The sequence below is a fragment of the Beta vulgaris genome, chromosome 6, assembly GCF_026745355.1.
Source record: "Beta vulgaris subsp. vulgaris cultivar EL10 chromosome 6, EL10.2, whole genome shotgun sequence".
In the NCBI taxonomy this organism is placed as follows: domain Eukaryota; kingdom Viridiplantae; phylum Streptophyta; class Magnoliopsida; order Caryophyllales; family Amaranthaceae; genus Beta; species Beta vulgaris.
Window position 1 is genome coordinate 25436554 of NC_079207.1, and position 255575 is coordinate 25692128.

Genomic DNA, 255575 nt, shown 5'->3' on the forward strand with positions numbered 1-255575 from the left:
TTACCAATACAGTAAGTTCTCCACATAAAAACACATTCGTAGCTCAAAAATTTCCATAAACAAGTATTATGACAAAAATTGAGAAACTAAGCTTTAACGGTGGTTCTTGTGTACCTTAATTTGGTGTTTAGGAATTTAAGCCTTGCTTAGCAACTCGTACTACTCCTCCAGCAACCTCTTCAGACCTTAATAAACACATTCATCACCTTAAAGTTAATAATGAACCCAAAGAAATCAAATTTAAACACATATACCTCATGCATGCTGATTAAGCCATTCTCACCTTCTTAGTTTTTCTTAAGTTTACAGTGCTGAAACCTCAAAACTAACGTCTACCCAGTATGAAGAACATCTTGAAGAATCTAGGGAAGTGCTTGCATGTGAAAAATCAGAGCAAAGAACCCAAGAAAACAAGCTGCCAAAACCCACTGCACAGACGCCGGATATGGCGAGAGAGAGAGTGAAGAAAGATGTTTTCTTGTGGTTGTTTGTGAGATGATTTTGATCATACTGAATGATTACCTTCCCCTCTCATATATATACAGAATGTGTAAGGGTAAAGTTGTAGTTTTCGGTTTAGTAATAGGGGTAAAATCGTCCTTTCACTTACTTATGCACTAATCAGATTTTTCTAAGGCTTCAACTTGGATTTCCTTCCTTAATTCCTACCTAATCCTTAATTATTCTAAGCTAAATTTCTCCAAAGTATACTACATATCCTAATGGAGGTATCTTAACCTAATCAACTCCTTAATCTTACTTCCTCGAATAACAAATCGACATCACATACTAACACAAATCCTAAAGTTCTGAGGCAATATTCAATGTTCCTAGCATAATTCCTAAATTACTTAGTTATCACATAGCTCATATTATTAGTAAACTAATAACACAAAATATCCATGTTAGCAACACATTCATATAACATTTACATTTTTTTCAAAATTCGAAGCGTATCGATTACAATTTAACTCAATCGTCATTAACTTAGTTAATTGTGGATTATTGATTCTAATATTAGATTAATAATTCAGGCTATTACAGAAGCGGCGGAGTCCTTGAGATATTCAACGGAGATGGAAGGGAAGCGGTTGAGTTGAGAGAGAGAGAGAGAGAGAGAGAGAGAGAGAGAGAGAGAGAGAGAGAGAGAGAGAGAGAGAGAGAGAGAGGGGCGTTGAGAATTGAGAGGGAGAGGCACTGAGAATTGAGAGGGAGAGGCGCTGAGAATTGAGAGGGAGAGGGCGTGTGAGGCGCTAGGTTTATGAAATAAAAAGGGTAGGTAGTGGGCCTCGTGGCCTATCTGCATCGCACATTCAATAGGTGCGATGCAAATTAGGTATTTTGCAACTCACCTAAAAGACGTGCGACGCAGATAGTTTGAATAATTTTTTTCAATGTTGAGACGATTTGCGTCGCATGAGTCAGGGAATCCGACGCACATTTGGCTTTTGCAACGCACGTAAGGCATGTGCGACGCAAATAGGGCATATCTGGTGCTTATGTAACCATGTTATGTATCGCACTCCTCTTTATGTGCGATGCAAATTACGTTATTGCGTCGTTTTGCCTTTCATGCGACGCAAATGGGGTGACGCAGCGCAAATCGTCCTTTTTTATAGTAGTGAATCCTTGCTCTATAGCTGAAAGAGCTGGCGTCTAACAGAATATAATTTGTTTCCAACACTCCTCTTCATTACCATGTCTATTGATGAGAGATTTTAACGAGATTCTGGATCTAAACGAGAGAGGAAGTCAGCAGTTCTCCACTAACGACCTTCTTGATTTTAAAGTGTTTGTGCAGGAATTGCAGGTCTTAGAAATCCCATCCTCGAACGGAAAATTTTCTTAGCACCGAGGTCTCTCCAAAAGCAAGCTAGACAGATTACTTGTCAACCCTGAATGGCTCCTACAATTTCCGTCTCTAAAGGTTTCTCTGCTTAAGAGGATAATTTCCGATCATTGCTCATTGTTGGCGGTTTCTCGGGCCAAAAATTGGGGACCTAAGCCTTTTAGGTTTCTCAATTGTTGGTTATCTAGCCCCAAATGCGCCAAAATTATCGAAGATTCGTGGTTAGACTCCAACAATATTTTGGTGATGGAAAAAATGGAAAATGTAAAAAAAAACCTCAAAGCATGGAACAAGGCTGAATTTGGCAAAAATCATGAAAAAATTATAGAACTCGAGGACAGAATCCAAGAATTTGATCGCATGTCTGATGAAAGATGTTTAGAGGATAGTGAACTCTCCATGAGGAAACAAGCACTGATTGACTTATGGCATTGGCTAAAGAATAGAGAGTCATACTGGGCCCGAAAGTCCAGAGCTAAGTGGATCAAGGAATGAGATAAGAACACTAGATACTTTCATACAATAGCAGCTATGAGAAGAAGACAAAACTGCATTGACCGTATCAATATGGGAGAAGGTGTCTTTGAGGATCCAGAGGCCATAAAAAGTGAAGCTGTTAACTTCTTCAGCAAAATATTCAAACAGGAATGCAATAATAGGCCCACCTTCAGTAATCTTGATTTCAAACACCTAAGCCCTGATGAAGCCCAATCTCTTGTTGAAAAATTCTTTCACACATAAATTGATGAAGCGGTTGCGTCATGTGATGGATCCAAGGCCCATGGGCCTGATGGATTCAACTTCAAATTCATAAAAAGTGTGTGGGATGTGATAAAATCTGACTTTTATGATATTGTGCAGGAATTCTGGGACTCGGCTAGATTGCCTCGTGGTTGTAACTCGGCTTTCATCTCCCTTATTCCTAAGGTGGATAACCCATGTGATTTTAAGGACTACCGCCCGATAAGTATGGTCGGTTGTGCTTATAAAATCATTGCAAAATTGTTGGCAATACGTCTTCAAAAAGTTATGAATTTTCTAATTGGCCTGCAACAAACATCTTTCATCAAGGGGAGGCAAATCCTTGACGGAGCATTGATAGCAAGTGAAATCATTGATTCATGAAAGAAGAATAAAATCGAAGCAACGATGATGAAACTAGACTTCCACAAAGCATTCGATAGCGTTTCTTGGAGATACCTTGAGTGGGTTTTGGAACAAATGAAATTTTCGTTGAAATGGAGGGAATGGATCCGATCATGTACGATGTCCACATCCACATCCATACTGATTAATGGTTCCCCTTCGGCTTCTTTTGAGTTGCAACGAGGCCTTCGATAGGGGGATCCATTATTGTCCCCTTTTTTATTCAACCTAGCTGTGGAGCCTCTGAATATTTTATTCCAAAAATCAATATCTCGGAATCTTTAGGAAGGTATTGAGGTATGTCGCAATGCATCGAGAGTATCACATTTACAGTATGCCGATGATACACTTGTATTTTGCCCACCGGATATGAAGTTCTTGATGAACATCAAATCGGTCCTCATTCTATTCCAACTCTCTTCGGGCCTTCAAGTCAACTTCCATAAAAGCTCAATCATCGGACTCAATGTGAATGATACATGGCTAAAACAAGCTGCAAAGTCCCTTCTTTGCAAAATTGGCTCTCTAACTTTCACCTACTTGGGCCTCCCAATTGGAGGAAACACTTCACGTCTTGCTCTATGGGATCCTATCATAGATAGAATGAGGAAAAAACTCTCAACTTGGAAAGGTAGCCTTCTATCCCAAGGAGGGCGAACAACGCTCATTAAGGCTTCTCTATCAAGCCTTCCACTGTATTTCATGTCGATTTTTCCAATGCCCATAGGAGTCATTGAAAAAATTAAACAAATACAATGCCAGTTTTTTTTGGAGTGGCTCGCTAGAAAAAAAGGCGCCTAGCTCCAGCAGCCTGGCCCTTACTTGAAGCCCCAAAAAATCTTGGTGGGCTGGGCTTCGGTAATATGAAGACTAAAAACTTGGGCTTGCTGGCCAAATGGCTCTGGAGATACTTGACAGATCCGCATTCCCTGTGGAGGATTTTAATCTCAGAAAAATACAAATATGGGCCTCACCTCAATATCTGTGATTTGCAATCCCCTCTAGTGGTGGGCCGTGGAAGGGACTGTGCTCAGCCATTTTGTCAAATCCACATTCTAAAGCTCTTATCACTTCATGTGTACGGAAATGTTTCGGAAATGGGCTAGATTCCGCCTTTTTGCACGATACTTGGATCGGAAGCGTACCTCTCAAATCCATGTGCCCCAGATTGTTCTTGATTGCATCCACGAAAAATGCTAGGATGGCGGATAATTGCTCTTGGAATGGACTTGGATGGAATTGGGCCCTCATTTGGAGCCGTCCCCTCCGGCCTCAGGATCTGGTGGAACACCAGGCCTTGCTCAAATACTCTCCCAAGTCAATCTCTCCCCTCTTGATACAGATTCATATTTCTGGTCTCCACACAAAAAAGTATGGTTCTCAATCAAATCCTTCTGCTTTGAATTAGCCATGTTAGACTTGTATCTTCCCCAAGTGGTGCTGCGTGGGTTATGGTGTGGACTGGTTCCATATAGAATTGAGATTTTTGCTTGGCTTGCTATTCTAAGGAAGCTTAACACAAAAGACAGATTAGTACGATTGGGTATTATTGATGCTCCAAATGCTAATTGTGTTTTTTGCAATTCCTCTCAAGAATCGTGTGATCACATTTTTCTTCACTACCCATTGGCTTGGTCTCTCTGGAATTGGTGGCTCTTGATATGGAACGTTCACTGGATCTTTCCTTCCTCTACTCGCGAAGCTTTTGAGCAGTGGCTTCCCCTGAAAAATGGATCGTTCTTTAAAAAAATATGGGCTGCAAGTTTTTTTATCATCATGTGGAATCTATGGAAAGAGAGGAACAACAGATGTTTCGAGAATGTTTGTAACTCTCTTGCCCAGCTCCAAGATCTAGTCATCCTCCGTTTGTGCTGGTGGGTCAAACAATGTACTAAGATTTCCTCAATGCCTCGATTGGGCCCCGGTTTCAGCCCATCCCCAATATGCTCGTCTAATAATTAAGGGTCCATCGCCTTGGATTCCTCTGGAGTTTTCATGCTTCAAATGGAACGTGAATGCATCCCTTAAAATAAGCGAGTCCAAATCGGCTATTGGCGGGGTACTAAGAGATCATCATGGCAAATTCCTCTATATTTTCTCAAGCCCTATTCCTTTCATGGAGATTAATCATGTAGAGGTATTTGCAATCCGTACATCAATCAAACTCTCATCTTCAATTGACTATCTCTCTCATGCAAAAGTGGTAGTAGAATCGGATTCTCCAAATGCAGTTCAATTGTGCAATGGTAGAAATGATGGGCCCTGGAACTTAAATTTTGTCATTAACTTCATTCGAAATGCTATGGCTCGTGGTCTGGGCTTCGAAATCACCTACAAAAGCCGAGAGTCAAATGTGGTGGCAGATCTCCTTGCAAAGCAGGGCCTTTCAAGATCGGATGAGTTTGTTGCGTGGTTGTAGATGTGCTTGTTTTCTGTACTACTGAGGAAGTTTGTATCCTAGTATAATCTGGCAGTAGGTCCCTAATGTACTTTGCAGAATCCTCCTTTCAATAAATAAACAAGCTCAACTTATCAAAAAAAAAAAAAAATACACATTACTTTATAGAAAACTCTCATAACAGACAAAAATGAGGATTATTAAAAAACAAAAATAGTAAAAAGTTACTAGTATGTAATAGTAGAACTTAATTTGGGGCTCACTAATAAGATTCGTTTTAGGAACCCAAATGACTTGGGGCTTCCGTGCCTTCGGCGAAGCATGTGGTAGGTTGACGCTGGGAGCCTGGCTGTGCTGGAGTTCTATAATGCTCGTGTACAAACTACAGTACTGCGGTACACTTCTGAATCCAGATTAAAATATTAATTCTCGACGTGCCACGTAAAATGTTGGTGCTGGACCTATATTTTTTCAACACTTGATCTTCTAGAAACGTTTGACCAATCATTGCATCCTACACGTTACGTAATTCCATATGTCATTTCTTTTAAACTAATCTTCTGTGTACCCTTTTTTAAAGATTCATTCATTGATGTCACATTATCGTGATTCATGGGAGGACTCATGCGAATCTTGCCAAAAGTGTTTCTTCATGTTTAGCAAGATGATTTTTTTGTGACCTAATTATTTTTATGTTGATAAAGAATTTATTCTTATGAAAGTCATTTCTAATTTGAAAGTTTGGCATATAATATTTTTCTCCAGTAATTGTAGAATTGATTTATTTATAAATATTTTAAAACTTTGCTTATATGAAATATGGATTTCTATTTGTCTCCTTTTACTCTATCATTTCTGTTTAGGCTCACAATATGGCGAACCCAATAACATATTACAAGGCAAAAATACTCTCATCGGGAACTGAGCGTCACATATTATTCCATACCCCTTGCTAGACCCATAATTCACTGAAGGAACGAGAATACCCCTACTGGCAGTACAAATTACAGTTCTCATCCAGAACAAATCCCTATAAATAGGGAACGCATCCCCATAACTCGGGTATCTAATCCCGGCCGGCCACTTGAGAACTTCTCTCACTACTTTCTCCCTCCACAAAGTTATTTACTGACTTGAACATCGGAGGGGCTTTCTCGAGATACCCGGGGTAGGTTTCCTTATTTTGCAGGATTAAAGTCGACCAAACGACGCTTGCTTGAAATGGACGGGGTCACAACTCGAGACGACTCCCAAAAATATCATATCCTAGTTTTTTACCTGAAACAATTTCCAACCATTAGGTTGTAATGGCCGATTAATTTAAACATAATTGTGTGAACTTTTTTTTGCTTGTTAAATAAAATTGAAGCTCGAAAGACAATTTCAAATTGAGTATCGTGTGAGTTGGATTTTATGATTGCAAATGGACTAGATGATACGTTGTATACATGAAGCTAAGTTTGGAAAGCCATTATTTTTACTTAATATAGTCAAGCTAACTCTCGCTAGAAAAATGGAAGTTATTCATCCATTTTCTTACTTTTTGCAACATTTGGTTTTTAACGTGTCATCATAAATGATTTAAAAAAAACATTTTGAGAATAATCTCTCTTAAGTTAAGCATATATTTTGAAAAAAAATAAATCTTATGTCCCAATTATTTGAACCATTACCAGTGCTACTCAATCTTATAGTTGATGTCAATTATTCTTTGCTTTATTTTTTAAAAGTAAGAAGTTTGTTTAAATCTAACGATTTCTACCAATAATATTAAGTGGCGTATTTAATAGTATGGGATTAAATATTCTCTTATATCTCAAGATAATGTAATATTTGTTCAATTCATTTCAACCTTTTTCTAAAAAACATCAACTTCTCACAATATATGTATATATTTAATTAAAGAATGAATACTAATTATTTAATTAAATATTACAGGGAATGTCATAAAAGTAAAGGTTACACCAAGTCACTAACTGATAAAAAGGCATGTATGCCTAGGTTTTAGTTTGAAGGTTGATAAATTGGACCAAAAATAAGATATTGAAGGTTGCAGAATTAAAGTGGTGCTAGTTGACTAGTTCTATTTGCAATAAGGGTCAAGGCAGTCTACATTTGACGAAGTAACCCCTTGAAGGACTCCATTTTCTTTTCCTTCGTAATTTTTAGAGGGCTGCATGCAAACTTTTCAAATGTCAACCGCTCTGATCTCAGTGCTGAGATAATATAGTACTATCATATTGCCTTGAAGTTTTTGTAGGAGTCAGAGCCTCTAGAAGAAAGAAAATGATTTTTTTCTTTATGATATTTTTAAAAAAGTCCCGGTTTCCATATCCATGCTATTAGTTTCTTAAAGTTAATTGGTGGCTTATTCTCTTTTTCTCCTATCATGTTAATATTAGGCAACTTTGCAGATTAAGTATTCAAATTACAGTAGGATATTGATTAGACTAGAGGTTGGTACAATATGGATCTGATCACACATCTGAGTGCAAATTTTTTATTCTGTCACATTTTGTTCCCACCCATGTCATGATGTAGGAGAAATTTTGTTTTTCTGGTGAAAATTATGTAGGAGAACATAAGTTTTAAGTTGATTTATCTACCCCCAGGTGTGTTTTATGTGAGCTCACAGGTCATTAGGTTAGCAAAGATTATTGTCATTTGTCACTATTAAATTGTAAGATACATATTTACTTTAAACTTAGTAAGATTTCAGATAACTTATTAATAATTGCTAATAAATCAACCTTTTTACTTTGAAAATCTTAACAGCAGATTAAACAATATATATAATTAATATTGAACCAAATAGTTCGAATAAAGTGCACGTCTTTCCGAGGCTACAAAAGAAGCAGGAAAACAGAATTGTTGTATCTTGGCAAGATGACGCACCAACTTGAAGATAATATGCGATGCAATTGAGGTGCCAAATCGTATCCACTTATTTGTTCCCTAAGGTTAACACGACATTTTACATTAATTGCATTCTTAGGTTAGAGTTTAGATTTGGATTTTTTTTGGTTGTTACTACCTTTCTTATATCCCATTATTGAAAAAACTACCTTTTAAATTTTTCTCTAATTTAACTACTTTTTAGGTTCCTGAATTGTTGGTTTACTATCCTTTAACGAACTTCGTCCATAAATCTCTTATGTGGTATCGACTTATGACTTTTTTTTCCATTTCCTACTTATTCTTCCTTCTTCAAACATCACGTCCCTCAAAATTTCTTTGAATACTCTTCAAACGATATTCAAGTGCCTTAAATAAGAGTTTGTTGCGTCTTTCTGTTTCATTCTATGGATAGCTAATATTCCAATTTGTACCCAGTAAGATAATTGTGTTGTTTTGATTTTGTGGATCAGGGTTCATAAAATATTCTATCCCTTTACAAACATGTTAATATTTTCCTCCACTTTCTCATTTCCAACATCTCCAGTTCTCCTTTCTTAGCTCAATAATTTTCTACATATCCGGGTCGGACAGACGAGTTTCAAATTTGGTTTATAAGGGTCGAGGGTTATTTCGAAACAACTTGAATACAGATCACAATATACGGCTTGTGGGTTGGGTTAAGGTCAAAATACAGGTCAATGTCGCCTTTATATCAAAATTTTATTTTTTTTATTTTTATATAAAATGAATATTTTTCATTAATAAAACTAATATGTTATCTTTAATACTTTCTCCTTGAATCTCTCACATAAAAGAGGGGAGTGATTTACTTATCTACACAAGTATGATATAAAACGATTATATATATATATATATATATATATATATATATATATATATATATATATATATATATATATATATATATATATAATATATATATATATATATATATATATATATATATATATATATATATATAAAGTGAGTTCATATGAAAATGCATACTTACATGAGAAATGAGAATAAATTTTACGCGCTATAACTCTAACGAACAAGTAATGTAACTCTAATGAAAAAGTGATGTAAATATTAGAAAAGAAAATCGAAAAAAATAATTTTTGGGGGTGGTCGAAGTTTTTTTGGGGTTATAACTCTAATGAACAAGTGCTGTAACTCTAATCCAATCATGTGGTTGAGATTAATTTTCATTTCTCATGTAAAGAGACATTCTCATGTGATCATGCCCCTATATCTTTTGCACTTTCCACCAGAAAATATTTTTTCATGAAAACTGTTGTCCATCAAATCAAATGGATCCGAACTTATGCTCAATCGATGTGAGAATGACAAAAAAGCTAATAAGAGGAGTACGATAAGATATTCTCTCCGTGAATAACGCATTGATGGAATAGAATATTCCGTCAATCGTATTATCATAACTTTGTAACCTTTAAATACTGATCAAATCAAATGACATTTACTCAAATCAGGGGGGTTTTTCAATAATGTAGCATGGTATCACAACTTTAGATTTTTTGATTAGCTTGGACAAATTATTTTTATTTTTTCCTTACCATGAACGCATATTGTTCATCTCAAGCATCTGCCTCCTTGTATCTTTCCGTGCACCACCAAATAGCCACCCCATGTGGTCATGCTTAATCATGACAAATGACGGTGGTCATCCTATCAAACCTTCCTCATTCAATGAATATATCACCCTCCTTCCTTTCCGTTAACAATGTCAAGAACTCTAGTCTATTCCCTTGATAATTATCGTGAAAAAGTGCAATATTTAGATTGGGTAGAATTGTTTGAGTGCCATGCTCATGTTTTTAATGGGTGGAATTGTTTGAGTGTCATGCTCATGCTTTTAATGTATTTGATCATATAGATCGAAAGATACCTCGTCCAGTTGATGTTTCCAACAATATGTGGAAGCGACTTGATTCTATTTTCAAATAGAGAGTTAATGGCACTATTTCCTCAAATCTTCTTTAGACAATTCTTTGTCGTGGGGAGATCATCACAACAAATTTGGGACAAACTTCAAAGAATTTTTCAAGATAAGAAGTAACTCGCGTCGTCTACCCTGAAAATCAGTTTGAAGCTCTTCACTTCTCCAATTTTTCAAATGTCTCCTCATGTTGTCAACATTTAAAGAATATCAAGGATCAATTAGTTAACTGTTTGGGCTTATTTCCCAGGTTAAGCCAGCCAGGGACAATTCAAGCCCAGCAAGGCCTTAAGCCCCAGAGGGCCCATCTGTGATAGTACCTTCCAGCTGTCAGTGCAGTCCAGCTGGCCTACAGCTGGGATATCTCAAGCACTATAAATACTCCACCCCCTCATCAATGAGAAGGTATTGAATTCTTACCTAACAAACCAGAGCATCTCTCTCTAGACTTTATCTCTCTAGCTTGATCACTGACTTGAGCGTCGGAGAGGCGATCCCGGAACCACCCCCGGGGCAGTCTAACCATTACTTTTGCAGGATTCCGGCGTACGGACTTTGGACTCAGGACATTCAGATCTGACCCGGTATTCCCTAAGCAAAGGAATTAGCATCCTTAATTTCTAGGCAGAAACAGTTTGGCGCCGTCTGTGGGGAGAGTACAAAAAGTTAATTCGCCACCACTCATTAAGATTTATTCACTCAGCTACTCAGCTTCGAACGCCAATTGACAATGGCACAACCAAAAACACTCGCGGCAAGCAAGCCTCTGACCAAGTCGCTCGGCCGGAAAGAGGCCACTCGCCCGCACATAATAGGGAACCCCCAATCCCTCGGCCAGAGAGAGGCCACTCACCCGCGCATAATAGGGAGGCCGAACAGCCCCTCTCGGGTCGGAGGTCACCCACCGTCCAAACTCTGGATCCCCGGTCGGTCTCCCAACAGATTCAGAATGTGGAGCCTCAGCCGCTCTTTGCGACTGACCTGGCCCTTATCACTGCCCAGCTCCAGGAAACTTTCCAAAAGGGCATGATGGACATGATGGCCATGCTCCAGCAGAGGCAGCAGCAACTCGTCCCGCTCAATCAGCATGAGCCCAGAGAGCGCACAATCACTCGCTTCCAAAGGGACCACTCTCGTTCTAATTGGGATCAGCAGCCTAGCCGGCCACGGTCCGATGCGAGAGAACCCAGCCATCGAGAAAAAGAAAAGTCGGCACGACAGGGGTCGGCCCGTCAGCATGCGAAACCCATGTATCAAATCCCCAGGGGGGGGCGGGTCGGAAACCCCAAGACGCCCGGGAATTCCTTAACAACAAGAAGCGCCTCAGCCAAGGCTATGACGCCCGGGAGTTCCTCAAGAAGAAAGCGAATGACCGAGAGGGCCAAGGGGACTCGGCTCATTCTCAGCCTCCTAGGCTAACTGGAGGAGGGCTCAAGTTCTTGATCCCCTTCAGTCAAGAAATCCTAGGGACCCGAACCCCGGGGAAAATTAAAACCCCCTTGATCGAGCCATTCGCGGGCCTAACCGACCCGGATGATCATATGGCTAGTTACAAGGCTCAAATGAGCGTTCAGACAAGTTGCGAGGTCACATGGTGTCGTTTCTTCCCACCACCCTCAAAGGTCTGGCCCTCAACTAGTTCCAAGAACTCCCGGCGGGGGTCATCACTGACTTCGCTATACTGGAACACCTCTTCATCCACCAGTTTGTAGCTGGAAAGAGGAAAAGAAAAACCAGCCTTCATCTCATGGGGGTGAAGCAAGACAAGAATGAATCCTTGTCGGACTACATCAAGAGGTTCAATGAGGAGTCCCTCAAAATCACCGACTTGCAAGACGTTGTAGCCTTCGCTGCCCTCATGTCCGGGCTCCAACCGGGTCGGCTCAGATGGTCATTGGCCGAGAATGAAGTAAAGACTTACTCGGAAGCCATGGCTAGGGCCCAAAGATTTATCCAGGCAACGGATATCTGTCGTTACTCGGACGAGGGTGGCAAAAGAGAAAGGACGAAGGGAACCATAGGGATCAGCCTAAATACCAGAGAACGGGAGGCCGAGGGGATCGGATTACCGACAATGGCAATGATCTCCGGTTCAACAAGAACCGGAAGGAAATATACTTTGACATCAGGAATAAAAATTGGCTTCCTAAGCCAGCACTCTTTCGGACATCATCGTCTCGGAGGGATAAAAGCTTGTGGTGTGATTACCACAAGGAATGTGGGCACACCACCAAGGACTGCCGAGAGCTCACGAAATCCTTGGACGGTTTGGCCGACCAGGGTAAGTTCAATCACTACCTCAAGCACTCGAGCGAGGAAAAGGGGAAGCAAAAGGTGGGTCAGTCAAACAGCGGGGACACCGAAGGATTCATTAGTGTCATTGCTGGAGGATTCGGGTCAGGAGGCCTAACCGGCCGAGCACGCAAGGCTCACCTCCAAAATCTCAAACATCAAGTACTTGATGCCCAGCTCCCCCGAGCAAGCTGCCCCGTCATGACCTTTGGGGAACCTAGTCGGACGTTGCGTGTTCCGCACGACGACCCCCTTGTCATTGAGCTCAAGGTAGCAAATACAAAGGTGAAGAGGTTTGGTGGATAGTGGGTCATCCGCTGATATATCACCCTTGATGCCTCAAAAGTTGAAGTACACCGAACGGGATGTTACCCCCATGGCTCAGCCGCTCATAGGCTTCGGGGGCAACTCTGTCCACCCGGTCGGATCAATAAAATTACCCACTCGGATGGGTGAAAAGGGTAAGGGGAGAAGCCTACCGATCGACTTCTGTGGTAGACATCCCTTTGCCTTACAACATAATAATGGGAGGCCCATGCTAAACAAGCCAAGGCCGCCATCTCCACCTACCAACTCCTCTTGCAGTTTGAGACTGATGACGGGAAGGTAGGAAAAATTCAAGGCGACCAACAGGCAGCAAGAGAGTGCTATGTGAATAGCCTCAAAATAACGACGTCCAAAAGGACTCGGACAACGACGTCCAAAAGGACTCGAAAAAAAAAAATATGAAGGGGGTCAGCCCTCAACCAGCCTCGGGGTTACATAACTGAAACCCCAAGCAATATGAACGCCCTCAGCCAGCCGAGGATGACGAAGAAGTCGCATCGGCCAGGACCCGGTCGGACTGTCAGGGTAGGCAAGGCCATGGACCCCAAACAAGGCAAGATATCATCCAGTGCTCACGGAGTACCAAGATGTCTTCGCCTAGAGGCCACAGAAATGCCTGGGCTCGACCCGAAAATCATGTGCATGAGCTTAACATCAAAGAGGGGTTCAGCCATCAAGCAAAAGCTCAGGCACCAAGGTCCTGAAAGAAATGCCGCAGCAGCGCGAGGTCAAGAAGCTGCTCGAAGCGGGTTTCATTGAAGAATGTCAATACTCGGAATGGCTGGCCAACGTGGTATTGGTCAAAAACCGAGGGGCATGGCGAATGTGTGTCGATTTACCGACTTAAACAAAGCCTGCCCAAAAGACAATCACCCCTGCCAAAAGATCGATAGGCTGGTCGATTCGACGGCAGGGCACGCCTTCTCAGCTTCATGGACGCAAATGCGGCTATCATCAAATTCCCATGGCCGAGAAGGATAGGGTTCATACGGCATTCATCACTCATCAGGGTGTCTACTGCTATAAAGATGATCCGTTCGGCCTCAAAAATGCAGGGGCACATATCAGCGAACCGTCAACAAAATCTTCAGCGACCAATTGGGTCGGAACATTGAAGTATATGTTGACGATATGATAGTCAAAGAGCAAGGCCCAGTCGGATCACCCTGCAGATCTGAAGAAACGTTGAGCACCCTAAGAAATACCGAATGATGCTAACCCAAAAAATGTGTCTTCGGAGTTAAGCGGGGAAAGTGCCTCGGATTTCTAGTGGATGAAAGAGGAATCGAAGCCAACCCGGACAAAATCAAAGCGGTCCTAGAGATGAAATCTCCTCGGAACGTTCGGGAAGTACAGCGCCTAACCGGCTGCTTAGCGGCCTCGGTCGTTTCCTCTCCGGTCGGCGATAAAAGCTTGTTGTTCTTCAAGGCCCTGAAGCGAAAAGAGTTCGCATGGGACGATGAAGCCGAGCAAGCCTTCACTGCCCTCAAGAATCACTTGGCAACTTTGCCTAAACTGATCTCCCCCTTGCCGGGGGAACCCCTGTTCATTTACTTGGCTGTCTCGGACTACGCTCTTAGCGCAGTCCTAATAGCCGAGCGAGAAGGAAAACAACATCCTGTCTACTTCATCAGCCATGCCTATAGAGGGGCTGAGGCGAAGTACAGTGATGTCGAGAAAATGGTCTTTGCCTTAGTAATGGCGAGCCGGAAGCTCAAGCCTTACTTTCAAGCACATCCCATCAAAGTCCTAACCGGACAGCCGCTCCGGAAGCTCATTGAAAATAGAAATCACTCGAGTCGGATGAGCGATTGGGCAGACCAGTTAGCAGACTTTGGGCTCGAATTTGAGCCACGAAGGGCAATCAAGGCCCAAGCACTCGCTGACTTCATCACCGAATGCGCAACTCGACCCCCGGTCGGTTCACAAGAGGAGTGGGAGTTGCTTGTTGATGGGTCATCCACAAAGATGGTTGTGGAGCAGGGCTGGTCATCAAACCCCGGTCGGGAGAAAATTGAATATGCTGTTAAGTTCGAGTTTCTCGGATCTAACAATGAAGCCGAGTATGAGGCCCTCATCCTCGGATTCAACTATGCATCCTAGCGGAGCAACATCAGTCATAGCCAAGTCCGACTCACAACTCATTGTGGGTCAGATTTCTGGAGACTATGAGGCCAAGGAGACAACATGAGAATGTACTTGGCCAAAGCCGAGCTGTCATTGGAAGGTTGTCCGGATTCCGGATTACCCATATTCCTCGCTCGGAAAACCAACAAGCTGATGCACTGGCTCGGATGGCTAGTTCTGCTGAAGGGTCGGCCCCGAGAACTATAACTTGGGAAGTTGAAGGAACCTAGCATAAATGCCAAAGAGCAGCTTGTACTCAATCGTTCCTCGAACTGGATGGGCGAAATTGTGGAGTACTTGCGAGACGGGACCTTACCCAATGATCCTAAGGAAGCCGACCGGATCAAACATAAATCAGGTTGGTTCCTTTGGCATGAAAGGCAGCTCTATAAGAAGTCGTTCACCATCCCCTCCTCAAGTGTATAACCCCGAGGAAGGAAACTATGTCCTTGGGAAATACACCAAGGAGCTTGCGGGAGCCATCAAGGGGGCAGAACGATAGCCGGAAAGGCATTAAGGGCGGGATACTATTGGCCCACTTTGAAGGCTGAGCCATCGGACTTAGTCCGGCGTGTCCCTCTGCCAGATTCACTCGGACATACCAAGAGCACCTGCCACTCCCCTACCACCATTCAAGCGGTTTCCCTTCGACAAGTGGGGCATGGACTTGCTCGGACCTTTTCCCCCAGCTTCGGGCAAAGGAAGTTCCTATTGTGGCTATGATACTTCACCAAATGGACAGAAGCCGAAGCCACTGGCATCAATAACTGACAAGCAGGTTCAATGTTCATTTGGAGGAACTCATCACTCGTTCGGAATCCCAAGAGCCCTAGTGTCGACAACTGGTCGCAATTAACAGCGGGCCGACCGTGATTATTGCTCCCGGTTCGGCATTCAACAAGGTTTTCAGCCCTCCCGACCCCAAACCAATGGGCAAGCCGAGATCGGCCAAAAAATTGTCCTAAAGGGCATAAGAAGTCCCTAGATGCAGCAAGGGGCATGGGTAGATGACCTACCCGGCGTTCTCTGGTCGGCCAGAACAACAGTAAAAGAAGCACGGGCATTCTCCTTTCGGTTGGTATATGGTAGCGAGCTTCTTCCGGTCGAAGTGGGAATCCCCTCTCCTCGGATGACATTCTATGAGTTTGACCAAAACGAGAGGAAAAACCCGTCAACTTAGACTGTTGCCTGAAACACGAGGCAATGCTTTACTGCAAGCCATCCGTACAAGCAAAAAATCACAAGGCATTTAACAGCGGGTAAAGCCTCGGCCAATCAGCCTTGGCGACTGGGTCGTCCGAAAGGTGGAAGCCACCGGACTCTCCCATCTCAAAGGGAAGTTGGGGGCAAATTGGGATGGCCCTTATAAGGTTACAGAGGTCCTCAAGCCAGGGACATTCCGACTCGAATCTCCCGAAGGGTCCCCTGGCTCGACCTTGGAACCTAGACAATCCAAAAGATTCTATGTTTAATTTCTTTTTTGTTACTTGCAATAGGGGCATATTGTAAAGGCCAGCGCTACCTGGTCAGTTTTAGCTAGCAAATTCGATGTAACTCGGACTTACCAGTCCAGTACTCGGACTTAGCCAGTCCATGTATCAAGTCGGGTTTTTACCCCAGAAATGAAAAGACTTAGCCAGTTTTAATTTTGATCAAAATGCAAGCAAGACTTAACCAGTCCATTGTCTATTATATGTTGTGATATTGCAAATAACAAAAAATAGATTGTAATAACACAAAGTTGCAAAATAGTAGTTGTATTCCATTGATCAAAGTTGCAAAATAACAACCAAAAGTTTACAAAAAATACAGTGAAAGCAAAATCCAAAAAAGCCAACAGGCAAAAGCTAAGAGAGTAAATCCTAAGGCAGCTGGTGGAGGGGTCGGCCGCAGGTTGCTCGGCATGCCTCTGGAGGCGGCTCGGTGTCCTCTTCTCGGCAGCTTCTTCATCGTCATCATCATCCTCGTCATCCGAGCTCGCCTCCTCGGCCTTTTCGCTCGGATCACGGCTGCCTCGGCCTCAGCAGCTCCTGGTAGCGAGACCAGACCGAGTTCCATCAGCAGAAGGCAGGCGTCGCCAGCACCGAGTTGGTAAGCCTCGTCCTCGCCCATCTGTGGAGGATTGGCCCATCGGCGCAGAAGTCGGTACAGGCTCAGAGGCCTGCCAGGTGAACCACTCCTCCTAGGAGCGGGATCGCCGCCTGGGCCTCTCTTAATTGGGCCTCGGCCGTGGAGAGCTTGAACTTGACCCTTTCCAAGTCACCCTCGACACGGTTTGGACTCGGCCGCAACCTTGGCAGACTCGGCATTTTCTTTAGCCAGTGTTAGGTTGGCTTTCTCTACTTTCCAGTCGTCCTTCTCCTGCTGCCAAGCCGCCTCGCCCTTCTCGATTTTGGTATTGGCCTCCTCCAGTCGTAGCTCGGCCAGCCGCTTGCCCTCTTTGGCTTGGTAAAGCTCGTCAAAGTGCGTCCGAGCCGCATCCTTTAGATCCTGGACCTCTTGGACCAAAGCAAGCCGGTCCTCGGCTACCTTGTTCATTCGGATAGAAAACTGCCAAAACGAAAGCTAGTTAAGAAGAGAAAGTTGAGAAATAAAAGGCGAAGTAAAAGAAATTTACTTACGTGCATCCAGGAGCGGAAAAGCTCGCTCGACTCGTTCCTCCCATTGACCTCGTTGATATGATCTCGGTCGGTCTGGGTACACAGGATCTCCAAGGCCTCGGAAATCCTCTTCTTCTTGTCCGTCTTGGACATTTGAGTGAAGGGAATGGGCGCCTCGGACAGAGTACGCTCAGCCAAGGAGGGGTGGGAGGACGCCGGTACATACCCCGGACTCCTGACAGGTTCAAAGTCCGAGGGGTGAACCGAGACGTGAGTGTCCCCATCTCCAGAAGCGGGTCGAGGACTGCTTATCTCGACAGAAGGCTCCTTCCTAGCCTTCTTCGCAGAAGCTTCCTTCTCGGCCCGGGCCTTGGCCAAAGCCTTCTCTGTCAGCTCGACCCTCTCGTCGGCCCTCTCCTTGCGCTTCCTCGGCTTAGGGTTAGACGGGTCCTATAAAAACCCAAAAAGTTGGTAAGAATATGTAAGGTAAGCCCGAACCAGGCCGGATGGAAAAAGTGCTTACCTTTGGCTTGGAGGGCTTGTTGATTTTATTGGCCTTCATCTCGGCCCTGATCCGAGCAGCTTTAAGTGCAGCAGAAGTCAATCGCTCGGCCATCTCTTGGTCAGTTTCTTTTATGAATGCTAGAGAAGCTTCTGCAAAAGGAAAGACAGTTAGCAAAATACAACAAATAAAGCAACAAAAACTAGTCAACCGGACCCCCTCAAGCCGAATTACCCTTAGGGAAGGCCGGACTCAGGCCGAACGCCGCCAGGAAATGCTCATTCTTAAACAATTTGCAGCTCGGGAGCCAGTTCCCCGCTACAAAAACTTCACCACCATCTACTATTTTGGCCTCCAACTGCATGTAGATGGCGGCCACTGCCTCATCCTCCGATAGCTCGAGCACTTTGAAGTTCAGACAGTGGTTGGGGTCGGCAGATGGGGGAACAGTTGGAATACCCCATTCTCCCCCGTAGTATACGAAGGCAAACCCTCGGCGAAACCCCTTTTGGGAGGTGGGAAGGTCAAGTACGGTTCGGTAGCCTCGCCGAGCCTGGAAGCACCACCAACCAGGGCCATGATCCCCGGCAGGCATTTCAAAAAGTTTGTACAAATGTCGCCAGAGAGTGAGGGTCGGCCTAACGCCGATAAGGTCGCAGATTATCTGGACAGCCAAAATACCACCCCAAGAATTCGGAGAAAGCTGACCCAGACACAAGTTGTAGGCGTTCAGTAAGTCCTTCTCGAACTGGGTCAGCGGGAACCTCAAGCCCATTTCCATGGCTTTGTAGTAAAGGCAGTGCATCCGGGTGTGGGCTCAGAATGGTGTGGCTAGCATCGGGTCGGACCAGCAAGTATGGGTCCTTTATTTGGAATTTGGCCGCTTGGCCTCGGGCATCCTCCAGCAGGGCTTTTATTAAAGATGGGAGAGGAAATTTTGCTCCCGGACCGCCTTTGGGGTCGATTTCAGGATACGCGAGCCGCCCTGACGTCGAAGCCTCGCCTTCTTCTCCCGGCATAGTTATCCTAACTACACCATCAGACAATATTTGTCTAAGTAACTCCTCGAAGAGGATAGGCCAGGGACACCTCCCAGGGTAGGGGATGGCACCCTCGGCCTCCTCCTCCTCGGCTTGCGAAGGAGTACTCGGGAGGGAAAGCGCCTCAGGCACAGCCGAGGGATCCGGGCAACTTATTAAAGTTGACACCAATACCATGCCCATACCCCTCACCTCCTCGGCTAAATTATAAAGAGGTGAAGGAGGAGGTGTCACTGACTCGGACGAGCTCCCCATTATTTATCAACAGAAGGGGGTCGGCCGATTTTATTAAAAGAAAGAGAAGAAAAACTTAGTGAAAAAACAAAACAAAAGCGTACCTGGTCGGACGAAGAAGATGGAACCCGGACTTAGAGAGAGAAAAAGCTCTAAAAGTAGAGAGAGAGAGATAGCAGAAAATCTCAAATTTTTAGAGAGAGAGAGAAATGAGGAAATGACAAAATCTCTCTCTCCTCTCCCTGTTTATAAGCAAAATTCCTCGGGTTCCGTGTCCCGCGTCAAAACTTGGACCGGGACCTGCTATTGCGCCCCCTTAATGGGCTTCTCAGATGGCCCAAAACTGGTAAAAGGCGCAACCCTAAAGAAGGCGAAGAGTCACCAAAGGTCATAAATGACCAGAAGTTGAATCGCCACCATGTTTTCAAGCACCCCAATAATCCACTGTTGCCACGTGGCATTTTGGGTTTAAAGAAACTGTTGAGTTCGCCAGCTCAAGATTACTAGTTCGTCAGCTCAAGGTTACCAGCTCGGTCATTTCAGCCAGTGGTCCAAGATCTTAGGCACCGGCTCGGACAAGCATGGGGGTCATTGGCCCCTCATCCGAGCCGCGTCCAACCAACTCGGCCCAAGGAGGCTCTCCTCTTTGGTTGAGTAAATCTCCTAAGTCCCAGATTGACTTAGCGAGAGCAGGCACCGGCTCGGACAAGAATGGGGGCTCATTAGCCCCTCAGCCGAGCCGCGTCCAACCAACTCGACCCAAGGAGGCTCTCCTCTTTGGTTGAGTAAATCTCCTAAGTCCCAGATTGACTTAGCGAGAGCAGGCACCGGCTCAGACAAGCATGGGGGCTCATTAGCCCCTCATCCGAGTCGCGTCCAACCAACTCGACCCAAGGAGGCTCTCCTCTCTGGTTGAGTAAATATCCTAAGTCCCAGATTGACTTAGCGAGAGAAGACACCGGCTCGGACAAGCATGGGGCTCATTAGCCCCTCATCCGAGCCATGTATGAGCAATACCCTTCCTTTCCTCTAAGAGACCAGGTCGGCGCATGCCTCCCCTCTCCTCTAAGAGACCGGGTCGGCACATCTGCCTCCCCTCTCCTCCAAGAGACCGGGTCGGCACATATGCCTCCCCTCTCCTCTATGAGACCGGGCCGGCACGTATGCCTCCCCTCTCCTCGAAGAGACCGGGTCGGCACATGCCTCCCCTCTCCTCAAGAAGACCGGGTCGGCACATGCCTCCCCTCTCATCAAGGATACTGGGTCGGCACACGCCACCCCTCTCCTTGAAGAGACTGGGTCGGCACTTGCCTCCCCTCTCCTCAGGAAGACCGGGTCGGCACATGCCACCCCTCTCCTTGAAGAGACCGGGTCGGCACATGCCTCCCCTCTCCTCAAGGAGACTGGGTCGGCACATGCCTCCCCTCTCCTCGAGGAGACCGGGTCGGTCTGAACTCAAGGCTACCTAGGTTCCGCCACGAACGGGAGACGCTTCAGCAAGGCCTCGAGGTTTCCCATTCCCGGCGTGGGGCTAATTGTTTGGGCTTATTTCCCAGGTTAAGCTAGCCAGGGACAATTCAAGCCCAACAAGGCCTTAAGCCCCTAGAGGGCCCACCTATGATAGTGCCTTCTAGCTGTCAGTGCAGTCCAGCTGACCTACAGCTGGGATATCTCAAGCACTATAAATACTCAACCCCCTCATCAATGAGAAGGTATTGAATTCTTACCTAACAAACCAGAGCATCTCTCTCTAGACTTTATCTCTCTAGCTTGATCACTGACTTGAGCGTCGGAGAGGCGATCCCAGAACCACCCCTGGGGCAGTCTAACCATTACTTTTGCAGGATTCCGGCGTACGGACTTTGGACTCAGGACATTCAGATCTGACCCGGTATTCCCTAAGCAAAGGAATTAGCATCCTTAATTTCTAGGCAGAAACACTAACAATAGATCATCCTTTGTCCAAACAAACATTGGTGGTTTCCCTGGTTTTGGGTTTACATAGCACATATTCGATGTCATCGTTGCTACTATGCTACAACAAATGGAACCACTACCATCCTCTGAATTTGCACATTCTCATCTTTTTATTGAGGAAGCACGTCATGCGCAAGATCAAGACACTTAAGGTTCCGCCTTTGTCATGACCCACGTGCCACCCCCAACCACCGCATCATCTTTCACCTCCTCACCGCCACAACTGCGACAACCTCAATAGGAGCGTGGTGGTTAAGGTGGTGGCAACCATGGTCGTGAGAAAGGCCAAGGCCACGACACCTCATAGCAGTAGCAAACCGGGCCCAGCGCACCTACCTAGCCTAGGTTGGCCCACTCACTGCCTCCTGGTCCTATTTACCACGGTGGGATCAGTAGTGGGCCAACCACCTTTTCTTATTCAATGCACAACAAGCCTCCCATCCGAGTTAAGTACACAACTTGGTACTAAACTTTACCTTTTGTTCCAGTTTGGGTACTCAACTTTCAAAAGTTCCAGATTGGGTACTCAAAATGGTCCGTTACTCTTTGGGGGAAATTCTGTTAAATGCGTCGTTTGATGTGTTTTTCTAGGCGCATGTGGCAAACGAAACACCACCTAATGATTACCATCATTTGGGCAGTTTTTTTGGCCGTTTTTATCAATTCCTTGTCTTCTTTCATTATACTTATACTCAATAACTCCTTACTTCCTTCTCACTTACTCTTTATTTAAATCACTGCTACCTTTGTCCTCTTCATTTACTCCATATTTTAACAGAGTATATGGCCAACATCACCACCAAGAAAATTTCCAAGATTAACTGAGACTTCTAAACAAGGTATATTCTTCATTTACTCCATTTTTTAATAGTTCTTCATTTTTGTCTTTTGGTGGTACTTTTTGTTTTCCTTTTTGGTTGTAGTGTTTGGTGAACTAAAAATTAATGTTTGTTTTTGGCTTTGCACGCATGGTTTCTGGTTAAAAAGTTAATTTTTAGAACTAGTTTACTTAATTTTGTTGGATTTGTTTGTTTAATTTGTTAATTACGCTTACGGTTTGATAATTAGGGTAAAACTAGTAAAAATAAATTTTTTTCCTAATTTGGGTTAGGGTTTGCACAAACAACAAATTTTGGCTGTTATTTGTGCTTGGAGTTGGTTTGTAGAACTTATTTATGAATAATTAGGGTTTGTAACTAACAATGGTGAAAATTAAATTAAAAAAAGTTTTTGTTTTGGACTAGGTATGGAAGCGCTGCAGCATGCACACCCATTATGTTCCAAGAGGACATTCTTGTGCCCACATTTTCAGTAGGCTAATGTGGGTGGATCGAATGATGGTTGAGCAAACATGTAAGAAGTGGAGGTTGTGGTGGAGACTCGCACATGGTGGTGCTGTGTGGCCTAATGAGCGCAGGAAAACAGAGACTTGGATTTTGAATAACATACTATACAACAATGTAAGGGACCTCCATGCATGGCTGAACAAAGACATGACTGTCTACTTTGATGGGTGACCCCAATGTTCAAGGAGGCCGATTAAAGCTGAAGATTGTTGGATTTTTGTGCTTATCTTTTGGTGGGTAGGTTAATGGTGGTAGTTTTTGGCTCTGTCATAGCTGTATTTAGGGAAGAATGTGACAACCACTGGCTTTGTTTAGGGTGGTTGTCACTGCTATGACAGTATTGTTGTTGTTGCTGATATGAATATAATGCAGATTCCAAAAAATTTAAGTATGTTGGTTATGTAATTAGCTGGAGCCTGCCACTTTTGTATGAATGAATTATTTTGGGTATTTATGAAAGTATTTGAAGCCTTGTTTCAACAGTATAATATAATATCATTGTCTCACCATTCCTTGCACTTAATTTAATATATAAATGTTTGTATGAAATATTCTATGTAACTAAAACATTGCATGATTATGCACCATGGTGGAGAATGATTTGTTAATGGTGACATTAGATATGATGGTGGTCAAGTAAGTTTGTATGAGAACTTACACGATAATCTGATGCTTCATATGTAAAACAAATCATAGAGAACTTGGGTTACAATGACATTATTAAGCTTCATTTTCTTGATCCTAGGAAAGATCTTAGTACTGGAATTAGGTACTTGGGCTGTGCTAAGCAAATATTTGATCCATTTTTAGCACTGCTATTACAGTACAAGCTTGTACATGTGTACACAGAACATGCAAGTGTTAGGCCATTTGGGAGTTGTAATGGAAGGAATGGAGTTGGGCCAAGTCAGTATGGTCAAGGGTCATTTGTGCAATTGTTGTGTGTTGGAGATGAAACATTGGTCCCTGAAAATACTGGCCACATACTAGAAATGATATCCATGTAGATATAGACTATGATGCAGAAGGCACGGACGAGGATGATGATGAATTTGTTACTGCTAGAGCCAAAGTGAGTGAAGACAAAAAAAAGCAACAGTCTTATGAGGAATAAATAGAGATGTTAAAGAGAGTACTTGCAACTAAGGGCTTGACTGAGAGTTTGTTTGGATGTGACTTTGAAAGGGATAGTGATCTTGATAATCCTAGGGAAGATGAAGATGATGACTATGGGTACTTAGAAGCTTCACCTTCAAGAAAAAAGAAATATAGTTCCAGCAAAAGGGTAGATGCTGGGGATGTTGGAGTTGACTCTAAGTTTTATGTAGGTTAACATTTTGAAAATGCAAAGGCTTTAAGAAAAGCAATAATTAACTACTCAATTGAGATTGGGAGAGACATACCATTCAGTAGGAATGACTGCAGCAAGGTAGAGGCTAGATACATCAACAAGGATAAAGGCTATCTTGGAGGATTTGGGTTTCATGGGAGAAGGGGAAGATAAACTTTATGGTGAAAACCTTGGTGCCCAATCACACTTGTGGAAGAGCCCCCCCCCCCCCTTCAAAACAGAAAGATGACAGCTACTTGAATTGCTAAAAATTATCAGAGTAAGTTCAAAATAAACCCTTACATGAGGCTACAAGATATAATAAAGACAGTTTGGCTAGAGTGGGGGATTAAGGTGAGCAGAGTTGTAGCATATAGAGCTAGGAGGAGGGGGCAAAGTTTGATTGTAGGGGAGTATATGCAGCAATATACCTCGCTGTCAAGGTATACTACAGAGATACAAAGGGGTAACCGGGCAAATACAGTCATAATTAAGATGGATGGTTATGTTTTTGAAAGAATCTATATTTGTTTTGAGGCACTGGAAAAGGGGTTCTTAACTGGATGTAGGCCTTTTATATCTTTTGATGGTTGTTTCTTAAAAGTACCCTATGGTGGACAACTTTTAGTTGCTGTTGGGAGAGATGGAAATAACCAAATGTTCCCAATTGCATGGGCAGTAGTGGAGGTTGAATTTACTTCTAGTTGAACATGATTTTTGACACTTTTAGGGGAGGATTTTAGAACAAATGAAGGTGTTGGTTACACTTTCAAGTTGAGACTAGGGTATGTGCTAGGCATGTCTACTGTAACTTCAATGGGGTGTTTGGTGGTGGTCTAGAGTACAGGAAGCAGGTCAGGATAATAGCAGAGAGCTCCACAGAAAATGAATTTTTATGTAACATAGAAGAGATGAGGAAAATATCTACTGCAGCTGCTGATGATCTTCTAAATAAGAACTACGAGAAATGGTGTAGAGCTTTCTACACTCCTATGTCTTGTTTTGATAGTGTGGATAACAACATGAGTGAAGTTTTCAATGCCTACATATTAAACTCAAGGCATAAACCTATCATAACTATGTTGGAGGACATCATGGAGGGGTTAACGGAGAGGTTGCACAAGAAGATGGATGAAATAGGTAAGAAAGAGATGCTATTGTGTCCAAGAATACAACAGCAAGTTGAAAAGCACAAGATTTTTGCTAGGGGTTGGAATGCATTCTGGGATGGGGGTTCTGTTATGGGCTGAGGGAAGGGGCAAAACACAAACAAAATATGTGGTGAATTTGGATGCCAGAACTTGCATCTGTAATGGATGGCAAGTAAGTGGGATTCCTTGCAAACATGGAGTAGTTGCAATATGGAACAAAGTTGACCAACCAGAATAATATGTTAACCAATTCTTCACAAAATAAGTGTATTGGAAGCCATATGACTACTTGTTGGAGCCTCTAAATGGACCAGAAGAGTGGCCTAGTACAGAAATTTGTTCATTGCCGCAAAACTGAAGAAAGTGAATAACAAGTGCCAAGTGAAGAGAATGAACACTAGTAGAAAAAGGACGATTTGCGTCGCCCCATTTGCGTCGCATGAAAGGCAAAACGACGCAAAAACATAAGTTGCGACGCATGCTATTAAGAGTGCGACGCAAAACATCCTTGCATAAGCACCAGATAGGAGCTATATATGTCGTACCCTATGGATGTGCGATGCATATAGCACATGTGCGTCGGACATCGAAGCCCATCCGACGCACATGGTTGCATCTAGGTGACAAAATTTAAAGCCATATCTGCATCGCACTTTACTAAAGTGAATTGTAAAAGGCTAATCTGCGTCGGACCCTTTGGCCCATCCGACGCAGATCAGCCCAAAAACCCAAAAACCCCTTGCGCCTCTTAAATTATTCTCGTCTCTCTTTGGGGGGTCACTCTCAACCTCAAACCCTAAAAAACTCGAGCCTCAAACTCTCTCCCTCTCGCGTCTCTCTCTCTTACCCTCAAACTCTCTCCCCCTCTCTCTCTCTCTCTAGCGAACAACGAACAAACAACAATCACGAACTGATTTTATCGGTGACTTCGTCTCCGAGGTACAATCGACGAACACTCTCTCTCCGGCGACTTCGTCTCGTATATGGATGAAACTCTTTCTCTCTCCGGCGACTTTGAGTTTGATATGAACGAACACTCTTTCTCTCTCACTTTGACAGGTTCGTGTTTTTTTCAATCTGATTTTATAATTTCGTAGTCTACAATTTTCTGTATTTAGATCTACAATTTCGTTTTTTCATTTTTTCATTGTTTAGATCTAATTTAATGTTTTAACTTTGGCGTTTTAATTTTCTGTCTTCGAGTTTTATGCATCTGAAAATTATGTTCTTCTGTTTTTTTTACTTTTTATATCAGATTTTTTATTGACTTTTTTTTTCTTATTTTCATTTGCAGATCTGTTTTTGGTTTTTCTGGAAGTCTTCTTCGTCGAAAATTGAAGTTAGGTGCTTTTTGTTTCGACTTCGCCCATGTCTCTCTCCTCTAGATCTTCCTGGTTTCGCTTCTTCCATAATCAGTTTTGTTGTTGTTTTAATTTTAGGAATTTTGCTGGATATTGTTTTGTGTTCGAGTTGTAAATTATGGAATTATGGAATTTTGTTTGTTTATTGTTTTGTGTTCGAGTTGTAAATTATGAAATTATGGAATTTTATTCGTTTATTCTTTTATGTTCAATTCGCTTCTTCTACTGTTCGAGAATCGTTTTTGTTTTTCCTTGAATGCAGTATAGCCTAGTTCATAAAATTATTTTTTTTTTATTAAAATAGCAATTTGCGTCACACGTGGCCCATGGTGCGACGCAAATAACTCATCTGCATCGCACCCTAGGCAATATGCGACGCACATTACCCTCTGAACCTTTGTGTTGGGCTGGGATAGCCATCTGCGTCGCATCGTATACAAGTGCGATGCAAATAGATGAAGATCTGCGTCGTTTCTGCATTCGACGCTTATCATTGATAGGTCATCTGCGTCGAGACCCGTGCCGTCGGTCCCAAGTCCAACGCTAATAGGGGTCCCGGGTCCGACGCAAATCAACCTTTTTCGACTAGTGGAAGGAAGTTGGAGAAGTTACAAAGTCGGGAAAATTGAAAATAACAGGCTCAATAATGACATGCAACCTATATGGTCTTCAAGGGCATAATAAGAGAGGTTGCAAGAATGTACCTACAGAGTCTGTGCACATAGGTGCAAGTGAATCAAGTACTAGCCACCAAAGTAGGAGCACTAATGCACCCATGTGCCATAGAGGTGTAGGTGTATACACCTACCCAAGTGGCTACCAAAGAGTTACTACTCTCCAAGTCCAACCACCACAGCAGCCACCAAGTCAACCAACACCTAATCCAACACCTCAACCAACACCCCAACCAATCCATCACCCAATCCCACATACAACACAACAACCACACAAGCCACCCATCTAAAGAAGAGTAGCATATTATTCAGGTTATGAGGGTGAGTAGACTATATATTCATTCAGCCAAGACTACTCATTCAGTCAGTCACAACTAGAGAAGGGTTCACAAGCTTCACAAACAATAACAAGCCAAGCCTTACAAGTATATCATTTAAATGAATTAGCTAACATTTTTATTACCTTATAATCTGTCCATGTATTCTGAATTAGTTTCTTTATATTCAGGACCTAGCAATGGCTTAAAGGATGCAAAGGCGACTTTAGTTCAAAGGTAACTTACATTTAGTTAATAATATGCTAGTACATAGCTTGATATGTCAATTAGAGTCCTAAATATACCCCTTACATAGTTATATGGTACCATAAACAAACAAGGACCAAAATGAGTACACAAATCCAAGCCTTAACACTCATAAATCCACCCTTTTTCATTTTAAGCATCATATATTTTGATTCATTCTTCCTTGCCTTTTCATTTGCTGTCTTCAGATTGTGCCTCAGCAACATCACTTCTCTTTCGAGCTCCTGTTTTTCCTCCATTAACTCTAAAATCACATTATTCTGCCACTTTATAGGCTCTTCAACATCACAACATTTGAATAATTTGCACCCCCTTGTATCAGTCTCAGCATCATAGTCAGGGCATGCTGCAAACCTTCTACCAGGGTTGTCCCTTGTCGAGGCTCTGATTTTTATATAACAAACCCACAATGACAACTTTTGGAAACTGGTGGCATGGAACCATAGCTATTTCCTGACATTATGCTGTCTAAGAGCACAAAATACTAAAAATTATAATTTACATTCATAAAAGAAAAAAACAGTAAATGTCACTTTGAATTTTCCTTAATGCAGTTGCTTTGTACCTGATTAATTGAAGGTGATGAAGTTGATTTTTTTTGCTGCTGATGAACAATATCGGATTTTTTGGTGTTGTGGAAGTTGATATTTATGTTGCTGCTGATTTCTTGAAAGATTGGATTTTTTGGGTGTTCAATTATATCTGTTGATATGGTTCGGTTTGGTCTATTTTTTTAATGTGTATCTGATTTTTTTAACGTTGAAGAATTTGACTGCATTTTTTGAATTTTAGTGTACTGAATTACCTGTCAATTTGTAGTTATTGCGACGTCATAATTTTTTTTTTGGGGCTGATAACAGTACTTTACAAGCATCAGTACCAAAACTAACAGACATCCATTTTGAGTACCCAAACTGGAACTTTGAAAGTTGAGTATCCAAACTGGAACAAAGGCAAAGTTTAGTACCCAGTTGTGTACGTAACTCCCTCCTATCCTCCCGTCCAATACCCATAGTGGTCTCCATAAGCCTTCCCGTCCTGATGATTGAAAGGAATTAAGGCAAGTCTTGATATAGGATAATGTTTAATTTGGGTGAAATGGATCCTTATTGTGTATGTTAGGAATGGTGACTGGTTAGAGTACACTCCAAGGGCAGGAGTTAGCTATTACTGAAAAAAAAAATATGTGAAACAAAGCACACAATGAAATAGTATTATTCTAAGGCTGAGTTTTAGACACTGCCTATTTAAATGTGGAGGCTGCTTATTCGCTTGTAGACTAGACAAGACTTGTAATCACAGGTGTATGAGCCGATTAGCAGTGCAAGCTCGATTATAGACTACGTAGAGGTTGGCTAATATTGGCATATGTCTCTGCTCTTTGTCTAATCTATGGTAGTGGAGTAAAAAATCATGTTTATGTGCTCTTTCATTCCCATGTTAGCATAAGTTATCTAAGCGAAGGTGGTTGTGGATTCAACTTATAACAAGAATTCTGCAAGGTTACATGTAACAACCCTCCTAAATAGGAGCTTAATTAGGACTAACTATAATTAAATAAGTAACTAAGCTGCTAATTAGGGATGTTGTTAGTGCAGATTTCCACGCCACCCTATCCTTGAAAAGTTAGGAAATCTAAAAGTATTTAAAAGCATAGTTTTGAAAACAAAATAAATTATTTAATTATTACAACATATTCTAAGTATTTAGATATCCGATCTCAATATGTAAGTTACAAAACATAGCTAATATTATAAAACAAGCACATCATAGCGGAAATTCACATAACACAATCATTTCCAGACTAGGTTAATCCCGACCTTTAGTTTCTCCTGCAAAACAGCTGAATCTACCCCCCAACAAGATAAGTCTAAGAGAACAAAACGACCAGCTTACACTAGTACACAAGTTCCACCAGTTTCCAAGTAATAAGGTGGCTGAAAATAGGTTTTACTTTAATGTAACAACATAATCGATGTCTCAAACACTTTCATTTTGTTATATCACAAAGATACTTTCTCCCTTTGAATAATGTAAAAATAACATTAGCATCATGATTGTATTGATTAATCTTCAATAAAACCATCCATGAATAATGTTTATACCTTATTAACAATTACTTAAACAATACCTATACACATCTCAAAATATTTTTAAGTTTAGAAAGGAACACAAATGGATGGCAAAGTTGTATCTCCAAACTTTTGACGGACGTCTCCCCAACTTTCTTATTTCCTGCATGCAAGACTTCTAGGTCATGACCCTACATAACGGAGCAATACCCGCTCTATGAGTGTTGTTCATCACTGCTTACACAGCTACTTCCCTTCTAAAACTTTTTAATACTTATAAGAAACTTATATATAAGAACCTTATACTTAAATACTTAATAATATCTGCTTTTAAAACCAACTTAACTTATCAAAATAAGTTTCGTAAAACAAGCTTGCTATGCAAGTTCCACTGTTTTTAGAAGAGTGACTTAACAATCAGGTTTCGAAATTAGTTGAGGTGATTAAAGGTAGCTTTTATCATGATATGGAAGCATATAAAGTTTTTATACAAAGGCTCTTTAATATACGGAAAGATTATACCACACAAGTAAACATATTTCAATTTTATGGTTTTCCATTTGTGTTAAAGGATAGCGGTTTTTATGTGAAAATCACTTGTAACTCTTGTGTTTAGCCAACATTTTGGTGTACAACTTAGTATATGAATAGGTGCAGTAGGGTTTCATCACTCAAAATCATTTTAGGAGCCAAAGGAACAAGGTTTTATTAACTCGGAAAGCAACTAAGCTAAAATCGGGTTTTAAGTGCTCTTTACTTCTCAAACAGAGGTTGTACATGGCATATGATGGGGGAAACGGAAAAAAAGTTTTATCTAATAATAAAGATATGATCTTTTAAGGATTATATCAGGAAAGACCAACAACAATTGAGGCATTTAATCAAGGTACAACCTAGGTAGCATCAAGCTTCCATCGGTTTTAGAGGAACTTGACATGCAACGATTATATCTCAGAAATCATGATCAAAATTCACATGCAATACTTGAAATTAATTACTTTAAACTTATCTACAAATCAGTTTTCATCACAAAATATGGTCGAGCATCACACAATTTTCATAAAGCAATTTAAAGGATGGTCCTTATGTACCTTAATCCGGTATTTTGGAATCAAATCTTCTTTAACCACTTTTAGCACTTCTATAGCAAGTCCCTAGGACCTTATATAAACATTCATAACTTAAAATTCAGCAATTAACACAAGGAAATCAAGTTTTAATCTAGGAAACCACATAAGTGCTGGAATTCAGCCATAACTCACCTTTCTTGGTTTTCCTTGATGCTACTGAGGTGAATGTTCAAAACTAAAGATTCCCCAAAATGGATAATAAATTAACAAGCATAGTACAATAATTACATGTCAGATTCAGAGCTAGAATGACGTGAAATAAGCTGCCAACAACAGCTCCTGTAACTCGCCAGAATGACGTGAAGAAGGAGGAGAGAGTGTGGTGTGTTTTCGTGAAAAGAATATGATGAAATAAATGAGGGGCCTTAGTCACATATATATGGAGAATTATTAATTGAAATATAGTGATTTTTGGTTTAGTATCAGGGCAGAATCGTCATTTCCCTTGATTATGAACAAACCACAATTTTCAAGGCTTTTAGGTTGGATTATCTACTCAATCACTTCCTAATTCTTAATTATTCTTAACTAAATTTCCCTAAGCTATATTGTATACCTTATTGGAAGTATCTTGACTTAATTAGTCCTTAATCTTACTTCCTAAGAAGTAAAAAATGATATCAATAACTACTACAAATCCTATAATTCCAAAATAATACTCAATGCTCCTAACATAACTCATGAATCACAGAATTATCACATAGCTCATGTTCTTAGTTAGCTAGTAACACATAATATCCACATTGGAAACAAAATTCACGTATCGGTCACCTTAATTCATCAATTTCAAATCGTAACTGTACGCGTGAATTCTAATTTCTTTAATACCTACACGCGGTGTGAGCGCGTATATTTGACTACCTCATTATATTTGAAATTCGTTTGAAGTCGCCAACAATTATTTAAAGGAAGAACCATAAACCTAATTTGATATTGAAATGGTAAGGACATCTTAGGGACTTATCCAATATAGGTTTCGCCATCACGACTCCATAGATGGTCGAGAACCAAAAAATTTGAGTTCGGGGGGAGACAGTACAATACAGTCAGGAACTATATTGCCCATTGCTGGCCTCTACTAAATATAGATTCATTACAAATTTATGCGAAAGAATAATCATATAATGTTTCAAGTAGCCTAAAAATAATTAATCTAAGTTGGTTCATGAAACATATAAAAAGAGTAAACATTTAGTGATAAGTTATTAAGCAATCAAATTACAAGGTTCCTAACAGGTTGTCCAATTTATTTGAATTAATTAGAACAGTTCCTTAGATCTTGTTTTAGCAATAATATAACATGTGGGTGATAAAAAAAAGCATGCAGGACAAATAAAATAATTAATAATATTATATACAAGAATAATAAGAGGGTTAGAATTTACAAGGAATCACGATTATCAATTAAAGATTTACAGCATGACAAAAAAAATGTTAGTAACTTGAATATAAAATATAATTATTCAAGGATCCTCAGAATTATACATATGTGGTTTAGATCAAAGAACGTAACGACTTTCAGGTGGAGTACACATGGAACTAGGAATATAGTACGATCAGTAATAGGAATTGATTTCAAAGATTGAAGTATTTTAAGATTTGTAATAGTATTCGAAGTATGCGAGATAATTTTTGTATTCGTAAAATAATAATTTGAAGCCCCTCTTTGATTTGGGAAATCATCCCGTATTTATAGGTAAACGAAAACGTGCGCTTCACGCAAGTCCTACGCCAGGTGCAGGCCAACGTGTCAGGCGCATTGACACGCGTCAGGCGCACATTGGCGCGCCTGACGTGGTTTATCTAGGTAAACCTTCACACATGGAAACACGTCTTTTAAAAGACAAAAAAGTATCATGTGTATCACACAGGGCTTGCGCTAGGCGCACGACTCTGTGTGAGTCACAAGTACACATATTAGGCGCTCATCGACGCGCCTAACGAAATCTGGCCAATGTTCTAGATGCACATGGCACGCAGAGCGCAATCTCTGTGTTCGGCGCATATTCCAGTTTATTCGTTTTCAATTCTACGTGTGTTTTTAAGATGCTATTTTTAACCCTAAAAATCCGGAGATTGAAATTTACGAGATGAAAATCTAATTTATGCTCTAAGGATAATAATAAAAACATTTATGAAATTATTTATTAAAATAATAAACATTCAATTGGGCTTTCAAAATGGACTCAAAACATCTTACGGTGTTTAATTTACAATTAATCATCTTGGATAATTAATTGGGCTTTTCTAATACTATTTCAAAACACATATGGCCTGGTTATTCGGATTTCTCTTCCATTAGGCGGTGCCAACTAATATCGCGGTATATTTCATCATTGGACCCTTAGATGGGGAGACACAATTATGTGTCTACAGAATCCCCACTTAGACTGGTGTTTGCAAAATTAAAAGTCAAAGTACACGAGTTGGGACGAAAAATGATTCTGGATGCTCTGCAATCTAAAATCACTCTTTTACGTCGGTACCTGCAAAATAATTGTAAATTTGCAAAAATGAAATGATATAGGTGAAAAGGAATCATGAGCTATTTTACTCGACTCATGCCAGCGTAGAGCTACTTTAGTCCCGCTCCAGTGTTGTGTTATGATGTGTAGAGCTATTATGGTCCGGCTCACGTCGGGGCAGAACTATTATGGTCTTGCTCCGGGGTATTGATGATGTGTAGAGCTATTGTGGTTCGGCTCACTTTGGGGAAGAGCTATGATGGTTCCGCTCCAGGGTATTGATGATGTGTAGAGCTATTATGGTTTGACTCACGTTAGGGTAAACCTATTCTGGTCCCGCTCAGGGTATTGATGATATGTAGAGCAATTATGGTCCAACTCATGTCGGGGTACAACTATTATGGTCCCGCTCCAGGGTATTGATTGGTCCGCAGACCTAGCCTTGGGTTGCCCCACTGTTTAGGAAGTTAGTATAGAGTGTTGCATGTTGAAAGAATAACAAAATTGCATTTCTGTTGCGAATTTGAATATCCGCTAGTTTGTCGTGCGCGATGTTGTATTGAACATTTGAATTCATTTGGAATTAAGTGTGCGGGTTCCACTTGGCTAAGAAGCCCGCAAGCGCGTTGTACAAGACTATGCGCCAGAAGCACAGGACTGCGCTTGGCGCTCAGGTATGCTTCAAACTCAGGTGTTGTCGGCGCGTTTGGCGCACGTGGCACACGGAGCATAGGTCTTTAAATGACCTAAAAAACACGGACACTCCTCTTTCTTCCCCATTTCTTTCTTTCTCTGTCGTTTTCTCTTCTATGTCTCCTCTCAAACTTCGAAACTCCATTTTTACATTTCAAAGCTTCAAACTTGTTAGATTCTTCTGATCTAAGTTAGAGGAATAATTATTTTCACTTGATTGTTACATTTGTGAAGTTTTTGGGTAAGTTTCGAGCGGTTTTCAAGGGATTTGGGGTTCGAAAATTGCAACCCATTTCTGGCAAATTGGCGGCAGCCGTGGTAGATTTTTCGACGGTTTTCTTCGATTTTTTTTTCTTGGTTTTCTTTTTTTCGCTTCTTTTTAATTTCGCCAATTCTTTTTTTGCGATGTTCGTGTTTGGTGCGAAAATATTAATATTGGTAGGTGATATTTGGGTCAGGTGATGCGTGCCAATTTCGGAGAGTTTTCCGGCGAAATTTTGGTGTTTTTTACGGGTTGGATACTCGTTCCATGTGACTTTGCATCGAATTTGTTGTTCAATAATTCTTTAAATCATGAATCTAGAATTATATTGTGCTCAATGTAGTTTCTAAATCTGGAACCTAGAAACGTGTTTAGGGAGCTTGACATGCGGTAATAATTCATAGATCATGAGTCTTTAGAATTAGAATTAACGTAGTTTCTAAGTCTGGAGCCTGGAAACATGCTTAGGGAACTTTGAATGTGTGAATTTGCTGGTGGTAGAAATCGTGTCTTATGTAACGCTGTATATTCTTTTGTTATAATCTGTATGCTATAATGGATTCCGGGAATCTCATGTAATATTGACGCTTCTGAGAAATATTCGAAATTAACGATTCATGAAATCTGATTATTCATGTTAGAGTCGGGAACTCTTTGATTATAGCCTTATTTGTGATTTTCAATCCGATTAGCATGTATTCGGAAGATTCGGGTAGAGAGGACGATGATAGGGGTACTTCCCGAACTAGGAAAGTTGAGGGGTGGACTCCTGATCGGTTGCATTTTGATTTGGAGCACCATATTTTGCATCGACCGCTCTCGGGCGTTTTAAATATTCGTTTTATGTCGTCCTCATTTCAAGTTGAATTTTTGGCATTTGCATCCTTTATACCTACATTTGCAGGACGAGGGTAGGACTCATCATTTTAGCACTTTTGATTTTGATTCGCTCAATAAGGTTCGAAAGCGCCATGATCAAGCTGTTCTAATTGACCAGAGCGGTTTATCTTCTTTCTTAGATGTTTATGAGAGCATGGGAGACATTCAGTCCTCCTAGATAGTAGTCTGCGGCCTATTGGATTTCTCTTTCATTTCTGGCTTATCCTTCACCGGAGTCCAAGTTGGCCCTATTGGGTGAGTCGTTGTCGTTTAACACGAAAGCAGTTAGAAATTTAATTGGCCTAGTTGCAGACATTCTCCCTCCGAGCTCGTCCTATACTTATACGAAAATGGCCAACTTGTTAAATATTAATACAATTTTATTCAAGAAAAAATCAAGATTGGTTTAGAAATTTGAGCTTCACAAGCACTGTAATTATGGTTGTAGAATTAAGGGTAAGTATGCCTCCTTTTTTTTTCTATACATAGTACTATACACTTGCTTTATATTGTTTCCATACTTATTAGACAATAACTATACAAATAATTATATTGAAAATTAGACTTTAATTTATCATTGCCCAAATAATATTATGTACATCAATTTTTAAAAATGAGCATCATAGCCCAATATTACATAGTGTCTGACTAGTTAGGTCTGTTTTTTTTAGCTTAACGTTCAGTTATTTTTACTATAATACAAGAGGGCCTTAATTACGTATATTGTGTTACTAATTACTTCTACTGCTACTAAAAAACCTAAAATTACCATCCATGTTATGATGAGATTGCAAAGATATGATTATTAGTGGTGTCAATTAAGTTAACCAGTTCAGTTCTGGTTCAAACCAAACAGTTCAATTGACTTCTGTTTAGTTAATTCAGTTCGTTTTTCTGAGCTTAATTGATTAACTTTTTCGGTTTCAGTTTCAGTCCATACAGTTAATTCAATTTTCGGTTAAGTTCAGTTCAGTTTACAGTTGTCTTTTGGTTTGACCTATACAATTTTGGTTTAATTAGTTGACTTTTTACCAATTACTATCAGTTAAATAGTTATTTCCAGTTCAGATTCAGTTAATTTCAATTTTTTAAGGAAACCCGCATCGACTCGGGTGAAACTTGATATCGGTTATGCCGTGTACATCTTTTCACTTCGTGTCTTGCTTCAGGTCAAGACATTATTCATTGCAGGAAACCAACTCGATTGGACTTCTATCACATCGGTTAAACTTGTCGAACACAACGATAATACCAAGAGACGTATTTATATTTGTCTACAAAAGCACATCTTGAAGTTTCCATATTTTCTGTAAAATTATTTTATTAAAGGTTCAACATATGGCTTATATTGAATAATTCCATTTCAAATTCTTCATTATTCTATAATTTTCCAATGTGTAACTATCAATGGTGAATTGGTGATTGATTGTTGTCAAAGATTAAGATGATGATTGATAATGATGAATTAGTTTATAAATCAATTAACTGTCAATGATGAATTGGTGATTGGTTAATCATTAGGCTAATTGTCTTCCAATGTATAATGGAATTTGGAACATAAAACATCTACTTAAATAATTCAAGTATTTATTATTGTACATAATGAATGTGCCAATGGTAGCCGTTAAGCTAATTCAATATAACAATACGATATTTGAGTTAATTGTCTTTATGTGAAATGCATTTTGAAACATAAAACATATGATTGAACTAGATGGACGATGTATTAATGTAAGTCATTAAGTTGATTTAACATAGCTATATTCTATTTAACTTAGTCATATATAATATTTAATTTCAACTAATTTTGAAACTAAAAATATCTAATTAAAGTAGAAGAAGTTGTTGTTAGATGAGATTAAGGAACAGACCAATGTAAGTCGATAAACTAATTCAAGATAATAATCATTTATTTAAGTTTAATACTCTGTAAGTTAAATTCATTTCATAGCTAAAACATCTAATTCAATTGATGCAAGTTGTCATGAGATGAGATATATGAATGTAACATCAATTAATGACTTATAATAAGTTGATAGAATCATACAAAGTATCAATCCTGCAATAAAGTTAATAGTATTTAAGTCAAATCAATTTTAAAACTCTAAACATGTTATTGAATTGGATTAATATATGTCAATGTTAGTCGATAAGTTTGTTAAGGATAACAATACTCCATTCCAATTAATCGTCATTAAGCTATATTCTCTTAACTTTCTACACATGAGAGTATAAACTAATTTTCTGATTCATTGTGATATATGTACAAATTTACAATTGTACATCAACACTGCAACACACGCATAGTTTCTTAAAATCAACACCAAATCATAAAAACCAAGAAATTCAATGTTTAAAAGTATATAATTGACACTTAAGATAATAATAATAACAAAAATAATATTTTCGTCTTCTAATAATAATAATAATAATAATAATAATAAATTGTTTCCTAATAATAATAATAATAATAATAATAATAATAATAATAATAATAATAATAATAATAATAATAATAATAATAATAATAATAATAATAATAATAATAATAATAATAATAATAATAATAATAATAATAATGATAATAATAATAATTCATCAATCTGATTTTGGTATCAATTATGTGTATGGACCTAGACGTATGGTTTGTTGGGTATTTGGGAGATTGGGCTGGCCCAAAATAGAATTATGAAAACCTAATCTTGCCTCCTTATATATACTCCAACTGAACCTAACCACACAATCACAATTCAGAACACAAAACTCAAAACCCTAGAATCTAGATCATAGGGACGACTTCTTTCTCTCTCATACACTCACATGTACACTCGCACCATTTCTGATTTCTTCTCTCAAAATCTAATTCTCCGCTCTAAGTCACTTCGCCTCTTAAAGTTCGATTCTTCTACTCTCTAATTCTCCTCATTTCATGCGAAGAGAAGAATGAAAATTAGTGAAGATTGAAGACACGAATAGAAGAATGAAAATTGGTAAAGATTGAAGACACGAAGAGGAGATTTCTTGAAGTTTGAAGAGTCGAAACACGAAATTTCAATTTCGAAGAAAACCCTATCCAGATTAAGCACTCAAAATTCCTTTTTTTGTTTTTTCTTTTGAATCATGGAATTTTCATGTTCTGATGTTGTTAGGAATTCGGATCTATATAATTGCTGATTTTTTTTGTTTGGATTGGAAGTTGGATTTCGTATATTATTTTGATTTTGTTAAAAAAATTGATATGATTTTTGGGGATTATAATGATGTTAGTCTATTGTAAAAAAATTGGATGTTGTTAACTTGTTGTAGTTCTTTTTCGTAAATCGTAACACTAAAATATAATTATGAATTTCTCATTCATTCATTTATTTAATTTTTCTTTTTTATGAATTTTTAACGGCTAAATATTATTAAAATATAATTCTGATTATATATTTGTAGATCGTTTAAAATTTTCACCTTAGTAATTAATAAAATTTCAATTTAGTATGTTTCTTTATTGAAATTGAATGGCTAATTATTTTTTTTGGCAATTCAAAGTTGTTATTGACAACTGAAAAAATGGTAAAGGTTACAACCAGTCACAAGAAGACAACCTCAGTAGAACAGGCTCTACAAGAGGGAAGCCAACAACAAAACAAAACAAAATGACCACAGGAAGCCCTTAACAGGAGGCTTAATAGACTAACAATTTTCTATCATCTTCTTTACATAAACAAGCAACCCTAAAGATGATATCTTTCACAACTTGACTGCTATCTACACAACTCCCATTGAAAATCTTGTTATTTCTCTAAGTCGACACAGCATAAACTGTTTCAATTGAGATCTCGTTTGAGTTCCCTTGTTTATGTCACCGATTATGAGTTCCACAGGATGGGAACGGTGAGTTTTCCAAGGCTTTGGTTGGAAATCCTGGATGGAAACTTGATTTCCTTGATTATCTTCTTTTGCCTGTTCTTGGGAGCCAGGTTCAACAATAGTGGATTCATTTACTTGTGTATCATCACCAAGTTCTTCTTCTTCCTCATTGGGAACAGGAACAGGATGTTGTTCCCTTGGCTTTGTTCCCATGACTTCGTCTTCCAAAGACTCATCAATAAGACTTAGATCTTTTGCCAATCCTATTTCGAAGTCATCATCAACCTGTGTGCTTGCATCAAATTTATTTGTTTCATCAAAAATAACATGCACACTTTCTTCTACACACATAGACCTTTTATTATAAACTCTATAAGCTTTGCTACTAGAAGAATATCCTAAGAATACATCTTCTTCACTTCTAGCATCAAACTTTCCAAGATTCTGTTTCCCATTATTATGAACAAAACATTTACATCCAAATGTTCTGAAATATGTAATATTGGGCTTTTTACCAAAATACAGCTCATAAGGAGTTTTATTTAATAAAGGTCTCACCATGGCACGATTTATAATATGACAAGCAGTATTCACAGCTTCGGCCCAAAAGTTCATAGGAAGACCACTAGCTATCAACATAGTCCTAGCCATTTCTTCTAATGTTCTATTCTTCCTTTCAACAACCACTAGTGGAAAAATGAAGAAGGGCTGCGCTGAAAAAGGCCTGTAGGGCTGCGCTTTTTGACAGCAGCCCTTTCAGTAGCAGCCCTTCACTTTTTAAGTAGGGTTGCGCTAGAAAAGTGCAGCCCTTAAGCTAGAAGGGCTGCGCTAGTTAGGAAAAAGCGCAGCCCTTCTAGCTTAGAAGGGCTGCACTAGTTAGGAAAAAGCGCAGCCCTTCTGAGCTAGAAGGGCTGTGCTTTTTCCTAACTAGCGCAGCCCTTCCTACCAAAAAAAAAAATAAAAAAAAAAATTTTTTTTGACATTTTTTTTACTCATAATCTCACATTTTCTGAAATTAATAAACAGAAGAGAAGAGAAACGAAACGAAAATACTAAACCCAAAACAAAAAAAAAGAATGAAACGAAAATGAAAAAAAGGAACAAAAACTAATATACAAAGAGAAGTATACAAGAACATTAATCAAAACAAAGATGAAAATACAAGAAATTATATACAAAGAGAAGTATACAAGAACATTATCAAAATTAAAACAAAGAGAAGTATACAAGAACATTAATCAAAACAAAGAGAAGTATACAAGACATTAATCAAAATAAACAAAGAGAAGTATACAAGAACATTATAGATCTGAAAATACAATAACTACCTCCAAACATGAACCTAATAATGTTTAAATACATAAAACAAAACCCTAATACATAATTTAAGGGAAAAAAAAAATTCGTAAAAACTTAAAATGCCTATTTGGAGGCTTAAACGAACTCGGAAGGCTTAAAAAGCCTAAACATCACAGCCGAGCGGTGAGTTTTACTCGTTGGCCCGTTCCGCTTCCGAAAAGGTATCACAATAGGCAATCGGACTCCGTCAGCATGTTTAGTGCAAATCATTTCAAGATTTTTGTCGCAAATGTTTATGGGAGTTTTTAAGAGAGAAGAGAGGATGAGAGAGAAGGAGCAAAGGAATAATGAGGGACGCGAGAGAGGAGAGAGAATGAGGGATATTATATTTGACGAATCCCGCTTAATATTTGAAGCCCGCGAACTTGAATTTTCAAAATTTTTTAAGAAGGGCTGCGCTTTTCTTCAAAAGCGCAGCCCTACTTAGTCAGAACGGCTGCGCCTTTCATAAAAGCGCAGCCCTTCACTTAGTAGGGCTGCGCTTTTCTAAAAAGCGCTGCCCTTCTTATAGTGAAGGGCTGCGCTTTTTAAAAAGCGCAGCCCTTCTAATGTGAGAAGGGCTGCACTTTTTCAAAAAGCGCAGCCGTACTAACTGAAGGGCTGCGCTTTTGATAAAAGCGCAGCCCTATTAATGAAGGGCTGCGCTTTTGTAAAAAAGCGCAGCCCTACATAACAGAAGGGCTGCACTTTTTTGAAAAAGCGCAGCCCTTCTTGCGCAGCCCTTCTGTTTTTTTCCCCTAGTGAACACCATTTTGTTGAGGTCTTCTAGGGGCGGAGAAATTGTGATCTAAGCCATTGTCTCTACTAAAGTCATCAAACTTAAAGTTCTCAAATTCTTTGCCATGGTCGGATCTAAGGTGTAGTAGTTTTTGACCACTCAAATTTTGAACTTTCTTTGCAAAGATAAGGAACTCATCATAAGTCTCGTCCTTGCTAGAAAGAAAAATAACCCAAGTAAATCTAGAGAAGTCATCTACAATAACCAACACATATTTCTTTCCACTCCTACTTTGTATCCTCATAGGTCCACATAAATCCATATGAATTAACTCTAATGGTCTTGTGGTACTTACCACATTCTTGGACTTGAAAGAGGACCTACCATGCTTACCTTTAGCGCATGCAACACAAACATGATCTAAATGAAACTTAGTAGAAGGTAAGCCTAAGACTAGTTCTTTAGAACGAAGTTTGTCAAGCAAAGAAAAGCTAGCATGACCTAGACGTTTGTGCCATAAAAATGAATCATCATCAATAACACTAAGGCATGTGAACTTGTTTTTGGGAACAAGGTTGAGATCCACAACATATGTGTTCCCTTTTCTTGTTGTTTCCAAAATATCCTTTGTCTATTGTTGACAATAAACATTTTTCACTATTAAACTTCACACAGTTCCTTTATCACAGAATTGGGAAATACTTAACAAGTTATGCTTTAATCCATCAACTAAAAAACATTATCTATGGAATGTGACGATGACTTACCAACTTTGCCCATGGCAACTATGTTACCTTTCTTGTTGTCACCAAAAGTCACACTTCCACCATTATAGGCTGAGAGTGAGAGAAATCTTGATTTATCTCCAGTCATATGCTTAGAACAACCACTGTCTAGGTACCATGTGTTGTTCCCCCTCACTCCAACCTGCAAGAAAACTAATTGTTAGAGTTAGGAACCCAATCTTTCTTGGGTTCCTTTCCTTCAGGAACAATAGATTTCTTTTTCCAAATCTACTTGTTTCCAAGTTCTCATTGATTCGTCCAAGTTTTTAGGACAAGAGTTCCTAAAATGACCAGTGTTCCCACAAAACATACAAACTTTATCACTTGGTAAATCAACTCTCTTTTTAGGTTTTTCAAATTTCTTTTTGTGATTAAAACCAAGACCTTCGTTCGTTTTGTTTGAGGGTTCTTAATCCAGTTTGGAATAGGTAGCATTTTCTTTTCATTTCTCATTTGGTGCAGTTCCCCTACAAGTTCTTATTTTCAATTTCCAAAAATGAAACATGATTTTTCAATTCGTTTATTTCAGATTTGAAACTTTGCAAGGGAACTGACTTAATGTCAAATGAACTTACTTCAGGAACAAACTCTTTTATTGTGATAACTCAAGACTTAACAAGTAGTTCTCATTTTTAAGATTTTCGAAATCCTCTTTTAATTTAAGATTTTTGTCAAACAACTCGAAAAATCTTTTCTCAATATCAATTCGAACACTTTTAAGCCAAGAGGTATGTTCCTTTGCAACATTAAAGCATGTTGACATTGTTTTAGTTTAATGTCTCATCTTTGCAATCATTTACAGCGTCAACAATAAACTCAAATAATTTTCTTTACTTAAAGAATTAAGACGAGTTTTGATGGTGTCTAGACTTGCCTCAAGAGATTCAATCTCTTCATCAGATTCGGAATTGTAAGAGCCATAAGACAGAAGTTTGCAGTCTCCTCATTTGGTTGAGGATCATCTTCTTCTTCGAGTCAGAGTCTCCCCATGCAGCAACCATAGCTTTCTTCATGTCAGATCGAGTATAGGATTTTTGTATTCCTTGTTCCTATCTCTGCTTCGTTCCCTTCCTTTGCCTTTTTCTTGTTCCCATTGGGGACAATCCTTGATGAAGTGCTCAGAACTGCCACACTTATGACAAACAAGTTTGTTAGAATATTTCTTATTCTTACCTTTGTAATCCCCATTCTTCATGTTCCTAAACATTCTTTTGAATTTTCGGACCATGAGAGCGGATTCTTCTTCATCAGTTTCTGAGTCTTCATTTTCATCAGCTTTTAAGGCAATCGATTTTTGCTTGGACATGTCTCCATTCTCATTGTCCAATTGCAACTCATGAGTCATGAGGGAACCAACAAGTTTTTCCAAATTGAATTAGTAAAGTCCTTAGTTTCCTGTAAGGCAGTTACCTTAGCCATCCACGATCCCTAGGAAGGCTCCTTAGGACCTTTCGTACCTGTTCCTCAGATGTAATCACTTTACCAAGAGATGTTAGCTCATTAATAATATTAGTAAAGCGTGTAAACATGTCTTGGATAGACTCTTTTGATTTCATTTGAAAAAGTTCATATTGGTTCATCAAAAGATCTATTTTTGATCTCTTAACTTCACTCGTACCTTCATGAGTGACTTCAAGAAGATCCCAAATTTGTTTTGCGGTTTTACATCCCATGACACGATTGTGTTCATGAGGTCCAAGACCACAATGAAGCAGTTTTATAGCAAGAGCATTAATTTCCATCTTTTCGAAATCAGCTTTATCAAAATCAGATATAGATTTAGGAATTACCTCATTCTTGTCATTAGTGGTAGTGACTTCAAAATCACCTACCTCTATGACTCTCCATACCTGGTAATTGTCGGCTTTGATAAAGATCTCCATTCTGTTCTTCCAGTAAGTGTAAAACTTACCATTGAACATTGGTGGCCTCTGCGTAGAGTACCCTTCTTCCAGTTTCTCTCTAGTATTCATATTTTTCAAGATCTTGAACTCAACAGGGTTTCCTGAATATTAGAGTTCCCGCTCTGATACCAATTGTTGTATAATATGAGCACTATAAGAGGGGGGTGAATTATAGTGAGAGAATAAGCTATACTTTTTGCGGAATTAAAAGTAAACTTGGGAACAAACAATGGGAACACGAGAGATTTACGAGGAAAAACTTCCTAGGCCTAGTAGGAAGAAACAACCTCGACCACAAGGGATTTTAAACAACTTTCCACTATAATAGGCCAAAACAACTCTGATTACAACCTATTACTTTTCTCTCGATTCTCAACTTAAGTCACTCAACTCAAGTTCCCAACGACAGTTCCCACAACTGACGTTTCTCTCAAACTTCACTCGAAGTTCTTCTCTTTCTCTTTCTCTTTCTCTTGCTTCACTCAAAGCTTTCTCACACTTACAAGAGTTCACTCAAACCCTTTTTTCAAAAATACACTTTGTAAAATAATGGAAGATAAAAACTCGATTAATGTAAGTATGAATTCTCTTAAGGAAAAGGCACTGACACTTTAGATAACTTAAGACAAATTAACTAAGTCAGACACATTTTGCTCAAATGAATTAGGCGCCTATTTATAGACAATTAAGACAAGACATGTTCTCCACTAATTAGACCATTATCACATTCTCCATGATGTTAATTAATTAATTAAATTAAATTAATTATTCCATGTCATGTAAAGCATCCACTAATCCACTACTTCACTTCATAAGAAGCAGTAACAATTACGTGGTTTTCAAACTTGGAGAATAATTAAACTCATTTAATTTAATTAAATACTTGGAGGATAATTAATTAAGCCACTAAATCCACTAACTATATAAACGTGTAGCAGTAACTTTAGGCGTAATCAATTTTAGGAAATAAATAAATAAATACTTTAGCTAGTTTTTAGGAAAAATATCTTTTTCAAAATCTTTTATAAAACCGGAAAACAGTTTTATATTTAAAAATCCGAAACATTTTAAAAACCGGAAATAATTAATTTTCGAAAACTAAATCTTTTAAATAAAAATAAAAGAAAAAATAATAAAAAGATAAATTTGAAAATCAGTTAATTTAAAATCAGAAAATCTTTTAAAATCTTTTCCTAACAAACTTAAACAAATTCCTAAAAATGGATCTTAGTAAAACAACCTAAAAACTCTAACAACTATATTGGGCACAAGCTAACTTAGCGCACAACATTAGAGTCTATTAGGTTCCTAAATCAGTTTTAAGTCTTGTTCCCTAACCTTGTCCTATAGTGCCAGGTCTGTTCCTTTCATGGGAACAGAACCAAGTTCCTTTGAGAATTCACCACAAACTTAATTTAGCTTTTACTCAACCTTAACATGAAGATTAATAAATACCCTAATGTATTCTAATCTTCATTCCATGCTTGATTCTTCATCTCTCGAACATCTTTACTTCGATCTTGATTAATTCTCCTTTTAATCTTCAATCAAGTATTCTCTTAGCTCGACCATGAATTACCTTGCAACAACATAAATAAAATATACTATGTCTTTTGTGGTTAGGTCATCTTCAAAACTCAAGGGTCAACAGAATTTTGTGCTTCTTTTATGAATTTTCTGCTTTTTAAAAATGAATTATATATTTTTTTTATTAAGAAACAAGGACGACTACACATTCAAATCCCTAACCTTAGAAACCCTAGGAAACTGACCTAGATCCACCACCCACCCTAAACTCGAATTCAGTTCGCCCACCCCCTAGCCCAGGCCCAAGCCCACCCCTGGCTTAGGCCCAGGCCCACACCCTGACACCTGCCCAGGCCCACCACCACTACCCATGCCCAGGCCCACCACCACCGACCACCACCCTTGATCACCACCATTGACCGCCACCCCTAAACGTCACCACTGACCGTCACCACTGACCACAACCCCTGACCACCACCATTGACCACAACCCCTGACCACCACCACTGACCACCACCCTTGACCACCACCACTGACCACCACCATTGACCATCACCCTTGACCACAACCACTGACCACCTTTGCCAACACCCTTGACCACCACCACTAACCACCATCACTGACCACCATCACTGACCACCATCACTGACCACCACCACTAACCATCACCCTTGACCACCACCACTGACGACCATTACTGACCACCTTTGCCACCACCCTTGATCACCATGTTTGACCACCACCCTTGACTTATTTTGTCAATTATTCTTAGATCTTTTTTTTTTGTATTTTTATATATGATGAATATCAGTTTGAAGGCGTTACAACTCCTTACTCCCATATATGTAATTCTCTATCTCTTTTTCTACTTCTTAATTCTTTTATTTAACTCCGTTATACTTAATAATTTTTTTTTCTCAAACTTCTTATCCGGACACTACTGGTTCGAATGCACTATATGTGCCTTTAAAGAAGACAAAGCGAGTCGGACCTCCTTAAGGCAGAAGAAGGGCCCCAATATGAATCATTATGTGTTCTCACATGTGAATGGTAAGGATGACATGGAAGGTAATATGGAGACATTTGCCACATGTAGGTATTGTGAAAAAGTTAACTATAAGGCAAACCCTAGTTTTGGTACCTCTAATGCTACTAGTCACATTAAGTCTTGTGCTGCATACAAGTCTTTCCTTTTTGAAAATCCAGAATGTGGTTCTGTTTTTGATCAGAAGGTCTATTATCAATTGTTTGCTGAAGCTGTGTTATGTCATGCATATCCTCTATGTATTGTTGAACATGAAAAATTGCGAAAACTGCATTCATATCTTAATACTAAAGTAAGACACATATCTAGGAATATAATACGTAGGTATTGTACATTGAAAGATCGGAAACTTAAGTTGAAATTGCGTGATAAACTTGCTGGAGTTAGTAGTCGTATTTTACTTGTGATTGTTAGTCTACCATTACTAATCGTGGATGCTTGACTTTTACTACACATTATATTGGTAATAATTGGGTGTCGAAGTCTCACATTTTGAACTTTAGGTATTTCCCCCCCACCCCATAGAGGTCCTGATATATAAGCATTCGTTTTGGGTTTGATTAAAGAATGGGGTTTGGAGGGTAAAGTGTTATCTATGACTGTTGATAATGCTGCTGCTATGGCTATTATGATTTCTCGATTAAAATCTGATTTGAATTCATCTTGTCTTTTGCCATGTATGGGTAAATTCTTTCATAATTATTGTTGTGCACATATTTTGAATCTTATTGTTCAATGTGGCATGAAAATTGTTGATGCGAGTGTGATTAACTTGCATGAAGCAGTAAATTACATTGAAGGTTCTGATCTTAGGAAATGTAAATTTGAACAATGTGTGAAAGATGCAAGGTCTAAGTTTGTTAGTAGGCTGAAATATGACATATGTACAAGGTGAAATTCAACCTATAATATGATGAAACGTGCATTGACAGCTATACATGCTTTAAATCTGTTTTCAACTGTCTGAGTAGGAAATAATTGAGTTTGTTTGCAAATTTCTTGAACCTTTTCATGAGGTTACCAATCTGTTTTCCGATTTTGGTTATCCCACTGTAAATTTGTACTTTGCTAAAATTGTTGCAATCGAGAAGTTGCTGGTTGTTGCTCATAAACATTGTGTTTATAGTAAGTGTACTATGTGTGAGGAAGTGATGGATAAGTATGAGTAGTATTGGATGGATCATTCTATATCATTATCTCTGTGGCTGTTGTTCTTGATCCTCGTTACAAACTTCGGTTTGTGAGGAACTTGTACAACTTACTCTATATTCCTAGTGATGGAGAAAAGGTGCAAAGCATATATGATGCTTTTGTTGAGCTTTATGCATTTTATAGCACGTCTTCCACTTCTGATTCCGCTTCTTCTCTTGCTTTTACCCATCGTGGTTCATCTTCTTCTTCATCAACCCCATTTTACGTTGTTGTACATGTTTGAGATTGTTATTTCTACTTGTCTTATTCTAGCTGACTTATAGTTAAATACTCTAGTGTTATTAAGTAGTATTTTATTTTGATTCATGTCATAGCAATTTGAGGCCAGTAGTTCATCTGTTGGGGGGCACAATATGATGTTAATGCTTATCTTAATTCTCCCCTTATTCAGCATAGTTCTGATTTTGATGTGCTCAAGTATTGGTAGTCTCAATGTTTTGAATATCCTATTATTTCTAGAATGACCAAGGATATTTTGGCTATTCCAATTGCTTATGTTGCTTCTGAATCTTCATTCAGCATGGGTGGGCGTGTTTTGACCAAATATAGATCATCTTTACTTCCTAAGAATGTAGAGGCTTTTGTCACTACGCAAAAAACTGGTTGTTTGAGTATCTTGAAGAAGAAGAACTAGAGAGTTGTTTAAATGCCATGGATGAGATAGATTGTGTGGATGATGATATTGATGTTCTCTCACTTCCTACGGTAGGTTGTGTGTTTGGTGTGTTGGTTTAACAATTTTTCTTATTGGTTCTAAAAGAAATTGCTAATTTAAGTAATTTTTAGGTGGAATAACCACTTTGTCTTGTTGTTGTCTGTTGTACCCCGTCGTCGGTGAACATCGGGTTTTTGTTGTTGTTCAGTGAGATTTTCAATTTTGAGCTGGTTTTGCAACCATTGGTTGCTGTATTTATTTTCTAGTTGGTGGCAAGCTTAATACATTGAGTTTTGAATTTTTTTGTTGGGATGAAAACTGTTGATTTTGGTATTCATGTGTTGGATAATATGGTCTTTTCTAGCGAGATTAGTTGAGCTTGGTATGGCTATTTTGTTGGTTGTCTAATCTTTGGGATAGGTTAGTGCCTTTTTAAGATGTGGTTGGATTTTGTTGAGCTTGATACAGTTGCTGGTTGGATTCTGTTGAGCTTGATAATGTTGCTGGTTGGATGCTGTTAAGCTTGATATTTACCCTTTTTGGAATGAGGTCAAGTGTTGGATGACGAAAGTTTTCCGAGAGATAAATCTTAAAGATCTACTTTTTTGAGCATGTTAAATTGTTGGTTGTTGTTCAGCTTGATAAATGTCCCTTTCAGAAATAAGGTCTCAAAACTTGTCCCATTTTGTTGATTATAATGATTGAAACCCAAGTTGCTATATTGGGAACTCTCACTAGAGTATACATTGTCTCATTTTGGATTACTTTAGTGTAGTGATTCCCATAGTTTCTTGATGGATTCAAGTAATTTTAATTTACAATTTGGGTAAATGTTTTGGGGCCATATGCTCGATGATGATAATACTTTGAGAGCCCAAATTTAAACTTCTTATCTTTTTCAAAACATAACATTTGGTATGGTTGATATTTTGGTAAATTATTTCATCCTTTTTTTCATATGTTATCCATGTTAACTTTGTTTTTTGTCTTGTAGGATGCAAAGTGGGGGAAGATATGAGTTTTACGATTTTAGAATTTCAATATATTGTAAATTCAAGTGAAATATTTATTAGGTTTTTTGTTCTTATTTTTGTTGGTTAGTTGTAATTTGTTAATTACATTGTGATTAAATAAAAGTTTGTATTTGGTTTTTTTACATTTGATCCATGAGATTTGAGTATAATTTTTTTTAATCTTTGGTTCTATATTTTTTTATAATAGTACTTTAAATACTCCTAAATTATTAAATGGATTTGACATAATTTGCTTTTGAAAGTAATCAAAATAGTAAAAGCAACACTGAGTGGAAGTGATAAAAAACAAAATAACCAACAATCAAAGTGGGGTGAGTTATGGCAGAAAGAAAACTTTTAATAACAATGATGAATTTCATGAGTTATATTTGAAGAATCAAAACAAATGATGTTTTTGATTTATTGAAATTAGTTATATCAATTTATAAATAATCATAATTCCATAGCCCATACAAGTGATACAACCATGCAAGTATTTTTCTTTATTTAAATTACACAAATGTCTTGTATATTAAATTTTGACTATTGAGAATTCAACTTTTTAATGCAAATAGTAATTGAAAATTGAAATCACTTGTTTTTTAATCTTTTGTCTAGTTATTAAGGTGTCATGTCATTGTACGCTAATAATTTAGGTAAATTAAAAAATTACGAAATTAGGTGTTATATTTTGAGATAGTTCAGTTTGAGTATTTGAGACAATTATATTCTATATAGTTCAAAACTATTTTATTCAGTTTGATTCGGTTTAGTTTAAAATAGTTTTATTCAGTTTTATTTAGTTTTATGCAGTTCAGTTAATAACGGTTTGATTCAGTTCAGTTAATAACAGTTTTATTCGGTTTGATTCAGTTCAGTAAGAAATATTTTTATTCAGTTTGATTCAGTTCAGTTAAAAACAGTTTGGAACAATTTTCAGTTAATTCAGTTCAGTTCAGTTTAAATCGGTTTTTCGTGCAGTTAGTTTCAGTTTGGTATGTTTTCGGTTGAATTTCAGTTCAGTCAATTGCGGTTTACTTTAATCTGATTGATTTATCAATTTTTAGCTTTTCAATTATGAGTCAATTCAATTCAGTTTATTCAGTTCAGTTAATCAACTATTTGCAATTTAACCATCGGTTTTCAACCAAACTGACAGCACTAGATATGATGCTCTTGGTAATGGTACCCCAGCCCCAAGGGCGGCAATGCTTTTACGAGGAATTGTTAGGTGTCATCATTTATTAAATGAATAACGTGACGAGTTTGGTTAAGCAGCAGAAGCCAATATAGCTTTCAGTCACATTTTTTGTGTATGTGCATATTTCAGCATACTAACTACCTCCACATATTAAAAGCTTATTATTTTACACGCCTAACGCCATGCATCACAATTTACAATTTACTTTACCTTTGTTACGTCCCAAAGCATGATTTTGATATGTCTATGCAAGTGCAGCAAAAAGATATCACAATACCGCACAAAAAAGGGAACACTAAACTAATACTTCAACAAAGTTTAAATAAAGTTATCCAATCTCAACTTGTTTCACCTCCTCTGTCCTCAAAGTATCACCGTGATTGTAAAGTTAAATTCCAATATGTCTCTATACATTGTCCAAAGTATGATAAAATTTTAAATTAAGAATTACTCTCTCCGTCCTAAAAAGATGTAGTTTAAGGTGATATGTTGTAATGCGTTAATCAAATTTCAATTGTTTTAAAAGTTCATGTGATAGAAGTTGATGGAGTATCTATGCTAATATATTAAAAGTTGTTCATAAGAAAGTTTGTTTACCACGTGTCACTCTCCTCTAAAGCTCTAATCCAAATACTTTATTTTCAAGTAAAACTCTCAATTAAAAAATTATGTTGTACAAGGTATCGAACACGTGACCTTTGAAATAAAAAGTGACAGCTTAACCATTAATCAACCATGAAACCATTGTTTAGTATTTCAAAATAAAATATCATAAGGTCTTATAATTATATCTCATTAAAAGATTTGCCCAAGTAGTTAGATATCTAATTTTTATTTATGATAATAACAATATATAGGCTATTATAGACATAAAGTCTTACTCCAATTTCGTGTAGAAAGAATTAAGCTATTGCTTTCATCCCCGGACTTTTGCAGGTTTATTTTTCAAAAATCATGCAATTACTTATCATGTCATTACGTCAATTTTTCCTCAATCAACAAAAAGTTAAGAAAAGTAACAACTTGTGATATTGTTTGGGATATTCACTAGTTATTTTTATTGAAAGGAGAGATCAAGTTCAATATATTTATTGTTAGAAATAAAATGTGGGCCAAAATGAGTTAGAAAACTAATATAATAATAGCAAAAATATGCCAAAAATGAAAATATTCAAAATAATTTGAGACAAATAAAAAAGAATGTATATGTTTAGACTATTTTGGAATGTATGGAGTAAATCGTAAATATTAGTTTACCCACCCCCAAACAATAAAGAGGAAGCTGAGCTATAAGAATGTCATGTGAGTCTACATACATGAATGTATGTATACAAAAATTATCTTAAAACACATCCACAAACGTGATCCAATTTTACAGTCTAAAATATTGGATGTGTAGGGCATCTAATTAAGTAGTCAGAGTCATTATATGCAGAGAATGAGTGTAGGTTTCTTATTTTGATGGGCTATATAAGAAACGACTATAAAAGATATTAGAAAAATATATAATATATCTTTCTTATATGTTTAGGACTATAAAATTATGTTGAAACATTATGTGTGTGATTTCTACTATGTTGAGAAATCAAGTTTGCTAAATATTAACTATGTTTGAGATAAAATAAGATGTAAGATGCATAATTGAACTCTATGAAATTTTATTAGCTCTCATATATGATAATCAATCATATTCAAGAGAAATATTGTGAATTCTTAGAATTTGTGATCAATGAGAGAACCGGATATCCACTCCAAGGCACGGAAACTACGCTTTCCTATTAGTTTAATTTCGCCCCTCTAGGATCACCGGGTTAACACGAAATAACTAATGAGATACAATGGAGAGAAACAATCCACTTAGATGATCTTCTAAGTGAATCAACAAGAACTTGTGTTTTGTGTTTGTGAGAACACTCAAGAGAAGATTGCAAGTTTTCTCTAAAGCTAAGCAAGAAGTATTTGAGAGGTATAGAATAGAAAATTCTGATTTTCTTCTAACCCTCACTCATAGGAATCCCAAGGTTTATATAGGAAGAATAAACCTTTCATTGACTAGAGTAGTTAATCCATAACCCCCATTTAATCACCCATCAAAGGCCTTTAATCAGCTGATTTAAGGACCTTAAAGGTCATTAAAATGAGGCCATAACATCACAACGGACATAAAACCGTCAAGGCATCTTTTCGCATTCCAAGGCAGAAGACACGTCGCGACTCTGCGAAAAGCTCGCGAGTCGCGAGGCGCTGGTCGCGACCCGCGACACCTGTCGCGACTCGCGACGGGCCACTGGTCGCGACTCGCGACGGTTGTCGCGACTCGCGGCCAGTCTTCTGTCTCCCTTGGTTTATCAATGCGTTTTGCCACTTGATGCACTCTAGCCTTTTGCATACTAGACCTCCTCCTCTTCTAGTACATACCCTTATGAGTTTCAAACCCATTACCCTATAAATGTTCCAACAATCCTCCTCCCATTTATAGGGTAATGTTGAAAAGTTTTTCAACTTGCTATAAATCGCAAACACACATGTTCATGCATCATGGAAATATCTAACGATTGAATTTCCATTTAGTAAAAGTAATCTTTACAATAATTTAGATCATAATGATAGACAAAGCTTTGAATCATATAACCATTACAAATTATTGAAGTTACTAATACACACAAACATAAACTAGGTTCTTAAAACCTCCGACACCTATGAAGCCTTGGTGTCCATATCCATTCATAAGCATTCCAAGTCAAGCCTAAGACTTGATGAAGCGGCCAAACTTCTAGCTTACATAGGTAAATCTTTCCGGACATGCTCCTACAATTGAGCACCTTATCAAAGATTTATTAAGAATAAAATTCAACCTCTTTATCATTGTAGCAACAAGCACTAACCTTGGGATGTATTAAACAAGTGCTCCCAACCTCTTAGAGAAGTACTATCCTCCTTGAATTTGAGATCTAACGTTGTATTAGACATCAAATAGAGTTTTCCTTCACCATAGGTTGATCAATAGGCTTAAGACCCATCCCTTTGTTCATTTTGTTCACTAGTTCCCTTGACAACGGTTTTGTAAACGTATCCGCCAAGTTCAAACTAGACCGAACAAAATTAATAGTTATACAACTATTCCTTATCATTTCCCGCACATAGCTATGTCTAACTCCAATGTGCCTTGACTTGCCATTGTAGACTTCACTATATGCTTTAGCTATGGTTGATGCACTATCACAATGGATAGCAAGAGGTGACATTGGTTTCACCCATAAGTCCACCTCACTCAACACATTCCTTAGCCATTCCGCTTCTTGGCAACAAGAAGCCAAAGCAATGAATTCCGATGCCATAGTGGAATCCGTTATACATGTTTGCTTCTTGGAAGCCCATGAAATGGCACCTCCTCCAAGAAGAAACACCCAACCACTAGTGGATGAATAATCTTCCTTATTCGAAATCCAACTAGCATCCGAGTAACCTTCTAAGATAGAAGGTTCTCTATTGTATGTTATGACATAATCCAAGGTCTTATTCAAGTACCTTAACACTCTTCTCAATGCTTGCCAATGCAACATACTAGGATTACTAGTATACCTACTGAGCTTGCCAATAGCAAAGGCTATATCCGGCCGAGTGCTAGTCATAGCATACATCAAGCTTCCAATTAAGCTTGCATACTCCAATTGTGAAATTGGAGTACCACTACTCGGAACCAAGTGAATACTAGGATCCATAGGAGTAGCAAAATGAGTCGAATTTGACTCATTATACCTCTTGACCACTTTCTCAATATAATGAGATTGTGATAAAGAAAACGACCCTTTCCCTCTTATTATTCTAATACCTAGAATAACATCCGCTTCACCCAAATCTTTCATGGAGAAGCTAGAGGAAAGGAAGACTTTGGTCTTTTCCACTTGTTCCAAATCAGTCCCAAAAATAAGCATATCATCAACATATAAGCAAATTATAACTCCTTTACCGTTATTATCAAATTTGCTATATACACACTTATCGGACTGATTTATTTTGAACCCACTAGACAACACAACTTCATCAAATTTTTGATGCCATTGCTTAGGTGCTTGTTTAAGACCATACAAAGATCTAACTAATTTGCAAACTTTAGTTTCTTGACCTTTAACCACAAACCCTTCAGGTTGATTCATGTACACTTCCTCCTCCAATTCACCATTAAGAAAAGCAGTTTTTACATCCATTTGGTGAATTACTAGACCATGAATCGCAGCTAATGCTATCAATAGTCTAATAGTAGCTATTCTAGCTACTGGAGCATAAGTATCAAAGTAATCGATACCATATCTTTGCCTAAAACCTTGGACCACTAACCGGGCCTTATGTTTTAGTATGGTTCCATCGATTTTCTTTTTCCTTACAAAAATCCATTTACAACCTAGGGGTTTGCAACCGGGAGGTAAATTAGCTAAAATCCAAGTGTGATTACCCATTATAGAATCCATTTCATCATTCACTGCCTCTTTCCAGAAAGCAGAATCATGAGACTTCATAGCCTCATCAAAGGACCTAGGATCCTCCTCCATATTGTAACAATATGAAATTTGAGTCGAAATTGACTCCCTTGACCCTTCAACTAAATATAGTTGAAAATCCGGTCCAAAAGATTTCTCTTTTCTAATTCGTTTACTTTTCCTAATTTCCGGTGTTGTAGTATCATGATCATTTGAATGTCATCTACAACATTGGAACTAGTACTAGGTATCATGTCCTTTGGTCTTGGAATCGATGAGAATCTAGTCTCATCAAATATTGCATCCCTTGACTCTATCACGGAGTGAATAGAGACAAAGTCATTGGGCTCAATGACATAAAACCTATAGGCTTTGCTATGTACCGCATAGCCTATAAAAATGCAATCAATTCCTTTTTCACCTAAAGTTTTCCTTTTAGGTTCCGTCAATTTGACAATTGCCCTACAACCCCATACCTTAAGGTAATTGAGATTAGGCTTTTTATTACACCAAAGTTCATAAGGGGTAGTCTTATTCCTTTTATTAGGAACTCGATTTAAAATGTAACATGCAGTTAAAATTGCATCACCCCAAAAACCGTCATTAAGACCCGAATTAGAAAGCATAGTGTTAACCATTTCTTTTAGGACCCTATTTTTCCTTTCCGCTATACCATTACTTTGAGGTGAGTATGGGGCGGTTGTTTCATGAATTACACCAATGGAACTAAAATAACTTGGATTATAATATTCACCACCCCTATCCGTTCGAAGTCTTTTAATCTTTTGATTAAGTTGGAGTTCCACTTCGATTTTAAAGGTCTTAAACTTTTCTAGTGCTTCATCTTTAGTAAATAATAAATATATGTAACAAAACCTTGAAAAATCATCAATAAAAGTTACAAATATTTTTATTTCCTAAAGAAGGTGAACTATGAAAGTCACACAAGTCACTATGCACCAATTCAAGCAATACCGTTTGTCTAGTCACACTAGGATAAGGATTTTTTGTAATTTTATTTAGCACGCAAGTGTACACTTCTCTAACTTTAAATCGAAAGGAGGTATCAACCCCATTTTAGACATGTCATATAATCTACGATAATTCACATGACATAAACGATTGTGCCATAGAGAAGAAACATCAAGCATGTAAATAGAACTAGTACCAATTTTATTATCAATACTAAATTTAAACATTCCATTACAAAAGAAACCTTGTCCAACAAAAATACCACCCTTGGAAAGTACAAATTTATCCGACTCAAAAACAACTTTAAAACCATACTTATTCAAGAGACCTCCCGACACAAGATTCTTCCTAACTTCCGGTACATACACAACATCCCGGAGAGTTAAAGTCTTTCCCGAGGTTAACAACAATTCTACTTGGCCTATGCCTCTAGCCTTTACCGTAGAATCATTCCCCATATACAAGATTGGACCATCATCCAAATCTTTCAAAGACTTGAAGAAATCCTTGTTATTGCACACATGTCTAGAGGCTCCCGAATCTATCCACCAAGAATCATCAACCTGCACACACATAATTTCAGAAATCATAGCAACAAAATGCATTTCTTCAATTACATTAACATGTGCATTGTTACCTTGGTTTTGAACAACACTAGGTTGTGTGTTCTTTGTCTTCTTCTTGTTGTTAGAAGGACAATCCCTCTTAAGATGAGGACCATTGCATATCCAACAAGAGAGGGTCTTCCTCTTCTTGTTTGCAACATTGGTTTTGTTATTGTTGTTTTGTTGTTTGTTGGATTTCTTGGTCTTACTAGACCCACCAACCTCTACCAAATTAACGGTAGATTTAGGAATACTAGGAGTAGTATCCTTAACCCCATCTTGAGCCCGGATCCCCTCTTCAATACGAAGATGAGTTCCTAATTGCTCCATGGACATGTCTTCCTTTTTATGTTTTAAAAGATGTTTTGTATCTTTCCAAGAATTTGGTAATTTGTCAATGATTGAGGCAACCGCAATTGCCTCATCCATCACCATACCATGTGATCTTATTTGGTTCAAAATATGATGAACCTCATGGAATTGCTCCATAATAGGCCGATCATTAGTCATTTTAAAAGAATTAAAATTACTAACAAGGAATTTCTTACTTGAAGCATCTTCCGAAATGTACTTGGCCTCAAGAGCGTCCCAAAGTTCCTTTGCACTCTCCACATTTTGGTAGAGATCAAACAACGGGTCGGTGAGAGAGTTGAGAATATGACCACGACAAATGTAGTCATCATTCTCCCACTTTATCCTCTTCCTAGTAGTCTCAAGAGGCTCTTCCTCTCCATCTTCCGGGAGTGGTGGCATAGGAGTTGATAAAACATACACCACATTCAAGGCGGTCAACAAGAAGTGCATCTTCTTTTGCCACCTCGATAGCCCACCCCCTCAAACTTATCCAACTTTTGGAAGTTCATAGTCATGTCCTTGAGTGATTGAGCCATATCCGAAAAGAAAGAGAGAAATTAAACTAATAGATTGTTAGATTGTGATCAATGAGAGAACCGGATATCCACTCCAAGGCACGGAAACTACGCTTTCCTATTAGTTTAATTTCGCCCCTCTAGGATCACCGGGTTAACACGAAATAACTAATGAGATACAATGGAGAGAAACAATCCACTTAGATGATCTTCTAAGTGAATCAACAAGAACTTGTGTTTTTGTGTTTGTGAAGAACACTCAAGAGAAGATTGCAAGTTTTCTCTTAAGCTAAGCAAGAAGTATTTGAGAGGTATAGAATAGAAAATTCTGATTTTCTTCTAACCCTTCACTCATAGGAATCCCAAGGTTTATATAGGAAAATAAACCTTTCATTGACTAGAGTAGTTAATCCATAACCCCCATTTAATCACCCATCAAAGGCCTTTAATCAGCTGATTTAAGGACCTTAAAGGTCATTAAAATGAGGCCATAACATCACAACGGACATAAAACCGTCAAGGCATCTTTTCGCATTCCAAGGCAGAAGACACGTCGCGACTCGCGAAAAGCTCGCGAGTCGCGAGGCGCTGGTCGCGACCCGCGACACCTGTCGCGACTCGCGACGGGCCACTGGTCGCGACTCGCGACGGTTGTCGCGACTCGCGGCCAGTCTTCTGTCTCCCTTGGTTTATCAATGCGTTTTGCCACTTGATGCACTCTAGCCTTTTGCATACTAGACCTCCTCCTCTTCTAGTACATACCCTTATGAGTTTCAAACCCATTACCCTATAAATGTTCCAACATGAATCGGGTAATAAGTCGAGCATGTTTAATTTTTTAATTTATTGATGAAAAAATATATTCAAAATATGGTTACTAATTAGGAAAATTGGCTTTAATAATGCCAATTATTGTCGTTATGTGCTAAATAATACGTACTCAACTAGTGCTCTCCTTAGAACCAAGTATCAAGATATGTGTGATATATAGTACGCTGGTGATCAAAAAAGATATATTAGTTATTTTGCAATTGTAGGTGCTTTACCCATTTCTTTCTTTTTTATATTATATATATATAGCTTAGCTTGAGATCATATCTTAATTGTGATAATATTATATTACCCATTATGCTTGTCTCATCTACTTTCTAATCAGCTACTTCTAATCATAAAAAATTCTAATTATAATTAGATATATTTGCCTTTTATTTTTTACAAATAATAATGTAGTATTGAAATACGAAAAATATAATTTATAGATGGAATACTCTTGTTTTAAGAAGAACAATTTGAATAAAAAACTAAACTAAATGAATGAAAATATCAAAACTAGTACACTACTACCAAACAAGAACCTAGATATAAAAAATTTGCATTAGGTTTTAATGATATGTGCTGACGACATACATTCCAAAAAGTTGGTAATGAGTGGTATTTCAGCTGATAAAGGAAAAGGATACGATTACACCAGAAAAAGAAAAAAAATAGAAAAGGATACGATGATGTGACGTTCTTGCTGATGAACTTATTGAACTACCATTCCTTATAGTTATGATAAACATTTAATTGCTACTAGATGTTTACTAGCAAGGAATAAAATATTACATGTACTTCCTGTTAAATTAAAGATTCAATTTTGATGTATTCTGATGGGTACTTTCAACCGCTATTGATTAATGAAAATTATTTGGAGAAACTTTTCAACTTGAAAATATTTAAGCAAACTTAATCGGTTTAAACCTACTGATTTGGTGTTGCCATATTGGCAGTCTTCTTTTGGATATAGCTGATACATCAGTCGACTTTGGATTGGAGGCATGAACTTTGTAAAGGAAACAATTATGGGATTTGTTGCGATTGCGGACGTCGAACTAACATCAGTCGTCAAAGAAATTGTAACCACACCATTAAACTGGCCCCGCACTAAAGATTTGATGCATGGCATTAATTAGGTAACAATCTCATCACAAATTCTCATATTAAATTTTCTTATCATAAATTATTATCTTAAATAGGTCACATATAATAGAAATTTCTTTAAGGTACACTGTGATCTATTATCTAAAAACGATTGTTTTAATTTATAAAATAATCATAATTTTATTGCAAAACAGTGTTACATAAAACTTACTATTGTTTCATAGTACTCCCTCGTTTCTATTTGGTCTTCCTACTTTGACTTTTTTCCCTCTCAGAAAGATTATAAATAGAAAGAACAAGTAGCAACAAAGAGATTATATAACTTCACGGTAATATACCTATAACTTCCCACTAATATACCTGTGTTTAGACTATTGTCTAGCGAATAGGGCGGACATGTTTTAGGTTTGGTAAATATTGGTTGAGTCAAATACGGGTCATGTGTACTATTGAGTCTGGCCAGATACATGGGAAGGTTATGCAGGTTGCGGTTTGGGTTAAGATCAAAATACACACGGTCAATGACGCCTTTCTGTCAATTTTTTTATTTTCCTATTTGTCATATAAAATAAGTATGGTTTGTTTATAAAAATATTTTAGTATATAATATAACGATCATATTAATAACAAATAAGTGATTTAAACCAATAAAGTTGGTAAAATTTAGATTAGTAATGGTACTTTGATACCATAAACGATATTCTATCATAACAAATCAACGATATACATGTGATACGAAAGTATACATTTATTACATGTAAATTTATAATTATTTTTGATCATTTGTAAGTCATAATTTTTAAAATATCATATCTTACATTAAAAATAAAGTTGCTTTTAAATATTTATGAAAATTTCGGTCCAGTTAGTTCAGATCGATTTTCAACCCTAACCCCAAATTTATTTTCAAGTTCATCGTGTTTGAATCATTTCGGGTTTTGGGTCTAAAATCTTGTTTGAAACGCAAGAAAACTAGGTCGGATCATTTTTGGACAAGTATACTTGTGTCTTATACGAGTTAATATTTGTAGGAGTAATAAAAATTATTGCAATTGATATGAAAGTATACATTAATGCTATAACTAGGAGTAATAATTTGCAGGGGTGACTAAGAAGGGGCCATTAATTGATGTATCATATATTTATATAGTTTTTTAGGTGCATTTAGGTTGCATTTTAGGAGCATTTAGGTATATTGTATCTCATAATTGCATATAATTACATAAGTTTCGAAATATTACTCCTTTTGTGCGTTTTCCATGCTCTTTGATGGATTTTAGGTATTGAGAACATAATTGAAGTATGACTGGACAAGGTTGAGTATTAGGAGCAATTGGAAAGAAGATACATTGATAAGGATCGTTATGAATGTCAATTGAAGTTGGAATTTAATGAAAGAATTATGGATATTGAGTCATGTCTACTACTTTCCACATAGATTTTGTCTCGATAAGGATAATTGATTAATTCAAGCAACATTGAAAAGTAGGCTTGAAGACCTTCCCAATGATAGGTTACACGGCCCAAGGCAACTTATATTCTGGGAGATATGAGCTTCCTGAGTTGGCCTTGTTTTGCTGATCTTCCTATGCATGCACTTGCAGACTAGCTATTTCGGCTCATTTTGTGACTTAATTGACCTTCCTTATCTTGTAACCTAGTTTCCTACTAGTATTAGGAGATATAATTCTATATTAGAGGTTTTCTAATTAGGTTAATTAGGATTTTCTACTCATTATTCAAGTAAGACTTTAATTTTCTCTCTTGGAAAGTGAGACAAGAGGGGAAGCGTTTGTTTCTTCTGGCTTTGAAGAATTATTCAAAACTTCATCTTTCCATCATCAATTCAAGTATTTTTTTTTTTACTTATTTTACATTTTGATTATTAGTTATGCTTTCTCTTCTATTTTATATAGTTTATTTGATTATTATATGTTAGTTGTTTTAATTTGTAATCTAGGATTGAGCAAACCCTATTGATGATTAATATGTGATGTATTCCGTTAGATTTTCAAATTAGTTGTTTACTTTCTTAGTTGATTGTGCAATTTATAATACTAGATTAGGGATATTAGCATTGCTATCATTCTATTGTCTTGATCCCAACGAGAGCTGGGTTTGACGGATTTGATTATTTCAATTAAGGACATAAAGTTCTCCACTTGAATAGATAAAATGGGTTGTTAGGAAGTTAGAGTGTCGTGTTTAATGTCTTTAATTTGCATGATTCCACGGGAGTAGGCTTGAATGCATATTAGGGAAGGCATAGATTCTCGGGAGAGGTTTATGATATTTTATAGTATGGTGTACTTTTCCTTGTGAACATTTATTTGATTAGTTTGGGATAGGAATTATTTTGTATTACTTCATGCTAGTGGGGATACTTAACTCTATAGTATTTTATTTATATATTGAGTAGTATAGTTAATTCGACCATCATTGATATTAATCTCATTTAATTTAGTCTTACCACTATTTAAGAGCTAATCATAAAACAACTTTCTCTTTGTGGGATAGACCTGGATTATATTACTACATAGTTAGAAGGTTAGTTAGGTTATTTATTATTTTTGTTCCGTGCACGATACACCTATCAAATTTTGGCGTCGTTGTCGTTGACTAACGGTATTATATTAGTATATTTTTTTATTTATTTGACTAAACTCTTTGTTCAACCACTGTTACTTTTTGCTATTTGATGTTTCTCTGTTCAGTCTCTTTTATTGGATGCACACTAGTGGCAAGGGTTCAGATAATTTGTTCCTATTGATAGCAAGATCGAAGCCACAACTAGGAGATTAAGAGGTCGAAGGAGAAGAAAACAAAAAGAACAAATGGGTGACGAAGCACCAAGTATGATATGCCTGATGAGACTACCACCACCATCACCAGGGCTGCAATTGTTGCTACATACTTTGAGCTCAAACCACATTTTATCCCAATCATCTCACAAGACTCTTATGCGGGAACACCTTAGGAGAGACCTACTGATCATCTAGCTAACTTTTTAGAGAAGTGTAACACATTGAAGTTAACAAATGTTATTGATGATCAGATACGATAATTGTGCTTTCGCTTTTTCTCTAAGGAATGAAGCAAAAGAACTGTTGAAAGAAGAAGAGGTACGAAAAATCACCACATGGGAAAAGTTGAAAAAGGCTTTTCTTTATAAGTTATTTACTCCTATGATAACTGTAAAATTCAGAAATGAGATATCTGATTGCTGACAAAATGAATTGGAATCCCTTTATGAGGCCTGGCAGAGATATAAATATTTGCAAAAATAATGTCCACACCGTGGCATTCTACTGTGGCTATTGATTCAAAAATTCTACAATGGTTTGAAACCATGATGTTTGAAGCTATATTAATGCCGCGTCTGGCAGTACTTTTATGGTAAAAACTCCTAACGTTGCTAAGGCATTGCTGGATCATATGGCTGCCAACAATTACTTGAATGATTGGAATGTGTCTCGCAGAATCCCTAAAAGGGGAAGTAAGTATGAGGTTGATGCTATTGCTACTTTAACTAACATTGCATAGGTTTTGGGCAAACAAAGTTGACCAATTGAGAAGGGGGCCAATAGCACCTGTTTGTGAGGTTTGTGAAGTACAAGGTCACACATTGAATGAGTGTTAATACAACACCATGGGGGTGATATCCAAACTAGCTACACCCTTATAAACACAAACAAAATACCACAAAACAACCAATACCCGAACTTCTCCCACGGAAACAACCAACCTGAACACCCCCTTGACAATTACACCAACTACCTCGATTTCAGTCGAGACCACCTTTCAATCCCTCACCATCATGCCCAATATCCAACATTGAAACCATCAAAGAGAATTTAGTCTCTTATCAAGCAAAGCAAAATTAATATCAAGCGAAGCAAAATGAGTTCTTCAACAACTCCATTCAACAAATTCATGCTCATAATAAAAAGATGGAGAATAAGAAGATCCAACTTGCACAACAAATTAGTCATCTCTCTCAGGCCAACTTCCAAGGGACACTAAACCAAATCCAAAGGGCCATATCAATGCCATCTGATTGAGGAGTGGTAAAGACTTGCAAGAGCCTTCGAAAGACGACGACTGAATGAAAGAAAAGTGTAGAAGACGCTATAAGGTTTGAGTGAAGAAAACCAAGGTGAGAAGAACGTGGAAGATGAAGCTAAGGAGACTGAGAAAAAGGCACATGTTGTCATCCTTGTCAAACCATACAAGCCACATGTTCCATTCTATCAAAGATTGGCACAAGCAAAACTTGAAAAAAAGTATGGAAAGTTCATTGATATTTTGAAGAAGCTGCACATCAACATCTCTTTCGTGGATGTTATCTCAGTGATTCTTATGCTAAGTTTTTAAAAGATATGCTCTCTAACAAGAGGAAATTAAAGAGATTGTCATTGTCTCACTAACAGCTGAGCGTAGTGCTATGTTGCAGAACAAGTTTTCAAAGAAGCAAGGAGATCCAAGCAGTTATTCTATTTCTATCAAGCTTGGTGACATTGCTATCAAGAATGCTCTATGTGATCTAGGGGCTAGTGTTAGTCTCATGCCCCTGTCAATCTACAACAACCTCAATATGGGTGAACTAAAACTGACACGCATCTCTTATAACTAGCAGATAGAACAATCAAGTTTCCGCTTGGTTTCTTGAAGATGTTCCCCTTAAAGTTGGAAAATTCTTCATTCCATGTGACTTTGTTGTTATGGAGATGGAAGAAGATGCATACGTTTCCATCATCCTTAGGAGACAATTTTTTGCCACTACTAGAGTCATAATTGACATGCAGAAGGGTAATATCACCTTCAAAGTAGGTGATCAAAAGATGGAGTACACACTTGCAAACTCAATGAGCTCTTCTTCTATGAGAGAATCTATTTATCGATTGGATGCTCTTGATGAAGTGATAAAAAACTAAGTTCTTGATGAAGTGATAAAAAACTATGACCTTCAGTCTACAACTTGATGATTCATCACACTTTCCAACCCTTCATTGGACTGAATTGCAAGGGAGCGAGGTCGAGCTTATGACCTTATAATCAATCGCTTTTGGGAGGCAACCGAACTTTTTTTTCTCTCTCTCTTTTCCTTTTTCTGTTCTCTTAGTGCTCCTTTTATTTTTCTTTCTATTTTTAATTTTTTTTTTTTAGTTATTTATATTTACATGCAATTGTAGTTTGAGTTTTTGTCTTTGTGTAGGTACAAACAACACAAACAAAAAATAGAAAATAAAACCCCAAAAAGATATTATATTGTTTGAAGATTAATTCTCATTACTCAGTGGTTTACTCATTTGTAGGAAATAACCGTTCAATACACTTCAAAGCCCATCTGGGGCCCGTCTGCGAAGTACCTGCTCATGCTACATTTTTGAGAAAAAACAAAAAAGGCGCCTAAGACCGTACGCTCAAGTATTGCCCACACGGATGTTGTGGGTCGTTTTCCCCAATCACAGTCGACCCGTGATGTAACGGCCCACCTAATTTGCTGCTTATATTAGTACTACTCATAACGTAAATCAGCTATAGCTAATTAGGTGACGTTACCCAAGCTTGCAGTTTTCCTCTTATTTAAGGGAACCCCCAAGACTTGAAAGTACCTTACCACTTTTTAAAAAAAATTAAATATATTATTAATAACTATTATAAACCATATTTTTTTTATAAAAATATTTACATAGAAACATACTCAAAATAGGTAACCATAATTACATTATATTTCCAAATACTATGGTAATAGCAAAATAACAACATCTAAGTGTAGCCACACGATGACATATACTTCACATATTCCAAACAACAACCTTCTCACATATATAGCCCTGCAATTTTCGTCACTGCCTGGGAGGGCAGTTTAGGAATAACAATAACAACCAAATCAGCGTAACTGGTACATAACTTTTCAAGTCTTCAAGTTTGCCTTACACATGAGAGGTTCTTGATTTCCATACTTGTTTAAGAAGAAGAAGACTAGTTATTTAGCTATATCTATCTAGTAATACCTTAACGTACCATTTTGACCTGGACTCTTTATATTTTCAACCATGATCTTAGGAACTTCGTCTCAGTGTAATTCTCTCCTAACGCTTTACTTCTATAATTAACCGGGGAAGAAGCACGAATAGAGTGGCTAATCTACCTCCTTTATACTCATGGAAACGTCTTCCCATAACACATATGTACTGCTTGCAAGACTTAATCCAGGACATGTCCTATCATTCTCTTACATACACACACAAACAATGTGTTCATCACTGCTATCGCAGTATCTTCCCCTATCATTAATAAATTTCTCGATTCCCTTTCAACTAAATCTCATAGTCTGTGTGGGTTACTCCCTTCAGAACTTCTGAGCAACTTGTTCTTATTTATCTTCCCTTTTTCCTCCTTCCTTTGGCACGTAATTTTCTTGTTGGTTTTTCATTATAATCTACCTAGCTTGGTTGCTTATTCCCCTTGAGTGATATGATAATATGTTACTCCTCCCAAATACATAAAACTATCCTTACTAAAGTAGGAATATTTGTAACATTTTTTATCCCTAACGTATCTAAGAAATTTCTTGACTTAACCATCCCTGATTACCATTGCTATTTTCACTACTTTACTTGTTATTATATTTGCGTTATTATTAAAATCATTGTTTTTACTATTTTTTTCTTTTACGAGCTATTACATGTGATCTTGTATTCGATGGTGTAATACAAGGCCTAAAGAAAAAGAAGAAAGAACAGAAAGTTGCGTTTAATAGTAAACCCCACAAGCAAGCAATGTTGTGATGTTTTGAATCACAACCCATCTGTGATCCTTGCTGCTACCATATAAATAAAAAAAGAACAAAAAAGGAAGGAGATTTCAAAATAGAAGAAACGTAAGCAAAAAATTCCCAGCAACACTTGCATACTCCTTATTCACTTATGAATTTCCATCAGCACTCGCAAGTTCCAACACTAGCAGCACATCACTCATCTTCAGCATCTAGACTCGACATGATTCACATATTTTCCCTTGATTATCGAACCCTAGGTTTCGAATTGCAGAATTGGTTGGCTAGTCCATTTGAGATTTCTCATAACAAGTATAGATGAAAAGGGCGTTGCTTTCATTCACTGCTTAATTCTTCCACACAAACGTGAGCCTTGACCCTCTTGAATTTGTGCTTGATGTGTGCGACTTGATCTCGTTCAATTTTGCATTTCTGGAGGTTATTTGAATGCAAACTCTTGATTGGGGTATTGTTACAAAATTTGGGGTACTTACTAGTGTTAAAATCTTGTTGTGATAGTGTGATAAATTGTTGAATTTTACATCTGTGGCTCACACTACACAAACAAGGTCAAAGAAAACCCCTACCTCTTCTCGATGTTCAAGAAAGCTCTCTCCTAAATGAAATGGCTCAGTTTCTAAGACCAAAGTCTCTGTTTATAAGACTAAAACATCTAATCCATCCTCTTCTTAGGCAATAAATAAAGCACCAGTGGTTATTTACTACTATGATATTATTTTTGAGGATGATGCACAAAAAGAGAGATATGAAAGGTTGTTTTTAAGAGGAATAAATAATACTCGATATTGTGTTCGTGATGCTATAAAGTCCTTACATATTGAAAATGTCATCCATTAGCTTTTGTCTAATGTTGCTTGGGGTGACCTTCTCATGACCAAATTCCCAACATATGAAAGAGCTACACTAGAATTTTTGAGCTATTTGAAGGCTTTTCTTGACTTTGGTCCCGGTTCTCGCGAGGGTCGGATCACCTCTCGGTTTTACAAAGAGGCACATACATAGACTTTAGAAAAGCTCAATGAGGTGCTTAGATTTCCCACTAGTTGACCATGATTGACATCTAAGTATCTGTCAGCTGCGCCTTTTGGGCAAACTTTGACTGGTGAGCACGACTATGATTATAAGACAACAACTTCAATTTGTCATCCTGCACTTTGCTACATCCTTCGATTATTTGCATGTACCATTTTTGGTCGACATGAAGGAGGAAAAGTTTGATATGATCTGTTATATAGGCTCTATCATATGATCCATGCTCAACCCATTGACGCAGGTGCATTTCTTCTTCAATAAATGCTCACCTTAGCAAAATCCCCCATTGGTGGAGGAGCCTTTGTACAAGGGGGACGCATAACCCCAATTGCCCTTTATTTAGGTCATAATAAGGCTTCAGGTTGGCTTAAAAAGAAAAATAGGTTGTATCAAGGATGAGGAAGATGAACTACCACATATGAGTAGATGTCCTTGCTAAACAAGACTAATTGGTCCTTCAATAGCAATCAACCAAGTGTTCAAATACCTCCTCTCCCTGAGCAACTAGTGGTGCCTAGCCCTCTTGATGGTGCAAGCTCTTCTTTTGCGTTGATCGAGAGATCGCTTGAAAAAATTAAACATTCAGTTGTTGAGATCAAGGCAAAACATATCACCATAAAAGAGTACTTGTCTTCCATACTTACAAATGTGGAGAATTTCAATTCTTGGATGCAATCACAAGGATTTCCGAACCCTTTGCTCTCCCCTCCTTAGTGAGGTTTTGTGAAGTACCTTCTCGTTTCCTTGTGTTTATTTTTCTCTTTGCACTGTGGACATTGCAAGATTCTAGATTGGGGGAGTATATACTATCTTTTAGTGCTTTCTAGTGTAGATTTTATTGCTTTCATATGACGTTGTACGGTTTGTAACGCTTACTAGGAGCGAAGTTTATGTGTAAGGAGAAAAAGTTGTACTTCTTTCTTAGTTGCATTGCCATATTAGATTTCATCTCATGTTAGTTGCATATATCGGACTATTGCTAGCACTAGTTGAGAACCTTGTTGATATCTTCACTACGGTCTTAAGCGTAATTCATCTCGTTCTTGATTCTTCATGGCATGATTGTATTGCGATACTAGTTAATCTCTCTCTGGCTTACTTTAACCTTGATGTTTAGACATCTTAACCCAAGTTAACTTTTGGGCCTATAAACTGACATATTTGTGTCAGTTCTATTCTTTCATGTGTGATTAACTCCTCATTTGTTGCATGGATCTTGACTTTGACTTGATACTCTTTCGACACTTGATGATTTTATAAGCAATTTGATATGAGTAAGGCGTTCAATTTCATGTTTCGAGCTCCAGAATCTATTCTTATCAAAGTTTTCGGTTCTAGATCTGCTAAGCCTTTTATGTCTCTTTTGGTTACTAACCCTTACATTACATGCTATTGCCTCACATGATTTCTTATCCCGAGACTAGCTTGGGGGAACAAATTATAGTTGTGGTTGTGAGTTTGTCTTATGTGATCATGTGCTCATGATGATGTTCACAATTGCGGGAAGTTATATGTATAATAAGCTTGAAGTGAAAAGATTGAAATAAAAGGTAATTGAAATGATTGAAAAAGAAGAAAACTTGAAAAAAAAGTGAAAAATGAAATGGGAAATAATAAAGTGAAATTAAAAAGTTGTGAATGAGATGGAAGAAAAAGGGTTTGATTTTGAATTGAATAAGCAAAAGTGTTGTTGGTCAATTTTGGAGATTGTTTGTTGTTGCGTGGAAATGTTGTGACCTTTCTTGGTCATGTTTTCAACAGTATGATCCTCCCCCTTATTGTCTTTTAACGCCACATTTTCAAATATATTTCCAGACCCTTAACCTTATCCTCATTACATCCTTGAAAGTCCTCATGATCTCTTTGCGTAATAATTTTGAATGGAAAGTGAGTCGATAATCAACGTTAAAGAGTATTTGCTTCATCTTAGTTGACTTGATTTAAGTTCAGAGTCATTGATTTTTCCATAAACACATGAGAGTATGAGTGCACATGACTATAATGACATCTATCAGGTTTGGTTAAATCCAGCTTGGGGGAGACGGTTTGTGGTCTGCTTGAAGAGTTGATCGTGTTACATGGCGCATTATGCGGCATTGTTCGATATTGTTTCTATGTTTGCTTCGTGTAGTAATTATATCTCTTGTGTTCTCAGTTGTGTGTGTGTTCTTATCGTAGTCCCATATTATAGGTCGTATTTCTTTTTCAATGTCTATGTCTAATTTCTTGAGGACAAGCAATGGTTTAGCTTGGGGGAGTTTGATGTATCATATTTTTATATGGTATTTAGGTGTATTTAGATTGCATTTTAAGAGAATTTAGGGGAATTTTAGTTCATAATTGCATATAATTACTTAAATTTTAAAATAAATGTTACTCCTTTTGTGTATTATCGATGTTCTTTGAGGAATTTTGGTTATTGAAAGCATAATTGGAGTATAATTGAATAAGCTTGAGTATTAGGAGCAATTGGTAAAACGGTAAATTGATAAGGATCGTTATGGATGTCTTTGAGTGCAATTTAGAGCCAAATTGGAGTTGGAATTTAATGAAAGAATTATGGATATCAAGGCATGTCTACTACTTTTGCATACGTTTTGACTCGATATTGATAATTGATTAATTTGAGCGGCATTGGAAAATATATTTGAAGAGCTTTCGAACAACAGGTTGCACGACCCAAGACGAGTTATATTATGGGAGATATGGGCTTCCCGAGTTGGCCTTGTTTTGTTGATCTTCCTATGCATGCGCGCACGGACTAGCTCATTCGGCTCATTTAATGACTCAATTGACCTTCCTTATCTTGTAACCTAGTTTCCTTACTAGTATTAGGAGATAGATTCATATATTGGAGGTTTTCTAATTAGGTTAGGATTTGATATTCATAATTCAAGTAAGACTTCTTATTTTCTCTGTTGGAATGTGACCCAATAGGGGAAGCGTTTGTTTCATTTTGGCTTTAAAAAAGTGTTCAAGACTTCAATTTTCCATCATCAATTCAAGTATTTTTTTTTCTTATTTTGTATTTTGATTATTATTTATGATTTCTCTTCTATTTTATTTAGTTTATTTAATTATTATATGTGAGTAGATTTCTTATCCAGGGTTAAGCAAATCCTAGCCATGATTAGTATGTGATGTATTCCTTTAAATTTCCAAACTAGTTGTTTATTTGTTCTTGCTTAATCGATTGAGCATTTTTCAGTACTAGATTAGGAATAATTAGTATTACTATCATTCCATTGTCTTGATTGCAACAGGAGTTGGATTTTGACGGATTTGAGTATTTCAATTATGAACATGAAGTTCTCCATGGTATTAGGTAGAATAATTATTAGGAAGTTACCATGGGAGTAGGCTTGAGTGCATATTAGGCAAATCATAGATACTAAATAAAGGTTTATAATATTTTATAGTAGGGTGTATTTTCCTTGTGAACATTTATTGATTAATTTGAGGTAGGAATTGTTTTGTATCACTTCATACTAATGGGGATAATTAACTCTAGAGTCTTTTAGTTATATATTGATTAGGTATAGTTGATTTGACCATCATTGATATTAATCTCCTTTAGTTTTACCATTATTTAAGAGATAATCATATAATAGCTTTCACTCTGCGTGATCGACCCTCACTTACACTACTACATAATTAGGAGGTAAGCTAGGTTAGTTTTTTTCAATTGCGACACGCCTATCAGGCAGCGCTTTGGTAGGATTAGAGGCAAGTTAGGTTGGAGGAATCGGCCCTCAACCGACATACATAAGGATTGATTCATTCATAGCATGATAAGGTCAAGGGGTACTAACCTTGGGGCGGGTTTGTGACAGGACGAACCAGGCTAGAGTAGGTAGTAGGGTAGGTTCAAGGTCATATATTCTTATGATAGTAAATTTTGGGTACTAACTTAGTAAAGGTCCATCAAGGGAGGTTAAGGTCAAGCCAAGTTGTTGAGGCGAAATCAAACGGGGATCACATTGTAGATATGTTGCATCGTACTAACACTCCATGGTTGCACTAAGTTAAGGGTAGGATGGCCCAACCCCGATGGTCTGGGAAGCTGAGTAAGCTAGGGTTAAAACGGCCCATAAGCAAACTCTACTTAACAATGACTCATGCATTGTCCACAACATACGTCACACATTCAACTAATGATATGATGAGTCAAATATTGAATTTTGGTATTATTTTCACCTTTTAAAAATTATTGGGTGTAATTGTTATACCATAACTTTAGTGTTACAACCTATACACTAGAGCTCCTTCTTCCTTGCACCCTCATTCTCTTTCTCTCTCTCTCTCTCTCTCTCTCTCTCTCTCACACACACACACACACTCACTCGCTACCATTCACTCGCTACCATTCACTCACTCTTTCTTTCTCTCTCTCCCTCCCGTGATGCACCTCCCACCACCGTGTTACAACGCTGAAGGAAGCCCACATATGGGTAGTAAAGCCAGTGCTTCGAGGCTTACAATATTAGAGAATTAATGATTTGCGTCGGACCTGGGACCACCAAAGCCGCCGCCAAGAAAGCCGAACTGCGCCGACTAGCCAAAGTGATTGAGAGTGATTCACCGGAATGTGAGAAGGGGCTCGACGGAGTGAGAGTGAGAGATGTGAGAAGCGACGGTATTGAGAGAGATTTTGAGAGTGGTGTGAGAAGGGGCGTTGGAGATATAAGTTTATTTAGGTTACATGCGTTTGGTAGGGCTTTAGAATTCGTGGGCCGAGGATCTGCGTCGGATGGGCCATGAGGTCCGATGCAAATCCTTTTGTCATCTCCGACGCACGACTCACTCGTCCTACACACATCGTTTGATACTGTAATCCCCCACATTTTTTTAAAGGATTTTCATAAATATATTAAGTTATTTATGTAATTATATTAAATCCAAATGAGTTTGGAAAATGATTTGACTTTTAAAAAGGGTTGACTATTTTAAAAGTCAACTAAAAATATTTTTCTAAGCTTAATAAAGTTTGTAATATTTTAATTAAGCGTGTTTTAAATAAGAGTTTAATTATTAAAAGTATATTTGAAAAGAAACTTAATGGAATCGAAAGCCCAAAAGAAATAAAAAGGGAAAGGATAATTTGATGACTAAAGTCCTAACAAGCCCATCTTGTTAGTCATCAAAGTTTTAATTATTGAATTCCTTTTCCTAAGCCCAATAGGATTAGCCTATTGTTTTAATTATTGAATTCCTTTTCCTAAGCCCAATAGGATTAGCCTATTTAAATATTCTAAAACCCAAATATTTTGCCCTACACTTATTTTCTCTCTCCTCACTTGCACGTGATCCTTGAGCCTCTCTTCCACTCGACATTTTCTCTCTCTTCTTCCTCTTGAGCGTGACTTTCATTCTTTCTCTCAAAAATCGTTTCTTCTTCGCTAAGTAACGTTTCTTGTTGAACAAGAAACGTCACAAACATATTTTTGAAGCCGAAAAAGCTGACCGCCGGTCCTTGCTGCTGTTTCAGTCCGGCGCCCTTCTTCCTCCTCTTATTTTGGTTGTTTTCTTTACTTCTCCTTTAAGATTCCATTAAAGTTCTAATTTTTATTGTTATTTTATTATTATTTGCATGATTTCGATTTGAGTTATTATTTTATTATGAAATATGTATTTTTCGGATCATATGTATAAAAGAAAATTTCAGATTTATTATTTTTAGTTTTAATCATGAAAGATGTGATTTTTAGGGTTTTAAATCACTAGAAATCGATATTTAGAGTATGAATATGATTTTGATTGGAATACGATTTTTATATTCATTTAAAATATTTTCAGAAGGTTTAGAAAATTTTATAGTTGCTGGAAATTCAGAAAGTTAATATTTTAAGGTTTTTAATCACTAGAATAGTTTATCTATACTAGGGATTAAAAATAATGAGAGTTTAAATTATAAAAACGATTTTTAAAGAAGTTTAGAAGGGTTTGGGAGTTTTAAAGTTGCTGTATTTTTTTTAGTACAAGTATTTACTCGATTTCTTGGTTGTTTTAGGCGGAGAATTCACTGTAGGGGACTTTTAGTGCTTAAAAGTGGCCTACCGTTACGTTTATACGAGGTACGTACATAGTCTACGTGCTAAATGGTTAGAAACATGCTCTAGGGATGTTTTTAATTTGTAGTATCATGTATAGGACCTTGTAGTTCATATATATGATTTACTGAGATGGCTTTACATGTTATTTGCTTGTATGCTACATGTAAACTAAGAATATGTTTAAGTATGACTTGTTTGTATGGAAGTTTGATGCAAGCAACTAAGTTTAGTTTTGGTATTAATTCGTGAGTGAATTAATGTAAGTAAATTGGAATCATGGATTCTTTGAGTTTATTAATTTATCTTATAAGAACCGAGGATCTTATTTGGTAATTTTGAGTTATACCTATATAAAGGTACAGTTTACTGTTGGCTAGGTTCAACAGGCAAGTTAGTAAAGAATAAAAGAAGTTAAAAGAGTCTTGGATGCTAAGTTGTGAACACTTATTAATTCTAAGATTAAAAAGGAGTTTTGTGATGTTATGTGATTAGTAGTTGTGAGTATTATGTGCTTGGTTGGTGTCAACACAAGTATAAAATGAATGCAACGTAAAGTGAAACGAGAATAGGTTATAGACTTTAGACTGGTGCACGTCTAGAGTTGGACACTAAGGGTTGGAGTACATAGTCCGCCGTGATATGTATTCTCGAGGTTGGATTGATCACCATTCCTCTTTAGTCTAAAGGTTCCTCGATATCGTAGGTCATTCTGGTTTACGGAGTCATGACCGTATTCCTATTTCAGTATAGTCAACTCGTCCCAATAACTATTCCATTTAAAGAAGAAATAAAAGTTAGAGTTAGTTCAGTAAGAGTCTCTGCAGTTGTTATGTTATTATTATTTTATTCTATAAGTTGTGTTGTAGTATCATGTTTAGGATTATTTGTCTGATATGTAGTACTCAGCTTTGCTGATTACGTGCTTGTCTGTGTTTGTGATCATGGCTTTGCCTATTGATCCTGTGGTGATCCTTCGGGGGAGCAGAGTCAAGAAAGCATTGACATTACAGGTTCGAAGATGCATACCATTGGGGAATCTGGAATGGAGAGGCTTTTGTGATAGTAGTATTTAAGTTGTTTCTAGGAGTTTATATTTTCAGACTTTAGCTTTGAGTTGGTGTGTTTCAGTTCAAACATTGTTTGACTCTTATTTCATAAGTTTAATAAAGTTGGTTTTGTTTTAGTAAGTTTTCCGCTGCAAAATTCTGAGTAAGCCGAAACGTTATCACACGGGCGATAATGCCTGGGTAATTCTCTAAGTTTTATATTATAAAGTATTTTCTAGAAAGAGAGAATTATCGGGGTGTTACAAAGTGGTATCTGGAGCTTTAGGTTAGTTTAAGACTTATAGGCGCCTAACTAACTAGCTTATTAAGTGACTTTAGCTTCTTAAGTTACCTAGCTTATTGATTATTTGAAGGAAACCTTAGTATTGCTCCTACGTTTCATTTCGAAAGATGAACACAAATATTTTGAGGATCAAAATTTTTTTTAAAACCGAAATTTTTCGGAAATTGGTTCGAAATTTATTTCGAAATCGAGGAGTTCGAAATTTTCTTTTTGTCGTTTTCGTTTTTCGGAAATTTTTTAGGAGCCGAATAAAAAAAAAAAAAAAAAAATTGTAGTCGAGTAAAATTTTTTTTCGAATGTCTTGAGTTCGAAAATTTTTTTTTTAGAAAATTTATTTAGGCACAAAAGTAATGTTATTATAAAAAGTGCCTGCATTATTTTCATACCTTTAAGGGTTTACAAATGACATTGTGAGAATGGGTAGTATAGGAAGGGCATATAGGATAAAAATATTATATGCCTGCATTGAAAATTTAGTTCAGCATCATTATAAATTTTCTTCCCTGCAAATAAGTGCATTATTATTTTTCTTCCCTACTAACGATGCATGAATGTTTTCTTTCCTGCTAATTGTTATATCCTTTTTGCCTATTAAAGTGTTATATTTTACATGCTTTGTTTTCTTACTCTTTGATTCTTGGTGGGAATACGTTAAGGAAGAGTGCTAAACCTTTTGGGTTATTGTGATGTAGCTCTACTATTATGGCTGCAAATTTAGGAAACTACTTTAACCCTATCGTCCTGACTGACGATGAAGACGACGACCATCATCCACCCATTGACCATAGAGAATATGAAGAACTGCATTGGATAATGCGTCGCATCTTGAGGAGACACTATGCTAGGGATGATGAAGTCATCATAGAAATGGATCATGCTAGAGGAACTACCAGGGAAGACATATATGATGCATGTATGAGGGTGGAATCTGAACCTGAGGAAGATTTGGACACCATACCTACTAGGCAGTCTAAGATCAAGAGGAAATTCGTTGACTACTATGAGACTGACGAAGAGGACGAAGTTAGTGATGAAGACTTTGTACCTCAACAATATAAGGAAGATAAGGACAAGGATGGCAGTGTAGTGCCATAGGTTATAAACTTATAGATATTTAGTATATATATATATATATATATATATATATATATATATATATAGGTACATAAGGTTTTAGTTAAAAGAATAAGGTTGGGTATATGCCAACAGACAAAGGTGTTTTATAGGATTAGCATTTTAGGAAATATATATATATACTAGTGTGTTATTTTATTTCACATTTTTCTTTTCCCTTCTATGGAAGAATAAAATTAGTTTGTTTATTCAAGGAGTAAAAATTTATTTTGGACACGTAATGGGGAATATTTTTTTTATTTTCATTATGTGATTTCAATTTTTCTTGCCTAAATTCATGTGACTATGAATTTACTTACGTGAACAACTGTATGAATATTAGTGAACATTCCATGTTGAAACTTAGTGAAATTGTATGTGATGCGATCCTTAGTGATCAAATCAAGTATTGTCTTGCTTAGATGTCTATACTAGTTTTCTGGAGCCTGAGTAGAGTTATATTACTTTCAGGTCCCGAAGTAGAATGGCTAACAACACTGAACTAGCTGACGCTATTCGCCTCTTGGCGGAGAAACTGAACCAGGACAAGGTTGAACGTCCAGAGACTGCTGGAGAAATGTTTGAAAGACTGTCCAAAGTGAAACCACCTTACTTTAAGGGACAAGCTGACCCTACTTTCCTAGAAAACTGGATTAGGGAATTTGAAAAGTTGTTTGAGGTAGTGAATTGCCCTGCTGACATGAGAGTAGGACAAGCTGTTTTATACCTAAAAGATGAGGCTGACTTGTGGTGGAGAGAAAATGGGGCTAGATTGAGTGCTGCTGAGGGATTCAATTGGGAAGCCTTTGTGATTGTGCTGAGAGGAAAGTTTTACCCTGCCTTCATGAGGAAGCAGAAAGCCCAAGAGTTCATCAACCTTAGAATGGGTAGTATGACCATTTCTGAATACTATAGTAAGTTCATAGCCTTGTCTAGGTTTGCACCTGAGGTTGTAGCTACTGAGGCTTAAGGCTCAGAGGTTCGAACAGGGTTGACTGATGAGATCCAGCTGGGATTAGGGGGTAGACCTTTACATCCTTAGATGTAGTGTATGGGAGAGCTTCTCATATTTATGGGTTGCAATCGAGAAAGATAAGAAGGCTGGAATAGTTGGTGAGAAGAGAAAGGAGGTTAGTACTGGAGGAAACCAAGTAACTTTAAGAAAAACCGGAATGGGAATGGGAACTTTCAAGGAAGGAACAACCAGGATAATCGTAGTCAGGGTAGACCTGAGAGGGTTCAATTTGAAGTTCTGTGACAAAAACCATCCTGGGAAAGACTGTAAAGGAGAGCAGTGACCTGTCATTACTGCCAGAAGAAGGGTCACAGAGAGTATGAGTGCTACACTAAGCACGGAAAAGGTTTGAGAATTCAGGGAAACGGTAATCAGGCTAGACCAGGGTCTAATCAAATAGGGAACCAGGGTCCTAAGCCTGGAGGTCAAAATAACCAAGGGAACCATAGTAGGCCTGCTGCTAATGATAATCTGCCCAGAACAAACCTGCAGGAAAAGTGTTCGTGATGAGTCATAACGAGGCAGAGAGATCTGCGGATGTGGTAACTGGTAATTTCTCTATCAACTCAGTTTTCGTTAAAACGTTATTCGATTCGGGGGCTACTTATTCTTTTATTTCGCCTTCTGTTTTAAAGAGTCTGGGATTGGTGGAGTATGAGTCAATTGACTTGTCTGTTAGTATTCCTACTGGGGAAGTCGTTAAGTGTACTAAGTTATTTAAGAACTTACCTTTGAAGATAGGAGGGAGTGTTTTTCCATCCGATTTGATCGAGTTTAACTTAGGAGATTTAGATGTGATTCTTGGGATGAACTGGTTGAGTCATTACAAGGCCAGGATCGATTGTGAAGTCCAGAAAGTAGTGTTGAGAAACCCTTCGGGAAAATTTACCTCATATAGACGATTTGGGAAACCTAAAAACTTTGGAGTGATCTCTGCTCTACAAGTGCAGAAGTTGATGAGAAAGGGGTGTGAGCTGTTTTTCTGTAGTGTGCAAGATGTGAGTAAAGAAGCTGAGTTAAAACTTGAGGATGTTCCAATAGTGAATGAGTTTATGGACGTATTTCCGAGTGAAATTTCAGGTATGCCGCCTGCAAGAGCTGTCGAGTTTACCATAGACTTAGTTCCTGGAACTGCACCTATATCTAAGGCACCTTATAGAATGGCACCTCCTGAGATGAGTGAGTTAAAGACACAATTGCAAGAACTTTTGGATAAGGGTTATATCAGACCTAGTGCATCGCCTTGGGGAGCTCCTGTTTTGTTCGTGAAGAAAAAGGATGGGAGTATGAGATTATGTATAGACTATAGGGAGTTGAATAATGTTACCATCAAGAACAAGTACCCTTTGCCTAGAATAGATGACCTATTCGATCAACTAACGGAGCTAGTGTGTTCTCGAAGATTGACTTACGTTCAGGATATCACCAGTTGAGGGTAGCTGATAAGGATGTACCTAAGACTGCTTTTAGAACGCGTTATGGTCACTACGAGTTCACTGTAATGCCATTTGGGTTAACCAATGCTCCTGCTATATTTATGGATTTGATGAATAGAATCTTTCATGAGTTTTTAGATAAGTTCGTAGTGGTTTTCATCGATGACATTTTGATTTATTCGAGGAATGAAACCGAACACGATGAACATTTGAGGATTATCTTAGAAACCTTGAGGAAGAACCAATTATATGCCAAGTTCTCTAAGTGTGAGTTTCGTTTGGAGAAAGTAGCATTCTTGGGTCATTTTGTGTCTAAGGAAGGAGTATCTGTAGATCCTGCTAAGATTCAAGCTGTGAGTGAGTGGCCAACTCCAAAGAGTGTGACTGACATTAGAAGTTTCTTGGGTTTAGCTGGCTATTATAGGAGATTTGTGAGGGATTTCTCAAAGATAGCGAGACCTATGACGAATTTAATGAAAAAGGAGACCAAGTTTGAGTGGAATGAGAAGTGTGAGGAAGCCTTCCAGATCTTGAAAGATCGTTTAACCACTGCACCTGTCTTAACCCTACCTGATGGGAATGAGGGATTTGAGGTCTATAGTGATGCTTCGAAGAATGGTTTGGGTTGTGTTTGCAACAGAATGGGAAGGTAATAGCTTATGCATCGCGTCAACTGAAACCCTATGAGGCTAATTACCCTACCCATGATCTAGAGTTAGCTGCCATAGTATTTGCATTGAAGATTTGGAGACATTATCTTTATGGGGCAACCTGCAAGATATTCACAGACCATAAGAGCTTGAAATACATATTTACCCAAAAAGACTTGAATATGAGACAAAGGAGATGGCTAGAGTTGATTAAGGATTACGATCTAGACATCCAGTATCATGAAGGGAAAGCCAATGTGGTGGCTGACGCCTTGAGTAGGAAATCGAGTCATAGCCTGAGTCTTTGATAGTTCCTGAGGAGTTGTGTAGAGATATGCAAAGGTTGAACCTAGAAATTTTAAATCCTGGGGAAAGTGAGGCTAGACTCAGTAATCTTTCTTTGGGAGTGTCAATTTTCGATGAGATCATTGAGGGTCAAGTTGGGGATGAGCATCTAGATAAGATAAAAGAGAAAATGAAGCAAGGTAAGGAGATAGACTTCAAGATTCATGAGGATGGGAGTCTAAGGTTTAAGGGACGGTGGTGTGTACCACAGAAGTGTAACGACTAAAAAGACGTCTTATGGATGAGGGACATAATACTCCGTATTCTGTGCACCCTGGGGGTGACAAGTTGTATAAGGATCTTAAGGTGATATATTGGTGGCCGAACATGAAACGAGAGGTAGCCGAGTATGTGTCTAAGTGTCTAACCTGTCAGAAAGTGAAGATAGACCATAAGAGGCCCATGGGGACAGTCCAACCACTAGAGGTTCCTGGATGGAAGTGGGATTCGATTTCTATGGACTTTGTGACTGCCTTACCCAAGTCGAGGAGTGGAAATGATACCATTTGGGTTATAGTGGATAGACTGACCAAGTCCGCTGTTTTCATACCTATTAAGGAGACATGGAAGAAGAAGCAACTCGCTACAACCTATATCAAGCATGTAGTGAGATTGCACGGAGTCCCAAAGGACATTATTTCAGACCGTGACTCTAGATTTCTATCTAAGTTTTGGAAGAAGGTACAAGCAAACCTTGGGACAACATTAAAGATGAGTACCGCCTTTCACCCTGCGACCGATGGTCAGACTGAGCGGACTAACCAAACTATGGAAGATATGTTGCGAGCTTGTGCTATAGATTTTCAAGGAAGTTGGGAGGACCAATTAGATTTATTGAGTTCTCTTACAATAATAGTTACCATGCGAGTATCAAGATGGCACCTTTTGAGGCGTTATATGGTCGGAAGTGTAGAAGTCCCATTTGCTGGAACGACTATAGTGAGAATGTAGTTTTGGGGACAGAATTCATTGAGGAGACCGTCAAGAACGTTAGATTGATTCAGGCTAGAATTCAAGCTGCGCAAGATAGGCAGAAGAGTTACGCAGACTTAAAGCGGCGCGAAGATGAGTTCGCTGTAGGTGATAAAGTATTCCTGAAAGTATCACCCACCAAAGGCGTTATGCGATTTGGGAAAAAGGGCAAGCTGAGTGCTAAATATGTAGGCCCATATGAAATTTTGGAGCGCATTGGGAAAGTAGCTTATAGATTGGCATTGCCAATGGAGTTTGAAAAGATGCACGATGTGTTTCACATATCCCAATTGAAGCGCTATATCCCTGATGAGCGCCATGTGTTAGAGCCTGAACGAGTGCAGATAGATAGTAGCCTCACTTATGAGGAAAGACCTGTCAAGATTCTCGACAGGAAAGTGCGTAGTACGCGTAACAAGGATGTGCATATTGTCAAAGTTCTTTGGTCTAACCACGAGTCAGAAGAGGCAACGTGGGAAGCCGAAGAGGATATGAAGAAAAAGTATCCAGACCTATTCCTTGAGGTGAGTTACGAGGGCGTAACTCGTTTTCTTTAAGGGGGGTAGAATGCGATAAATTTCGCGCTTTTTGTCTATTTTTATGACATTTTCATGTATATGTATGCCTATGTTGGGCAATTTGCACATGTTAGTGCAAAAGAAGTAGAGTCTCCGCATAAGAAAAGTGTTCATAAGTGACACAAGTGTTTAAAAATGGGAAAGTGCACCAGAGGCACTATCTTTCTTCAAAGATTTTCGAAATGATGAGTTCAGACTTTCGAAAACAAGAGGGTTTTGTGTTAAGTTTCGGGACGAAACTTCTTTTAAGGGGGGTAGACTGTAATCCCCCACATTTTTAAAGGATTTTCATAAATATATTAAGTTATTTATGTAATTATATTAAATCCAAATGAGTTTGGAAAATGATTTGACTTTTAAAAAGGGTTGACTATTTTAAAAGTCAACTAAAAATATTTTTCTAAGCTTAATAAAGTTTGTAATATTTTAATTAAGCGTGTTTTAAATAAGAGTTTAATTATTAAAAGTATATTTGAAAAGAAACTTAATGGAATCGAAAGCCCAAAAGAAATAAAAAGGGAAAGGATAATTTGATGACTAAAGTCCTAACAAGCCCATCTTGTTAGTCATCAAAGTTTTAATTATTGAATTCCTTTTCCTAAGCCCAATAGGATTAGCCTATTGTTTTAATTATTGAATTCCTTTTCCTAAGCCCAATAGGATTAGCCTATTTAAATATCCTAAAACCCAATTTTTGCCCTACACTTATTTTCTCTCTCCACTTGCACGTGATCTTGAGCCTCTCCTCACTCGACATTTTCTCTCTCTTCTCCTCTTGAGCGTGACTTTCATTCTTTCTCTCAAAAATCGTTTCTTCTTCGCTAAGTAACGTTTCTTGTTGAACAAGAAACGTCACAAACATATTTTTGAAGCCGAAAAAGCTGATGCCGCCGGTCCTTGCTGCTGTTTCAGTCCGGCGCCCCTTCTTCCTCCTCTTATTTTGGTTGTTTTCTTTACTTCTCCTTTAAGATTCCATTAAAGTTCTAATTTTTATTGTTATTTTATTATTATTTGCATGATTTCGATTTGAGTTATTATTTTTATTATGAAATATGTATTTTTCGGATCATATGTATAAAAGAAAATTTCAGATTTATTATTTTTAGTTTTAATCATGAAAGATGTGATTTTTAGGGTTTTAAATCACTAGAAATCGAATATTTAGAGTATGAATATGAATTTTGATTGGAATACGATTTTTATATTCATTTAAAATATTTTCAGAAGGTTTAGAAAATTTTATAGTTGCTGGAAATTCAGAAAGTTAATATTTTAAGGTTTTTAATGGTTTTTAATCACTAGAATAGTTTATCTATACTAGGGATTAAAAATAATGAGAGTTTAAATTATAAAAACGATTTTTAAAGAAGTTTAGAAGGGTTTGGGAGTTTTAAAGTTGCTGTATTTTTTTAGTACAAGTATTTACTCGATTTCTTGGTTGTTTTAGGCGGAGAATTCACTGTAGGGGACTTTTAGTGCTTAAAAGTGGCCTACCGTTACGTTTATACGAGGTACGTACATAGTCTACGTGCTAAATGGTTAGAAACATGCTCTAGGGATGTTTTTAATTTGTAGTATCATGTATAGGACCTTGTAGTTCATATATATGATTTACTGAGATGGCTTTACATGTTATTTGCTTGTAGCTACATGTAAACTAAGAATATGTTTAAGTATGACTTGTTTGTATGGAAGTTTGATGCAAGCAACTAAGTTTAGTTTGGTATTAATTCGTGAGTGAATTAATGTAATAAATTGGAATCATGGATTCTTTGAGTTATCTATTTATCTTATAAGAACCGAGGATCTTATTTGGTAATTTTGAGTTATACCTATATAAAGGTACAGTTTACTGTTGGCTAGGTTCAACAGGCAAGTTATAAAGAATAAAAGAAGTTAAAAGAGTCTTGGATGCTAAGTTGTGAACACTTATTAATTCTAAGATTAAAAAGGAGTTTTGTGATGTTATGTGATTAGTAGTTGTGAGTATTATGTGCTTGGTTGGTGTCAACACAAGTATAAAATGAATGCAACGTAAAGTGAAACGAGAATAGGTTATAGACTTTAGACTGGTGCACGTCTAGAGTTGGACACTAAGGGTTGGTACATAGTCCGCGTGATATGTATTTCTGAGGTTGGATTGATCACCATTCCTCTTTAGTTCAAAGGTTCCTCGATATCGTAGGTCATTCTGGTTTACGGAGTCATGACCGTATTCCTATTTCAGATAGTCAACTCGTCCCAATAACTATTCCATTTAAAGAAGAAATAAAAGTTAGAGTTTAGTTCAGTAAGAGTCGTCTGCAGTTGTTATGTTATTATTATTTTATTCTATAAGTTGTGTTGTAGTATCATGTTTAGGATTATTTGTCTGATATGTAGTACTCAGCTTTGCTGATTACGTGCTTGTCTGTGTTTGTGATCATGGCTTTGCCTATTGATCCTGTGGTGATCCTTCGGGGAGCAGAGTCAAGAAAGCATTGACATTACAGGTTCGAAGATGCATACCATTGGGGAATCTGGAATGGAGAGGCTTTGTGATAGTAGTATTTAAGTTGTTTCTAGGAGTTTATATTTTCAGACTTTAGCTTTGAGTTGGTGTGTTTCAGTTCAAACATTGTTTGACTCTTATTTCATAAGTTTAATAAAGTTGGTTTTGTTTTAGTAAGTTTTCCGCTGCAAAATTCTGAGTAAGCCGAAACGTTATCACACGGGCGATAATGCCTGGGTAATTCTCTAAGTTTATATTATAAAGTATTTTCTAGAAAGAGAGAATTATCGGGGTGTTACAAAGTGGTATCTGGGCTTTAGGTTAGTTTAAGACTTATAGGCGCCTAACTAACTAGCTTATTAAGTGACTTTAGCTTCTTAAGTTACCTAGCTTATTGATTATTTGAAGGAAACCTTAGTATTGCTCCTACGTTTCATTTCGAAAGATGAACACAAATATTTTGAGGATCAAAATTTTTTTTAAAACCAAATTTTTTCGGAAATTGGTTCGAAATTTTTCGAAATGAGGAGTTCGAAATTTTCTTTTGTCGTTTTCGTTTTTCGGAAATTTTTTTAGGAGCCGAATAAAAAAAAAAAAAAAAAAATTGGTCGAGTAAAATTTTTTTTCCGAATGTCTTGAGTTCGAAAATTTTTTTTTTAGAAAATTTATTTAGGCACAAAAGTAATGTTATTATAAAAAGTGCCTGCATTATTTTCATACCTTTAAGGGTTTACAAATGACATTGTGAGAATGGGTAGTATAGGAAGGGCATATAGGAAAAAATATTATATGCCTGCATTGAAAATTTAGTTCAGCATCATTATAAATTTTCTTCCCTGCAAATAAGTGCATTATTATTTTCTTCCCTACTAACGATGCATGAATGTTTTCTTTCCTGCTAATTGTTATATCCTTTTTGCCTATTAAAGTGTTATATTTTACATGCTTTGTTTTCTTATCCTTTGATTCTTGGTGGGAATACGTTAAGGAAGAGTGCTAAACCTTTTGGGTTATTGTGATGTAGCTCTACTATTATGGCTGCAAATTTAGGAAACTACTTTAACCCTATCGTCCTGACTGACGATGAAGACGACGACCATCATCCACCCATTGACCATAGAGAATATGAAGAACTGCATTGGATAATGCGTCGCATCTTGAGGAGACACTATGCTAGGGATGATGAAGTCATCATAGAAATGGATCATGCTAGAGGAACTACCAGGAAGACATATATGATGCATGTATGAGGGTGGAATCTGAACCTGAGGAAGATTTGGACACCATACCTACTAGGCAGTCTAAGATCAAGAGGAAATTCGTTGACTACTATGAGACTGACGAAGAGGACGAAGTTAGTGATGAAGACTTTGTACCTCAACAATATAAGGAAGATAAGGACAAGGATGGCAGTGTAGTGCCATAGGTTATAAACTTATAGATATTTTATATATATATATATATATATATATATATATATATATATATATATATATATAAAAGGTACATAAGGTTTTAGTTAAAAGAATAAGGTTGGGATATGCCAACAGACAAAGGTGTTTTTAGGATTAGCATTTTAGGAAATATATATATATACTAGTGTGTTATTTTATTTCACATTTTTCTTTTCCCTTCTATGGAAGAATAAATTAGTTTGTTTAGTCAAGGAGTAAAAATTTATTTTGGACACGTAATGGGGAATATTTTTTTTATTTTCATTATGTGATTTCAATTTTTCTTGCCTAAATTCATGTGACTATGAATTTACTTACGTGAACAACTGTATGAATATTAGTGAACATTCCATGTTGAAACTTAGTGAAATTGTATGTGATGCGATCCTTAGTGATCAAATCAAGTATTGTCTTGCTTAGATGTCTATACTAGTTTTCTGGAGCCTGAGTAGAGTTATTTATATTCAGGTCCCGAAGTAGAATGGCTAACAACACTGAACTAGCTGACGCTATTCGCCTCTTGGCGGAGAAACTGAACCAGGACAAGGTTGAACGTCCAGAGACTGCTGGAGAAATGTTTGAAAGACTGTCCAAAGTGAAACCACCTTACTTTAAGGGACAAGCTGACCCTACTTTCCTAGAAAACTGGATTAGGGAATTTGAAAAGTTGTTTGAGGTAGTGAATTGCCCTGCTGACATGAGAGTAGGACAAGCTGTTTTATACCTAAAAGATGAGGCTGACTTGTGGTGGAGAGAAAATGGGGCTAGATTGAGTGCTGCTGAGGGATTCAATTGGGAAGCCTTTGTGATTGTGCTGAGAGGAAAGTTTTACCCTGCCTTCATGAGGAAGCAGAAAGCCCAAGAGTTCATCAACCTTAGAATGGGTAGTATGACCATTTCTGAATACTATAGTAAGTTCATAGCCTTGTCTAGGTTTGCACCTGAGGTTAGCTACTGAGGATTAAGGCTCAGAGGTTCGAACAGGGTTGACTGATGAGATCCAGCTGGGATTAGGGGTGAGACCTTTACATCCTTAGATGTAGTGTATGGGAGAGCTTCTCATATTTATGGGTTGCAATCGAGAAGAGATAAGAAGGCTGGAATAGTTGGTGAGAAGAGAAAGGAGGTTAGTACTGGAGGAAACCAAGGTAACTTTAAGAAAAACCGGAATGGGAATGGGAACTTTCAAGGAAGGAACAACCAGGATAATCGTAGTCAGGGTAGACCTGAGAGGGTTCACATTTGTAAGTTCTGTGACAAAAACCATCCTGGGAAAGACTGTAAAGGAGAGCCAGTGACCTGTCATTACTGCCAGAAGAAGGGTCACAGAGAGTATGAGTGCTACTCAGCACGGAAAAGGTTTGAGAATTCAGGGAAACGGTAATCAGGCTAGACCAGGGTCTAATCAAATAGGGAACCAGGGTCCTAAGCCTGGAGGTCAAATAACCAAGGGAACCATAGTAGGCCTGCTGCTAATGATAATTCTCCCAGAACAAACCTGCAGGAAAAGTGTTCGTGATGAGTCATAACGAGGCAGAGAGATCTGCGGATGTGGTAACTGGTAATTTCTCTATCAACTCAGTTTTCGTTAAAACGTTATTCGATTCGGGGGCTACTTATTCTTTTATTTCGCCTTCTGTTTTAAAGAGTCTGGGATTGGTGGAGTATGAGTCAATTGACTTGTCTGTTAGTATTCCTACTGGGGAAGTCGTTAAGTGTACTAAGTTATTTAAGAACTTACCTTTGAAGATAGGAGGGAGTGTTTTTCCATCCGATTTGATCGAGTTTAACTTAGGAGATTTAGATGTGATTCTTGGGATGAACTGGTTGAGTCATTACAAGGCCAGGATCGATTGTGAAGTCCAGAAAGTAGTGTTGAGAAACCCTTCGGGAAAATTTACCTCATATAGACGATTTGGGAAACCTAAAAACTTTGAGTGATCTCTGCTCTACAAGTGCAGAAGTTGATGAGAAAGGGTGTGAGCTGTTTTTCTGTAGTGTGCAAGATGTGAGTAAAGAAGCTGAGTTAAAACTTGAGGATGTTCCAATAGTGAATGAGTTTATGGACGTATTTCCGAGTGAAATTTCAGGTATGCCGCCTGCAAGAGCTGTCGAGTTTACCATAGACTTAGTTCCTGGAACTGCACCTATATCTAAGGCACCTTATAGAATGGCACCTCCTGAGATGAGTGAGTTAAAGACACAATTGCAAGAACTTTTGGATAAGGGTTATATCAGACCTAGTGCATCGCCTTGGGGAGCTCCTGTTTTGTTCGTGAAGAAAAAGGATGGGAGTATGAGATTATGTATAGACTATAGGGAGTTGAATAATGTTACCATCAAGAACAAGTACCCTTTGCCTAGAATAGATGACCTATTCGATCAACTAACGGAGCTAGTGTGTTCTCGAAGATTGACTTACGTTCAGGATATCACCAGTTGAGGGTAGCTGATAAGGATGTACCTAAGACTGCTTTTAGAACGCGTTATGGTCACTACGAGTTCACTGTAATGCCATTTGGGTTAACCAATGCTCCTGCTATATTTATGGATTTGATGAATAGAATCTTTCATGAGTTTTTAGATAAGTTCGTAGTGGTTTTCATCGATGACATTTTGATTTATTCGAGGAATGAAACCGAACACGATGAACATTTGAGGATTATCTTAGAAACCTTGAGGAAGAACCAATTATATGCCAAGTTCTCTAAGTGTGAGTTTCGTTTGGAGAAAGTAGCATTCTTGGGTCATTTTGTGTCTAAGGAAGGAGTATCTGTAGATCCTGCTAAGATTCAAGCTGTGAGTGAGTGGCCAACTCCAAAGAGTGTGACTGACATTAGAAGTTTCTTGGGTTTAGCTGGCTATTATAGGAGATTTGTGAGGATTTCTCAAAGATAGCGAGACCTATGACGAATTTAATGAAAAAGGAGACCAAGTTTGAGTGGAATGAGAAGTGTGAGGAAGCCTTCCAGATCTTGAAAGATCGTTTAACCACTGCACCTGTCTTAACCCTACCTGATGGGAATGAGGGATTTGAGGTCTATAGTGATGCTTCGAAGAATGGTTTGGGTTGTGTGTTGCAACAGAATGGGAAGGTAATAGCTTATGCATCGCGTCAACTGAAACCCTATGAGGCTAATTACCCTACCCATGATCTAGAGTTAGCTGCCATAGTATTTGCATTGAAGATTTGGAGACATTATCTTTATGGGGCAACTGCAAGATATTCACAGACCATAAGAGCTTGAAATACATATTTACCCAAAAAGACTTGAATATGAGACAAAGGAGATGGCTAGAGTTGATTAAGGATTACGATCTAGACATCCAGTATCATGAAGGGAAAGCCAATGTGGTGGCTGACGCCTTGAGTAGGAAATCGAGTCATAGCCTGAGTCTTTGATAGTCCTGAGGAGTGTGTAGAGATATGCAAAGGTTGAACCTAGAAATTTTAAATCCTGGGGAAAGTGAGGCTAGACTCAGTAATCTTTCTTTGGGAGTGTCAATTTTCGATGAGATCATTGAGGGTCAAGTTGGGGATGAGCATCTAGATAAGATAAAAGAGAAAATGAAGCAAGGTAAGGAAATAGACTTCAAGATTCATGAGGATGGGAGTCTAAGGTTTAAGGGACGGTGGTGTGTACCACAGAAGTGTGACGACTAAAAAGACGTCTTATGGATGAGGGACATAATACTCCGATTCTGTGCACCCTGGGGGTGACAAGTTGTATAAGGATCTTAAGGTGATATATTGGTGGCCGAACATGAAACGAGAGGTAGCCGAGTATGTGTCTAAGTGTCTAACCTGTCAGAAAGTGAAGATAGACCATAAGAGGCCCATGGGGACAGTCCAACCACTAGAGGTTCCTGGATGGAAGTGGGATTCGATTTCTATGGACTTTGTGACTGCCTTACCCAAGTCGAGGAGTGGAAATGATACCATTTGGGTTATAGTGGATAGACTGACCAAGTCCGCTGTTTTCATACCTATTAAGGAGACATGGAAGAAGAAGCAACTCGCTACAACCTATATCAAGCATGTAGTGAGATTGCACGGAGTCCCAAAGGACATTATTTCAGACCGTGACTCTAGATTTCTATCTAAGTTTTGGAAGAAGGTACAAGCAAACCTTGGGACAACATTAAAGATGAGTACCGCCTTTCACCCTGCGACCGATGGTCAGACTGAGCGGACTAACCAAACTATGGAAGATATGTTGCGAGCTTGTGCTATAGATTTTCAAGGAAGTTGGGAGGACCAATTAGATTTATTGAGTTCTCTTACAATAATAGTTACCATGCGAGTATCAAGATGGCACCTTTTGAGGCGTTATATGGTCGAAGTGTAGAAGTCCCATTTGCTGGAACGACTATAGTGAGAATGTAGTTTTGGGGACAGAATTCATTGAGGAGACCGTCAAGAACGTTAGATTGATTCAGGCTAGAATTCAAGCTGCGCAAGATAGGCAGAAGAGTTACGCAGACTTAAAGCGGCGCGAAGATGAGTTCGCTGTAGGTGATAAAGTATTCCTGAAATATCACCCACCAAAGGCGTTATGCGATTTGGGAAAAAGGGCAAGCTGAGTGCTAAATATGTAGGGCCATATGAAATTTTGGAGCGCATTGGGAAAGTAGCTTATAGATTGGCATTGCCAATGGAGTTTGAAAAGATGCACGATGTGTTTCACATATCCCAATTGAAGCGCTATATCCCTGATGAGCGCCATGTGTTAGAGCCTGAACGAGTGCAGATAGATAGTAGCCTCACTTATGAGGAAAGACCTGTCAAGATTCTCGACAGGAAAGTGCGTAGTACGCGTAACAAGGATGTTCATATTGTCAAAGTTCTTTGGTCTAACCACGAGTCAGAAGAGGCAACGTGGGAAGCCGAAGAGGATATGAAGAAAAAGTATCCAGACCTATTCCTTGAGGTGAGTTACGAGGGCGTAACTCGTTTTCTTTAAGGGGGGTAGAATGCGATAAATTTCGCGCTTTTTGTCTATTTTTATGACATTTTCATGTATATGTATGCCTATGTTGGGCAATTTGCACATGTTAGTGCAAAAGAAGTAGAGTCTCCGCATAAGAAAAGTGTTCATAAGTGACACAAGTGTTTAAAAATGGGAAAGTGCACAGAGGCACTATCTTTTCCTTCAAAGATTTTCGAAATGATGAGTTCAGACTTTCGAAAACAGAGGGTTTTGTGTTAAGTTTCGGGACGAAACTTCTTTTAAGGGGGGTAGACTGTAATCCCCACATTTTTAAAGGATTTTCATAAATATATTAAGTTATTTATGTAATTATATTAAATCCAAATGAGTTTGGAAAATGATTTGACTTTTAAAAAGGGTTGACTATTTTAAAAGTCAACTAAAAATATTTTTCTAAGCTTAATAAAGTTTGTAATATTTTAATTAAGCGTGTTTTAAATAAGAGTTTAATTATTAAAAGTATATTTGAAAAGAAACTTAATGGAATCGAAAGCCCAAAAGAAATAAAAAGGGAAAGGATAATTTGATGACTAAAGTCCTAACAAGCCCATCTTGTTAGTCATCAAAGTTTTAATTATTGAATTCCTTTTCCTAAGCCCAATAGGATTAGCCTATTGTTTTAATTATTGAATTCCTTTTCCTAAGCCCAATAGGATTAGCCTATTTAAATATCCTAAAACCCAAATATTTTGCCCTACACTTTATTTTCTCTCTCCTCCCTTGCACGTGATCTTGAGCCTCTCTCCACTCGACATTTTCTCTCTCTTCTTCCTCTTGAGCGTGACTTTCATTCTTTCTCTCAAAAATCGTTTCTTCTTCGCTAAGTAACGTTTCTTGTTGAACAAGAAACGTCACAAACATATTTTTGAAGCCGAAAAAGCTGATGCCGCCGGTCCTTGCTGCTGTTTCAGTCCGGCGCCCTTCTTCCTCCTCTTATTTTGGTTGTTTTCTTTACTTCTCCTTTAAGATTCCATTAAAGTTCTAATTTTTATTGTTATTTTATTATTATTTGCATGATTTCGATTTGAGTTATTATTTTATTATGAAATATGTATTTTTCGGATCATATGTATAAAAGAAAAATTTCAGATTTATTATTTTTAGTTTTAATCATGAAAGATGTGATTTTTAGGGTTTTAAATCACTAGAAATCGATATTTAAGAGTATGAATATGAATTTTGATTGGAATACGATTTTTATATTCATTTAAAATATTTTCAGAAGGTTTAGAAAATTTTATAGTTGCTGGAAATTCAGAAAGTTAATATTTTAAGGTTTTTATTGGTTTTTAATCACTAGAATAGTTGATCTATACTAGGGATTAAAATAATGAGAGTTTAAATTATAAAAACGATTTTTAAAGAAGTTTAGAAGGGTTTGGGACGTTTTAAAGTTGCTGTATTTTTTTAGTACAAGTATTTACTCGATTTCTTGGTTGTTTTAGGCGGAGAATTCACTGTAGGGGACTTTTAGTGCTTAAAAGTGGCCTACCGTTACGTTTATACGAGGTACGTACATAGTCTACGTGCTAAATGGTTAGAAACATGCTCTAGGGATGTTTTTAATTTGTAGTATCATGTATAGGACCTTGTAGTTCATATATATGATTTACTGAGATGGCTTTACATGTTATTTGCTTGATGCTACATGTAAACTAAGAATATGTTTAAGTATGATTGTTTGTATGGAAGTTTGATGCAAGCAACTAAGTTTAGTTTGGTATTAATTCGTGAGTGAATTAATGAAGTAAATTGGAATCATGGATTCTTTGAGTTATCTATTTATCTTATAAGAACCGAGGATCTTATTTGGTAATTTTGAGTTATACCTATATAAAGGTACAGTTTACTGTTGGCTAGGTTCAACAGGCAAGTTAGTAAAGAATAAAGAAGTAAAAGAGTCTTGGATGCTAAGTTGTGAACACTTATTAATTCTAAGATTAAAAAGGAGTTTTGTGATGTTATGTGATTAGTAGTTGTGAGTATTATGTGCTTGGTTGGTGTCAACACAAGTATAAAATGAATGCAACGTAAAGTGAAACGAGAATAGGTTATAGACTTTAGACTGGTGCACGTCTAGAGTTGGACACTAAGGGTTGGTACATAGTCCGCCGTGATATGTATTCGAGGTTGGATTGATCACCATTCCCTTTTAGTCAAAGGTTCCTCGATATCGTAGGTCATTCTGGTTTACGGAGTCATGACCGTATTCCTATTTCAGTATAGTCAACTCGTCCCAATAACTATTCCATTTAAAGAGAAATAAAAGTTAGATTTAGTTCAGTAAGAGTCTCTGCAGTTGTTATGTTATTATTATTTTATTCTATAAGTTGTGTTGTAGTATCATGTTTAGGATTATTATTGTCTGATATGTAGTACTCAGCTTTGCTGATTACGTGCTTGTCTGTGTTTGTGATCATGGCTTTGCCTATTGATCCTGTGGTGATCCTTCGGGGAGCAGAGTCAAGAAAGCATTGACATTACAGGTTCGAAGATGCATACCATTGGGGAATCTGGAATGGAGAGGCTTTGTGATAGTAGTATTTAAGTTGTTTCTAGGAGTTTATATTTTCAGACTTTAGCTTTGAGTTGGTGTGTTTCAGTTCAAACATTGTTTGACTCTTATTTCTTAAGTTCAATAAAGTTGGTTTTGTTTTAGTAAGTTTTCCGCTGCAAAATTCTGAGTAAGCCGAAACGTTATCACACGGGCGATAATGCCTGGGTAATTCTCTAAGTTTTATATTATAAAGTATTTTCTAGAAAGAGAGAATTATCGGGGTGTTACAGATACAATCATGGGATCCAACCATGTACACCGCACTGTAGCTGCATCCGACTCATATGACTTAATAGGGATCCAAGCATAAGTTATTAGACGAAAACAATTCGCGTTGCATCCCTCAAGCATGCGACGCAAATCATGGGATTCAGCCATTTGCAACGCACAATAGTTGTGTTTGACGCAAATCATGTTCATCATCTGCGTCGTGCTCTTAACCCTGTTCGACACAAATGACCCTACCACCCATATGTTGTCATTTTATGTGTCACACACTTTCTAATGTGCAGTTCTTCTAGAGTGCGACGCACATAAACTAACCCAAATTTGCATTTTTCTACTAGTGTGACAAGGCTAGCGATTTGTAGTGAAGCCCAATAGAGGAAGTGTGGTGGCCTAAGAAGACCCATTGTTGGATGACAAGGCAGCCATATATGGTGGCGCGGCTGGGTTGTGAACCCCAATGGAGGAAGCGCGGTGGTCTGAGTAAGAGATAACCGAGTTCCCCATTGGCCTTTAATACAAGCATCAAGAGAGATATTCATATCATGAATGTACATCAAATCCTTCCACCCATCAACCTCGTTTTAAAATACAAGAAACGAATAGAATGAAAGGTGATGGAAGAGGGTTGTAAGGTGGGAAGCAGAGTGGAGCTCGGAGCAAGGAGGAAGACCCACTGTTGGAGGACAGGGAAGCCATAGATGGCGCCGCAAATAATGAAAGATCAGTCATGGTCTCATGGAGTCCGAGAAAAAAGAAAAGGAATATCTTCAATTAGTTCAATTGTTTTTGATAAAAAAACCCTAAACTCTTGATAACATTAATGAAATTGAATATTTTTACAGTGACATGAAACAATTTCAAAATAACATGGAACAAAACTCTAGAAGATATAAAACATACCAACAATTACATAAAATAGATTTAAGAATGGCATAAAATATGTTCTTAAATAACTTGAAACATACCAATAATGACATGAAACAGTTCTAAACATATTCGGTTTTTTCACCAAATATCCCCGACAAATCAAGAAATTTACCATATACCCTCAATGTATCAGATATTCATCATATACCCTTGAGTTTTCAAAACTGTGCATCATCTACCCTTTTTCTAACACACGTTGAGCCACCATTAACTTCATTTACGATATTGCCATTATTAACCCCTAACCTGAAAGTCCTTGTTAACCCTTAACCTTAAACTCCTAACCCCCTTAACCCTAATCCTAAACCCTAACCCCCTGCCAGCCCCCACCCCTCCCTCTCCCCTCCCCTCCCCTCCACTCCACCGCCGCAGTCCCCCACCCCTCCCACTGCCAGCCCTTCCTCGTCGATTTCCCCAGCCCCTCCCCCACCCCTCCCCGTCGATTTCCCCAACCACCCCTCCCCTTCGAATCCCCCTAACCCCACCCCTCCCATCAACCCTCCTCCCTTATCGCCCCGTCTCCCCCAAACCCCCGCAGTCGTCCTCCTCGAATTTCCACAACCCCCACTTGTAATTAATGGATGAATTTTCGTGGCTCCCTTTGAACAACCCCCTCCTCGAGTTTTCACAGCTCGAGCGAGATCTGAAACCAGAGAGGCGCAAGGACGAGAAAGAGAGACGCGAAGCATGGGAAGGGGGGTTACTTCATCTTGCCGGAGAGAGAAATCGTGGTACTGGCGGGGAGTCACTAGTACAAAATAGACGATTTGCGTCGGATACGAGGCGCCTATTTGCGTCGGACATGGGTCCGACGCCACAAGCCTTGACGCAAATCAGAATACAGGTTTTGCGTCGGACAATGGCGCGACGCATTTAATTAGCTATCTGCGTCGGACTCCGCCTACCATACGACGCAAATGACAAGACTCATATGCGTCGCATGAAGACTAAAATGCGACGCAGATGACTCATGTGCTTCGCACATAGCCTTACATGCGACGCACATGAGGCTTTTCAATCCCAGCAGCCAAGCTCATGCGACAAGGCTTTTCAATCCCAGCAGCCAAGCTCACGTGCGTCGCATGTAGTACTATGTGCGACTCACAAGAGGCTAATCCACGCACAATTCACCAGCAGCATAGTTCACGCCCAATTCATCAACAACTTAATAATGAATTCAAATCAGCAATACTGAAAATAAACTGGAAAAAAGTTGAATTTTTAGATTGGATATAAAATTGTATTTTTAGATTGTATAAAATCGTATTTTTACAAAACCTAATTACATGATACTAAATTACAGAATAATAAAAAAATTACAGAAAATGAAAATAAAAAAATTACAGAATAATAAAAAATTACAGAAAATGAAAATAAAAAAATTACAGAATAATACAAAAATTACAGAAAAATAAGCAAATCAACAAAAAGAAAAAAAAAATCAATTACACAGTTACAGAAATTATACAAAAACCGAAATTTTTACATCTGATGAGATGCAAACTAAAAAAAAGTTAAACCTGACCTTTTCCTTGAATTTCTAGAAATAAAACTAATTACAAAATCATGCCTCTTCATCTTCATCCTATTCAAACTCAAAATCAGTGGATTGAGTTTCTCAAACAACGAATTCAAGGCTAATGTTCGACGCTTTGTGTTCGTTTCTCTCCCTCCCTGTGTCCGTGCTCGTCGGAATGGGTCGATCGAAGCAAATAAGGAAAGCAATCGCCGGCGAGATCTTGTATGTTGGAGATTCCCTTTTACCTTCGCCACAGAACTAGAGAATTGACTCTCTCATCAGCAATAACGAATTCAAGGCGAGTTGTTGAGATTCGAAAGAGAATTGAAGGTGAGTGAGAGAAAGATGAGATGCGAAAGAGATGAGTGTTTGAGTGAGAGAGATGAAGGGTTTGAGTGAGAGAAAACGGCTATATGAAGTAAGAGAGAAAAAAGTCTAATGAAGATTGAAGGGTTTGAGAGAGAAAACGGCTGAAAGCTAGGGTTTGAAGAGAAACTCTAAACTTGCAGTTAAATATGGGAAGCCCATCATGTGCGTCGTATGTCGTGGCCCACTCGACGCAAAGCTTGGCCCAAACTTATTTTGTGTCATCTGCGTCGCACACTTGGGTATGTGCGACGCACATTGTTGGATCGTTTGCGTCGCGTGCTTCAAACTGTCTGACGCAAATTTTCTTTTTATGATCTGGACCCATATTGTGCATTGCACTCTTCATTGCGTGCGACACAAATAGTATTTCTGCGTCGTTTTTGTGTTTGTGCGACGCAAATGGGGCGATGCAAATTGACCCTTTTCTACTAGTGAGTGGGGGATGCACAACTTTTGCATCAGCAACGGAGAAATTAAAGGGGAGGGTAAGGGGGTGGGGGTGGGGTTGGGCTGGCAGAGGGGAGAGATTAGGGGTTGCGGCGGAGGGGAGGGGGTTGGGCTGGCAGGAGGGAGTGGGAGGGGGTTGAGGCGGTGGAGGGGAGGGGTGGGGGCTTGTGGAGGGGCGGGAGAGGGGGAGGGGTGGGTTAGGGTTAGATTTTTGGGTTAGGGTTTAGATTAGATTTAGGGATTAGGGTTTAAATTTTAGGATTAGGGGTTAATAAAGGCAATATCGTAAATAAAGATAATGACGACGTAATGCCCGTTAGGAAACGGGTAGATGGTGCACAGTTTTGAAAACTCATGGTATATAGTGAATATCTTAAACATTAAGGGTATATGGTGAATTTCTTATTTTGCTCGGGGTTTTTGGTGAAAAAATATGACATAAAACATATCAGAAATGATATAAAACATATGAAAAAATTGCATCAAAACAAAACTCAAATGATATAAAATTAATGACAAAATAATATCAGATTCATGTCTTTATTTAGGTAGTGTGCTGTTTGTGCCATTATGTATCATTTTGTAGTCTGAGATTTTGTTGAACAATAAGTTATAGTGTAATATGTTATACCAAAAACGCATTCTTATTCTATAATACTGCATCATAGAATTATTTATAGCAACTGAGTATATAGTGCCTAGATGCTAGTTGAGGAACATTTCACATATATACTCCTTATGTTTTTATTTAATTGTTACGCTTTTCTTTTTTGTTCTTTTTTTAATTGTTACACTTTCACTTTTTCCTTGTATAGTGACCTACAACTTTTCACATTTTTTCACCTCATACACCCCACCACTTATTTCAATGATCCACCCAAAACCTTCCCACCTATCTTATTTTTCTCTCTCGTAGATTATTTAAATGCTTCTTTTATCTTTACCAAAATCAAACATTCTTTTTGTGTACTTGTGCACATCTTCATTGAATCTCTCTTAAGGTGAAGTGTAACAATTTAAAAAACAGAGGGAGTATTATTTATTGATGATGTTTCTGCATGGAAAAAAAAAAATATTTACCCAGTGGGTCAATAACCTATTACAAATAGAAATATATAGATAGTGAAATCCAACTCATCAATTTTTATAGTTTCTTAATTATTTATTTCTAATTAATTAACTACCCATAAGTAGATGTAACATTGACCGTTCTACATACATTAAATCCATTTATAGTTCTGCTAGTATTTAGTGACGTATCTGTCTGGATTTCTTTTCTAGCATGGAAGCTTTATCTTGTTTTCAATGTAAACCTTTTAAGTTCCCAATAACATAAATCGCATTAGTTGGTTAACGTCATCTCTTTACCAATCAAGCATTATCTTGTCCACCCATTTAGAGAACTTATTGCCATTTCGGGGTTCTTCTTTGTCTAATTTTAAGGTGGAATAGAAAGACCATATTACGGGAGATAAGAGAAAGGAACAACCTGACACTATCTCAATCTGCTATATACAATTATAGTGTTAACTAACGAAATTTATAGTGAATAATTGGGGAATAACGAGAAAGTGTTGACGTCTCATTATAATAGGTCAAAATTACCTTTCATTTTGGCATCTAGAGCCTAGAGGTATCAAAGTAAGAATTACTATAATACTTCTAGTACCAAAGTTCGAGAGGCCAATTTTTTTAAAAATTGATACCAAAGTAAGTATAACTGGTACCAAGTTCAAAGTTGATACCAAAGTTCACTTACACTTGGGTACTCAAGTAAAAGTTACTTTGATATTGGTACCAATTTTACTGAATTTTGGATAAGTTGGTATCAAAGTTTAGGTTCATTTAATTGTCTTTTTATGCTTAATGAGAAGAACGCCCCTGAGGCTATTTTGGCCTCTCATGATGAGACGTGTATCTAAACTCGAAAATAACCAGCCGCAAAAAGGGGAAATTGATATATAAAAAGTTAATACTTTCATAATCCGAAAGACCAAAACAAACAATCACAAGAAGATACTAAACTCACACTTTGTAAATAGAGAATTCATATACACCACTGATAATATTATGTCACCTTATTGTATTAAAAAAGATTTTAGAGGAAAATTAATTTCTTTGGGAGGGAAATATTGGAGGGAAATTTTAGTTTATTGAAGGGAGGAAATGTAAGAATGAGAAAAAAAAATGGCAGGATAATGAGCATTCGAAAAAAGTTATTATTCAATAAATACACTTAATTTACTAAAAAATTGATAGTTACTTTTGCTACAAAACCAATATCTTTAATACTAAAAAAGTAAATAACTTTTTTATCTTTTGTAATATACTCGAAAGGTTTTAGCATCTTATGAAGTAGATGACGATTGACAAAATTTGCATTAATGATGAGTAAGTGTTCATTTAATTATATAGAAATTATTTCCAGTCATCATAACTCGAAAAAAATATTTTATTTTAAAAAAATGAAAACCCACCAAAGCACATAAATTTTCATTATTTACAAATAGACATCCATGTTGTTATAATTTTCAAACTTTACATATATTACAAATTTAGTATACTTCATTATATATTTAGAACGTTGAAAAATAAAAAAGGATTCAAATCAACCTTCTTTGATGCACACTATGAAAATAAGAACATTGTAGAAACAAATAGCATTATAGTTTAAAATTGTTAAATTGATGATATTTTTCAAACATTAAACATAAATTGTATGAAAATATAATATCATCTCATTTTAATTTATCACAACTACTTGTAGTATTATGTATAACATTATGCTCTAGTCTCTGTGTGTGTGTGGGGGGGGGGGGGGGTGAGGGGGAGGTTATGACCTGTTGATAGGTGTGTCACACAACTAACAAAAATAAGTCATAGTTATGTAGTAGGGTAAGCCAAAATTGATCCAACAGATACAAACAGTATCAAACACTAGTTATTCTTGACTCAGTTCAACTATGCAAGTGACAAACGAATATTATCAATGAACTACTAAACTACTAGTAATATAATGCAACTAATAATATGAGAACAAAATCACGAACTAAAAACACCTAGAGTAAAGCATCACCACAAGCATAATTAATGTAAGAATAAATTTCTAAACTACTCATTTAAATGTTAATAAGGAAAATACACCATGTAAAATAACATAAATCTCTCCCGAGTATATATATGGCTTCCTTAATATACAATCAAGCTTACTCTCTTGGAATCATGTGAATTAAAGACTGTAAACACAATACTCTAACATCTTAACAATCCACTATACCTTCTCCCATAGAGTATTTATCTCCTTTAATTGAAATACTCAAAGCAGCCAAAATCCAACTCTCATTATGATCAAGACAAAGGAATGATAGCCAAAATCCAGTAACCAAGAACAACTGAACAACTAATTTGGAAAATACTCCATCCGGTCTTTATTAGTTTACCCATATTCCTTTTTGGGATGTCCATTATTAGTTTATCCATTTTTTTTTGGAATTGGGTCACTAATTTTTCATTACACACACATTCAACTTTAATATAAATTAATATTTTCTCTTTCTTTCTATGTCTCCCACCATCATTTCTCCTAAAACTTTGTGCAAAAGACATGGGTAAACTAATAAATACTGAAGGGAGTAAATGTAGGTTGTCGTACACATGTCAAAAATAATTCTTGCAAAAGTTTCTAATAACAATGTAGTAGGATAAGTAGGTTCGAATCTACAGAGAGATGGTCGTTTTAATCTAGCTTCTAAAATATGGAGAAACTAAACAAGATCAGGAATATGAGAATTAAAGTTCTACAAAAATCAAAGTAATAAGGATCTAGGGTAATGGTTCATCATGTTTATACTTATAATCTATCAAAATATCATCAATAGTTCAATTAATAAGATATCTAGAACACAAGTTAATCCTATAGTCGGGTCTTAACGCTGTCAAATCAACATATGCAGTACGGTCGCTAACATAACCAGATTTACTAATTGTAGGTAAACCTCTAAAAGCAAGATCTTGGTCAATACAAACAATTATTAGCAATATTTTTACATTGAACCAAATAAAAGAAAAATTAGCTCTGCAATTGAATTTTCTATTCTAAAATGTTCTACATGAAAAAACATTTTACATTGAACATCTTTTACATGCAATCAAATGGGGCGTTATTGAGACGATAGGTTTTATTACCAAAAATGGTTCCATTTTTTTTTAACCTTTTTCTTATTTTCATACTAAAGAAAGTTTTACAAAAATTTATTATCTACCCCTCTCAATCTCCTTTTTTTTTCTTTGGAATATTTAGATGGTTGAGAAAAAAATAATCTAACATTAAATTCTCTCTCAAATATAAGAAAAACCCAATCTGTCTATATAAATATATTAAAAGACGTTCCAATTAAAGGAACAGTGACGACACGTGTTCTCCTACTCAAACTTCTAACACACATGTTTACGACCTTATTAAAATATATTAACTATGTAGTTACCAAGAATAGAACACATGACATTTGAAATGAAAAGTGAGAGTTTAACCATTAATCTACTACAATTTCAATATGGAATGTTTCAAATAAAACATAATATAAAGTCTTATAATTATATGTAAGTATTAATACATAGGCCAAGTCTTTTGATCTTTAACACTTTTATTAAGGTAATTAACATTCTCTTACCCCAACTCCGTTGACATTGTTATTTTTATCCCCTATTCCTGAAAAGTTTTCTTTTAAAAAAAATAATTTATCATGTCATACCTTTCATTTTCCAACTTCACACTAAAAAGAAATTATGAAAAACTAATAAAATTAATTATAAAACTTATAAATAATAATATATTTGATAATTGTAATTGTTCGAGACATCACTCAGGGTAAAAAAATACTAGTTACTTGAACAATGATTGGACCCAATATCAACCTGACATGATCTTCATCTGATCTTAATTCGCAGCATGAATTCTCAACTTGATACTTGACCAACTCAATCCAGCAAGAGCAATTTAAAAAAACCCAAGTGAACCTAATCAACCCAAAAAGTGATCCAAAATTTCAAATTAGACCGAAAATAACCCAATTCAAAATGATCCGACTTGAACATGATCCAAAGACGAGCTCTAGAGTCTAGGAATTTGATGGGCCGAACTCCCTCCATTTCACAGCCTACGTTATTCAATATGACTGTGTTAAGTTGTACACTACTCTTTGCAATTCCTAACAATCAATTAGAAAAGTGTCACGTGCAATTGCAAATCAAGACAAAGAGTCCAATCTGCGACAGTGGTAGTGGTAGCTAAACTTGGTAAAAGGAAACAACATAAAATAACTAAAAATAATGCTCGTCTCTAATCTTCGGCAACTTGATCTCTGCAACTGCAACACCCACATAAATCCCATCTGACTCATCCTCAGACCTCAGTTGCTTCATCTTCACAGTCTCTAGTTAAACATCATCTCCTCTCAAAGGTACAATTTTTGATGTTATTTTATCTCTCTTCTTTCTCTCTTTTTTTTTTTGTCTGTGTATGAAATTCAGCTACAAAAATGATGCACACAACATACAGTAGCTCAATTATATCATTAAGAACATATTCTACTTTCAATAATTACTGTTATTACTCAAATGAAAGATACCCATCTACCTGTTGTTCTTGTTGCTGTTCAATTCCCATCAATTCTTGTAAATTATTAGTACCCACAAACCCTAGCTTTTTGTATGGGTTAAGGCAGTCCACTTTGATTCAATGCCCTCCTTCTAGGAGATTCATCTTAGGCCCAAGTGATCTGTATAGATGCCGGCCATCGGTTTACGATGTGGGTGGGTGTTGCTGTTCACAATCTCAGGGGAGAAGTGTTGATAGGATTTGTAAAGAGAAGTGTTGTGTTAAGGAGAAGAGTCTGAGTGATTATGTTAATAAATCTAAGGGTAGGGTAGCTAGGCCAAGGCGGGATTTGAGAAGTAATGCACTTGGAGATGCTGAAGCTATGCTTAGTTTGTTAACTGAGGATGCTGTGAAGGAATGTATGGTTGTCAGGGAGAAGAAAAGGAGGTCTCCTTTGGAAGGGAAAATTGTGAGCACGCAAGGTGTTGTAATTGAGAAAATAAGGGGTAGGAAGCCGAATATGGTGGATGCTGGGTGTAGGGAGAGTGAATTGAAGAACCATCCACTAAAGACTGGTCGGGTTCAGTCTTGTGAAGAGGGTAATAGGGGAAAAGAAGAAAGACTGAATCTTTCTAAAGATGAGGATGGAGGGTTGAGGAGAAGAGAATCTACTTCATCATATTACTCTCTTTCAGATTCTGGGGACTTTGGGAGTGATATTGAAGTTGAAGTAACGCGGGAGCCGTTTGTTAAAGAGTCTTCAACTAGTCAGAAGAAGGACTGGGAGAAAAGTGGGGGTTTTGTTAGTAATGAAGCAATGAAACAAGACTGGGAGGGGTATAGAGATGTTAAAGGTAAAGGATTGCAAACTAGTGCACATGATGTTTCCAGAGTTGCTAGCTCTATTCAGCAGGATTGGAGAAAGAAGTCAGAGAAGAAGCTTGCTGAAGAGTCTGAAGAAAGTAAATATAGGAATGATTCTGTTGTCAGGCAGGCTCGGCCATCTCAGGCTAAAGAAAGCAGTTCGATTAATGCTTCTAGTTCGAATAAGCAATTTAGTTACCATGACGAGAAGGCGACTTCAGATATAAAATCCCTTGGACAGTCAAGTGTTCACATGCAAAAGGACAACAGAGCTAGTAGATACTTGAATTCCAGCAGTCAGCATGAACATTCAACACAAATAGGTAGAGGAAATTTTGAAGCAGCTTCTGGTACATGGAGAAGATCTAGCCAGGTAGAGGATTTGAAGATAGTTGGTAAGTCAGTTCAGGAGTCAGGATGTGACCACTGCAAAACATGTGGTAGAAGCATGGAAGAAAGCAAGACACAATCAGACTTCCGACAGCAAACTGAGAAGTCAGAGATGAATGCTGATGCTATATTGACTATAGGTGCAGAAAGTTTGTCTGAAAGTCGACATTGGAAGCACAAGAACAGTATAAGCTCCCTTCAGAGTTCGGTTGGAAAGGAGAGCGAGCAGCTTGACCAAATTCACCAGGTGATTGGACAGACCAGTGCAAAAAGTGAATCCCAACATTACCAGGAAACAGTATCTACTGATGAAAATCGTATTCAAAGCACTTTAAGGGCAAGACAGCAATCAAATGCACGGATGCACAATTTGGCGGAGAACTCAAGAACTTCTGCAGAGCATCGGTCTGAAAATATACGTAAAAAGGAGGAAAAGAGTTCGAGTTCAGTTCAAATTTCAGCCACGGAGGAGAAAAAGCAGCATGATCAAATTTACCAGGAAACTGGTCAAGTCGATGCAAGGAGAACATCCCAACATAACAGTGAATTTATGGATACTGATGCTAGTTATCTTCAAAGCACTTTGAGGGCAACACAAGGATCAAATGCACGGATGCACAATTTGGTGGAAATGTCAAGAACTTCGGCAGAGAGTCAGTCTGAAAGTAGTCGTAAAACGCAGCAGAAGAGTTCGAGATTATTTCAAACTTCAGCCAAGGAGGATAAAAAGCGGCATGATCAAATATACCTGGGAACTGGTCAAGTCGATGCAAGAAGAAAAACCCAACATTACAATGAAGTTATGGATACTGATGCCAGTTATCTTCGAAGTACTTCAAGTTCACAGCAGCAATCAGAAACTCGAATGAAGCATTTGGAGGAGAAGACAAAGTCAACTATTGCAGCTGAGAAAGTAAAAAGATTGCATGAGAAATCTAGTGGCAAAGTGACTAAAGATATTGAAACCAGTAAAGTGTCTCACACTGAGATAGGTGATTCACGAGTTCAATCTTCCAATTTGGAGATCAATAGTCAGTCTGCTTCTGATAAGAGGGTGTATAATGAGCAAAATTATTCAAAAGAAAAACTGAAATCAGTAGAGGAAGTAGTAGAGAAACGCAAGTGGATTGATGAAACAGTTGTTCAATCTACGCTTCGAGCTGAGGTACAGGGGCCTTCCACTAGACATTTTTCTGAAGAAGCCATCATAAGCCAACCATCGGCACGATTAAATCCTCATACTGGAGTTCAACAAGTTAGTGGGGAAGAAATTGAAAGTGGACAGCTTTTAATGTCATCTCCACCATACCATCATGAAAACAGAAGGTCTCAGTTTCTTGAGGCATCGAACAGTCCGATGAGAAATGCCATGGGAGGGACAATGGAAGCTGGCTCTGGTAAGAAAGACGAACACCCCCAAGCAATAACACTGTCATCCTATGGGAGCAAGTCCAGTAAAGAGAATTCTCCTGAGGATACTTTAGTTTCAGCTGCACGCATGCAGGAAACATCAAGTCTGATCGTTGGGGAGTTTGTTGAGAAGATGAGCCATGAAGCATCAACTTCTGAAACTAGCTCTAAGACATTATCAAAACTAGATTCAAAGCATCAAGCTAAAAAATCTACACTGAAAGAATCAACTCAACTGGATACCGACAAGCTAGGTTTACAGAATCAAGGTTCAGAGACTTCGTCTGGGGTTCCTAGTCTTGATTCTGACAAGGAAAAATCACAGTATATAGATTCGAAGCTTTCATCGGCGGATTATGGAACCAAGGAATCCTCAGATCAGATGTGGGATGTGAAAGATCACTTTGTTCAGGAAGCACCAGAGACGACATCATTGGAGGGTGCAACTTCCGAAAGTGTCGTTGCTGCAAGGACAGGAAAATTTTTATGGAACATTGTTGCTGGTATACGTCGACTTCGATGGGGTTCACATTCTGAAAAAAACCACAAGTCCCCTGTTAAAAGAGACAGCTCACCAACTCGATCTCCTAGTGGTGAAACATGGTTTTCTGGAGATGAGGCAGACGAATCAAATATTGATGGTTTGAAAGCACAGCAGACCAGTTTGCTGCAAGAGACTACTTCTGATCAGTCTCTGCTGGGGACCACTGGAAGTCGAAAGGAGGATGTTGTATTAATGACCTTGGATGACAAATTGAGCGGTGTTGACATGGGTGCTTCATCCTCTTCTAGTGTCTTGAAGAGCAGTTCGCTACCAGGACGTGTATCTGTTGGTGAAAATACCAACTTGAAGCTTCCCCAACATATGTCACTACCCAGCCCTTCATTAGATTTATCGATACCTCCTGCTAGACAGTTGAGAAGACCACTTGCTTCTATAAAAATTGATGGAGCAGAAAGAAATGAGGAACCCATCAGCTCTTCAGAAGAAAAGAGGGATGATTCTGTTGATGAGAGGCAGAGTGATGTTTCTTCTCCTGAGGGAACTGATGTTGAGCTGAAGAAAAGGAAGCTTCAACGAAGCAAGGTAGTTTTGCAAAGGTATGATGACTGGGAAGATGCTTATAGACACGAACGCGAACAGCGAAAAGTTGATGAAATCTTCATGAGGGAAGCACTTGCAGAAGCGATGAGGGCTGCTGATTCCTGGGAAGTGCCTGTTGGTGCAGTACTGGTGCAAAATGGGAAAATCATTGCTCGTGGGTACAATCTGTGAGTATTAGTCCTTTGTATTGTAATTAGGATTTGTGACTATTACTTTTGCTTTTGTTTCAAACTTTAATATCTAATAAGTTGATTGTCTCAGAGTGGAAGAATTGAGGGATTCTACTGCCCATGCTGAAATGCTTTGTATAAGGCAAGCTTCAAACATCCTTCGTACATGGAGGCTATCGGTAATTTCCTTTCTACTGGAGAAATTTTAATGATGAAATGAGCCTAATAGTGGACCCTTTAGCCTTTCGTGTCCGTTTCTTTGTCTATATTAGTATTTCATAATTATTCATTTTTCTCAAAATGCTAATTCTGTATCATCAATGGGGAAGTGAGATAAGACAATGTGATGCAATGCTAACTTAGGATAGGATTTCACAAATTTCCTCAGCTTGCTAGAAGGTTGGTGTGGGCATCTTGTGATGGTCCAGAAGACCAGAACAAAGTTTCTGCTCTGGGTTTACTGTAGTCTAGTCGTCTATATGAGAGTTCAATACAGGAAACAGTTTGATTATCCCCCTCAAATATATGGACAGACTTGTAACATATACTTAAATTTGTAGTATGATGATGTAATGTATGTTGTTGAAAAAAGATTTTAACAAGGTGATACAAGGAGTCATAACAATTTTGTAGTTCATGCATGTGTTTGTCACAGGATTCACAGTGATCCTTGTACTTGTGTTGTTTACTCAATTATCTGAAGTGCTCCACATATGTTAATGTACATAACTATCTTATACTGTTCTTCTGATTGACTGTGGTACCACTTTGTTAGTCTTCTGCATTTGTTTCTTCTCTACTCCCAACTGCTAGAGTTATACCTAATCGTGAACATTGCTAGTTCATGTTTGTTTTGAAAGTAATGCAATGACTGTACAATTGGTAACCTAATGCAACAAGTCAACCACTATTACTATATTTAGTTTTATAATGGGTTGACAATGTAACTACTTGATGGTTATAATGACTGCATGTAGTTGTTCTGTTTGTTTCACAAATCACTTATTGAAATTGGTCAAACTCGTGATCACCATTCTGGTTGTCATCTGTTCTTGTCCTCTCTCCCTCCATTTCTTTCTCCTACATAGCCATCCTCTCTTAATGATACATGTCATCATGTCATACATGTTAAACTCGTGATCACCATTATGGTTGTCATCTGCTCTTGTCCTCTCTCCCTCCATTTCTTTCTCCTACATATCCTTCCTCTATTAATGATACATGTCATCATGCTCATAGAACTTAGTAAGTACCAACTTTGTTACATTCTTAAAGTATAAAGCAACACAGGCTGAGATATATGGGGAGTTGTCTTTCATGAGTCATGAATAAGATGAAACATGTTGAGCTTCCATGCTGACCAGCGTGGTACTCCACAAATTACCAACTGATCATACAATGGAGCCTCACTTCGGCTATGGAATATCTATTATTTGAGTAGATTGTTAAATTATACATAGTTTCAAAGTTGTGACCCCTTCTATTGCCAGTCAATTGCATTATGTAGCTGTCACATAACACGCAAAATTACAACCTTTATATGGTCCCTTAGATGACTTTGAACCTTAAGTTTGTTAGAAATCCAGGTTTGTGATCATCCTTTGTATGTCTTCTCTAATTGATGTTAACATTGTTGGCACTTATAATTTATTGGTTTACCTTTTGTATGTCTTCAAATGAACTCTCCCCCTTTTTGTTTTATAGGAAACCACTCTTTATGTAACACTAGAACCATGTCCCATGTGCGCTGGAGCCATTCTTCAAGCCAGAATCAGTAACCTTGTTTGGGGTGCTCCTAATAAGCTTCTTGGAGCCGATGGCAGCTGGATAAGGTATGGATGACTTTCTGCTATATCTCGTCGTTGTTCTTTGTTTATATGAACAAGACATCTACCTAGTGTAATTTCTTTTGACCCTAATTTGTTTATCTAAGATAAAAGAAATAATATAACAATTCACATCAGATCTCAATTTATTTTGACCCTAAGCTTTCAAAATATAGCTTTTTTTAGCTAGACATTGGCTCCCATCCATCAATATATCTCAATCCTAATGGCTAGTGCTAATAGATACACTCCGATGTATAAGGGCCTCATGGGTAGATGAAGGATCTTTTGATTCCAATTCCTCATATGATAGTGCATATATCAAAAGGGGACTGAGGGAGCTCCCTCCTTTTTTTATGCTTTCTTCCTTTTTGCACGACTACCTAGGAAAAGGGAGGGAGAATTAAGGGGGCGTTTAGTTTATGAAGGGAAAGGGTTTAAGAAAGAGAAACAAGGAGAAAGTAATAGCAAACGCTTTGTTTAAAATTGTTGTTTGGGTAGAAAATCCCATCTCCTCTTCTTACCATTGCACCACCATATATCCTCTTCCTCCTTCTCTTTCTCAAGTTCGGCCGGCCACCACCCTTCCCCTCACCGCATGCTGTCACCTTCTTAAGGCCGTCCATGACCACCGCGGCACCACCTCGTACCACCACCCCCTCCTTTCTTTTCCTTCTCCATCACAATTAGATATGAAATTTGAGGTTTTAAAGGTCAAATTCGACCATAGAGTTTTTATGGTCGAATTTGACATCTAAAGCCATAAAAAAGGTATTCGTGCATTCTTACTCCTAATTTTCCTTTTTTTTTTTTGAATTTTTAGGGTTATGAAATTTGAAGTGGTGTTGGTAGATTTTTGAGTAGGTAGTGGTGGTTTATGTGATGTTTTATTGGCTAAGGTGGAGCCATTGTATTTTCGTTCTCAAGGTGGTGGTTCCGGCGGGTGGGTGGGTGGTTTTGGCAGATATGGTGGTGGTTGGGGTGGCGGTTAGGGTGGTGTCGGTGGCTAGGGAGTAGTGGCAGCCTTCGATGGGGTGTGTTTTCTAGTCGTGGAGGTGGTTTTGGGGGGATGCAGTGGTTGTGGTGGTGCGATTGGTGGTTAGGGTGGTGAGGTGGGTGGTTGTGTATGGGGTAGGTTAAACTTAAGTGGTCAAGGGTTTCCCTTACCCATATTTGAAAGTGGAGGAGGGTGTGGGTAATTGAAGTTAGAGGGATTTGAGGGTAAGGAGGGGAAAGGGAGGGAAAACAAACCCCCAAAACAAACAACATAAAAAGGAATCAAGAGGTTCTATTCCCTTTTACCTTTCCAGTTTCCCCCAAACCAAACGCCCCTTAAGAGTGTGGATAGTGAAATTTGAAGGAAAAGGGAAGGAAGGGAAATGAGGTATTCGTTTTCATCCTAAGGGATGAGAATGATTCACTTTCCTAGTTTCCTTTCCCTCTTTGTATACTAAATCCGTTCATTGTTGGAAAGGCATGATAGCCAATGCAAACTTACTCTTCTTGTCCTTCCCCTACCTTTCTCGCCATGATTGCTATTCAAACAAAGTGTTAGCCACTCACCCATCTAATGTAATCAACCCCTGCCATGACCATTTTATGCCCTTGTTACCACCATCCGCCCACTTCAACTAACGAGTGGGAGTTCCTCTTGAAGGTGAGATGCTCTCTCCTTGTATTTAAATCAACCCTTTTTTTTTAACATTGATTCACGAGAGTTATAAAATGTAATCATAAAAAGTGGGTGGGTGGATCGTGGATGTGGTCGTAATGAAGGTTAAAGGAACTCGTGAGATTATATGTTAACGTGGCACATCTTAAAATTAAAGGATGTTAAGTTAGATAGAGGATGGGGGAGCAGTATAGTTTAGTATTCACCTCTCTTAGAGCATCCTTGACGATACGATGGACCCGGATAAATGTTTCATCCTTCTATCTCGTCATTTCCAATTTTACTCTTAACCATGAACCAATATATAATGGTACATCACTCTCTCTCATCTTTTTTCCTACCCCACCACATTTTATTTTTCTTCAATTAACTCTAGTGAGTTGTATTGATTATTGTAAAACCACTTTACGCTAATTAATTGTAATTAACTCTTATAATTATTAATTCGTAATTACTAATTTTTATTATAGAATAATTATCGTAAACTAATTTTTGGAACTTATTTAATATTAGTTGAATAATGGTAAAAAAAGATGCATCCATTTAAAGCATATTACATATATCAATTGAAAACAAGACATGAAATTAAATACAACACTAAAATTGACAATATTCCAGTAATTTAGTTTCAATTCCTCCCGAACTTTGCCGATATATGTTCGATCAAATCTTCTTTCAAGGATAAATGAGTTTGTTGATCTTGATTTGTGCTTTGTGCTCCAAATACGTGTTGATGTCAACAATTTGTTAGTTATGATATTCAAAGCGACCTTCTTGCTCTTCGTTGTTTCTTTGAGCGGATTGCATCAAACTCCCATTTATCCATGTAATTTTGGTAGGTTTCTCATTCATCTTCAACTATCATTTGTGCATAATTATGCACGCCAACATAATCTTATGAAGTATGTTGACGTCCTAAGCAAGGATGACATCCGAATAATAGAAGATCGAGCTTGTAGCACTCCAAATGCTCGTTCCACATCTTTTCTTGGTACTTCTTGATGTCTTACAAAAGTATGTCTTTATGAGATTGTGGACTCGTTATGAATTTCACAAAACTAGCCCTATTTAGATAGATACCATAATAAGGTAATATCCTTTGTTATATTGATGGCCATTTACATTGAAATTAACAGATGGAGCTCAATCATCTAAAACATTTTCAAACAAAGGAGATCTATGAAGCATGTTTAGAATGTTGCAACTTCCTGGCATTTCGAAAAAATAATGCCAAATCTACAAGTCCTTATCAGCTACAACTTCAAGCACAAGTGTAGCTACGCCTACCCTTCCTTGATATTGTCCTCTCCATGAGACAATTCTTCAACTCCCATTGCATACAGTCAATGCTACTAATCATGCCACGAGATCCACGTTCTCCTCCAATTCATAACAGCGTACATTGGTCGTCTTAGGTACACACTATTGAATTGGTTGATGACGCCATCAATGAATCTCTGAAGTGTTAATCTTGCCAACTGTCACTAATACGTATGTACTCATCACAAGCGTCAGAAGCACACCCATAAACTAATTGTCGTATTGCTGCTGTACACTTTTGCAGCGGCGACAAGCCAAAACGATCGGTGGCATCCCTCTTTTATTGGAACCACTCGTCATTCCTCACAACTTCATTCATGATACGCTAAAAAACATGCTTTTGGATACGAGATCTACGTTGAAACAATCTACGTGAGTAAACTAGATTTTCTGCAAAATAGTCATTGTATAATCTTAAATGACCTTTTTCTCGACATCTCTCAGCCGAGGTCGAGTACACCCGGTCTCATTATATTAGTGATCGCCGCTGATACAAGGAATGAAAGGTAAGTATGAGTGACATTGTCGATCATGTCATCTACTTCTTTAAAGGGGTGTTCATAACCGGGTATCCGCAAATTGGGTACTCGAAAAAGTGGCCCATGACCCGAACCGGTTCATGATCGACAATGTCACTCGTACTTACCTCCCATTCAGTGTGTCGATGGTCACCCCTAGAATGAGATTGGGTGGGCGTACTTGAACTTGGGCTGATAGAGGTCGAGAAGAAAGTCATTTAAGATTATACAATGACTATTTTGCAGAAAATCTAGTTTACTCACGTAGGTTGTTTCGACATAGATTTCGTATGCAAAAACATGTTTTTGAGCGTATCATGAATGAAGTTGTGAGGAATGACGAGTGGTTCCATCAAAAGAGGGATGCCACTAGTCGTTTTGGCTTATCGCCGCTGCAAAAGTGTACTGCAGCAATACGACAATTAGCTTATGGGTGTGCTTTTGACGCTTGCGATAATTACATATGTATTAGTAACCGTACGGCAAGATTGACACTTTAGAGATTCATTGATGGCGTCATCAACCAATTGAGTAATGTGTACTTAAGACAATCGAATGAAGCCGAGCCCTTATCCACAGTTGTCTCTTACATCAGGTTATGGATGCCAGTCTGGTCTGTAATTACATTCCCTACATTGTTTCTTAGGCTATTAATCCTAAAGGCATTACGTTTGATAAGAACAATTCTGTGAAAAAACCTCGTATTACGATCACCCTCCCCAATATGATCCATTCGACTTTTTGTTCTCCAAAGTAATTCATCCTGGTCTATGGTGTCAATAAGGTCCTTTTGGAGGCTAATTTCCTGGTGGAAGCTAGACATGGGATGAGACTGAAGATAAAAGATGATGCTTCCTACGATACACATTACCAAACGTGATCTGATTCCACTCAATGAGAGACTCCCTAAAGGTGTTCAAACTTTCATGGATCGATCTATAAGGCCTAGGCCACTATTTCAAAACTTCATCTCTAAACCTATTGTCAAGAAGCCACATGGGCTTGAAACAAAACAGTTTCACCTTAAACAAAGGAGTCATTTTTAAGCTTGAGAAGGATAGGACAGTGGTCAGATGTGACTCTCGGGAGGTGCCACAAGTTAACATTAGGGTATAACAGGATCACTCCCATCCTCTATCAAGTATGTCAAAGATCCAATTGTTTTTTCTTATGTTGGTCCAGGTAAACTTTTGGACATTGAAACCTAAATCTACAAGATTACAATTATCCATCGTGGTAGCAAATAAATCAGCTCTCTTTCTAGAAATAGGCCGACCCCCCAACTTTTCACTTTGATTGACGACTTCATTAATATCACCTGAAACACCATGGTTTATCTATTATGCGCAAAGTTCTCTAAATCATGCCAGAATTTTTGACAAATATGAAATTTGGTACTTGCATAGATTAAGGTAAGCACAAATATTAGAAGAACGTACATCAACCACGCCATAAACTCCCTTAGCGCCTTTTCCTACGACATGAAAATTCAGGATGTGCGATTTCCACCCACAAACCCATCCGGTTCAAGCAAATGCCAAGAGTGATAACCCAAATCTGCCACAATAGCATCAGTCTTCTCTCGGCCAACCCATGTTTCCACAAGCACGACAAAAGATGGAAAATATTGCATAAGTAGCTGAAAGATCGACTTGAAGGATGGTCTAGCCAACCCTCGCAAATTCCAAAAAAGTACCGTTATTCCCTTATGCAATCGGGTCTTCTCGAGGAGTATATTTAACATCCCCTCGTTTCTTACCACTTAGGTGTAGGCGTGCAAGTACTTTAAGTAGCAATGCATTGGTGTTGCTCCTTGCAATCATGCGCACATCCGGTAGGAGTGAGTTTGGGTCTATCCACGGTCCCAAATTTGCCAACATTGCTCTTTTTTCGCTCTCTACTATTTTTTTTTCTCTAGGAACCACTTCAAAAAGAGCCTCATGGCTAGGAGAAGATGACCTGCATTTAGCACTTGAGTGACATGTGGTGGCCAAACCTCGAAAGTCGAATACATCATCATATGATTTGTTGTTTTGAGGTTTAGGGACGAGTTTGCAATGAGTGCTTTCACCTCCTTGAAGGTTAGTTTCGTGTGGAACTCGTTCGGGTCCTCTAGACAGTCGAAAGATAATACTCCACCGTTTTCAAGTTGAGCTCCCCCTTGAGGGGGGTGAACTGGCCGAGAGAAGAGGACCGGGGTGAGGGGAGACACGGTCGTCACACGAGGTTTTGGCGGAGAGCTCGGCAGTGACAAAGGAGAAGGTGGGGAGAAGGATCCGTATAGGTCGACAAAATTCGGGTCGCGGGGCATCATCATCTTGGTCGACAAGTTCTTTTTTGGACTGAAGGGGGGGGGGGGATTTAAGTTTTTGTGGCAGGGAGGGATTGGAAGTTTGGGGTTTAAATAGGGGTTTGGGTTGAACATATAACCTCGCTGGGAAAGGAGAGTAAACATGTAATCATCATCTTAGCCAGATGGGCATTAGTGTTTTGAATCGGGAGCAGTGAGCCTAAGGATGGGGTTACAGTGGAAGGGATTTGACATGACTGAGTTAACTCCCTCTCCACGTTTCGAAATTTGAGGGGAGAGAGATGAGAGTTCTGGAAGGTTGGGGTGTAAATAGGGGTTTGGGTTGAACATGTAACCTCGCTGGGAAAAGGGGAGTAAACATGTAATCATCATCTTGGCTAGTTGGGCATTGGTGTTTTGAATCGGGAGCAGTGAGCCCAAGGATGGGGTTACAATGGAAGGGATTTGACATAACTGAGGGAACCCCCTCCTCTCCGCGTTTCAAAATTTGAGAGGAGAGAGATGGGAGTTCTGGAAGTCTAGGGTTTAAATAGGGGTTTGGGTTGACCTGTCACCTCGATGGGGAAAGGGGAGTAAACATGTAATCATCATCTTGGCCAGCTGGGCATTGGTGTTTTGAATTGAGAGCAGTGAGTCCAAGGATGGGGTTACGGTGGAAGGGATTTGACATGACCGAGGTAACCCCCTCCTCTCCAAGTTTCGAAATTTGAGAGCAGAGAGATAGGAATAGGGGTTTGGGTTGAACATGTAACTTCGATGGGGAAAGGGGAGTAAACATGTAATCATCATCTTGAATCAGGAGCAGTGAGCCCAAGGATGCAGTGGAAAGGATTTGACATGAATGAGGTAACCCGCTCTTCTCCACGTTTTGAAATTTGAGAGGAGAGAGATGGGAGTTCCGCGCTACAATGACTGGAGCGCCGAAAAAGCATTTTTCCAAGATTTGGAAAATCTGGACTGCCTTGGGACCACGCGTGAGGAGAGGGATTGGTATTCCAATCCAAGATTGCCGCCCTTTTCTGCCTCTTTGTCAGAGAGTTTAGCCGCCATTTTCTTTGGAGTCCACCTGGGCTTGGAAGTGGGCCTAATGGCTTGCCCCTTTTTTAAATCAGTCCTATTTGACTTTTTCTTACCTCCCACGTGGATCCATGGAGCTTGTCTTTGTTGTGCTGGGATTGAAATTTCCCCAGGAACTATCATTCTTGTTCCGGGTTCTCACCAACTTCAGGCTTGTTTTTCAGACACCATTTTGTATTATGGCCCACTCTTCTACATGAATGGCATATTGAGGGTGATCCGAGTAAACTAAATCTGGGCATGTAGCCCCTACCTACGCTCGTCCCGGAGTATTTTAATTCACATTCATCAAGACACAAACAGACGCGAACCTTGTCCGGTCACCCTCCAAGGAATGAGTGTCGATCTTTATCAAGCTACCAATGGAGTTTCCTATTGAATGGTGGACATCTTTGCGAAAAAAACTCGAGAGGTAGTTCAGGGAGTGTGACCCATATTAGGTAATGTGTAATAGCTGCTTTTGATGGTTTGAAACCGGCCTGCCATGCTTGAACCCAGACCAAGGACAAACCATGGGCCTTTGGCCAATATGCGGGATCTTTCCTCTGCGGATTTGCACTTAAGACTGTAGAACCCCTTTCCCAATGATACAAGATCCATGGTTTCTTTCCACTTTCATAATTTATGGAGTTCTTTCTTTAGGAAGTCCTGGGAGAAGGATCTCCATACCATTTTACAAATAAGGGCTTCGTTCCACAGTTTAACGAGATCTAGTTACTGCTCTTTGGTGATGGGGATAAAAACTTTGTCTCTCTCACATGCTGTGGTTGAGATACCGCATATGGGACCCTCGGCACTTCCAATGGGATTATCTCTAATATTTTTTGAGGCTGACCCAAAGAGATTCTCAGTTACCTCCTTAAAGGACCAACTTTTGGAACTTGGAGGAGGGGGATCAGGTGCAGGGGCTTCCACGGTGTTTCGATGGCCTTGGAATTTGCTTGAACAACGGGGGTTTGACTGTGGCTAGGTGTCTCACTTTGGGCCTTGAGGGCGGTTGGGGTGTTCTGTGTTAGTGGTGCTAGGGTAAGACCATGGGGAGGGTTTTCTCCCTCCTCTTTCTCTCTCATCATTCTTCTTTCTTTTATGAGCACATATGATTCTTTACTATTACAAGTTTATCCCCATCTAATGTTGCCGTATCAAGCAGGCTGTTAACTCGTTAAAGAGTATTTTTGGTATATTTTGTTGCTAGTGACCATTGGATTATGTTTGCACAAATAGTGTGTAGTTTTCTGCCGAATTTTCTTTTCCAGTTGGGATTGGAATGTTTTTGGTAATCCTGTCCTGAATCTTTGTCAGAACAATAATGCCGTAGTTTTGTTCTATACATGAATGCCATTAAGCAGATTATGTTTTATGATTACGTTTAGAACTAACAAAGACAATTGTTGAAAGACTGACTTTTGCTGGTGCATATTAGGCTTTTCCCGGAAGGTGTTGCAGAAGAGGAGCGCGCTGAAGCATCAGATAAGCCAGCTGCTCCTGTACACCCCTTCCACCCCAAGATGAATATACGAAGAGGGATACTACAAGAAGAATGCGCAGACATTATGCAGCAATTTTTCCAACTAAAGAGGAGGAAGGCCAAGGAGAAGGAAAAGGACAAGGAAACGTCATCAGATGAAGCAGCTCAACCTTCTTGCTTTCCCAAACCACACCATCGATCAAAGCTATTGCATAAGATGCATAACGTCTTCAATCCTTCAAAACAGTCAGCTGATTGATTTTCAGTGGACATGTAAGGTTATTTTCTTAAAATGTGCATGTAGATCAATTGTTTGATACGCTTGCCTTGAAATTTTGGGGTTGAGCAATATGTGAATATTCGATTGTTTAAGATCCATTTGTGCAGTCAAATTCTGGGCAATTATGCTTGTACATTTGGTGTTGATGCTGCTCAGAGGGTGAATTTGGGATAAACTAGAAAACACACACGAAACTCAACCATATCAACTACCATCCAACACAAAACAAATCAATAAATAAAAAGATGTACAGTAGCATTTATCTTCACAAATAATAACGTTTTAGAGAGTAACAGCTTTGTCAAAATTGAAAAAAAATTAAATAGACAATAACATATATATACTCCATTTTATATTAATTGCAACATTTTTTTTATGTCCACTTCTGTCATCTTCACATGACTTTTTCACAACTTGTAGAGGCACATAATTATCTGTTTCAAAATATGTGACATACTTCTCTCTGACACACTAATGACTAGCCAATGTATATATTTAACCCTTAGTAACTACTCCCTCCGTCCCATAATATAGTGCTTGCATTCCTCTTTGGGTGTCCCAAAATGTTGTGCCTATTTCTTTTTTTATCAATTTTTTTTTGACTAAATTATCCTTCATTTGTACATAAAACTTTCCAAAATACCCCTACTTTCTTTTAAAATATGTGCCCCAATTTATTGTTTTACACCATTCCAAGGTATATTTATTGCTCTTTAATTTTATTTTAAAGGAAAAACAAGAAAAAAACTAGTTCCAAGACAAAAATACCCAATAAATATTTACTTAAATATATATTTTTGTGAAATTCTAAAACTCTTTCCATTTTCCTTAATTCTCGTGAAAAATGAGAAGTGAGCACTATATTATGGGACGTAGGGAGTATAATTTGCGATGACTGAAAATTATAAAAAGTTGATATTATGAAAATATATGTTGAGATGAGTCTAACAAGATCTTACATGATTATATTTTACCTTACCTAAAATTTATAAAAATACAATCAAATAAAAGTATGTGAATAGCATATTTTAAAACGGATGAATTATATTGCAATTATAGTACAAGTAGAAGGCAAGAAATATCTAAGAAAGAACTTCCCACCCAATTAAAACAAAAAAAGCTAGATCATAAACCTTTCTTGTCTTGATTTTCTTCTCATTCCCATAGTTAACAACGTAAAATATGGAGGGAGGGTGCAATGGCTGCAAAATTCATGTCGTAGTTGCGACTTGCGAGTATTTTCAAATTAAGTGTTCCTTAAAAAGTCCAAATTTATGTATCATCATTATAAATATTTCAAAAACATATAATATTCGAATCTCCTCACATTTGAAATAATGGCATGAAAATAAACAGTATTCTAATAACTTGTGCCGTGTTATTCACCACAAAAAAAAAAAAAAAAAAAAAAAAAGTGCCGTGTTTTGACTAATCAACCAAATGATCTCAATAATTTGGTGGCTAATAATATGATTAATATAACTCCCTCCAAACACGAAAAAGAATTCTAATCTAAAAAGAATAAAAAGAAAAAGAAAAAGAGTGGAGTCGGGTTGAGTGAGACTGAGCAAGTGGGGCACAAGATGAATAGCCCAAATCACACGACCAACACACACCAGCGTATGTAATGCTATATCCTACCTCCTCCTTTCACGTTCCATTTTTTTAATTATTTCATCTCACTCCTATATAATCACCAAAATTAAAAATGGCAACTTTTCAAATCAAAAAAACCAAAAAAAGATAGTTAGCTACATTTCTCTTTCATCCAAGTCACCTCTCATTCATTGTCCTCTGTTTTTCCAGATCAAATTCTGTCGTTTTCTCTTTCCTCATTTCAAGACTAATATAATTATCTTCATCTTCTCCATTAAAACGTAGCAAGATTTGCCAACTTTTTCTCTTCAATATACTCCACAAATAAAAAAGAATTTAAGAGTAATCTATACGAAAAATATTTGATGGCGAAGACGGAGATTCAAAAAGGAATGAAGGAATTAAGACCATTGATGAGTTTATTATTTCCGTTATGTGTACACTGGATTGCTGAGGAGATGACAGTTTCTGTTTTGGTGGATGTTACTACTCGTGCTCTTTGTCCAGCTCAAACTACTTGTTCTGAAGCTATTTATCTCAACGGCGTTCAACAAACTGTATGAATCATTTCTCTCTCCTCTCCCTTTCTTTTATCTCTTCTAGCCTTTTTATTTTTATTTTTTTACATAGGTAATATTATATTATGATCAAATATACTTTTTGACAAGTTTCCAGAAAATTGATATTCTAGAAATTACTTTTTGGATAAGTTATTGTTAACTATTGAAGGTAAATAAGATTGGAACCATCCACGTGGATAATATATGGCCCTTGCAAATTGCAATGCACCTCTTGGTACGGTATAAGTGAACGAAATATTAAGGGCTTTGCTAAACGATGCCCTAAAATTTCCTACTAACGTCCTAAATACGGTATTTTTATACCGTATTTATACCCTTACATTTTTTTTCTCTCTCCTCCCCTTTGACCCAAAACCAAATTCTATCCTCTATCAAGGACCCAAAACCACCGCATTTCATTTGCTAAACCACTAGCTTCAATTTCCCTCAATTACTATTGTAAGGGTGCTGTGTAAATATATTCCACCATGGTGCTGTGTCTACCTATTTTTGAGTCACACAGCACCGGTGTTGTGTCCACTATGATAGCTAATATATTCCACCATGGTGCTGTGTCTACCTTACATATGCTGCTGTGTAAATATATGCTCCACCGGTGCTGTGTCTTCTCTCTTCCATTTTTTCTTCATTTAATTTTTTTTTTTTTAAAAAAAGGGGGGCGCCCACCAAGGACGCCCCACCACCGGTGGTGGCGTCCTTGGCAGGCGCTCCACCATGTGGTGGAGCGCCTGACAAGGACGCCTCCACCGGTGGTGGGGCGTCCTTGGTGGGCGCCCCAATTTTTTCTGAATTTTTTTTTTTTTAAAATAGGTAGGCGTCCACCATGGACGCCCCACCACAGGTGGAGGCGCCCATGGCAGGCGCCTCACCATGTGGTGGAGCGCCTGCCATGGACGCCTCCACCGGTGGTGGGGCGTCCATGGTGGACGCCTACCTATTTTTTTTAAAAAAAAAATTCAGAAAAGAAATAAAACAAAGGAGAGGAGGGTGTGGGGATACGGCGGTGGTGCTGTGTCGGTGGTGGTGCAGTGATGTGGCGGCGGTGGAGGTGCGGCAGCGGTGGTGAACTTTGTCAACTTGTTTGGTTTTTTTTTTTTAATAAACATTATGAGAGGTGGTAGTGTTGGTGGTGGTGGTGGAGGGGGCATGAAGGTGGTGGTGGTGTGGAAGAAGAAGGGGAAGTGAGAAAAGAGGAGAAAATAAAAAAAGAAATGAAAATACAAAAATACAGTATTTTATACAAATATAGGGCGTAAATAGGGAATTTTAGGGCGTGATTTAGCAAATGAGAATATTAAGCAACAACTAAGTGTTGAATAATGCATATTAGTACATAACTTCGTCTTAAATATTATTTTTTTAGTAGTTTCTCTATTTTATTTATTATAACATATAAATTTTTAACCCACACTATTTTTTTCATTGTTTATTGTAATTTCAAAAAAATGTAAAATATATACTTTATGAATACCTAATTTATGATCTTGTGAAATTTTACTTCATCCGTTTCATATCTTATGCAATATATGTACTTTTCACGCATGCTAATTTTGAGAACATGTCTTTAATTTTGTATTTATAAAAATTTTAAAAATTATATATTAAAAAAATACATATTAAAAAATATATATTAAAATGACTTTAACGAGATTTCACTAAATATAAGTGTTGCATGTAATGCAATATGAAATGGATGGAGTATTAGATTGGTCAGAATTGATTGAATTATGTTTTTGTTTAAGTTTTGGATGGATGAAAGTAGGCTGTGACACATTGCAAATTCTCATGTGCTCCTGGGGGCTGGGGCACACTAAACTATGTTTTTGCTTACGCATTTTTTGAGGTACTTTTGTTTTTATCATATGAGTATGAGTAAAATATAAAATGTAGGAATTCCTAATTCTAAGCGCTCCTGGAAATAATATGAAGGCTTTGGTAGCAAACGTAAATAGTTATATTGAGGGAGTAATATAAAGTAATTTGATGAGCTTTATCAAGTGGATTATTAATGGATGGAACTTTCAAGTTTCAAGTGGAGTAATGGACAAGTTTTGTTGGTTCGTCACATACGATAATGACGTGTTATCTTCAACCATCATGGATTGGGGTAGGATGGTATGGGCTCCCCACTCTCCAGTTCCCATATTACAATAATTCAACCAATGAATAGTAAGTTTGTAACTACAATAAGAGAAAAGCAACAATCTTTTTTTGTTTTTTTAAAAAATAGATAGCAACTTTGCATACACTTTTCTATAAGAAAGGCACTTCAAAGTTTGAAGCCTTAGTATAAGATTAAAGATGTACATAAAGGAGTTAATATGATAGGACCCTAGTTTGAGGTCCACTTTTACCTATTAAAAATAAAAAATAATAAAAGAGATATTTTCGGTATCAAAAAAGTTGAAAGAAAAAAAGAATAAAACAAAGGGACAATGATGCTTATGAAAGAGTATTATTTGAATTTCCTTCGAAATAGGATATTTCACGTGTTCTGAAATAAGTGAAACACTTCTATCAAAAAGCTTTCATATAGAAGAGACAAGTGTTTCACTTTTTTGAGAACACTATAATATTTGAATCATACTTTATATTATGAAAGTGCAAATTTGTAAGATGCAAAATATTTTCTGAGAATTATAGACTTGATTTTTTTTTTTGGTTATTCTACTATACTCGTAATATTTCTCTTTTGAGTAACTTTTTAGTTTTTATAAAGGAATACCTTTTTTATTGTTAATCACATGGGCCATGTTTGTCTCTCTACTTCGTCTTGGTTCATCTGTTATGTCATATGATGCAAAAATTAAGAAACGGAGGTGATGTAACACTTCAATTTAGTTCTATGGAAAAAATGGTTAAAGAACTCTTCCCTCTTGGCCAGGACTTTAATATGTTTCTTTAAGGCTGGTTACCATTTGATAACCCATTGCTGGAATAAGAACTTTAGTAGTAATAGAGTAAAATCTGTGTTTTGAGTTAGAACTTTAGAAGTAAGTTTTAAAGTAAGTTGGTAGCCATGATTTATATACTAATACTTGGTGACAGTCTAGTAGATATTGTGTACTACTTGTCAAATATGTAGAATTGCTTCTTCTCATTACTAATGCACATACTTTTGAAACATAGGTTGTTGGAATATTTAAGATGGTGGTACTTCCACTCTTGGGTCAGCTTGCTGATGAGTATGGACGGAAGCCGTTGCTCATTATTACTCTATCAACCACAATATTGCCCTTCAGTATGTTGTATATATATGAATCTGCGTACAAATTCTTAGCTTTTACTGGGAACAGAATGTTCCCTTTCACATAGAAAAGCTCAAATGATAATAGACTCATTCATCAGCATTTGTGATGAACATTTTCTGCTCAAAAGACAATAGCACAGATCATTTAGCTATTTCATGTGAGAGGGAATATTTTGTTTCGAGCGAGGATCATAGTAGACTCTCTCATCTGCATCTGTCTCTTTTCTTTTTCCCTCCACCTGTTTTGGAACCTGACCCTGTTAATTTTTAAAACGGATTATGTGGATGATAAACTTTTTCACATTGGGTGAACTTCATGGAATACTCTCTGACCCATTAGTAAAGGTAATATCATGAAGTACCAACTTTTGTTCTCTTACCTTTTCTGTATCCTTTCTTATGAATGAAGTACATCCTTTTTTGCTATACTGAAACTGCATTTCAATTAAGAGAATGTTTGGTAATGGGAGGTAACATTTTTCTTTTACAAATTTAGTTCTGCCAATTTCATTTATTTGGTTTCTCAAGAGTGGAAACTAGTTTTCTGAAGAGCAGAAAATAGCTATCCCAAGGAAGATTTCCTCCCTATTCTTTATCTTCTTTTTCATCATCGATCCTCTTCCTTAATTTTCATTTTCTTTTTCTCTATTACTTTTCTTGTAAAGAAACCAAACAATGGAAAAGTAATTTACAAGTGTGCTTTCCCTTCGAAAACATATGTTAGTATATTCATGTTTTCTGTCCAACAAATCAGAGCCTGAATCAAGTTCAAGTATCAAAGATAGGTCAAAAGATGCACTTGCTAAACCCTTATATGTTAAGTAATAATTACTTTCTTTCAGTCAACTGTTCTATATTTCCAGAGGTTGTTATATGTAATTCTTATAACATTCATTCTTCTATTTTTTTTACAGCCTTACTTGCCATTGAGCAATCCAGAGAGTTTGTATATGCTTATTATTTTCTTCGAACAATCTCCTACATTATAAGCCAGGGGAGTATCTTCTGCATTGCTGTTGCCTATGCTGTAAGAACTGACCCTTTAACTTATTCATTTGAAATTTGGAAACAATACATTAGTCACTCAAAATATGGAGTTCTGTCCTCTTATAGGCAGATGTCATTGAGGATTCTAAAAGAGCTGCGACATTTAGTTGGATCACTGGTCTATTTTCAGCATCACATGTACTAGGAAATATGCTGGCTCGATTTCTCCCAGAAAAATACATTTTTAAGGCACGTTCACTCTTCTACCATGTCTTTGTGGTTTCATCATCTGCTACTATTATTGCTATTATTTTTATCAATGAAAATATTCTCCTGACATTCCCAGGTATCGATTGCTCTTTTGATCTTTTGCCCTGTTTATATGCTCTTCTTTTTACCGGAGACTGTCAAGCAAAGACATAGAGAGGAGCCGCAGTCGTCACTGTTATCCAAGTTTCTGACATTCCCAAAGCAGCGATACAATTCTATGAAATATGCTGCTACTGTAGTTATTAGCAGGTTGAGTCATTCAATGCCCGTATGATTTACTAATTTGCTTGCATCACAGTTTCTTAGGGATTGATTTTTTCGTATATATACCTATGTCACTCCAGTATATTGACAATATTTATTTTGCTGCAGTCCAACACTTCGAGGGATTTCTCTGGTTTCTTTCTTTTACGAGCTGGGAATGTCTGGCATCAGCTCTGTCTTATTGGTATGATTCACAGCAGACCATACTAAAAATAATTCTTATAGGCGATTAAAACTGAACTCTAATATCATTTATTCGGAGTTAGTTCCTTGACTAGCACAATAGAAACACATAAACCAATAGGTAAATACAAGAGAGAGCAGAATACTCAATATTTGGTATTGGTAAACCCCTCCTCAAGGCGAGTGAAGAAAAAAAAACTACTACTCTCCATTGGCAATAAAGAACATAAGCTACGGCAAAGTAGATTGTAGACTGATATATCAGTCTCCAACTATCTAGTTATGATGGCCTTCCAACAAACTCATCTTCAACTTGTTTAATCATGTGACATCCATGTACCATACACATAATATTAGATAAGATGCTGAATGTTCCATTTATATCATGCTTCAATTACACCAAGTTTTTTGAGAGAATTTAGCTACGAACCCCATAAACATCCATCTATAGATAACCACGGGTTCTCCACTGTTTGAACAACTGCCACCATGGCTGAGTACTTTCTTTTCTTTTCACAAATGTTGACACTTATCCTATTACATCTAGGAATCTACTACAAGGAAAATCTGTAATTTGGAAACCATTACGAAGGAAAATCTTTCAAGTTATGCACATCACTAGAGATATCTATTGCTCTTCAAAACGTCCCTGCATTGTATTGGTCTGTACCATTACTGCATCAGTGCTTAGCAAGGAAAGATTTCTGTCCAGGATCATGCAATTGTACTTAAATAGGTTGTCTCTTGTCGTTAACAAGATGAATACGTCAATTTTGATGTTGAGTTTTGGTGTCTATGTTTAATAATTCCTTGAATATATCAGGATAAGTACTTCCTTTATCTTTGATGAATGCCTTAATATTTTATATAATGGTAAACTACAGCTCTCATTCTGACCTACCATAGCTGTTTCTTACTATAAGTCAAACAAGAAGTAGAAGCTTTGACAAGTCTTAGTAAAGCTGATCATTATGTAAAATCTCTAAGATTGATTCTTCATCATGTTGTGACTTCTGCTTTGACTTATCTGCATGACATCCCTTCCTGGGCGGAAATCCTCTTAGTTTAGTGAACTTATATGTGGATGATACAAAGTATGGATACATGGAAGGAAAATGTTCTGTCTTAAACTTCATGCTTGCTAATTGCTTTATCGAAGTGTTATATCTGATTTCATTCCCTCATACATTTGTAAATTTAATGTTTGAAAAGACTATTTTGTCAGCCTGGAACTCTCTGGCTTCCATCCATTCCTCATTTTTTGTATGTAATAAGGACTTGCACAACATGCTAACTACGATACCATTGCAGTACTACCTGAAGGCAGCTTTTGGCTTTAATAAAAATCAATTTTCTGAGATCTTGATGGTTGTTGGATCTGGCTCAATAATTTCTCAGGTATTTCTTGCACCGTAGATTTTTTCCTTTATTATCTGTTGTTCGACTGAGCATATACACAACGATAAACTTATATGTCTCCTTATGCTCTGTTTAGTATGCCGTATGACATAATGAATTTTCATTTACTCTATTCTAGTACATTACAAACAACTTTTCTTGTGTCTTATAAGTTCGAATTACATCAAAGCTTCATGTCTATGATCCAAGTGGAGATTTATGTAGATACTAAATTTTTGACATGGACCATATCCATTTTGGACTGTGAAGTTCAAAATATACTCACTTTTCTCTGAGCTGAAAGAAGTAAAGAATTTCTATTATTCATGGTTTTTCGATTGCAGAGTGGATTCTGCCTTTTAAGATATTGATTTCTTGAGAGTGCAGTTTTGATTGCAATAGCAACCATGTCAAGGCCATTTAGTCTGTCATGTAGACTAGTACATACTTGTAACTGTTGGGCTTGGTGAGTTGGTGACTCACTATACATGATTATGTTTCTGTTTACAAAACCTCACCTTTGGTTTCTTTCTTATGTTCCACAATCAACAGTGCATGTTTTCTTCTAGAAATCTCTAATTGCCTTAATTTTCTATGTGGTCTGGCTTAGATATTGGTGCTTCCTCTTCTCAATCCATTGGTTGGAGAAAAAGTGATATTATGCGCCGCATTACTTGCATCAATAGCATATGTAAGTGACATATCTGTTTCTCATTGTCATATTGATTGTAGAAAGTGCAATACAATCAGATAAGTTATATTTATAAATGATTGTTTTCTCGTACAGGCATTGTTTTACGGCTTTGCTTGGGCTTATTGGGTAAGCATCTAAAACTTTTTTTGTAGCGACTACATGTAGCAATAATTTTATGATACTCTAGGTTCAATTTTACCACAGTCAAGGGGATAGCAAAGACATTATTACTAGTATAGATGCTAAAGCTGGCAACATCTTTTGCTCTTTGAGAATTCAATTCACTTGACCTGAGAGATCTTTCAATCGTCTACTTGTGCTGAAATACTTTGGCTGCATGCCTGCATTGCAGGTACCATACTTGAGTGCTTCATTTGGAGTTATATATGTGCTTGTGAAACCTGCTGTGAGTACTAATTACTAATGCCTCAAACAGTTCTGCATCTTGACATTGCTTACGTCTCTCTAATATTGCCTGTGGTCCTTAACTTGGCAGACTTATGCTATTATTTCAAAAGGATCAAGCTCTAGTGACCAGGTTCGTATATGCTTTCTACTTTGATTGAGGGATAAGAATGATATGCGTATTTGGAAAGGATGATGCTTTCTGATCAGTTCATGCTAAATTCTACACTAGCTTACTGTATATTTGGCCTAATCAGAGAGGTTTGGATCAGGACCAATTGGTTTAAAAAACTCAGAATATAGGAATTTTCAGACAAACTTGCAAATCAATCTCTGATGATATAAGATCAAGTCAGATAAAATCAGTTCAGGAGTAGATCAGATCATGGAGATTTAAAGGAACCAAACAAAGGTTAAAAGAACTTCTTGAATGCAATGGGGGACCACATGATCCTTACCTTTTTGGGCCGTCAAGATGTCATACCCTTGCTAAGGACTCGAGAATTCGTTATCATAATACTTAATGCTACTGTCTCTCGTCGCTGAAAATTGAAATATCATAGTTATCTCTCAATATTTGAAATTTTACATCAACACACCAATATAATAATTTGTAATTCTTGGTTAAGGATATCATAAAAGGGAATTGGGGAAATATCAAAGTTAACATACTAATTCATAATGTGGATATTTTTAGGACGGCTTAAACTTAACATATGGCGTATTCTTTTAATAGTGGTGTTGTGGATGGAGTATTTAATCATAGGATGGTCATTACTTTGTTTGCCGCAGGATGGTATCACTTGGATTATCTTCATGTTACTTCTCTAACCTGAGTGAGGTTTTAATGATTGCAGGGTAAAGCACAAGGTTTTGTAGCAGGAGTGCAATCAATTGCAAGCTTGTTGTCGCCACTTGCTATGAGCCCATTAACCTGTGAGTTATTTACCACTATAAGTCAAATATATGTTTGTTCATTACCATGAATGACTATGTGTCTGACTTCATTGCTAATCTCCTTCCAGCATGGTTTTTGTCCGAAGATGCTCCATTTGATTGCAAAGGTTTTAGTATCGTTTGTTCGTCATTATCCATGGTATACATCCACCTCTTGTATCTGCTTAGTTTCTCCTCACTGATTTTCTCTTCACACCAACTCCGACCCCTTCAACTCTTCTAGTTCTTGATTGTCCTCGATTTGTTATTAATTACATGTACTCAAATATTTACAGGTAGTTGCTCTGATTATCGCCTTGGGCTCTAGATTTGAGTCACAGTCTGAGCATAAGCACAAGGATGACTTAGATAGCATCGAAGCACCGCTTCTATCATGAGGCTTTTTTCTTAGTTTTAGGAATCTCTATTGTCGTCCTTTAACCTCGTCCCCCCTTTGTCCTATTATTTTTCGGAATTTGCAGGTGTATTTATAGAAGTGTATAGATATATATATGCATTGAGTTTGAAGTTCTATGTGATTGTACGTAGTAGTTACACAATTGCACTAATTGAAGTTTCAGAATTGTATTAGATCACACTTGGTGCAATCTCTGTTGTAAGCAACATTGCCCAGTTAGCCTTTGGGGAAAGTGGCAAATTGACCCTTTAACCCTTGTCAATTGTAATGTTGAAAGAAATGAATGGATTCATGCTGCTAACCAAATCTGTATGTAGATACTTGTAATGAATACTTCTTATGAAAGCTGCTGAAGATTATACTGATATTTGAAGGCCATCTGGTTATAGGAGGATTATCTGTTTTTGTGTGTGCCAATTTACGTCTAATGGGGTTAAGTAATTTCTTTTCTTTATTCCAAGGAAGAAAGTCCTCTGGACTAGATTGGAATTTGGTACAAAACCTTGTTTAGGAAAAGTGCTGCTAACTCATAGTGAGATGCTATTTTGGTATCTTATAAAATTTTGGTACCAAAACTAAGTAAAGTGTAACACTTTGATATTTCTCTCTTTTCCAAAATACATTTTCAATATAAAACTTAGAGAATCATCAATGCATTTTCGCTTGTGTAATAACGTATCAGCTTATTTAGAATTTTGCAGCGGAAATCATAATAATTAATTTTATAAATTAAACTTAGTCAACCACAAAGTCAACTCAAAAAGTCAAAGTCAAACTTAAAACCAAAACCAACAATGAAAAGATAAATAGACTACACAAGTTTCCCAATCCCGAACCCAATGATGATGCATCATCTTCAAACCTGTAGATGGACAATGCATTATTGATCTTTAAAGACTGCTCACAAAAATGGGTTATCACAAGATCAATAAGACATAGCCATGATCAACACACACAAACAAAAACACGTAATCAACAAAACTGAGTACTACATAATAAATAAAGAAATAATTCTAACATGATTCTATTACATAACAAACAGGAATAAATAATAATATAATAAATTTGCAGGTAACTCTTATTGAACTAAACTTCACAACCAACATTTTATTTACTTTAAATGGAATAGTCAATGGAACGAGTTATCTGACGAAAAACTAGCCTTCCCTTTGGAAGACAAAATACGGGCACGACTCCTTATTCCTATGACCTAGAATATCAACTTACCAACTAAAACCCTCGATCCTCATAAAGAAGTCAAATAATAAAAGGGAATAACATGATTCAATAATCATGATCCAAACCAGTCATGACTTCATTTATAGCAAGTATTGAGTATATAGAGCGCAAAGGTGCTTTTTGATCCGGAAAACCAATGGCTTATTTATAGCAAAATATAAAAAAAGATCAAGAAAGTGAACTACGCTTCATGCACAAAGTGCACTAGGCGCACGACTTTGCGTGACGCGCCGTCGCACGTGTCAGGCACAGATTGGTGCGCCTTGACGCGTTTCAGCAAATGTGCCATGTGAAACGCATGTGCCAGACATGCTTATAGGCCTTTCCTCATAAATCGTTTTTGCACGATTTTCTTTTATCCCTTTATATCCATAAATCAACTTTTACGAGATCGATAAAATCTGATTTCCATTTTAAAATATCCTTGGAAATATTTATTTACTTCTAAAACTATTTATTAAAATAATTAATAAACAAAAAAATTTATTATCATGAATAACAAATTGGAAGTTTTCAAAGAATTGGACTTAAAATATTATTATGGGCTCAAAATACAATTAATTATTAGGAATAAATAATTGGGTTTCAAAATAGGACTTTGGATCATTATTGCAAATAAATAAGTTTTTACATTTTAAAATACTTTTGGGCTTGACTATTCGGGTTGCTCTCACCTTGAATCTATTAAGACCGTCGTATGTTTCATTATTGGGTCCTAAAATGAGCAGACACGATTATGTGGCTACACATATAACTTTCACTTTAATTTTAATTCACCGTACACTCTGATGACTAGCGAATATAAACTTATTTAGTTATTAACCCCCTGCTCCTAGTGGGCCTTTAGACCATATAAGCCTAATGCTTTTCTTCCTAGGCCAGTGCCCCACCTCCATGGCTTAGCTCCCATATGTTTCTCCATCCATTATTGTTGTATGGCCCACACAACCTACGTACGCTATTCCCCCATCTCCTCCTGTCACACAAAGCCAGCATAGCATTCACAAACCCATCATCAGATATGGTCACACTATCCAACCTAGTAGCCCCATAATATAATGCATATATTTACCCCAATCTTCTAAATTAAACAACGTAAGCCTTGGCGTACCCTCATTAGAATACGACAATGCAAGATGAATTTAATGCTTTGATGGAAACGAGGACTGGGATTTGGTGCTTAGGCCCCTTGGGGGTGAACATGTGGCTTTTCGTCATAAGGAGAAATCTAATGGTGACCTTAAATTTCACAAAGCTCAACTTGGTTGTGATGGTAACATGATTAAACCTGACAAATTAAAATTGACATAAACTCGAAGATCCGAATCAAATGACTTGAACCAAGACTCAATTTAGACCCTAAATGATGACCTAAAATTCAATTCGGAACCCGAAATAAACCAAATTGAACCTAAATTGATCCGAAACAGACTTGTCCTGATACTAGAGATGGAAATATCCAGTGGATCACCCAACCACCCGCTCCACCCGGTTTATTAAGTGGGTGAAAAACCCGGTTTAAACGGATGATAGCCGGGTGACGGATAACCGGGTGACGGATGCGGGTCGGGTTCGGGTGATATTTTTCCATCCATCACCCGATCCGTCACCCATTTACCACCCGACCCGTCACCCGTTTAAAGTAAAAAGGATATAATTTTTTTATTTTTGGCTTTTACATTTTTACAAAAACCCAATGGTCCACAGGCCCAAATTAAGCAAATTAAGTAGTTAACCCAACCCCATCTTACTTTCTCACTCCTAAAAAAAACCCCCAAAATCCCATCTCTCTATCTCTCGTCATTCTCTCACCCAAAGACCCAAACCCCAAGTCCCCAACCCCTTGTTTCTCTCTCCTCTTGCCTGATGCTACATTGCTACTGCGCTGTCGCTGCACGGCCTTGCCACGTGCTGCTGTAGCTGAGCCTTTCTCTTTCGCTAGCTCTACTCTCTCCTTAGTGCTGCAGCACCAGAATCCGAGGCCAACGAACAACACCGGAGTGCTGCCGCACCACCATACATGTTGCTCAGCAATGTCGTAGCTTGACGCCATTCAAGCTTCGAAACACCTTTGTCGTGTCTTTCCTGCTCCAAGTGAGCAGAGGTGCAAACCTACCTCTTTGTTCTCTGACTTCTTAATTTTTGACCCAAGCCCAAGTTTATCCTTTAATACTTATTTATAAATTTGAGCCTAGATCTGATTAAGTATTCTATTAAGCCATCTTAGTTCTATTTGATTATGAACCATAGTTGTTGGGCTTTGATATGAATCACTTAGTTATCTAGCTAATTGGACTGATTTTATAAACTGGTTTTTGGTTCTGTTAATCTAGCTAAACCACCTAGTTTAATCTAATTTAGTTCATCCGATTATCACCTGATCCATCCGTTTCACCCGTGGGTGATGGATGGATGGATTCGGGTGTATGTTTTACCGGGTGATGGATGGATCGGGTGGGGTGGATGGATGCGGGTGATGGTCCATCCGCCCCGAACCCGATCCATTTCCATCTCTACCTGATACTGAACAAATACTTGAATTTACATGAACCAATTTGACCAAAATTGAATCAACTTGAATGTAGTTAACTCCAATCCCACCTGAACTTAACCAACCCGATTTGACCTGCATGACCCCACATGTATCAAACATATTTTAATATTGTTGCTTTTAGGTAAATATGGACAAAAAATTGCTTTGGATATAAGTTATCTAACTAGTAAGTAATATGAACTTCTAAGATATTTATTAGTATGTTATAAGTGTAAGTATTATTTATATTAGCATCATCGTTCTTAGAACAGATTGATATAATTTAATCGTGCATATATTGGACCACCAAAGAACCGATGCCCAAATACACCCAAAGCAATTGAATATGTCTTTTCGCCCGACCCAAATTGAAAGTTTTTTTTTTTTACCATATACCTAAATCATCAAATAACCGTATCAAAATCAAAACCTGAGTAGATCTGAACTGACTAGAAATAGACTCGGAGTAAAATAAAGCTGAAATGACTTGAATCAAATCCAATCAAATCCAATTAAATCCAAATAACTCGATGAGTAGGACTAACCATGATTAGCATGCACAATGCTCTCGAGCATTTTGGTTTAGAGCCGTGTTAGAAATTCATGCTTCATACCCTGAAGAGGACGAACTTTGTTTTCTATCGTATAATAGAAAGAGTTAATTGGTAATACTTCTACTAGTCCTGTGAGTGAGCGAGGATGGAGGTTTGAGTAAGAGGCTAAGCAACCAAGCATGTGGCCTGTGGGGCCACAACTTACAAGAGACAGAAAAAGAATCTCGAGGACATGCCCCTGCCACAAATTACGACCAACAATTATATGATACTTTTTTCGTTCTTTATTACTCCTTTCGTTTTATATTATAATGCTTGTTTTTTTTTTACGGTTTTTAAGATGCATATTAGATTTTCAATATTTCTAATTTCATATTTGATAAAAATATTAAAAAATATAATATTATATGAAGTAAACATTGATGCGAACCTAATAAGATCACATCACACATGAGTAAATCTTTTATGTATATATTAATGATAATATTTGGTCAAAGATTTTGAAGTTATTTCCTTGGGGAGGTAGTGCAAAAACCCGGAAGACCTCAAGAAAGAGAAACAATCATTATATTATGGGAATGAGGGAGTAATTATAACATTCAGATTTTTATATTATTCATACACAACTCTACCATCATTAATTGGTGATTTGTACATATAAAAAATATAATTATGTGGGTCTTGTTAGATTCATTTTAAAATATAGTTTTAATATATCAACTTACTTTTTATAAATTTTATTAAAATGTAACCAAAAATATTAATGATCAAAGTCGTAAATTGGCAAGTGTGAAAACTCAAATATTGCAATTAATAAAGAACACATGATATGATACCTCTCATAATTGTTTTAAAAGAATTTAGTATGCTACTCATTTCAACAAGATGCATTTTTCTTTTAGGGAGCTCTCCTTAATTACTCCACAATCAAGCGTGTTTCGCTGGAAGTAGTTCAGAGATGGGTGACCATCTCGGAAGAGCACATCACGAATCTACAATTCTTAAATACGCCATTTGTTTTTCTAAGTTCTAGTCATCTATTATTCTATGGTCAAATTATAATTAAGTCACAGTATAGTATTAAATGGGTGTCATCTAACTTAATTAGTATATATAAGGTCTTATAAAAGTTATACCCAAGATTTGAGATTCATATAGGTGACATGTCTCTACTCCGACACACGTATTGGACCAACACATGCCGAACATACTGCAATATGTGTGGAACACTTCAAATATCACGACCCTATATTTTTTTAGGACACAAAATATGAGAAGCTAGCTTGTGGGAAGATTTAATAGATTACATATTTTATAGTTGAAATCTTTTAACGAAATTAAATTATATCTAACAAAAATGATAAAGCAAGTGAAAACGACGAGAGAAAAATGTCAGAAATGTTATTTTATCTTTATTAAAATTAGTGATACAATATGAATATGAAAATAAGAGGAAACTAGGTGCTTTATAATCTTTATATAGTAAAAATAAAATATATATTACCTTTTGTAAGATATACAAGAATTACAATGTGAAATGAAACTAGATTAGGATGAGATTATTCTTTATTCTTAAGATAATATTATCCCCGTTATTATGCTTATAGTGTTAAACTGCATGATAACTTACCTTGGAAGTCCCTAACCTAAGAACGAATTTACAACAAATCCATCCTGTGTGAGACGTTTATGGAGGAGAAGTTAATCTTTTCAAAGGAAATACAGAGAAAAACTTATTATAATTAGCACCAAATAACGTTCCGCAAAAAGATACTTAAAGGGATTAGATCATATTATTGGTAGTTATTTTGAATATGTCAATTTGATAATATTCGACACGAAATAAAGAAGGATAAAACAATTGACATGAAATTAATTGCTAAATCAAAATGTAAGCTTTTAATAAGGTAAATATATACATAAACTAGATTAGGACGAGATTATTCTTTGTCCTTAGGATCATATTAGCCCCTCTGTTATACTGATGGGATTAAGTCGCTATTTATCCCACGATTCCCTAATCTAAGAACGGAATTACAACAAGATCAAGATGCGGTCAAAAGTGGCCTAAGGGCTGCGTTTTTTCAACGCAGCCGTTGGTGTAGCAACCCTTCACATATTGGAGGGCTGCAATTTTTCACGCATCCCTTCACAACCAAGGGTTGCAGAACTAGTAGAAAAAGGTCGATTTGCGTCGGACATGAGGCCCCTATTTGCGTCGGACTTGGGTTTGACGGCACAGGTCTCGACGCAAATGACCTATAGTTGATCTGCGTCGTATGCAGAAACGACGCAGATCGTTTAGCTATTTGCGTCGCACGTTGTATATGGTATGACGCAGATGGCTTTCCCAGCCCAACAAAGAAGGGGAATTTGTGTCGCACATAGCCGAAGGTGCGACGCAAATCACTCATCTGCGTCGCACCCTTGGCTATGTGCGACGCATATGTGTCATTTTATTAAAAAAAAAGTACGATTTGCGTCGGATTTTAGGCCACATCCGACGCAAATGGTTCATTTTTCAAAAAAAAAAAAAAAACAAAAAATCAATTCACCATTAACTCACTGGCTTTTTCATATAATTAAAACTCATATTATTCCAGAATCGAACCCAACATGAATGAAATACAAAATGTCAAAACAGAATGAAACACATGAATTGAACGAAAATAATACAGACGAAATTGAACCTAAAAATTGAACAAAAATAAAACTAAATTGAATCTAAAAATTGAACGAAAATAAAATATTATTTTTCTTCTTACTAGTTCTTTGTCAGATCTAGATAATACAAAACAAAGATAAAAAATTGAACCTAAAAAAACAAAATCAGATCTAAAAAGCGAAGAAATTCGAATTTCAGGAAATTTTTCTCCTTCTTCAATTGTCTTCTCGCTCCTCTTCAGTTGTTCTTTGTCAAATTTTATGGAAATTCGAACTGGAAAATGTCTACTTTTTTTGTTGAGTTGATGAAGAAAGTGAATAAATGTCAAGACGAAAATAAAAAAACGAGATCTTCAAACAGATCCGAAAAAAATGACAAATAACGACAAATTAATACAGGCGAAAAAAAAGAAAAAGAAAAACTAAACAAGTTACCTTATTCACGCATGCAGCTCACGAAATTGAATGAAAAATGAAAAATGAGATCTTCAATGACAGATCTGAGAAGTCGCATGAGAACGAACGAAAAGGAGTGAGAAGCGGCGGAGTTTTTTTCATTTTCGTTCGTTGCCCTCGTCGTTCGTTCGCTGGAAATGAAGAGAGATGCAAATTGGGAGAAGCGGCGGAGTGAGAAGCGGCAAAGTTTGAAGAGAAGCGGCTGAGAAAGGAAAGGTCATATGCGTCTGAGAAATGAAAGGGAGGGAGAGGGAGAGCAAGAGGGAGAAATTAGGGTTGAGTGAGGGAGGGAGAGGGAGAGGGAGAGGGAGAAATGAAAGGTGCGTGGCTGCGTGCATAGGGTTTCTGAAATAAAAAGGTAGTGGGTTGGGCCTCGTGGCCGTAATATGTGCGTCGCACATTGAATGGTGCGATGCAAATTGGGTCTTTTGCAACGCACCTAAAAGACGTGCGACGCAGATAGTTTCAATTTTTTTTCAAGGTAGAGACGATTTGCGTCGCATGAGTCAGGCAATCCGACGCACATTTGGCTTTCGCAACGCACTTAAGGCATGTGCGACGCAAATAGGGCATATCTGGTGCTTATGCACCCATGTTGTGTGTCGCACTCCTCTCTACGTGCAACGCTAATTAAGTTATTGCGTCGTTTTGCCTTTCATGCGACGCAAATGGGGTGACGCAAATCATCATTTTTCTACTAGTGCGGGTTTTTGGGCTTACTACAACCCTTAATTCCCACCTTTTCCCTCCTTTTTTGAGATGGATTAATGGATATATGTTTTTTGAATTACCACATCTTTTACATAACAGCCCTTTTGCATTTTATAGAGGAGAAGTTTTTTATGAAGGAAAGATAAAGAGAAACTGATTGTGTAATAGCTGTATTTTAAGCAGGTTTCATTAAAAAGATAATTGTATTTTATTACAATAATTGTATGTTAAATTATAGAAAAACATCTAAGAAAAGGTGAATTTTTGTATCTAAAAATAATTTAAGTTCAAATTAGATTTTCGAAAAGAAAAAAAAAAAGAGAATATTTCTATTCATTTTCTCATCTCGTGTGGCATATGTGGGAGTTGCCACCTTATAGCCTTGTTGTCAAAAATTCCAAATTCCTTCAACCAAATAAAGGAAGCCATAAACCCCAACTCATTTCATTTTTTCTCTCACTCACTCACTGTCCTCCTTCTCCCTCTGTTGACCGTAAGTTTCGATTCCCTCTGCCGGTGCAGCCGTCGCCGTTCTTGCGTCGGTTTAATTGCGGGTTTGCCGGATTTTCTCTCTCCTCTATTCTATTGTTGAATTGTGCTGCTCGGTTGTGGGTTTTCTCTTTCCTCTGAAATTTTCTTCCTCCTCTGTTATTTGCTACTGTCGTCGGTGTTCGACCGGAATTCTGGCACCGTCGTTGCTACGGTTTCCGATGCTCTTCACCGGCGAGCTGCCACCATCGCTGCTGTACGTTGTTATGGTTGTTGAGTTCTTCAAATTCTTATCTCTTTAAGAAGGTATAATTTTGGGTTAAATTGTGAATCTTATTTCATCAAGTTCAATCTAATTTGTATGTTAATAATGGTTCTGATTTTTATAAGTATAGTTGAATTTTTTATTGAGTTGGAAAAATCAGATTATGAGATTTAAATTGGTATTACTTGGGTTGTTGTTATTAAAGACTGAATCTTTTGCTTTTGTTAAAGGTACAAACAGATTTCCTTCTCTCTTTTCAATTAATGTAATTCGGCCAATTTGGTTGGTGGATTTTTGGTAAAATATCTGGTAATTCGTTGCGTTTATAGAATGATAATTATGGTTTTCATAATTATTTATTTTCAACCTCTTATATTGTTATTAAGAGAGTAAATTACTTTTTGTAAAGAACTTGGTTTTGATTATAAGTTCAGGAATTGTTTTTGTGTCAATTCGTTCGATATATCTGTATTGAAATCCATGATTGTGAGTCTGCCAAGTTAGTTGACCAGTGGTTATTGGGAAAATTCAGCTAGTTGAAGATAATAAGACTAAAGAATCAAGATTATAGTTACAAGCTAGTTACTCTCAAATATATAAGATTCTATTATATTTATCATGATGCGAACAATATTAGTAATGGGTTGTGAGCCATAAATTGGTCCTTGGGTTATAGGATTCCAGTTAATTAAGCAAATGAATTTATGTTTGCAAGTTTAGTTTGAGTGTATGCTCTACTTGAGAATAGTTACTAATGATAATTATTGTTTTATGGTAAATCGTTGTGGAGTTCATATATCGATTGGTATGCAAAGATGATGTACTAATGGGGCTATATGCGAAGTTGGGTAAAGGTACACACATGTCCTTCCACTTTCCAAATATATTATTGAAATTTTGATTGATCATTATATAAGTTGATCTTGATATGTTTCATAAGTTAAACTTATGTTGTATTAAAAAAATGTGATTTGTGTACTATATGGTTTTTGAAATACCTGTTTATGAGTTTTAAGACAAAGGCAGAACTAAATCGCATATTAAGTTCTATTAGCTATAAGTTATGTTGTTTTGAGACTCAATAATATAAATTTGTTTGAGGAACCATGCTACAAACTATGGTAGTATATAAATGAGTTTATAAGTGGGAGTGTTCAGACATATTTATCAAGTATAATCATTATATCCACTGGACAAGTTATGAATTTATATTGTGTATGTAAACTATAGATCGATGCTTGGGATGTGAATCATTATGACTATAATATGAGTCTTCACAAGGAAGGAGTTTCCGATGTAAATTTTGAGGATGTTATCTTTCGGTTTCTCTAAGTTCATAAACTAATTATCGTATTATATGTTTGTGAGGGGAAGAAATCCAGATTATGATTAAATTATATTCTTTAGAAGTACCTTTAGATATTCTCTGGAAGGAACTACTTTAGTATACACCGAGAATTTACGGTACTATTGGAGCCAGCAATAAATCATTTGGAATATTAGATTTAATATGCAATTGTAAAGTTATAACTTATAAGTAAGTTTTCTGAATGTGTTTTGGGAAGGAAGAGAATTTCAGACTAGAAGATATATCACATTATTTAGAGGTAGTCTTTGGAGAATCCTACATCCTTGGAAATGGATTTTGTAAGATAGAAAAATATATGTTGGAAATGGTTGTGCGTTTGATGGATTGCTAAATAGGATTAAATGGAAAGGTTATTCTTCGTAAAGAGCATTTGTGTTTCAGATATAAGTTTATATAGAATAGAAACTCTAAATTGGGTTATGATATTTTAGTAAGCAATGTTTTGTTTTGGAGAATCCTTTATGGAAATGAAGCATAGTTTCTTTAAAGTCGGTATTGAAAGGGATTTAGCCAAAGAATTTTTATAAAGACTGCTTTGTACCAAGTTACTAGAATGTTATGCAAGCAATTTAAATTGGGTATATCTAATACCCGAAAGTTATTCTATTATGAGAATTTGAGATTTATGAATCTGAAATTTCGAAAATATGAATTTATGATTATGTTTTATGAGGGGAAGAAGCTGCTAAAGCAGTGACGACCAACATTTGTGGAGCAGGTTTCCTCATTATGTGTTAAAGCGGGTATTGCTCTGGAGCGGGTATTGCTCCGTTATGTGGGGTCATGACCTAAAAGTCTTGCAAGCAGTACAAAATGTAAGAGGGAGACGTCCCTTGTATAAAGTTTAGAGAATTCGCCTGAAAGGCAACTCTATTCGTGTTCTCTTCCCCAGTATAATATGATTTCTGAAAGAAAATAGAATATGTACTTGAGTATTCGAGTGGTTTGTGGAAAGTTATTTCAAACTTTAATTTCTGAAATAATGTTTTACTCACCCAAGTTTTAGAGTTCATGCGCCAATTTTGGAAATGATTATCAAGGAACTTGTTAGGAATTTATGCAGGAGTTAACTATGATATACATATGGATTAAAGGTTTTTGGATCATATGGATTAAATGTCTTTGTGTATGATCCACAGTAGTGGGAGAGAATTATTGACGTAAGGTATGTTAGACTTGACTTCGAAGGATCGTATTAGTTCTATGGAAGTAGTATTACAGACTGTGTTCAAATATTTGTTATATACTTCTTTATTTATGACTTCGATTTATCTTGATGGCAAATGTCTTGAAAAATCTTGATTACAATTGTTTTATAAGATAAGTTTAAATCTGTAAATACGTTTTTTAAGCCACTGAAAAGATGTTCTGGTTGGACAGTGTGTACCCAGTTTTCTTGATTTTGTTCTTGGAACCTGTCCTGGTGGGGGCAGAGTTCATTGTTAGTGATCTTGCAGGTTCGTATGTGGAAAGCTCGGAATGGAGTAAAAGGAAGAATTTAGGTATCAAGGTCATAATTGGATGTAATGGTTGAAGGTTGTATTTAGGATTATATATCCTTATTTGTGAATAAATTATTATATTGCTTTAAGAGTCGAGCAAGGTATTATGTAATCTGTTATTTGGTTATTGAGGATGATTTGTTGTGGGCCTGACCCACGTACAGGTCCAGGATTGTTTAATAGTTATGTTTTCCGCTGCGAGTGAATGGAATTCGAGGTTATTAAGTGTTAATTGAGTTTTATGAATGGTAAGTATGATTAGCTAGCAGTTCGGAAGTGCGGGTTGTTACAGATTGACACCAAATAACGTTCCGAGAAAAGATGTGTGTGGACTGTAAGGATGGAAACTTCACTAGTCTTCGTCGCAATTAGCAAAGTGTTAGTCTTTAATTAGCAAAATATAAATATATGGATTATACAAATACAAGCACATTCATGCCCAATACCCCATTCAATAATATATATAGTGTTTACAATACAAGCCTACAGCTAGTAAAAGTCCATTCTATCATTTACATATAATGTTATTCTAATACGGTGTAATATACCTAGCCAGAGCCGGCTATTGGCCTGTGCAAACAGACTAATAGCACAGGGCCTCTGAATATTGAGGGCCCAAAATTTTGGGAGCCCAAACTTTTTTTTTTTTTTTTAAAATTACACTCAGACCTCATTCATGACTTTTATATGGAAACTGTAAATTCTCTCTCATTCTTCCCAAAGCAAGGATATTACCTTTCCCATAAATTCATATTTACTCCCCCTTTAATGCTTCCTCTAGCTAATTCTCCGATCTTCTCGAAATCTTGCAAATTTTCCATAATTACATTGCAATAGTTAATTTTCATACTTTAATCTCTCATTAGATTTCCTCTTTTTCATAAAGTTTCCAAGAAATATTCTGTTATGCTTCTCTACATTTAACAATGGAAGTGAATATTTTAAAATCACAACCTAATATCAAACCTTTTCTTTGATAATGAACAAACTCAATTTTCGAAATTTTTCTGAAAGAAAAAGAATTAGATTTGTACATCTGATTCTCCAGTATTGTGTTTCTCAAAGGGAGAAGTATTGGATAATATTATATGTAAAGGGATAATATTATAATGTAAAGGGTAGAATGGTACTTTCATAGTCATAGGTCTGTATTGTAAACATTATATATATTGAATGTCAGGTTAACCTACAACAGGTTAACACACAATTATTCCCACACTTGTACATGGTATCAAGAGCTTAGGTTTTTCTAAAAGAAAAACAAAAAAAAAAGAACAAACCAAAAACCACGTTTTTTTTTCTTGTTCAACGGAATTGCTTTTCTCCTGGGCCATGGAATTTCCGTCGACCACTTCCGCTTCTTCTGCTGCCTTCACGCAGTTCCTTCCGGCAGTCAGATCCGTCGCCCCGACTATCTCGTCGGCGCCTCCCACTGCCGCACCGGCCTTCGCCGCTGCTGTCGGCACCCAACCCTATGCGGGCTCCTTCTTTTCGCAGCCTATCTTTACTGCAAGTGCCTCGACGCCCTCTTCCGGCTCCTCTCCGGCGACCTACTTCGCCTCCTTACCGTCCACGTCGACCTGCACGCCACCACCGACGCCGATATATACCGCGACCACGGTCGCCTCCTCCGGCCCGCAGCCCAGCGCTGCCCAATTCTATTCGCGGCCTCTTTTTGGCGCTGGCCCATCCTCTTCGTACACCGCCGCTGCAATGTACTCCAACAGGTTAACACACAATTATTCCCACACTTGTACAAGAAGAAATCATAAGTATTTATGATATATTGAGACTCCATTCTCATCTTGTCAAATTCTTTGGAACGTCCAATGATGAATTGATGGATATGAAGTCAGATTATAATATGAGTATGCTTTTTTAATTATTTTTTTTACCTTTTTTTTGTAGAGTAGATTTGCAATGTAGTACAAAAGAAATAAAAATAATTTAAGGTTATTTATTGTGTGGTATATTGATGAGGAAGATTGGAGACATTCTCCTAGTTTGCATTGCTAGGATTGATTTATGGTCAAATAATTTTCAAAGAATATAGTCATAAAATGTTCCTAGAGTAGTTTGCTTTTATTCATGAAATATGTTCTTGGTTTCGATATTGTATACATTGAGCAATTAAGCATTGATGAGATTACGCTAATATTATCAACTCAAGTTATGTTGAATTTTTTAATATTAATATAATTATAATTATATTATATTGCACTTTCAAAAAAAAAATTATTGTTTTGCCTTATAAAAAATAGATAATTTGGAGAAAAAAAAAATTAGAGCCTACATTTGACAATTGGCACGGGGCCTCCTTATCGTTTAAGACGGCACTGTACCTAGCACATGAGTTAATATAAAGACATCAATAACAGTCTATTACTTCCTTGTGGGACAAAGATCCACGCTCAATCTCTCTAAGAAAATATCGAAGACTATATTCGGACATCTTTTATTATATCTTTTTATCGTTCCAAGATCTTTTAGCGTTATCCAGTCTATACAAATAATTCTTACACCGTTTCTAATTAAATAGTTGTTACACAGAGTAAGTTGACACTATTCATCATCTAACTTTAACTCTTTTTTCTCGCTATTATATAAAGAAAAACATAATTAGTAGCATTTTGTTAAATTGGTGTCAATATATACTTTCAAAATATATATAATTTTTTGTGATTATAAGTTGCACGCAAATTGGCAATACTTATTTGGGGAGCGAGGAAATATAACATATCTCCGCATCCGTTTGTGTAGAACCTAATGATGAACAACAGATGTCCGTAACAGTTACTTCTAGAATGAAGACAACCCTCATATTTTGGCAATGTGTGTGGACTGTAAGGATGGAAGCTTCACTAGTCTTCATCGCCCCCCTCATTCATTGTACCTCTGTCTCACTCTCCTCTCCAGCCTCCAGATTATCTCTGTCGTTTACGCTCTCCTCACTTCAAGGCTAAGCATAAATCAACATTATGTTTTTTCTTCTTATAAACACAGCTGAGCCTAACTTTTCCTTTAATTTAGAGTACTTGATACTAGGAGAAGTATATTTGGTTCCAAATATATCAAGAGTTGTTTTATCAAAATATAAGATAAACTAGATGAGAAAAATGGAGATAAAAATGGGAGTGAGAGAATTGCGGCCATTGATAAGCTTACTGTTGCCACTATGTGTGCACTGGATTGCTGATGAAATGACAGTGTCTGTTTTGGTGGATGTTACTACTCGTGCTCTTTGCCCCGATCAAACTACTTGCTCCGAGGCTATTTATCTAAATGGCCTTCAACAGACTGTAATTTCCCCTTCTCTCCCTTTTTTATCTTAATTTTCGTCTATCTTATGTACTTATATCAGTTATATATGTGTACATTAATAAGGGTATGTTTGTTATCACTTTTAGTGTCAATTTTCAGCTTTATAACAACTTGAAATAGAAATATGGAAACTGCAAAAATTAGAGCATGCCCTTTAATGTTTCATTTTCAAGTCTTATTTCAAAAAAAGAATGATTCATGAAATTAAGATTAATTAGTTTTTACTTTGTGGTTATCTATCTTTGAAATATAGATATTAGTAAGAGTATGATTAATTTTAAGTTCTTAATAGTATAATAACTACTACCTCTGTTTTTTTTTTTTTTTTTTTTTTTTTTAATTTGCTACATTGTTGTGCAAGGTTTTCAAAGCACTATTTAACCCTTAATATCTCTTATTTTGTTTAAGTAAAAAATATAAATATTTGATATTATGAATCTACACGTCGAGATGAATCTAACAAGATGATAAATGACTTTATTTTTACTTATAATAAAGTAATCAAAATAATCGATCAAAGTTAGTGGTTTCATTGTCAAGGCAACAATGTAGCAAATAAAAAAAGCAGAGGGAGTATTAACTTGTAGGGTTGTAGTCGCGGGTGTGCAAAGAGCCCCTCTGCACCGCAAATAAGTACATGCACCCAAGTGCATGTAGAGCATGGTGCACCCTACGTCGTTTTATCATTTTCAGAGTCTATAGTTTAAAAAAATTGTTGCTACTTTTTCCCTTAAATTTTGCAACTAAAGATTCTTTTTTCAAATTTAAATTTAAAAGGTATATGTTCTTTTACCTTAAGTGTAGATGTTCATTTACTATATGTTCTTTTCATTATAACATTTGTTTTTTTATAAATATAAATTTACATGTTCTTTAATTTTAAGTCGGTGTTCTTTTTTAAAGTAGAAAAATTGTTGAAAAAAGTTCATGTTCTTTTATATAAATGGTATGTTCTTTTTGGGTGCACAATGAGCATTGTGCACCCTAGTGCATAATCCACGCTTTGCCTCTGCACAGGGCCTGCTGTCCAAAATATTTTGGTTTTATTTGAAAGGGTCTAATTTGAAAAATATCATGTTTTGTATAAATGGCAAACGCTCCACATTTTCGTCTTCGAACTCTATAATTCATGATATCTCCTATCATCTTACTCAATCTCTTTCACCAAAAATTCAACCTTCCATATCTTGAACTTTAGTATTGTCATCAATACTTTTTCATAATCATCAATAGTAAAATCAATCTATTAGCTAGTATTGATTCTCCCTACTCTCTATGAAAAACTATGATCCTTTCTATCACTAAGGGGAAAGAAAGGGTCCAATTTCCATTATAGAACAGGGCCCCATAAATATCCAAGACGGCCCTGTTAACTTGTAAATGACACAGAGAGAAAGTGAGGGAATATCAAGAAACTTAGAGAGATAATGTGAGGGACTACTTATCAATTAATTGAGGGTGAGAATTATATAGGTGAAACAATTATATGGGGGCAAAGGTGTAATAAACAAGAAGTTCCCTATTATTACTTTGAGCTATGTGTCACTTATTGTAACATTTTCCCTTAGTAAAAGGTAGTTACTTATTAAAAAAGGAGTACAAATGATATATGTTTCATTTATTCCATAATTCTTGCAACACTTGCAATTCAAATGTCATATTTCAGAAACTTCGACCACGAATTCTCACTATAATATAGAGAAAAAGTTAATCAGGTGTTACCTTATTAAATTCAATTTAGTTTTGTAATTTTCAAATGTCATATTTATATAATTATTTTGCAATTCATTCTAAGAATTTTATTTGAATCTAATTTTAATATTGGTACAAGTAATGTGTATTTTCTTTTGTACGATTATAGGCCTCAATTTTTTTGAATAATGAGTGTATGAGAGTGTTTCTTTACTATTGTTTGACCCCTCATGAAAAGAGAAAAATTAATATTAATGAGACCTTGCCATATGAAGAATTGCATTAATTGATGTAGGATAGATGAAAATAGAATATGTATTGATTAATATGGGTGGAGGTGTACAAATTTGAAGAGATTAGTCATTAAAGTAGTTCGTTGGAGATTGCAAAATGAAAGCGTTGTAGGAATCAAGGAATATAGGGTGTATGATTCTTAAAATAAAAAACTATGAATTGATAGTGATGCTCATTGGACAACTCCCCAATATATTTGTTGTTACTCTTAAAATAGGCATGATTAAAATGAGAATAACGATTTTTATTTGTTTATTTTTTTTGGTGAAATACTTAAAGTAAAACTTAGTTTTTTTTATAAGCAAGTGTATCTTATTAAGTTGATTGCCAAATAGTTATTAGCCATTTGACAAAACTCTTACCTTATATTCTTGAAATCTTGGATTTGAATATTACCAAGTGTGATGTTTGGAGTTAAGGATCTCGTTGTCCTCTCCCTATTCTCAAAAACTTGACTTAAGCTAAATAGGCTAACTCTAAAAATCTAAAAGTGGTCAAATTGGTTTGTTTCTTGATTATTGTAGTGAATTATGACAATAATTTTTAATGTCACTCTGTTTTCGTCACCTTTTTATACATATATTATATTTGTATAGTTTACATTATGCTTATTTAAACAAAATCTGTAATAAATATATAAATAACTATAATTAGAAGCATATAATTTTAAGTGCCCGTGAAAATAAAATTTGCAACTGTTTAAAATTTTTTTTACAACCAAGATGAAAAACAACATAAGTACACCACAGACAAAAGATCGCAATAAAACAAAGCCAACCCACCTTCTCGGAAGGTTGAGTAGATGAAAGATAAGCACACCACAACAAAAGATCACAAAAAACCAAGGCAACCCACCTTCTGGGAAGGTGGAGGATAGGATCCTCGATGTCCAAAAAGAGTTAAAACAGAGCTATACAAAATGCGCCAATCTACGTTATAGGTGACTGCTTTTTACTTTCCATAATAGTTGGATACATTTCCTACCATATAATTTTTACCATTAATATTTTTAGTTATCCATTAACAAGAATTATTTTTATTGTGATGAATCCAACAGTATTTTTTTTTATCTCCTTTGTTATTATATTATACTTCCTTCATTTTTTAAATGTTAGCAATTTTTTGATTTATATCTTCTAATTGGTAACTTTGTCAATCAATATCTTTAGACATCTATTAGTGTAAATTATAGAAAGCTAGCATTCTATAAATATACATTAGGAAAATTTGTCAGAAACCACCTTTTATAATCACTTTTTTGTGAGAAACCACCTTTTAAAAAAAATTGGTTAATTAGCCACTTTTTTGGTTCTTTTTTTTTTTTTGGAAGCCACCACTTGCCAGAATCCGGCATTGACCATCAATTTTTCGCCATTCTTTCCCTTTATCTTTCTCCCCCCTCGCATCCCCGGCAACCCACCCTCCCCCCTCGCATCCCCGACAACCCCCTTCCCTCTCGTATCCCTGGCAACCCCCTCCTCCCTCGCAACCCGCCGGCAAACACCCCCCACGACCATCCCCACCCTCCCAGCCCTAAGCCCATCTCCTCCCTCGCATCCCCCGACATCTCAGGTGGAAGAAATGGAGAAAATCTAGAAAAAAAATGTCGAAAATCTGATGGTCAACGCCGGAAAATCAAGGTCAACGCCGGATTCCGGCAAGTGGTGGCTTCCAACAAAAAAAAAGAACTAAAAAGGTGGCTAATTAACCAAAAATTTTTAAAAGGTGGTTTCTCACAAAAAAAATGATTATAAAAGGTGATTTCCGACAAATTTTCCTATACATTAAGACAAATTAAACACAGCACCTTACATACTTGATTTTGTTGTATACTTGCTTGATCCCTGTTTGGGCTTATTTCCTGGTTTAGGCTTACCAAGGATAATCCAGCCCAACAAATGCCTTAGAGCCTCCAGTGGGCCCCACCTGTGATGGTGCATCCCAGCTGTCAGTGCCCCCCAGCTGGCCTACAGTTGGGATATCCCCAGCACTATAAATACTCAACCCCCTCATCAATGAGAAGGTATTGAATTCTTACCTAACAAACCAGAGCATCTCTCTCTAGACTTTATCTCTCTAAGCTTGATCACTGACTTGAGCGTCGGAGAGGCGATTCCGGAACAACCCCCGGGGCAGTCTAACCGTTACTTTTGCAGGATTCCGGCGTACGGACTTTGGACTCAGGATATTCGAATCTGACCCGGTACTCCCTAAGCAAAGGAATCAGAACCCTTAATTTCTAGACAGAAACAGTTTGGCGCCGTCTGTGGGGATAGTACAAAAAGTTACTTCGCCACCACTCACTCAGATTTATTCATTCAGCTACTCAGCTCAGAACGCCAATTGACCATGGCACCAACCAAAAACACTCGCGGCAAGCCAGCCTCCGAGCAGGTCTCTCGGCCAGAGAGAGGCCACTCGCCCGCACATAATCGGGATCCCCAATCCCCGACCGGAGCGAGGCCATTCGCCTGCGCATAACCGAGAGGCCGAGCGACTCCCTCACCAGCTCGGAGGTCACCTACCGTCCAAACTTTGGACCCTCGGTCAGTATCCAGCATATCCAGCATGTGGAGCCTCAGCCGCTCTTCGCGTCTGACCTGGCCCTTATCACGGCTCAGCTCCAGGAGACATTCCAAAAGGGTATGATGGACATGATGGCCATGCTTCAGCAGAGGCAACCACAACAAGTCGTCCCGCTCAATCAGCATGAACCCAGGGAGCGCACGGTCGTCCGCTCTCAGAGGGACAACTCTCGTTCTAATCGAGACCCGCAGCCTAGCCGGCCACGGTCCGATGCGAGAGACCCGAGCCACCGGGAAAGGGAAAAGTACGCGCGACAGGGGTCGGCCCGTCAGCATGCAGAGACCCATGTATCTAAATCCCCAAGGGGGGTGCGGGTCGGAAACCCCAAGATGCCCGGGAATTCCTTAACAACAAGAAGCGCCTCAGCCAAGGCTATGACGCTCGGGAGTTCCTCAGGAAGAAAGCAAATGACCGAGAGGGCCAAGGGGACTCGGCTCATTCTCAGCCCCCTAGGCTAGCTGGAGGAGGGCTCAAGTTCCTGATCCCCTTCAGTCAGGAAATCCTAGGGACCCAACCTCCGGGTAAAATTAAAACCCCCTGATCGAGCCATTTGCGGGCCTAACCGACCCGAGATCATATGGCTAGTTATAAGGCTCAAATGAGCGTGCAGACAAGCTGCGAGGCCACTTGGTGCCGCTTCTTCCCTACCACCCTTAGAGGGTTGGCTCTGAATTGGTTCCAAGAACTGCCGGCGGGGGTCATCACTGACTTCGCCATATTGGAGCACCTCTTCATCCATCAGTTCGTAGCGGGAAAGAGGCAAAGAAAAACCAGCCTTCACCTCATGGGGGTGAAGCAAGACAAGAATGAATCCTTGTCGGACTACATCAAGAGGTTCAACGAAGAGTCTCTCAAAATAACCGACCTACAGGACGCTGTAGCCTTCGCTGCCCTCATGTCCGGCCTCCAACCGGGTCGGCTCAGATGGTCATTGGCCGAGAATGAAGTCAAAACTTACTCGGAAGCCATGGCTCGGGCCCAAAGATTCATCCAAGCAACGGATATCTGCCGTTACTCGGACGAGGTTGGCAAGAAAAGGAAGGATGAAGGGAAGTCACGCGGGTCAGCCTAAGCATCAAAGAACAGGGGGCCGAGGGGATCGGCTCACTGATAATGGCAACGACCCCCGATTCAATAAAAACCGGAAGGAAATCTACTTTGGCATCCGGGACAAAAATTGGCTTCCCAGGCCAACGCCCATCCGGACGTCATCGTCTCGGAGGGACAAAAGTTTGTGTGTGACTACCACAAGGAATGTGGTCACACCACCAATGACTGTCGGGAGCTCAAGAAATCCTTGAACGGTCTGGCCGACCAGGGCAAGCTCAACCACTACCTCAAGCGTTCGAGCGAGGAAAAGGGAAAGCAAAAGGTGGGTCAGTCGAACAGTGGGGACACCGAAGGCTTCATTGGTGTCATCGCTGGAGGATTTGCGTCGGGAGGCCTAACCGGCCGAGCCGCAAGGCTCACCTCCAGAACCTTAAACATCAGGTGCTTGATGTTCAGCTCCCCCGAGCTAGCTGCCCCGCATGACATTTGGGGAACCTAGTCGGACGTTGCGTGTTCCGCACGACGACCCCCTTGTCATCGAGCTCAAGGTAGCGAATACAAAGGTGAAGAGGGATTGGTGGATAGCGGCTCATCCGCTGATATAATCACCCTTGACTGCCTCAAAAAGCTGAAGTACACCGAACGGGATGTTACCCCCATGGCTCAGCCGCTCATAGGCTTCGGGGGCAACTCTGTCCACCCGGTCGGATCAATAAAATTACCCACTCGGATGGGTGAAAAGGGTAAGGGGAGAAGCCTACCGATCGACTTCTTGGTGGTAGACATCCCTTTGCCTTACAACATAATAATGGGGAGGCCCATGCTAAACAAGGCCAAGGCCGCCATCTCCACCTACCAGCTCCTCTTGCAGTTTGAGACTGATGACGGGAAGGTAGGAAAAATTCAAGGCGACCAACAGGCCGCAAGAGAGTGCTATGTGAATAGCCTCAAAAATACCGACGTCCAAAAGGACTCGGACAACGACGTCCAAAAGGACTCGAAAAAAAGAAAATATGAAGGGGGTCAGCCCTCAACGAGCCTCGGGGTGTACATAACTGAAAACCCCAAGCAATACGAGCGTCCTCAGCCAGCCGAGGATGACGAAGAGGTCGCGATCGGCCAGGACCCCGGTCGGACTGTCAGGGTAGGCAAGGCCATGGATCCGCAAACAAGGCAAGATATCATCCAAGTGCTCACGGAGTACCAAGATGTCTTTGCCTATGAGGCCACAGAAATGCCGGGGCTCGACCCGAAAATCATGTGCCATGAGCTTAACATAAAGAGGGGTTCAGACCTATCAAGCAGAAGCTCAGGCACCAAGGTCCCGAAAGAAATGCCGCGGCAGCAGCAGAAGTCAAGAAGCTGCTCGAAGCGGGTTTCATAGAAGAGTGTCAATACTCGGAATGGCTGGCCAATTGGTCTTGGTCAAAAAGCCGAGTGGGGCATGGCGAATGTGTGTCGACTTCACCGACTTAAACAAAGCCTGCCCAAAAGACAATCACCCTTGCCAAAGATCGATAGGCTGGTCGATTCAACGGCAGGGCACGCCCTTCTCAGCTTCATGGATGCAAATGCCGGCTATCATCAAATTCCCATGGCCGAGAAGGATAGGGTTCATACAGCGTTCATCACTCCTCAGGGTGTCTACTGCTACAAAATGATGCCATTCGGCCTCAAAAATGCCGGGGCGACATATCAGCGTACCGTCAACAAAATCTTCAGCGACCAATTGGGTCGGAACATTGAGGTATAGTTGACGATATGATAGTCAAAAGCAAGGCCCAGTCGGATCACCCTGCAGATCTGAAAGAAACGCTGAGCACCCTAAGGAAATACCGAATGATGCTCAACCCTAAAAAATGCGTCTTCGGAGTTAAAGGGGGAAAGTGCCTCGGATTTCTAGTAGATGAGAGAGGTATAGAGGCCAACCCGGACAAAATCAAAGCGGTCTTAGAAATGAAATCGCCTCGGAATGTTCGGGAAGTACAGCGCCTAACCGGCTGCTTAGCGGCACTCGGTCGGTTCCTCTCCCGGTCGGCCGATAAAAGCTTGTTGTTCTTCAAGGCCCTGAAGCGAAAAGAGTTCGCATGGGATGACGAAGCCGAGCAAGCCTTCGCTGACCTCAAGAATCACTTGGCATCTTTGCCCAAACTGATCTCCCCCTTGCCGGGGGAACCCCTGTTTATCTACTTGGCTGTCTCGGACTACGCTCTTAGCGCCGTCCTGATAGCCGAGCGAGAAGGAAAGCAACATCCTGTTTACTTCATCAGCCACGCCTATAGGGGGGCCGAGGCGAAGTACAGCGATGTTGAGAAAATGGTCTTTGCCTTGGTAATGGCGAGCCGGAAGCTCAAGCCCTATTTTCAAGCACACCCATCAAAGTCCTAACCGGACAACCGCTCCGGAAGCTTATTGAAATAGAAATCACTCGAGTCGGATGAGTGATTGGGCAGACCAGTTAGCAGATTTTGGGCTCGAGTTCGAGCCCCGAAGAGCCATCAAGGCCCAAGCACTCGCTGACTTCATCACTGAATGCGCAACTCGACCCCCGGTCGGTTCGCAAGAGGAGTGGGAATTGCTTGTTGATGGATCATCCACAAAGAGTGGTTTGGAGCCGGATTGGTCATCAAACCCCGGTCGGAGAAAAAATTGAATATGCTGTTAAGTTCGAATTTCTCGGATCTAACAATGAAGCCGAGTATGAGGCCTCATCCTCGGATACACTATGCATCCTAGCTGGGGCAACCTATATCATAGCCAAGTCCGACTCACAACTCATAGTGGGTCAGATTTCCGGAGACTATGAGGCCAAGAGGACAACATGAGGATGTACTTGGCCAAAGCCCGAGCTGTCATTGCAAGGTTGTCCGGATTCCGGATTACCACATTCCTCGCTCGGAAAATCAGCAAGCAGATGCACTGGCTCGGATGGCTAGTTCTGCTGAGGGGTCGGCCCCCAGAACCATAACTTGGGAAGTGTTGAAGGAGCCTAGCATAAATGCCAAAGAGCAGCTCGTACTCAATCGATCCTCAAACTGGATGGGTGAAATTGTGGAGTACTTGCGAGACGGGACCTTACCCAGGATCCTAAAGAAGCCGACCGGATTAAGCATAAGTCGGTTGGTTCCTTTGGCATGAAAGGCAGCTCTATAAAAAGTCTTTCACTCATCCCCTCCTCAAATGTATAACTCCCGAGGAAGGAAATTATGTCCTCCGGGAAATACACCAAGGAGCCTGCGGAAGCCATCAAGGGGGTCGGACTATAGCCGGAAAGGCGCTAAGAGCAGGTATTATTGGCCTACCTTGAAAGCTGATGCCTCGGACTTAGTCCGACGGTGTCCCTCTTGCCAGATTCACTCGGACATCCAAGGGCGCCTGCCACTCCCCTCACCACATTCAAGCAGTCCTGCCCTTCGACAAGTGGGGCATGGACCTGCTCGGACCTTTTCCCCCGCTTCTGGGCAAAGGAAGTTCCTAATTGTGGCTATTGATTACTTCACCAAGTGGACCGAAGCCGAGCCACTGGCGTCAATTACTGACAAGCAGGTTCAGTTGTTCATATGGAGGAATATCATTACCCGGTTCGGAATTCCAAGAGCCTTGGTATCAGACAATGGCCGACAGTTCAACAGCGGGCCGACTCGAGAGTATTGTGCCCGGTTCGGCATTCAAACAAGGTTCTCGGCAGTCTCCCGCCCTCAAACCAACGGGCAAGCCGAGTCGGCTAATAAAATTGTCCTAAAGGGTATCAAGAAATCCCTTGATGCAGCTAAAGGGGCATGGGTAGACGACCTACCCGGAGTACTCTGGTCGGCTCGAACAACGGTGAAAGAAGCCACGGGGCACTCCCCTTTCGGCTTGGTCTATGGAAGCGAGGCTGTCCTTCCGGTCGAGGTGGGAATCCCTCCCCTCGGATGACATTCTATGAGTTCGACCAAAATGAAGAAGAAAAGCCCTCAACTTAGACCTGTTGCCAGAAACCCGAGGCAATGCTTTGCTACAAGCCATCCGGTACAAGCAAAGAATCACAAGGCACTTTAACGGCGAGTAAAGCCTCGGCCAATCAGTCTAGGCGACTGGGTCGTCCGAAAGGTCGAAGCCACCGGACTTTCCCATCTCAAAGGGAAGTTGGGGGCAAATTGGGACGGCCCTTACAAGGTTACAGAAATCATCAAGCCAGGGACATTCCGACTCGAATCTCCCGAAGGGGTCCCCTGGCTCGGCCTTGGAACCTAGACAATCTCAAAAGATTCTATGGTTAACTTCTTTTTCGTTACTTGCTCTAGGGGCATGATGTAAAGCCAGAACTACCTGGTCGGATTAGCAAGCAAATCAAATTTGTAACTCGGACTTAACCAGTCCATGTACCAAGTCGGATTTCAACCCCAGAAATAAAAAAGACTTACCAGTCTATTATTTTGAACAAAAAGGCAAGCAAAACTTAACCAGTTTATTGTCTATTGAATGTTGTAATATTGCAAATAACGAAAAATATGCGACAAATGACAAGTTGCAAAATAGTAGTTGTATTCCAATTGATCAAAAGTTGTAAAATACAACCAAAAGTTTACAAAAACATAGCTAAAGGGCCGACAAGGCCAAAGCTAAGAAAATAAAAATCCTAAGGAAGCTAAGTAGAAGGACCGGTGGCAGGTTGCTCGGCCGCAGGTTGCTCTGGTGGAGGTGGCTCGGTGCTACCAGCATCTTCTTCTTCATCGCCAGAGTCGCCGAGCTCATCTCTTCAGCCAGCTTGGCCTTAATCTCCGCAGCGTCGGCATCGGCCAACTCCTGGTAGCGAGACCAGACTGAATTCCAGTCGGCCTCGGGACAGGAATCAGCCAAAGGCTACCTTAAGCCTAGCAAGCGCCTCGTCCTCGCCCATCTTATGGGAAGATTGGCCCACGTCGGCGCAGAAATCGGTACAGTCGTCCGACTTCTGCCAGGCTTGAACCACTCCTCCTGAGAACGAGAAACGGCCGCTTGGGCTTCCTTCAGTTGAGCCTCGGCCGGGAGAGTTTGAGCGGACCTCTTCCAATCCTTCTCGGCCTGAGCTTGCTTGGTCTCGGCCGTAGCTTTGGCGGACTCAGCGTTTGTCTTTGGCAAGAGAAAGGTTGGTCCTTTCACCTGCCAGTCTCCCTCTCTTGCTTCCAGGTCGCCTCGCCATCATCAATTTTTTGTTGGCCTCCTCCAAGCGGAGCTCGGCCAGACGCTTAGCTTCCTTGGCCTGGTAGACTCATCGAAGTGCTTCCGAGCCGCCTCCTTCAGGCTCTGAACCTCCTGCACCAGTGTGAGCCGGTCCTCGGCTACCTTGGTCATCCGGATGGAAAACTGCAAAACAAAGACAAGTTAGAAAATAAAATGAAAAAGTAAAAGAGGAGTAAGGCTAAGGTACTTACATCCATCCAGGAGCGAAAGAGTTCGCTCGATTCGTTTCTCTCCATTCACCGCTTGATATGATCTCGGTCGGTTTGGGTAACCAGTATTTCCAGGGCACTGGCAATCCGTTCTTTCTTGTCCGTCTTGGACATTTGAGTAAAGGGGACCGGCGCCTCGGATAAGGTCTGCTCGGTGTGCGAGGTCCCCTGTACGTGCTGGACTTCGCACCGGCTCGAAATCCTCTGGGTGAAGGGAAATGTGTGTCCCTCGTCCCCGAAGCCGGGCGGGGCTGTTCACCTAACAGAAGGCTCTTGCCTTGCCTTCTTGGCCGAGGCCTCCTTCTCGGCTCGGGCCTTCGCCAAGGCCTTCTCTGTCATTTCCACCCTCTCTTCAGTGCGCTCCTTGCGCTTCCTCGGCTTGGGTTGGAAGGATCCTGAAAACATATGAAAAGTTGGTGAGAAAAAGGAAAGAAGGATTAAACCGGGTCGGATAGAGAAGTATCTTACCTTTGGCTTAGAAGGCTTGTTAATCTTTTCGCCTTCATCTCGGCCCTAATCCGAGCAGCCTTCAGAGCGCGGAGGTAGTCGTTCGGCCATGTCCGGGTCTGTTTCCTTTATGTAAGCAAAGAAGCCTCTGAAAAAGACAACAGTTAGCAAAATATAGCAAATAAAACAAAAACAAGTCAACCGGACCCCCTTTTGCCGAATTACCCTTGGGAAAAGCCGGGCTCAGACCGAACGCAGCTAGGAAGTGTTCATCTTTAAAATTTGCAGCTCGGGAGCCAGTTCCCCGCTACAAAAACTTCGCGCCGTCCACTATTTTAGCCTCAACTGCATGTATATAGCGCCACGGCTTCGTCTTCGACAACTCGGGCACCTTGAAATTAGCAGTGATTTGGGTCGTCAGATGGAGGCACGATCGGGATGCCCCATTCTCCCCATAGTAGAACAAGGCGAACACCGGCGAAACCCCTTTTGAGAAGTGGGTAAGTCAAGAACGTTCGGTAGCCCGCCGAGCCTGGAAACACCACCAGCCCGGTCCGTGATCCCCGGCTGGCATTTCAAAAAGCTTATACAATGCGCCAGAGGTAGGGTCGGCTTAACGCCGATGATATCACATATTACCTGAACCGCAAGATTCCCCCAGAGTTTGGAGAAAGCTGACCCAGGCATAGTTATAAGCGTTCAAGATATCCTTCTCAAACGGGTCAGCGGGAATCTTAAGCCCATCTCCATGGCCTTGTAATAAAAGGCGGTACATCCGGGGGTGGGCTCAGAATGTGTGACTAGCATCGGGTCGGACCAGTATGTAGGGGTCCTTTATTTGGAACTTGCTGCTTGGCCTCGGGCATCCTCCATAAGGCCTTTATTAAGAGGAAGTGGAAATTTGCTCCCGGACCGCCTTTGGGTCGATCTCCGGATACGCGAGCCGACCCGATGTAGAAGCTTCGCCTTCCTCTCCCGGCATAGCTATCCTAACTACACCATCAGACAAATATTTGTCTAAGTAACTCCTCGAAGAAGGATAGGCCAGGGACACCTCCCAGGGTAGGGGGATGGTACCCTCGGCCTCCTCCTCCTCGGCTTGCGAAGGAGTACTTGGGAGGGAAAGCGCCTCAGGCAACGCCGAGGGATCCGGGCAACTTATTAAAGTTGACACCAAACCATTCCCATACCCCTCACTTCCTCGGCTAAATTATAAGGAGGTGAGGGAGGGGGTGTCACTGACTCGGACGAGCTCCCCATTATTTATCAACAGAAGGGGGTCGGCCGATTTTATTAAAAGAAAGAGAAGAAAAACTTAGTGAAAAAACAAAACAAGTGCGTACCTGGTCGGACGAAGAAGATGGAGCCCGGACTTAGAGAGAGAGAAATGTCTAAAGTAGAGAGAGAGAGCAGAAAACTCAAATTTAGAGAGAGAGAGAGAATTGTAAAAGTGACAAAAATCTCTCCCCTCTCTCCTACTTATAGGCAAATCCTCGGTCCCGCGTCCACGTCACATCTTGGACCGGGCCTTGTGTCTTCAACACCTTAATGGGCCTCCTAAGCGCCCAAAACTGTTCAAAAGGCACAATTCCTCGGAATATCAATCGTCACAAAAGTCATAAATAACCAGAAGTTGAATCGCCACCATGTTTTCAAGCACCCCAATAATCCACCGTTGCCACGTGGCATTTGGGTTCCAAGAACTATTAAGTTCACCAGCTCAATATTGCCAGTTCATCAGCTCAAGGTTACCACTCGGTCACCTCAGCCAGTGGTCCAAAACCTTAGGCACCGGCTCGGACAAGCATGGGGCTCATTGGCCCCTCATCCGAGCCGCGTCCAACTAGCTCGGCCCTTGGAGGCACTCCTCCTTGGTTGAGTAAGTCTCCTAAGTCCCAGATTGACTTAGCGAGAGCAGGCACCGGCTCGGACAAGCATGGGGCTCATTGGCCCTCATCCGAGCCGCGTCCAACCAGCTCGGCCCTTGGAGGCACTCCTCCTTGGTTGAGTAAGTCTCCTAAGTCCCAGATTGACTTAGCGAGAGCAGGCACCGGCTCGGACAAGCATGGGGCTCATTGGCCCTCATCCGAGCCGCGTCCAACCAGCTCGGCCCTTGGAGGCACTCCTCCTTGGTTGAGTAAGTCTCCTAAGTCCCAGATTGACTTAGCGAGAGCAGGCACCGGCTCGGACAAGCATGGGGCTCATTGGCCCCTCATCCGAGCCGCGTCCAACTAGCTCGGCCCTTGGAGGCACTCCTCCTTGGTTGAGTAAGTCTCCTCCTAAGTCCCAGATTGACTTAGCGAGAGCAGGCACCGGCTCGGACAAGCATGGGGCTCATTGGCCCCTCATCCGAGCCGCGTCCAACTAGCTCGACCCTTGGAGGCACTCCTTGGTTGAGTAAGTCTCCTCCTAAGTCCCAGATTGACTTAGCGAGAGCAGGCACCGACTCGGACTAGCATGGGGCTCATTGGCCCCTCATCCGAGCCGCGTCCAACCGGCTCGGCCTTAGGAGGCCCGCCTTGATTGACTTAGCGAACGAGGATACCGGCTCGGACAAGCATGGGGCTCATTGGTCCCTAGTCCGAGCCGTAAAGTACTCACACCCCTCCATTTCTTGACGAGACCGGGTCGGCACTCATGCCACCTCTCTCCTCGGGGAGAGCGGGTCGGCACTCAAGCCATCCCTCTCCTTGAGGAGACCGGGTCGGCACTCAAGCCACCCCTCTCCTTGAGGAGACCGGGTCGGCTCTCAAGCCACCCCTCTCCTTGAGGAGACCGGGTCGGCACTCAAGCCACCCCTCTCCTGGAGGAGACCGGGTCGGCACTCAAGCCATCCCTCACCTCGAAGAGACCGGGTCGGCACTCTAGCCACCCCTCCTCCTTGAGGGGACTGGGTCGGCACGTGCCCTATTTTCCTGCCTAAGAAGCAGGTCAGCCTGGGTTCCAAATTGTCTAGGTTCCGCCACGAACGGGAAACATGTCAGCAAGGCCTCGATATTTCCCATTCCTGGCGTGGGGCTAATTGTTTGGGCTTATTTCCTGGTTTAGGCTTACCAAGGATAATCCAGCCCAACAAATGCCTTAGAGCCTCCAGTGGGCCCCACCTGTGATGGTGCATCCCAGCTGTCAGTGCCCCCAGCTGGCCTACAGTTGGGATATCCCCAGCACTATAAATACTCAACCCCCTCATCAATGAGAAGGTATTGAATTCTTACCTAACAAACCAGAGCATCTCTCTCTAGACTTTATCTCTCTAAGCTTGATCACTGACTTGAGCGTCGGAGAGGCGATTCCGGAACAACCCCCGGGGCAGTCTAACCGTTACTTTTGCAGGATTCCGGCGTACGGACTTTGGACTCAGGATATTCGAATCTGACCCGGTACTCCCTAAGCAAAGGAATCAGAACCCTTAATTTCTAGACAGAAACAATCCCTTTTTAACTAGTTACAACATTTTGATCACTTTCATGCTTGCCTATAGGCTATATATAATTTGGACCATTAAAATCTCTAATTATTTTTGTGAAAATAGTTACTTTAACATACACACCTAATGTACTTGTCATTTGTTTTTAGCTGTATTTATAAGATTGACAACCATGACATGATTAATTAAAAATATTATTCTCATAATTGATATTTAACTGATGTCTAATTTCTATTATGAGAATAATATCTTTGATTAACCATGTTAATATTTATCAATGTTGTTGAACAAAGCTAAAAGCAAATAGCTAAACCTATGCATTAAGTGCATATATAGGTTATAAAATCCCTTGTGAAAATTGTCTCTTGTAAATAAAGCTAAAAACAAATAGCTAAACCATCCATAGACAAAACATAATACAGTATTAGTGGTTTAGTTTTCTTGATCATCATCAAAACTATAAGGAACAACAATATTTACCCTTTTTAATCATGACAACAAACAAGGCAAAGTAAAGACAGATTAATCACTCAGCATGTAGATGCAAATCATTCAACTTAACTAAACATACGGGTTCACGATATTAGAATGCTTAATAAAATATCTTTTTGGAAAGGGAGACGAGCCAACGAGTCTAACTCACCACTATAGCATGATCTACCGGCAATTTAACCCATGTGAGTTCGTTTAGGGCTCGAAAATAACACTTAATTATTTTCGAATTTTGTTATTTCCTAATTTTCGTATTAGGATTTTGTTTACACTATTTAAACATTATTAGTCATCATTAGAAGACAGTTTTTACCTTGATAATAATATTTGAGTGTTTTTTCTCTTTTTCTAGTAAATTCCGCAGTTTTTACAAATTTTATCGCTTATAAATCTGTTTGTTCGTTCTAGAAATTGAGCTTGCTTTTCTTATGATAATTCCAACTGCCTTAATATCTATTAATGAAAATAAAACTAATTCTAATACATTAAACCATGTCTTTATCTTTTCCTTTTGGCATCATGAAAATCACTTGAAAATTCAAATACTCAAGAAGTGGTTTGTCACGTTCACAAATCACTACATATGTGGGCACACCATCGGAAACAAAAGCTAAAAATGGCTAAACATAAGCTTAAGCAAACATGGCTCTACATTAATCTAGTAGAATATGAGCCATACTCATGCATTTTTCAATTAGATGGTCAACAGAGCTACATCATAATGGCCAACAAACAATCAAATATATCCAAAACAGAGAATGAGAGGTTAATATATAGGTTATTTTCTGAGAACATCCTAGGCAAGTTAAAGTGGTATGAACTATCCCAGCAATCCTGAAGGGAATTTAGTTTGAAGTTTTGGGCTCTTTGGATCCAATATTCATGAATTATTTGTGTTCCTCAGTAGATTGTAAGTTCCTCTGTGAGTTTAGTCATGATTCATATGATTAATAGTAAATGATTTAGGTGGATTCTAAAATTTTGGTATTCGTATTACTTTTGAAATATCTATCTAGGAAGTACTATATGTTAATTGTTAATTAAGTGCTCAAGTATTAGAAAAACTGCCTTCTTTTTAGTTTCAAGTTTCTAATAATGTGCATACTTTTGGACAACAGGTTGTTGGAATTTTCAAGATGGTGGTACTTCCACTCTTGGGCCAACTTTCTGATGAGTATGGACGGAAGCCTATGCTCCTTATTACTATATCCACCGCTATCTTTCCTTTCGGTATGTTATAATTAATCTGCATATGTCTGTCTTTCCCTCTCTCTGCAGGCTGCACCTTTCTCGAACTCGAACATATCACCTTTCGCAAATTTATGCATTGTTGTTTTCCTTGTTACTATTGTTATTTCCATTGACATTCATTTGATTTCTTACTCTTTTACAGCCTTACTTGCCATTAACCAATCCAGAGAGTTTGTTTATGCTTACTATGTTCTTCGAACAATCTCCCACATTATAAGCCAGGGGAGTATCTTTTGCACTGCTGTTGCCTATACAGTAAGAACAGCCATTCTAATCATCATTTACATTGTGATTTGGAAACAATTCATAACCGATTACTCAACTTAATTATCAAGTTCTGTTTTCTTACAGGCAGATGTTATTGAGGATACTAAAAGAGCTGCGACATTTAGTTGGATCACTGGTCTATTCTCAGCATCACATGTACTAGGAAATGTGCTCGCTCGATTTCTTCCTGAGAAATACATTTTTCATGTATGTTCTAACTTTTAGCATGTTCATTTTTGTTTTTCAACTGTCACTAAACCTGTGAGTTATTAATGTTACTTATTATTATGAATATTCTCCTTACAATTTCAGATATCAATTGCTCTTTTGACCTTTTGCCCTATCTATATCCTATTCTTTCTACCTGAGACTGTCAAGCAAAAACAAAAACAGGAGTTGCAATCATCGTTATTATCCAAGTTTCTCGCGTTCCCAAAGGCGCGATACAAATCCATGAGATATGCTGCAAATGTAGTTGTTAGCAGGTTGTATCATTGTTTGCCCAATTGAATTATGAGTCACATATAATTATGTCTTGCCAACATATTGATGATAATTCATTTGTTGCAGTCCAACACTTCGAGGGATTTCTCTGGTTTCCTTCTTTTTCGAGTTGGGAATGTCTGGCATTAGCTATGTCTTATTGGTATGAATCACGACTAATCCTTTAGTACTTGGAATATATTTGTTAGTGATTAAACCTTATTCTGGTTTAATATACTTACTTATATTACTTTGCAGTATTACTTGAAGGCAGCTTTTGGTTTTAATAAGAATCAATTTTCTGAGATACTAATGGTTGTTGGAGTTGGTTCAATTATTTCTCAGGTATCTCTTATTTCCCAAATATTTTTCTTGATAATTTAGTTGCTGTGATACTAAGCAAAGACACAACAATAAGCTTGTATTCTATTTTTGCGATCTTGCTTAGATATGGATGCTTCCTCTTATCAATCCGTTGGTTGGAGAGAAAGCGATATTATGCGGAGCATTACTTGCATCAATTGCATATGTAAGTGACAAATCTGATTCTAATTGTGATATCCATTCTGGAAAGTATAATACATTCAAATAAGTTGGTTTTTTTTTTTTTTGACAAATAAGTTACTTGTATTGATAAACAACTGTTTTCTCCTACAGGCATTGTTTTACGGGTTTGCTTGGGCATATTGGGTAAGCATCCAAAGCTTTTAGCACATATTGACATATTTTAGGAGATAACATCCAGAAAATAGGAAGAATTTCAAGAAACGGACGAAAAAGGAAAGTCGCGGGAAGATTTCAAGCTAAGGAACGGAAGGAGTACATGTTATTGTTGTTGGCAACATTTTAATTCATTCTGATTCAAAATTAAATCACAGGACCTTAGATCTCTCATAGTAGTCATAATCTTCTACTAGTGCTGAAATACTTTGGTTACTTGCAGGTACCGTACTTGAGTGCTTCATTCGGAGTTATATATGTGCTTGTAAAACCTTCTGTGAGTACCAAGTACTAATACCTCTAACAGTGCGTGCTACATCTCAACATTGTTCAAGTCTGGTCTTTCTAATATTGTATATGGTCTATAATTTGGCAGACTTATGCTATTATTTCAAAAGGATCAAGCTCTACAGACCAGGTTTTGTATAAGCTTCTCCTCTTCTAAGTTTCTTTTCGTCAATTTTCTAAATATGATAAATGAATATTGTTTCTAAGGAAGATGTTTTCTTTGCAATTTTAAGTAATGTATGACAGAGCTATGCTATTTGCATATTTGAGTTAAAAAACACGTACAGTTTTCAAAACTATGCATCTTCACCACACCTAAATTCTTGAATAAGGTATCATAAAGGGGGTAATAAGAAAATTTCAATGTTTAACTTACCAATATAGAAAGTGTTGGAATAGTTTGAGCTAACCTAAAACAAAAATATTGTCTAATTTTGGGGCTGAAGCAGAGGAGGGAGTACGTCATCATACAGATTGGTTCTGGTCTATTGTTGGTTACTTCCTTGAAGTAATTTTTTAGTGATTGTAGGGTAAAGCCCAAGGTTTCGTAGCGGGAGTGCAATCGATTGCAAGTTTCTTATCACCACTTGTTATGAGTCCATTAACATGTGAGTTATTCACCACTATATCTCTGATTATATGTTCATTACTATGACTAATTATATCTGACTTCATTGCTAATCTCCTTCCAGCATGGTTCTTGTCCGAAAATGCTCCGTTCGATTGCAAAGGTTTTAGCATCATTTGTTCATCATTATCCTTGGTACACATCCACCTTTTCCCTTCTGCTTATTGTTTCTTCATTGATTTTCTTTTCTAATTCAACTGATTCATGTACTCAAATATTCACAGATTGTTGCATTGATCATTGCCTTGGGATCCAGATTTGAGTCAAAATATGAGGATAAGCACCAAGACGACTTGGATAAACTTGAATCACCGCTTCTATCATGAGTCATGGTAGAATTCATGAGGTTGTTTTTCTTAGTCTTAGGAATCTCTTATCTTCCTTCAACCTCATTCCACCCTTTATCCCCAACACATTATTTTTCCAAATTTGGAGGTTTTTTAATAGAAGTGTGAGAATATCCATCGAGTTTGAATTTGTTTCAATGTGATTGTATGTACGTAGTTATACAAACTCTGATGTAAGCACAATCGGAGGTATGCTAGTATTCAGTACAATTTACATATAAGGATTTCATTTGAAATTCTTGAATTGAGTAAATCTTATGTTTGCATCATCGAACCCTTAAAATGTTCTTAAGGTCACAAAAATAAAGAACTGGAAGTGATATACTGCTACATGATCATTTTTTTTTTTTTTGGCAATTCAAAGTTATTATTGATAGCCAAAAAAAATGCATGGATATGACCTAAGCAATCAACAATAGTCTAAACTTAGTAAGATAGACTCCCCCACCTTGTATGAGAGGTTTGGAGCTATCCCACACCCATTTAGACCAGCTACTAGCAACAAGGAACCAATAACCAACATATAATCAAACTATAAGGAGTTGTCTTAGCTCCTAAGTACATCTATAGAACACTTTAAACATAATTTGCTTATAACTTTGAACATAATCTAACTAAAGCCCTCCAAACACAGCTTGATTACTCTAGTGCCAGATATGGTAGACTGTTTCAGCAAAGAACATCAATAACATTCTGTTTTGAGGCGTTTTACTGTGGCTTTTAGTAGCAATGACTTTGATGTCATCCTCCAACCTTCTGTGTTGATTAGCAATTCCAAGTTGTTGGAGACATAGAGTCCAAATTATGAGACTCTGGACATTCAAAGAATACGCGTGGTTTAGTTTCATTAGCTCAAGAACACTACATGTTTTGTCATCAAGGATCCCCCAATCACATAACCTGCTTTTTGTAGCTAGTCTGTTATGCAGCATTAACCAGGTAATAAAAAGAGCCATAGGAGCTCTGTTACTACTGCTACATGATCATTTGTAATTACCAACTCACATCGTGCCCCTTCATTAAAAAAAGAGCATGAGTTGAGCAAGGACTTAATGAGTTGAACGAGGGGAGCAAAGTTAAATGGTTTTCAAGTCAAGTCAAGTAGAGTTTTGCTCACAATCGACTCGCTCAATTAGCACTACTAATTGTAAGGGATAATTAAATATATTATTTTCAATGTTTAATAGGTCTATGCATTTTCAATTTAACATCAACCTATATAAGTTTACATGTGTCTAAATCAAAGTATGCTTATTTTATATAAGTTTATACATATTTTATATCAATTTATTCATATTATATATTATTGTGTATATGTTTGTTATCAATTAATTAATGGGTATTTGATATGATAACTTCATGGATATTTTATATCAGTTTGTGCATTTTGTATCAATTTGTTCATGTTAATATCATTATTATATGTGTATTTGTTATCTGTTGAGGTAGTTGATATTGGTTTATGTAGGTGATATTAGTTTATGCCTATTTCGCTAGTGAAAAAACCTCATATATGCTTTGATTTTTTAGGTCACAAATGCTCCATATTTGACCCGCAACATACCTCACATAAGTATTTTGGTATCTTAATTCTTACATACAAATGCTACGGTTGATAATCGAAGTATCTGTTTGTAAAAGTGCTCCGGAACATGTTCCAATGCTCCATAATATAAATTTGTATTAAAACTTATTGTGGTAATTAGTTAAGTTAATTAAAAATGTAATTATCTATAATGATCTCACTACGGGAAAAAAAAGGAAGGGCTGCGGAGGAAGGGCTGCGCTTTTTCTAAAAGCGCAACCCTACTAGTGAAGGCTGCGCTTTTGTACAAAAGCACAGCCCTACACAACAGAAGGGCTGCGCTTTTATAAAAGGCGCAACCCTTCTGACTAAGTAGGGCCGCGCTTTTGAAGAAAAGCGCAGCCCTTCTTAAAAAAATTTGAAAAATTCATCTTTGCGGGCTTCAAATATTAAGCGGGATTCGTCAAATATATCCCTCATTCTTCTCTCTCCTCTCTCACGTCCCTCATTATTCCTTTTCCTCTTTCTCTCACATCCCTCCTCCCTCTCCTCCTTCTCTCTAATCCTCTCAAAAACTCCCAGAAATGTTGCGACAAAAACGCTGAAATGATTTGCACGAATCATGCCGACGGAGTCCGATTGCCTATTGTGATACCTTTTCGGAAGCGGAACGAGCCAACGAGTCAAACACATCGCTATGCCGTGACGTTTACGCTTTTTAAGCCATTCGAGTTCGTTTAAGCCTCCAAATAGGCATTTTAAGTTTTTCCGAAATTTTTTTCCCCTTAAATTATGTATTAGGGTTTTGTTTTAAGTATTTAAACATTATTAGGTTAATGTTTGGAGGTAGTTCTTGTATTTTCAGATCTATAATGTTCTTGTATACTTCTCTTTGTTTATTTTGATTAATGTTCTTGTATACTTCTCTTTGTTTTGATTAATGTTCTTGTATACTTCTTTTTGTTTTGATTAATGTTCTTGTATACTTCTCTTTGTTTATTTTGATTAATGTTCTTGTATACTTCTCTTTGTTTTAATTAATGTTCTTGTATACTTCTCTTTGTTTTTAATGTTCTTGTATACTTCTCTTTGTTCGTTTTTTTCATTTTCGTTTCATTCTTTTTTTTTGTTTTGGGTTTAGTATTTTCATTTTCGTTTCGTTTCGTTTCTCTTCTCTTCTGTTTAATTTCAGAAAATGTGAGATTATGAGTAAAAAAATGTCAAAAAAAAAATTTTTTTTATTATTTTTTTGGTAGGAAGGGCTGCGCTAGTTAGGAAAAAGCGCAGCCCTTCTAGCTTAAGGGCTGCGCTTTTCTAGCGCAGCCCTACTTAAAAAGTGAAGGGCTGATACTGAAAGGGCTGCTGTAAAAAAGCGCAGCCTTACAGGCCTTTTTCAGCGCAGCCCTTCTTCATTTTTCGACTAGTGTCTATCTATACAAATATATTAAAAGGCGTGCGAAAATAAGAAATTGTGCCACGTGCCGCTTTCCCTAGGGAGTTTTGATTATGTAATCCATGTACAATAAAAAAATTAAGAAATTGCATAGTATAAAGTTTGATCCCGAGACCTCAAGTAGATATACTAAAGTTTTAACCACTAGGCTAAGTTGTATTTAGTGATATTATCATAAAGTATTACATTAATAAATGAAATTTTATCTTACCCGGAGCATAGCCCGGGCCTAATAACTAGTACTATATTAAAAGACGTTCCTAAATAAGGAACTGTGCCACGTGGCACTATCTTACAGTGTTTATTTCATGTACTTCACATACAATAAATTAGACAATAAATGCTATAAGATTTGATCACATGACTTCCAACTTATATACTACAGTTATAACCACTAAACCAAGTAATGTTTAGCATTATAATATTAAAGTAAAATAGTAATAAATTAATAAGAATTATAATTACCTGTGACATAGCCTGGACTTAAAAACTACCACTACAAAAAAAAGTCCATTTAGAGACGGACAAAATCCGTCCCTAAATAGGTCAAATCCGTCGCTATATGGGCTTAGAGACGGATTTAGAGACGGATATTGTCCCTCTCTAAAACCCTTGTCGCTAATTCGAGTTAAAGACGGATTTTAAAAATCCGTCTCTAAAGTTTAGAGACGGATTTTGGAAATCTGTCTCTAAGCTTAGAGACGGATTTAGGAAATCCGTCTCAAAATCCGTCTCTAGTTTAGAGACGGATTCTGAAAATCCGTCTCTAAACTTAGAGACGGATTTTTCAAAATCCGTCTCTAAGTTTAGAGACGGGTTTTGGAAATCCGTCTCTAAATTCGCTGAAAATATAAAAAATATATAAACGAAATTAACAACACGATATTTCCTAATATTATCATGATTATATTTAGTCACCTATTATTACCTACCTAGTTCAAGTTGATCTCATTACCATTTAGGAATATCCCTTAAGTAAACCCGGTTCAGCTCTACAAGGGAAAGGATAAGAAGACTCCACAGTCGCAAGAATCGCTGTTCTAGGAATCGAACTTGTAACCTCAAAGAAACGAGAAGAAGCTCCAACCAACTACACCAAATACAACTTGTATACTTCTCTACATAATATTGGTAATATGTAGAAGAAATATTAGAGACGGATTCAAAAATTCGTCCCTAATTTAGAGACGGATTTTCAAATCCGTCCCTAAATTAGAGACGGATTTTAAAATCTGTCTCTAAATTAGAGACGGATTTCTAAAATCCGTCTCTAACTTAGAGACGGATTTTTAAAATCCGTCCCTAAATTAAAGAAGTGCAATAAAATATTCATATTTGAATTTAGAAACGGATTTTTAGAATCCGTCTCTAAATTTAGAGACGGATTTTAAAAATCCGTCCCTAAATTAGAGACGGATTCTAAAAATCCGTCCCTAAATTAGAGACGGATTTTGAAAATCCGTCTCTAAATTAAATACGTGGAATAAAATATTCATATGTAAATTTAGAGACGGATTTTTTAAATCCGTCTCTAACTTTAGAGACGGATTTTAAAAATCCGTCTCTAAATAAATTTAGAGACGGATTATCAATATTCCGTCTCTAAATTAGAAACGGATATATATCCGTCTCCAAAAATCCGTCGCTATATAAGCTTTTTTTTTGTAGTGTACTCTCTTCGTCTTTTTTTAGTTGCTACATTTCACCATTTAGACATGTCTCTTTTTAGTTGCTACATTTGCCAAATATTTCTATTTTTAGTATGTGGTACCCCACGTATTATTTACCTATATACTCTTATTTTTGTCTATTTCACACAAAAAGACAACTACTTTATGTTTTATTGCTCTACTTTTCAATGGTCCCTACATGTTTTCTTGGTCTGTATGTTAGAGTAAATGTAACAACTAAAAAAAGACAAAGGAAGTAGTTTTTAGACTAAAAGACGCAATTCAGGATCATTTATGCATATTTTGCTAGTGAAAAAACCTCATATGCTTTGTTTTTTAAGGCCACAAATGCTTTGTATTTGACTTGCAACATACTAAGAAAGTATTCGTCCATACCCGGTAGGGGACAACTTGTCCCATACCATGACATTTTTGTAATTTAACTAGCAACTTGATAAAATGCAACATTTACTCGATATGATTAGATGCAGCTAGGATATGATATAATAGTTAATTGATATGATAAGATAGTGTTAAGATATAATATACTAGTCATCTAATACATGATATTGAACCATATATGAATTTATTTTTAAAAAAATTATAACTTTTTAATATTAATTTTTGTCGTAAAACTACTGAACTGCCATAATATTTGACCATATAGGGTATGGGAATATCATTGCTCCAACAGACTTCACAAAACTGTTTTGGTATATTATGGGGTTGTTTGGCAATCGGCTGTTGGCTGTTGGCTTTTGGCTGGTTTAGTTGGCTTGTTTGACTGGCTGGAAGCATTGGCTGTATGTATTGGCTTTTTAAGTTGGCTGTTTAAGCCAGCTGTTTGTAAAAGTGTTTGGCAAAATTAAGTGTGGCTGTTGACTGTTTGTTAGAGAGTTTGTGGGCCAACAAGCCAAAAGCCAATCCAAAAAGCTGCTCCAGGCAGCTTTTTCATTTTGGCTTAAAAGCCAGCTTTTCAGCCAACCAAAAAGCCAATAACCAAACACATTTTTTGGCTGTTTGACCAAATTAAAAAGCTAAAAGCCAATGAAAAAGCCATTTACCAAACATGGCCTATATGTAAAAATGCTACGGTTTATAGCCGAAGTATTTGTTTGTACAAATGCTCCGGAACAAGTTCCAATGCTCCATAATATAAATTTGTATTAAAACTCGTTGTCGTCATTAAGTCGATTAGAAACGTAATTATCTATAATGATCTATATTAAGTATATTAAAAGGTATCTCTAAATACAAAACTGTGTCACGTGGCGCTTTGTCTTACGGTGTTTAGTTCATGTACTCCACATACAATAAAAAATTAGAAAATGCATGTCATAAGATTTAATCACATGACTTCAAACTTATATATTAACGTCATAACCACTAAATCAAGTAATGTTTGGTTTTATAATGTTAAAGTAAAATCTTAATAATAGATTTTATAGTTATTGGGACATAGCCTAGAGTTAAAGCTATTTTTTAGATTAAAATAAATTATAAAATGTAAGAATAATAACATATTCGTTTATTACAAATTATCCGAAATATCGCTCGAGTTCAAATACATACTAATTTTTAGATTAAAAGACGTAAAAAAACTAATATGAACCCGGTGCACACTAATTAGTGTGCACCCGATCCATATCACGTGAGTATATGATAGTGTATATTGATATGATATAGTGTATTTTAAAATGATATAGTGTATGTTAAAATGATATAGTGTATATTAAAATGATATAGTGTATGTTACAGTGATATAGTGTATGTTAAAGTGATATAGTGTATGTTATAATGATATAGTGTATGTTAAAATGATATAGTGTATGTTACAGTGATATAGTGTACGTTAAAGTGATATAGTGTATGTTAAAGTGATATAGTGTATGTTAAAGTGATATAGTGTGTGTTACAATGATATAGTGTATGTTAAAGTGATTTAGTGTGTATTAAAATAATATAGTGTATGTTACAATGATATAGTGTATGTTAAAGTGATATAGTGTATGTTAAATTGATATAGTGTCACATGCCTGAGCCTGGTCCACACTATTTTTAGTGTGAACCGGGTCCACGCAAGTCGGATTGTAAAAGACGCGGCCCATGATCATTTATGAACCGCTAAATTTAGAAGGTCTTTGTTCGAAGGAGACGTGATTGAGTAAAACTTGCCCACTTCTAATGTGATGGAGGCTTCTTGCCCACCTCAGTTAAGTGTGAAGTGTGAACTGTGAATGTGTTAACTGTGATGGATGCCCCTCTAATCTCTCATTGCATCTCTGATTCTCTGGCTCTCTAATCTCCGCTCGACTCCAAATTGATTTCTATCGTTTATACTCTCCTCACGATAAGACTTAAGACTAGTCAATTAGTCATCATCGTTAATGTAAATATGTAATGACATGGTGGAGCTATATTAATTAATAATTAGTCCTCATCTATGTATTCTTCTTATCTAACGAGTCGAGATGTTCGTTAGATTTTGCCTTATCAATCTAAAAGAAATTCAAATAAGATTAATTTGATAACGAAGATGGAGATTCAAAAGGGAATAAGAGAACTGCGACCATTGATGAACTTATTGCTACCGCTATGTGCGCACTGGATTGGTGATGAAATGACGGTCTCTGTTTTGGTAGATGTTACTACTCGTGCACTTTGCCCCGCCCACACTATTTGCTCCGAGCCTATTTATCTTAATGGCCTTCAACAGACTGTGATTTTTCTCTTTCTCTCTCGCTATGCTCCTCCTATTTTCTCTATCTAGTTCATTTTCTTTATCTTTTCTGTCCTTTTTTGTGTACAATTTCCTCTTTATCAAGTTTAACTTGTTCTTTTTGGAATATATAATATTTAAACAAGAACGTATTTTGACAAATTTTAGGAATATTTAAGACGGATTTCAGTATGGTTTATTTTTATTTAGATAAGTTGTCTTATTAAAACAAGGGTAATGGTATATGTAGTCCTTAGGGCTACATATACGCATTAAATACATGTCTTAAAATGGAAACAGTTTATGAATTCATATCAAAATTTCACATCATTTGAGGTAATAAATGCTTGATTCAAATTTTTATTTCTATTTTATGCTTCTTATACATAGCCCTTTAGGGCTATGTGTATCATTTTCCTTAAAACAAAAGGCTTTTTATTAACTTCATTTTTTAATTTGTTTGGCATCTATCGAGAAATGCAGATACTCATTTAAAATGGTAGCATTTTCGTGTGTTTTAGACTTTTAACGGTTGGAAGGTGTGTTCGACAACTCTTTTCAAGTATTGATGAGAAGTTTGACAAAGTCAACACATTTATGATGGTAGAAATAATAAATTTCTAGTTAGATTTTTGTTGTTAATTTCTAAAAATATTATAACTAATCTTATTATGATTAATCTAAATTTTGAGTTCACAAGACTATTACTGTCACTTCTTTGTAAAGCTTTATCCATTTGCTTAATTAGAGTCTAAGTCCATTTACTTTCATCATACTTTGTAATAACATAGGAAGAAAAATATATTATATAATATCAACAATCATAAGAAATACTCTAAGCTACACTTTAGTAATTTGGTAAATAGCTCATCCTTCTAGGGAAGGACTCAACAATTAATTGATTCGAAATTTGAACTCTTGTGATCCAATAATATTCATTTAATCCTCCTCTTGTAAAAGTGAGATTTGGTGACAATGATATATATCATTTATATTTCTTTTTAATCTACATAATTTGATTTTCACGTTTATTAAGACAGGGTATTGACTATTATCTTTAACTAAGAACAATCAAAAATTATAAAAAGTTGGTATTTGAAAATTTTATGTTGAGAAGAAGCTAATAAGATTAGAGACGAGTATGTTTTTACTTAGGAAGAAATCACAATCCATAGTCAAAGTAAAATACATAGATAGTGATAAAGTACAAAGTAAGTAGATTAATAAAAAATGTAGATACTAGTATACCATATACTATACTTGGTGACAGTTGAGAACCAAGCCTGCTTGTACGTTGTATCAAGTTCAAATTTTCTAATGCAAGTAATTTTGAACGTAGGTTGTTGGAATTTTTAAGATGGTGATACTTCCATTATTGGGTCAGCTTGCCGATGAGTATGGACGAAAGCCGTTGCTCCTTATTACTCTATCCACCGCTATATTTCCCTTCAGTATGTTGTCTCTCTTAGCTTTCCCTCTCCCTTGGCCGACCACCAGAGTCAAGGAGCGGTTCAATTATAATGGGATTTGCTATTTTTTAATATGTAAGAATAAATTTTATGGTCTGTACTCGCATATATAAGACCTCGCCCAGTAGCCTATTTGTAACACTACTAGGTGTTTAGGAGCCCATTAGTAAATATTGTCCTTTTTGGATCATAACCTGTAAGGTTTTGCTTTGGTGTAAGATTGAAGTCCTACCCAAAAGGCTTCTACTAGGTTGACGTGTCCACCTCTTAATATAGAAGGATTTGTTCTCCTCGACTCTCGATGTAGGATAGCCAATAAAATCTTAGGTACCTTAGGCTCCCGAATACCTAGGAGTGTTACACCATTACAATCAGGGATGAAGTCAAATTTGGTTTTAGAATGGGGTGATTTTAACATGCTTGTTTAGGAAAGCCAGTTTACCAATAAAATAATTTTTATTTTCATTTTTTAATCTTCATAGCCTATTGTAATCGACACAACTAAGGGCCTGTTCTCTTCGGCATAAAACAGCTGAACTGAACTGAACTGAACTGAACTTATCAGAGCTGAACTGAACTGATCAGAGCTGAACTGAACTGAACTGATTAGAGCTGAACTGAACTGAATTGAACTGAACTGAACTGAACTGAACTGAATTGAATTGAATTGAATTGAATTGAATTGAATTAAATTAAATTGAAATAAACTGAATGTAATAAATATATAAATAATATTTTAAACAACAATAATATGAATATTAAATAATAATTATAATGATAAGTAATAATAATGAATAATAAATAATAATAGTATTTTGGATATTTTTAAATGATAGTTATAAATAAATAATATTAATAATCATAAATTAATAATAATAATAATTAATGATAATAATGATAATTAATAATTATTATTTTATATTATTTGTATTAATATATTAATACTTGATGATGATATATAATAACAATAATATCTAAGAAGTAAATTAATATTACTATTTTAATAATTAGATTTAATAATATAAAAATATTTGTATAAAAATAATGATTGGGTTGGACCAAAAATTACATCATAAACCGTCTTGACGTGATTTGATTGGTTTATGGGCTAAAAAAAGTGGGTTTATTTTTGCTTTGACCTAAATCATGTTCCTCCTAATAATACTACTATTAATAATGAGTAAATCTATAATAAAAAAATAATATATAGAAACAATAATAATAATAATAATAATAATAATACTTAATAGTAATGATATATATCTAAATAATAATAATAATGATAATAATAATAATAATAATAATAATAATGATGATAATAATAATAAGAGTAATTAGTAAAATAAATTATACCAACATAATAATAATATTTAACAAAATGGTTATAAAAGAATGGAGTTGAACTGAACTGAACTGAACTGAAATGATTGGAGCTGAGCTGAACTGAACTGAACTGATTGAAGCTGAACTGAACTGAACTGATTGAAGCTGAACTGAACTGAAAATAAGCTGCGGAGAACCGGCTCTAAGTCTTCAACAGGGGTCATGGCCTTCTTAGGCATCTACTACGTCGCGCCCTTGATTAAAGCCACAACCCCTCCCCCCCCCCCCCCCCAAAAAAAAAAAAATTAAATCCAAGCAAATACTTAGGGTAGTAATTAAACGCTTAACTTCGCTAGCTAAGAAAGATAGGAAATTTCACCATTTGATTTAAACCCCAATTCTTATGAGATTCGCTATTACCATCTTTGTATTTTCTTACTATTGTTTTTAATACGTATAAAAATACATTTTCCGATTCCCTTCTTTTCCATTTCCTTGTAAAACCCACCAAAAGAATTATCATACACCTGAGTGTACCGTGAACATGGTACACCAAGGCTATTTTTAGCTCATTGTTCATTTTAAATCATCCAAATGAGCAAAATATACTATATAAAAGAGTTTCAAATGATCAAATGAGCAAAAATTAGTCTTAAGTGTATCATACACATGATACACCTAGGTGTATGATGAATGAACTCAAAACTAACCACTAGACCAAATCCACTCACATCAAAATTACTACCATCATCCCCGTCACATCAAAATCTCTCTCACTCAACTCCTCTTTCAGTTACCTTATTCTCCGTCTCTCTCCCACTCCACCTACAATTTCTCTTTCCTAACCAAAACTACCCCACCACTTTCTCTGTTCTCGACAGACGACCATCTCCTCTTTCTCTATTGTTGACAGATCTTCGCCACCACAAAGACGTTGAATTGTTTGAACAAAGTCACTTCTACCTATTTTAGATGCCTTGTGCAACTAAGAGATAATTCAACCCATTATTAATAGTTTACATTCTTTTAAACAAAAACACAAAAGAAAAACTTACAAGATATAATAACTAAACTTTTCAGATTTATTCTAATAATCTAAAATTTGAATCATTTGTTCAAATTAATCCCACTTTTTAATTATTTTTTAATAATCCAACCTTTTAACATGATCAGCTCATTTTGATATCAATAACCTGCTGAAGTTGTAGAATAGAATATTTATGTTTTTTTCTTTTCCATTTTTCTCTTTTCTTCTCTAGACTCTCTTTTACCTCCCTTTCTCCCCCTCATCAGTGACCAGCACACCCCCTTCACCAAAGGTGGCAGAACCACCATAAGTCACCCTTCCATCCTCCCAATTCTCCCACACCTTCGCTAAAACCGCAGTCCCAAATCCTCAAAATCCTCCAAACTCTCCACCCTCAAAATCCTAACTCGCATCACTACCCTCTTCCAGTCTTCCTCCAATCTCTGTCCACCTCCGCCGCCTCCCACGCCTCTCATCTCGACCGCACTCACGCCAACATCTTCTGAGATGATGCAGTGAGAAGTTTTTGTGTGAAGCTCATGTTATAACGGACGTGAGAAAGAAACAAATAACGAATGCAAAAATAATAAAATCAGTCAACAGATTTACGTGGTTCACCAATTTGGCTACATTCACAACAGAGAGAGGGAGAATATTTTATTATGTGAGAAGAACAGATTACAGAGAGAAAAAAAATGAATTTCGTAGTAAGAAACCCTAGAATATAAACAGAGTATTTATATCCCGTCAGAAAAACGCGAAAACGCGTTAACCGGGCAGCCGCCCGATCGGGTCGGGCGAACCCGCCCGATCGGGAGGTATTTACTTCCTCCCCAGTTTCGTTGCGCGCCCGGTTGGGCGAAGTCGCCCGAGTCGTAATTCGGTACTTCGCCCGATCGGGCGAAGAGGCCCGATGCCATCGGGCGAAAGCTTCTTTCACTTCAGTTTCTTCTCTCGTTGCGGGCCCGATCGGGCGGCCTCGCCCGACCCGATCGGGCGGAACTCCGAAGACGTTCTTTGACGCATTTTGTCGAACAACTTCGATGCACAATGATTCAAGGCATATTTCTACAAATCTCCACCTTGACTTGAATCCTCTCATAATAACCCAAAAACAGAGCATTGATCACAACGCCCAGAATCTCCCAAACACCAGATTTGTCCCAAAAGACAACCAGACCAGATTAGTCCCTAAGGACCCCAGAATTGCCCAAGGAGGGCAATTAACAATCACGAACATTGAGTAAGTCCAAACAATGTTGAAACTTACTCTGCGGAACCGGCTTGGTGAACATGTCAGAGGATTATCAGCAGTTCCTACCTTTTTCACCTTAATCCTAGTCTCACTCCTTAGGAAATGGTATCTCACATCAATATGTTTAGTCCTCTCATGATGGACTTGATCCTTAGCTAAACATATTGCACTCAGACTGTCACAGTAAACAGTAGCCTGATCATGATGCAACCCAAGATCACTAACTAGTCTCTTTAGCCATATTCCCTCTTTAGCAGCTGCTGTCAATGCCATGTACTCTGCTTCAGTAGTAGACAAAGTAACTGTAGCCTGCAAAGTTGCCTTCCAACTAACAACAGAACCACCAAGAGTAAATACATAACCAGTCATTGACCTCCTACTGTAACATCTCCAGCATAATCAGAATCCGAATAACCAGTGACTAAACACTGGGTATCATTCCCATAAATGAGACCAACATCAGAAGTACCTCTTAGGTACCTAAAAATCCTCTTGACTGCCTGCCAATGCTCCTTACCAGGATCACCCATGAACCTACTAACTACACTGACTGCATGTGCAAGATCCGGCCTAGTGCAAACCATAGCGTACATCAAACTCCCTACTGCACTAGCATAAGGAACTCGACTCATGTACTCCTTCTCCTCAGCAGTTTTGGGTGCAAAAGCCACAGACAAATGATTATTTGAAGCACTTGGAGTGTCTATAGGCTTTGCAGTTGTCATGCCAAACCTTGATAAGAATCTTCTGAATATAACCTTTCTGAGATAAGAAAAGTTTCTTCTGACTTCTTTCCCTATAGATCTCCATCCCCAAAATCTTCTTTGCAGCACCCAAATCTTTCATCTCAAACTCAGCACTGAGAAGACCCTTCAACCTCTGAATATCAGACTTAGCCTTAGCAGCTATAAGCATATCATCTACATACAGAACCAGATATATGAAAGAACCATCACTCAACTTGTTATGGTACACACAACAATCATACTCACTCCTGTTGTAGCCCAACTCAATCATGTAGCTGTCAAACCGCTTATACCACTGCCTAGGAGACTGCTTTAGCCCATACAAGGACTTCTTCAATCTGCAAACATAGTCTTCTTTTCCCGGAACTTGGAACCCATCTGGTTGTGTCATATAAATCTCTTCTCCAACTCCCCATGTAGGAAAGCTGTTTTCACATCTAGTTGCTCAAGTTCAAGATCCTGATGTGCAACCATTGCTAGTAGCACCCTGATGGAAGTATGTCTGACTACTGGTGAGAAAATCTCATTATAATCTACCCCTTCCCTTTGTGTGAACCCTCTTGCAACAACCCGAGCTTTATATTTAACCCCCTCAGTAGGTGAAGACCCTTCTTTCTTCTTGAAGACCCATTTGCATGTCACAATCTTCCTTTCCTTAGGACGTTTAACTAACTCCCAAGTCTGATTTTTATCGAGAGACTCCATCTCATCTCCCATTGCAGCAAGCCATAAAGTAGACTCACTTCCAGAAACAACTTCCTTATAGGTGGATGGCTCATGATTTTCAACCTCCACCTCCTCAGCAACCTGAAGTGCATAGGCCACCATATCTTCAAAACCATACCTCTTTGGAGGCCCCACACCAACTCTTCTAGCTCTATCAAGTGCTATGCTTGGTTGTGAATTTCAGATGGCTCTTCTTCATGTTGATCTTCTCCACCTTGGTGCTGTGATTCACTCTCAGCCTGAGTGACTTGCAGCTCCACCTGTTTATCAACATCTCCACTGACGGACACCACAGTAGACTTTACAGAAGGGTTAAGCATGGAATTTTCATCAAATATTACATTCCTACTAAGTATGACACGATTTTCAGAAGGTGACCATACTCTATAGCCCTTAACCCCAATCCCAAAACCAACAAATCTACCCTTCTTAGCTCTAGGTTCTAATTTTCCCTCATTTACATGATAATAGACAGTAGAACCAAAAATTCTCAACAAAGAGTAATCTGCAGGCTTACCAGACCACACCTCATAAGGTGTCTTGCAGTCAATACCTGTATGGGGTCCCCGATTGATCAGATAGCAAGCTGTACTTACAGCTTCTGCCCAAAACCTCCTAGCCATCCCAGCATTTGAGAGCATGCACCTTGCTCTCTCCAGAAGTGTCTGATTCATGCGTTCTGCAACTCCATTCTGTTGTGGCGTGTTTCTAACAGTATGATGGCGAGCAATCCCTTCATTTTTGCAGAACTCATCGAACTCAGACCAACAGAACTCCAGACCATTATCAGTTCGCAGCCTTTTGATCTTCCTTTCAACTTGATTTTCCACTAAAACCTTCCACTGTTTGAAATTCTTGAAAGCATCACTTTTATGCTTCATCATAATCACCCAAGTCATTCTTGAATAATCATCAATCATAGACACAAAATACCTGTGACCTCCAATAGATGCAACTCGGGAAGGTCCCCAACAATCAGAGTGAATATAATCAAGTGTACCTTTAGTTGTATGAACCGCCTTTGGAAACTTGCTGCGATGAAGCTTCCCAAACACACAGTGTTCACAAAACTCTAGGCTCTGCACCTTGTGCCCACATAGAAGATCCCTTTTTGACAGAATTTGCATCCCTCTTTCACCCATGTGCCCAAGTCTCATATGCCACAACTTGGTCAACTCCTCCTTGTGAATCTCAGATGATGCAACACAGCAGAATCTGTCATAGTAGACCCCTGAAGAATATATAAGGTACCAACTTTAATACCTTTCAGAACCACCTTTGAACCCTTGTAGACACTCATAGCTCCACCTTCACCTTGAAAACTGAACCCCTTACTATCTAGAAGACTCAGAGATATCAGATTCTTTGTCATTAATGGAACATGCCTAACTTCGTTCAAGGTACAGAGTGTACCATCATGAGTCCTCACCCTTATAGAGCCTATCCCAACTACTTTGCAGGCAGCACTGTTAGCCATAGAAACATTTCCTCCATCTATCTGCTTGTAAGTTGAAAACCACTCCCTGCATGGACTAATATGATACGATGCCCCAGAATCAAGAACCCACACATCCCTACAATGTGACTGGCTATTAACTACTAGGGCCAGATCTTCCTCAGATCACCTCCAGTTTCTGCCAAAGCAGCAGAACCTTCATTTTATCCTGCTGTTTCTTTTTCTTAGGACACTCATTCTTCCAATGCCCCTTCTCCTTACAGTAATTACAGATATCAGTAGTTTTAGGACCCTTAGAATTCGAATTTTTAAAGTTCGTTTTCTTTTTACCAGATTTCTTTTGTCCCTTCCCTCAATAACTACTAATCCAGATGCCTGATTTTCTGTACTAGACCCAGAAGCCTGGTGACGGACTTCTCTAGTATGCAGAGCAGATCTTACTTCTTCTAACGACAGACTATCTTTACCAACAATAAATGAATCCACAAAATTCTCATATGACATAGGCAAAGATACCAACAGAATTAAAGCAGCATCCTCATCATCTACTTTAACATCAATATTCGCAGATCTAGTAAGATGGTATTTAATTTATCTAAATGATCTCTTAAAGACGTACCTTCCTGCATACGCAGGCTGCACAGACGTTGCTTCAAAAGCAACTTGTTGGTTAGAGATTTCGTCATGTACAAGCTCTCTAACTGCAACCACAGACACAACATAATTGTTGAATGTGCTTTCTCCTCCAGAATTTCCATCTCAGCGGTAACCGAATCCGTTGCCTTCTTGGCCAACGGTGCCCACAACCCCTGTTGCTTCAGTAAAGCCCGCATCTTGATTTGCCACAGACTAAAACTATTCCTCCCAGTAAATTTATCAATTTTGACATTCATCCCAGACATCTTTCTCACACAGATCGATCACCAAAGCTCTTGATACCAATTTGTTATAACGGACGTGAGAAAGAAACAAATAACGAATGCAAAAACAATAAAATCAGACAACAGATTTACGTGGTTCACCAATTTGGCTACATCCACGGCAGAGAGAGGGAGAATATTTTATTATGTGAGAAGAACAGATTACAGAGAGAAAAAAAATGAATTTCGTAGTAAGAAACCCTAGAATATAAACAGAGTATTTATATCCCGTCAGAAAAACGCGAAAACGCGTTAACCGGGCAGCCGCCCGATCGGGTCGGGCGAACCCGCCCGATCGGGGGGTATTTTACTTCCTCCCCAGTTTCGTTGCGCGCCCGGTCGGGTGAAGTCGCCCGAGTTGTAATTCGGTACTTCGCCCGATCGGGCGAAGAGGCCCGATGCCATCGGGCGAAAGCTTCTTTCACTTCAGTTTCTTCTCTCGTTGCGGGCCCGATCGGGCGGCCTTGCCCGACCCGATCGGGCGGAACCCCGAAGACGTTCTTTGACGCATTTTGTCGAACAACTTCGATGCATAATGATTCAAGGCATATTTCTACAGCTCATTTGAGTTAATTGATATGATGAATTCAATTTAACTATGGAAAAGCAAATCGATTCGAGAAGTGAATGTGATGAATTAGCTGAGGATTTTGGTCAAACAGATGATCATAAGGTCGCTAGTTCGAATTTGGTAGATCGAAAATTGTTTGCTTCTTTTTCTTGTATTGATCTCCAGCTGGGTTGTTTGTAGCTACCAACATGAATAGTTTTCCACTTTTCCGAAAGATCAATATAGTTTTGGCTATCATCTTGGGGTTTGATGTGGAATTAAGTACTAATATATTTTTTTCTATACCAAATCGCGCCAAGACATGTCCTTGAACTCTTTTTCATGTTACTTGTTATTATCTAGACAAATATATTAAAAGGCGTGTGTGATAATGTATACACGTCACGTGATTAGAGATGACAATGGGCAGGATCTGGACATGGTCCTCTAAGATCTAGATCCAGATCCGTTTTTTCGACAAGGATCCAGATCCTATCCATATCCATTGCGTACAAAAATGAGGATCCAAATCCAGATCCGTATGGATCCGGGTCCTAAACGGATCCTTGCCTATTATGTTCAAACTACCCTAATTTTCACAACAATTAAAGATTTTAAATAATAAAGTCATCTAATATTAACCAAAAATTACATTTAATTCCTGAAAAATAACAATTGCAACCATTTACAACTATTTAATTATCAAATTGTAGATTAATCAACTATTTTTGAAAGATTAACAATTATCAACCGATTTTTCGAACTCAATAATCCAGTAAATTGCACATTAATTAGAATAATGATTCGAAATTCAAGCAAAAATCCGTTACTACATGTAATAACTAATATTATAATATTTAATAATAATAATATTATTATAAAAACAGGTAAACGGATCTGGATTCGGGTAATAATTTAGGACCCAGTACAAATCCGTTTTTTTCAAGGGGGATCCAGATCCAACCCAGATCCATAGTGTTCTAGCCTAAAAATCGGCGGCTACCCTTATGACACATGGCGCTACTTCAGCCCTACATGTGGCATTCGCTTAGGCCAAGAAAAGTACAAAGGCCTGCAGGTCCTTTGGGCTAAAAGTACACTTTTCTGAAGAAAAGGTGTACTGAAAAGCTCCCTTGTGGCCCTGAAATTGTACTTAGGCCCAATAAAGTAAAGCCTGATTCAGCTAAAGGGTAAAATGTATTGACCAATCAGCACTTGCCACGTGTCCTGATATTATTGCTCAGCCAATCAGATGCTCCCAAATTAGGGTGACATCAAGGTACATGAGTCATTTCAAACAGTATAAATAGTCCTTGAAATCAGGGGAAATGTACGTTTTTTCAGAGCATAGTACTGTTATTCTGCCATAAATTCTCTCTCTCTGTCTACTTTCTCTCTCTAAAAGTTCCTTCATATCCCTGATATCTGACTTAAGCATCAGAGGGGGAAATACCACCCAAACCTCCAGGGTGGGTCCCTTTTTGCAGGTTGCTGGTCGGAGGGTTGCACCGGGATCCGAGGCAATCATTGTTGCACAAGTCTCCAAATTAAGAATCTGAAGTTGGGAGTTGTTGTATTAGTTTACTAGTTTCTTACTACGTAACATTTGGCGCCGTCTGTGGGGAGACGCAATAATGACGGATTGTCATTCATCGAATGTCGCAAGGAACAGAAGTTTTAGAGTTCAAGTGGAAGACACTATGGATGACGAGAGGCCACCCCGTGGACGGGACAGAGGCCATGCTGCCGTCCATCTGGAGGGTAGGACTGTGACTCCAGTCATTCAGGAAAACCTTGATCGTCCAGTGACAGCTGGTCACTTGGAGAATGTCTTAAATGATTTGCAGGCCAGAATGGCCGCTGTCATGGAAGAGCAGATTAATAACAATATGTTGTTATTTCAGCTAAGTCCAGGAGGAGAGGCAGCAGAGCCAGTCAAAGGGAGATCCCAAGAGGGTCGTCCAGGGACTAGCCGGCCACCTCGGCCAGAGTTGACCAGGCCGCTTTCCAAGAGGAAGGGGCCAGCTGTTAGTGACTCCAGGAGGAAGATGGACTGGAGGTTGGTAGTCCGTCCAGGAGACAATATTCCCCCTACCGGCCACAAAATGGAAATTGATGCTAGGGAATATCTGGAAGCCAAAAGAGCGGCAGCCCAACAGTGTTCGACCTCTGGTTCCACTCCTTATATGAAGGATCCGTCATTAAAGCTCCCGTCCAGAACAGTAGGGCGAAGTCATGGACCTTCGGCTTTTCAGCCAAGTCAAGAAAAAACAATTCTGCAGCCAATGGTGTACAGGCGTCAAGCCTTAGCTAACACCTCTTCTAATCCGGTACTAAAGGAGTATCGTCGGGAGCACATACCCATTGAGGGTCAGGTTGGGGCACTTCAGATCAATTGGCCAACTCCTTTCTCGGTCAGAATTATGGAGTCCTCTCCTTTCCCAAAGGTTAAGCTCCTGACCATCGAGCCTTTCGATGGAACAACAAATCCAGACGATCATCTATCAGCCTATAAGCATCAGATGTATGTCCAGGGGGTGGACGATGCTACTTGGTGTAAGAATTTCCCAGCTATGTTGAAGGGAGTAGCTCAGAAATGGTTTAACAATTTGCCGCCTAACTCAGTGAACAATTTCACTGAGCTCAGTATCCTGTTCACTAGTCACTTTGTGGCTAATCGTCAAGAACAAAAAACAAGCATGCACTTGGGTAAGGTGATGCAGGGTCCTAAAGAGGCCTTGAGAGGTTATGTGAAGAGATTCAATCTAGAAGCATTGCAGATACAGGATCTGAATGCGAGAGTGGCGTTTGACGCCTTCATTAGAGGTTTAAGACTAGGAAGCTTTAAGTTTGATTTGGTCAAGAAGAAAATCACCACTTTGACAGAAGCTTTGAAGGAGGCTGAATCATTCATTCATGCCACAGAGGTTTGTGCTGAGGCAAAGCAGCCATAGGTAAAGAAGGTAGAAGAGGCTGTTCCGCCAAAAAAGAATCCGCTTAAGAAAGCTGAAACTTGGGCAATGACTTCTTTGATCACCTCGTCCAAGAGGAGTAGGCGGTCTGAGCCGGCGGCCTCAGTTGAACCTATAGAGTTCAACAAAGATCAATATTCCATTCTTATGGAAATTAAAGATCAGCATGAGCTAAAGGCGCCGGCCGAAATGAAGACGTCCTACCGTAACAGAGACAAAAGCAAGTATTGTCATTTTCACAAGGATTGTGGACATGAAACCAATAAATGCAAACACTTGAAGAGAGCATTAGAGGATTTGGCCCGAAAGGGTAAGATGAACAACTATGTGCCTTCGTCGGGAAGGAAAGTCCAGAAAAGAGATAACCGTCAAGGAAGAAAGATGGATGGTGATAGCACGGATGATGATGTTGTAATGGTCATTTCAAGAGGATTTGCGGCCGGCGGTCCAACAAATCGCGGCCACAAAAACAATTTTTTTAAGGGAACTCAGTCAGGTTATGCTCTCTAACCAGGCCGAGTCTGATCCTTTCCCCAAAATAGTGGTCAGCGAGCTGGACCGAGGTAAGATAAGGACGCCGCATGATGACCCCCTAGTTCTGGAACTGAAGATTGCCAACCTCAGGGTTAGGCGGATTTTGATTGATACCGGAAGCTCTACTGATATCATTAGTGCGGATTGTTTGTCTCGGTTGAAGTTTGATAAAAATGACCTGGTGCCTGTAAATCACCCTATAATCGGTTTCGGCGGAGGGATCATCCATCCCAAGGGGACCGTCACTCTACCCGTCAGGGTTGGGGAGAAAGATGCTGCCCGGACGCTTTTTGTGAAATTTTTGGTAGTACGAGACTTGACCGCTTATAACGTCATTCTCGGACGACCTACCTTAAATCACATCAAGGCTATTATTGTGACCCACTTAATGCTAAAGAAGTTTGAGTGTGATGGGGGGAAGATTGGATCTCTCTATGGAGATCAGCAAGCTGCTAGAGAATGCTACCTTACCACCCTCAAACCATCATCATGGAAAGAAAAGGCAGAGCATCCAAAGGTCCGGGAGAATGACTCGACCGAGAAGGTAAAGGGTCAGATTGTTGAGTTAAAGCAAGAAGTAGAGAAGGTTCAAGGGCTACCTCTTCCTGAGAGCAAGCCGTCAATGCTCTTGCCCAGCAAGAAAAGAAAGTGTTTGGCTATTAAAGAAGAAAAGAATTCATCTGAGGAGGTTATGGCAATAATGAGTCTGGGACTAGAACGTCCGGAGCCGGTAGAAAGTCCGGTAGAAATATGTTTAGCACCAGATCGTCCAGAAAGAACATTGAAGATTGGGTCCGTCCTGAATTCTGAGATCAAGGACGCTTTGATCAAGCTGCTAAGAGAGTTTGAAGATGTTTTCGCCTATACAGTAGAGGAAATGCCTGGGATAGATCCTGAGGTGGCGGTGCATAGGCTAAACATTGAGCCGGGGCAGAAGCCCATCCGGCAGAAGAAGAGGCATCTTGGACCGGCCAGGAATTAGGCCGTTGACCAAGAGGTTCAAAAGTTGCTCAAATCTAAGTTCATCCGTGAAACTTATTATCCAGATTGGGTAGCAAATGTGGTGATGGTTCCGAAGCCGAATGGCACATGGAGGATGTGCGTTGATTACACGGATTTAAACAAGGCTTGTCCTAAGGAAAGCTTCTGTTGCCCAAGATTGATCGGCTGGTTGATTCTACAGCAGGTCATGCACTGCTGAGTTACATGGACGCTTACTCAGGCTTCCACCAGATTCCCATGTGGCCAGACGACCAAGATAAAACCTCCTTCATCACAGAGAAAGGGCTGTATAGCTGGCTCCGATTGCCATTCGGCCTGAGAAATGCGCCGGCCACCTTTCAAAGGCTTATCAACACTGTGTTTCAGTCACAACTTGGGAGAAATATGGAAGCTTATATCGACGATATGATCGTCAAGAGTCGAGAAGAAAAGGATCATCTGGACGATTTGAGAGAAACTTTCCTCACTTTGAGGAAGTACAAGCTAAAGCTCAATCCGCAGAATTATATGAACTTGATCAAAGAGGAGATCAAGTCTTTGAAACGATTCGTCCTAGATCAAGTGCCTAGATCTGAAAACCATCTGGCTGATGATCTCTCTAAGCTAGCCAGTTCGGCTGAAGGGGATGTCCCTAAAACAGTCTTCTGGGAGGTCAAGGCGGCCAAGAGCATTGATGCTGAGGAAGTTCTGATTCTCAGCCGGAAGATGAGTGGATGAGTCCCATTATTGACTTCAAGAAGACTGGTCGGTTGCCTCTTGATCCTGTAGAAGCTAAGTACGTGAAGGCTAGGGACAAGTGGATCGAGTACAAAAAATCCTACAACGGGCCTCTTCTTAAGTGCATCAGTAGAAAGGAGGGATTGGACGTTTTAAAAGAGCTAAAGGAGCTTGTGCTTCCTACATTGGAGGGAGGGCATTAGGAGAAAAGGCTCTGAGGACTGGCTATTTTTGGCCGACCTTAAAGGAGGACGCCTTGCTCTACGCAAAGAAATGTGATAGTTGCCAAAAACATGGCAACATCTATCAGAAGCCGTCCAATTACTTAACTCCAATCCTCTTCCCTCTCCCCTTTGCTAAATGGGGAATGGATATTCTTGGCCCATTCCCTATTGCTGTCGGCCAGAAAAAGTTTGTAATAGTAGCTGTTGACTACTTTACAAAATGGGTTGAAGCTGAAGCATTAAGAGGCATTACCACCAATGACGTCAAAGGGTTCATCTGGAAGAACCTCATTACAAGGTTTGGTATGCCCCAGTCGATCGTCTTTGACAATGGGCCACAGTTTGAAACACCCAAGCTTCGTCAATGGTTGGCCGATCAAGGAATCAAAGCTCACTTTGCTGCAGTAGCTCATCCACAAGCCAATGGGCAGGTCGAGGCTTTTAATTAGATTTTGTCGCCCGGGATAAAAAAGAAGTTAGATAATGCAAAGGGGCTATGGGTGGAAGAATTGCAGTTGGTCTTATGGTCAATAAGGACAACGGCCAAGAACTCCATGGGAGAAACTCCATTCATGCTGGTATATGGCTCTGAGGCCGTCCTTCCTATTGAGATTGAAGAACCAACCTTGAGGGTGATGATGTACTCAGAAGATGCTAACTGGTCAGCTCTTCGGACGGCTTTGGACTTAGTCCCTGAAGTCAGGGGCAATGCATTGCTGAGAATGCAACTCTATAAGTTAAGGATGGCAAGGGAGTTTAACAAAAGAGTTGCAAGGCGTCCGTTGAAGCTTAGAGACCTCGTCTTGAGGAAAATGGAAGCAGTCGGCCGAGCCAAGGAGCTAGGAAAGCTCACCCCTAAATGGGAAGAACCCTACAAAATAATCGAAGTAGTTCAGAATGGCACCTTTCGTCTGGAAGGTATGGACGGACGTCCTATTCTTAGGACGTGGAATTCTGATACTTTGAAGAAATACTTTGTTTAGGGCATCTTGATAGATTGTAATCTACTCTTAATGCACTACAATGAAAAAAATAGAATGTATACATGTACCTTGACTATCCGTCAAGCAAAATTCATATAATACAGCTCTACTTCTCTATGACTCTGTTTGATTTATTTGCTTAAGTTATATACTATCGTCCAAAGCTAACTAACACAACAGAGCAGCAAATAAATACACCTTCCATTAGGAGATCGGCTGAACATGCTATCATCCTAAAATAGATAATTACATAAATTGGCCGCTTGTTTACTTAAAGAGTTAAACATCTCCTAAACAAGGTCGGCTGGAATTAGGACGCCTTAGTAAAGGTATCCTACCTTCCGTCCAAAAGCCAAAAACTTAGAAATAACAACCTTAGTAAAGGAACAAGTTATTTCATAATTTAACAAAGATGGACGGGTTGCAATCACCCACATAAAACGTTCAAGTTATTTAGAAATTATGACCTTTTCTCCTTCTTGAACAAAGGAAGGTTATCAAAACCTCCTTATCCAAGAAGGGGGGGCATATAGGGGCATAACTTATTAAAAATGACTAAGTCTTTGTCCAATGAGAATGATGTCCAGTTCAGGCCGAACAGTTATTAACTTAGCAGTTTTTAAACTCACAAGTTTTTGCTAGCATCTGGTGAACGTCCTGACCTACTCGTCCAAAAAAGAACTAATGGTTCAGACGAAGTATGTTATGACGAATTGCTTTCATACTTGTGCATTAAAGCCTAGGCAATTGATAAATGCCTTAATACACTCGGCCAAAGGAGCTGGGGGAATCGTCTGAAGTATGTTAAGACGAATTGCTTTTGTACTTGGCATAAATATTCAATCATGAAACAAGGCGTCTTTTGCATTAAAGTATAAAGCATTGGAGATTGAAATATGTTAACTTTTCATAGATAGAAGAAAGGATTACAACCAAATCTAAAGCAAGAGTACAAAAAAAAAAATTATTACAAGTGGTTCGCGGCCAAAATTGAAAATGAAGAAACTAAGCGTTAGGAGGGGCGTTGTTCTCTTCGTCCTGGGCCTCCACATCATCTTCTTGTTCTTCGTTTTCTGAAGACTCTTGGAAGACGGGGGGTTCCTCCCCTTTGATGTTGGCTCTGTGCAGGCTTTCTTGAAATTCCAGCCGGCGAGCATACCTGGGGATATCCTCCTCCTCGGCCATCATTCCAAAGGCCTGCACGGCCGAGTCCTTTGAGGTATCGATGATTGTATTCATGGCCTCCTTGGCCGCATCCACTGTGGCCGTGACTTCGGCTCTTAGGGCCTGGTTCTTCACCCTAAGGACGAGGTTCTCTCTGAAAAACTCGGCAGCCATTAGCATGACTGAGTTTCTCTCGTCCTTAAGAGAGCGTTCCAGGGCCTACCCTCTCGTCCAGCAGTTCGGTCAGCCGAAGGAGATAAGTTTTATTTTGAGACTCAAGCTCGGCCGACCATTTTTCCCAAGCTGTCTTGGACTACTGGTGCAACACCTCCTGCTCGGCCATGGCATACTGAGCATGGTCAGCTGCTTCCGTCACGTCACGGACGAGCTTCTTATTCTCCTTCCTGAGCAATCTTGCCCAGTCTTCAGTTATCATGCTGCGAGCAAATAACTGAAAATAATAATAAAAATAAGACGAAGAAATGTCAGGACGATTGTATAAGCAGATAAAAAGTTCTAAGTATAAAAGACAAGCGTCGAAAAAAAGGATGTACCTCGGCAGCAAGTTGAGACATGTAGCCGACATGTCCTGATGATGCTCCCCTCAACCCCTTGATGTAAGGTTCAGGGAAGCATTTGAAAAGCTCCAGCTTGAGCTTCTCGCGGTCAGCCGGTGACATCTTCCCAAAAGCAGCAGAAGATTCATCGTCTGAAAGGATGGGAAAGCCGTCAGGGGCTGGTCCTTTCCCTTTATCTGAAAGAGGAGACTCGTCAATATTTCGTACGGAAAACCACGGCTTGTTTGTTGGACGGACTCATCGGACCCCCGCCAACCCACAATGTTCTAACTATATTTGAGTAATAAGACTCACTAGAAGAACGGGAGGCCGTCCTAAAAGCCTCCGGCATCTGCCCTACCAGTGTGGCGACTCGTCTAATGAAGGTAGATCCGTCCAAAGCCGGGTCCGGATGAGAAGGTTTAACCTCGGATCCGTCCGCTGGAGCAACCGTCTCATGTTGCTCAGATTGATCGATAGGGCCGGTGTAGGTAACCAAAGCCCTCTCCTCAACGACTAGAGGATCATCCTCGGCCGGGATGACAATCTCGACTTTGGGAATCGGCCGAGAAGGCTTCTTCTTCTTGGCCGTGAAGCCTTTGGATTTTTTGGGTGGAGGAGCGTCGCCAGTTCCGGCTGGCCTCTTCTTAGATGCCGCTTTGTCCGCCAACGCCTTGGACGTTGGGGCATTTTTCTGAAACACAATGCCACGTCAATAAGGAAAGCGGCAAGGGATATTTTATTTCTTTGGACGGGGCTCGCTTAAAGGAGGCGCCCGTCCAGAAAAAGAAAGAAAACCGAGGCAAGTTCAAGTTGGCGAAGAAGCTCGTCCAAAAAAGAAAAGAATCGTAGGACGGTCTGCCTCTGGCCGAAGGAAATCGTCCTAAGATTATCTAGGACACTCTGCTCCTTGAAGCAGGAGCTCGTGCTAAAGCATCTAGGACGGTCTGCCTTTGGCAGAAGGAAACCGTCCAAAGATGGTCTAGGACGCTCTGCTCCTTGAAGCATGAGCTCGTCCTAAGGCATCCAGGACGTTCTGATTCTTCGAAAAAGTAATTCGTCCAAAAAAAAAAAAAAGAGAGAAAAAGAGATTGTACCAGTATATCTGTTCTTTTTTCAGCACCAGTCTTGCTGAACTCTTTCTAGAGGGAGTCGGTGAACTTGGATGCACTCATATCTGCCTTCCAAGACTTTCTCAGTTTCGCCTTGGCTGAATCTGCATAAGAAAAGAAAGCATGGTGAAATTCTCAAACTTAGGACGAAGGGGTTTACTTAGAGTTTATCGAAGGGTATACCTCTATCCGCGGCCAGCCTCAAACCGGCCGCGACCAAGAAATCATCGCTATAAAACATCTCCTTGAAAGGGATCCAGTTGGACGGACCCTTGAAGGAGATGTCATCGATGGAATATTCTGAGACCTTAAAATATTCCATCAGCTGCTCAGCCGAGCTGTCCTCCAGCTCCAGAAAGGACGTTGTACGTCCAGTGTTGGTAGCGCTCCGGCTAGTAAAGCGATACCGTCTGGCTATCGCCTCGTTCGGAGCTTGGACGAACAAGAACTCGGCCTTCCAAGCATGCATCTTTGACGCCTTGTCCCAAGACGTCATGTAGCCTTGCCGATTGCAAACGCTAACCCAAGCCCCATTAACAGTTTTGGGAACCTTGGAGACATAATGCATTTGTGAGAAAGCCGCCATGGACGGGTCTACGCCCTTAAACTCACAGATGGCTATGAAAGTTATTATGTTTTGCCATGAATTTGGGGCAAGTTGATTAAGTCCTATGTTGTAGTAATAAATAAGTCGGGTGATAAAGGGATGAAGAGGAAAGCGCAGTCCGGCATCTAAGGCAAGACGATAAACAGTAAAATGGCCAGCAGGAGCACTAAGTATAGTGTCCTCCCGGCCAGGAAGAACAAACCGATACCCCGGCATGGTATGGCCGAAGAAAGGTGGTCAAGATGGCGACCTACTCGTCCTAGCCAGCCGCTTTCGGCCATGATGTATCTAGGGTCAGACAAGGGGCCAAGGCGCCGCCTTATCTCAGAAGAGGTAGTGGATGGCTCGTCTGAGTCGCTAGCGGCGACAGAAGAGGTTTCGGCCTCATTTGACTCATCTGAGGCCGCCCTTGGATTTGACGGGTTAGGCTCTGGAGAGCCCTGAACTTTAAATTCCTCCTGGACGAAGTCAGGAGAAGGGCTTACGTTGGCAGGACGAGGGCTCTGGACTTCTCGCTCTCCATCAGCGGGAATCCGTCCAATTGATGCCTCCTTTTCTAAGCTAGAGGCCGGCATATTAACCCCTCTTCTGATACGAGCCGTCTGCTTGACGCGCGCCAGATTACCCTGCACAGGTAAAGACTCGGTCGTCTGACTATGACGTCCATGACTAAAGAAAAAGAATGCATGTCCGGCCGAGATAGGTCCAACTCTAGAAGATGCCGAGGAAGTCAGGCCCTCTGTTCTAGGGTTAGCACCAACCCTTGAGCGGCCGGGATTGTTTGATGAAGAGGACGAATCCATTTTCTTAAAATATGCTTGAAAATATAAAGGAAATGAATGAAGAAATACCTGTAGATGAAAGCTCGGACGAATGTCAAAGACGAGTTTAAATCTCGGACGAGCGGAGTAGCAGTTTGCAAGAGCTTGGACGGAAGTAAATCCTCTCTCTAAAAAACTCAGTAAAAATTGCAGAGCCTCTCTCTCTAGAAAATTTCTCAGCAATGTTAAAATGATTCCAGAAACGACAAGGCCACATATTTATAGAGGGGTGAAAATGACCCCCACATCCGGTAAAAGTAACCGTTTCCCTTAGGGGTTGACCTGTGGAAACCGACAAAATGGCGCCTCTTTTTTAAAAAAGAAGATGGCAGTTCCAGGTCGGTTAAAAGAGGAAGATCAACCGTCTTGGCGCCTAGTAGGTAACTCCCTCTTTTGAGGGGCAAATGTTGTAGCCTAAAAATTAGCGGCTACCCTTATGACACATGGCGCTACTTCCGCCCTACATGTGGCATTCGCTTAGGCCAAGAAAAGTACAAAGGCCTGCAGGTCCTTTGGGCTAAAAGTACACTTTTCTGAAGAAAAGGTGTACTGAAAAGCTCCCTTGTGGCCCTGAAATTGTACTTAGGCCTAATAAAATAAAGCCTGATTCAGCTAAAGGGTAAAATGTATTGACCAATCAGCACTTGCCACGTGTCCTGATATTATTGCTCAGCCAATCAGATGCTCCCAAATTAGGATGACATCAAGGTACAACAGTCATTTCAAACAGTATAAATAGTCCTTGAAATCAGGGGAAAGGTACGTTTTTTTAGAGCATAGTACTGTTATTCTGCCATAAATTCTCTCTCTCTCTATCTACGTTCTCTCTCTAAAAGTTCCTTCATATCCCTGATATTTGACTTAAGCATCGGAGGGGGAAATACCATCCAAACCTCCAGGGTGGGTCCCTTTTTGCAGGTTGCTGGTCGAAGGGTTGCACCGGGATCCGAGCCAATCATTGTTGTACAAGTCTCCAAATTAAGAATCCGAAGTTGGGAGTTGTTGTATTAGTTTACTAGTTTCTTACTACGTAACACATAGGGTCCAAAATTTGAGGATCCAGATTCGTAAAAAATTGATTTGGATCCACGGATCCGGGTAGGGTCCATATTGCCATCTCTACACGTGACACCTTTGTTACTCCACTTAGAATTGTCTAACGTGTACATAAGTCATGTCAATTAAAAAAAAGTAAAATTAGCTTGTAATAAGATTTGAACCCGTGACCTCTCGATATTATGGGTGACATTATTACCATCTCAATCAACTTTTGATCATGCTTTAAGTGTCTATATTATCATATTTGTACCATTTAAATGTTGAGTTTTCCTTAATATATTTGGGAAGGGAATTAAATGCACATTAAGTTACTAAGCAAGGAACTACGCCGCGTGGCGATATCCCTTATAGTGTTTAAATATGAAAACACGCATACAATAAAAAAAATAGAAAATAAATCTTATAGGATTTGATCACATGACCTCAAGCTTATACATTAAAACTTTAACCACCAAACCAAATAATATTTGGTGTTATATTTATAAAGTAAAATGTTAATAAATGAATATTATGATTACTCGGGGCATAGCCTGGGTTTAAAAACTAGTTCTTTTGTAAAACATGTAATTGTAAGTTTGTGAACATTCTTTTGTCTATATTGATGACTTGGATTTCTGTACTATTCAATAAAGAATTATCTTCAAACTCCATAAAATAGCTTAGTTTCTCAGGCTTTTTCCTGGAATTAGTCCTCAGTTTGCAGCTTCTTGTTTTCTATTGAAGATGATGTTTCTCGTCTGACAACATGGTCTAGAGTTCGAATTATTAACATCTCCACCAAAAAAAACATTCCACATCCTACGCAATTCGAAGATTGATGGAATGGGGTGGTTGGCAGTGGTTTGGTGGGGTGATGTCATGGTAAGGGGTGATTCGATTCGGGTGGCAGGGCAGGCTATGCAGAGATTTGGTGGTGGTTGGTAGTAGTGTTGCTCTACGGTGGTGGTGTGGGGCAAAATGGGGGTCGTTGGCAGTGGTGTCATGAGGGTGGTGTTTGGTGGTTATTTATGTTGGTTAAATTAATTAAAATTAAAATTTATTAATTAAACTAGAACGAATTAGAACAAGATATGTGTCCAATTAACCTTATCTACTAGTCACCAACTTATTTGAACAGGTCAGGGTGGTCGAAAAATTAGATTATTAGAATCAATTTTTTTAATTATGATATTACAAATTAATCATATATTAACAATATATAGAGAAAATGATTAAAGTGTTACTAAAGTGTTCTTTGGAAAATTATAAAGTAAGTTAATTAATTCATAAAGGACTAATTCAATCGAAAGTTTAAGCTTATGGTTGATGTAAAAGCTTGAATAAACTGCGTGTCTGGATTTACAATAATTTATTATGCACCTAAAACATATGATATAGTTAGTTTTCCTTTGATATAGTCTATTTTCCTTTGATATAGTCCGTTTTCCTTTGATATGGTCAATTTTTGTATAAAAATATAATCACCTTTTATATAGTCAGTTTTTGTATAATACAGTCAATATTTTGATATAGTCAGTTTCCATATGATATGTCGATATTTTTTCTGAAATAGTTAGTTTTTGTATGATAAAGTCAATTTGAATGCACAATAAATTATTGTGTACCCGGTAATACCTAGGACGTTTTGGTTGGTTGGATTCACATAAATAATTTTATACTCTATCAAGCTCAACTAAAAGAATTTTTAATTACCAAGTAGTACTTGGCCTAGTGGTAAGGAGAGCACCCTTTCAACCTCAAGGTTGGGGGTTCAATTCCCACTAGATGCATTTTAAAAAGAATTTTTAATTTATAATTCAAGTTCGCTAAAGAGTTTTCTTCATTAACCATATAATATAAATCACGTTTATAATTCTAGAAGTCATATATTGTTGTTAGTGTTACTGTTCGTTATCTCATTATTAAATACAATCCTAAAAACATTTGTCCTTTTTAATATTTTACAGCCTTACTTGCCATTAACCAATCTAGAGAGGTTGTTTATGGTTATTATGTTCTTCGAACAATCTCCCAGATTATAAGCCACGGGAGTATCTTCTGCATCACAGTTGCCTATGCTGTAAGAACAACCCTTCAAGGCTTCAACTCATCATCTGAATTTTTTGAAACAATAAATACTATTAGTTGCTCATACTGTAACGTTTTATGTTCTTATAGGCCGATGTCGTCGAGGATTCCAAAAGAGCCGCTACATTTAGTTGGATCACTGGTCTATTTTCAGCATCACATGTACTAGGAAATGTGCTGGCTCGATTTCTTCCGGAAAGATACATTTTTCAGGCACTTCCATACTTTTTGCATGTTTATTGTCTATTATCATTCGTCATACTTACCCCGTTCTAAAATATATGAAACGTAAGTGGGATTTAACAGGGATTTAGGAGAGGAGACAATAGGAGAAATTACAAAGAGGGACCCACGTGATCGAGATAGAAAAGTAAATGTCAAATAAACTAATGTTTCATTTATTTTAAAATAGGCTAAATTGTTAAGTATTTCATTTATTTTAGAGTAGAGGTGATCATGGTCGGGCCGCACCTAAAAAAATTTGCCCATTGGTTAGACCGGGCCAAAATTTTGTGCCCAAACCCCGCTAGTTCAGGTCAAAATCGGACTAGGCCAAAAAAAATAGACTAAAAAGTCATTTTTGGCTTGCCCAAAGACCACCCAAAGCAAAAAAATCGGGCCAGGTCGAGCCCGGCCGCGGGCCAAAAAATTCTGCCCAAAATCAGGTCGAGCCCGCAGGCCGGGCCAAAATGATCAGCTCTATTTTAGAAGATGAAAGATTATTACAAACAATTCGAACTTTGATATATATTGTCACTGTCGATGAACTTTCTTTCAACAAATCTATGGCTTGGGAAGAAATTAATTTCTAGGGTTTTATATAATACAAAGTTAACAATATATATATAGAAACTAAACCCCATCCATCACTCCATTGTTAGTTTATTCACGATTGAGCACCACATAGCAAACTCAGGATTATTTCGAGACTTTCTCAAACTTAGCTTTTTGAGGTTTATGGCTCCCGAATCTTTGAGATTATTATGTAAATTATTGTTCACTACGGAAAATATTATCCTAAAATTCCCAGGTATCAGTTTCTCTTTTGATCTTTGCGGTTGTTTATATGCAATTTTTTCTACCGGAAACTGTCAAGCAAAGACAAAGAGAGGAGTTGCAGTCATCACTGTTATCCAAGTTTATGACATCTCCAAAGCAGCGATACAATGCTATGAAACACGCTGCAATTGTAGTTGTTAACAGGTTGCATTATATGCCCATATAGTTTACTAATTTGCTTGTATAATGTTCTTAAGGATTGATTTTTTCACATATACAATAAAGTTGTTAACGCTTTCTTTTATTGCAGTCCAACACTTCGAGGGATTGCTCTGGTATCTTTCTTCTACGAGTTGGGAATGTCTGGAATTGTCAGTGTCTTATTGGTATGACTCGCGACAAATTATTGTGCTTGAATATCATTTTTAGTGTGAAGAATTTTCTTAATATGTAATAAAAATCTGATCTTGCTTTTCTAATCAAAAGGAAGATAAAAATGGGTTTGGAGGCGTAACAATTTGGTTGGGGGCTCTCAACCTTGAAAGCTTGCTTCATTGCCATATAAATATGTACATCTGCTATACAACTGCTATACACTACAAGAGAGCAATAAAAGCTCCACCTAGCCTCCTATGCTACACCTAGCCTCCTATACATAAAAGAACAAACAAAAATAAAAGAGAAATGTACAGCTATGTAAAAATTATGTACATTTCTACACCCCCTTGTCAAGTTGGACTTGTGATAGAGAAACAAGTCCTAACTTGGAAGAAACTCAGGCAGGGATTTTGTCATGAGATCAGCCAGCTGCAATGTACTTTTTACATGAGATGTAGTGATAAAACCACTTGTGATGTTTTCCCTGATATAGTAGCAATCCAACTTGAGATGTTTGGTTTGATCGTGAAAAGTTGAATTGTGAGCTATGTATTCAGCAGACTTGTTATCACAAAAAAGAGGAATGGGTTGAGGAATGTGCAGATGTAGATCTTCAAGCAAGCCTGCAACCCAAGCCAACTCACTGGTTGTCTGTGACATACTTCGAAGCTCGGCCTCACAAGAGGACTTGGACACCACCTTTTGCTTCTTAGTTTTCCATGATACAAGGGATGAGCCTAGGAACACACAGTAACCAGTAAGCGACCTACCAGTATGCATGCAAGTACCCCAGTCAGCATCACTATAGCCATATATTTGGTGTTCAGCAGTAGACGAATAAAAAAGTCCCATGTCAGTTGTCCCTTTGAGATATTTCACAACATGAAGAGCAGCTTGCATATGGGGTTTCCTAGGACAACTAACATATTGGCTTAATTGTTGCACTGAAAAGCACAAATCAGGCCTTGACAGATTGAGATACAATAACTTACCAACCAATCTTCTGTACACTTCAGGGTCTTCCAAGACCTCCCCTATGTCAGTGGAAAGCTTCACACCTTTTGGAAAAGGAAAAGTTGCAGGGGTACAATGATGAAGCCCTACATCTTTTACAATATCCAAGGCATATTTTCTTAGGTTTATCATGGTTCCTTTTCCATTTCTAGCCACTTCAATTCCTAGAAAGTACCTGAGATGCCCAAGATCTTTGATGGTGAAGCAATCATCTAGAACTTTCTTCATCTTTGCAATGCTTGTCTCATCATCCCCACTCATCAAAAGATCATCCACATATACCAAAATGATGCAAATCTTTGTGTCTTTCTTTCTGAAAAATAGAGAATGATCCCTCTGGCATTGAGTGAAATCATGTCCTAACAACACCTTTTTAAGCTCCAAATTCCAGCACCTTGAAGCCTGTTTCAGACCATATAGGCTCTTCTTTAGCTTACATACCTTCCCTGTTTCAACTCCTTTATATCCTGCAGGAGGTTTCAAGTAGACATCTTCCTCTAAATGCCCATGAAGAAAAGCATTGTTTATGTCTAGTTGATGAAGAACCCAATTTCTGATAGTTGCTAAAACAATTAATATTCTAACTGTAGCAAACTTTGCCACTGGGGAGAAAGTTGCTTTATAATCCTTTCCTTCAATCTGCTTGTCTCCTCTAGCTACAATCCTAGCCTTATATCTTTCAATCTCTCCAGTTGACTTAAACTTCACCTTGTACACCCATTTAGTGTCAAGAGCTTTCATTCCTTCTGGCAATTCCACAATATCCCAGGTTTCATTCTTATCCAAAGCTTCTAGCTCTTCCCGCATTGCTTGCACCCATTGTTCATGTTGAGAAGCTTCTTTATAAGAGTTTGGTTCTCTAATCTGAAGCACATTGTGAAGGGATGTTGTATACTCTGTTGTATAGTGCTCAAGATTTGTCAAGTCTCCAAAGACAAAATTGCTGTTAACAGAAGCCTCTCTTTCCTTCCCTTTCTCTCGCTTCTGCTGTTGTTCCATGACATAATCTTTATATCTCAAAGGTACTCTTTTTTCCCTAACAGGTCTGCTGCTCGATCACTTCTTCCCTTATATCTGCATCCACCACTCTAGGTGATACTTCTTGCACATCAATATTTGCATGGTCTTCCTCTAAATCCTGCAAAACATCTATTTGCACATCTTCATCTCCCATAGTTTCATGATCAGTTTCCTGCACACAAACGTCAGTAGATATAGGGGTATTTCCATTGGTGTCACTAGAATCATCATCTGTATTCTTGAACACCAATGGTATACTGTTTGGATTTTTAGCAAAATCAGATGAATTTTACTTGAAAGGGAAAATTTCTTCTCTAAAAATGACATCTCTAGATACAAAAATTTCTTGCTTTCTAGATTCTACAGTTTGTAAGCTTTTTGCCCATTAGGATATCCCAAAAGGACACATCTAGTTCCTTTAGGAGCAAATTTATCTCCCTTTCTATGAGTGTTGCTAGCATAGCATAAGCACCCTATGACCCTCAAATGATCATAACTGGGTGCTTTCTTCATCAGCCTCTCATATGGTGTTTGCCAACTTATCACAACAGATGGTAGGAGATTAATAATGTGTGTTGCAGCAAGCACATACTCTCCCCACATCTTGCTTGGTAGCCCTGCATGAATCTTGATAGCCCTGGCAGTCTCAATCAGATGCCTGTGCTTTCTTTCAACTCTCCCGTTTTGTTGTTGGACTCCAGGAACACTTCTCTGATGCACAATCCCTTTGCTAGCAAATAAACCAAGACAATCAGATTGTAAAATCTCAGTACCATTGTCACTCCTAATGCATCTCACTTTAGTTCCATACTGAGTTTCCAACACAGTCAAGAAATTTTTCAATATTTCTTTAACTTCCTCCTTATTGGACAATAAGTGAGTCCAAGTTGCCCTAGAGTGATCATCAACTATTGTGAGAAAATATGTTCCTCCTGTCATAGTTGGGGTCCTATAAGGTCCCCACAAATCCACATGTAACATTTCAAAAATTTCCTTTGCAATAGAACTACTTTTAGAGAAAGGTAGTTTGTGATGCTTTGCCAAACAACAAGTGTCACAAAAATAATTTGTTAATCCCTTACATTCACAAATCTTTAAATGTTTCATCTTGGACAAAGATGTATGACCTAATCTCTCATGCATCAAGTTCAGCGTTTTGGTAGCCTTGTCACTCAAAACTACACTATTACAGATTTCTTAAACTTCATGTTTCTCCTCTGCTTGCTTCTCTTCACATATCTCCAGCTTGTACAATCCTCCTATCTTTCTTCCCTTTCCAAGAATTCTCTCATTAAAACAATCCTGAAACACACATCCATTATCAGTGAAATTCACTTTAATCTTCCCTTCATCCACAATTTTACTAACAGCAAGTAAATTATGCTTAAAACCTGGTATGTACAGCACATTCTTAAGAACTATGTGTTGGCTAAGCACAACAGTTCCAATATGTCTTACTTTTCTGGTACTTCCATCTGGCATTCCTACATTTACTTCTGTGCTCATAGTTCTTAATTCAGAAAACATTTCCTTACAACTTCCTATATGGTCAGATGCACCAGAATCTACAATCCATGATTTCTTATCAAGCAAATCATAATAAGAGCATATATTTGATGTATATGTCATACCTGCTGAATTGCATGACATTCCTTTTGTACCTAAACTACTTGCTCCTTGTTGCTTATTCTTGTTCATCATGAACATCACCTGCTGCACAATACTGCTTATGAGTTCTGGATCTTCCTTTTTTTCTTTTGTGCCTTCCTCCATATCATAGTCAAAAGGAGTTTCCTGTCCATATCCTTCATCTGTGCTCCCAACATTTGCAGCATATTTCCCTCCTGGCTTTGGCAAATTTGTGAACCGGTCGGGAGCCCCATTCTTCTTAAAACATGTATCCTCCAAATGCCCTCTTTTGTTATAATATTGACATATCTTCCTCATCTTTTCTTCCTTGCTTTCTCTCCTTGCTCCATATCTTCCTGTGTTTCCATTCTGCCCGTTGTTCCTTTGATGAGGATATGAAAAAACCTTCTTCCCCATAGCTAGTGCACTCACTTCATTGTTAACCTCAAGGGTGCCAGAGATTTCTTTTTGCTTCTCAACCTGAAGCACCATTTGATATGCCTTATTTACACTGGGTAAAGGATCCATCCCAATAATGTTTTGTTTCATATTGTCATACCCAATGTTCAGCTTCATAAGAAAATCAATAACCTTGTTCTTTTCATCTCTCTCACTTAACTTCTTTATGACAGCACAAGTGCATTTTTCCATGACTCCACAAGTACATTCTGGATACCCTTCTAAACTACTTAGTTCATCCCAAAAACCCTTCAGTTTTCCAAAATATTCACCTACACTCAAGTTATCCTGCTGAAAATCATTCAGTTCCTTTTTTAGCATATATAACTGAGGTGCATTTGACTGCCCATATCTTTCATTTAATTCATCCCAGAATTCCTTTGCACTATTACAAATCAACATCTGCTCTGCTATCTTAGGTGTAACACTAGCAGTCAACCAACACCTTAACATACAGTCATTTCTATACCATCTTTCAAAATTTTCATCATCAGCTGAGGGTTTGAGAATCTTACCAGTGATAAAAACAAGCTTGTTCTTTGCACCAAGAGACATCCTTATGCTTCTGCTCCAGTTCATGTAATTCTTCCCATTGAAAATTATGGGTCCAAGAGCAATGTTGGACTGTTCTGAGCTGCCCAGATAATAGGGATCTGCATAAGGGATGTTCTGTTGCTTCCCATTCTTCTCACCTTTCTCAGTCATCTCGAAAAATTCTTAATATCAGAACCAAAATCTAACTCTTTAATCTTGAAAGAAAAAAAATATCAAAGGTAGGATCTTTGACATCAATATATCATCACAAAGTTTGAAACTTTGAAACCAGAGTCAAAAAGAAAATTTTCAGCACAAACAGAACCTGGTTAGCTCTGGTACCATGAAGAATTTTCTTAATATGTAATAAAAATCTAATCTTGCTTTTCTAATCAACAGGAAGATAAAAATGGGTTTGGAGGCGTAACAATTTGGTTGGGGGCTCTCAACCTTGAAAGCTTGCTTCATTGCCATATAAATATGTACATCTGCTATACAACTGCTATACACTACAAGAGAGCAATAAAAGCTACACCTAGCCTCCTATGCTACACCTAGCCTCCTATACATAAAAGAACAAACAAAAAATAAAAGAGAAATGTACAGCTATGTAAGAATTATGTACATTTCTACATAGTGATTAAAAGTTAAGACTCATAGTAATATCAACTATTATTGGGAGATGGTCCCTTGACTATCATAAACGAAGCATATATACTAAGAAGTATATATAAGAGAACAAAAGATTAAATATTTGGTGTGGACAAACATTACAAAACCCTCCTCAAAGAAAAGAAGAAGGTAAATACATACATGTGAAGTCTTTAAGAATAATGCTTTAATCTACGACTTCTTTATGGTTATAAGTTACAAAGTAACTATTCAAATAGCTCGTAACTGCCAATCTTTTCATTATAAAATAGTAATCTGTCATATTCATTTTATCCCACCAAAGTTTGTTCCTATAAGCTATTCATATAATTGAAGCTTAATTCACATTTCTTATGAAAAGAACATCATGTAAATTTCCGAAATGTTGATTCTTAATCGTTTAGTGACTTTGTATTTTGTAACTTATTCTGAAGACATTGCTTGCATTTTTCTTTGGTTTGCTTTGTTAATTGGACAAATTATTTTCCCATGGGTTGAAAGTAGTTTTACCGAGGACGAAAATAATTTCCATTATAAAAGAAGGACGAAGGAAGGACATACTATCCTGCTAGTCCGTGCAATCCTCTTCATTTTTATGTTTCCTTTCCTCTCAAACCTTTTTGTGACCAATAAAACAAAGGATAATTAAAAAGAATTGTGTTTTCCATTGAAAAATGTTCATTTTAATGAACCATCAATTTTCATTATAAATTTTTGTACCTTTCCAAAAAAATTCCATCGTAAAAGTTTTGTTGAAGAGGATTAATTTATGTATGATACTTTGCAGTATTACTTGAAGGCGGCTTTTGGTTTTGATAAAAATCAGATTTCTGAAATAATGATGGTTGTTGGAGCTGCTTCAATCATTTCTCAGGTACTACTTCTAACATAGATTATTTTTCCTTGATTCTTTAGTTATTTTCGTACTAAACAAATGGAAAACAATATATTTAATTCTCTCTTTTGCTATTTAGTATGCCATGCATGACTTAATTAATTTCATTTATTTTATAGCAGATTATTTTCTTAATTAGAACTTATATCATTACATGTTTTCCTTCGTACAAATCTCTTAAATGCTTGAATTTTCTACTTTTGTGGTCTACTTAGATATTGGTGCTTCCTCTTATTAATCCATTGGTGGGTGACAAAGTGATTTTATGCGTGGCCTTACTTGCATCAATAGCATTTGTAAGTGACAAATATGATTATAATTGTCTATTGATGGTAGAAAGTGTAGTATGTTCAAATTATGCTAACCGATTGTCTTCTCGTACAGGCATTGTTCTACGGTTTGGCTTGGGCACATTGGGTAAGCAACTTTTTTAGGAGCAACTCAATGGCTTTTGGTTGAGTTGTTCATTTTATCTTATCTCCACTTTTTTCGAGATTTCCTGATTTTTGTATCACATATATCAAGAAAGGGGGGGGGGGGGGGGAGAGACTAGAGAGTAGTGAATTGGTTTCTTTTCTAAATTTCGGTAGGAGAAAGAATGTCGTTTAGAGAAAAATGGATTGGATGAAGTGGGAGATAAAAAGGTAAAAATGCTGAAATGGAAATCAATATTAATATGAACTTCCATGAAACCAATGAAAACGGAAGAACTTCAAGGTAGCACATATTGTACTTGAGTGCTTCATTTGAGTCCTTATTAGAGATCTTATAACCTTCTAATTGTGCTGAAATACTTTGGTTACGTCGCAGGTACCATACTTGAGTGCTTCATTTGGAATTATATTTGTGCTTGTCAAACCTTCTGTGAGTAATAAATGTTAATTCCACTAAGAGTGATACACGACCTACATTCTTTATGTCTCTCTAATATCATTCTATGATCAATGATTGGCAGACTTATGCTATTATTTCAAAAGGATCAAGCTCTGATGATCAGGTTTGTATGAGCTTCTCTACTTCAAGTTTCTCCACCAAATTTCTAATCGTCATATGGCTATTGGGAAAGGAAGATACTTTCAAAAGGATAGAACTCTAATAATATTTAGACATGTTAACTGATTTTCTAATCATATTAAAGAAAGGAGTGAAGGTACATGAATGTTTATAAGGAAAAGGAGAGAAAGGACCTTTTTCTTGTGGGATCATAATTTAGAGGAGTAATATGGTCAAGAACATTGTATGCCTTGGTAATATGTCAAAATAAAGTAGCCGATCAAGTGTATTGAACTTTTTTAGCATCATTAAGAACGAGATGGAATGAGGTTTTTGAGTTGTATACAACGAGCTAGGAACATATAGTAAACATTGGTAGTACATAAGATTTTCCAACATTATTGGGCAATGTGTGTAAGAAGAAACCATCGAGAGCCTCTAGTATTCATAACATAATGTAAGGTAATTGGTACCCTGAGAAGGTGATTTTATATCACGTTACTATATGGTGTGTTACAAGATATGTTGTGGCTTACAGAGCATATAATTATAGTTACGGAGCTAAATTAATACATTTTTGTAGTTATATACTATATCAATTTGTTGTTCTAAATCTGTTAAGATGAGGTTTCAATAATTGCAGGGTAAAGCTCAAGGTTTTGTAGCGGGGATACAATCAATTGCGAGTTTGTTATCGCCGCTTGCTATGAGCCCTTTAACCTGTGAGTCATTTCCTATTAACACAACAAATAATACTGTCTCTGATTTACTACTAATTAATTATCTACTTTCAGCATTGTTCTTATCCGAAGATGCTCCTTTTGATTGCAAAGGTTTTAGTATTGTTTGTTCATCGTTCTCCCTGGTACACATTCACGTTTTCTGTTCTTCATAGTCTATCTCCGACCAACATTGGTCCTCATCACTTTTAGATTATTTTTTCTCTTTAGCTTGTTTCTAATTACTTGTACCCAAATAATACAGATGGTAGCTCTGATTATTGCTCTGGGATCTAGATTTGAGTCGCACTTTAAGAATGAGCAGAAGGATGACTTGGCTACCATTGAATCACCACTTTTATCATGAGCCTTCATGTTCTTAGTTTTGGAATTTCAGTCTTCCTCAAACATCTTCCCCCCTCGTCCCAACATAAATTATACATGGAGTGTGAATATATGCATTAAGTTTCAAGTTGTTTTATGTGACTGTAATGTTGTTGAATAAGTGTATTTATTGAAGTTTAAGCATCATATTATGTCACGCTTAGTTAAATTTTTGAATATAAGCATAATATATTTAAATAGTTATCATTCCATGGGAGGAAATTGATATTTATAATTTCATTAAAGAAATTTTCATATGATCTCATTGGAACAATTCAATTTTTAGTTTTTTTAAGAGAAATTTAAGTAATTGAAAAATAATTGGTTATTTTTTCTGGGTTGGTTTCCAATTCTGGATTGGCTGATGAATAAAATATGAAACCTATAAATGAATTTTGCTCGTAAGCTTTCTATAAATGAAATAGAAACTTTCACAAGGAAAGAGTAACTTATCCAAGAAAACAAGAAAACAAATTAGAAACTGAAAATAAGAGAGAAAAATGGGCTTATTATAAATGAAATCATTTATGGTAGCCCCTAACTGTTGAAGAGAGGGATAAGGGGAGTAGAGGGGGTGGGGAGAGAAAATAAGAGACGGTTGTCAAGGACTTCAGGATAGGTTAAGACTTAACTTTCCGATTTCTAGTTTTGTTGCTTTATTTGTGGTCATAGAAATACGACTTAATTGGCTTTTATTTAGAGCAAAATATATTGGATGAACATATATTAATAAGCTTTTGGAAATAATATTTAAATTTTGGATCTCAATATATCACTTACCAATAATATATATTGAAGTTCTATTTAATTTGTGGGTCTCGATAATTGTGAACTTCAAAGAGGAAGTCAAAGTTCTTAATTATTGTAAACAAATCCCCATATATATAATCTAATGAAGTTTTTATTTGCAAAACCTGCGGCACAAGATGGAAGGAAGGCATTGATGCTAGCTCGCCTTGTCCACGGAACTTATCCTGTTGAGAATCCTATCTTGCTTGACTGCGCTGGGAAGTCTTTATCGTTATAATATTTTTACACTTCCAGAAAACCCTTTTTTTAAAAATAGGCTAAATGGCCGAGTTGCCGAGAGTTCGTGTTGAGTTTATTGATAAAAGATTGAATCCCATCAATTCTAGCTAACTTGAATCGATTATTAAACGAATCAATATCCTTTAACTTTAAGCTAACATGTAAATAGGTCATCGATTTTCTAATTGACTCGCTTAGCAATCACACACATATTTATAAGCTACTTTCTTAAGCTACTTTCTATATCAAATATCATGCAAAAATGAACCAAATACAACAATCAAAGAACAAATCTTAAAATGTTATAAAATAATTTATACAATTATAATGGAAGTACTGATAATATTTGATAATTGTCTTGTAAATAAAGGGCTTATCATGTTTGTTTTAGGTTTTAAAGTTTAACCCTTAGCCCACTAGCTTAAACAGATTGAAAGCATCAATCCAAATACGCTATTTTTTTTTGTCAGAATCTATTCTAGTTGACAAGTCGTATCAATAATATTTTCTGCAACTAATAATACCCCTTTGTTTCCAAAAAAATTCGTGTATAAACAAAATATATTTCCAACAATTAGAAATTGAGATAAGTTCTTCTACTTCAAAGTGTAGACAATAGTTTTTTTAAGAAAAATTCCTAGTTTAAGAATAATTTCTCGTTCAAACTATACTTATGTTCGAAAAATTCTCAACTTAGGAATTTTTTTTTATTACTAACAAATACAACAATCGTATTTGTACTAGTATTAAATCTATCATAACTTTTAATGATTAAATATATATACAACATTTGTAATACAAGCAGAACATAGTTAAATTAGTTAATGTACATGACATTTTCGCCGATCAGTTAGGAATTGGCTACATTCCTAAGTTTAAATAATGGTGCTACAATTCTAACCAAATTGCATACATAAATCGCCTAGGGACACCAGTTAATACCAAAGATAAATGAATATAGCAACAATCAATTTGTATTTTAGTAACTAAGACAAAAAAAATTGCAATCGCATTGATTAAATATCCCATCTACAGTAACTAGGGTTGTGCACCAGTCCCGAGAACCTAATTTTTCTGTTATGGTTCGATTAGACTTATTTGCTTCCCTTTCCTTAAATACTAATATAATTATAAATTAGGTACATTAAAATTCGATCAATATTACGAAATGCAACCGATGTGCTTAATAATTATGAATGAAGATTAGGTTTTCAGTTTTCTAAATTTCTAAACCTTAGAATCTTTTTTTTGTACTAAAGACACATATATACCGGATCATCCAATTCGGACTGGAAAATTTTAGGTTTGACCCGGACTAGAGAACTAGGAATCACTGATTTATATGGACCGAGATCCGGACCATTCTAGTCTGAATTTCAATCCCATACTTACTTTGCACACCCCTAATAGTAACTATTTCTTTTTGAAACTACAAGAACAATTCTTGTATAAGAATGTGAGAACACTGAAATAATAAATCAAGACATTACATGCTACTATTAATCCAAAAGATGTAATCTTTTTTTGAATTAGGTCGTGTTTTGGCTTGAATATCCAAGAAAGAGTAAGAGAATCAAATTAAACAAGTTCATTTCCTTGTTTTTTACAACAATGTAATCATTCCATTTATCCTTTTCTTTCCTCCAAAGTAGGTGTTCATTTCAAATTATCTGATTCGAAATTTCGGCTTTCAAAAAAATTTGGATCAGAGAAAGTGCGATCCGAAAATTTTGGATACCCGAAATTTAGGATCGGATCGGAACGAATATCCTATAACTAGAAAATTTGAATCTTTCTATAAAATGCAAAAAAAAAAAGAAGTTTCACATCGGATTGGATCACTAGATTTTTTCGGATATCCGGTCACGAAACTGGATATTTTCGGATGTTCGATCATGAAACCGATATTTTCGAATATTTCGGGTCGGATATCATAAACTATCTGCATGTTTCATATATTTTCAGATACCCGAAAATGAAAATTTATGATCCGAAAAATTTCGAATATCCAATCTAAAATATTCACCAAAAAAGCAGATCAAATATTTTATTGGGTCGGATCGACTAGATCCGAAATTTATGAACACCCCTACCACGAAGTTCTCTACCTTCATACCCTAGACCCCCAAGCTTTCACTTACCCTTTCCTTCCTTTACTTCATGGTCCCTTTGATGGATTGACCTATTATTGACCATCACTCAAACAACCACAACCACCACCTTAACGATCGAACCACCACAACAATCACCGAACCACCTCCTAGCAACCCTACCACCACATAGCCACCCATGGTAACCACCTGTCTAACACAAAACCAATACCCACCACCACTCAACCACCCCATAAAACCAGTCAGACACCAAAAACCAACACAGAACAAACACTCCACCACACCACCACAACCACAACACCGCCATACCACCACACTAGCAAGCAAACCCAAAAAACAGAAGCAAGAGTAACAAATGAATTACCTCTTATTATCCTTCATTATGGTTTTAAATGGTCGAATATAACTTGTAAAACCTCAAATTTGAACTGTTACAGTGGTGGAGAAGGAAACGAGAGAAAGGAGGCGACAAGAGGCAGTGGCGGCGACAAAAGAGAAGGCAATGGCGGTATCAACGGTGGTTATTGGAAGAGAAAGGGTGAATATAAATGGTGGAATAACAATGATAGGAGAACAAGATCTAATCTAACCAAACAACATTTTTAACCAAAGGGTTTAACTTTTCATTTTCGTTGCCTTGTTTCTCTTTCTTAAACCTTTTTCCTTTCTTCTTCATAAACAAAACACCCATTTAAAGATTGACGGCATTTAAAAAAATTACTTTATATTTTAGCCAAAATAAATTATTTCTTAGTATATAGAGTGTTCTCATCGTATATACCGTCAAATTATGTTTTACTTGTATATGTAACAGGATTAACTCACAATTTTCTACGGTTTTCTCACCAAATAATCCGACAAATCACAAAATTCACCATATACCCTCAAAGTTTCAGATATTAATCATATACCCCCAAGTTTTCGAAAATGTTTACCAAATATCCTTTTTCTAACGGACGTTAACTTGCTGTTAGCTTTATTTACCATTTTGCCATTATTAACCCTTAATACTAAAATCTAACCCTAACCCTAGAGGTGATCATGGGCCGGGCCGGGTTGGCCTAAACAAAGCCGCGGGGAAGGAAAAGGTTCGAGCCAAAAGATCCGCGCCAAGCTCGGTTTTTTGGACCGGGCCTAGCGGTTTTTTTGAGCCATTTATGGGCCGGGAAACAATAATTTAGCCTATTTTTTCCAAATCTAGGTTACCCGTGGCCCAGATTTTTTGCCAAAAAAATTGTACCAGGCCCGACAACGGGGCGAAAATTCGTGCCCAAAACCCGCCCAATTTTAAATCGGGCCGGGCCAGGCTAATCTTGATCACCTCTACCTTATCCCTAACCCTAATCTAAATCCTAAGTCCTAACCCTAACCCACCCCCTCCCACCACAACCCCTAACCCCTCCCCCTCCCCTCCACTCCACCGCCGCAACCCCCAACCCCTCCCCGTTGAATTCCCCAACCCCCACCCCCTTCGAATTCCCCAGCTCCCACCCCTCTCCTTCGAATTCCCCTATCCCCACCCCTTTCCCCTTCGTGTCTCTCCCTTCCAACTGGCTCTTAGCCGGCGTCCTCTGCAAATCACCAGAAGGTCCTCTGTTCGTGCTGGGTTTAGGGTGGGCTATTGTTCTTTGTTCGTGCTAGAGTCCTCCATGTCCTTTGTTTGTGCTTTGTCGAGATGGTGTACTGTTACGCGGATGCTCCGGGAATTCGAAGGGGAGGGGTATGGGTTCGGCAATTCAAAGGGGAGGGGTGGGGGCTGGGGAATTCGAAGGGGAGGGGTGGGTTTGGGGATTTCGATGGGAAGGGGTGGGGGAGGGGATGGGGAATTCAAAGTGGAGGGGGGTGGGGGAGGTGGAGTGGAGAGGAGGAGGAGGGGGATGGGGTGGAACTGGGTTGTGGTGGAGGGGGAGGGGGTGGGATTAAGGTTCATCCAGGCGACAGACATATATCCCCATTCGGATGATGGAAGCAAGAAGAGAAAGGAAGAAGGAAACCACACGGACCAACTAAAGCAACTAAAGACAGGGGGTCGGTCAGGCAGATTCAGCAACCACGACCACGACCCCTGGTTCAGCAAGAATCGAAGAAAGATCTATCTAGACATCAAGGACAAGTCCATACTCCCCCCACCCCAATCAGAGCATCCTCTGCTCGGAGAGACAAGAGCCAGTGATGTGAGTACCACAAAGAATGTGGGCACACCATCAAACACTGCAAGGAGCTCAAAAAGTCCTTGTACAATCTAGCGGACCAAGACAAGCTGAACCGCTACCTCAAACATACGAGCGAGGAGAAAGGCAAGCAGAAAGTGGGCCAATCGAACAGTAGGGACACCGAAGGCTTCATCAGTGTCATAGCAGGTGGCTTTGCCTCGGGAGAACTAACCGTCTGAGCCCGCAAAACCCAACTACAGAGTCTTAACCACTAAGTGCTTGACGTCCAACAACCCCGACCCGACTGCCCCGTAATGACTTTTGGGGCATCCAGTCAGACATTGCATACGTCCCATTATTACCCCCTGGTTATTGAGCTCAAGGTAGCCAACACAAGGGTCAAGAGAGTGCTGGTGGACAACGTGTCATCAGCCGACATCATCACACTGGAATGCTTCAAAAAATTGAAGTATACTGAATGGGATTATTGACCATAAGGTTTGAAGATGACTTAACCACAAAATACATAGTTGTATTATTTCATGTATGATGTTGCTAGGCTATTCATTGAAGAACAAAGAGAATACTTGATAGAAGATTAAAGCAAGGAGAATTAATCAAGATCGAAGTGAAGATGTTCATAAGATGAAGAATCAAGCTTGGAATGAAAATTATAATGCATTAGGGTGTATTATATTCTTCATGTTAAGGTCGAGTAAAGGTAAAAGATGTTTCGTGTTGAATTCTGAAAGGAACTTAGTTTTGTTCCCATGACAGGAACCAACATAGGCATAGTTTAGGAACTTTAGTTGGGAACTGACTTAGAGACGTAATTAGGAACACCTAAACTGAATTAATATTGGGCGCTTAATTCATGTTGAATGTTTAACAGTAAAGTAGAAGTCATAGTTAAGTTTGGCCTATATTCACTATTTTAGGGAATTAGTTAGGAAAATATTTTAAATAGTTTATTTTAATTGAAAAAGATATTATTCTATTTTAAAATCTTATTTTTTATTTTAAATAAATAAAAAGATTTTCTTTTTTAATTAAATATGATTTTCGGGTGTGTTTAATATGAATTGTTTTTTTTTCTTAAATTGAATTATTTTAGAAGGCTTAATTATTCCCCAAGTAACCACTTATCACGTAATACTTACTGCTACACATTTAATAAGTTAGTGTGTTAGTGGGTTAGCTTTAGGGATTGCAGTGGGGCGGGTCAAGTAGGAGACCCGTCCCATCCCCACCCAAGTGGCGTGGGGATAGGTCTAGGTTTGACGGTGATGGGGATTAAAATCCTACCCGCAATGCTGGGTGGTGGAGCGGGTATGGAATTCATGCTATCCCCGCCCCACCCCCGCTCGCCCCACATATATATGATTAAAATTCTATTTATATACTTATATTATTAATAATTTTATCTTGCAAAATATAAATATGTGGGTATGACGCAGGTACGAAACGGGTGCAGAGACCCATGCGGGTGCTGGGGTGGGGATGAAGTGGGTACGACGCAGGTATGAAGCGGGTGCGGGTACCCATGCGGGTGGTGGGGCGGGGATGGGTCTGAAATTTTCCCCTGCAATGGGTGGTGGGGCAGGGATGGGGATTGAAATTTTATGCGGGTGCAGGTATGGAGGTACCATCCTCCGCACCCGCCCCGCCCAATTGCCATCCCTAGTTAGCTTCTTAGTTCCCAAGTAATTTAATTAGTGGATATCATAGGGTTAGTGGGTTAATTAGTGGTACATTAATTCATGGCTACTTACTCTATAAATAGGCACCTAATATGAAGATAAATTTGTTTCTGACATAACTTAAAATCTTAAGTTGTCTAAAGTGTCAGTGTCGAGTAGGGCTGGCAATGAGTTGAGACAGCTCGCGAGCTACTCGAACTCGGCTCGGTCAAAGCTCGATCAAAGCTCGACTCGACTGAGCTCGACTTGAGCTCAAACTCGACTCGACAGGTTAACGAGTTGAGTCGAGCAACTCAATACTCGACTCGAGAAACTCGTGAGATACTCGATAAAATTTATATATATATACTTTTAATTTTTTTTAAGAAATTTCAACTTTATTTTTTTCTATAAAAAATACTTGTACTTTTCTTTTTGAGAAAATGAAAAAAAAAAAGTTTTCTTCTATAAAAAATAGAACTATATCAAATGACCAAAAAGCTTGAAACGAGTTCGAGTTCAAGCTGGAAACGAGTTCGAGTTCGAGCTTGAAACGAGTTCGAGTTTAGGTTTCGAGTTCGAACTTGAAAATTGGAAACTCGCGAGTTTTCGAGTCGAGTCGAGTTTGAGTATGAGTTTTCGAGCTCGAGTCGAGTTTAGTCAAACTCGAACTCGACTCGCATCATTGCCAGCCCTAGTGTCGAGTTTCCAAGAGAATTCATACTTACTATCTTTGATTTTTACTCTTCCATTGTTATCAGAAATTGTATTTAATTGGTTAAAGGGTTTGAGTGAACTCATTTAAGTGTGAGAAAGCTTTGAGTGAAGCAAGAGAAAGAGAGAAAGAAAGGAACTTCGAGTGAAGTTTGAAAGGAACAACAGTTAGTGGGAAATGTTGTTGTGAACTTGAGTTTAGGAACTCAGGTTGTGGTTCGAGAGAATTAATAGGTTTGTAACAGAGTTGTTGGCCTATTATAGTGGAAAGTTTGAGTTGAAATCCCTTGTGGTTGAGGTTGTTTCTTTCTATTGGACCTAGGAAGTTTTTTCTCACTAAAATCTCATGTGTTTCCATTGTGTGTTTCCTAGGTAGCTTTTAATTCCGCAAAAAATTACACTTATTCTCTCACTATAATTCACCCCCCTCTTATACTGCTCATATTATACAACAGGGATGTCACCCCCTAAATCAGTCACTCATAGGCTTCGGGGAAAACTTAATACATCCAGTCGGATCAATAAAACTACCCACTCGGAAGGGAGAAAAAGGAAAAGGTAAGCCTACTGATTGACTTCTTGGTAGTGGACATCCCTATACCCTACAACATAATAATCGGGAGACCCACTTTGAACAAAGTCAAGGCTGCTATTTCCACCTACCAACTCCTCATACAATTCGAAACTGATGATCGTAAGGTAGGAAATATCCAAGGGGATCAGCAAGCAATAAGAGAATGCTATGTTAATAGTCTGAAAAATAAAATTGACGTTCAAGAGGACGCGAAAAAGAGAAAGCGAGAAGACGATCGACCCTCAAGTGGCGTTGGGGTTTACATCATGAAAAAACCGGAGCAATATGAACGTCCTCAGCCGGTCGAGGAAGATGAGGAAGTAGTCATCGGCGAAGAACCCGGTCATACGGTGAGGGTAGGCAAAGCCATGGACCCTTAGATAAGAGAAGAATCGTCCAAGTACTCATCGAGTACCAAGACGTGTTTGCATATGGGGCCGTGGAGATGCCCCGACTCGACCCCAAAGTCATGTGTCATGAGATAAACATCAAAGAGGGGTTCAAATTGATCAAGCAAAAGCTGAGACACCAAGGTCCCAGAAGGAACGCCGCAGCATCTGCGGAAGTCAAAAAATTGCTTGAGGTATGCTTCATAGAAGAATGTCAGTACTCGGAATGGTTGGCCAACATGTAAATGGTCAAAAAATCGAGTGGAGCATGGAGAATCTGCGTGGATTTTACAGACCTCAACAAGGCCTGCCCAAAAAACAACCACCCTTTACCCAAGATCGACAGGCTTGTCGACTCCACAGTCATGCATGCCCTCATGAGCTTCATGGACACAAATGCAGGCTACCACCAGATACCGATGGATGAGCATGACCGAATTTATACCACCTTCGTCACCAATAAAGGGGTATATTGCTACAAAACGATGACATTCGGTCAAAAGAATGCCGGGGCTACATACCAACGAACGGGTCAACCAAATCTTCAGCGACCAATTAGGTTGGAACATTGAAGTACATGTCAACGATATTGTTATTTCACTAGGAACACTACAAGAGGGGGGTGAATTGTAGTGTGGAACTTATTGCCCAAATAATGCGGAATTTAAAACATAAGCAATAAGGAACTGAAAGTGCAAGAGAGATTTTTACGTGGAAACTTCTTGTCTCAATACAAGAAGAAAAACCACGACCTACTCAGGATTTAAACTCTTCACTATAATAGGAAATCTCCTATGATTCAACCTATTACATACTCAAGTTCCACTCGGAACTCCAACTCTCTCACAATCTCCACTCTATACTCTAGACTTAACTCTAAGTCTTTCAAGAGTTCCCACAACTCTTTACAAAGGTTTACTCAAACCCTTCACCCCTAGATAGACTTCACCCTAAGTCTACGCATACACAAAAACTTACTCAAGTTCCTAACTCGAACTTACTCAAGTTCCTAACTCGAACTTGAATAAAGAATTCACTCAAACCCTTTACCAAGTTCCCATTACAAGAGTTCACTCAAACCCTTTAACCCCAAACTCAAATACAGACGCTTGATAATTTGGTTTAACTCTAGTATATAGAAACTGAATAACTGTAAAGGAACATGGCACTCGTAGGAACTTGAAACTCAAAGGAACTGACTCAAAGGAATAGAAAATATAATTTTTTGTAACGCTATTCCTTAAGCCAAACTTATGGAATGACATAAGTCTAACACTATGGAAAGACACCAGTCAGACAATTTGAAACTCAATTGAACTTGTATATTTATAGCAGTCTTTTAGAATGAACGTGGGATGAATCATGTGTTAGTGGTTAAACCATTATCCCATGATGTTCCTTCCTTAAGGAACACGTTCCTTAAACATCCCATGATCTCCATGATCACTGTTAAACGTGGGAGAGAATTAAGTTACTGCTTCCTAAATTTTAGCAACCACTTTGAGCATTAATTTGAAAATCTGATTTAATTAAAAACATATTAATTATTAAATAAGAAATTAAATTATTTTAATAAAAATATTATCTTTAAATTTCTTCCGTAAAAACCGAATAATATTTTTGATCTTTTGAAAAATAAAATCTTTTCCTTAAAAAGATTTTCCATAAAATCAGATTTTTCCTTAAATAAAACGTTACCTAAATCTAGGCATAATTTACTCAACTGACATAATGACCGTTGTAATGCTTCATCCTAAGTCTAGTTCCTTTAACTATAGTGTAATAGACTACCACGTCTGTTCCTTTAGAGAGGAACAGACAGACGATTTCTTTAACAAACTCATTATACGTATTATAAATCTAGGCTTTTTATTTTCCAAAAACTGAAAAGATAAAATTAAATTAATTAAAATCAGATTCCTAAAGAAACCGATTTTATTAAAAACTTATCTTTTATTTAATAACTTATCTTTTATTTTAAACTAAAACTTATCTTTTATTTTAAAACTAAAACTTATCTTAAAACAACTAATGCATATTATTTATAAATGATTAACCACGTAGAGATTTATTAAGAAATAAACTCTAAATAAATTCTTATAGATTAAGATAATAATATGCATCAGATTTATTGACTCTTAAATACTTTTGACTCTAAGTTCCACGAGTTCCTTTACCTTACGAGTTCCTTTAGACCTTGTTCCTTACCTTTACTTTCTCACATACTTACATGAATCCTAGAAAATAAACTCATATTTTCTGCCTTCATGCTCCATGCTGCTCCAACTCAAGAACCGCATGTTGATGCTCCACCTTTGGAACTTCAGTGTGCTAGTTCCTTTAAGAAACTTCGCACTCATAGTTCCTGCTCAGGAACTTCTTGTTTCAACTCTGAAACGTTATATTGCTGCTCCCACTCAGGAACTGCTCCAGAACTTCATATTCAATGTTCCTCATAGGATGTACCTAGGAACCGCTCTATTTTGTTCCTTATAGGAACTCTTTTAGGAACTTCACTTGTTGAAAACCTTCATGATGTGATATATTCAACCTTTGATGACTTGTTTCATGTTAATGTAATATGCACATCTCAAACACACATGTTAGTTAGATAATCATCATTTGTTTACAATCATCAAAACTACATGACTCAACAGATATGATAGTGAAAAGCAAGACCCAGGGGGATCATCCATCAGACTTAAGGGAAACATTGGGCATGTTGAGGCGGTTCCGCATGATGTTGAACCCAAAAAAGTGCGTCTTTGGAGTTAAGGGAAGAAAGTGCATCAGATTCTTGGTGGACGAGAGAGGGATTGAGGCCAACCCTGATAAAATCAAAGCAGTGATTGAAATGAAATCCCCTCGAAACGTACGGGAGGTGCAACGCCTAACCGACTGTCTGGCTGCCATCCGGACGTTTCCTCTCCGGATCAGCAGATAAGAGCTTATTCTTCTTCAAAGATTTAAAAAGAAAAGAGTTCACTTGGGACGATGAAGCCGAAAATGCTTTCGCCTCCCTTAAAAAACACCTATCAATCCTCCCAAAACTTATATCCCCCTTGTCGGGGGAAGCTTTGTTCATCTATCTAGCCGTTTCAGAATAAGCGCTCAGCGCGGTGTTGGTGGCCGAGAGGGAAGGAAAGCAGCATCCGGTCTACTTCATCAGCCATGCCTTCCGAGGAGCAGAGGCTAAGTACAACGAGGTTGAAAAAATAGTCTTTGCCCTTGTAATGGCCAGTCGGAAACTCAAACCATACTTCCAAGCTCACCCTATCAAAGTTATCACCGGACAGCCGCTCAAGCTCACCCTTATATTCCCCATGATGAACAAGTCATGCATGTATATGAAGGAGATATCAACATAAATAAACACATCATATAAAGAACATTCATCATAGAAGGATATAGGCTTAACTATATTTGACCTTAAGCATCATACATATTCTTCCCCCTTTTGTCATTATCGAAAAGGATCATGTTACACACATTTATTTTAGGTAAATCATATACACATTATTTTATATGCTACACTTACCACCATCATGGTTAAGCACTTGTTAGTCCCAAAAGCCTCAAGAATCTCAGTTTTCAAACTTAGGATGCATGTGCTACACAAATTTCAACTCACAATCCAAAGACCCAACTTCAAAAACCATCGAAGGAACTTGACAGGTAAGAAAATAAAAGTCAAGCAAAAATCAATTTTGAAAGTCAAGAATGGATAAAGAGATAGGACATTGTAATATCCGGCTCAAAGAAATATGAAAGAAGTTTGTGGAAAATTTTGAGTAAAAGGAACTTGAGATATATTGTGTGCTCTATGGTTTAGACTTATAATAAGAGATTCTCAACAATAATTATAGTTAATCACTTCACCTCACACTTTTTAAATCTCTGTCAAACCCCACACATATTCACCTTGATATATATCTATCAAGTTCACTTTACTTAACTGATCAGCCATGAGGAACTCATTGAGTGAAGAAACTTGAACGAATTCATCTTTATAGTCAAGTTCTTTCAATCATTCGCTTATGTTCCTCTTCTCAAATCATCAAATCCATGAGTAAGCATTTTCACAACCATATATATGACATATTGAATTCTAGAAAATAATAAAGATTGGATCACCCTTGTTTACTTTTTTTTCTTTTTTTTTATTTTAATTTTTTTTTTAACGAGGGTGTCATTACAAGATGTTGTACTTTTCCTAGAATATCACATTTACCTACCACAAAGAAGTAAACATATATATCGATTCCTTCCTTATTCCCCTGAGTTCTTTACCATTCCTTCATCATTAGGAACTTATATGAGTAGCTCCATCTAATGATATATCTTTCTGAGCATCAATTGTTAAAAATATATAATACTTGCTTCTCACTTCTTCCTTAACTTCCCCCTCAAAATGTATTTACCATTTATCACTCTTTATGTATCATTGAACCATAAAAAGTCATGAATTTTAATTTAGAGCACATGGGAATTAGGATATTTGAAGTGACAGGATATGAATGGAATGATAATTTAATCAATCAAAGGGTGTTTGAAGAAATGTGGTGTGAACTGTTGATAGTTGGCTAAGAATAGGTTTGTTCCCTCTAAAAGTTAAATGAAATGAAATATATTAAGGGAATTTACCATCTTGTTCCAACAAGGTTTCTTTCATTGTATCTTTGGCAACTTAGGACTTTCATGTTTTCCAGCGTCCACAATTCTATTATGAGACCTCTAACACTCTTAGGCAAGGGAATATGCCTTTACGACACAAAAATTAAGTGTAACATATTTACTCTAGTGTGCATATAATCTCTTCAATTTTAGTACATGTAAGAACCCAATTCGACAAAACTTTTTGAAAAGAACATGTTTATGCTCAAGTCATACTTCATTAAGTCTTGTTCCTCTAAACAGTCCATGAATAGGTGAAATTATAAAGAACATATATTCACATAATTTAAAGCAAGACTTTTAAAATTTATGCATTCAGATTAATAAATTTTAACAATGTAATATATTAATGTGAATAGGAACATCATAACTTAAGTCATATTTCACCATGAATATAGAATTACCTCAAGTACTGGACTGATTTTGATGACTTACTTTTGAATTCCCGAACTGTTAGTTCCATCATTTTGATGTCTTCACATCTGATGGATACTTCCATTCCAACTTGAGTCATACTCATCGTTCTTCAAAAGTTCCTTGCCATGTTTTTGTCATAATATCATTATGCTCCAAGAGAGTAGTTGAGTTCCCTTATCATGCTTGTGTACTCATTTGCGTATAAGGTTAGCAAAAACTCTTGCATAAAATAGTTAGTGTACCAAGCATATTATCCATATTACGATGTACAACTACTAACTCAATTCCTCTTGAAACTAGAAATTATTGTTAATTTTGAAATCATTTTTCAAGAAGAAACTTGATGTTGTTCCTCGTAGATTTTCAGAAAAAAAAATTCTTTTGAACACATTGAAAATCTATTTGGAACGTCCTAAATATCATGTAAGAAACAAAAACAATTAGAATTCTAATGGCTTCTAGACTAGCAACAGGAGCAAAGGTTTCTTCATAGTCAATTTCCTTCTTGTTGATTATAACCTTTTACTACAAGTCTAGCTTTGTTCCTAACAATTGTTCCATACTCATCTAGTTTATTTCTAAACACCCATTTTAAGCCAATTATTTTTTTGTTTAGAAGAAGGATCTAGATGTCATACCTTGTTTCTTTCAAACTCATTTAATTTAGCTTGCATGGCAGTGATCCAATCAGAGTCAGTTAAGGATTTTTCATGATTTCATGGTTCCATCATTGATAGGAACGCATGAAATGCACAAAAATTCCTTAACTGAGATCTAGTTTGCATACCTTTGGATATGTCACTTATTATGAGTTTCACTGGATGAGATTTCTGATGTCTCCAAGGTTTTGGTTGAAACTCCTTGTATAAAGTTTCTTTGCCTATGTCTCTGTGAATGAGCCATAGGAATACTTCTTATGTTCCCGTTAGAATCAAGAAACTCGATTGTTGGAACTGTTTGTTCCTACTAATGTGTAGGAACTCGCTTACACATATTCATTGAGTTAAAATTTTATTTGATGAACCTGAACTTGATCTTATTTTTAAGCTCTTTTCCATACGTTCATATAGCTGACTATTATTACTTTCTAGAGTGACATATTTCATATTAAGAACTCTAGCTGCAAGAAACTTGTGAGTTCAACATAAAAATAATAATCATCTTTGACCTTTTACTGGGAACAAACAAGTTAGTCTCATAATAAATATGTCAACTCTTCATAACACATTATATATCATTTTGCTATAAGCTCTTTGTGTTTAACAATTAGAGGTGCATTTTAACACTACCTCATCGCTTCTATTTTCAAATCTCCTTAGATGATTCTTATTGCTTTTATTTCTAAACACTTAAATCAAATGCTTAAGAACTAAATACCAGTGTTTTCTCCTTTGAAGATGTCATAGGATGTCTTGTTGATCAACTTATATCATCCTTTGTTGATGATTTAGAAAGTGATATCGATTATTTTTCTTACTTGTTCCTTGTTCCTGCATACATCATCAAACTTGTTTGGAACTTGGTTCCATGGTTAGATCTTGAATATAATAATTTATGAACACTTATACTTTTAATCTTCTTAGCAATGATTACACATTATGTGGAATACTTATCTTTGCGATTAAAGAAAAGAATCAAGTGTTCCTTAAATAACTATAAACAAGAAAATCTCCTTCAAAATTCTAATCTAAACACTTAAAATGCCACGCAAATTCATAGAAAAGGTTCAAGAATTTGTGATGCACACCAAATTTTGAAAGAAGATAAGATCACATACTATCTTCATGGACACATATACAAACTTATCCTTTAGGAACTAGATATAAGATATACCTATAATCAAGTTCCTTGGTCTAATTTGTCAACCATGATGAAGTTAGAATGTTATTATTTTGATAGATATAAGTAGATCATCCTCAATAATGACTAGTCATGTCAGTTGTTAGGAACCAAATTGAGATCCACAAAGTATGTGTTCCCTACTTGATTCCCTTCAAGTAGACATTTCTAGCTTTTTTGATACGAATCTAATTTCAAAAACAACCAGAGTTAGTGAACTTTAAAAACTGTAAACATAAAGTGCTTCATTAACTCGACAATAAATAGTATACAATGAAACAAGAACTTAACTTACCAACATTTGATTATTAAACAGTCTTACCATTTTACGTTGGTTTCTGAAGCTACAGTTCCTTCATCATAAGCATATAGCGAGAGTAATGTTGATTTGTCTATCATCATATGCTTGGAACACTCGTTGTCGAGCTATATCTTACGAGTTGTTCCCCTCACTAAATATTGTTTGTTCCTTCATTTTGGGTTGTCATAAACTAAGAAATATAATCCATAAAGCGAACCCAAAAAGAAATACTTTGTGCATTTTAATATTAGTAGGTTAGTCAAAAGAGATAATATAATTAAAGCATATAATGAAATAAAGTTCCTTAAAAAATATAGTCTCATATGTAAAGGAACTTCTGCTTTTTCCAAGTGAACTAAGATTAATTTCAAAAGAATTAGGAACTTGTGCCAAATGTTGGTATGTTTCTATACCATTTAGTAGTTCCACTAATATTAGTTTACCATCGTTCCTTCAAATCAATAGTCAATGTTTCTTGATTTGAGAAGCTGATTTTATGCATTTATTTTGTGGAAATAGAATAAGTAGGCAATAGGAACAATTTGCTATTATAAGAGAATAAAGGCACTGAGACTTTAATTACTTAACTCACTTAATCACTTAGTCAGAGACACTTAGAACTTCATTAATTAAGATCCTATATAATAGTTATTTAGATTAATCATGAGATTAGATCATAGGATCATGGATTTACACGTTGTTCCTTTCCTTGAGGAACAAGCACATCATGCGCCACTTTGTATACGTTCAATTGAACGTGTTATATCCAGTATCTCACTTTCCTAAATTCTAGGAAATTGTTAAGCATAAAAAATTAATATTAGTTCTTTTTAATAATATCCAAGAAGGTTTTTCTTTAAATATAAAAGATTTAATTTTTTTTTATTAAAATCTTTCCATAACAAAAAAAATCTTTAAAATGATTTAACTTAGTCAAAATCTTTTTCGTTAAAACCTTCCTAAATTATAGCCTTAATTAAGCTTCTATTATTATTTGAAAATGAACATCAGTTAATAGATATGTTGATTCATGCTTAATTACTATACTCATGTGATTATATTAGAGTTCGTTTGAATCAATTTAGTTGTGCCAATAAGTCTGTTCCTTTCAGAGGAACTGATAGTCATTCTCTTATTACATCTATAAGTTCCTTTACCAATATTAATTATATCCGTAGACAAACCTACAAGATATAATTTTACTTGCACAAAAACTTGAAGAGAAGTTAGATTGAAATAATTCATATATATGTAACAACATAAAACAACTTCTCTTTCATAACCTTCTTCAATCATGTATTTATAAGAGATATCAAAAATCAAATTTGATAATAATAATGACCAAGATATATAGTATGTAAAGATTATTACCCAATTTCCTAAGAAATATATTTCACCTTTTACATACTTTTTCTAGCTTTTGTAGTCATAGGAACTCATGTCTAGAACTACATTCTAGAAACAACTAACCTCTACATCAAGAGATGTCAGTTCCTTTCACATTACCTGCAAAATAAGCAAGTTCTTGGTTTTTGGTACCCAAATATATGTTGGGTCCTTTCTTGTTAGTAGGAAGAACATAAAATATCCATATTCATGATGTACGCACATATCTACCACTACTAACAAGGAACATCATGTACCGACATAAGAAATATTTCAAATATTCATGATGCATAATAAAACTATCATTTGGCAAATGAATAATAATATATGAGTGTGATATAACATGCCAAAAATAATGGATTTTCCTTAAGATGAGAAACCAAGTTCCAGAGACACAAATATGCATTGTTCCATATAACTTGTTCCTTCAACTATTTCTAGTATATGATTCTTTGATATTTTTAAAAAAATTGGAAATCTGAATTTTGTCTTTAGAAAACAATGTTAAAGCTATCCTAAATTTCTAAAAAACATCAAAGCCAAATAAAACAATCTTACTAGAAATACTTAAGGAACAAGTTCCAATGTAATATATGCGTATAAAGAATATCTCAAGGAAGAGATACTTACATCAAAGGGGTTGTTCATAATCCTCGAGTGACTTTTAATTGTGTATAAAAAGTCTGCCTTCACTTGTTCCTTTGAATGACATCGGGTGGAGTTCCTTTCTCGTACGTGTTCTTTCTTCTTGCAGGAACTTAACTCAGCAGGGTTTCCTGCTTATCAATGAGTTCCGGCTCTGATACCAATTGTTATTTCACTAGGAACACTACAAGAGGGGGGGTGAATTGTAGTGTGGAACTTATTGCCCAAATAATGCGGAATTTAAAACATAAGCAATAAGGAACTGAAAGTGCAAGAGAGATTTTTACGTGGAAACTTCTTGTCTCAATACAAGAAGAAAAACCACGACCTACTCAGGATTTAAACTCTTCACTATAATAGGAAATCTCCTATGATTCAACCTATTACATACTCAAGTTCCACTCGGAACTCCAACTCTCTCACAATCTCCACTCTATACTCTAGACTTAACTCTAAGTCTTTCAAGAGTTCCCACAACTCTTTACAAAGGTTTACTCAAACCCTTCACCCCTAGATAGACTTCACCCTAAGTCTACGCATACACAAAAGAACTTACTCAAGTTCCTAACTCGAACTTACTCAAGTTCCTAACTCGAACTTGATACAAGAATTCACTCAAACCCTTTACCAAGTTCCCATTACAAGAGTTCACTCAAACCCTTTAACCCCAAACTCAAATACAGACGCTTGATAATTTGGTTTAACTCTAGTATATAGAAACTGAATAACTGTAAAGGAACATGGCACTCGTAGGAACTTGAAACTCAAAGGAACTGACTCAAACAAGGAATAGAAAATATAATTCTTTTTGTAACGCTATTCCTTAAGCCAAACTTATGGAATGACATAAGTCTAACACTATGGAAAGACACCAGTCAGACAATTTGAAACTCAATTGAACTTGTATATTTATAGCAGTCTTTTAGAATGAACGTGGGATGAATCATGTGTTAGTGGTTAAACCATTATCCCATGATGTTCCTTCCCTTAAGGAACACGTTCCTTAACACATCCCATGATCTCCATGATCACTGTTAAACGTGGGAGAGAATTAAGTTACTGCTTCCTAAATTTTAGCAACCACTTTGAGCATTAATTTGAAAATCTGATTTAATTAAAAACATATTAATTATTAAATCTGAAATTAAATTATTTTAATAAAAATATTATCTTTAAATTTCTTCCGTAAAAACCGAATAATATTTTTATTATCTTTTGAAAAATAAAATCTTTTCCTTAAAAAGATTTTCCATAAAATCAGATTTTTCCTTAAATAAAACGGTTACCTAAATCTAGGCATATTTTACTCAACTGACATAATACCGTTGTAATGCTCATCCTAAGTCTAGTTCCTTTAACTTAGTTAATAGACTACCACGTCTGTTCCTTTAGAAAACAATTTCTTTAACAATACTTATTATACGTATTAGAAATCTAAGGTTTTTTATTTTCCAAAAACTAAAAAGATAAAATTAAATTAATTAAAATCAGATTCCTAAAGAAACCGATTTTATTAAAAACTTATCTTTTATTTTAAAACTAAAACTTATCTTTTATTTTAAAACTAAAACTTATCCTAAAACAACTAATCATATTATTTATAAATATTAACCACGTAGAGATTTATTAAGAAATAAACTCTAATAAATTCTTATAGATTAAGATAATAATATGCATCAGATTTATTGACTCTTAAATACTTTTGACTCTAAGTTCCACGAGTTCCTTTGACCTTACGAGTTCCTTTAGACCTTGTTCCTTACCTTTCACGTTTCCATATACTTACATGAATCCTAGAAAATAAACTCATATTTTCTGCCTTCATGCTCCATGCTGCTCCAACTCAAGAACCGCATGTTGATAGCTCCACCTTTGGAACTTCAGTGTGCTAGTTCCTTTAAGAAACTTCGCACTCATAGTTCCTGCTCAGGAACTTCTTGTTTCAACTCTGAAACGTTATATTGCTGCTCCCACTCAGGAACTGCTCCAGAACTTCATATTCAATGTTCCTCATAGGATGTACCTAGGAACCGCTCTATTTGTGTTCCTTATAGGAACTCTTTTAGGAACTTCACTTGTTGGATAACCTTCATGATGTGATATATTCAACCTTTGATGACTTGTTTCATGTTAATGTAATATGCACATCTCAAACACACATGTTAGTTAGATAATCATCATTTGTTTACAATCATCAAAATACTACATGACTCAACAGATATGATAGTGAAAAGCAAGACCCAGGGGGATCATCCATCAGACTTAAGGGAAACATTAGGCATGTTGAGGCGGTTCCGCATGATGTTGAAGCCAAAAAAGTGCGTCTTTGGAGTTAAGGGAAGAAAGTGCATCAGATTCTTGGTGGACGAGAGAGGGATTGAGGCCAACCCTGATAAAATCAAAGCGGTGATTGAAATGAAATCCCCTCAACGTACGGGAGGTGCAAGCCTAACCGACTGTCTGGCTGCCATCCGGACGTTTCCTCTCCGGATCAGCAGATAAGAGCTTATTCTTCTTCAAAGATTTAAAAAGAAAAAGAGTTCACTTGGGACGATGAAGCCGAACATGCTTTCGCCTCCCTTAAAAAACACCTATCAATCCTCCCAAAACTTATATCCCCCTTGTCGGGGGAAGCTTTGTTCATCTATCTAGCCGTTTCAGAATAAGCGCTCAGCGCGGTGTTGGTGGCCGAGAGGGAAGGAAAGCAGCATCCTGTCTACTTCATCAGCCATGCCTTCCGAGGAGCAGAGGCTAAGTACAACGAGGTTGAAAAAATAGTCTTTGCCCTTGTAATGGCCATCAGTCGAAAACTCAAACCATACTTCCAAGCTCACCCTATCAAAGTTATCACCGGACAGCCGCTCAAGAAGGTCATAGAAAGCATGAACCACTCCACTCGGATGACCGATTGGGACGACCAACTCGCTAATTTTGGTCTGGAATACGAGCCAAGGAGAGCAATAAAGGCGCAGGCTTTGGTAGACTTCATCATTGAATGCACGACCAGACCCCGGTCGGTGGGCAGGAGGGATGGGAATTACAAGTAGATGGCTCCTCCACCAAAGCAGGGTGTGGAGCCGATCTGGTGATCATGCCTCCGGTTGGAGAAAAGATTGTTATTTCACTAGGAACAATACAGGGGGGGTTTTGAATGTGTGAGAAATAAACGTAACTTTTCGCGGAATTATAAAACAATGAGAGGAACAAGAGAAAGACACTAGAGATTTTACAAGGAAAAACTTCTTGGACCCAACAAGAAGAAACAAGCTTGACTACTAGAGATTTTAAACTCAACTCTTTCACTATAATAGGCCAAAACACCTTTAATTCAAACCTATTATCTCTCGAGCCACTCCTTGAGTTCCTCTACAAACTCAAGTCCCAACAACAATTCCCTCTAACTGTTGTTCCTCTCGTGCACAATTTTTGAAAACTCAGAAATATATAGTAGAATATCTAAAACATTGAATATATATATGGCGAATTTCGTGATTTGTTAGGAATATTTGGTGAAAAAACCGCAATTTTCTATTATAGTCGGTATCACCGTGCCATAATTTAAAATCTCTACGACTCTACCCATTGCCTCTTCAAAGTTTAAACCAGCCACACCACACATCAATTTAACGAATCCTAAAGACCGCCATGGAACTAATTCATTCACTTCCTACAACCTTCAGTTCAAGCAGTTTATCTCCAACCCAAAAAGTACACCATCATCGAAAATCACCATTTCTACCCTCCATAATCTCTCATCCTTTTGATTCTTTCAGCTCCACGACTCCATTTTTACCCAAAAATCGAAAGTGTCTTCAACTTTCATTATCGTTAACCCAACAAAATTTCAGTGAACCATCTAATATTTCTTTCTTATTTTCTCCAAACTTTTCATTGCACAAGTCTTCATTGTCAATGATTACTGCTTTTGCTTCAACATCATCAACAGCTACACCCTTTAATTCTACTACTCCAAATTCCACTGAAAATGTTCATTGGATGGTTATAATGGATAAGCCTACTGATGGGATTCAAACAAAAGCTGAAATAATCAATTATTATGTCAGTATTTTGGAGAAAGCTTTGGAAAGGTGGGGTTTTTTTTTCCTTTTAAATGTATTCAATTTGTAATTTGTTTTTGATTTGGTTTATTTCTCTTGATTTTAATTATACGTTTTGATTAGGGGTTGGTGACATTTTTCAGTGAGAAGGATGCACAAAGTTGTATATATGATGCTTCCTTTGATACCCATTTTGGATTTTGCTGCATTGTTGCTGAAGAAACTTCTAGATTCATTGCTGGTGAACCTTCCATTCCTATTATTTTAAAGTTATTGTGTGTTCTAATAAGTTACTAAGTCAGTTTACTATTAGTTGCATCACTTTTGACTTTTATATGTGTAGTAGAACTTTGATGGGGTAAATTTAAATTTTTAATCAATACTTGATATCTCTATATAAAGCAAATTTTAGTATGCAAGACATTAATTTATAATCATTGTATATTTACACATTTGATTATTGAATATATTGATGGTTAAGTTGTGTGTTGGCAAGCATGAAAGCCAAAGAGGAAATGTGATCCTCATTGGATTTTGTACATGTTTTTTTTCTGGCTGTATAGGTCTTCCAGGAGTGCTATCTGTTAAGCCTGATCCTGATATAAATTCAGTTAAGAAGGATTATAGTTATCTGACTTATCTCAACCTTCAAGACAAGTCTGTATCAAATTCACCCAATCAGAGTACATTGTTGCCCCCCAAAGGTTCAAAATATTGGCTTGTACGCATCGATATGCAGTCCAGTAGAGTCTCATCAAAGGCACAGGCTGTTGATTTTTATGTTAAGATACTAACCAAGGTCTTGGAGAAGTATGTATTTGAGTGACAGGCTATTTTATATGTTTTTGAAATGTTTAAAACTTCTGAGAAGGAAAATGTTCAATGACAGTGAGACGGATGCACAGAGATGTATATATCATGTAACATGGCAGTCTAATCTTGGATTTTGCTGTAACCTTGACGAGGAATCTGCCCAGAAGTTAGCTAGTATATACCTATTCTGCTCTTTGATTCATTGAATCATCATTTGGTTTGCTTTCCTTACTCTAAACCCTTGTTTTGTGCAGCCATACCTGGAGTTTTATCTGTTAAGCCAGATGAGCACTTTGAGTCAGAAAACAAGGATTATGGAGGTTTGTCAAGTCAGCACATTTGATTTCTATCTAGCTATGTGTTGTTTGGTACAAACTTTGAATATCTCACTTTTTCTTCCAAGAGCTTTTGTGGCATAAGAGGTGTCATCTTTAAATAAATCAGGCAGTTCATTGGCTTTTGTTATGGACAGTATATTGGGAATTCATTTTCTATTTGAGCTAACTGCAACATTTTAATTTGTTCTTCTAGTAGGGAGTGTATAATAATGGTTTCATAATGCTTGGGTCATTGATATGATCTTACAGTCCAAATCTTACAAGGCACTACTTGTGAATTATGATTTATAGACAAGCTAGTTGGATGTTTGCAGACTTGCAATGGATGTAAATACTCTGCCTGTAAGCTGGCATTTATGTCATTAGCATGCATCTTTTTCTGTGAAACTGCATTTAGGTTTTGTTGAGCATTTGCTACTACATGGAAGCTTTGACACAAGACTATTAGTATACGTTGATGGGCATTATTGTGCAATATGAAGTATCTATTTAGGACTACGCAAGGTACAAATTACACTTATTGATAAGGATTATAACTCGGGTGAAGAGATATTGTTTCATAGAGTTGAACTAATGCAGCCATTTTTGGTATGATGTAACTGGAGAATGCTATTGGTATATTTGATCATTCTTTCAAGTTACACTATCCTGGGTTAACCACTATCCGCCTAGGGTCCATGACCTTAGAGTGTGTATGTCTTATAATCATATGTGTGACTAATCCAGCTTGAAATCTTGTCAGTAGAATCTGCATCTTGGATCTTATACACGCTTGTGTGGTAACTAGTATACGAGGATCTATTTGCTACTCATGCAATCTAATTGGAGAAAGCTTTTAGATTCTACTAGTGTCACATGCACGTAATGCGTGCAATAACATGTGATAACAAATGAAGTAGAAAATAAAATTAATTGGGTAGAAAAATTGTCTTTACATTTTATTTTCTCAAAAAATTGATGTTCAATTTAAATGTCCTAAATTTCCCCCTCTTTTTTGATTCAAATGAAACAGTTAGTTATCCTCTATTTTTTTTCTTTTTTTTCTTTTTCTACTTTTTTGGTGTCCCCCATATGTTGCCTTATATAATAGAGATGCTTATTGTGTTTCTAGGTACTGAATTCTGGGAAGAGCATGCTTGAATTTGGCATGTGTGTTAAACTGTCTGTTACTTTGTCTAAAGTAGTCGCTTCTATATGTTGTAAAATTGTAATCATGATTTGAAAGAACTAAATCCAAAATGCCTAAGTGAGCATAATAAATTAAGAACTACTCCCTAATGAGGTGAGAAACTTATGCTGACAGCATAGACAGAGGATGACCTAGGCGAATATATTTTTTTTGTAGAATGATAGTATTTGAGAAGTTACATGAAATGGTTTTTCTTTTTCTTTTTTTGTTTATTCTTATGTTGTTCTACTAAAAGTAGTCTTGTAAAATAATGTTGGTATATAGAACTAAGATATCATAGCTTAGAAATCAGAACAAAGGGGAAAAGAACCAAAAGAAGAAAGAAGCTTGTATAATCACTACCACAGGTTGAAATTCTAAAGTTCCTGAAGGGTCCAGACATTTCATATTTGCTGGATCTATCAGTAGGAGCATTGTCTATCAAGCTGAAACTGGTAAAAGTTGCTTTCTGGGTTTTCCATCTTTGTTTTATTTGATGCAAAGCGATTGCTTGATCTAGCACCCTTATTGTGGAGTACCCAAAAGAAAAATCTGGGTCTGGATTTAGTTGATGTCAAATAAATTTGGTTGACATGCAGATCCTTATCTTGAGATTCTTCAATTTTGCCAGCATTTTGCTGTGGCCACTTGAAAAAGGGCAAATGATGAGAGTTATATACATTCCCATAATGATGGTGTTTTTCCAAAATCAAACTTTGCTGTTCAGCATCTTGGACTAGCCATCCTTTAGAAGGTATTGTTAAAAGATAATCGATTCCTAATGAAATGGACTTACCAGCCACTTGCTAGCCGGCCAACCTAACCAAAACTACAAGAGTTTTGGTCTCCTTTTTCCTGTTCTCATGGGAAATACGTGCCTCTTGGGTCTTTGTCTCAGCTACCTGAGTCAATTCTTCGTACTTCTGGTTTGGCTCATAGGACTTTGAGGTTGTCAGCCTGACCATGAGTTAATTGAGGTGAGTCTATAGCCTGAGTGTCGTTAAATGAGGATGAGGTCCTTGTAAGAGTAGCCAATAATCCTACATAGCCAAGGAAACTTGTGGTGTCAAGACAACTTTGCGGGCCATTACAGACAGCAATTGGAATATATAGATTTACTGATTTCAGGCTTGGAAGTTAATTTACTGAGGTCTTTGGATGTTGCTAGCAAGTTCTGAATTTTTGTCTTATGTTAAATCCACCAAAGCCGTAGCATTGATCCTCTGGCCGAGAAGTTCACTTGGATAATTGGGATCCTAGTAGGAAACCTGAAGGTAGGTCTAATCTAACCGATAGGCAAAGAAGATCAAACTATGTTAGTTCCAATCTGGGTAGGGCCATAAGTGGAAGGACTTCAAGCGAAAGCAGGTTTGCTCATCAATCATTCATGCTCATAGAACACATAAAGGTATACATACCAGCGTAATGTCATCAGGATGCCCATTCTGAATTCTCTATTAGTGAATTCTTATTGCATATCAGAGTAAAAAAAATTGACAAGCAATATAAATAATGAGTTTGGTGTGTCTTTATTCTCATCTGTGAACATCAAAGTGTAGGAACATATTATTTTCTGCAGGCAAATTGATGTTTAAAGAAATGGAACCATCACTTTAGATGGATGATTATGAGACATTGCTTGCAGGTGATAGATTGCTGTCTGATGCTTCAGATTTTACAAATGCCACAGAGATGAGCAAAACCAAGCTTTTCATAACAGGTAGTTTTTTTTTTTTTTTTTTTCTGTGGTCCTTTCTTATGCGGGACAGTTGTAGTGTAGGTACTGCATAGTGATATATGCTCGATTCTTGGCTGGTTAGTCCATGAAGTTGTTGCTTTGCTAATGAATCTTGAACTGTGATATCCTTGTCTTAGTACCAATGCAACTAGAAAATGTCAATGGTGTTACTTTTATATACCATATCATCAGTGTAACTCAAGGCTTCTATTATAAACGGAATGCATGTTTAAAACAAAAAGGGTTTGTATACTTCATTTGCTTGGTACGACAAATGATGGTTACGCCCCCTACAACTGGATGCATATTACCTATGTTCAAAGCGCCTGGTGTCATTGCATGGTACTGAACATGAATTCTTTTGTCAGGTCTGTCATTCTACACATCTGAAAAAACTTTACGTAAGGCCTTTGAACCCTTTGGTGATCTAGCAGAAGGTAGGTTCTGTCTGTTACTCTGTTGTAACAGGAGAAATATGTTCCACTCTCTATTTGTTCCCTCCTTTACTCATGACATTCAGCTGCAAAGGTAATTGACTGCAAATATTTGTATAGTTAAGGTTATCATGGATAAGATCTCGAAGAGGTCAAAAGGATATGCATTTGTTGAGTACATCACCGAGGAAGCTGCTACCATGGCTCTTCAAGAAATGAATGGCAAAGTAAACAAGTGCATCAACTTCAATATTTTGAATTTTTTATAAAAAATAAAATTTACTGAGCTTGAAGCATATTCCTTACACTTTTGATGTGCATTGCAGATAATTAATGGGTGGATGATAGTTGTTGATAGAGCAAAGAAGCAGCCGCGATACATCAAGGAACGCACAAGATGTTTGTCATCACAGAACAGAAAATTTAGGTAGACAGATCGCTTCCTCAGAATTCAGAGATCAACAGCTTTCTACTAAATTCTTAGGTGCTTAAGGATTTAGATGTGATTAGATGTCCATGAAAAGTTGAGTAGAAGAGTATACAACATTGAATGATGGAAGTCATAGGATAGAGTTATAACTATTAGCAACTAGCATGGTTAATGCATCAAGATATTCAAGAAAATACCGATTTTGGTCAACATGCTCATAGTTCATTATAAATGGTGTACCTGGAGACTGGAGTATGGACATAGGTAAACCAAGACAAAAATTATGTTCTGGAAGGTGGCTTCAGTAACTATTTTGTAGAAGGTACTTCACAAATGTAAAACTTTGCTTTGGTGTATCCCAATTACAGGCATACTGCGTGAATTTAAGAAACTGTACATTTTTGTATTTTGAAAGAAATAGAAAAACTCCATTCTTATTTGGTATCCAGTTTCTTCCTAACCTTTTGTATAAATGGAAATCCATATTACATAAATCGACAGAGGGGACTTTTAAGGATTGACAGTATAGACTGAAAATGTGAAAAGTTCACTAACTAATTTAATGGACCTTTTGTGTTTTTTTTGAAGGACCAATCTTATGGACTTAGAGAAGAATATACTCTAAGTTCATTGTGATTTTTTTTTTTGGATGCAATTCCTTACTTAATAACTATGCAATTACTTTTTTTTTTTTTCTTTTCTTGTACTTCCTCCGTTTTTTTTTACTTGCAACACTTTTTTTCATCAACTCCAATGCGAAATTTGGATAGGAGATAGGTAGAGAGGAAAAAAAAAGAGGGCTTCATGTGATTGGAGAGAGATAGAGAGAAAAGAAAAACAAAAATAGATAGTGTTACAATTAATTAATTATTTTCCTTTTAGGAAAGTGTTGCAAGTAAAGACACGGAAGAAGTATAAAGATTCAATGGTAAGGAAATAAGAAATTTGCCTTCCTAAAACGAAAGAAAGAAAAGAAAAAAAGCCAACAACATAATGTGATACAATGTTCGGGTAAGGCATGAACCGTTTTATCCAAGTAAATTAAACCAATAGTACTCTCTTCATGTGTCCGGCTCCTCTTGAGTTATTTAAGAACTCTACATGTAGAGTTTGTGTAATCACAACTCTTTATCTAATTTTATTCATCTCAGCCATCCATTCGGGAAAAAAAGAATCAACAATGATACCCAAAATCCAAATCTATTTTCCCTCTATTTTTTCTTTCTCCTCCACCTTTTTCCTCTACGGTTAGAGATACTCCTTTGTTGTTTCTCTCTCTTCCACCCTTCTCCCTCCAAATATGTCCCCTAAACCATCTCTCCATTGCAATTGTCAAGATATTGCTTGCGCGAGTGTAATCAGGGTGAATTGTTACTCTTAATCCAGTTTAGTTAATTGAACAATATAACAAGAATTCCCAAATTCAACCTAGAATTCCCAATTCTTACATAGTAGCTTCAAAGTCTTAAATTTGTCCTTAATTGAGTCGATTCTTTCACGAAAACGAACATCTCCATTGAAAGTCACCATAAAGCTGCATTCACGCAACTTAGAAGATCGAAATTTTGAAATGACGTGCTTTTTAAGGTTATGAAATTCCGATGTGCGTGACGAATTGAAGCATGTAGATTTACTATCCCATATTAATTGATATAGTTTTACTATCACACAATTGTAGGTGTTCTATCTGCCTTCTTATTTTATTGTTTGTAATTGCTAGTGTCAGTATTTTCATATTGTAGCTAGTGAATTGTTGGGTCCTAACCTTTTGAATGGTGAGTTGTAGATTTATTTCTTTATTAAATTCCGGGTACCCCATAAATTGAGAGAAATAATATGAAATTTATGAGACCTTTTCATTGTAAGAAGTATCTCAACTAATATGAGATGGACAAAGAAGAAAAGTGTATTAGTTAATATGAGACGGTGGAGTAAAAAAATAAACACATCTAACGGAATCAAACACAATTTCTTCTATATTATTATAAAGTTGATGAGCCAAACTTTGACACGAACTTTTGTCCAATCATTGTTTCACTATACAACCTTCGAACAAATCTCTAACAGTAACAACACAATATTATAGGTTATTTCATAACACCATCCATATTACGTTCAAATTCATAACACTAATGCACCTTGAATAATTTTTTTACTAACCTCTCTACATGTTACCTTCGTTCTCCGATTGTTTTTCCAATTTACACCATTTGCATACGCTAGTTTAACAATGTTCTCATATTATATAGAAATAAGTATTATAAATATACTTGCTAGATGAATCGCAATTAATCTTTCAAAAGATGAAATTTTCAATATAAATATCTAAAGAAATATTACGATTAGAATATATAGATTAGAGAAGATAAAAAACAAACTGAAAGTTAGAACTATTAGAAAGTGGAGTATAAAATTGCCAAAATGACATATCTTTGGATTGAGTAATGATCTTTTGAAGCACATTAATATTGTTTTAGTGTAGTAAAATACTGAAACAAGAGAAAGTCATTGTCAAATTTCTCAAAGAACAAATTATCGTAATTTTGAAGCTTCTTAATGCTGTACACTAGGCTATCTTCTAAGACATATATTATGGACGTGAAGGAAGATAATCAAATCACACAACTAACCCTTCACCCCTCGAATCAAACAAACATGTTTGATATATCTTATAGATATCATATAGGTGATATTTGTTACGACGTCAAAAACACAAGCAATCAGTAACGAATTACACTTAAAATGACAGCAACGTTTATAATAATTGATGGAAAAGTGTACATTAACATTGCAACAACAGACAGACATAGCAACTTGGACCATATTGAAGTCTAGCCATGTTAAAAACAGTCCATGGATGATGCTCAGATTTTTACAGCCAGCTGGTTAAAACTTGAGCCTAAATTACAACAAGTTTAAAATGGAAAACAGGTTTATTGTTCTTGAAATCTTAAAAGTCACACTTGCCAAAATCAGCAGATGAGATGTAACAACCATTTGAAGTTCACCTCTCCCCTTCTTCACCAACTTCCTTTACATTTCTTAGAAGTTCATACTTTCCCTATTTAAAAAGCTACCTTCATTCTCTTGACATATCATCTGAAGAAAAATGGCTAACTTAAGGTGTGTTTGCATGTTATATGGCCTGTTCCTCGTCGTAGTACAAGCCAAGGCACAAGCACCAGCAATGTCACCAATTAATGCATCACCAGTACCACCATTACCTCCTTCAAACCCACCAACTTTGGCAACTCCACCACTCTCTTCCACTCCACCACCTACGTCCACTCCACCAGTCGCAAGCCCAACTACTTCCCCACCACCAAGCTCCCCACCTCCCACTGCTCCTCCCGTTAGTTCACCTGTGCAAACACCAGCATTACCACCTGCACCAGTAAGCACACCTCCAGTTCAGGCACCACCACCAGCCCAGCCACCTGCCCCTTCGTCACCTCCACCAGCAGTATCACCTGCCCCAGCAACTTTGCCACCTGCACCAGCCCCAACAACAAAGGCACCTGCACCCGCAAAGCCGGCTCCTGCACCAGCACCAGTGGCTGTATCGCCAATCCTGGCACCAGTAAATGGGCCCTCAACAGCACCAGCACCAGCACCCTCAGAGGGGAAAAGAAAGCGAAAGCACAAACATAAGCATAAGAGGCACCATCATGCACCAGCACCAGCCCCGATACCGCCAAGCCCCCCTGCACCTCCTACAGTAGATACAGATTCATCAGAAGATACATCACCAGCACCATCTCCAGATTTGGTAAATTCTCGCTAAGCACTATTTTCTTCTCTGACTTTTGTTTCCTTTACCATTAAACAAATATTGACTACTTCTGACTATATGGTGTCACGGAAACAGAATGAAGGAATATCAATTTATCAGCCAGGACACTCATTGAGTAGGTGGATGACAGGACTCATAGCAGCTGCTCTGCTCGTTGCTTTGTAATTTCGACCTTCATTTAAACAAGCAATGGATTCTTTTCCATTCATTCATGTTAGCTTGCTTTTTGTATAAGATGAGAGTTGGAGGCATTTCCAGTTGACAAAATGCAATTGAGTTACTTACACATAATTATTTTAAATACATGCAAAAATATTCTTATCAACGAAGTGCTTGATCCAATTACAGCTGGTGAGGTTGGCATACAATTAAAAGCATGAGCCACAGAATTGGCTGTACATCCATACATTATTTATATTATAGTCCTTCCATTTGGAAATCTATTTCACGTCTCGATAGCCAATAGGTGTGATCAAGAAGAATCAAAAAACAGATTGAAGATCATTAGGTATTGAAATTACCTCCCAATCATGAAAAATTTCAAGAATATGAGTAAATCTGTAGAGTTTGAACTATATACATAACAATCTCAACCTCAGAAATACATTAGTATTACAAGATATAAGATTTTTACTGTATGTTTGAAAGACATAGAAACACACTCACCAAAAGAGTTTATCTGCCTATTGATAGTAGTTTGAGAAGTAAAGAAACATCCAAGTTATCAAATAGGGGCTTAGCTACTCATCATATTCATCCTAATCTTCGTCAGCATCATTCCGGAAGTCATATTCAACCACAAGCCCCAAGTTGTCAACAAGTTTGTGATGCTGGAGACACCCTGCGCACTGATAAAAACAGGGCCAGTGGTTACAGTTGACAATTCTCAGTGGGAAAAAGGTTAAGACATTCAGAACATAAAGTTTCAAAGGAAATAAAAGGTTAAGACATGTAAAATCATGTCGCTTACAAGGTTGAGCAAAGTCCAAAGCATGACTCGGTGACAGCACAATTATTTTTATTTCAATTAGCACACAGAAAGTTTCTTAAGAAATGTGAGCCACCAAATTCCACCAAACCATCAAACTGAAAGTTCTTTCAAACACCCAACTAGGCATTAAGCTGCTCATCAATAAAGATAGGGAGTACATCAAGGATACAATATGAAATCAGCTTTGAAACAAAAAGCATCTCATTTTGTGAGCAAGATAAACAAAGATGACATGTAGCTTGCTAAAGTGGAGAGCACCTTAAGAGTCCTAATATTTGAATGCCTAAGTAGTGCAGCAACCTGATGAAAGCTTAACACGATGAAAAGGAGACCGACTAAATCTCATGCAAGCTGCTATTTGCAATGCAGAATTAAACAGAAGTATTATTGAAGTTTTACTAGCCACTATCATGATTCAAGCATGCATATGAAGAGCCCATTCAAGGTGAAAATGTTTTAACAAAAAAAAAAAAAAAAAAAATACTCCATCTGAACGCAGCAGTCTGTTTCTCTACCCGAGAAAATCATGATTTTCCCCAACCATCGATATGGGTTAACTCCTTTTATTAAAAAGTCCCTCATTAATAAATCTATTATAGAGGGACCTTGAAAATAAAAGTAATCCCAATTTTAGAACAAGCAGATTAAATGATACTCCATTAAAAAAGTTGATTCTTCCCTATTCTTTCAACATACTTCTATAAAGATTCTTCTTCAATAATAGAAGTTAATAAAATATGGAAGCCTCCCATTACATTGTCAAAAAGACTACATGGCACTATATACAAACTCAGATAATGAGGGCAGCAAAACTTACAGATTGTCATTTCATATTCATGATGTAGATTAAATACCATCCACTTTTACACATTTTCTCTTCATACAGGGCAAAAATTATGTTCATACGGAAACATAAATCATAATACTATCTCAATGAAAAAAATTCACGAGTCCATTAGAAACTATATTTCAAGTATACCTGGACAAATACAGTTCCTCGTTCATAGGCTAATCTATTTATAAGCCTTTTTGTTCTTTCACCACAAGCATCGCATGTAAATTGTACGAGCAAGCTTCTCCTAGGAAGTTGTGTGTTAATGTTTGGTTCCTACAAGTGCACAACAAACAGTGACCAAAATCATATGAAGCATATAAGTAAATCCAGGATCTAACAATGTCATATCATGCCTTTCCAGAAAAAGAGTGTGTTACAATAATCAATAAAAAATATGAAATGGCATTATGATTCTCATTCAATAAGAAACAAGACATCTTAAACTCTATGCACTAAGGTCGGAATCAACTTAAGTGCACCGTTTTCCTCGACCTAATCCCAGTTTCATCCTAAATATGACCAGTTGATCACTATTCTCGACCGTTATCTTTACTTGGATAGCACAAGCTTCCTTGCACCAGTATTATTCCGTCATGCTTAAAGCTACAACAGACGTAGCTCTTCACTCATATGCTATCAAGAAAGTGTCAAAGCTTCTTTAGAGATAACATTGCCATATCACACATTGATAGTCTTATATAAAGCTCCGGAATTGTCGCCGGCACAAAAATATTTCCATTGTTTTGCAACACTGATTATATTATAATCTGCACATCTCTATTGCACGAGAAATATCCTCATAAGAAAAAGAACCTCGCAAAGAAAGTAGAAGAAGCTTGGGTTTTAGTCATATGAAGAAATTATGATATCTAGAGAGGCTCTCATATAAAAAATGCTCATATTTACATTTAACATATAAAGAGACGTCAGATGGGCATCTAGAGAGTTGAGATTTATAGCATTGTGCTTAAGTGATTAGTCACTCATATTTGCGCTTCAAATGGGAAGCATAAGCAATGGCAGATCCAGGATTTTCATATGGGATCGGCCAAACCTAATGTGTTTATCTTCTTTTTAAAAAACATGATATATATAGATCACTCATAAATTAAATATGTGTGTGTTTGTCATATATATACACATAAATATATATTTGTTTCATCATAGTATAAATAATATTTACCTTGTCTCAAAAGTAGATGTGATGGTAGATAGTGGGATATATTCTCAAAAAATAAGTAGACCGAACTTTTTGCCAAATGTAGCCCTTTACCGCAACCACTTTGTTAATTGCGGTCCTTTCATTTAAATCTCTTCAATTGCAGCCTCAATTAAATCAAAAACTTTTGAATTGCAGCCCAAAAGGCGTGAAGATAGGTTGGATTTTGGCTACAACTTAAAAGTGTTTTTTTCTTTTGAGGATGCAATTGAAGAGATTGAAATAAAAGGGTTGTAATTAATAAAGTGACCACTTTAAAGGGCTGCATTTGGCAGAAAGAAATCAAGTAGATATGATAGGAAATAGTGAGATACATTCATTTCGTTTTAGTAGTGGGACGAAGATGTATTAGAATAAGAGAATTATCAATCCGAAAACTAAAGTACATTATAGCAGTATAAGACATGAAAAAAAAAATAGTGTAAAGAGTATTATAAACTAGATGAATAGTACATATATTAAATTTTTCTTCAATATTTTGAAAATTATAAGTGATCCATAACTACATAGAATATACAAGACTATAGAAAAAGTGAAGAATAAGATTTTAACGCTTCTAGTATGGGTACCAAATATAGTGATTAAATTTTATGTGACAATGTTCCACATTAGGTAATTATCAAATATCGGTGTTTGAAAATTTATTATAAGCATATTAAGTGCTAAAAGGTAAAGATAATGAAAAAGTTAGAAATTGGAAACAAAATCTGGAGAACGTGGTAAGAAATCAGGAACAACCTAAATAAAAGGAAAAGAATATAAAATGGAACTATCATAGCAAAATGCAAAGAATGAAAATGGGAAAGCAAAAGGACCAACATATTGACTTTGCCAAAGTCGAACACGCATCCTCATAATCATTAGCACCCTTACCCTCTGCTCTATCAGAACTCTTTCTAAAAGCATTTCGAATATTTTAATTATGAGCACTTATAATGATGGGGTGGGTCGTGGCCCGGGTAGGCCACCTCCTAGATCCTCCCCTGAGCGTAAGACATCCACTATTCCAGTGTCTAACTTGTGCCTTAAATAAAAAAGAAAATACTTATGTGCCTATAATTGAATGTAGTCAAATAGGATTGTGCAAACTGCAAAGCATAGACTAATGATTTTGTGCATTTGGCAGCTGGCTGGAGAGAACATTTGTGCATTACGTTGGTATGTTCATTTATTACATTTAAATTTAAACTGGTTAGTCATGTTGTTGACGTATTAAGGGCAATTAAGTGACGTGACTTAATTTCGATATTCTACTTAATCTTTCAGATGGCTGCAAATCTACAATCTCATATTTGAGTTCAAATACAACTAATGTACCAAGGTAGAGGACCCCTGAATCTTGATTCTTGATTCACTTTTGATAGTCAGATGGACTACTTTTTTTAACAAAATATATCTCATTGTTCAAAACGGTCTAAAACGATTATAAGCTGATGGCTTCACTTTTAGTACCAGAAGCTGTCCTACTATGAACTGTCAACTGGTTTTAAGATAAAAGCGTATATTACAATCAGAAAATAACCACACCTTGTCATATCAGAGTCTCATGATAGCTCGTTTATCCTTGATAACAAATCTCAGCTTAGTAGGTTCAGATAAAGGTCATATATGATCTACATAGAGACAAGCAGGAATACCATTACGCAGTCCCAATCTATCACAACTAATCAACTAGTAACTATCTAGACAAAAGTGCGACCTACATGAAAGAATAAACCAAAAAGTGATCCTCGTTCATTCAAGTTTAAAGTACATAAGTAGCCAGTCATTGGAAATAATCTCGGATCTATACTGGAGTTCACCCCAATTTCAGGAGACGGTAGAATTTTAATTCGTTTAAGAAAAAATCTATCATGTATATCATTCGAATCTCAGTAGCTCCTCGTCGAGCTACAACACATAAAACATGAATCATAAGTCACTAATACAAACATGTTATAAACGAATCCCATGTCGGATTAAAGTTTTCAAGGACCATCACCTGAATCCTGTTCTAGCCACAATATTAGCAAGCCTGTGTTGACCAACCCTGACACTCACAGACCAAACTAGCTGCCCAAACAACAAAACACTCTTCACAATCCAAGTCAAACACAAGGGTGTCAAAGAAGCTACACCAATAAACCCATTCTCCATTTCGCAAGCTATTCAAGAATCCTGGGGGAGAGGGGTAATTATAGGTAAATGCGGAGTACATAAAAGTACTTACATGTCCTACCCCCTCAAACACGACACTTATGAGAGTTAGATCACCCGAACTAATGCTACAACTGACTAAAAAAGCGAGTCACCAAAAATACCTACAATCCTAGGTATGGAAGCTGGTACCACTGCATACCATGAAGTACTCTATCCAGCAGTTCCACCCATTAATCTAATCAAACATCCAAAAATATGCAGACTAATTATTCCCATCTCCTAATATTATGCAATCCTTATTCCTTATACTAGCTTTAAAAGCAGCATATAGTGGTTCGACTAATCAAAACACGATTGGTCGAAACATGTGCGTCATGTTGGAATTCTTAAATTAAATAATTAACTAATATCTAGTCAACAAATATATATGGTCCGTTTAATTAGGTGTTACCTATGATCAAGAAACTACCCATGATCTTCTCCCCACATTTGAAACCACTCACCAATGTACAACAATTTTGTTGGGATCTTTGATCGCAAGACTCCACTATAGGAATAGGCGTTTATTCTGAAAAAAGTCACTGAATCTACTCTCTAGAATTCTGAAAAATCATCTAAATATTGAGAGTGACGGTTTGACACCAGAAGTCAAAAATAAAGATTGAGTTTGGTACACGGGACTGCTGCGGAAGGACACAATACAATGGCAATGGCTAGAAGTATTCTTGATCTTTTATAGCTTCTGCTCGTATATCATATGTTTGTATTTAGTTGGGATGAACATGATGAGTTATGTGATTAAGTTAACATTTGGTATTAGAGCCATTTTTTTACCTCTGCCTTGTATATTGATGTCGGCATTGAACCCGTTGATGATGATGCGTGCTATTCATGTACTCCCTCCATCCCAAAATACTCTTTACACTTTCCTTTTTTATCATATTCTCTACACTTTTATTTTGGGACATGACCCACCATTATTTTAATCATTCGGCCTTTTAACTACTGGCTCACACTCTCTCTCCTCCAAATAAAATAATACCACTCTTATTACCTACTAACTCTAACCATGACCTACATTCTCTCTTCTTAAAATAAAATAATACTACTTTTACTAACTACTAACTTCTATTACATCTACTTTTCAATAAAATAACAATTGATAACCAAACAACTTATCATCTAAAACTACGGCCTTGATAAGAGCCAAGAGTATTATGGGACGAAGGGAGCATTATTATTATTTTTTTCCTTTCTCTTCCGTTGCGTTGATGATGAGGCTGGAGTTTTGTGTTGACATGATATAATGGACTACATGATAGCACATATACTTGGTGCCACAAATACATATATATAAATTATTAATTTTTCTTACATAGTGGTTCTAAATCACGTCATGACTTATCTTTCTTGTTCATTGTATGAGGAGCATTTATCAAGTGTGTAGATTTGTGTCTTGCGATTATTAAATAATAAAGTATTCATTTTCTTAGCAATTTGAGTTTTTTTTTTTTTTTACATTTGATAATGTTATACAGGAAAATTCTAATATTAGTTATTTGATGAACTTTTATTGTTTGCACATTCATCAAGTAGTTCAGTTGTCTTAAATTAATTTGTGACCTTGATCAATTAATTTTTTGGTCAACTATAGTACTTATATAGATTATATTTTAGTATATTAAATTAAGTTAAAGTTTACTTATTCAAAATGTTATTAGTTGGGGAGTAGCCACATCACCTTTAATTATTGAAATATTATATTGGAATCACATGTGAAAACTAGACTTTTGTGTTGCATTTGGTTATGTAAAATATGATAAAACTTACCCACAAGAACTTTATTGTATTTGTATTTGAACTTAATTTGGGTGAAATACTAAATTTTGTTTCTTAAGTATCTCATAAGAATTAAGAAATTGATACAGTTTGATAACTTCGCCATATGGTTATTATAAATCTAATTGAGTAGAACTTTAGCCCACATGAAAGTTTTATGTCACCAGATTAATGTTTCGCTTGATTTACATAGGTAAAGCATGATTAATGTTGAAGTCTCAAAATTTGACAATAAGCACGATTGCTTATGTCTGTACTTAATTTTTGGAGTAGTTTTACCTGGAAATATTTTCGATATCAAATGTGACATTCTTGAATTCAAGCGTGATAACTATAAGGTGTAAAAAGAAAGAGTGCTGCTGACGGATGGACAATGACTATACTATTTAGAAAGACGAACCAAGTGGTGTGACTAGTACTCCACATGCGCAGTTGATCTTTATGAAAAGTGGGAGGGGTCTAACCGCCTTTCCATTATGTCCATAAAGACCAAGATCGGTGCCAATATTTGGGTTTTTGTCGATCGGCATACCAATGTCAAAAGTCTTCTTAAGGTCATCGATGAAAAATTTGCATCTTCTGACAAAGCTCTTACTAGGATCTTAATTATAGAGTTCTCATCCATAAGGCTTATCGAGATTAAAGGAGTGCATGATCACATCATGCACATGAGAGACACTGCACCTCAGCTTAAAGACTTGGGGTTACCATATCTGACTCCTTCCTTGTCATTACATTTTGTGCACTCCTCTACATCAATGTGGTCCTTTTAAGGTCTCTTATAACACACATAAGGATAAATGGTCAATTCATGAGCTTATGACCATGTGTGCTCAAGAGGAGGGAAGATTGTTAATGAGGGTGAAAAGGTGTACCTTACTACTTCTGCAAAGAAGAAGGATCACACTAAGGATAAGGGAAAGGGAAAGATTCTAGCAAATCACGCCATTAAGGAGTTTTCGTGTTTCCTCTGAAAAAGAAGGGTTACATGAAGAAAGACTGCGTGAAGTTAAATGCTTAGCTTAAGAAAAAAGGTAATTCTCTTGCGTGTGTTTGTTATGAATCTGAAATGGTTAATGTTAATCGTAATACATGGTTGATTGACTCTAATACTATAATTCATGTTTCGAATATCTTGCAAGGTATGACAGACCTAAGGAAACCCGTGGCAGTGAACATCACATCTATTCTGAAACAGATGGGTTTGCATGTGGAAGCCGCTGGGACATGCAACTTATCAATAAGTAGAATCTTTGTTTTGCATTTAGAAAGAACTTTTTTTATGTGTCAAATTTTCCTAGAAATTTGATTTCGGTTTCAAGGCTTGTACCTTTGGAATTTTCCTTTAATATTTCAGATTTTGGTTTCAGTTTGTTAAGAAATTCTAAAATTGTTGGTTATGGTATTTTTTGTTGATGGTTTAAATTGTCTTGAATTGCAAAATGATATTGCTCATAGTTCCCTGCATGTTAATGCTCGTTAAAAATCGTTGTATTGTGAATGAAGAATCCTATATGTTATGGCACCAGAGATTAGGACATATCTCTATTGAGAGATTCAAGAGATTGGTAAAGGAACGGGTACTTGATACTCTGGATTTTGTGTTAGTTGCATTAAGAATAAGCAAACTAACAAATCTAAAAAAGGTGTTAAGAGGAGTTCCAACCTATTAGAGATCACACATACAAATAACTATTGTCCAGACATGAACGCTAAAGATCATAAATACTTCATCACCTTCGTTGATGATTATTCATGATATATGTATCTTTACTTACTTCGTTCCAAAGATGAAGCTTTAGATAACTTTAAGTTGTTTAAGGCTAAAGTAGAGAAACAATGTGATAAGAACATAAGATCGTGAATCTGTAATGAACTATATTAAGGGAAATACTCTATATATAGGAGTAATGAAATATGGAAAGGGATGCTGAATTTTGATGAGTGTTTTTAGTGAACTTTTAAGAGTTCCTTTGGAAGAGAAAGCCTCTCGAAAGCTTGTATTTATCCTTTATATTGCTGTAATATCAGTTTACCAAGCAAATACTCTTCTTCTTCCTCCTTATTTTATGCCATTAATGATGCTCAAGTTATGTTAATTCATAACAAAATTAGATAGAGGTGGAGAGTATTATGGTAGATACACCGAAAATGGACAAGCATGTGGTCCATTTGTAAAAGTTCTTCAAGAGCATGGGATTGTTGCTCAATACACTATGTGCGGAACAAAATGGTGTAGCACATAAATAAAATAGGATCTTGATGGACATGGTGAGAAGTATGCTGAGTAATGTTAAAGTTCCACCAATTTAGTGGATTGAAGCTCTTAAGACAACAACGTATATATTAAACCGGGTTCCTTCCAAAGCTCTCTCTAAAACATTTTTTGAGTTGTTTAAATGATGGAAACGAGTCTACGTCATATGCTCATTTAGGGATTCCTGTCAAAAGTAAGAAAATTTACCACCCACAAGAAAAGAAGCTTGCCCCACGACTATTAGTGGGCATTTCATTGGATATTCCGTAAAATCTAAGGGTTATAGATTCTATTGTCCATCCCATAACACCAAAATTGTGGAATCAAGAAATGCTAAATTTCTTATCACTTAGTCAGTGGGAGTGATCAATTCCAGGACATTGTTCCTGAAAACAATCATGTTGAAGTTCCACTATCAGATTCAAGTGATAAGATGGATGTCATTCACACCACTCCAGTTCGATGAGGTGTTAGACGAAAATTCCACAAAATATTCATAATGATTTGATAGATCATGAGGCCAAAAAAAATTTGATAGATCATGAAGAAAATGAGGAGCATCAGGCTGATCAACACATTGATCCAATTCTTTTAAGAAGATTTGTTAGAATGAGGAGATTAGCTAATTCTGATGATTATGAGGTGCATGAACAAGAATGGGATTGTAATTATGTAGCCGACAATGTTCCAATCACGTTTTCACAAGCCACAAGTTCTAAGGATTCAGACTTGTGCATGTGTGACATGAAAGATGAGATGGATTCTATGGCACCTAATCGAGTTTGGGATCTCGTCGAGTTCCCGATGGTGTAAAAGCCATTGGAGGTAAAGGGGTCTTTGTAAAGAAAGACTCACTAGCCAACATCCAGAGACATAAGGCTAGACTCGTTGCTAAGGAATTCACTTAAGGCAAGGAATCAATCACATAGAGACTTTTTATTCTGTATCAAAGAAAGATTCTCTGTGAGCGATTATGGCCTTAGTAGCTCATGTTGGTTATGAGTTACATCAAGTGGATGTGAAAAAGGCATTTCTCAATGGAGATTTAGAGGAACAGGTTTACATGAAACAACTTAAAGGATTCTTATCTAAAAAGGGTGAGCATTTGGTTTTTAAGCTGAATAAATCCATATACGAACTGAGACAAGCTTCTCGCCAATGGTATTTGAAGTTCCATGATAAATTCATTTGGTTTTGAAGAAAATGTCATTGTTCAATGCATATACCACAATGTTAGTTGGACAAAGATTTGTTTCCTTTTGTTTATGAGTTGTTATATGAGGTGAAACAATTTCTTTCAAGTAAATTGATATGAAAGATATGGGTGATGATATGGATGCAAAGGCATTGGTTAACCATGAGCCTATTGACTTGACCATGGAGACTTTAGGGTTCCAAAACAAGAACAAGAACCAAGTCTTGGCTTGTGTGCTAACATGGAAGCTAGAGGAAGAGGAATCCTAATCCATTTAGGAGTACTCATGGCGAGGGGAAAGGAAGTAAAGAGGAGTCCTACTCTAATTAGGATTACTCCTAGCTTGCTACATAGAATCCTAGTAGAATTAGGATTGCTATGTTTATCTTTATTATTTTATTTTTAAGTAGTTAAAAAGATAGAGTTGTTAAAAAGATAAACATGTGACTTGTACATGTTATCTTTAGGAGTCTAATTAGGAGTCCAAAGTAAAGTAGGAGTAGGATAAAGTTATGTTTTCCTAGTTGAATTAGCCTAGCTTGTACCCTATATAAAGGGGACTAATTCCTTCAATAAACTTAGAGTATTTTGAGTTATTTTCCTTCTTCTTTAATTGTGTGCTTGTATGCTTGCAATTGAAAACCATTAATAACTTTTCAGGAGTGATTAGTTCTTAGTGTTAAACAACTTAATTTCAGGAGTGATTTTAAGGGTGTTTAGAGTCTTTATTCAAGGTTCAGGAGTGTTCTTGAATAAATTCATATCTTGGTTTGAGTTTCTAGGTACTTGTTCGAAATCTTGGAGTTCATAAATTGATTATTAGAATTCATAGTTCAATAATCATATCAAGTGGTATCAAGAGCAAAGGTGACACATCCTTGGAAGGGCCGAAATTTTTTGCCTACTAGGGGGAGTATTAGATCTTCAAGAAAGTCTTAAAGATCCAATCTTTTTTCCAAGATTCTTGATTTTTCATAAAGTTTCATCAAAGTACTACAATATTATTAGTGATTGGTGAAAGAAAAAGATCCAAGATCCAAAGAAACATCCAAGATTACATCAAGATCCAATCTTTAGGATCAAAGAAGTTGTAGCTATGTCCGAATTAAGTGACCTAGCTAAGGCCATGAAGGATATGAATGCACGCCTAGATGCACGCCTAGATGCTATAACACTAAGCATCCACAAGAAGGATGCACAAGTAGATGTTATGGCAGACATCATCAACAAGAGACTAAACCCCAATAGTGTGTCATACATAGGCGCACACTCAGAGGAAGAAAGGGATGAAGCGGAATCACGCCCACCAAGATCCTCATATCCAGATGATAAAGGGTTAAAGCTTGAAGATTACACAGGTGAAGGCAGAGGATTTACTAGAGTGGATCCGCCAACTAGAGAAGATAAGTGAGTATAGGGGCTTTGATGATCGAAAAACATTCAAAGTTGCTGCCATAAGACTCACAAAGTATGCTGGGATTTGGCTTGAAGGCTTACATACACAAAGAGCTAAGAAAAACAAACCTAAGCTATGTAGTTGGGAGAAACTAAAAGGAAAGCTCAAAGATAAGTTTTTGCCAGATGATTATGAACAAAGGCAATTCATAAAGCTTACATCAATGAGCCAAGGTAGCCAAAGTGTACATGATTACACTATGGAGTTCGAAAAACTAGCTCTTATATGTGATATAGTGGAGAAAGATAAGCACAAGATAGCAAGATACATTAAAGGATTGAATAGAAGCATAGCTAAGAGAGTTGAAGTTTCTTCCTACCACACTTTTGAGGAAGTAACCAAGCTAGCTATGAAGTTTGAAGAACATGACATGGAAGAGAAACCGAAGGGAGCATACACACCTAGGTTTGATTCTAATGCAAAGGGCAAGGCAACCACTTCCTACACTAAGTGGTCCGAAACTAATAAGCCTAGTTTTCCACCTAAGGAAGACACTAACATGGAAAAGCCTAAGGTAGCCGTACCTAAGGAGAAATTTGAAGAATTGAGAAAGTGTTTTAAGTGTCAAGGGAGAGGACACATAGCAAGTAATTGTCCTACAAAGAAAGCTCTTACAATGAGGCAATACTTAGACTTGCAAAAAGAAGAAGAGAGGTATGAATTCATCCCTGAAGAGGAGCAAAGCATGGAGGAAAATGATGAAGAAGAGGATGCTTTTGCAGAAGATGATTCAAGACTTCTTGGAGGCATTAGGCGCACCTTACATATGGATCACACACCTAACATGACACAAAGGGAGAATCTTTTCCATACTAGATGCAAAGTAGGTGAGTATACTTGTAATGTTATAATAGATAATGGTTCTTGCACTAATGTTATTGCAGATCAAGTGGTGTCTAAACTCAATCTAATCACAAGGGCACACCCTAAACCCTACAAATTGAGTTGGTTAGATGATAGCACTGGAATGAGAGTGAAGAAACAAGCACTTATATCATCCTTTATTGGAAGCTATAAGGATGATTTATGGTGTGATGTCTTACCTATGAGTGCATGCCATCTTCTACTTGGAAGACCATGGCAATTTGATAGGAAGGTTATTCATGAAGGGGACACTAATGTATATTCTGTATTGGTTGGTTCAAAAAGGGTTAGATTACGTCCTCTAAACCCTAATCAGGTGGCGCCTAAACAACCACCTAAGGCACCAAGTTACTTTCTAAATGCAAAAGAATTTGAGCATGAAGTAGAGGAAGAAGGTTATGCTTATGCTTTGGTGGTGAGGCAAGTGACTACAAGTATCACGGTACCTAACAATAATCAACTTGAAACTTTGATGCATGAATTCAAAGATATTTTTCCGGAGGAGTTACCACAAGGACTTCCACCTTTAAGGGGATTGGTGAGTAAGACTCAAAAGGATTGGGATATCAAGCTTGCTCATGCTGAATTTGCTTATAATAGGGCACCTTCTTCTACTACATCTCATTCCCCATTTGAGGTAGTGTATGGTATTAATCCTTTACTTCCTATTGATTTTGTTGCATTGCCTAAACATGAGATACACATGGATGCAAAGAAGAGATTAGAAGTATTCAACAAAACTTGTGAGCAAGTGAAAGCAAAGATTGAAAAGATGAATATCCAATACAAGACAAGAGCAAATAAGAGGCGCAAACAACCTAGGTTTAAGGTTGGTGATCTTGTTTGGATACACTTAAGGAAAGAAAGGTTTCCTAATAAAAGGAAAAACAAGCTTATGCCTAGAGCTGATGGACCATTTGAGGTTGTTGGAGTCATTGGAGATAGTGCTTACAAGATTGATTTACCAGATAAATATGGAAGTGTCAGTGCTACTTTCAATGTGGGTGATCTATCTCCTTACTATGATGATGAGAATTTGAGGGCAAATTCTTTTGTGGAGGGGGAGAATGATATGGATGCAAAGGCATTGGTTAACCATGAGCCTATTGACTTGACCATGGAGACTTTAGGGTTCCAAAACAAGAACAAGAACCAAGTCTTGGCTTGTGTGCTAACATGGAAGCTAGAGGAAGAGGAATCCTAATCCATTTAGGAGTACTCATGGCGAGGGGAAAGGAAGTAAAGAGGAGTCCTACTCTAATTAGGATTACTCCTAGCTTGCTACATAGAATCCTAGTAGAATTAGGATTGCTATGTTTATCTTTATTGTTTTATGTTTAAGTAGTTAAAAAGATAGAGTTGTTAAAAAGATAAACATGTGACTTGTACATGTTATCTTTAGGAGTCTAATTAGGAGTCCAAAGTAAAGTAGGAGTAGGATAAAGTTATGTTTTCCTAGTTGAATTAGCCTAGCTTGTACCCTATATAAAGGGGACTAATTCCTTCAATAAACTTAGAGTATTTTGAGTTATTTTCCTTCTTCTTTAATTGTGTGCTTGTATGCTTGCAATTGAAAACCATTAATAACTTTTCAGGAGTGATTAGTTCTTAGTGTTAAACAACTTAATTTCAGGAGTGATTTTAAGGGTGTTTAGAGTCTTTATTCAAGGTTCAGGAGTGTTCTTGAATAAATTCATATCTTGGTTTGAGTTTCTAGGTACTTGTTCGAAATCTTGGAGTTTATAAATTGATTATTAGAATTCATAGTTCAATAATCATATCAGGTGAGGCATCTTATGTCATTGGCATTAAGATTCATAGACATAGACATGAGGCATTTTAGGTTTATCTCAATAGTCCTATATCAACAAGGTACTCGATAGATTTCATATGAGAAAATGTTCATCAACTGTAGCACCAATTATGAAAGGTGACCGGTTTAGTTTGGACCAGTGCTCCAAGAGCTCCAAGAATGATATTGAGAAAGAACAAATGAAAAATGTTCCTCATGCTTCAGTTGGAAGCATAATCTATGCTGACATCGCATGTGGTGTTAAGAGTGTTGGGAAGATATCAAAGTTAGGGCTGCAAAGAAGGTGCTAAGATACCTTAAGGGTACCAAGGATTAAATGCTTATGTATAGACGGACGGACTAATGATATCGAAGTAGTAGGAAATTTCAACTTCGACTTTGGTGGTTGCGATGATTCACGAAAATCCACCTCAGGATATGTGTTTATGCTAGCTGATGGTGTCGTTTCTCGAAGGAGTGCGAAACAGACTTTAACTACCACATCGACCATGGAGGTTGAGTTCAAATCTTGTCTTAGGGCTAGCTCACATGGTGTTTGGCTGAAAGGTTTCATATCTGGGATAAGAGTCACTGACTCCATGTGTCGACCAATGAGAACGTATTGTGATAATTCGATTGTTGTCTTTATGGCTAAGAACAATAAGAGTGGAAGTCGAAGTAAATACATCGACATTAAATTTTGAGCCGTAAAAGAACGTGTTCAGGAAAAGAAATTGCACATGGAACACATTAGCAACAGATTAATGATGATCCCTTGACCAAGGGCATGTCAATTAATATTTTCAAAGGGTCATGTAGAAAAGACAGGACATGGACCCATCAAGTAAGACATTTATTTTATGTTGTAACCTTTCATTCATTGCATATTTCTTTTGAGTATGTACGTACGTGTTGTTTTGTTATTCTATTGAGGAAATGTCATTGTCTTTGACCTAGAGTAAACATAAGGTTTATTCATTAACTAGCATGAGTGATGAAAGACTTAATATATTGTGATACATGGAAGATTAATTCTCGTTCTAAGAGAATTCGTCGCCATGATTTGTGTATGTAGTTTTTGTTGGTTAAAATGGACCAAGTGGGAGAATGTTGGAATTTCTAATTAATTAATTAATAACTAACATTTAGTCAACTAAAAATATATGGTCCATTATAAGTGGGTGGTTACCTATGATCAAGAAACTACCATGATCTTTTCCCGACTTTTGAAACCACTCACCAACTTACACCAATTATTTGGGATCTTTGATGGCAAGACTCCACTATAAGAATAGGTGTTTATTCTGAAAAAGGTCACTGAATCTGCTCTTTAAAATTCTGAAACAACATTTAAATGTTGAGAGTGAGGGTTTGGCATCGGAAGTCAGAAATAAAGATTGAGTTTGGTACACGGGATTGCAGCAGAAGGAGACAATACAATAGCAATGGTGGAGGTATTATTGATCCTTTATAGCTTCCGCTCGTATATTAAATGTTCTGTGTTCGTATTTAGTTTGGATGAACATGATAAGTTAATACATCAAACAACAAGAACCAAAGGTGTGATCCAAAACCAATACTCAGTAGCTTTGCACATACTTATCCGAATGCCTCAGGCTGCAAATATAGTCGAAAGCTAAGTTGTTGAGAACATATTCAAAAGTAAAGGAATTAAGTTTTGAAATTGCAGCACCTTCCACAATTCCAACAAAAAGGGGGAAAATTATATGCTACCTCTATAGTTTAATTATCCTCAATTCCACTACAAGAACAAATCAAAACCAAATCTTACACAAAATCAGAAAGGCAGTGAAACTTTTCAATGCAAGTAAATGAAATAGATACCTTAGAAGAATCATTAGTTATGTCTGAGTTAAGTCCTGCATTACCACCGCAGCAAGAAGGTACCCAGTAATACTGCTTCGCTGTGTGAGAGATTCTTAGCCTGAAAAGATATAGAGAAAGAGAGAAAAACACACACAAATTTAACATATTGAAATCGAAAATTATACAAGAAAACAAACGAATGAAAAAATGAAAAAAAGCAAAATTGACCTAGGGTTTAGTTTGGGAGTGAAATTGAGAGAAGGGTGGAAATTGAGTGGGTATTTATGGAATGTGGAAGTAGTTGGGCGGTAGGAGGAAGAAGAGAGGAGAGAGAAAATGGCGGGAATGACAGTTGCTGTCATTGAGATTTGAGATATGAGAGTTGAACAAACTTCTCAGGTGATTCAACTGATTGAATTATGTGGTGACTGGTGAGTGGTGAGGTCTCTCTCTTCTCTTCCAACTTCCAGTTCTTGGTGTCGCCACTTTTAGCATGTTCACCTGGCTTACTAGTTACTAATATTGCTATGACCTCCGTAGCTTAAAGCATTGCCTTTTTTTGCCATATATTTGTGCGAACACAAGTGTGTGTCAAATTGACTTATCATTATCTCTTTGCTATTGAAAGGTTTTACTTTGGCTTTAACAATAAATAACTAAATGAAGGTTTTAGTATAATTGGTGATTGTCCCATAAAATTAGGACCCGATTTTTTTAGTAATGGAAGATGGTTAATTGGTTCAAGTTAATTTATTACTCTACTAAAACAACTATCACAAAATGAATTGTTTCATGATTATTTTATAATACTGTTGAATCTAAGCTCACATATTCGTAAACAAAATGATCTAGGGCATTGCCTGAGACAACAACTAATTGTGAGTTATGCGTCTAATCTTTAATATTTTTATCAATTTTAAATGCCGCAAACTTTAAGAGATATTATTGAAGGACATATTTTTTGTGGTGGGTTGTTGAATGACATATAATAATCTTGAATACATGTGTTATCGTCAAAAGTAAAGGACATATGGTAGAAGTACTGATAAATATAAGCGGGATTAGGTCCATTAGTGTGGGATGAACTTATAAAACATAGATTTAGGTGAAATATTTCTAAGAAAATCTAAAAGGTGTTAGGAGTATTAAACAACATAGGGAGTATTCTATTTTAAAGGATGTGATTATATTTTTTTTTTGATATTGCGAAAATTTACATTAATTAAGAACGAAATTAAAACATAATTCTATTACAACCAAACATGAAATATAAATAAATATTAAGGTGAGCTGTACTAGCTCTTACATACACTACTAAGGAAAACCAACTTGTTGCTGATCCAATCCAAATGAATATTATCTTGGATGACTTTTGGTGGGTGTGGGTAATATGTCTTGTCGAAAGAGACCTTATATTATTAATGAGAGAGAATCTATATGTTGCGATCCGGAACCTATACTATCTTCAAAGATAAATTGTTGTATTTCATCTTATTGAACCCTTTGTTCACAAAATGAGAAATCCCAAGATCATTGAGCACAAATTTTTTCCTGGCATTATACCGATTGAAATACCAAAGAAGCCACATTCTTTTGGTGACTTCAGACCCTGCTTCGAGGGTGCCTAGAGTTTTACCCATAAGGTTGAAAATCAAAATGCATAGAGGTCTACACTTACCCCAAATCAAATTGGAGGGCCTCCTATAATATGCGTGAAGGTCGAAAATTTGTGTTTAGAGATGGTAAAATTGTAGGCGTACGTGTTTTTATTTTGCCTATGCAGGATGAGCGCGTATTAGATTTGACTATCCCATTGTAAATGCTTTTGTATTGAGAACGTTTTGAAGTCGTCAACAAGTCTTTAAAGGAAGAGTTATAAACCTAATTGGATATTGGGAAACCGTAGGGACAAAATAGAGACTTATCCAATGTAAATTTCCCCGTCTAGACTCCATAGATGGTCAAAATGAACCAAAGATTGAGTTCGGGGGTGAGGGTACAACACATGTAGGAACTATGTTGCCTATTGCTGGCCTCTACTAAATACCATGTCAATGTTTATGAAATAGAATAACCAAATAATGGTTTAAGCACCCTAAACATAATTAGCCTAGGTTCGTTCAGGAAACACATAAAAAGACTATTTCTTTAATAATATATTATTATGCAGTCAATTTACAGGGAACCTATCAGGTTTTCCAAATTAATCCGATTAATGTTAGAACAATGCTTTAGGTCTTGATTAACAATAATAACATGTGGGTGATAAAAGCAATAAATCATGACAATCATATAATATGCATATAATGATCAGGCAAGCATATAATAATGTATGAAAATTAATAAAAAGGAATAAAAAGGTTTAGAATATAAAATAGAACGATTTCATATTAAAGATCTACATCATGAAAAAAATAGTTAGTGATTTCAATATAAAAATACAGAATTTATTCAAGGACCCTCATGATTATACCGTGGCTTGGGTCTGCGAGATTGACAACCTTCGGGACGAGCAATTGTGAAGCCTGAAAATATGAATGTCTGAAAGTGTGTATATTATTGAACGTGTTTGTGTCTTAAAGGTATGAGTTTTGTAGGGAGGCTTTATAATTTGTAGAGAGGTTCGTAAGGTATTCGTCGAGCTCGAAGTATGTTAATGTATAAAATACGTTTTTTCTAATAATATGTACGGAAATCAGGCTTATTTATAGGAAAAAAGACACTACGACTCACGCGCCGGCTGCGTCTGGCGTAGGATAACGTGTCACGCGCATGACACATCATGCCCAGTAAAAAGCGTACACGTGGTACGCGTTTTGAAAAAGATAAGAAACAAAATCCACGTATCGCGCGGAGAACTGCGCTTTAGCGCAAACAGTGCGTTAGGCGCACGGCATAGTGCCACATGCCAGGAGAAGTTGCGCTTGACACAACAAAGTGCGTCAGGTGCACCAACTTGGCTTTTTTTGACACGCCTTTACCAGCTTGTCTAAAACGCGTTTTTAAAAGATTTTCTTCTATCCTTTGATTCTGGAAATTTGATTTTACGGGATAAAATCTGATTTTAACTATAAAAAATATCTTTTGAAATTATTTATTTATTATGAATAAAATAATTACTTACTATTAAACAATTAATTGGACTTTTCAAAGGATTGAGCTTTTAGTACAATTAATTATCATGAATAATTAATTGGGTTTTAAAATAAAACTTCAAAACTTTTCGAAATGGTTTCGAATGGCTTTTCAGACTACTCTGCCTTTGAGTCGGACCAATTAAGACCACAATATGTTTCATCATCGGATCCTTAAATGGGGAGACACGATTATTTGTCTACAGAAGCCGCCACTTTGACTGAGATTTAGGAAACCGAAAGTCAAAGTATACGGTGTCGGGACGGAGAACGATTCCAAATGCTCTACAGTTTAGAATTGATCTATATACGCCGATCTCTGCAAAACAAAGTTAGTATGCAAGACAATAACTACAAGCAATCCAATTACTTGCATAAGAAGATGTTAGCAGATAGGTGCAAAAAAACTCAGATAAGCACATAATGATGCAAAGATGCAAACTTAGACTCTCTAAGGATGCATAAGACGCAATGCAAAGTTAAGGGATGACACGTCATGCAAGCTCATGATTATACAAGACTAGAATGTGTGAAATGCAAGGTTAGGGTTTTACAAGGCTACACTGCAGAGTTAGGATTTTGCAAGGCTAAAAGATGTGTAGAATGATAGAATGATCAGAAATAGATAGAATGATTTTCAAAAATTGTTTTTAGTAAATAATCGGGGTCCGTAAACGAGGTCCGTGGATTACAACTTTTCTAGAGTTCGATTTGAATCGGAGGAACCACCACATATAGGAAGCCTCCATTTTGGGTGAGCTTGTCTTGAATTTGTCACGTATTTGATCTGATATTGAAATGTAGTTGATCTATCTTGAACGTTGAAAGATATCGTTGGGGATTCTTATTTGGGAAGTTGATATAGGCAAAGTCAAATATTACCAGAAAACATGGAATTGTCTTAGAGTCCTTCGGGAAAAAGGAGAGCTACGATTAAAATATAAAAAGGTTAAATTTATGACGCAAATGAATGTAGGTGGGAAAAGGATTTGACGAGGCTAGGTTCAGACTCGAGTCTATGTCGGGATCTAGAAAGGATTATGCTCTTGAACTCTAGAAAATCAAATCTTTAGACCATGACTAATTTGTTTTATTGAAGCGGTTGGACATTGAGATGCGGATTCCTACATATCCTTGCAAAATCAGACCATTCGTAGTTCTGGATCTGATTGTTTATTACTATTAATTAATATTTTTGTGCCCTTAATTTTGCCTAGACCGTCCTTTCAGGTTCAACCTAGTAGGCTTGGACAAACCTTGAAAAAGGAGTTAGGGTTGGTGAAAGGTTAAAATGTCTAAGGCTTGATGAATGTTAATTGGTTTGGTGAATGTAGGATCATAGATTTGGATTATAGGGGCTTAGGTTTTGATGGATTGAAGGATCTGAGTGAAGGGTAGAACTTGTGTGCAAGCCCCCTAGCTTGACTTTTTATTTCTTTTTGCCTTTGGGTCTTTCTTTTTGAATATTATTTTTTTGTTTTCTTTTGCTTTTGCTTTTGCTTTTTTTTTTTCGCACTTTCAATTTTTTCACTTTCAATTTTGATGTAGTAAGGCTTGCACACAAGTTATTAGTTTAGGGTAGTGGAAGGTTTGGAGCATATTGTTATTATTATTATTAGCATTGTTGCTACTATGACTGTTAGTATTTGTATTATTATTGTTAATCTTAGTATTCATGTTCTTATTTGTATTACTATTGTTATTGTTAGTTGTTGTTGTTTTTGTTGTCGTTATTATTATTATTATTATTATTATTATTATTATTATTATTATTACTATTATTATTATTATTATTATTATTATTATTAATTTTTTTTGGAGGGAAGGACCAAATAAAATATTTCTGTTGGCAACTAAACACCACATTAAGATTTTCCGGCCAAATTGTCAACTTTCTGGCGTTGACAATTGATTTCTTCTAAAAACCTCAGTTTTTTTTTTTTTTTTGTTTTGTCAACCCACATTTTTTGTTTTCTCCTCTTTATTACACGAGATCCCCATCTTTTTCTCTCTCTCTAAAATATTTATGTCGTCTTCTTCTTCTCCTTCTTACCCACTTCTCCACCTTCTCACTAATTAACACTTTCTCTCTCTTCCTCTCTGCTTACTCACTCACATTGTTCCAGATTTTCGTTTACCACCAACAACAACAAGCCTGATTTCCGATCTGGGTTCACCCATTTCTCCTGTACGAACTCGAGTGAGCGCACTTGCTCTGAGTTCTCTAACTAGTACTACTACCTGCTCCAATGTTGAGGATGAGGGCTATAGCTTCAATAAAATGAGGAAAATTGAGAGAAATGGGGGAAATTAGGGCTTTTAAATAGTAAGAAGAAAGGAAATAAGACAAAAAAACGAGGTTTTGGAGGGAAAGAAATGGTCAACATCAGAAAGTTGACAATTTGGCCTGAAAATCATATGTGGTGTTAAGTTGCCAACGGAAGTATTTTAATTGGTCCTTCACTCCAAAAAAAATTTTAAGTGGTGTTTCCCCACAAAAACCCTATTTTAATTGGTCATTCTCCACAAAAAACCCTTATTATTATTATTATTATTATTATTATTATTATTATTATTATTATTATTATTATTATTATTATTATTATTATTATTATTATTAGGGTAATGTCATATGTAGCCCTAAGGGCTACATATAAGCATTAAATACATTTCTTTAAATGAAAACAGTTTAAGAATTCAAGACACATTTTCACATCAACTAAGGTAATAAATGCTTGATTTAATATTTTATTTCCATTTTAATCACAAGGGCTATGTATATCATTTTCCTTATTATTATTACTACTACTACTACTATCATCATCATCATCATCATCATCATCATCATCATCATCATCATCATCATCATCATCATCACCATCACCATCATCATCATCATCATCATCATCATCATCATCACCATCACCACCATCACCATCATCATCATCACCATCACCACCATCATCATCATCATCATCGTTTTATTATTATTATTATTATTATTATTATTATTATTATTATTATTATTATTATTATTATTATTATTATTATTATTATTATTATTGTTCTCATTATCATCACAATTATTTACAAACTTATATATCAATCATAATGCTCATAATAATAAAGTCGTTTATATAAACCTTGGAATTAATCGTCTAGGCGTTATTATTATCGTTGGTTATAATATATAATATTAGATGAAGAGTCGTTCTACTCCTTTACTCATTAGAGTGGTTTTACGCAGTTGATTAGTCGAAATAAGAGTTGATTAAGAGAATACACTAAATATCACGGTAAATAATATAGTGTTTTATTAGTTTTTCGTTATCATCGATATATTTATCGCACACACGCACGTACGTATATATATGTCGATCTGATCTTAATACTTTTAATAATATGATACGTTTACAAAATCCATAACAAAATCAAAATGACTCGACCAGGAGTTAACCGAAGTTGAATTGACGTCAAAAAGCGAATGGACCCGATCCTTCCCAATGACCGAACTAAGGTCATTAGTGATTCAACCCAAGTACACTTAACTCTACCCAAGCGTACATGTAACTCAAATACGACCTGTGCAAGTCCGATTAAAAAATGTCTATGGGTGATCATAGCCGGGGAATGGATCGACTTGTAAATGAAATGCTCAGACCTGCCCGGCACCCAATAATCCCATGATTCAAATATGATCGACTCAGTTGAACAAAACCTGACCAATCACGACCTGGGGCACTGTCTGTTAGAATTGATCTATCCGGGTCTGACTTGGTTCGCTAT

General features: G+C 37.6%; 9 protein-coding genes and 1 non-coding gene across 15 annotated transcripts; 8 read left to right on the top strand and 2 right to left on the bottom strand.

The window, feature by feature from the left end:
• Positions 1-62615: 62615 nt before the first annotated feature.
• LOC125499161 (small nucleolar RNA R71) lies at positions 62616-62722 on the bottom strand. Its single transcript, XR_007275880.1, has one exon. It is a non-coding gene; the product is annotated as a small nucleolar RNA R71 (small nucleolar RNA).
• A 10501-nt stretch (positions 62723-73223) lies between these two features.
• LOC130591922 (uncharacterized) lies at positions 73224-75761 on the top strand. The gene is made up of 2 exons (XM_057395912.1): positions 73224-73326; positions 75348-75761. The coding sequence occupies exon 2, from the start codon at positions 75358-75360 to the stop codon at positions 75748-75750; it is 393 nt and encodes a 130-aa protein (XP_057251895.1). The 5' UTR covers positions 73224-73326; positions 75348-75357; the 3' UTR covers positions 75751-75761.
• Positions 75762-85187: 9426 nt separating this feature from the next.
• Positions 85188-85667, top strand: LOC130591792 (uncharacterized). The gene has a single exon (XM_057395707.1). The coding sequence runs from the start codon at positions 85191-85193 to the stop codon at positions 85665-85667; it is 477 nt and encodes a 158-aa protein (XP_057251690.1). The 5' UTR covers positions 85188-85190.
• A 15385-nt stretch (positions 85668-101052) lies between these two features.
• On the top strand, positions 101053-115887 carry LOC104896327 (tRNA(adenine(34)) deaminase, chloroplastic). Its single transcript, XM_010683067.4, has 4 exons — positions 101053-105279; positions 105374-105461; positions 106987-107114; positions 115430-115887. Exons 1-4 carry the CDS (start codon positions 101285-101287, stop codon positions 115731-115733), a joined length of 4515 nt encoding a protein of 1504 aa, XP_010681369.2. The 5' UTR covers positions 101053-101284; the 3' UTR covers positions 115734-115887.
• Positions 115888-117323: 1436 nt separating this feature from the next.
• Positions 117324-127042, top strand: LOC104896328 (uncharacterized). Its single transcript, XM_010683068.4, has 14 exons — positions 117324-117907; positions 121061-121172; positions 122096-122208; positions 122295-122417; positions 122515-122687; positions 122811-122886; positions 124197-124283; positions 124894-124974; positions 125071-125103; positions 125330-125383; positions 125474-125515; positions 126240-126318; positions 126408-126478; positions 126615-127042. Exons 1-14 carry the CDS (start codon positions 117716-117718, stop codon positions 126714-126716), a joined length of 1338 nt encoding a protein of 445 aa, XP_010681370.2. The 5' UTR covers positions 117324-117715; the 3' UTR covers positions 126717-127042.
• Positions 127043-141343: 14301 nt separating this feature from the next.
• LOC104896331 (uncharacterized) lies at positions 141344-161478 on the top strand. The gene is made up of 14 exons (XM_010683070.4): positions 141344-141817; positions 158360-158471; positions 158635-158747; positions 158844-158966; positions 159072-159244; positions 159330-159405; positions 159501-159587; positions 159691-159771; positions 159900-159932; positions 160186-160239; positions 160339-160380; positions 160780-160858; positions 160943-161013; positions 161103-161478. Exons 1-14 carry the CDS (start codon positions 141626-141628, stop codon positions 161202-161204), a joined length of 1338 nt encoding a protein of 445 aa, XP_010681372.2. The 5' UTR covers positions 141344-141625; the 3' UTR covers positions 161205-161478.
• A 6616-nt stretch (positions 161479-168094) lies between these two features.
• Positions 168095-201705, top strand: LOC104896330 (uncharacterized). Of its 2 annotated transcripts, none has more exons than XM_048647484.2 (14): positions 168095-168592; positions 169932-170136; positions 191763-191875; positions 191974-192096; positions 192914-193086; positions 193193-193268; positions 199355-199441; positions 199678-199758; positions 199847-199879; positions 200273-200326; positions 200418-200459; positions 201099-201177; positions 201250-201320; positions 201440-201705. In XM_048647484.2, exons 1-14 carry the CDS (start codon positions 168410-168412, stop codon positions 201539-201541), a joined length of 1422 nt encoding a protein of 473 aa, XP_048503441.1. In that variant the 5' UTR covers positions 168095-168409; the 3' UTR covers positions 201542-201705. The 2 variants fall into 2 exon arrangements, with proteins under 2 accessions (XP_048503441.1, XP_010681371.2); XM_010683069.4 differs by having other exon boundaries at positions 168098-168592; positions 169932-170043.
• Positions 201706-223017: 21312 nt separating this feature from the next.
• Positions 223018-228892, top strand: LOC104896333 (organelle RRM domain-containing protein 1, chloroplastic). 3 transcript variants are annotated; one of them, XM_019250284.3, is made up of 10 exons: positions 223019-223557; positions 223671-223768; positions 224091-224337; positions 224417-224514; positions 224595-224660; positions 227492-227566; positions 227953-228021; positions 228139-228245; positions 228345-228417; positions 228503-228892. In XM_019250284.3, exons 1-10 carry the CDS (start codon positions 223115-223117, stop codon positions 228508-228510), a joined length of 1284 nt encoding a protein of 427 aa, XP_019105829.2. In that variant the 5' UTR covers positions 223019-223114; the 3' UTR covers positions 228511-228892. The 3 variants fall into 3 exon arrangements, with proteins under 3 accessions (XP_019105830.2, XP_019105829.2, XP_010681376.2); XM_010683074.4 differs by having other exon boundaries at positions 223021-223557; positions 228345-228892; XM_019250285.2 differs by lacking the exons at positions 228345-228417; positions 228503-228892 and having other exon boundaries at positions 223018-223557; positions 228144-228234.
• Positions 228893-231191: 2299 nt separating this feature from the next.
• Positions 231192-249176, bottom strand: LOC104896335 (uncharacterized). 3 transcript variants are annotated; one of them, XR_007275731.2, is made up of 5 exons: positions 248884-249155; positions 248674-248773; positions 234212-234340; positions 232908-233089; positions 231192-232161 (listed from the first exon to the last, which is right to left on the bottom strand). XR_007275731.2 is itself a non-coding variant. In XM_010683076.4 (4 exons), exons 1-4 carry the CDS (start codon positions 249015-249017, stop codon positions 233000-233002), a joined length of 453 nt encoding a protein of 150 aa, XP_010681378.2. In that variant the 5' UTR covers positions 249018-249155; the 3' UTR covers positions 232736-232999. The 3 variants fall into 3 exon arrangements, 2 of the variants coding, with proteins under 2 accessions (XP_010681378.2, XP_057251545.1); XM_010683076.4 differs by lacking the exon at positions 231192-232161 and having other exon boundaries at positions 232736-233089; XM_057395562.1 differs by lacking the exons at positions 231192-232161; positions 232908-233089 and adding an exon at positions 237268-237338 and having other exon boundaries at positions 248884-249176.
• LOC104896334 (lysine-rich arabinogalactan protein 19) lies at positions 231558-232544 on the top strand. Its single transcript, XM_010683075.3, has 2 exons — positions 231558-232217; positions 232317-232544. The coding sequence occupies exons 1-2, from the start codon at positions 231558-231560 to the stop codon at positions 232404-232406; spliced, it is 750 nt and encodes a 249-aa protein (XP_010681377.2). The 3' UTR covers positions 232407-232544.
• Positions 249177-255575: the final 6399 nt, after the last annotated feature.

Bases quoted from the DNA above. Each gene is read 5' to 3' on its own strand.
- LOC104896328 (XM_010683068.4), top strand. From the start codon at position 117,716: ATGGCGAAGACGGAGATTCAAAAAGGAATGAAGGAATTAAGACCATTG. The intron at 117,908-121,060 runs GTATGAATCATT...TTTGAAACATAG, and splicing joins TCAACGGCGTTCAACAAACT to GTTGTTGGAATATTTAAGAT. The intron at 122,209-122,294 runs GTAAGAACTGAC...GTCCTCTTATAG, and splicing joins GCATTGCTGTTGCCTATGCT to GCAGATGTCATTGAGGATTC.
- LOC104896334 (XM_010683075.3), top strand. From the start codon at position 231,558: ATGGCTAACTTAAGGTGTGTTTGCATGTTATATGGCCTGTTCCTCGTC. The intron at 232,218-232,316 runs GTAAATTCTCGC...TCACGGAAACAG, and splicing joins CAGCACCATCTCCAGATTTG to AATGAAGGAATATCAATTTA.
- LOC104896333 (XM_010683074.4), top strand. From the start codon at position 223,115: ATGGAACTAATTCATTCACTTCCTACAACCTTCAGTTCAAGCAGTTTA. The intron at 223,769-224,090 runs GTGAACCTTCCA...CTGGCTGTATAG, and splicing joins AACTTCTAGATTCATTGCTG to GTCTTCCAGGAGTGCTATCT. The intron at 224,661-227,491 runs GTTTGTCAAGTC...CATTGCTTGCAG, and splicing joins AGAAAACAAGGATTATGGAG to GTGATAGATTGCTGTCTGAT.
- LOC104896331 (XM_010683070.4), top strand. From the start codon at position 141,626: ATGAGAAAAATGGAGATAAAAATGGGAGTGAGAGAATTGCGGCCATTG. The intron at 158,967-159,071 runs GTATGTTCTAAC...TTACAATTTCAG, and splicing joins CTGAGAAATACATTTTTCAT to ATATCAATTGCTCTTTTGAC. The intron at 160,240-160,338 runs GTGAGTACCAAG...ATAATTTGGCAG, and splicing joins ATGTGCTTGTAAAACCTTCT to ACTTATGCTATTATTTCAAA.
- LOC104896335 (XM_010683076.4), bottom strand. From the start codon at position 249,017: ATGACAGCAACTGTCATTCCCGCCATTTTCTCTCTCCTCTCTTCTTCC. The intron at 248,774-248,883 runs GTCAATTTTGCT...ATATCTTTTCAG, and splicing joins ACTCCCAAACTAAACCCTAG to GCTAAGAATCTCTCACACAG. The intron at 233,090-234,211 runs GTATACTTGAAA...TGTTTTTATCAG, and splicing joins GAGGAACTGTATTTGTCCAG to TGCGCAGGGTGTCTCCAGCA.
- LOC104896330 (XM_048647484.2), top strand. From the start codon at position 168,410: ATGGAGATTCAAAAGGGAATAAGAGAACTGCGACCATTGATGAACTTA. The intron at 199,759-199,846 runs GTAAGTGACAAA...CTTCTCGTACAG, and splicing joins TACTTGCATCAATAGCATTT to GCATTGTTCTACGGTTTGGC. The intron at 201,178-201,249 runs GTGAGTCATTTC...ATCTACTTTCAG, and splicing joins TGCTATGAGCCCTTTAACCT to CATTGTTCTTATCCGAAGAT.
- LOC104896327 (XM_010683067.4), top strand. From the start codon at position 101,285: ATGATGCACACAACATACAGTAGCTCAATTATATCATTAAGAACATAT. The intron at 105,280-105,373 runs GTGAGTATTAGT...TGATTGTCTCAG, and splicing joins ATTGCTCGTGGGTACAATCT to AGTGGAAGAATTGAGGGATT. The intron at 107,115-115,429 runs GTATGGATGACT...GGTGCATATTAG, and splicing joins GCCGATGGCAGCTGGATAAG to GCTTTTCCCGGAAGGTGTTG.
- LOC130591792 (XM_057395707.1), top strand. From the start codon at position 85,191: ATGGCTAACAACACTGAACTAGCTGACGCTATTCGCCTCTTGGCGGAG.
- LOC130591922 (XM_057395912.1), top strand. From the start codon at position 75,358: ATGGCTGCAAATTTAGGAAACTACTTTAACCCTATCGTCCTGACTGAC.